The 240,416-nt window shown below is 51.3% G+C and overlaps 5 protein-coding genes and 1 non-coding gene across 22 annotated transcripts; 4 read left to right on the top strand and 2 right to left on the bottom strand.

The window, feature by feature from the left end:
- The first annotated feature begins 63,692 nt into the window (after positions 1–63,692).
- On the top strand, positions 63,693–69,386 carry Gpr37l1 (G protein-coupled receptor 37 like 1). Its single transcript, XM_047521098.1, has 2 exons — positions 63,693–64,425; positions 67,958–69,386. Exons 1-2 carry the CDS (start codon positions 63,796–63,798, stop codon positions 68,768–68,770), a joined length of 1,443 nt encoding a protein of 480 aa, XP_047377054.1. The 5' UTR covers positions 63,693–63,795; the 3' UTR covers positions 68,771–69,386.
- A 3,369-nt stretch (positions 69,387–72,755) lies between these two features.
- On the bottom strand, positions 72,756–82,375 carry Arl8a (ADP ribosylation factor like GTPase 8A). The gene is made up of 7 exons (XM_047521099.1): positions 82,048–82,375; positions 76,000–76,080; positions 75,643–75,716; positions 74,740–74,833; positions 74,523–74,590; positions 74,218–74,288; positions 72,756–73,751 (listed from the first exon to the last, which is right to left on the bottom strand). Exons 1-7 carry the CDS (start codon positions 82,168–82,170, stop codon positions 73,702–73,704), a joined length of 561 nt encoding a protein of 186 aa, XP_047377055.1. The 5' UTR covers positions 82,171–82,375; the 3' UTR covers positions 72,756–73,701.
- Trnaa-ggc (transfer RNA alanine (anticodon GGC)) lies at positions 78,570–78,644 on the top strand. The gene has a single exon. It is a non-coding gene; the product is annotated as a tRNA-Ala (tRNA).
- A 1,730-nt stretch (positions 82,376–84,105) lies between the features above and the next one.
- Ptpn7 (protein tyrosine phosphatase non-receptor type 7) lies at positions 84,106–95,308 on the bottom strand. 6 transcript variants are annotated; one of them, XM_047520891.1, is made up of 11 exons: positions 95,217–95,308; positions 94,085–94,257; positions 93,424–93,607; positions 93,052–93,136; positions 91,649–91,725; positions 90,171–90,308; positions 89,703–89,813; positions 88,878–89,035; positions 86,660–86,773; positions 85,704–85,822; positions 84,106–85,261 (listed from the first exon to the last, which is right to left on the bottom strand). In XM_047520891.1, the coding sequence occupies exons 2-10, from the start codon at positions 94,204–94,206 to the stop codon at positions 85,729–85,731; spliced, it is 1,083 nt and encodes a 360-aa protein (XP_047376847.1). In that variant the 5' UTR covers positions 94,207–94,257; positions 95,217–95,308; the 3' UTR covers positions 84,106–85,261; positions 85,704–85,728. The 6 variants fall into 6 exon arrangements, with proteins under 6 accessions (XP_047376847.1, XP_047376848.1, XP_047376845.1 ...); XM_047520892.1 differs by having other exon boundaries at positions 84,106–85,154; XM_047520889.1 differs by having other exon boundaries at positions 84,106–85,822.
- Positions 95,309–98,040: 2,732 nt separating this feature from the next.
- Positions 98,041–118,341, top strand: LOC124962326 (receptor-type tyrosine-protein phosphatase V-like). 9 transcript variants are annotated; one of them, XM_047521599.1, is made up of 36 exons: positions 98,041–98,360; positions 99,030–99,188; positions 99,555–99,646; positions 101,150–101,217; positions 101,557–101,605; positions 101,768–102,040; positions 102,245–102,514; positions 102,691–102,954; positions 104,091–104,345; positions 104,446–104,691; positions 104,842–105,114; positions 106,075–106,347; positions 107,082–107,345; positions 107,567–107,833; positions 108,140–108,421; positions 108,739–108,879; positions 109,155–109,365; positions 109,935–110,002; positions 110,858–110,984; positions 111,149–111,196; positions 112,377–112,470; positions 112,635–112,725; positions 112,825–112,901; positions 113,879–114,013; positions 114,661–114,783; positions 115,354–115,514; positions 115,641–115,776; positions 116,071–116,138; positions 116,284–116,371; positions 116,453–116,531; positions 116,612–116,688; positions 116,837–116,965; positions 117,093–117,209; positions 117,319–117,482; positions 117,758–117,893; positions 118,110–118,341. In XM_047521599.1, exons 3-36 carry the CDS (start codon positions 99,568–99,570, stop codon positions 118,167–118,169), a joined length of 5,193 nt encoding a protein of 1,730 aa, XP_047377555.1. In that variant the 5' UTR covers positions 98,041–98,360; positions 99,030–99,188; positions 99,555–99,567; the 3' UTR covers positions 118,170–118,341. The 9 variants fall into 9 exon arrangements, with proteins under 9 accessions (XP_047377555.1, XP_047377557.1, XP_047377556.1 ...); XM_047521603.1 differs by lacking the exons at positions 98,041–98,360; positions 99,030–99,188 and adding exons at positions 100,086–100,164; positions 100,440–100,523 and having other exon boundaries at positions 99,621–99,646; XM_047521601.1 differs by having other exon boundaries at positions 98,041–99,188; positions 99,555–99,631.
- Positions 118,342–121,180: 2,839 nt separating this feature from the next.
- Positions 121,181–240,154, top strand: Lgr6 (leucine rich repeat containing G protein-coupled receptor 6). 4 transcript variants are annotated; one of them, XM_047521687.1, is made up of 18 exons: positions 121,181–121,574; positions 149,696–149,767; positions 153,044–153,115; positions 161,634–161,705; positions 199,193–199,408; positions 203,906–203,977; positions 221,355–221,423; positions 223,953–224,024; positions 224,237–224,308; positions 225,368–225,436; positions 226,634–226,705; positions 227,912–227,977; positions 229,155–229,226; positions 229,589–229,660; positions 231,273–231,398; positions 232,401–232,561; positions 236,399–236,479; positions 238,800–240,154. In XM_047521687.1, exons 1-18 carry the CDS (start codon positions 121,363–121,365, stop codon positions 240,053–240,055), a joined length of 2,904 nt encoding a protein of 967 aa, XP_047377643.1. In that variant the 5' UTR covers positions 121,181–121,362; the 3' UTR covers positions 240,056–240,154. The 4 variants fall into 4 exon arrangements, with proteins under 4 accessions (XP_047377643.1, XP_047377646.1, XP_047377647.1 ...); XM_047521690.1 differs by lacking the exon at positions 161,634–161,705; XM_047521691.1 differs by lacking the exon at positions 224,237–224,308.
- The last annotated feature ends 262 nt before the right edge of the window (positions 240,155–240,416 follow it).

Raw genomic sequence — 240,416 nt, 5'->3', positions numbered from 1 at the left:
GATATGTTGTACCGTTGTTCTCATTTACCTCTAAGAATTTTTTTTTTTAATCTCCTCCCTGATATTTTCTGTTACCTATGCTTCAATCAATAGCATATTATTTAGTCTCCAGGTGTTGGAGTTATTTCTGTTTTTTAACTTGTCATTGATTTCTAATTCCATTATGATCTGATAGAACACAAGGCAGTAGCTCTATTTTTTTGCATTTACTGAGGGTTGCTTTGTGGCATAATATATGGTCTGTTTTAGGTTCCATGTGCTGCTGAGAAGAAAGTGAATTTGCTGTTGATGGATGGAAAATTCTATATATGTCTGTTAAGTCTAAGTTATTGATTGTGTTATTGAGTTCTATGGCTTCTTTGTTTAGTTTTTGTTTGGAAGATCTGTCCAGTGGTGACAGTGGTGTGTTAAAGTCACCCAGAATTATTGTGTTGTGGTCTATTTGATTCCTGGAATTGAGGATTTGTTTGATGTACATGGATGCACCGTTGTTTGGGGCATAAATATTTACGATCATTATGTCTTCCTGATTTATGGTTCCCTTAAGCAGTATGAAATGTCCTTCTTTATCCCTTCTGAGAAACTTTGACTTGAAGTCCACTTTATCTGAAATAAGGATGGAAACCCCTGCTTTTTTACTGAGTCCGTGTTTTTCCCATCCTTTCACCTTTAGTCTGTGGATGTCCTTTTCTATGAGATGAGTCTCTTGCAGGCAGCATATTGTTGGTTCTTTCTTTTTAATCCAATCTGCCAGTCTATGTCTTTTGGTTGATGAGTTTAGGCCATTAATGTTCAGGGTTATTATTGAGATATGATTTGTATTCCCAGTCATTTGGGCTTAGTTTTGGTTTTTAACTTGACTTGGTTTCTCCTTTGAGTGGTTTTCCCTTAAGGTAGTTCCTCCCTTTGCTGATCTACATTGTTGGTTTTCATTTCCTCCTCATGGAATATTTTGTTGAGAATATTCTGTAGCGCAGGCTTTCTATTTGTAAATTCTTTTAACTTTTGTTTATCATGGAAGGATTTTATTTCGTTTTCAAACCTGAAGGTTAGTTTTGCTGGGTATAGGATTCTTGGTTGGCAACCATGTTCTTTCAGAGCTTGAAATATGTTGTTCCAGGTCCTTCTAGCTTTTAGAGTCTGGGCTGAAAAATCTGCTGATATCCATATTGGTTTCTCCCTAAATGAAATCTGATGCTTTTCTCTTGCAGTCTTCAAAATCCTATATTTATTTTGTATGTTAGGCATTTTCATTATAATGTGCCTTGGTGTGGATCTGTTGTGATTTTGTGCATTTGTTGTTCTATAAGCCTCTTGTATTTGATTTTCCATTTCATTCTTCAGGTTTGGGAAATTTTCTGATATTATTTCATTGAATAGGTTGTTCATTCCTTTGGTTTGTTCTCTGTGCCTTCCTCAATCCCAATAATTCTTAAATTTGGTCTTTTCATGATGTCCCATAGTTCTTGGAGGTTCTGTTCATGATTTCTTACCATCTTCTCTGTTTGGGCAACTTTATTTTCAAGATTAAATATTTTGTCTTCATTGTCTGAGGTTCTGTCTTCCAAGTGGCCTAGTCTTTTGGTGGTGTTTTCCATTGAGTTTTTAATTTGGTTTATTGTTCCCTTCATTTCAAGGATTTCTGTTTTTTTTTTTTTTTTTATTTTTTTTTGAGAATCTCTGTCTCTTTGTTGATATAATCTTTTGCTTCCTCTTTCAACTGCTTATTGGTATGATCATTCATTGCCTGCATGTGGTCTCTTATCTCATTCTTTTCTTCATGAATCATTTTAATCATGTATAATCTGAACTCCTTTTCTGACATTTCTTCTGCCATACTGTCATTGGATTCTATTAATATAGAATCTAGGTTTGTTTGGATCATTTTCTTCCCTTGTTTTTTCATGTTGTTCATGTATCTTCCCCTCTAGCAGTGCAGATCTGGGGTATTGCAGTTTCCCCCTATAGGCATATAGTGACCCTATAGGTTTCCAATACCTTTTCTTTAAGGGGGAGATCAATATTAGCAGTGCTCAGTTCAGATAATATGCAACCCTAAACCAAATAGCCCCTATGAGGATCTTAACAATATTGTCATAATAAACAGAATGAGTTCAGTTATTATCTTCAGTATAACAAATAGATTTGCAATAAGGTCTACAGTTTCTAATGGAGGACAAAGAGGATGGGGAGGGGTATAGGATGTAGCTGTTGATGGGATAAGAAAAGAATATATAAAAGTTCTAGATCATAGAAAGAGTGAGAGTGTAATCAAAAGAAGTTGGTTGTTAGCATGTGAAAAGGTAGAAAGAGATTCTGAGGGAACAGGTAAGCAAAAGGAAAAGAGAGTGAGAAAAGTAAAGAAATAAAAACTTAAAATTTTTCAATGAGGAGGAAAAAAAAGTCTACACTATAACAGTCATATAGTAACGAAACCTCCCAGTCTTCAGTGTCCTGAGGTATGAGAGGTACCTGACAATGAGCTTCCAGTCTCCAGCAGGCATCTCAGAATGAGATTTGCCCCACCTAAAGATGGAAGATACGACTTCCAGGATTATCCAAGATGGCCACTCTGGCTTCCAAATGTGTGGGCTAATGGGGAGCTGCAGCACATGGTGTGGGAGGTCCTGGAGGCAGGGTGCAGTTGGTTGGGCACAGGTCCAAGAGGCGGAATATTGTCGGTCTGGTTGCGGGATCCTGGAGGCGGGGTACAATCAGTCGGTCTGGGGTCCTGGCAGCAGGGAGCAGTCAGTCGATGTGAGGGCCCCAGAGGCAGGGAGTGATCGGTCGGGCTGAGGGATCCTGGAGACGGGGCTCAGTCAGTCTGGCCAGGGGTCCTACGGGGCCTGGCTGTTGTCTCAAAATGGCGGTAGCCACCTGTAATCAAGCCTGCAGGTACTGTGACAGTGGACTTCCAGGTAATAGCAGGCAGCTGGCGCTCCACTGGTGGTCTGTGGTCAGTCTGTTGGCTGCTGTGTCGGACGATCGGCAGGTGAACCTCGGGCAATGAGTGATGGGTAGGTGAAAGGCATGCGATGGACATTCAAGAGGCAGGCAAATGGCGGATGCTAGGCACTAGTCAGTTAGCAATCTGCACTCAAAAAGTAGTTGATATGCTGGCAGACTGCAGGTAATCACAGTAGACAAATGGGGTAAACAGCAGGGGATTGATAAGCAGCAAAAGAAGATATCCTCTGCTTGAAACCCGAGTTACGAAGCAACAAGGAACCCAGCCTCCCTCTAGTTCGCCATCTTGGATCTCCCCATATATTTCTTTTAATTGAAATTTTTTTCTATTTATTTTTTCATGGTATGGGACCTAACTTAGGACCTGGCACATGCTAAGTAAGCATTCTGTCACTGAGCTACACCTCCAGTCCCTCCAGCTTTTAGCATTTTTAAAATCACAGTGTCTCGTTAACCTCACAATAATCGTATTGGGAAGGAATAATGATTTCCAATTCACAGTTTGGTAAATCAAGTTTTCATATTGTTAAATAACTTGTCTGTAATGGCACAAACATTAGGCAGCGGAACCAGGATTTGAACCCAGTGTGTCTGACTCAGGTCCAGAGCTTATCTATATGCTGTGTTTTCTTGATTTATTTGTCTTTGCTCAATCATTTTTCATTCATAAAATGCCTATTGAGCACTTCATGCGTGTTGTCTGTAGAAATGATGGTCTCAGAGCTGTTCAATGTTCTGCCAAAGGGAAGAGAAAATATACCTTTCTCCTCCCATCCCAGTTGACAAAGATGAAGCATGGCACTACTCAATGCTGGCAGGGGTGTGGGAAGACTGGCAATGACTTCCATTACTGACAGAAGATAATGTTGTATAATCCTCCTGAAGAAAAATTTGGCCAAAGCTTTAAAAATATGCAAAACCCCAACCTAAGTGAAGTATTCAACTTCAAGGAATATCTTGAAGCAAATAATCAGATAATTTAGTTGGGATCAGAGATGTATCTATCAGGAGATTCATGGCATATTGGTAACAATCAAAATGTCCAAAGAAAGGGGATTGCTTAAATATATGGTTAGGGAGGGAGGAGGGAAGAAAAAGAGGAGGAATTGTGGATTGAAATTGACCAAATTATGCCATGTGCATGTATGAATGTGTCACGACAAATCCCACTTTCATGTTTAATTATGCAAGATCACAATAGATGCAAGATCAATAGAACAGATGGAGGGGGTTGGGGGGAGGAGGAGGGAAGGGAAAAGGTAGTACTGGAAAATGAAACGAGCAAATAATATGCATATATGATTATGTCACAATGAACTCCACTATTATGTATAATTATAATGCACTAACAAAAGATAATAAAAATAAATATATTGTTATACTCATTCAATTCAACATTATACAGCCAGGCACCGTGGCACATGCCTGTGATTCCAGAGACTCAAGAGGCTGAGGCAGGACAATGACAAGTTCAAAGGTAGCCTCAGTAACTCAGTGAGATCCTGTCTCAAAATAAAACAAAATGGACTGGGGATGTGGCACTCAGTGGCTAAGCTCCCTGGGTTCAATCCCTAGTACCAAAATAAATAAACAAACAAACAATTAAATAAAATTAAAAAATGAAAAAGAAAAAAGAAAAGAAACATTATGCATTCTTACAAATGATGCTATGTGAATATTTAATGACATGGAATGTTCATGATATACTTTTAAGGGAAAAGGCTGGCTATAAAACAGCATATGCAATCTATTTCAATTTTGGTTTAAAATGTAGAGGTAGGGCTCGGGGTATAGCTCAGTGGTAGAACACTTGCTGAGCATGCTTAAGGCCCTGGGTTTGATCCTATGTGCCTCAAATTTAAAAAGCAATGAAAAGAGAAAAGAAAGGCAGTGATAATTGTGGTTATATACAGTCACAGAAAAGAGTCTGGAAGCTAGGCATAGTGGCGCACACGCATTATCCCAGCAACTCAGGAGGCAAGGTAGGAGGGTGGCAAGCTGGAGGCCAGTCTGGGCACTTAGTGGGACCCTTTCTCAAAAAATAAAAAATAAAAAATTAAAAGAAGACTGGAGATGGGAATGTAGCTCAGTGATGGAGTGCTTGCTTGGCATGTGTGAGGCCTTGGGTTCAATTCCCCTCTCAAAAAAAAAAAAAAAAGACTGAAAGGACACATATCAGTGTTATATCAACTTAATAACTGTGGCCATCTTTTGATAGCATGATTATACATAATTTTCCTTTGTGTGTGTGAGTGTGTGGTTCTAGGAATCAAACCCAGAACTTGTGCATGCCAGGTAGGCGCTGTACCACTGAGTTATGTCCCTAGTCCTTACTTGTGCTTTTATGCCTTTCTGTATTATCTGAATTTTCTTTTGTAATAAACCTGTGCTTCTCTTAAAATAAAAAGATATACAGGCTGGGGAGATAGCTCATTTGGTAAAGTGCTTGTCTTACAAGCCCAGGGCCCTGGGTTTGATCCCCAGCACCGCAAAAAAAAAAAAAAAAAAAAAAAAAAAAAAAAAGATATACAAATGGTTTCTTTCTCCATTTCAAAAACTAAATATTAGTAATTCAAAAAAAAAAAAAAAAAGTGAAATATGCCGGGCATAGTGGTGCATATCTGCAATCCCAGCAGCTCAGGAGGCTGAGGCAGGAGGATCAGAAGTTCAAAGTCAGCCTCAGCAACTTAGTGAGGCCCTAAGCAACTTAGCAAGACCCTTTCTCTAAATAAATAAAAAATAAAAAGGGCTGATGTTGTGGCTCAGTGGTTAAGCACCCTGGGTTCACTCTCTGCTACCAAAAAAGAAAAAAGAAAAAAGAAGAAGTGAAATAAATGACGTAGCTAATATCTGGAATAAATTAAAGTAGGCTCATGTATTTACAATACAGAATACTATGCATCCTTTAAAAATGATGATTCATTGAGGAATGTGCCTTGTGCCAGGTTCCAATGATGTAAAGGAAGCCAAGACAAGGACTCTTCCTTGTGAGGTAAGAGATACTTACCAACGTTGGGATTGGCAGTGTGATGAAAGTACATGAAAAGTGACATTGAAACCACAGAGCAGAACACGGATGCAGGAACCAGGTGTGGGAGAGTTCTGAGAAGAGGAGGAGGAGCTCACCAGGGCAGAGATGCAGGTCATCCTGGCAGGAAGTCCGTCAGAGGCGAAGGGGAGTGTACAGGACAGGGGCCACTTATTCAGAGAAGGGGAAGAAATGGGTTGGGCAGGAGTATAGTAGTCCAAGAAGGGGCGGACAGAAAGGAGGCTGCATGGTTTGGAGATCCTCAAATGCTTCGCTGGGTCCTAAGGATAGGCATCCAAGGGTCAGAGGAAAGACGCAAGTTCTCTCTCCTCTTCACCAGCTGAAGCGCCACGAGCTGTCATTATCGTCGCCCCATTCAGAAACCCTCGACTCTCTTGCCTCTTTTTCCTTCATTCCACTCTCTTGGTAAAACCACAGTCTTATTAAAAACCAGCCCCCAGACCCTCCAAGCTGGCACCTGTGAAGATTCACAACCACCCTGGCGGTTCTCAGTCTAAATCTGTTTCTCAATGGGGAGCAACTGTGCACCCCGCGGCACTTGACAGTGTCTGGAAACATCAAGATCGTCACCACCGGGGGAGGGTGCTATGACTGGCTTTCAGTGGGTGGGGTTGGGGATGCTAAGCATTGTAATACACAGCAACTCCCCACAGTGAAGCCTTGTCTGGCCTAAAATGTCAGTCATGCCGAGATTGACAAACCCTAATTTAGATGACCAACCATGAGTCTCCTTTGGGCTGTAGTGTTAGTTGACAATCAATTGACCCTTCCCTGGTTGGCTCACGCTCCCATTTTTTTAAATTCATTTTTTTGATACTGGGACTTGAACCCAGGGCGTACTAGACAAGCACTCCATCACTGAGCTACGTCCCCAGACCTTCCTTTTACTTTCTTCTCCCTCCCTCCCTTCCTTCTTTCCTTCCTTCCTTCCTTCCTTCCTTCCTTCCTTCCTCCCTCCCTCCCTCTCTTCCTTCCTTCCTTCCTTCCTTCCTTTTCTGTTTTGAGGGAGGGTCTTGCTAAATTGCCTAGGCTGGTTTTGAACTTGTGATCCTCCTGCCTCAGCCTCCCTAGTAGCTGGAATGACAGGTGTTTGCTGCCGCAGCCGGCTCAGTCTCCTCTTTTGCTAGAGGATTATCTGATGCCTTCTCTCCATCAAATCTCCACCTCCTTTCCCATTCCTTGCTCTCGATTGAGGACCTTGCTGAGAACACGGCAGTAGTCGGATGAGAACTCTTAACCATCTCTCCCACAGCACCGCCCACCCACCAACGCCTCTGCCTTCCCCGCTGCTGCTTCAGGTGAACCGCCTGTGCTCCTGCAGAGGCCAAGTCCTCCTCTTGCACCCAAAATCCTGTCACATGCATTTATTCTAGGAAAATGCTCCAGCAATTCCCTCTTCTCCTCAAAAGTTTCCTCTTGGCCTGAAGCGTGGCTGTGTGGTAGAGAGCTTGTCTGAAGGTGGGACAAGGGATAGTTTTCCTTTTTACCTGATTGTTCCATTAGCATACAAATGTGCTATAATACCCCCTTTATTTATTTATTTTGCAGTACTGGGATTTGAACCCTGGGCCTTACACACACTAGGCAAGTGCTCTACCACTGAGCTACATCCCAGCCCTTTTAAGTTTTGATTTTGAAGCAGGGTCTCACAGAGTTGCTAAATTGCCCAGTCTGGCCTCAAACTTGAGATCTTCCTGCCTCAGCCTCCCAAGTTGCGGGGATTACAGGTGTGTACCACCACCCATGGCAACTTTTTCCATCTGGGAAAAAAAAAGAAAAAGAAAAAATACAACTCTCCCTTGGTCCTCATTCCCTTTTAGCTACTGCCCATTCCCCTGCTCCCCTTATGGCAGAGTCCTGTCTGTGACTTCCTGAACGCATACACCATTCTGTTTGTGCGCGTTAGTAATGACCATCACATTGAACCCAACGGCTAATTCTCAACAGTCTTTGATCTACCAATAGACATGGGACCCTAACCATGTCCTCTTCCTTGGGACACTTTCTTCCCTTGGCTGCCGGGTACCACTGTTTCTAAAACTCCTTGGCCAGTGCCCCTCCCAGCTCTCTGCTCTCTAAATGTTAGAGTGCCCAGAACTCATAGCTCCATCTCTGTTCTATCTTTCCTCACCTTTACCATAACCTTCCTTGGCTTTGCATTATATGCCACCTGAGGACTGAGGGATCCCCTGTCCTACAGACTTGAGGGTGTGATGGCCTCTGTGACATCTCTCCTTGCAACTCCCACTTGGATACACTCCAAGCCAACTCTGGACCTCGCATCACCAATTAAAATCTCTTCCTTCTAATGCTCAAGAAAAGACACTTGGAGTCATCCATGACTCTTCTGTTCCTCTCATTGAATAGCTCATCTGGCAGCAGGTTCTGCTGCTTAACGTTCAAAACATATTTAGAATCGAGCTGGGAGTGTAGCTCAGTGGTAGAGTGCTTGCCTGGCATCTACAAGGCCCTAGCACTGGGTCAGAAGGAAAAAATAATACAGGCACTTCTTTCTGCCTTGAACCCTCCTCAGATCCAAAAGCTTTAATTTCTCACCTTCTTCGTTAAATAGCACCTCCTCTTTGCAGACCCCAGATCTACCTAACTGCAGTCCATTCACCTGACCTCTCCACCTGCCCTCTGGTACTGGGGTTCAAACCTAAGGTAGGAGGAGATCCCCAGGGAAGGGAAAAGAATCCAGAAGCTCTATGAACACCCCCACCTGGCCCCCCGCAGGCCTGTTTCCCTCCAGGCCTAAATTCTTAAAAGCCCTTGATTCTTGGAGTAATGTGAGTTCAGATGATGAAAACCTACATACGTTGCTAGTTTACACAACTTATTTTCTTTAGACTAAATAAAGCCAAGGGAAAATATTGTTAGAGACTTATGATATGAGTATATTCCAAACATTGTCCTTTGACTGGATGACATCACCTAGAGATCCTGAAAGAACCAGACAACCGTGACCTGCTTGCTGTGCCACCATTAGGACAGCCAAGCTCACCGGGCCAACATGGCCCCTGGCTACTTCCCGTGGTCCCTTTTAGTTTCCAAGAACAGCCTGAGACCCCAAAGCACGGCTCACTCGTGGGCCCACCCCTCCCTTTGAGTGTGTACCTGCTCTATCGCTGGCTTTTCTGAATAAATCTTTTGCTTTCTTAAACAAATCTTTGTGCCTGTTTGGACATGACCTGAATTCCTTTCTGCAGCTTAAGTCAAGAGTCTGCTGGGGCTGAGTTGAGTTCCCCTTTTCCCTCCCAGGGAAATTCATGGGACCCCTATCTGTTGACAGAACCCAGAGTACCAGGCAAGTCCTCCACCTCTGAGCCTCATCCCTGACCCCTTCACTTTTTTATTTTGAGACAGGTTCCTCACTAAATTGCTGAACTTTTGATCCTCCTGCCTCAGCCTCCTGAGCAGCTGGGATTAGAGGTACGCATCACTGAACCCAGCTCCCGTCTTACTTATATGTTCTTACAGTATTAATCGTGATCAGACACACCATTAATTAAAATTAGATGTATTTATCTTAATTTTTTTGTAACTTTTTTCCCCTTTTGTATTGGGAATTGAACTCAGGGGTGTTCTACTACAGAGCTACATCTTTAACCCTTTAAATTTTTTATTTTGAGACAGGGCCTCGCTAAGTGGCTGAGGCTGGCTTTGAACTTGCAATCCTCCTGCTCAGGCCCCTGAGTACTGGGGTTAAAACGTGCACCACTGCACCTGGCTATATGTCTTAGTTTCTCCCCCGAGTAAAATATAAGCCCTAAGGGAAGGTGACATATTGCCCATTTCGTTCACAATATCTCTCCCAGAGGGGACATTCAACACATCATTTACTGAATAAACAAATGGACCCACCTCATACTTGGTAAATAAATGAGTGGCCACTGCTTATCATCTTTGAACCCTTAATTGGTGACCTCGGGCAAGGCTGAGGACCTTTAGTTCCTATCAGTGGGTAAAAGGTTGACCTTTTGCTACTGATGGATTTTTCTTGGTTGTGAGCTTGGACTGGTTGGGGAAACTGAATCCCTCCACAGCAGGATTGCAAGTTTGAGGCCAGCCTGGGCAATTTAGTGAGACCCTGTCTCATAATAACAAATAAAAAAGGAATGGGGGTGTAGTTCAGTGTTAGAGCATGCCTGAAGCTTCAAGTTCCAGTTACATACACACAGACCCCCCAGACAGAAAGGGAGTAAGGGAGGGAGGGAGAGGGAGAGGGAGAGGGAGAAGGAAAGGGGGAGGGAGAGGGAGAGGGAGAAGGGGGTGGGAGAGAGAGAGAGAGAGAGAACATAAAATAATCTATGAGATGCTCTGGCCACCTAAAGGCAGATGGAATTGGAGGTGGTCAAGCGGGATGGTTATGTTGCTCAGTGGTTAGTGCTTCCAAGTATGTGCAAGACCCTGGGTTTGATCCCCAGCGTAGCCTGGGAGGAGGGACAGAGAGGGGGGGTCTAAGGAACTTTGTGTGTCCTTATTTGAAGCGCAGGGAAAATATAGGTCAGTTGGGCACTGGTATGGTGTGTCATGGCCAGGTCTAAGGGGTCTGCAGAGTCCTAACAGATGATTTCTCCATGACATCTACAGAGTTACTTTCCTGCCACCCAGCCTGTCCCCATCTCCATGTACCCCAGACTAGGCTGACAGACTCCTTCACATCTCTCTCCTTCAACCTGTGGGTCTTCGTGCTGCCCCAGGGCTCTGGGTCTGATTGGTGATTTCCACAGGGGCAGCCAGGGGCAGAAATTTAGTCAGGAATGTGCCCTTAGCTCCAGAGAGAGCTGCGACCCTGGCTCCCCCCCCACTCAGCCCGGCTGGCTCGCAGCAGCTTCGGTGGGGGTCAGGGTGATGTAAGCCCGGCAGTGCAGGCTGGGCTGGTTTACCTGGAAGTTCTTGCCTCTCCCTAGGGAGGTTGGCTTACCTCACCTGGGAGCAGAGGGAATGGTTAACTAGCTTCCTCTCAGGGCCTCAAAAGACAGCCTGGGGTGCACGCCCTCAGGGCAGGGAGTAGAGTGGACCCTGGTCAGGCCCCGGGTGTGTGGTGGCCCTGTCCTTGGTCACTGCCTCATTATCTGCATTACTGCTCACAAGTATCGTAAAAAATTTGTCCATAGCATAAACATACATATGACGCAGAAGGCTTCCTGATGGCAAACAACATTTTACATTTTGTGCAATCTTGGGTGGATTTTTATTCATCTAGCATTGTTTAAAAGTATATATTTGCATCTCAACTAAGATGTATATTTACAGACCACTTTTTAGGGCTGGGGATGTAGCTCGGTAGTAGAGTGCTTGCCTAGCATGCACATAGCCCTGGGTGCAATCCCTACACCGATTAATCAATCAATCAATCAATCCTACTTTTTAACCACTTAAGACATTTATCAGTCTCAAAACACCAAAAGTATTTCCAAAGCTGGAAGCGGACTAAAAAATTTGTATCCTTTGTTTTTGAATTTTTTGTTGGTTTGTTTTGTTTATTTGGTGCTGGGGGTTGAACCCAGAGGGGCTCTACCACTGAGTTACATTCCCAGCCAATTTATTTTTCATTTTGAGGCAGGGACTTGCTAACTTGCCCAGGCTGGCCTTGAACTTGCAAACTTCCTGCCTTAGCCTCTCCAGTCACTGGGATTACAGGTGCACACCACTGCACTGTGTAGCAGCATATTCTTGATTTAGGAAAATGATGAATTACTCTCTAGCCTGGCATAGTGGCGCATGCCTATAATCCCAGTGATGTGGGAGGCTGAGGCAGGAGGGTCACAATTGTGAGGCCAGCCTAGGCAACTTAGAGAGACCCTCAGGAAGTTAGTGAGAATTTGTCTCAGAATAAAAAAAAATTTTTTTAAAGGCTGGGGATTTAGCTCAGTGATACAGTGCCCCTGAGTTCAATCCCCAGTATGGAAGAGGAGAAAATTGAATTCCTCTTGTTAAGAGATGCAGCTCCCCAAGGGGAATGTTGCATAGTAAAGAATTTGGCAGGTGTTCTATTTTTCCGTGATGACCTCATTCACACTTGAATTGTGTCCTTTCTCAAAAGAATATTTCTTGGATTGTTGCATTGTAAAAAGAATTTTCTCCGGCAGTTCTATGTAATCATTCTGTTTTCAGAAGTCAATGTCCTGACCTCAGGACTTAGTAAAAGGTTCTCTAGCAATGCAGATGCAAAGTGTACATTAGGAAACTATTTTTTTTTTCCTCAAGAAATGTCAAAAGGTTCTGGATTTTTAAAAATAAACATATAAAGCTAACAAAGCATTTATGCGTATGTATATATGTATGTGTATAAATATAAACTTTGAAAGAATACTGTGAGCTCAGCAAGGTGGCACACACCTGTGATCCCAGTTACTCAGGAGACTGAGGCAGGAGGATCACTGGGTAGAGGCCACTTTCAGAAAGTTGGCATTAAAAAATAAAAAGGGTTAGGGTCATAACTCAGTGGAGTTCAATCCTGAGTGGTGGGGGTGAGGGTGGCGGGGAGCAGAGGTCAGGCATCAAATGTGCTGGCTGGAAAGAAAATTTATATCCTGACATTTCTTGTTCTTTGGGCCTAGAGACCAGGGTGTCAGCAGTCTGCCCACTGTGACCTTGAGTCTTTATTCTCTGCTAGAACAGAGAGAGAACCTGTCTCCCCCTCCATTCTGGAAACTCCTCCATTCTGGAAACTTTCTTGGTTTCAATCCCAGAAGCCCCCATCTCTGGGGATTTTCCAGCCTCAGTCTTTCTGCTCAGGCCCTGCCCTGACTATTATCTCACCTGTTGACTCAGAACCTGAAGATATGGGATGTCTAGTCATTGGTTGCCACTTGGTTTCTGGGACATACCTGGGCCAGCAGCAGTGTGAAGTCCCTTGGATGCCTGGACACTGCCCAGACAAGTGCGAGAAAATGGCACCAGAACCCTTGGTATGGAGCTTTCTGGAGGTGTAACCCTAGATAGCCAGATGGCAGGCACATTGACAGAGTGGACAGCCAGCCTTGTACCCAGATCCCTGGTAGCACAGAGGCTCCCAGAATAGCCGAGTAATACCTGGTGGGTGTTTTGGATAAGGCACTTACTACATTTGACCCTGTCCCCTTCGTGCCTGCCTTCTCTTTCCCTTTCTCTCAACAGATGTCCCGAGGTGCTCAGCATGGCAGATAGAGTGACAGTCTTGTCTTCAGATACTGGGTGTGTGGAAGTGCTCTCTGCTCTGGGGCTTCCCATATTTGGTCATCCCTAGACCACTGCCACCTCTGCAGACCTTCTAAACTATTGTTTATTTTAATGTCTTTCCTTTAAATAGGCTCCCCTGTGCATTACAGGTGAAATAAGCGAGTCACCAAAGGACAAATGTTGTACGATTCACTTGTATATGGCACTAGACTAGGCGAGTCCACAGAGATGGAAAGCAGAGCGGTGCTTACAGGGCGGGAGGGGAGAATGGGAGCTGTTGCTGAATGGGTAAACTTCAGCTCGGGATGATGTGAGCCCGGTGGGTGGGGGTGACGGTTGCACCACAAGGTCACCGCACTTAGTGCTCAGAACTGTACCCTTAAACACAGGTACATGGTAATGTCGGACACACAACTTTAAAATTTTTTTTTTTTTTTTGGTGCCAGGGATTGAACCCAGGGGCACTTAACCACTGAGCCACTTCCCCAGCCCTTTTTTGTATTTTATTTACAGAGCTCAATAAGTTGCTGAGACCGGCTTTGAACTTCTAATCCTCCTGCCTCAGCCTCCCGAGCTGCTGGGCTTCCAGGTGTGTGCCACTGTGCCCAGCAAAAATTGCCATCTTACTACAATTTAAAAAAAACGACCCCAGTTCATCCCCAATATTGCAAAAATGTTTAAAAAGTGCATCGAGATCTTAAAAATTGACTCCCAACCAGGCATGGCAGTGTGGGCACTTGCTGTCCCAGCTATTCAGGAGGTTGAGGCAGAAGGATCACTTCAGCCCAGGAGTTTGAGCCAGCGACCACTCGTCTCAAAAATAAAAAAGTAGAAAAATAAGTTAAATAAAAGACTCCCCTTTTTATTGAAATGTAATTTGAATCTTTTCCTCTCTGTCTCATTAAGGGTTTGATATGCTTGCATTTTCCAAGTGCACATTAAAACACTTTCATGTCTATGAACTTTTTAGAAATGTTTGTCCGTGGGCCCCCTAAGCTTACCTTGTGAATGACATCAAACCACCAATAGTGCCCTTTCCCACCCCTGCGCTGCTCTGCCTTTCCAAAGGCAGTCTGCCTTGTAACAAAGCGCAGATGATGGAGGTCAGTAGATGTCAGATCCCATCCTGGCATTGCCTCATGGGAGCTGTGTAACCTCGAGCAAGTGGCTGCACCTCTCTGAGCATTTCCTTAAATGTAAAGTGGGGCTGCTAAGAGTCCTGACTTTGAGGGATCAGTGAGAAGATTACCTGATACAATGCACAAAAAGCGTGTAGCGAGCACACGCCATCTCTCCTTAAGTTGCTGCTACTGCTGTTATTACTGAACAGAGGGTGAAGTAATATTGGTCCCCTCCTCCAGGAAATCTTTTCCAACATCCCCGTTCACTGGTCTAGGCAGAGTCCGTTGCTCCCCTGTACTCCCAAACTCCCAAAGAACGCCTCCATCAGAACGTTTGCACCCACCAGCAGTGGGGGGCAGGGGACTGGCATAGTTGCACACAGAGCTGTCTGCCCTGGATGGCACGAGGGTGGCCATGAGTAGCGGGAAGCTCTGTCACTACTGCAGAGCGTCAGGAGCATACACGGTGAGCAGCACAGCTTCGCCGGGTGAGGGGTCCTCAGAACCAGATGTCTCAGGAGGAGTGGGCTGCCCTGCCCATTGTTAGGGTCCGCCTCACCCAGGTCAGGAGGCCCTGAGAGAGGTCAGCTGACAGCGGCCTGAGAACCTTTTCCTACCAGATCCCAACTTGACCCAGGGACAACAGCTACCATTGGCCCAGCTTTTGGTGACCTGCCACTGTCCTTCTAATATCTAGAAGGAAAACAGTCCCCTTAGTGCCCATGTCCTATCTCACCTCCAGCTGGGCAGACCTGGCTGGACAGGAATAATGACAAGATCGTCCTGACATCTGAATTGAGTCCTACCATTTACAAAACACCTTCAGGGTCATCACCTTCGCAAGAGGATTCTAATGTAGTCAAAGCAAGTCTTATTTTTAAAAAATGTAGTGGCTCTGGAGGCTGAGGCAGGAGGATTGCAAGTTCAAAGTCAGCCTCAGCAACCTAGTGAGGCCCTAAGCAACTCAGTGAGACCCTGTCTCTAAATAAAATATATTTTAAAAAAAAGGGCTGGGGATGTGGCTCAGTGGTTAAGCACCCTGGTTCAATCCCTAGTACCAAATCAATAAATAAATAATAAAAAAGAAAGCCCACGTGAGTAATTTGGCACCAAAGGACACACGCTGTATGATTTCACTTATGTGAGGTGCCGGTATAATCAGATCTATTGAAAGAGGACGGAGGATGGTGGTCGCCAGGGGCTGGGGGAGGGGCTGAGAGAATGGGAGATCCATGGACACGGGTTTCAGTCCGGGATGATGAAGACGTTTTAGAAGCAGTGGTGGTGATGGCCTCACAGCGGGACTGTGCTTTATACCACCGACGGTCCTCTTAAACATGGTATGCTTAAACATTTTAGGTTCTGTATATTCCACCACGATTTAAAGCTAATAGCTAATGTTCAACAGACATATCAGTTACCCGAGGAACCAGTGGGATCCAGGTAAGCCACGATTCTCCTCCGCTTCTAACCTCCCAAGCTCACATCTCTCTGGAGGACAGGAAAGAGCTGCAGGGCCCTGCTCCTGTCCACCCTCGCCCCGAGCCCGGCCTCCTCACTGTCCTCCCATCTCGCCCTGTGATCCCACCTCTGCTCTGCCTGGAACCTTCCTTCCCTCAGCTTCCCCAGGATCCCCCCCTCGCTGTCTTCAGGGGTTTATTGAACCTCTCTGAGGGAGGCCGCCCCCTCGAGACCCCGCACACCCTGGCTTCGCCCCCCCCTGCACTGCTCCTGCGCTGGGGTACCTTACGTGTGTGTATGTATCTGGTTAATGTCTGTGCCCTAGACTGGAGGCTAGGGTGGCAGGCAGCGGTCTTCACCTTGTTCTGTGATGTATCTCAGCTGCTAGGAGGGTGCCTGGAACCTGGTGGATGGCCAAGAAGTCATGTGTTGAGTGCATGAAAGTTTTGGAACTGCCTATGGACCAGGTGCTCCGGGGCCTCCTAGGTGGCTCAGCCCTGAGGTAGGTGGTTTTATTCTGGCTCTGTGCAGGATCCTAGCGGACGGCAGCTGAGGCCCTTGCATATGTCCTTGGCCTTCAGTCTCTACCTCTCAACACCTCAAAGTGGGAAAACGAAACCTAAAGGGCCTCCGTCCCCCTGGGCAGCCACGTGGCAGACTCTGGCCAATCACTCAGTGCCTGCAGCTCTCGGGTTGAGCCCTGGCCACGGGCTGATGGGGTTGGGTGTTGCCTGAGGCAGGAACCACGGCGTGAGGGAGGGCAGGTGGGCCAGGGCTGACTCCCCCCAAAGTCAAGCAGGGGAGTCTCGGAGGACAAGTGAGGACAGCTCATGGCAAGGTGCGCTGCCCCTTAGTGGGCAGGGCCCAGGGTGCCAGCCCCCTGTGGTGTGATGTGAACAGCCTCAGAGCTGAGTTAGGTGCTCACAAAGGACTCAGGGTTGCCTTTGTCCTCTGCCCGCCCCTTGTCCTTTGTTTACATCCTCCCTTCCCGTAAGTGAGTTGGGCACTGGGCCCCGTTGGCCCCAAGCCAGACACACCTGTAGGACAGGTTGGGCTGAGCTCTTGGGGGTGGGGAGCTGGTGGCAGTGCTGGCAGGTGATTCAGGCCCTTGGGGAACTAACTCTGGTCTTCCCATGGCAGCACTGGTGCCAGGCTCCTGCGCCTGGGCCAAGGATTCATGGCTAACTCCAAAAGGCTGGGGTGGATCCAGGGGGCCTTCCTTGCTCAGGGGGTGTCAGGAAGTTACGTGCAAGTCTCCAGAGATGGGAGGACCGAGACTCCTCATTCTCGGCAGGCACTACCTAGAGGGAAATTGAGTCTAGAGAGAGACCATAAGGCCATTAGGTCCCCTTTAAGAGGGACCTGATATGACATGTGCCTGGGGTGAGGTGGCTGCACTGGTATTGGACTGCATCCTGCTCGGTGCCTGGGGGGCTCTGCCCCGCTCTGGGCTCCGTTCTCCAGCTGCGTCAGTTGAGGAAGTGAAGGAACCTGGAGTCAGGGTCTCTGGAAGGAGCGGGGAGAGGACAGGCATGGGAGATGTGGTGCGGGGAGCAGGGGGCCCGGGCGCCCGCCTGAGTCAGGAGGAGAATGCTGGTGTCTGGCCCCCAGCGCATGTGCAGACCCCGGGTTTATGCCAGGCAGGTCCCAGTGGGGATTGTGTAGGGGCGGGAGGTGTGGGGAGGTGTGACTCAGTGGAAGAAGTTTCTTCCTCCACCAGAGGATTAACCGACCAAGTTCATATCAAATTGTTTTCCACCTGGTCTCTTCTCTGTCTCTGTCAACAATGGTGACTGGTCACCCAGTCACCAAATATGTACTGACTGCCTACTATGCACCCAGCCCTTTGCTGGGTGCTCAGATCCCGCTGTGACTACCGGTTCATGGCATCTGTCTTGGAGGGCGCTATCCCCACCAGCCGCTCCTGCTCGGGTTCCTCTCCTGCATCTCCACCTCCACATCTTGCGGACCATCTTGCCAGAACATCAGGGTCTCAAACAGCACATTCTTCCAGTTCCTGCCCTGCTGAGTTGTCACCACACACCTTCCCTCCAGTGGGGTGGATGGGGTACTGACCCAGCCCCTGAGCTGGGATCCCATCTCGGCCCAGCTCCTCAGAGCCAGAGGTCAACACAGAGGTTCAGCTCTGACCCCCCAGGGGGATCCTACTTTAGGGGCCTACTGAGCAAGCGAGAGGTGCCATGTTCCCCAGCTGAGACTTGTGGCTGAGCCTGCACAGTGCCTGGGTTCCTGCATGGAGGCCGGAGAGCTCCACTCCCACGCTGAATGTCCTGGGACACGGTAACTCTGATTCCATCTTTAATGTGCTCCTGCCAAAGACATCCTTAGATCCTGGCATGGAGGGTTTCCTCAACAGGTCTTGGTGGGGGGCTTTTCCTGTTTTCTCTACAGTGAGACTAGGTGCTGGGCAGCCTGGGCCAGGGGTTTCCTAACCAACCCAAGTGACAGGCTTCCGAGCTACCAGTCTTATTCCAAGGTCATGTTGCCTGCTGTCCATCTAGGCTCCTAGTGCCCTGAGCGTTGCTCTCCACCCCCAGTGCGTCTCAGCTGTAGAAGGCACTGTTCAAGCTCTTCCAAGTCCATGGCCCACTGCCTGCTGCCACCTTGCCCAAACCCACAGCCCCAACGTCTAGTGGAGCATGTCGCCAGAGCTGGAAACAGCCTGTTGTTGCCCCTCCAGCCTCCTGCATTCCAGTCTCATCTCACCGCTGCTGAATCCACAGCCCTTAGCAGGCCTAATCCATCGCCATCTCCCCAGAGAGCCCAATGGCTCGGCAGTAACTGAGTTAGCTACAGGACTCGCGCAAGGAGCCCTAGCATGCTGATGGGTAGACAAAGGACTAGGCCAAGGAGGTGACCGGAGGTGGGATCTTTGTCCTCAGGAAACTCAGGGTCTAATTAAGACAAGTGTTCGGGATGAAAAACTTCTCTACCCTTTGATGTTCTGTTGCTGGGGACTGCCAGTTACACTGACAAAAGACAGATGAACAGGAAAAAAAGTCATTTGGATTTCACTGATGTTCTTAATTTTTGCACATGGGGGCTAAGCAGAAAAGACATGAAACCCAAAGAACAATTTAGTTAGTCTTTGGGGTTTATGCACCATTTTAATAAGGCCAATAAACTGTGAAGAAGTGACTGGACAAAGAAAGTGGTTTTGGGCTCCTGGGGTTGGTCAATTGTAGGAAGGTAAATATCTGGGGGGAAACTAATGGTTGATAAGGGTTGTTTGTTTACATATTTAATTTTTGCAGTGCTGGGATGAAACCCAGTGTCTTGCACGTGCTGAACGAGTGCTCTAGCACGGAGCCACACCCCCAGACTGGGAAGAGTTATCTAATCAGGCTCGTTTATGTAGACTCATCTTGGTGCCATCTCTGACGCTGGTGGTAAGCGTTATAGACACCTTACAAGGGAAATTTATGTCACTTTTGCAAAGGGAAGTTTATGCCCTGCTATTAGGCAGATAAGGGGAAGCCTTCCCTGTGTCTGCCATTTCTCAAACTTCTTCAGCTCGAGACAATCCTTATACCACAGTGGCATGTTCTGATCCCCTTCCGAGTCTAGTTGCCTTCCAAAAACAGGCTCTCTGGAGAAGGAGTTCCTCTGTACTGCTATCTCTAGGAAGGACTTTACAACGCTCCTTACTGTCCTTTGATTCCTTGGGCCCACGGCTCCACCTGTCTCTAACCAGGATTGCGCCATCTCTCTGACTCCCCCGGGTTTCTCCCTGTCTCTAGGATACGTCATCCCAGAGTCAGCGGAAGGGACAGACGGGAGGGGAAATAAAGGGCGGGGAGAGCCAGTGGTTCTTACGTACAGAAGTGTTTTACATATGTTCTTTCATCTAATTCTTGTAACGACACTTTCAGGTAGGAACTATTATTACCCCTTTTTATTTATGAGGAAACTGAAGAGCCACACAGGTTAGGTTACTCCCCCAGTGTCGGATTGTTAGCCCGCAGCGGGGTGGAGCCTTCTAGACCAGAGCTGCTTCCAGAGTTTGCTGTCAAGGACCAATTTCGTTTTGATTTTGCTATGTTTTGTTTTTAATTTCCAACCTGTTTCAAACATGATAAAAATGAGTGAATAACAAAGAGGTGCAAAGTGCAAAGCCATTCTTCTGGTTGTTTTGGGGTTCAGTAGAAGAGTTTCCTGCCATTGCTATTAAACCATTTCTAAACACGGACCAGTGCCGGCCGGTGGACCCCATCACGTGCTCCTGAAGAGGCTCTCCCAGGTGATCCCTACTCAGGGCAGCCATCTGCTCAGCAATGACCTCATAAGAGGCCAAGGGTCGAGGCCTGCAGCTCAGCCTGCAACAGCAGTCCTACAGGGTAATGCCAAGGCCAGGGTCTCAGAGGAGCGCAGGCTCTGGGGAGGGATGAACCATGGCAGGCACTGGTGTTTTAAACTATGGACCGCTTCATTTCTGGATGGGATGGGACCCGGACAATCAGGACTCATACTCATCAGAGCGCTTTGATGATCATGGTGCATCCTGTCAGGGAAGACCCACCCTAACTCTTTGAGATCCCCTCCCACTGGGAACAAGAACCATTAATGGAGACCGTCTAGGGGCTCATGCTTAAAGGCTCAGTTCATTCAATGCAAAAACGGAGTTAGTAGATGATACCTGCCACCGGCCACCCTCAGCATGCCGGGAATACAACCCCAGCTTGGCGTATACCCATGCTGGGCAGGCGCTCTGCCCCTGTGCTGCACATATTAATGATGCCTTCTTACCCATCCGTGTGCAGTGGATGTTTAAAAAGTCAGAAAGGAGGTGATGCACAGGAAAATACTTTACAAATTCTAAAACTGCCCCGATGTAGAAGAAAGATGGTTTCTTTTGCACAACCTCAGAGGCTCCAGGGTCAGATGGTGATCTGCACAGATCATTTACTAGTTCATTATTCTTTAAATTTATTTCATACATATTTCTCTAATAGTGTTTGCTCTCTGCTCAGTGCTGGAGTTCTGAAGAGGAAGCAAAGGCAGCAGCACACGGGCCCACGTCGGGGTCCCACTACCTTGGTGGTATTTTCCACTGAGAAAAATCAATGAAAGAGCCGGGCTTGATGGTGCATGCCTGTAATCCCAGGAGGCTGAGGCAGGAGGATCGTGAGTTGAAAGCCAGCCTCAGCAATTTAGCAAGGCCCTAAGCTACTCAACCAGACCCTATCTCTAGATAAAATACAAAGAAGGGCTGGGGATATGGCTCAGTAGCTAAGTGCCCCTGGGTTCAATCCCCCCAAAAATCAATGACGGACTTGGAGAGGTGGTGGGGTAGTTCACACGGTGTGGGTGACCCAAACCTTCCTAGAAGCTTCTCACAGGAGACTGTTAAGCAAGTCATGCGGTGTCCATAAATGCATTCTTAGGCTGTTGTTAAAAGATTGGGGTAGAGCTCCCGGTGTTCACCCCACCCCCCAATAAGCTTCGCAGAGGACTCACTCCAAAGGTTATCCCAGGTTCCCAAGAGAGCATGTCATGTCGCAGGTGTTTCCATCTCAGACAAGGTGGAGAGTAACTGTTTATACGTGTTTGCCCTGGCAACCAAATATCTGGAAAGTCATCTGCTAGCAGCCCATCAGTTGCCATTTCTGGGGGCAGGATTTAGGACACATTTTAATTCCTCTTTTTACTTTCTGGTCACTCTTTCAGTCATACAACAACTTTTCTTGAAAAATAGCAGCTATATTGAGACCTAATTCACACACCACAAAATTCACCTGTCTAACGTGTGCAGTTGGGTGGTTTTCAGTACATTCACAGAGTTGTGTAACCATCACCTCTACCTAACTTCAGAACATGTGCATCACTTCCAGAAGACAGTGTCTGCAGGGTGTGGTGGCGGCGCGTGCCTGTGATCCCAGCTACTCGGGAGGTTAAGGCAGGAGGATCTCAGCTTCAAGTCCAGCCTCAGCAATTTGATGAGATCCTGTCTCAAAAAATAAGGGGATGTAGCTCAGTGGTAAAGTATCCCTTCAAAAAAATTTTTTTAAAAGTGCCTATTGGCTGTCACTCTCCCCTCCCCCACCCCAGCCCGGAACCCTGGCATCCATTAATTCACTTTCTGTCTCTACAGACTGCCCATTCTGGACATTTCATATAAATGGAATCCTACAACATATGGCCTTTTGCCATTGACTTCTTTCACTTGGATACCTTTTCCAAAGTTCATCCATGCTATTGGGTGCACTCCAATTTTTTTCATCAAATAATCTTCAAACCAGGTACTACTGCAATATTTTATGGACCTTGAGTTTGGTGTAAGCGTTAAGGTAGATATCTAAATTGTTAGTATCACTCATTCCTTGAAAATGTCTCCACAGAGAGCATCTCTTGTTAGTGGTGCTGGGGCCACTCAAGAAAACATGACAGCTGGGCGCCTTGGTGCACACATGTAATCCCAGCGGCTTGGGAGGCTGAGGCAGGAGGATTGAGAGTTCAAAGCCAGACCCAACAACTTAATGAGGTCCTAAGCAACTCAGTGAGACCCTGTCTCTAAATAAAATATTAAAAAGTTCTGGAGATGTGACTCCATGGTTAAGTGACCCTGGGTTCAATCCCCAGTACCCCGCCCCCCCCCAAAAAAAAGAGAGAGAGAACATGACAGAAAATATACCTGTCCTCAGGTAATTTGCATTGGAGCAGATGAGGGACAGGTACTAAATCCATAAAGAAAGACAGAAAAATCTCAGAGCAATACGTGCTCTGAGGATAGCATCTGCGAGATGCTGTGCTCTCGCAGAGCCGGAGTGGGAGGGACACCTGTTCTAGATAGGGCGTTGGGCAAAGTCCTCTCTGCGGAGATGAGATTACAGCTAAGGCCTGTCTGATGGGAAGCAGTGAGCCGTGGGATTAGGAAACAGGAGGGTCTGGAAACCAGAGCATGTTGGGTAATTTCGATAAAGTGGTGTGCTCAAGCCAATGAATACACGGCGGCACCAGACAAGTGGCGGGGAGGTAGACCCACAGGGACAGAACACACAGGGACTTAAAGGCAAGAACAAAGAGCTGGAGTGTCATTTTCGGGGTGATGGGAAGCCATTGTTTTAAATCAGGGACTAAATCAGTTTTACATTTTGGTGCGGTAGATGAGGCTGGAGCAGCATTAGATGGTGAAGCTGGACTGATTAGAGCTGTGTCTTAGGCGCAGAGCCGACAGGATCTGCTGTGCATTAGCTGTGAGGCACAAGAAGTGAAGGGGTCAACTGTGGTGTTAAGTTGCTTAGGGGATGGAGAGGCCATGATGAGCACAGGTGGTAGTAGCATCATGCTCACAGGCGACAGGTGGTCCTCACTATTACCTGAAACGCTTTTCCCAGGTCCAGAGGGGTCGTGATAGGAAGGGCTAGACTTAGGTGCACGGGGCAAGTACAAACAAGCCCAGAGTGGCTTGGTGAGGCACCGCACGGGGAAACCTGGGAACCCCGGTGTGGTGGTGCATTCCTGTAATCTCAGGTATGGTGAGGCTGAGGCAGGAGGATCGCAAGATTGAGGCCAGCCTGGGTAACTTAGTGAGACCCTGTCTCAAAGTAATAAAAAAGGGGTTTTGGATGTAGCTCAGAGTTAGAGCACCCCTGGGTTCAATCCCCAATATAGCAAAAAGAGAAAAAATATCCCCAGGGAAAGGGAAGTGGGGCTGCCCCATGATTCTGGTGACTAGGACAACCAGGCCTGCTGCATGCCCACTCTGCTGTCCTGGAGACGTCAAATGGGGCCCTGTTGTGTTCCTCAGGCACCCAGGGGTTGGGGGAGGCCTCCTGCCCAGTCCTGCCGCAGGTAACCATGGGTGCGCTGGTGTAACCCGAGATGCTGGCCTCACTTGTGTGTGGGCGGGCGTGGTGGCTCGGGCCCAGGGCCAGAGAATGGAGCAGATTGTCAGCCTGAGAATGGAGCAGAATGTCAACTCGTCAGCGGCCCTAAGTGCCAACACTCTGCAAACAGACTCAAGTCACGAACCCAACAAAACGTTCAGTTGGGTTGTCATTGTGGCCAGAGCGTGGAGGGCAACCGTGGCTTCAGAGGGCGGGTCTGGGCACAGTGGCCAACGCTCTCTGCTCTGGTCTGATCAGGGTTATCCCAGGAGACAGGCTCCCACCAGAGCAGATGAGCAAGATTGGCAGGAGCAGATTGGGGTCCCTGGGAACCTCACTGGAAGCACATCTGGGGGATGGAGGGAGGTGGGGAGGGCTGAGGGGAGGGCTGAGCTGCCTTTTCTGGTCTCCTTCCCCATAGTCCATCTGGAGAGCGGAGCTCCGAAACACTGCTGGGAGCTAATTCCGCAAGGAGCAGTTGATGGGGGTGGGGGGGTTTGGCGGGAGACCCATCTTTCTGAGGTTTGCAGGAGTGGAGCTTGGAGCCCAAAGTGTCCAGTCTGCATCATTTGGGGCAGGGCCAGGGCAGTTTAAAGGGGAGACCCTGATAAATCTAGTCACAGCTAGAGAGGCTGTGGATGTATATGAATTCAGTTAACACCTATGGAGTGCTTCTTTATATGTCAAGCAAATCTAAATCAGACACCAATTTTGTCCTTGTAGAGCTTAGAGAAACATAAAGCTCAGACAGCTCTTACACTACTGTTTCATTGTTGGTTGGTACACCTGTCTCCTTTGCAAATTATGGGGGATTACGTTGTGGGGCACCATTACGGTCACAGCACTTAGCGCCATGCCTAACACTTAGTAAGCACTCAATGAAAGTTTGTTGAATGAATAAATATACTCCTGATTGACAATACAACACAGTCTAAGTACCATAAGAGATGTAGTGTCTTTATTAATCACCATTAAATCCCAGGGCCTGGAGCATAGTGGTTGCTCAATAAACATTAACTGGGGAAAAATAAAGAACAAACAATGAATGAATGAATAAAGTTATGGGGCGTTCAAAGAAGGGAATGAGCTGGGTACAGTGGCACACACCTGTAATCCCAGCTACTTGAGAGACTGAGGTCAAAGAATTGCAAGTTTGAGGCCAGACTGAGCAATTTAGTGAGACCCTGTCTCAAAATTAAAAAACAAAAAAATTTAGAGTGCCGGGGATGTAGCTCAGTGGTAGGTAGTGCACTCCTGGGTTCAACCCCCAATACCACAGTAAATAAATACATAAATAAATAAATAATTACACAGTAGGAAACAGGTGTGAGGTATATGAGAACTCTTGACTACTATCAAGTTATTGTAAAATAAGCTTATTACAAAATAAGAAAGATAGATAAGTTATGTCACTGTCTCCATTATAATACCTCAATGACTTTCCATCACATTTATGATAAAATCTACATGCCTTATCCTGGCTCACAGAGGCCAACAAAACTTACTACACACAACATTTCCAGTCCTGCTCCGTCGACTGTCCTTGGGGCTCTGGGAACACGTCACTTCTTCCACCATGGGGTTTTTGCGTGTGCTGCTTCCTCTGCCATCCAGTCTTTCTGCTCTCAGTTTAAATGCCACTTCTTGCTGGGCATGGTGGCACCCACCTGTAATTCCAGTTGCTCAGGAGGCTGAGGCAGGAAGATCACAAGTTTGAGGCCAGTCCGGGCAACTTGGTGAGACCCTGTGTGAAATAAAAAAATAAGAAGGGGTGTAACTCTTTGGCAGAGCACTTGCCTAGCATATGCAAGATTCAGGGTTTAGTTCCCAGTACTGAAAAAAAAAAGAAAAAAAGAAAAAAAGAAAGAAAGAAAGGGCCACATGCAAATTGTACACAAATAAATGTTCATAGTAGTATTATGCATAATAGACAAAACCTAGAAACAATCCCGAAATCCTTCACCTGAAGAATGAGAAAAAATATGACATAGCCACACAATAGAATATTATTCAGCCATAAAAATGAGTGAAATGCTGGGTGTAATGATGCATGTCTGTAATCCCAGTGACTCAGGAGACTGAGGCAAGAGTAAAGCATCCCTGGGTTCAATCCTTAGCACCACCAAAAAAAAAAAAAAAAAGTACCAATACATGTTATAACCAGAATGAACCTTGAAGGTCTTATGCTAAGTCAAAGGAAGCAGTCACAGAAATCATGTATTGGCTGGGGATGTAGCTCAATAGTACAGTGCTTGCCTAGCGTGAGCAACCCAGCATCACAAAATACAAACAAAAAGTGGCCATATATCAACCTTTTATATGAAATGTTCATTTTAATGAATATTCAGAATAGGCAAGAGACACAAAGTACAATAGTGCTTGCCTAGGGCTGGGGATCAGGATAGATTAGCATGAATGCTAATTTGCATGGGGTTTCACTGGGGAGTGATGGAAACGTTCTCTAATTGCTTGTTGTGATGGCTGCAGAGCTCTATGAATACACTAAAGCTCCAAGAATCGTGTACTTTATTTTTTAAATATTACTTATTTATTAATTTTGGTACCACCGATTGAACTCAGGGGTGCTTAACCACTAAGCCACATCCCCAGCCCTTTTTATATTTTATTTTGAGGCAGGGTCTTGCTGAGTTGCTGAGGTTGGCCTTGAACTTGTGATCCTCCTGCCTGTGAGCCTCCTTGAGTAGGTGGGATTACAGGCGTGCGCCCCCACCGCCCCCCCATTCCACATTTTGTACGTTAGAGCAGACCCATGACAATTGACTTTAGAAGAAAGCTGGCCCTCATCACCTCTGAGTGAAGGATCCTCTATCTGACTGACCTTATTAAATCCTCAAGTTTATAGGGTGATGTCAACCTGATCCCTAGATGAACACTGTTAAATCCTACAGCTCGGAGAGACTGTCTCTCGCCTGGAACAGCCTTAGCAAATTATTATCAATAGCAATGTTGGTTGAATGGACGGACGCATGTTGAACTGCTCTATTTTGTAGATTCAGTGATGCACTGTCTAGATCCTTCTTCAAGGAAGGACTTGCTGCCCAGATGTGGGGAGCGAGGTCACAGCTCCCAGTCATCAACATCATCAGCGTCCGCCTTAGCTTCAGAGACTACAAGGTCACTTCCTCCCCAGAGCAGCCAGGATCCAGTGACTGAGCAAGATGTTGTACGACCACCTGGACATCTTGGCTAATGCAGGACAACTCTCACAGGCAATACTTGTTCCAGAGCTCTCAGCTGCTTAGGCTGGGCTTCCCAGGCTCGCATGCGGTTCCATCTCCCTCTGTCTACTCTTGCTTCCTCTCCCCTCCTCAAGAAGTGTTGATCCCTAATATATACACATATATTTTGGTACCAGGATTGAACTCAGGGGCACTTAACCACTGAGCCACATCCCCAGCCCTTTTATATTTTATTTTGAGACAGGGTCTCACTTGAGTTCTGAGGACCTCACTAAATTACAGAGGCTGATTTTGAACTTGAGATCCTCCTGCGTCAGCCTCACAAACCACTGGGATTACAGGAGTGTGCCACCACATCAGGGCCCTTGATAAATTTCTTACAGTCCAGCTCTATCTTGGCGTCTGCTTCTGGGGAAGCCAGTCACAGGTGGACCCATCACATCTCCTGTACTTAAGGTAACCCAGCTGGGGAGGTGCTGGGCCTAATTTCATTATCTTTCTCAAGGGAGAGAAGGGCCTACACTCCAAATGAGCAGCAAGAACTAGTCAACAGGGGGAGCTTGGATACTCAGGATGCTTGATTTAGGAGCTGAAACATAAAATTAGAGAAGAAGAATTTCTTGGCTTTATTGAGAATTTAGAATCCTAAGTGAGGACCCCAGGAGATAGCGTGTGAATTTGCTACAGCAATGGCTTCCAGAAGCTAGAAAAAGTGATCGACTATATCGAATGAAGCTACAATGCCAGAATTTTGTGGCAGAAGGTGGGCAGGGAAGGGAAAAGTCCGAGGTGGATATACTGTGTGCTGTCAGAAGACGCATAGGCGTTTAGTTTCTGTGGAAGGCCTGAGGACATGCTGTTTGTTTATACCATGACCAGCAGTGTCAAGAGGGACAGCAACTTCAGAACTCAATGGTGACCATCCTCTAGGTCGAGAGCCCAGTAAGAGAGACTCATTGATGTCAGTAGGGATGGAAGGACTACCCAGGAACCACGGAGACCAGGTGACTGCATTAAAGACAAGAGACCAGACTGTGGCCGACATTGTCAGTACTTGCAAGTCAGAATGGCAGCCAGGGAGCCTGACCTGCGGAGCGTTCCATGAATGATGACTATAGCATGACATCTGTAGGGGACAGTGGGTGAGGCTATCACTGGAAGAAATCAAGAACGATGGGAAGGCCAGGGGTGGTGTCAAAATAAAAAGTCAGCCCATCGCCCCATTCTGGGGATGAGCTCATTCTCAGGACTCTGCAGTGAGAGGACACCCAGCAAGCCCTCTGTTGACCCATACGCTGTGGCCAAGCTGGGTCTGTGGCCTCACTGTGTCCAGGGCACAGCGGGCAGGGTGAGGAGTCTCCATCTTCCAGGGGGTAATCAACCCCGGTCATCAGGAGAAAATCAGACTGCTGCTGCCGCAAAGACAGGCAGACATTTGTGCGGGACCTGGTGATCGGTGAGAGAGCCTCCTGGTGTCTCTTTGCCCAAGTGTGATACACATGAGTAAGGGCAGCCACGCCACCAGGAGCACACAAGGTCCAGAGAAGCAGTCCCAAGGGGCCACTCCCCCAGGTGAGCCACGGTGGCCAGAGGTGCCAGCTATGGGCAAGGAATCTAGAATGGATGTCAGAGAAGGCAGAAGGTGAGCACCTGTACACATCCATGCTCGTGACAGCTGTGAGGTCTTCACTTTGTCCCCTGTCCCCTTCTATGATTCCTATCAGAGAGGCAGCCTGAGCAGATGTGGACCCGCGAACCTGACCCACAGTTGGAGGGGTGGACCAGGTAGGCTGTGAGCAATATAAAGGTGCACCGCTCAAATCCCCCTTGGAGGCAGGATTTGCCACCTGGCTGTGGGGATTGCAGACACCAGACAGCTTCCACTGTGAGCTCCTGAGGGTCAGCCGTCTGCAGAGGGGCTTCCCTGAGCTCACACTTTTACAAGACAACCCACATCTGGGAACCAAGTATGGTGGGGTATAAAGGCCTGACCACCTCAGCCCTGCACAGGCCACTTACCCTGGCTCCCTGATGGGTGGGTTGAGGCTTTGTTAGGCCTACATTGCAGGTCAGCCTCTCCCTGTGACCAATCCTACTTCCTCTCCTTCCGGTCATTGGGAAATATCTTGCATCCCAAACTCTGACTCAGCGTCTGCTTCTGAAGAACCCCACCTGTGACGTGCTGACATGAGAGTGGTCAGAAAACAGTCTCCTCCAGCTGCCCAGGAGCTATTAGCTATTCAGTTGACAGGTTGGCTTTTTGTTTCCTTGCTACTGGGGACTGAACTCAGGGCCTTGTGCATGCTGGGCCTTGTGCATGCTGGGTAAGGACTCTACTGTTGAACTGCATCTGTAGCCCTTTTTATTTTCTTTTGAGACAGGGTCTCATTTAGTTGCCCAGGCTGGCTTCTAATTCAAGATCCTCCTGCCTCAGCCTACTGAATAGCTGGGATTACAGATGTGCCCAGCTGGTATTAAATTTTTAATTTATTTTCATTTCAAGCATATGGGTTCCTCTATTTCTCTGGTCTAGGTAACCTGCCCCAGAGCACCCTGAACCCTGCAGGAGGTCACCTTGACTTCTTCTCAGTGGGTTTTGGTTTCAGACGATGCATGTCAGAGGTGTCCAGGCAGCTCCTGAATATGCTCTACTGTTTTGGAGCTCAGCAGAGGACAGTGGGCTGGTGACCACAGCGGTAGCTCAGCATGTGTGAATAGCTAGGATTACTCAGGGAATGCACTTGAACAGGGAGGAGATGGCTCATGCCCCAGAGGACACCTCTGAGAGGGAAGCCTGCTGAGCTGGGCTGAGGAACACGGATTCAGTGATCAGTGTGGGAGGGTTTAAAAAGGAAGGAAGAAGGCTGGGATAAACATGGAGGTAGAATATTTGCCTAGCATGCAATGAGGCCCAGGGTTCAATCCCCATCACTGCAAAAAAAGAAAGAAGGGGAAGGAGGAGAAGAAGCAGAGGTGGATACCTATAATTCCAGCTATTCCAGAGTTGGGGCAAAGAATTCCTTAAGCCCAGGAGTTTGGGGCCAGCCTTGACAATATAGAGAGAACTCACCTCTTAAAAGTGAAAAAAATAAAATGAGGAACTGTAATCATTTTTACCAAAATAGATATGGTCTAGCCAGGTGCTGTGGCACACACCTGTAATCCCAGTGGTTTGGGAGGCTGAGGCAGGAGGATCGGGAGTTCAAAGTCAGTCTCAGCAACTTAGTGAGACCCTGAGCAATTCAGTAAGACCCTGTACCAAAATAAAATATAAAAAGGACTGGGAATGTGGCTCAGTAGTTAAGCACCCCTGGGTTCAAATCCTGGTATTAAAAAAAAAAAATGATGGTCTAGTCATTGGTTATTACTTAACTGCTCCGCACCTTGATTTATTCACCTATAAAATGGTAGATATCCAACTGTAAAATAGGCACTTCTATCTGTTGTGAGAATCAAAAGAGGTAAATCCCTTAGAACCAGGCACTACACACAGTAAGAGCCAGCAAGCGCCAGCTACTATCATTATTATTAGAGCAAGGCACTTACATACAGAACCCAGGGGACCTTACCTCCCAGTTGGCCTGGAACGATCCTGGTTTTAGCTTCTTGTCCCAGTGTAAATGCTATCAGTGATCCCTTTCACCCTCAAATGTACCACAGTTTGGATAAGAAATTATATGGTCACCGTAACATGATCAAATTGGATCTTTAAAATGCTATGAGTGCCAGGCACAGTAGCTAATGCCTGTAATCTCAGCTAATCAGGCGGTTGAGACAGGAGGATCTCAAGTTCAAGGGCAGCTTGGGCAACATAGCAAGACAGTCTCAAAATAATAAATAAATAAACAAACAAACAAATAAAGAAGGGCCGGGGATGTAGCTCAGGTAGAGTGCTTGCCTAGTATGCTCAAGACCCCAGATTTCATTCCTGCAACTGCAAGAAAAAAGTCTATGAGCTAGATAACGCTATTCCAACTTACGAATATTTGTAAATAATATTTGTACAATTTATGGTTTATGAGGCCCAGGGAATGCTGTTAATTTGCAAGGTGGTCTGTCTGGGTCCTGATCACAATTTTGATCTGGTTGGTATTTTTGCAGTGCCAGGGATCCAACCCAAGGCCTCAGGCAAACTAGGCAAGCTCTCGACCACCAAGTTGTATTCCAGCCCCTGACGTCGGTTTTGTCTTTTGCTTCCAAAGATCCCGTGCCTAACTGGAGAGCCCCCCTGGAGATTTTCAGCAGGCTCTTTGGGAGAACCAGGATCTCCGGAAGAACTGGTGGTGGCGGGGTGCATCCGGCTCAGGCCAGAGGAGCTCCACCAGAGCCCAGCTGCTGAGCGGCCGGCCTGTGGCGGAACCCTGACATCTGGCCCTGCCACACCAATACAGACAGGCACTCCCAGGCTGCCTCAAGATCCCTCCCAACTCCGTCACTGCCCTGGCCAGCCTCCTCCTACTTCTCTGTATCTTTTTTAAAATTTCTTAGTCTTCAACTTTACAAATTTTAAAAAAATATTATCTCCACTTTGTGTCTTCTTGTTCTTCAGCCACAGCTAAGGCATCTTGTTCCCTATGAGCAAGACCTCTGAGCCACTAAACATCTGGCTCTAGGATTCTGGAAGTGAAAAAACCACAAGTGGTGCTAGAATAACCAAGTTGCTGTTTATGTGACCTTTGCTATACTTACCATGAATCTCCTATGTTCTTCTGCTTCCCTAAAGGAATGTGTTCTGTCCTTGTCCCTATATTACCTACTAAGTAGAAATTGAGGCTGATGGAGTGCCCCGGGTCATCCTCAAATGGTGCAGCCAGGATTTGGATCTGGCCTTGACTGAGGACCCTGGATTAACTACAGGGCTGCAGGAGTGTTGGGAGGGAAATGGGAGAGAGAGCGTAAATGTACTAGGGTTATTCAGTGGGGAAGGGCTGAGGTGTGTGTTACAGTGGGAAAGTGCATGCTTAGTATGCTTGCAGCCCTGGATTTGCTCCCTACACACACACACACACACACATACACACATACACACAAACATACACACACAAACACACACATGATTAGGGAAGGTGTCAGAGAGGTGTCACCTATTCACTCATTTTACAAGCATTTATGGAATCCAGGTGTCCCCTTGGTATCTGCAGGGGATTGGTTCTAGGACTCCTGTGGACACCAAAATCCACGGATGCTCAAGTGCCTTATTTAACATGTTTTGGTATTTGCATATATGCACACACATCCTTCCATATACTTTAAATCAGCTATAGATTACTTATAATACCTAATACCGGGTGATGCTATTCCCTGTATTGTTCAGGGAATAGTGACAAGAAACATTTATGGCCTGGGGTAGTGACACATGCCTGTAATCCCAGCTATTCATTCAGGAGACTGAGGTAGGAGGATCCCAAGTTCAAGGCCAGCCTGAGCTACTTAGCCAGACCTTGTCTCAGACAAAACAGAAGGTTGTAGGTGTGGCTTGGTGGTAGAGCCCTCGCTTTGTATGCTGGAGGCCCAGGGTTCAATCCCCAGTAAAGTCAATAATAAGCAAAACTATACGTGTGCAGTATAGATATAACCATCCTAGGTCTGTAAAGGATGTCAGCTACCACATAACATCTTAAAAAGTACTTTTGATCCACAGTTGGTCAAATCTGAGGATGCAAGCCTGCCGATACAGTACCATGTGGTGAGGCCTCAAAGATGCGAAAGTCCAAACTCTGAAGGACCTGACAGTATGGGTGGAGAAGTGAAGCAAACAGATTATTGCAGAGCGACCTAAGTGCTATATTAAAGGTGTGTGCTCTAGCCAGTGGGAGGAAAAGAGGGAGGATTAATTCTGCTGTGTGTAAAACAAACAGGCCTTGATTGAGAGCATGACCATGTGCCGGGCACTACCCTGCATGTTAAACAACACACGCGAGGAGAGGGGCAGCTCATGTGGAGGGGCAGCCTGTGCTGCAGTGCGGAGGCCGGGCACGGTGCTCCCGGAGCAGGGGGCCGGGCAGCGGGTGAGGCACTGGGCTGGACACTGGAGTGCACACATAGAGACAGGGTTGGAGGCAGAGGCTGGCTCCGCCTGGGAGATTTTGCAGGTTGGGTGGGAGTTTCAGTGTTTCCCGTGGCTGGAGCCTTCCCCAGCCTTCTGGAGTCTTAGACTCCCTTCATTGCAGACTTCTGAGGCGCCTCCATGGACTAGAATACGCGAGCACAGGGGACGCTCAGGTGGCCGTCTCTCCCCTTCTCACCACAGAAGTCTCTTGCTTGAAGCCATGTCCCTCCCTTCAGAGTCCTCTCCCCACTCATTGCAACCAGGTGTCTTCAAACCTGCAGATCTACTTAAAGCCCCTCAGCGGCTTCCCTCTGCCCCTCGGGGTCAAGCCCAAGCGCTTTGACTCAGCTCAGGGCGTCGTGCGTGATCTGAACCCTGCCTGTCCTTTGGCTGCCCCGCAGCTCTTTGCCTTTCCCTCTCCCTTCCGTACTGACAATTGCTCTGCCAGGCACCGGCTTGCTGCTCCTGGTTCTCCCTCTCCAGGTGCCTCTTCCTCATCAGCGTCCACTGCTCCTGCAGGCAAAGTGGAGCAGGAGGTGAGAGACTGGTCAACTTTTCACTGATTTCTTTTTGCAGCGGAGCCTGTAGGGCCTCATAGCTCACACCTGCAGGGGCCTGGCCGACTTTTAAAGATGCGTTAGGAGCTGGGCTCAGCGGTGCATGCTTGTAGTCCCAGCTACATGGGAGGCTCAGGCAGGAAGATTGCTTTTGCCCAGGAGTTCAAGACCAGCCTGGGCAACATAGCAAGACAACATCTCAAAATAAATACATAAAATATAAATAAAGATAAATAAATAAATATTCCTTAGGTGTCCTGCCTGTGCCCCTAAATGTATGCATATTCCTACGGCTAAGGGAGAGTGGGCTAGGGGGAGAGGCAGGGAGAACAAGTCCTTCAGGGCATGAAATGCTGTGCCCCCACCCTCCAGGAGGACCCTGGCTCTCTTACATTAAGGGGGCGTGGACCAAGGCACCACCCAGTGTGAAGTTAGTGGGGGTGGAGCTCGCCCTGGGGCCTCCTGGACTCCATTTGAGCTCTGTAAGCACCTGTGCCCTCCTGGGGATGGTGAGGAGGCAGAAACCTGAGGTCCTGGTCTATCCCGCAAAGTGACCCAGTCTCTGTCTTGCCCATCTGTCTTCAAAGTCCTGAAGGTGACTTGGTGCTGGGTGGGTGACAGGTGGCTTCTTGGGGAGGGCACAACACGTTGCATTGACCCACTTCTTTCCGGTGAGCTTCTTGTCCTGCTCCTCATTTAAGACTTGAACTCACGGCTCAGGTGGTCAGAGGAGGCCTCATGCTTGTGCTTAATAGGTTGATGAGACTAGCAGGACCCCCGGGTTAAGTTTTTTTAGCTTTGACCCTTTCCAAGGTGGCTTCCTGGAGACTTGACTCCAGCCCCTCCCACTGTGCTGTGTGACATGCTCCCGAGGGCTGGGAATGAATGGGGCCCTGGTGAGTGCAGGGCAGAAAGACACACAGGGCCTCCTCCATGCCAGGCAGGAGACCTGGCACTGGGATCCTAGCAGCCTGGGAAGCTGTTATTCTAGAACCTGATAACTGCCTGGGCTGGGCCAAAGATAAGAGGCAGCTGTTTGAAGTCCAGAGAGATAAGAGCTTCAGAAGGCCGATAAGAGGAGTGAGATGCACTGGGTTAAGCTCGCCAGTCTTGCCTGCTTGGCTTTTGCCAGTTTTATACATTTATTTATTTTTGAGATGAAGTCTCGTTGAATTTCCCAGGCTGGGCTCCAATTCTCGGTCCTCCCACCTCAGCTTCCCAAGGACCTGGGTGGCAGACGCACACCCACTGTCCCTGCTTTTTTGCCAGTTTTAGTACAGTCTTCTACTCCCGAGTCATCTGATTCCCCAACAGTGAGGGATCCCAGTCACTAGTCTTGGAACCAGTGGTCGGGGCATGTCTCTTGGTGTCGGTGCCTGGCCTGTGGGCTCTGCTCCTGTCAGTTCCTCTCCTGCCCCATCGGACAGCTGTCTGCGGTCAGCCCTGCCTTTCCAACCCCACTCCTTTGCTGCCCCTTAAGCTTCTTCCCAAGTGCTCCTGTACCCATTCACCTAACTACACTTCACGAGTGTTCTGTGTGTGCCAGGCACAGTTCTGGGTGCTGTTTTACACGCTGGACACACAGCAGTGTATAAAATGAACAAAAAATTCCATCCTCCGGGGCTAATATTCTACTTGGGGAGACTGACAATACAAATATAATTAAAAATAAGTACACGGATAATTATGTCAGGTGCTGATAGAAAGCCAGGGGGAGCTCTGGGGTGCAATTAGCCTTGATGGTTCATCACGGAAGGGCTCTGTGTTAAAGGAATGTTTGATCAGAAGCTGAGGATGTGAATCAGGGACCATCTTGGAGAAGAGATGATCAGGCTGAGAACAGCTTGCCAGGGCACAGCGGCTGGGACCTGAGGCTCCTGTGAGGAATAGCAAGGTGACCTGCACAGCTGGAACAGAGCAGAGGAGGGCAGGGCAAGAGAGGAGGTCTGTGTCTGCAGCATGGGCACAGGGCCTTTGCAGGGCAGTGGCCTTTACTTTGTAAGATGGGGAGCCATGGAGGAACTGTCTTGCTGCTGTGTGGGGAACAGGGCATAGGACCCATGCGCTGTCTCTTGAGCAGGACACTGAATTTCTTGGAGGCAGGACCTCAGGCCATATACTGGAGCCTGGGCAGCACTGACTTCCCAACCAGTCTGTTCACATGCCCACACTCAGTGTGACCCTCATGAGGCCAGCACAGAGGCGCTCATGGCCTTCCTTCTCCCTTGGACCAGCGTCCACGTGTATTTGTGGTAGGCATGTTTTGATGTTATTTCAGAGCCTCGCATGGAACCACTGCATTTGTTCATTCCCTGTCTGTCAGCTCTTACCTGTTCTATCTCTGCTTGATTATAATCTTCCTCAGGGAGGGACCTGGATCTCCCAAACATTTGAATTAATTTTCAACCTTTTAAAAGGTCATAAATCCCTGTGGGTGGCCACTGGCAAGGAGCCAAGCCTTACCAGAAAGCCTTATAGGGACCCACATGTCTTATCTCAGGACTGGGGATATAGCTCAGTTGGTAGAGTGCTTGCCTAGCATATACAAGGCCCTGAGTTCAATCCCTACTACCACCAAAAAAAAAAAAAAAAAAAAAAAAAAAAAAAAGAGGACTTAACCTCTAGCCTCAGTTGTACCATTAAACTTACTAAGTGATTTCCCCCACTGTGGACCTCATTTTCTCCATCTCTGAAAATAGTAAGGATTGGAGCTGGGTGCAGTGGTGCACATCTGGAATCCCAGTGACATAGGAGGCTGAGGCAGGAGGAGCATGAATTTGAGGCCAGCCTGGGCAACTTAGTGAGAGTCTGTCTTGAAATAGAAAAAATGAAACAAAAAGGAGTGAGGATGAAGCTCAGGGGTGGAGCAGCCTGGGCTCAGTATATGTATGGATGAGGCTCAATCAGTGATTTGTAAATTATTTTGAAATATCAATGATACCTACAGCTCTCTCCACAACAAAAAAAGGTGCACAAAATTTGGCATGTGATTGGGAGAAGCAGGGTCATCAGCCTTAAAACGTGTCCCTCTACCAATTCTGATGAGGTAATTTCCTGTGCTCTGATTGTAGCCCTGGCCCAGAGAGGCTGCAACCTTGAGGGAGAGATTGGTTTTAATCTTCACATGAGCGGTTTAGGATTTATTTTTGTTGGGTTCTTTAAAAAGGCATGTAGGATACGTTCCTGGAGGCAAAGAAGGAGTTTGTGGTCTGGAACCTAATGTCCTCAGCCTCCAGGCCTGGAGACTGGGCATGGAGAAGGGAGGCCACCAGAATGTGGGGCCACGTGGAGATGCAGGGGAAGGTGGGGAGGGCCATAAGGTGGGTGGAGGAGGAGTGGAACCAGGGAAGTGGGAAGGGGCTGGGGGTGGCCCCAGGCAGAGAGGGGTGGGGAGCTGCCAGCTAAACAGGGAACCTGGGCCCGTCTCTGGGCAGAGCCTCCCAGGAGCCTGGGCGAACAAGGATAAGAGGCCCCTGCGATTCGGAGGGGCAGTCCCCAGCTTGACTGAGGACCTGGAAGATGGAGGGTGGCCCTGGGCCAAACCAGACACCACCCTTTCTCACCAGTTAGTGCCTCTCTGCACGTTCACACCCAGTGCCGTGCTGGCAGGGGCTGTAACCTGAGTCCTGGGTGCCAGGAGGGGGACAGACCCACCCTGTCCTCTCCGGTCTCCCCCAGCTACCTTGACTCCCCAAGGCTCACACAGGCCCAAGCCAGGGAAGAAAGGGTGCTCTCAGTGGGCTTGGGACAGGTAAGGATTAGGGACCGATGACAGGTTGTCAGCGGCTCCCAGGACACTGCCATAATCCCCAGCACCCCGACTGCAGCGCCCTTTGATCCAGCCTCTGAACGCTTGCCTATGAGACGGCCCATGTTTCCATAAAGGGGAGAACAATTGTTTCCAGCGCAGACAAAGAACTCTTTGTACAGCCCTGGGACCTGCGCCCCGGGAGCCTCTCTGGGGGAGAGGAAGGACAGCCCCGCCCGGTGCAGGGAGGGTGTTGGAGCAGGGCAGCGCCGGGTGAGGCAGCTGCGTGGCTCCCACCGAGCCTGCTCCGATGGGCAAAGGGCACTAATGACGTCCCGGTTCTCTGCCCAAGGTGCACGCCCAGGCTCCATGGGGGTGGAAGGGGCTCCCTTCTGAATCGCTCCAGTCTCAAGCTCAGAATGCACAGGCTTTATCCCTACTAGGGCCCATGGCGGGGTATCCTGCTGCCCCCTCAGTTTGGGGAAGGGCTGGCTCCTCCTTGCCAGGAATCCACACCTAGGCAAACAGGTGTCAGAGTAGGGAGAGGACTGGGGGCACAGAGTTAGAACTCAGAGAACATTAGGGACGAGGAATGAAGAAGGGGGCGGCTGGGCCTAGTTGTGAGTGCGGCGGCGGCCAACCAGTTGGGAGCCGTCCTGCGCTCCGCACCTGCTCCCACAGCTTCCCCGGGGCCTGGCCACGGAACACCCTCAGATTTTGCAAAGCAAATCAGGCTGTTGCAGAGGGTGAGAGCTTTGCCCTCTTAAGAAGAGGGGTGTGTATTGCTGGGGTTTCTGCCCAACCCAGCTACACCCCTAGCCCATTTGTTAGTTAAATTCAACTCCTCTCTCCTTGCCAGTGCTTTCTGCCTGCAAGCATGTGTGAGGAGGCCTGGGGTCAGCCCTGGACTGGCCTCCCAGTCAGAGGCGGCTGCAGGGCAGGGAGCTGGGCGCGAACCTGAGGAATTCTGGAGGCCCACGTGTTTAGGGAGCGAGGACCAGGCTTGGGATCTTTGGGGCTGCCCATGGTGAGGTAGGAGGTGTTGAACACTGGCTCCCCGATGTTGCCAGCATACCAGTTTGTTGTCCACCCTGGTGAGGGAGATGCTACCTGCACAGTATTGAGAATGGAAAGTTTGGTGCAAAACAGGCCTTTCAACCAGGACTGGTGGTGCACAGCTGTAATCCAAGTCACTCTTGAGCCTGAGTCAGGAGGATCACAAGTTGGAGGTCAGTCTGGGCAATTTGGAAAGCCCATGTCTCAAATTTTTAAAAAATTTTAAAACGGGACTGGGGATGTAGCTCAGGACTAGAGTGCTTTCTCAGCATGTGTGAGGCCCTGGGTTCAACCCTAAGTGCAGCAATTAAAATAAAATAAAATAAACCTTTCAGTGTGAGGTGCTTTGATTAGGATTGACTGAGGATCGAGATTTAATAGTCAGGAGTCAGAGCCAACAGCAAGGGATTTGAATACCAGGGAGCCAAATTTTCGCTAAAACCTTTTGGGAAGTTCCTAAAGTCTTTTCCCTGGGCAAGATTCTACAAGAATACTAAAGCATGCTAATGCAGACAAGGGAAGACTAAAGTCATGTTGATGTGACCCTGGACTGTAGGAGGGGTAGGTAGTTGGTGGTTTAGGTGTAAGTTTAGCGAGTGTGATGGTAGCTCTCTAGGGGCTGGTCTGGGGCTTGGGGTGGGGAACTGGGACAGGTCAGTGGTCCCACAGAGCATTCAGACTACAAAAGGGAGACTCTGAAGCTTTGAACTTAGACAGAGAGAGAGGAACTTGGGTTGACCCCAGAAGAGGCCAAGACCCAGGCTTATGGGCTGGAAACCAGGCCTGCAGGTGCCAAACAAGTCCCTGCCCTTGGAAACTGGCTGTGTTGACTTTGGCAGCCCCACCCTGAGCCTCCACCTACCCCAGAAGGGCTTGAAACTGACACTGGGCCCTGCTGGGGGCTGGAGATGTTCCCAGTCCAGTCCTGTTCGGGCTGGCTGCTGCTGGCGGAGGAAGTGGGCAGGCGAAGTGTTTGGGGGAGGGAGGCTGCTCCAGAGAGGACTAGTACTTGGAACTCACTGGCAGGAGCCAGGGTCAGGGACAGGACTGAATGAGTGGCCTCTTGGTCTCAGACTGAAGAACCAGAGAGAGAAGGCAGGGGGAGAGGAGAGATGGGAGAGCGACTCTCATCCTGTGAACTCCTCTGGTGCCCCTACGAGGAGCCGAGATCTAGACGTGAACCGACAAATCATCAAGCAAGTCATTTCATAGATAAAGGAACGAGCGTGGTGGCCTGAGCATGGCGGCCCATCATCTCAATGCCTCACAAGACAGCCTCGGCAGAAATTCAGAAGGGCTGGGAGCCAGGCACGGTGGTGCATGCTTGTAATCTGAGCTGCTCAGGAGGCTGAGGCAGGAGGATCGTGAGGTCAAAGCCAGCCTCAGCAACTTAATGAGGCCCTAAGCAACTCAGGGAGAGTTTCTGCCACTGAATGGATGGGATGGGATTGAGTCAAGGCTCTGGCTTCCAAGGCCATCTCTGCTGTGCCACTTGGCAGCATCCCCTTGGGCTATACAGGCACCTCATTCCTCTCACACTGAGAGGGAAGCTCAGATCCAGTCTTTGCTGCAGGGATGAGGTGACAGCCATCCCTGGGAGGAATGGAGAGAGGTGAAGAAACAGGTTCACAGAGAAGCGCAGAGGCAGATGGAAGGAGAGGAGGGCGATGGAGGATGTGGGAATGCACACACACGTGTGCATGCATGTGTACAAAACTAATATCAACGGTCTGTCTTTAATTCCTTTTGTGCGTGTGGTGCTGGAGATTGAACCCAGGGCCTGGTGCCTGCTAGCCAAGTGCTCTACCACTCAGTTACACCCACAGCCCCTAACGTTTCAAAATTTAAAGTAGTTTTCTATTGTCTCTTTTCAGAAAGAGATTAGGACAAGTGGAATGGCAACCTAAGAGTGTCCTTGAGGGACAGAGAAGAGCAAGGACAGGGGCGGCGTTGTGGGTTGTATTTTCACAGAGAGGGCAATCGAGCAACCAGAAAGTTGTGCTGAGATAGCTGAGTATTCTGTGTTCTCCTCTGGGCCAGCTCCCTCCAGCTCATTACCATGGAGATGGCAGACCGCAGTCTTTACGTCCAGCTTCTGCTGCCTATGGGTAGTCCTCGGGCCAAAATTTTGCCTTGCTGCAAGATAAGAGACTTGGGCAGGGAGTTTAGTGGGTCAGAGGTACTTACTGATGGGAGGAAGCCAGGCAGTCCTGGGCCTTTGGGCAATAGGATTCAAAAGGTGGTCGACTCAGAAGAGTCCTTTCTATCTGGTGACAAGTAACTCTATTTTCAGTGGCCTGGATTGAGTGATATAGAGTACTTGGGTCCTATGAAAATCCAAGAGCCATCATTCTTGAGGAGGTCAGTAGGGATGATCTGGCTGGAAGTCGAGGTCACTCAAGCCCAGGCCCTGATCTTATCATCTCTCATCCAGCCTCAACCTCCTAAAAGGGACTTAATTATTATAACAACAACAACAACAAAAAATAACAACTATTATTTACTGAAAACTCACTTTGGGTCAGACATTCCTGTTAAGTGCCTTTTTTCATGTTTCTTCTAAAATTTGCAACAACTTGGCAAGTTAGGTAGCACCCCTGCTTCCTAGGCTTCTCACATGTGAGGCACATACTGGGTTTTTTTTTTGTTTTGTTTTGTTTTTTTGTACTAGGGATTGAACCCAGGGGTGCTCAACCACTGAGCCTCATCCCCAGTCCTTTTATATATTTTATTTAGAGACAGTGTCTCACTGAGTTAATTAGACCCTCCCTAAGTTGCTGAGGCTGGCTTTGAACTCCCAATCCTCCTGCCTCAGTCTGCCGAGCCAGTGGGATTATAAGCATGTGCCACTGTGCCTGGTTCCCAGTTCTTTTATTCATTTTATTTTGAGACAAGGTCTTGCTCAGTTGCATAGGCTGGCCTCAAACTTGTGATTCTCCTATCTCAGCTTCCCAATAAGTTAGGTATTCTTGTACTCATTTTATTTATAAGGAAACTGAGTCCCAGATAGGTCAAGTACCTTTCTCACTTAGTTTCGGATTTCTTTAAAGACCAGCAGTCCTGCCAGGTGTAGTAGCCCACACCTGAAATCCCAGCAACTTGAGCCTGAGGCAGGAGGACGACAAGTTCAAAGCTAGTCTCAGCAATTTGGCAAAATCCTGTCTCAAAATTTTTAAAAATAAAAAGGGATGAATACGTAGCTCAGTGGTAGAGCAACCCTGGGTTCAATCTCCAGCACCATAAATAAATAAATAAGAAAAGCAATAATAAAGATCACCAGTCCTGACGGAGCTGACCCCTTCCCCAGTGGTCAATGAACCCCACTGCTAGCATTGTATGGATTTTGACCTCTCTGGGGAGGCCACACAGCCACCAAACCCTGCATCATCAGTAAAGCCAATTACCATCTAAAATACCAATTGTGCTCATGTTCATCCCTCTGCTGTTCTGAGCATCCTCTCAACAGACCAAGCTTCCAGGGCTTCCCTCTCATCCAAACCTTTTTATATAGCCATCAAAAATTATTGATCCAAGAGCCAGCACGGAGGCATGCATCTGCAGTCCTGGCTACTACAGAAAATTAGGCAAGCGGATCACTTGAGTATCCTGTGGTCCTACACTCACCCTCCTAAAAAAGGAACAGAAAAGAAAGGAAGAAAAAAATGTGTGTGTGTGTGTGTGTGTGTGTGTGTGTGTGTGTGTGTTCCTAAGGATCAAAGCTAGGGTCTTGCACATGCTAGGCAAGCACTCCACCACTGAGTTATATTCTCGGCGCCCAACCCTGTTTTTAAGTTGCCCAGGCTGGCCTCAAACTTGAGATCCTCCTGCCTCAGCCTCTGGAGTAGCTGGGATCACAGGGCTACACTACCATGCCCGGCTAAAATAAATACAATTCTTGATCTGAGAACTCTTCACCCGCATGCCTCATCCCTTTTGGACTTTTCCCAGCTCTCTGACTTCAGCAGGTCCCCCGGTTCCCCAGAGAACCTCGCTTCCCAGAAGCACCTCCAGGGAGCTGCACTCTCCTTTGCCTCAGGTGCGGGGCCTTGCTCAGTCATGTCACTTCCACAGGTTCCCTGAGGATCTTTCCCCCAGCCTCGCTGGCTACTTACCCTGATTCTTAGTGGATGTGGGGATGGATTGGAGTCTCTCTTCTCACCTGCCATTAGTCAGAGTGACTTTGTAGGTATGGAATGGTATATGTGTCACCATCTATTCTAACGAAAGGCTGAATAACAAGAGCAAAGCGTAACAAATGTGTTTAATTGAAGTTTTACATGTACAGAGCTTTCAGAAAGGAAGACCCAGAGGCCTAGGGAAAACTATCTTTATGCTTGGTTTCGATGGAGAATGGATAGCTGTGTGGAAATGTGTTTGGGCAAAGGGCATGATCTAAATCTAATGCACTGAGGCCTGTCCATCCCAGCAAGGCCTGTCTGTTCAGATTCCTCTGCGCCTCTGCGAGTAGCCTTCTTCCCTCCTGGGCCTGGGGCGGGATCCCTGGGAGTGAGGGTCTTCAAGGGAGAAGTGTGGCAGGTCTAGGTGTTATGACTTGCTTTGGGGGACAGGGGTTCTAGGTGCTAGGACTCACCTCAGGGAAGAGGAATTCTGTTTTCTATGACTCAATTTGGGGGACAAGGAGGGTGAGAGACAGGAGGGAAGAAGAAGATCAGAGAAAGAATGTGCTTTTAAGGCTGCTTCTGAGAACTTCCAATCCTTGGCTCAAAGTACACAGCGTGCCAAAGCACCTAATTTGGGGTATCATTTTCTGAGCCCCAACAACTTCAGTGTCCAGGAAAGAATCATTTTTGTTCTTTGACTTCAACTCCCAAGATCTCCCCCACTACTACTGCATGGTCCATGAACACTTCCTGTATTTTGGTTCCCTGGGAACGGACCTGTTCCTTTTTTTTTTTTTTTTTAATGGTACTGGGATTAAACCCAGACTTTGTGCATGCTGGGAAAGCACTCTACCACTAAGCTACACCCCAGTCCCTTTTTTACTTTGTGACAGGTTCTTACTAAAGTGCTAAGGCTGGCTTTGAACTTGCCATCCTCCTGCTTCAGCTTCCTGAGTAGCTAGGGTTACAAGCTTGTGCCATTGCAAACACCAGTTACCATTGTTATTTTTAAATATATATTTTATTGGCATAGTGGTTCATGCCTGTAATCCCAGCGATTCGGGATGCTGGGGCAGGAGGAAAGCAAGTTCAAGGCCAGTCTCAGAAACTTAGCAAGCCTAAGCAACTTAGTGAGTCCCTGTTTTAAAAGATTAAAAAAAAAAAAAAAAAAAAAAGGGTTGGAGATGTAGGTTAGTGGTAAAGTATCTCTGGGTTCAAATCCTAGTGGAGAGAGAGAGAGATAGATGGATAGATAGATAGATAGATAGACAGATAGAGATAGAGATATATATTTTTAAATTTTCAGTTTTCTCATTTGATAAGCAGCAGTGGATATAATCCACATAAACCAAAAGTCTTCAGAGTCTTCAATGATTTTTATGAACATGTCTGGTGTGGCACACGCCTATAATCCCAGTGACTTGGGAACCTGAGGCAGGAGGATCAAAAGTCTGAGTCCAGCCTCAGCAACTTAATGAGGCCTTAAAGCAAGTAAGCAAGAACCTGTCTCAAAATAAAAAATAAAAAGGGCTGGGGTTATAGCTCTGTGGGTAAGGGCCCTCGATTCAATTTCTATTACTACTATTACTACTATTACTACTACTATTACTAATGATGATGATGATGTTTATGAGTATAATAATAATAATATTTTTTATAAGTATAAGGGAGGCTTAGACTAAAAGAGTTGCAGAACCACTGATAAATAGACCAGTGATTGAGAGAGTAGCCAGGCTGGGTGTGGCTCAGTGGTAGAGCACTTGCCTAGCCTATGTAAGGTCCTAAGTTTATCTCCAACACCGCAAAACGGAAGGAAGGAGAGTAGGTTCTTGGGCCTTAGGTGTCTGAATCTGGGTTTTGCTCCTTATAGTTTATAGGACTTTGGACTCGTTTGTAATCTCGGATCCCTAATTACCCCCTATGTAAAGTGGGGTGATTGTAATGATACCATGAGAGGTTGGCAAGGATTAGTTACCTTCTAGAACACAGTTAGAAGAGAGCCTGGCACATAGTAAATGCCCAATAAATGGGCATTTGTGGGCTAGCATAAACGGGCATAAACAAAAGGGTATGGATGGTAGTTGGCATCATCATCAAGGGCGGCGGCAGCAGCAGCATGCTGACGGCCCTGAGCAACAGAAAGTAGGGTCAAAAAGAGCCCCGAGGGCTGGGGTATAGCTCGATGGTAGAGCGCTTGCCTAGAGTGGGAGAGACCAGGACCCCTAAGCAATGGCAAGGGGCACCCCAAGCACTGCCCAGCGGCTCTGGAATACAGAAGTGATAGAAGCAGACCCAGATCTCTTTCCTCAAGGGGTTTGTAACAAGAAGTGACACAGTGCTGGGTTCATCTTGCATCTCACCCATTTCGGGTCCCTGCAGTCAGGCCCTTTCAGATGCATTTTCTGATTTCATTTTTATGGTTGCCTTCCACCTTGTGAGAGTAGGCAGGGGAGGGGTTAATAGACATGCCTCTGAGAGTTGCCCAGGAGTGGTAAATAGCAGAGTGGAGATAAGAAACCGGGCTCTGGAGGCCTAGCTGGTGTTCTTTTTGAAACAGGAGTCAGGAGATAGAAGCTGGGAACGCCAGGCAGAGGGCCCTCCATCCTGCCACCGCCAAGTCTGACCTGCCCAGACAAATCCTCTCCCACCTGCAGACACCTGTGGGCTCCACCCACTTCTCAGCAAAAGGTGGGAGCGCCACCCCCTCCTGCTTTGCAACCCTCCCACCTGTGGCCTCGCCAACTCAGACACCTTTCCGACCCTTCTCCACGCCCACCTTTTGAAGCAACTTCACAGACATATCATTTCAGTGCAATAAAATTCGCTCATTTTAAGTGTTCATTTCAGTGGGCTTTGGCACATGGGTGCAATCCTGAACTCAATGCCATATTCAAATCTGGAGCATTTCTGTCAACACCGCAATTTCCCTCTGGCCCCTTTGAAATCCAACCTTTTTCTACTCCTAGCCTCAGACAACCACGGGTCTTCTTTCTGACACGACTTTGTAGATTTTTCTAGACTACGAAGGGAATTATGCAATCTGGACTCATTTTGGACAGGTTGCTTTCATCCAGTAATGTTTCTAAAATCAACCCATTAAGGAATTTTTTTTGCCATTTGTTAGTTTGTACTGTTAGGGATGGAGCTCAGGGTCCCCCATGCCAGGCGAGTACTCCACCACTGAGCTACACTCCCAGATCCCAAATAGGTTCTATAAGCCAGTAATATGTTCCTTGTTATTGCTTAGGCGTGTCCCACGTGTGATAATACACTCAGGCATTCAGCAACTGATGGACATTTGGTTGATTCCAAATTTTGGTGAGTATGAAGAAGGTTGCGGTGAATTCCTATACAAGTCTTTGTGTGCATATCTGCTTTAATTTCTCTTGGGCAGATGCTAGAAATGGCATTGCTAGACTGTATGGGAAGGGTCTGTTTATGTAGCTCAATTGGTAGAGAGTTTGTGCAAAGCTCTGGGTTTAATCCCCAGCATCCCCCGAAAAACACTACAAAATACCATTAGTGTCAAATAAAGTTAAACATACAGATTTCCCTCTACTTTAACATATGTACAAAGTCCCCTTTTTCCACTGTGACCTCGTATGTATTCTGCCAAAGTATAATTTCACAAAGTTAAATAGTAATATATAAACAGTAAGCATACTTTAAAGATTTAATTTTTTAAAATTTATTTTTGACTTGCAGGGGATGGAACCCAGGGCCTCACATATCCTAGTCAAGCACTCTACCATTGCTCACAGTCCCCACAAAGTTTTATTTAATTCATTAATAGGTGTAAAATTTCAACAGAGGTACATATCTGAAGTTAGTGGAACCACTTGGGAGGCTCAGACAGGAGGATTGCAAGTTCGAGGCCAGACTCAGTAACTTAGGGAGACTGTCTCAAAATGAAAAACAAAAGGACTGGGGATGTAACTCAATGCTAAAGTGCCCCTAGGTTCAATCCCCAGTACCCAAAAATAAATAAAAATAAAAAATTTAGTGGGAAAAAGAATGTTAGAATAAGACCGCTGCATTGGACACAAAATCTTTTATCCTGGGCACTGTGGGTTATACAAAATCTGTAAGACAGTAGTACCGAAAATCTGACATTCTCTTCAACCAGATAATAACTTGCAACTTTTCAATTTCTTACAAGTTAAACATCTAATTTACAGAGTCCCATAGGGTTTTTACTCAGTAGTAAATAGTAAGTCAAACAGCCATCTTCTCTAAAGAATGAGGGATCTTTTGGCTGGGCTTGTGGCTCAGTGGTAGAGTGCTTGCCTCACACATGTGGGGCACTGGGTTCGATTCTCAACACCACATAAAAATAGATAAAGACATAGCATCCATTGACAACTAAAAATATTCTTAAAAAAAAAAAGAATCAGGATCTTTAGATGAGCATTGTTAATGAATCTAGGATGATTCTGAAGGATGAGAGAGTCATGTATTGACCTCTTTCCAAGTTTTCCAGAATCCCCGCCCCTTGCTGGGGATGGAACCCAGGGCTTTGCACATGGTGACCAAGCGCTCCACCACTAAGTTACCCTCCCCCCCCGCCCCGCCCCTGAATAATTCTTCCTAAGGCCTACCAAAATACACACAGAGTTTTACAAACACTGCTCTTCCTGTCCTCCCCAACATGCAAGCCTTCCCTCTGTGCCTCAAAAGCTGTTCCTCCTTCCTACACCTGTCTCCCTCCTACTCTTGGCCCGATCCACTCTGCCCCTCAAGGCCTGAGATCAGAGGTCCTATCTCTGCCGCCCCCACCTTGTCTGGGTTTGGGCACATCCTTGGCTCCTGCGTTGCTCCTGGCTTCCCTCCATCCCAGCGTCCCAGCCAGGCACCACCAGCATCAGTTGACTTCTGGGCCTCCTCCTGGAGCCTCTGCACTTCCACCAAGCAGGATTTTTTGTGTTCCCTTCTGTATCCCCAGGGCCTCGCCCAGGGCCGGGTACCCTGCAAGGCTCAGTGAATGTTTGCTGAATAAACTGAGTCAGGTGCGGGCTAGAGGCTTCCTAAGGTCTCTTCCAGACTTCTTGGTGAGCTTCTGTGGTTTGATTGTCAGATTTCTTTCCTTTCTCCCCACCTTACCCTCCCCACATCATTGCAGAGAAGCACAGCTGGGAGCTCCGTGCCTCTGCTGGGGACCCTGAGCTAGTGTGAGGGTGCATGGTTCTGGGAGGCCCTGGTGGCTAAGCGATCACATTCGTGTGTATTGGGAGGAGGAGTCTCAGGTCAGCACCCTTTTATCCTGGGCATTGTGGGTTATGCACTTCAGCCTTGGGCGGTCCACGCGGAGGCCTCAGGCCTCGGGGTCCAGAAACACAAAGAACTTGATTGTGCAGGAATTTCCTCTTTATTGGCTGCCCCCACAGAGTGAGTTCTTTGTACCTTCAGTGCCTTCTCATTGGGCTCCCTTAGGTCAACAGTCCCAGAAGTCCCTAAGCCTCCTGGGAGAGGAACTCCTCTGGCCGGGCTGTACTGTCAGACCTCACTGCCTCGTTTGGTATTTTTCTCTGACCCAGTCTCTTTATTATGGTCCATTTCCCGCCCTCCCCCTGTAGAGCCCAGCCTTACCATAGAGTATTCCATCGCTATCCCACGGCGCTCTGGGTGTGTTTCCAGAAGTAAAAAGGGCTGGGATGTGGCTCCGTGGCAGAGAGCCCAGAGGTTCAGTCCCCAGTACCAAAAACAAAAACAAAACAAAACAGACAAACAAAAACCTCCCCTAGCACAACTGAGAAAAGGAGCAAATGGATAACAAAAAGAAATAACCAAGAAGACCAAAAAGAAAACTTTGGTTGTCAATACTGGGCTTCCTGGACATGGTTTTCAAGCAGAGGGTGACTGTAAAATTTATTCTTCAAACTGGGGCCTGTGATGCACCCCAGCCCCTCGGAGACCGAGGAAGAGGAGCACAAGTACCAGGACAGCCCTGTATCAAAATACAAACTAAAATGGATGAAGCTCAACAGTAGAGTGACTCTGGGTTCAATGCCAGGGCAGGGCAGGGCAGGGCAGGGCAGCAAATAGACAACAAAAAACAAAACCCGGACGTTTTGGAGAGTGAGAGGAGATGCTATTAGCAATCATGAGCCCGCTTAGTGGCGCACGCCTGTAATCCCAGGGGCTTGGGAGGCTGAGGCAGGAGGATAGGGATTTCAAAGCCAGCCTCAGCAACTTAGGGAGGCCCTAATCAACTCAGCGAGATCCTGTCTCTAAATAGAATACTTTAAAAAGGGCTGTGGATGTGGCTCAGTGGTTAAGTGCCCCTGGGTTCAATCCCTGCTACCAAAAAAAAAAAAAAAATCATGAAAGAACAACAGTGTAAACCACTGATGTCCCAGGCACGTTGGGATGTATAGGCAGCCAGGCCCTTTCATAGTCACAGGGCCCCAGGAGACATCTGCCTCCCTGAAAGCCTGTTTCTTCCACAGTTCGTTTCATCACTGTTACTCTCACCCCTGCTGGGACTCTGCAAGGTCCCTGACCCAGTGAACCTTACAGTCTAAAGCAGGAGACATTCATCACAAAAAATGATACTGGCTGGTTTGGGTTCTGCCCACCTGTAATCCCAGTGGCTCAGGAGACTGAAGCAGGAGGATCACAAGTTCAAGGCCAGCCTCAGCAACTTAGTGAGACCCTAAGCAACTTAGTGAGACCTTGTCTCAAACTAAAGAAAAGGGTGGGTATGTAGTTCTGTGGTAGAACGCCCCTGGGTTCAATACCCAGTACCCCCACAACACTCACAGTGTTAAATAAATGACTACCCCCCAAAAAAATTGTACATTATTTTTCTATGATATAAATGCAAAGTTTAGAGTTTTGGTTCATTATTATTAATACTGTGTGTGCATATGTATATATAATTATATATAGTTATATATATAATTTTATTTTTTAATTTTGGCAGTGCCAGGAATTGAACCCAGGGTCTTGCGCATGCTAGGCAAACACTGTACTACTGAGCTCTATCCCAGCCCCAGTATTTGTATTTTATCTAGCAAAATGAAGCCCTGAGGATGTGGTAGGGCACATGCCTAGCATGTGAGAATCCTGGGTTTGATCCTTAGCCACACACACACACACACACACACACACACACTCACACACACACACCGACTCGAGCCCATATTTCTAGTTGCCAGGAATTGTGCCCAGGGCATACCCAGGTCATTTCATTTCATCTTCGTGGCAGTCCCAGGTGGTAGGGCTGACGGCGGTCAGGAAGCTGCCCTGGTCTTGCAGCTGACTGGTGACAGCCCAGGTTTGCGAGGATGACCGATACTGTGAATTCTCTGAATTCCACCCTGTTAACCACAATACTACGTGTCGTCAGGGAAGGCTTGGCTTTATGTTATTCATAACTTGGCCCCAGAGGACAGCTGACTCAGTCGCCCAGGGCAGGAGCTCCAGGGATCCCAGGGCTCTGAGTGGGAGGTGGGCAGCAGAGAGGCTGGAGTTTCGGTCGAGGCTGCGGTCAGCTCCGCTGGCCACTAGGTTGTGATGCACCACTGCGCAGCCCAGACAGGATCCCTCCACCCCCTCTCCAGGGCGGAGCCCTTCACAGTGAAGCAGGTCCTGCCTGGTGATGTCACATCAGGGCAGAGCTTCCAGGGATTGCTGACACCACGCTGACCTCAGCAGAGGGGCTGCAGGGGGCCTCCCTCTCCGTGAGGAGGGACTGGGACTTGAGTGCATTTTAGAAACAATTGTGATTATGGATCTCTCTCGAATCCTTTTCCCAGGAGGTGGTGGATCCAGGTGGCAGGAAATCCTGCTGGGAGTTCTGTTTGTCTCTGGGATTTGAACCCATGGCTAGTTCAGGAGACTCGAAACCACTAACCTGCTGTGTGTCTCTAGACAAGTCACTTGTCCTCTCTGGGCCATCTCTTAGGCATAGCTTTTGAATGAAATAAAACAAAAAAGTTTGGAGAGATTTCCAAATGACCCTTTCAGCATTCCCAGAGGAGGGGAGAATGGGCCCTAAGTCTGTTCTGTTGTGCCCATGACCTGTCCTCTCCCTCAATCTGCATTCTTTCTCTGGTCCCTGGCTGCAGAGCAAGGACGTGACTCAGCCAGCTCCAGCACCCAGTTTCAGCCTCGCTCCGCCCACGCCCAGGGCCTCCCATTTGCTGTTTACTCCAGGGAGGGAGCAGGTGCGACTGGGCCACCTCACCGCAGCGGGGAGAGATAGACCGCTCCAGGCTCAGGGATGATGGGGCACTGCTGGCCCCACCCCTGACAGGTGGCCGGGGCCAGATGAGGTTTGGGAGGTCCCTAGCAAGGTGAAGTGCTTGTGGGGGCATGAAAAAGGCTCCCTAAGAAGGCTCCAGCCATCCTGCCCAGCCCTGGGGCCTCGGCCATCTGCTCTGTTCTCTTCCCGGCTTCCTTCCTGCCTCCCTTGGTCGCTGGTGGGTTCACTCTTCATTCACTTTTAGGGCAGTCTTGCCTCACCCCTTGCCTGAGGCCACCCCCGGCCTGAGGCCACCCCCAGAGCTCAGCCAGGAGAGCAAGGGTTCACTGAGGTGGTGGCAGGTGCTGCCAGGGCTGCTTCTTATACTGAGGAGCTGTGGAGGGCAGGCTAAGCCCCACAGCCCGGCGCCAGGAGATAAGGCATGTAAAAGGGACCTGGGCTGGAAACCAGCAACCTGTGTTGGGGCTTAGCAATGACACCCCACAATGGGGAGAACTGAGTCCTCTAAACCAGAGGCTAGGGGGTCTCTGAAGCAAGGCCTTTGACCCTCCCCTGCCCTCCTATCTCTCGCCCCCTTTCTCCCCAAAGGGAGTCATAGAGACCAGAATCCCAGCTGGACTGTGACGTACACCTGTAATCCCAGAGATCTGGGAGGCTAAGGCATAAGTTTGAGGTCAGCTGAGCAACTTAGAGAGACCCCTGTCACAAAATAAAATTTTTTAAAAAGAGCTGGGGATACAGCTGGGGCGTGAGTGCGTACCTAGCCTATGCAAGGCCCCATTCAATCGCCAGAATCCAACCACGAAGCACGTCGAAGACCTGGAACTCTTCTTCCCCTTACTCTCTTCAAAACCCTCATTCCCAGAGACCCTGCCCCATGCCCAGGAGGGAAGAAGCCTGCACAGAGAGGCCAGAGGAATCTGAACAGACAGGCCCTGCTGGGTGCCCCTCAGTCCCTTAGATTAAGATCGTGCCCTTTGTCCAAACACAGCTGTCCATTCTCCATCAAAACCAGGCTTGGAAATGGTTCTCCCTGGGCCTCTGGGTCTCTCTGAAAGCTCTGAACACGTAACCCTTCCATTAAACACATTTGTTATGCTTTACTCCTGTTAACCTGACTTTTGTTGCAGGCACGTCATCTGTGACCCGTATGATAGGTGAGGAAAGGTGTCACAACTTTTGCCCCTACACCGAATTCAACCTTGGTTGGAGGAGAGAGGTCAGGGGATAGGAGAGCTCTCAGGAAGACTAAAAGGCACAGTGAAGATATGGAACTCTCTGATTCTAGAAATCTGACTTTGAGTCCTGACTTAGTTACCACCTACTCTGTGACCTGCAGCATGTCCATCAGCTCCTCTTGGTGCCTCAGTCTGCCCATCTGTATGAGGAAGGGACTCAACTGGATGAATACTGGCTCCTTCTAACCCTGGCACCCTGGGAGGGCTTCACCAGCCCAGTGCCCACCTTTCCCACATCTCCCACCAGCTCCTGCATCTCCTTCAATAAGGAAAAGAGGTTCTGTTGGCTCATGGAAGAAGGGAAAATCTGGCAATTTCTGCATGAGGTGGCCCCAAACAACCTGGGAGCTCCCCTCTAGATACCCCAGGGGGCCTGCCCCTTCCAGGCCAGGTTCCAGACCACAGAGCAGACAACAAAGCCAGGCAGGTGGAAAATTCCCTCTGGCATTCTGCCAAGGCATCCTGGATGGCAACTCTGCCAATCTGGACATACAAGAGCTAGGAGTCCAGGGTACCAACGGCCTGGAAGCCACAGGGAGCTGGCCAAGTGCCTGCCAAGGCCTCTGCAGCCTAAGTACCCCCACTACCGCCCGGTCTCAGAAATTGTATCTGCTCAGGCGGACAGACAGACAGGAGGAGGATGGGAAGTGCCAGGTTGTTTGTGTATTGAAGTCTGGGAGCTTCTCAGAAGTGCAGCCCTGAGCCAAGATTATTGTGCCAGCTACTTCCAACACCCAAGTTGAGCGGTTCCTGGAACACTAAGGAAGACTGAAGGCCTCATCTCTTCTAGGGGACAGGCAGAGAGCTTTGCCAAGTGCAGCAGGAGCACTTGTCTCCAGGCCCACTGGGTTCCTGCTGCCTGCTAGTCTCCGCCTCATGACCTTGGGCAGCAGGTACCCGCCCTCAACCAGGCCTTGCTTTGCCCATCACAAACAGGGATAGCCTTCCAGGCCCTGCCCTTCTGGAAGGGCATGCAGTCACACCTGCACAGACCTAGGAAAGATGAAAAACTGTGGGTACATGTGACTTGGGGGGAAGCAGAATACTTCCCATGGTCTGAGTGTCTGGGAACCTGTGGGGTCTGAACAGCCAGGGCAGGGACCCCTGCCAACTATCTTTTTCCTGCTCTCTGCCCAGATTCCCAGATGATCTTTGAGTTACCATGGCAACATCCTCTGCCCATCTCCCTGGAGGCTTCTCCAGGGTCTACGGTTGGTTTCTAGAATGTTTACCCACAAACACTTTCTTCAGTTCATGCTGGTCGGTCTTTGCCAGGTCCCAGCCAGCCAACCCCTCAAATCACTCCCTTGGGGGGTGTCATCCATCAGGTGCTGCTGGAAGGCTGAGGAGCCAGGGCGTGGTGAGGTCAAGGTGAACCCACACACTGCTGGGAAAGACACCCAAGGGCACGTCCCACTGACCTGGAGTCAGCAGCCTGCAAGCGTCATTGCCAATCCAGGGAACATTGTCCGTCTGGGCCAGCAGGAGAAGGCCCTAAAGATAAGACAGGGCATGAACCCGACTCCATGACAGCCAATTAGCTCCGCTCCAGGAACCCAACTGCCGTGACTCACTGAGAGCCAATCAGGAGGCCCTGGGCCAGGTACCTTTTTCAGCCAGACACACCTGTAACCTGCTAACCATCTGTTGGACCACACCCCTGCCCCAGCCATTCCAGAGAGAAATAGAAAACTCTTTATACAGCTGCATGTGGAGAGCTCTGTAATTCTAATATGGAAGGAGATGCTCACGGATGCATATTACGCACAGAGACAAATACATAAATATGCACCTGAGATAGACGAAAACCTACCCACCCTTAGCCCTGTTTCTTCCTGTCTCTGCCAAGGTCACCACCATCTCCATTCTCCTTCATCTCCTGGCTCTGAAATTGGCAAAAGGGAGGATGTCCGGGAATTGCAATAGACCTGAAAATATCTCACCAATGCCCAGTGACAGCTTTCTGTGAACTGTTAGGCCAGCAGTGGTCTAGAAAATTTCTCTCTAATTTCACCTTATTCTCTGCAATCAATCAATCAATAAAACAAAACAATATCAACCAGGTATCATCCATTCCATGGAGGTTCCTCTGGGAATGCTGGGTTTCATGGGAACAGAGAACTCCCCTAGCAAAGCCCCATTTTATAGGTGAGCCCCAGGCCCATCCAGAGGATGGCTCAGAGCTCATTATTGGTGGCAAGGGTCTCCTGCCAAAATGGAGGACTTCTTGGGGGATGCTCCCAGCTGGCAGTGGTGGACAGAGCATGCCCAGAGGAAAACCTGGGGAAGGGCAATGTGCTTGTATTGCCCTCTGACCTTCCTGCTAGGACCTGCCAAGTGATGGCAGAATTGAGGGGCACTTGTTAGTTCATAAGCACTGGAGTGCTGTGTGCTAGAGGGACCTTGACAGAAGGACATGGGCTCCTGTACGTCTGTTTCGTGGCAACCCTGGAGGGATCTGTTTCGTGCTCTGAAGACTGCCAGATGCAGGGAGCTCTTGCTCTGCAGTACTGATCCTAGACCTGGCCTTGACAGAAGCCTGCCACTCCTTCGAGCAGAATTCTGCCAAGAATAAAACAACTAATGTGCACGAGGAGGTGTGTGCTTTGTGCTGGACACCAGGCTGGACACTGGAGAGACAGGGATGAACAAGGTCCGTTGGCCACTGCAGTCTGTTCTCATGAGGGAATGATCGGGAGCTTTAGCAAAGGACTCTCAGCTTCTGAGGTCAAAGACCCAAACCCAGGCAAGACAATATACGAGTCTGTAGGTGAGGCCTGCAGACCCACAGGACTTTTATGCTGAGTTAGATAGGAGAGAAAAAGAAAAAATCCCAGGAAAATTCAGAGTGGGGACAAGGGCTGGGAGCGTGTATGAGGCCCTGGGTTCCACCACCGGCACCAAGAGGGCAGGGTGTGTGTGTGTGGTGGCAGGGGCAGCCAGGAGGAAGAGGGCAAGATTTGACCACACAGTCAAAGACAGAGGTGGAGGAGTTTTGCCTGTGACTGGAGTCATTCTCCCAAGATTTTTTTCCTTTTTTTTTGATATCAGGGATTGAATCCAGGAGTGTTTTACCACTGAGCTACATCCCCAATCATCCTCTCTAATTTTTATTTTGAGACAGGGTCTCGCTAAATTGCTGAGGCTGGCCTTGAACTTGTTCTCCTCCTGCCTCAGCCTCCCAAGTCACTGGGATGACAGGCATGCGCCACTGCACCTGGTTCTCCCAAGATCCCAGGCAGCTAGCTTGGCCCTGACTATCCCAGGGACTAGAGTCTGCGCTGTTATTCCAGGGCTGGGCAGGACCCAGCCAAGCTGGGGGTGGGGTCTCGGTGTCTATTTTTAGCCTCCTTTGCATGCAGGGAATTTCCTCCATCTTTCCCACAAGGAGGTGTAGCCAGGGACCTTTGCCCTCCCCGCATCCTTTGAAGCTCCTGCTGCCTCTTCTCTGTCCCCATCTGGGGCAATGGTTAAGGTGGGCAGAGAATGAACTCTCCACTCTGGGGTGGGGGCGAGGAGAGGAAGCCCTCAAACCCATTCCTGTCTTTCTCAGATGCCTGGGATATTGGCAAGATGGCCAGAGGTCCCTCAGCGATCTAAGCCAGAGCTGCATTGCCAGACTGGCTGGACAGTGAGCCCAGAGACCTCTTAGCCTAGAGATTTCTGGGGGCCTGCACCCTTCGAGGGCATTTGAGCAGTGCTCTTAGTGGGAGCCTGGGAATGAGGCAGGTGTACAGCGGGGGAGGGACTAGAGGGAGGGAGTTGATATTTATTAAGAATACTTTGCGGGGGCTGGGGAGATAGCTCAGTTGGTAGAGTGCTTGCCTTGTAAGCACAAGGTCCTGGGTTCGATCCCCAGCACCCCCCCCCCCCAAAAAAAAGAATACTTTGCGTCAGGAATATGTTATTTAAGTTGTATCATTTAATGTTTAGGGCAATGTTGGAGGTGCATATTATCATCCTTACTTACAGTTAAAAAGGAGGCCAGTGGTTCAGACAGGTTAAGTGACTTACCCATGGCTGCCCAGCTAAGGAGTGAGGGAATACAGATTTATGTGACTTCACTTTCATGCAGTGTCCAGGACAACCCACCAGCTTCAAAGAAGTGGAGGAAGGTGCTGCTCTTCTGCCCTGGAGGACTTGGGAGTAGAAGTTCAACCATCTTTGGCCTCGGTTCCCACCCAGCCTGCCTGCCGAAAACTGGCCAGGCAGAGGCTCCCATGGCAGGGTCGGCCCCTCCTCTCTGGCTCTGTGCTACATTCTTTTGTGCTGAGCTCGGGCACTGGCAGCTCAAGTCAGGACATCAGGGCAAGAAAGCAGAAAGGACACGGCCAGGGCACCTGGCAATGAATAATCTGCTTGTCCGAGCCGGGTTGTCCTGTGGCTGTGTGGTGCGGGGTGAAAAGGGGAAGGTGGCCAAGTGACGGACCCAAGGGCAAGGGGCTCAGGGTGGGGGCCAGTCAGCTAGGCAGCAAGCCCCTGGGGACCCCAGTCCCCACTTAAATAGACACTGGCAGCTTTCCCCATGAGCCCCGGGGCTGCAGGGGAACCCACCACAACCACAGCCTGGGGATCCCCTGTCCCCTAGGATTTTTATCCCAACCCTCTCCACTCCAGAGGGTTCCTCCAGTCACCTGAGGATGAAAATCCAGTACAGGTGTCTGTAGAACAGTCCAATGTCCCTAGATCCACGGCGGGAGGGGAGCTATGGCCCTACCCCACGGTTGCCCTGGCCCAACTGCCTGGCTTCAGGAGTCCTGGGCTGGATGACAACAGGCTCCACCCCACAGGCTGGCTATTCCTGGAGCCAGTCTTCCCTCCCCACCAGCTGCCTTCCTGCCTGGAACTTCTGTCTCATCTTTCTGCAGAATTGGCTGCCTCACTTCCAACCAGACTCTGTTCCTGAACCAATCCCCTCTGAGCCTTCTCTCTAGGAAACCTGCTTTGACTCACCAGGGCCCATCTGGTGGCCCTCGAGTAGCCCCACTCCTCCTTCTGCCCTCTCACGCCTCCACCTATGGCCATGGCCCTGCTCCTTATGTATTTGACTTTGTGTCTGTGAACTGTGCACACCTGAGGGTCTTCCGTTCATGCGTATGCTCTGTCTTCCAGGCATGGACCAGAACAAAAGGGTAGGTTTTTCTTGAGCCACGTTTCCAATAAGAGAGCAACTTCTATGTTATCATAGCCACCTAGAATCAGACTGGGCAACTTTGAGCCAGGCATGGGACGGACACCTGTAATCCAGCAACTCAGGAAGCTGAGGCAGGAGGATCTCAAGTTGGAGGACAGCTTCAATAATTTAGTTTCAAAATAAAAATCAAAAGAGCTGGGGAGGTAGCTCAGTGTTTAGAGCATTCCTGGATTCAATCCCCAGCATGGAGAGGGGACAAAACAGCAAAAAGGTGCCTTGAGAGGTAGTGACCTCCTTGCTTCTTTGCCAATGGAGGGGTTAAGAAAACGGGCTTTTGAGCATCTGTTATGTGTTCGGTACATAGTACGCATTCAATAAAGAAATACTTGATTTACTCCCTTCCTATAGTATGTGTATTTCTCATTAAAACTTAGGGTGTTAAGCCCACTGTGGGGGTACATGCCTGCAATCCCAACTACCTGGGAGGTTGAGGAAGGAGGATTGAAAGTTTGAGGCCAGCCTGGGCAACTTAGCGATAACTTGTCTCATAAAATAAAAAAAGCTGTAGCTCAGTGGTAGAATGCCCCTGGGTTTAATCCCCAGTATTGCAAACAAATAAACAGACTTTTTGGGGTCATTTTTTTGATACTAGGGGTTGAACCCAGGGTACTCAACCCCTAAGCCATATCCTCAGTCCCTTTTTAAAAAATTTTGAGACAGGGTTTCTCTAAATTGCTTACGGCCAAGCTGAGTTGTTAGGGCTGGCTTTGAACTCATGATCCTCCTGCCTCAGCCTCCTGGGTTACTGGGATTACAGGGGTGCACCACCACACCTGGCTGGGGTTCATTCTGATGGGTCAGCCAGTTGGTCCTGAAAGGCTAGTTCCCGTCATTGGAAGGGTCCTTGGTGGGAAGCCCTAACTGGACGACGGTCTTTGGGTACGCGGAGAGAGGACCTCTCCCAACCCTCTCTCTGTTGGGCTTGGATGAGAGTAGATGCCTGTAGGTGAGTTCCTGGTCGTGGTGCCAGCTAGGAGCCACAATGGCGGGGCTCGGGGACCTGAAGACAGGATAACACCTGCGGGCCAGATCGTTTGGCTCCTTGCTGTGGCTTCGCTGGTGTCCCTTTCCTTGCCTTCGGACCTTCTGGTCTTGCTTAGCCATGCTGTGCGATCGTGAGGAAAAATGGGTGTGGTGGAGCATGGTATTACAGGGGAGCCAGCTGCCATGGCTGGGGAAGGGCCACAGAGATCCCACGAGCATCTTGGGGCAAGAGTAGGGGATGGTCGGAAGCCCTCCCACTGCCTACTTTGAAAGTTTACTTTTGTTGAGATAGCCAGAAATTTCCTCACCTTTGCCTCCACTGAAGAAAGTTTGACATCACGGAATGGCAGGATTGGGTGAGCAACTTAATGCTTCTTCTTTGCTTGCTCACTTTTTTTTTTTTTGTACTGGGGGTTGAACCCAGGGCTGCTCTACCCCTGAGCCACATCCCTGGCCCTTTTTTTCACGCCCTTAGCCCTTTTTATTTTTTATTTTGGGTCTCACAAGTTGCTCAGGCTGCCTCGAACTCCTGGTCTTCCTGCCTCAGCCTCCTGAGTCACTGGGATTACAAACCTTCAGCACCATATTAGGCCTTTTATTTTTATGCACATTTTTTTAAAGCATCTTCTGAATACCAGGCACTGAAAATGCAGAAAGGAAGACCTTGGCCTTGGTCACCAAGGGGTTAAGTAAGTCCATGGTCTGCAGGATTCTAGGGAGTGTTTCCTCCCTCTGTATCCTCCTACAAGAACCTGCCCAAGGCTTTGCCAAGGGGACCCCGCCCCATTTGAATGCAATGGGAATAGCTTATGTAGTAGTTCTCAAATGGTAGCCTGTGTTAGACCCCCACGTGGGGCTGGGTATGTAGCTCTATGGTAGAGTGCTTGCCTAGCACGCACAAGACCCCAGACTCAATCCCCAGCACCACAAAAAAGAAAAATTAAAATTCCTTGGAGGACTTGCTAAAACACAGATTGTGGGTCCCACCCCCAGAGTTTCTGGTTTGGCAGATCCAGAGTAGGGTCTGAAAGTGGGTGTTGAAAATAGATTTCCAGGTATTGCTGTCCCTGCTGTTTGAGACGATTTGAGAACCACTGACGTAAGTTACGGTAGAGCTCTTGCCTTTAAAAAAACACCCTTCCTGCCAGGCGCGGTGGTGCACGCCTGTAATCCCAATGGTTCAGGAGTCTGAGGCAGGAGGATCGAGAGTTCAAAGCCAGCTTCAGCAACGTAGCATGGCCCTAAGCAACAGTGAGACTCTGTCTCTAAAGAAAATATAAAAAAAGTTGGGGATGCAGCTCAGTGGTTAAGTGCCCCTGGGTTCAATCCTTGGAACCTCCCTCCCCCAAAAACATGCCCTCGCAATGACCACATTTAATCTCAATAAAATCCTTTCGAGAACTTGGACCCAGGACAATGCTCATTGCTTTTTATTGAGGAGAAAGTTGAAGGACAGAATAGTTCTATGGCCTCACGGGATCCTAGTGTTTTCCTCCATGTTCTTCATTATAATTTACAGTTCTGTTATTTGGGCCTATTTTTTTTCCCATTGGTTGCCTGAGTGAATTTCATGAGGACAGAGGTCACACCATGCCCTTCACTCTGTGAGTATCTAGCACACACTAGGTGCTCAACAAATACTTATAAAATGAGTGACTCAGTGATTGCTGACATCGTGGGGCTAGTGAGCAGCAGAGTTGGGACCAGGTCCCAGTCCTTGACTTTGGGAAGCACACTTTCCTGCTAGTGGCCTTCTGCCTTGAGCAGCGACCAAGTGTCCCTTGGTTCTGGAAGGTCAGAACCTGAAGGAGACTTGACAGTGGGATCCAGTGGGCTCAGACCCACTCTGTTAGCCCTTGTCTGTGCCAGCGGACATCAGAGAGACGTCCCTGGCAGGAGAAGAACTTCTCCCAGAATATGTCCTCCCTGCCTCTTTGTCTCTCTCCTGCCTCTCAGAGCTTGGATTTTGAAATTTGTGATGTGAATATATCCTCCTAAGGCTGCTGTGAGAACTGAATGAACCAATGCTCGCCAATGGCCGACATCCGGGTCCTGCTTACCTTGTTCTAGAGACCTGCAGAGATGAACCCACTCATCTTCTCAGCAAGCCTGGAACATGCTGCACCCCTGGAAGCCGAGGTGCAGGTTAAGCACTTGAGCAAAGTCACATCCTTGGCTAGTGGCATCCACAACGAAATCCAGGCAGTCTGGGTACAGCAAGTGCGCTCAGCTGGAGAATGCCTGGCAAATAGCATCGACTCAATACAGTGTTAGCTCTTACTGTGCATGGGTGGTGGGCCCAAACCCTCACTTCATTCAATGCTAGGGGATAGCGCCAGCTCTCTGCCACCCCTCCCACTAATTACCTTCTCTGGAACTACTCTTAAGGGAAATCCCCAGGGAGAAGGACGGGGAATTCCTGGGATCATAGAAACCATTCCCAAGGGTTAGGAAAGTCTTCCCTTTCTGCCTGGCATGCTTCTGACTGAGGGTTGCCTCCAGCTTGATTCTGACAGAGGAATCGTCCTGAAGTTGAAGAAGGGATAGTAGGAAAGAGCACTTTGGGGACCCACGCTGGGCACCCTCAGGAGGGGTGGCGAAACAGTGGGTAAGTGCCATCATCCTCTTGGTCTCTGAGAACCCATCTGTCTTTTCTGATGGCCTCCTCAAACCGGCACAGAGAGTGTGGGCTGGCGCGGGCTGGGCTAGGGTGGGAGGGTGCTGGCCTGCAGAACAGCCCTCGGCTTCCATCACTAAACATTTGGTTCCACCTAGTGGCCTCATGCATTCCAGCTGTCTGATCAGAGAGCAGTCGAGGGGTGCTCTTGCAGGCATTCAGCACTTGCTTTGTACAAGACACACCATGAGGTGGGGTGGGGCGTATTCATGAATATAAGGAAAGAGCAGAGAACTAATGTTTGCTGGTTTCATGCGACAGCCCCATGCACAGTTGGTACCTGCCTGTGGGGCACCAAGGATCTCAGGCGAGAGGCTGGTCTTCTCAGTGCCTGGCCTTGACACTTGAATCCTCTGGTCTACATTTTCCACTTCTGAAAAATAAGAGGATGAGTGTAGCCTTGAGCAAGTTACTTCACCTCTCTGAACCTGGGTAATCATGAAAGGTTAGTGATAATTATATCAAGTGTTTAAGACAGAGTCCAACCAGGCATGGTGGTGCACAACTCTAATCCCAGCAATTTAGGAGGCTGAGGCAGGAGGATTGCAGGTTCAAGGCCAGCCTCAGCAAACCTTTTTCAAAATTCAAAAAAATGGTGGTGGAGGGCTGGGAAAGTAGCTCAGTGGTAAAGTGGATTTTGTACTGGATTCAATCCCCAGTACAAAACAAAAAGTGCAACATTCATAGACAGAGCCGGGCATGGTGGTTCTCTCTGGGTGTAATCTCAGCGACTCTGGAGGCTGAGGCAGGAGGATTGCAAATTCGAGGCCAGCTATGGCAAATTAGTGAGAACCTGTCTCAAAATTTTAAAAAAGGAGGGGGCAGCTGTAGATGTAACTCAGAGGTAGAGTGCTCTTGCGTTCAATCCTTAGTACCAAAAAGAAAAAGATAAGAAAGAACATGCACCTGGTGAATGATCAATAACTAATGCCGAAGCTACAGCTAACAAACCCATACCACAGACAGCAGGCGGTGGGTCTCAGTGACAGCAGCCTAGTCCATGGAAGTTGGCAGGAGAGAAAGATCTGAGTCATTCTCCAGCAGGCTTAGGGAGGCTCGGCTCTGAACATGGGCCACCCGGGGAGACTCAGGGTGAGGTCCTGGTTCCCCCATGTGTCTCCTGCTGTCCTTTCCCCAACCTTTCTGAGGAAGGACATGGAGCGGGAATCCTGGCTTCTCTCCACCGTGGGGACCTGGGGAGCAGTGACAACGAACGGGACGATTGAGTTCTCTGCTGATCTGCTGAGATCCCATGCCTCACATGCCAGGGTTCCTCATCTGTCCCCCACAAGCAGGTGGACCTGGGCCTGGATCAGCCTTGACCTCTCTCCCACCCCCACACACAGCCAGAGCCCCTTGGTGCTGTTGGCTTTCCCTGGAATCTGTGCATCTCCGGCTCTGGCCACACAGCTCCCCATCCAGGACCCCTTGAAAATAACCTGAACAAGGCCATTCCCTCTGCATCCCAACCAGTGGTACTCTCTGTTGCCTTTGAGATCATATCTCAGCTCTTTGGCTAAGCGTACAAAGTCCTTCCTGGTTCTTCCTCCCTTGCCCCGTGTGCTCATGCCCTCTCCCCAAGCTCCCCGACGTGGGCTGCAGCTCTGTGACATTTTGCAGGATGCCGTGCACTTTCACACCGCCAAGCCTTGGCAGGTGCCGTATCTTCTGTCCCCAGCTCCCTTCTTTTCCGCAGTCCGCCAGCAAACTCAGGAATTTTTCAGGACCCATTCAAATATCACCTTGCTTTGGACACCTTCCAGATTCCCCCAGGCTTCTCTGGGATCCCTTGGCATCATGACCCTTGCTTACCAAAGCATCTAACGCACTGAGTTGTAATTATTGATTTGCATATTTATTTTCCACCTGAACTAAAAGCTCCTTGGTGGCAGAAGTCTTTTGCATTTTTGTATGCCAAAGTTCCTAGAGCGTGGCAGGTACCCAGAAAAGATGTGCTATTGCAAATGCCCTTCCACCTTGTGTCTGGCTCAGGGTGTGTGTGTGTGTGTGTGTGTGTGTGTGTGCGTGTTGTGGCGCTGGGGACCAAACCCAGGACCTCAGGCATGCCAGATGAAAGTGCTGTACCACTGCGCTACATCTCCAGTCAAGAATGTGCTGTTTTGAAACCTTGCTTGTTGCTGCTTTCCTCCAGGAGTTTGTGGTTAGGAGGCAAGTTGGTGGGCTCTTGACCGTTGAGAACAGAATTGAGTTCAAGGCTCTGGAGTTAGATTCAGGATCTGAGTCTGGCTCTGCCTCATATCTGCTATGTACAGAGTGACTGACCTCTATAAATCTCATATTTCGAACCTAAAACAATTAGGTTAAAATAGGTAACAATAGTATTTACCCCATAGAAAAGAGTGACGGTTCAGTAAGAAATTAGCTGAAGCTGGGCACAGTGGCGCATGCCTGTAATCCCAGCTACTCTGGAGGCCGAGGCAGGAGGATCTCAAATTTGAGGCCAGACTGGGAAATTTAGTGAGGCCCTGTCTCAAAATAAAATAAAAGGGCTGGGGATGTAGTTCAATGGTAGAGTGGTTGCCTAGCATTTGAGAGGCCCTGGGTTCAATCCCCAGCACTATAAGAACAAAACAGAAAAAAAAAACGTCAGCTGTATGCTAAGACTTAGTAAGTGTTCAATAATTGCAGTGAGTCTTATTGTTCAGTTGTTTGTTTGTGTGTTTTGGATAGTGCTGGGGATCAGGATGGAACTCAGGGCCTCGTGCATGCAGGCAAGCCCTTTCCCACTGAGCTACACCACCCCGAGTCCTATTGCTCAGTTTTTAATGTAGGAGCTGCCTTAGAGTTTACTCAGTTCTTCTCCTGCCTTATGGGGCAAGCTACATCTTCTCCCTGTTCTAAGTGGCCTGGAGCAGGTGCCCTCTGAGGGCCCCAGTCTGATCTGCTGTGGTCCAGGGACCTGAGAGGGAGTGTCCGGAGGATGACATGTTGAGGGCAGCAAAGACTCCTCTGTGTCCAGCAGAGGGCCCTGGCCAGCCTGTGGCCAACGGGGTGGGAGGGAGGGCCGGCCATGCCAGACGCCTGACTGGAGGCGGACCCAGCCGGCCAGCTGCCTCTCTTGATTCCACCAGCTCTTGGGTCTTCTGCCCTCACCTGCTCTCCCCAGGGCAGTTGTGTCCTGCTTGTCCGGCCATGCGGTGGCTGTGTCCCCTGGCTGTGTCTCTTACTGTGGTGCTGGCTGCAGGGTTGAGCAGGGTCTCTGGGGGTGCCCCCTCGCCCTTGGGCAGGCACACAGCCGAGGCCCAAGAGCAGCAGAGCCGATCCAAGCGAGGCACTGAGGATGAGGAGGCCAAAGAGGTGCAGCATTACGTGCCTGAGGAGTGGGCTGAGTACCCCCGGCCCATCCACCCTGCTGGCCTGCAGCCCACCAAATTGTTGGAGGCCACCAGCCCCAGCCCAGACAAGGATGGGGGCACCCTGAGCAGCGGGCAGGAGTTGAGGGGCAACCTGACGGGGGTGCCAGGTCAGAGGCTGCGGATCCAGAACCCTCTGTACCCGGTGACCGAGAGCTCCTACAGTGCCTACGCCATCATGCTCCTGGCCCTGGTGGTGTTCGCCGTGGGCATAGTGGGCAACCTGTCAGTCATGTGCATCGTGTGGCACAGCTACTACCTGAAGAGTGCCTGGAACTCCATCCTCGCCAGCCTGGCCCTCTGGGACTTCCTGGTTCTCTTTTTCTGCCTCCCTGTTGTCATCTTCAACGAGATCACCAAGCAGAGACTGCTGGGTGACGTTTCTTGCCGGGCCGTGCCCTTCATGGAGGTGAGTGTGTTCGCTTCCAGAGCTCAGCTGTGGGGCTGCAATTCCTCGCAGCAGCTCAAAGTTTCCTTCAGGCCCTGGGATCTGGGTGCACAGAACCCCAGACCCCTGGAGCTCTGACTTCACTCACTTCTCCCTGGGGCTGGGGAAAGAATTGAACTTGGTGTTGGTTTCCGGTAGCTCTCAGGAGAACAAGGTGGGCCAGGGGACGTGGTGGTGTGCAGGAACCTGGGGTTCAGCCCCAACCCGGGCGGGAGCAAACTCTGGGCAAGTCTCTCGCCGGTTCTCTGGACCCAAGCTGCTGCTTTCTCTGCCTCTGCCCTCCCCCACTGTTCCACCCAAGAAGTCCCTCTGTCCTTTGTTAAGTCTCCTTCTTTCCCTCTGTACCCACTGCCGCTGCCCCACACCCACAGCTCCCCATCTTAATTCCTCACCATCCTGCCTCCTGCTCCCTGCGAGTGCAAACGCCAGAAGGACAGAACTTCCTTCCCCGCCAACTGTGGTTATCGGTGTCATTGCTGCCATCTCCATCATTCACCTTCTAAATCCTCTCTGAAAGAGAAGACTCACTTCTGAGCCCCGGAACCAACAGGGTCCCTGGTCTCCGCTCTGTCCCTGACGTGCTGGGTGTCTCTGGGCAGCCCACACCCCCTCTTCCATTTCCTTATCTCCCACCAAAGCAGGGTGGGTAGACCAGATGGCCCTTCTAGCTGGCTCATTCTACTAATTCTAAAATGTGTCACTAAGTCCCTGCTTCTGGGACTTTCTTCATTAAGATAAGCACATGGTGTTAAAGGTTGTGTAGATCACAGAGACAGCTTAATCACTGCCCAAGTGTACCCACATATGTGGACCAGGAAGGCTGCTATCTCTATACGAGAACACAGAATAAGCAAGTGGCCTTTGCGTGTGTGTGTGGGGGGGTGGTGGGTACGGGCGATTGAGCCAGGGCCTCACACATGCTAGGTAGGTGCTCAATCACTGAGTCACCTCCCCAGCCTTTAAGTGGCCTTTTAAATCTTGGTTACATAATAAACACTAAACCCTGGAGTGACTGTGGTCTCCCTGTGAAGGCTGCTTTTTCTCCATGGATGATGCTCTGTGACCTAGGTGACCTGCCTGCCTGGTTGTAGAAGGAATCAAATATCAGGCATTTCTTTCTCTTTCTCTTTTTCAGTACAGGGGATTGAACCCAGGGTCTTGTACATGCTAGACAAGCACTCTACCACTGAGCTACATCCTCAGCCTTTTTAATTTTATCTAATTTTATTTGAAGAATACAGAAGTATTTTTCTTTCATTTAGTAATGTGAAACACAAACTCCGACTTCATATATATTCATGTATAACTTTTTCTCTGACATTCAAAACTCTATCGATTGTTGAATCCAGAGAAACTTCTATAATCATTATATGGAGCATACTATATTAGTTATTTCCAAAGTTTCTTCCAAATCATTTCTTCTTTTAAAACATCTTCATTGTTTGATGAGCTAGAACCACAGGAAACCAGTGGTGATACTCAAGGTCAGTCCGAGTTTCCAACCACTCCACCTTGTCATGTGGCAGATCCCCCAAGTAGAACTCTGATAGTGCTAAAGGGCCACTTGGGAGGCTGGTAGGAGCCAGGAGCCCCCAGAAGGGTAGCAGCACAAACGGTGCCATGTTCACACTTAATTTTATTTTGAGTTAGGGTGTCACTAAGTTGCTTAGGTTGGCCTTGAACTTGGTATCTTCCTACCTCAATCTCCTGAGTAGCTGGGGCTACAGATGTGCATCACTGTGCCCAGTCAGGATGGAGCATTGAATACAGGTCCTGTTCCTAGCTCTCCACCCCGTCGGCTGTGTTAGCGATGACTTCATGCTTGGACAGACTCTCTGAGATCAGTAGTTAGAACCATCCTTTCCTGTCCTCCTAAGCCCAGGCGCCCACTGATGGTAATCTAAGGGTACTCTGGGTCATCCCTACAACGTGGGATAACATCATCGTCACCTGGGTGAGCTGTGAGTGGTCAGACAGTCTAGTTTAGAAAACCGGCTTTTGCTAATTGCTAGCCGAGTGAGCTTGGTAAGTTACTTAACCTGCCTAAACCTCAGTTTCCTCATCTGTAAATTGGGGATAACAGTAACAGCAATAACTATTTGAATGATTTTTTTTTCCTTCTGGTGTTGGGGATTAAACCCAGGGACTCATATATGCCAGGCAAGCACTCGACCACTGAGCTGCACTCCCCAGCTCCCTTTTTTCCTTTGGAGGTTTAAATGGGTAATGTGCATTAAAGTGTTTAGAATTAAAATCATTGGATTTTATTTGGGAATAGTATAAGGGCAAGAGGGGCAAAATGCCGACTTCATAAACTTTCTTGCATGTGACTGGTAGGTCAATGGGTACCTGGCCTTGCTCGACTGTGGGTCCAAAATGCCTAATATGTAGGCTCTGACCCGGGGAAAGAGATGGTCCTTGAGCTGACGGAGGCGCTCCTGCTGGGCTGGGAGATGGAATGGGCATGGGGGGACAAAGCACACTTGCCCAGAACTCTCTTGTTGGGAGGATGTCAGGAGGGCCCCTCGCAGAGAGCAGTGGGGAAGGCAGCCTGGAATAAAATTTGGATATGCTTCGAGATGCGGGGAAGGAAGGAGAAAGAATGGTGTTGTTGCCGAGGCTGGAGCCCGAAGGCTGCTCCTCTGCAGGCCTGGGCTCCTCTGCCAAGAGAGGGGGCTGGGGTTCACAAAGGACACTCAGCAGTGCGAATAAGCCAGGGATTGTGCTCCCCCGGCCAGAAGAGGGAAGAATTGGGATGTAGGGGCGGGGGCGGAGCCCAGTGGGAGTGTGGCTGAGCCTCGCTGGAGAGCTGGGAGGGTTCTCTTCTTTTATGCTCTTTGGCACTTTCTTCCCCTCTGCTGGGGCTTCTTCCTCTTGGCTCACGGCTGATCTTCCTGTGCGTTCGATGAATAGCATGCAGGGATGGTGGGCCCAGGCTGCTTGAAGGGGGCTGCTCCCCATGCAGTCAGGCCCTGGGCTTTTCAGGACAAGGGGGAGAGGAAGGAAGGGAGAGACAGAGAGAGGGGACGAGTGTACGAGCCACGCTTCCCAAGAACCGTACCCAATGAATGCCTGTAAGGGGGTACAGGAAGCGAAAAGCGCTCCAAAGACCCAGAAATTCTATGTCTTTGTCCTGAAGTTCTGGGTCTTCCTTAGTGATGATTCTCAGTCTCTCAGAGAGCACTGGGGTCTGGAGAGACAGGATGAACTCCCCCTGGCTCAAGGAAGGAGGCAGGTGTGGGGCAACTTCAGCTCTGCCAACTTTTTCTGCCTGACCCTCAGTTTCTTCTTTTGTAAGATGTTTGTAAGATGGTTTTGTAAGATGTATGGAAGACACAGGTAGAAAATTCTCACCAAATGGTAACTGTTACTATTATTCCCATGCCATATAGGAAGTAATTCACGGTCTGTCTAGGCCAGAAACCAGAGTTTCTTTCCTGTTGCACAGGTTTTGATCAAGTGCCTCTGTCTCCCTCCACACCCTTGCCCACAGGTCTCCTCCCTGGGAGTCACGACTTTTAGCCTCTGTGCCCTGGGCATTGACCGCTTCCATGTGGCCACCAGCACCCTGCCCAAGGTGAGGCCCATTGAGCGGTGCCAGTCGATCTTGGCCAAGCTGGCTGTCATCTGGGTGGGCTCCATGACTCTGGCAGTGCCCGAGCTCCTGCTGTGGCAGCTGGTGCAGGAGCCAGCCCCCACCACGGGCACCGTGGACTCGTGCATCATGAAACCCTCTGCCAGCTTGCCAGAGTCCCTCTACTCGCTGGTGATGACCTACCAGAACGCCCGCATGTGGTGGTACTTTGGCTGCTACTTCTGCCTGCCCATCCTCTTCACGGTCACCTGCCAGCTGGTGACGTGGCGAGTGCGGGGCCCACCAGGTAGGAAGCCGGAGTGCCGGGCAGGTAAACACGAGCAGTGTGAGAGCCAGCTCAACAGCACCGTGGTGGGCCTGACGGTGGTCTACGCCTTGTGCACCCTCCCGGAGAACGTCTGCAACATCGTGGTGGCCTATCTCTCCACCGAGCTCACCCGCCAGACCCTGGACCTCCTGGGCCTCGTCAACCAGTTCTCCACCTTCTTCAAAGGCGCCGTCACCCCCGTGCTCCTCCTGTGCATCTGCAGGCCGCTGGGCCAGGCCTTCCTGGACTGCTGCTGCTGCTGCTGCTGCCAGGAGTGCGGGGCCTCGGAGGCCTCGACGGCCGGAGGCCCGGACGGCAAGCTCAAAGCCGAGGCGTCCTCCTCCATCTACTTCCACAAGCCCAGGGAGTCCCCCCCGCTCCTGCCCCTGGGCACGCCTTGCTGAGGCCAGGCCCCAGCGGGGAGGGGGACCCAGGAGCTGGGGCAGAGCAGGCTGGGAGGGGCCGCCACCCGAGCCAGAGCCCAGCCTGCTGTTTCTTTCCCCATAGGTCTTGCTTTGCTGCCCATCTTGGTGTCTAGACATGGACGTGGCTCCTCTTGACAAGGTTGGGGGTGTCGAATCTCCTTTCCCAAGCAGGGCCTTTCCTGTTGCTCTGGGGGCCTTCTGGCCCTGTTCTTACCACGGGTGGGCGGTGATGCTCCTAGGTCCCTAAAACTGCCCCAAATCTCTGTCCCACCGCCTGGGAGCCTGAACGCGGCCTTCCCTTCCTTGTTTGCATCCCTGCTTCCCTTTCTTTGCCTGGGATCCTGACTATATGTTAGGCGAGCCCACCCGCAACCCAGGGGTCTGTCCTGGAATAGGGGACTCAGCCTGACCAGGCTCACTACCGTTTTCTCTGGACTGAATCTGTCCCAGCCAGGGAGACCTCCTCCCTTCTTCCAGAAGATTTTTCTCTTCCCTCTCCCTTCTCCGAGGTGCCCCAGGTGGCCCTGTCCAAACCTCTCCTGTTAGGTTCTTCCCTACAGAAGGCCATTCTTGAAAATAAACTAGATAGAACTACGCCTATGCCCCCTGCACTTCTTTGTGCCATGTCCTGGCAGTGCCCGATGCCTCTGGGCCTCCCCCAGGACAGGGCAGTGTCCTGGGGGCATTCTTCCTGACCCCCTTGGGCCCTGGCCTGTGGCTGCTGCCTGGCCCTCTCGCATTATGACTTTTGAGGGACAGAGAGGATGGAGGCTCTGGGGAGGCGGAGGACTCAGGCTTCATTCTGGCCTAGACCCAGGGTCTCTGGGAAGTCCAAAGGCTGCCAGCTTACCTCCTCTGGAGCCCCCGCCTCCGGTTTGCCCTCTTTTCACAAAGCCCCCATTTGAGGGAATCCATGGCCTTCCCTCTGTGACTTTCAGGGCTTCCCAGCCTCTCTCGCTGAGAGCGGCTCTTGTTCAGTTTCTTAGAACGGACTGTTTTGCCCATAGATGGCCCAGCTGCCTGTCCCCTGCCTGCCCGCCCCCGCCACACTGCACCCTTCCTGCCAGGGCTGCATGCTATGTCCCGAACAGACCCCGCAGCTCCTCCTGCTGGTCCCCATCTCTGAAGTCAGCTTCCCCCGGCTCTGCCTCTGGGCCCTCCTGGAGGGTCGCCTTCACCCTGCTGCTCCCTGAGGAGCTGGCGTGCCATCAACCAGAAGCGATGTCCCACCTGGGCCACCAACACTCTTTGCCCAGATAGGCTCAGCTTTCCCCCAAGTCACCCTGCCCTGCCTAACGGTCAGCTCTGGGTCCCAACAGAGACTCCTGTCGCCAGGCCACCTGGAACACCCATCCGAATGGGGTCTCAGGAAGCGTCCTGAGGGGCCCAGGATGGTAAGGGGCAGGGGCTTCGGAGTGGCCCCAGCCCCATCTTCCTCTGTCTAGCCCCCCATACCCCTTGGTCTCAGCCTGGCCAGGGCCTGAGCTCCCCCCACCTCTAGAGATCGTAACTGCCTTCCTTGTTCCTTCTGCCTGGTGCCCACCCCCAGGGCTGGTGACAACGCCAGGAGAGGCTGTTGCTAGGTGACGGTACTGCCATGCGCACACCCTTTGTGCTGGGGAATGACACCCACCCACTTTTCAGCAGACCTGTTGCCACAGTGACCAGAACCCCCAGCTTTGTCTAGAAACTTTAGATAGGAGGTGGGGCAGGCTGGAGAGGGGGCCAAGGGCGGGCGAGTGCTTGGAGCTGCCAGGGGTGCTTCCTCCCGTCTCCCCCTAAGCCCCTTTCTCCCCCAGCCCACCCTGTCCTCCACGCACCAATAGCTTCCTAAGGAGGCAGGGGCGGGGGCCGGGTGAACCGAGGTGAAGACAGGGGCAGGGCTGAGGGTGGGAGGCTCGGGGTGGGGGACACCTCAACATCCTGTTTGGGGGGACTTTCCACAAAGGCTACCCTTGGTCCCTCCCTCCTGCTGGCTGGCCTGCTTAGAGCTGAAGGGGGCGAGGTGGTGGCTGGAAGCCCCTGCCGCTGCCGCTGCCTCCCAGGCCTGCCGACGTGAATGGCTTGCAGAATTAGTCAGCAGGCTGGCCTGCCTTGGGAAAGAGCCACTGTCCCTCCAGCCTGGGCCAGCTAGGGAACAATGTGTGGTTTGTTGCTGAGGGGTCCCAGGCTTGGGGCGGGGGAAGGTAGAGGGGTGGGCGGTAGACTTGAGCTGGAGTCCTCGGAGGAGATGCTGACACTTACCCCTGAGGGCAGACCCCAGCTGAGCAGCCCTCAGCCCCTGCTGTGGGCAGGATCCTCTGCGACTCCCCTCTGTCCAGGGACCCCCTCATTCCATCTCAGCTCCAGGATATACCCTGGGGCCTGAATGCAGTCACTTAGCCTATCTCTACTTCCTTACCTGGGAGACAGAAGCAATCCCTCCTTCACAGAGGACTGTGGTCATTAAATGAGACAAGATATGTCAAGCATCTGGCCTGGTGCCTGTTACCTTCTCTCCCTTTCCAGGTCGGGGTCTTAAACAATTCCTGATCACAGTGTCTTTAAACTTATCCAGTTTTGGCATCAAGCCCTAAACGTGACAATTACCTATACCATATTCCTAGTCTGTTCCCTGTTCAACTTAAATGAGTTCTTACGTCTTATTAGGCACCTGCTTCACGCAGACCCTGGGCTAGGGAGATGCCCGCTGGCTTACTTACTGGTAACTAATGCCTCTTACCTCCAACTTTTACTCTGTTGAAGGAGGACAGACCTGAGGCACCTCAGCCCTGAAATCCCCAAATGAATAAGACTGTGGGTCCATCCCTAGGCTCTGGGCCAGAGGCAAACCCAGCCATGAGCCATGAGGATGGGGACCAGAGCCTGGGCCCACCTTCAACCTCCTTAACTAGATCCTTAGGGGTTGGAAGTCACCCCAGAATCACTTAGCTCTAGTTCCCAAATCCCATCTAAAATCCTTCTTCAAACTCTTCTGGGAATGGGGACTGCCCCTCTAGGCAGGGTGCTTCTCTGATGGCTGAGGGAGAGACAGTGCCTCCAAGAAGCAGCCCGGGGCATGGATGAAGGGCGAGGGGCTGGGAGAGCTCAGGACTGGGGAGTCCAAGGGCACAGGGTCCTGGGAGCCCATTTGCAGAACTAAGGGCAAATGTGGCATCTTCTTCCTCTAGAGGCAGGAAGGGACAGGGTGTTCTGCAGGGGCCTGCTCCATTTTCCAGGGTGAAGGGGAGGCGGAGCCAGGAGGCAGGGCTTATTGAAAACTGGGTCAAGATGGCTTCGGATTTGAGTGAGCAGGGCCGACAAGGCCCTGGGGCAGTAGCTGTGGGCATCACAGAGAGGTCTGGCTAGACAGGCAGGGTAGGGGGAGGACTCAACGGGCAGAGGGGTGAAGGTAGGGCCTCTCCCAGGAAACCAGGAGCGAGGACACCAACAGAAAGGAGGTAAAGGAGTTAACCCACCGGGCTCTGCAGGCCTGGACTACTCTGGGAAGACACTTAACTGGCTCCAGCTGCAGCCTGGGGCTGAGGGGTGGGCAGAGTTCTGGTTCTGATCCAACCCTAATGGCAGGTGAGGTCAGGGACTTGGAAAAGAGAAGGGCTAAGGGCTGAACTGGCTGTAGAGAAACAGAAGCTCCGTTGGAGCACAGTGAGGCAGGACACTCTGACCCGGGCCCGGGCAGCTCCTTCCACAGATAGATCCTCAGCCTCGCTTGGCAGCTGCCAGCTCAAGGCTGGGACCACATGAAAGTTTGAAAAGAGAATGGGAAGGAGGCAACACTGGAACCCAGACACACGTGTGGGAGGCTGTCCTGTGAGGGACCATTGTTCCCGGGGGAACACGTGCCCCACTGGGGGCCAGCTCCCCGTGGCTGTTTGTGCCCAGTGTGTGGGGTGGGCCGGCATCCCCACGGGCCCGCTGGCCAGCCATTACCATCAGCAGAAAAATAACCGGCACCACGCACCCCCCAACGCAAAATTGGTAATTTATTGTTGTTATTATTATTAGGAGGCAAAAAAAATTGTACAGTTACAAGAATCATATTCCAAACAGAGGTTAAATATGAGCTGAAAAGTGTAAAAAAGGAAGAGGAACATCACTTTACAAATCATTAAATTAAACAAATAAACAAAAACAAAACCCAAAGAACCAACCCCCCATGCTGAGTTCTCTCCTTGTGCAACTCTGCAAAATGAGAACAGAAAAAGAGGTGGGCCCTGGAGGTGGGGGCCCTGGGTAGGGGCAGGAGCCAGGGACCAGGAACAGGCGGAGAGGGTGCTGGGGCAGCATGGACACCGCTTGCCTGCCCCTTAGGCCTGGTGGTCTCTGGCAAGCCAGGCTGGGAGACAGAAACACGCAGGACACGGAAGCAGCCACCAGCACCTGGGGCTGGTACCTGACCCAGGTGCCAGCCTCTGCCTAGGGTCTGAACTTGCCCCAAGCCCACCCTGCATCTCTTTCCTTCTCTCCAGACTGCCCCCTCCCAGATCCTGAATGGCCCCTGCAGCATCAAATGGTTGATTTTAGTCTTTGCTTAAATTAAAAAATTAAAATATATATACATATATATACTGTACACACAGGACAACAACAGAGAGTGTTGAAAAGGGAAGTAGAGGCGCAGGACAGGGGGAAGCTGGGGGCCGTGGGGCCAGGGCTGCTGGAGGGAAGCAGGGTTGGGTGAAGGGATGAAGGTAGAGAAGGGGGAGAGGTTAGGGGCCCAGATGGGGGGCAATTTATTTTACAATAAAAACAGGAGTTCAAACCTCAGCAGAATGGGACTCTGGGAGCCCCAGAGGGCCGTCCCCTCACCGAGTGAGGAGGGGTGGGTTGGGGGGGATGGGGTGGGCGGGGAGCTCGGCTTCAGGTTTAGATCACCGCCGTCCCTGGTCAGAGGGAGAAGGGCCGCGGTCTCAGCTTCTCCGTGACTTTGAGTGTTGAATAAGCCACTGTAGGGTGATGTCTGCGCAGGAGGCGAGAGAGAAGTGCATAAGGCTTTGCTGCACGCTGGGGTGTAGAAGAAGCTGGCTGGGGTGTGGCAATGAGCCCAGGGATCCCCTAAACCACAGCCAGGGAGCAAGTCGAAGGGCACACAAAGCCCAGGCTGACAACGTTCCAAACAGCGCCAGAAGGACAAAGACAGAGCCCCAGCATGTGGAGTGACCTGGAGCTGTCTGGTTCAACCCATAACCTCAGAAGTGTGGAAGAGGGTGGTGGCCCAAGGTCACACATCAGTGGGGCAGAAGCTAGTATATGCTCAGAGTGGGACCTCCTGGTGGCCCACGGCACCAGAAGACCCCAAAGCTTTGTGCTAAAGGCCAGTTGTGGACTGGGAACCTCTGAGAGCCCAATGCTAAGACATCTAGAAAAGGTCTCTCCTCTCCCCACTGCCACTCCCCAAAGCTCAGTAGCTCCCCAAACTCACGCACCAATGTTGTCTTTCTCTTTGCAGGAGATGGAGTAGCAGCAGATCTCTCGGTCCTGGATGGCAGACAGATTCCTAGGGGGAGACCACAGTAGAGCCTACTGAGGCTGGGACTGCCTGGGAACCTGGGACTAGGGGAAGACAGGGGCTTTTTCTGCTTAAACCGGCTACAATAAGGGTGAGGCTCTTGGAAAGGTGCCTTCTGCTGCCACCATGTGGTGAATGCTGAAAACTGCAACAAGCCCAGCCTCCAAGTCTGGTGGCTGGGGAGTTTGGGGAGCTGGAAGTACAAAGAACCATCAAACTCACATTTTTTCAATCAGTTCCTTCTCATCCAGTGCCCCTGGGAGGTCCCGCTTGTTACCCAGGACTAAGACCTACAGTGGAGGAAGGATGAGGATTAGGTGGAGAGCAGCTCCACCCTTCCCCACCTCCTCTCTCCACCCTGGGGGCCAGGCTTTCCTCCCACTCCCAATGACTTCCCAGCCAAGCTCCCTCCTGCCTCCCACTCCATTCCCTTGCTGACCGGTATGCCCTGCAACTGAGGTTTGTCCAGCAGGTTGTGGAGTTCATTTTTGGAGGCCTCGATCTTCTCCTGGTCCGCAGCGTCCACCATATACCTGGGGAAAGGCAAGGCAGGACGGCATGTGGACACCAAGCATGGAGGGCAGGAAGGAAGAGAGGAGCTGGTGCTGGGAGCAAGAGCCCTCATGTTGCAGTGTGGTCCCCTCTGGAGCTATGGGCAAACCTGGCCGGGCTCAAGGCTTTTGCTCAATGAACCCTTTCTGAAGCCATGGGGATAAGAAACTGGTGACTCGGGTCACCTTTATCCTGCCATCTGTGGAAGCTGTTCCTCATGGGGCACAGACTTGGGCCCTGTAGGATCAGCTGTAAGTCCAGCCCAAAGCAGCCCACTAAGGTTCTCATGGGAAGCCTATGTAAGGCAAGAGTGGAAAAAGCAAAGGAAATCCCAGGATATTTTCTTGCAGCAAGATACTTTTAAAAAAAAAAATCAGGTTTAAATACCACCTATTGTCTATTCTACCAGGAAAACTAAAGGATCTGTAGTTTGGGTATATAAATGTCAAATAAAATTATTTCTAAAAAGTAAGGCAATGAATCACCCCAGATTCAAAACAGTGGTGACGTGAGCTGGGGGTAGTCAAGGAGACAATGAGGAGCCCTGGACGGTCCAGCTGGTTTGGTTCTTAGACTGGGCAGTGGGTCCAGAGCATTCATCCAATAAGAAGCAAGCAGGGGGCAAACAGGCAGGTCGTGCACAGGAAGTTGGCCATGAACTCAGGACTACGTCTACTCCGATTCCGTGCCTCTGAGGTCCCAGCAGGCAGTGTGTGTGGCAGAGGTGGGTGGGGTGGAGAAGGACCAGGTAAGGCTGAAGAGTCCTCCAGCCCCACCAGCCCATACTTACACGATGGCACTCACTCCCCGGCAGTAGCGCTCCCACATGCTGCGGAAACGGGGCTGTCCCCCAATGTCCCAGAGCTGAGCAAGAAGAGGGTGAGATGGCCTCAGTAGTAAGTAGGTGACCAAAACCCATCCTGGCTCCTCACAGTCCCCACCTCCTCCTCTCAGGCTCTCCTCCTCTGTCCTCACACCCCTCCAGTGACCTGTGACATCTTCCAGCTCTCTTTTTCCAACTTTCCAGCGACGGGACCCCCGTCTCTGCTCTCCCGGCCTGCTCCTCCCAGGGGTCTCTCCTGCCCTCCCCAACACACGCGCTCCTCCTCAGCCACCTTGCTGGTGGTTTCAGCCTCCCGCCCCTCACCTTGATGGTCACATTCCCTTTGGTGATTTTGCGCATGTTGAAACCCACGGTGGGGATCATGTCCTCATTGAACTGTCCTGACTGGAGAGAAGAGTAGAATTATGAAAGGTGCGAGTCCCACAGGACCCCGATGTGTCCTTCCTAATGGTCACAGGCCAGGATGTTGCTGAAAGAATGCAGCGGGGAAGTCAGAGCCTCTCAGACGTCCCACAGGGCAGCGTGGGACCAGGGGTCAGTGTCACAGGGACCATCGCTTGATGCCCCTTGCTTTCAGGCAGGATGGTCCATAACCAAACTAGATGTCCACCCACACCTGGAGATCTCTTGTGAAGAGGCCCACCTTCCTCAAGCCATCTCAAAGTTTTTCAACCTAGACTGGGAGAAAGTTCTTCGTAAGATCTAACCTACAGTACTCTGTTAACTGAAGCCTCTTGACTGTATTTAGTCTCCAGTGGAAGAAAAATTACTTCCCAGGAAAAAAACCTGGAAGAGGTCCTGGCCTAACACTCAAGGGACAAGTCAAGGAAAACAGACACAATTTCAAATTAGCAGTAAATATTCAAGTGCAAATTGAGGGGAGGGGTATAAACTGACCACTCCCAAAACATAATAAATGCCAAGCAATGTCAGAATTATCCATAGTCAGGCAGGCACAGTGGCGCACCACTATAATCCCAGCCGCCTGGAGGCTGAGGCAGGAGGATGGTGAGTTTGAAGCCAGCCTCAGCATCTTTGCAAGGCCCTCAGTGACTCAGTGAGACCCCTAAAAAGGGTCGGGGATGTGGCTCAGAGATTAAGTGCCCCTGGGCTCAATTCCCAGTACCAAAAAATAAAAATAAAAAAAAAATTACAAATAGTTTTGGTTTAGTGTACTTTACTCCATCTGTTAGGGTAGATGACCCACACTATTATTTGTTTCCGTGCGTTTCCCCCTAAACCAAAAGCTTCGTAGGGAGAGGGACCATGCCTACAGCAATAGCATTAGGGAACGTTTGCTGACTTGAGAGTTGATTGTAATTCCATTCTCCATAATCCATTTTCAAATTCTAGTAATTTTCACTTCTCCCCTTTAAACTGTCCCTAAGATCTCTGGATGGTTCTAAACCAACCACAGACTTCAAATAAGGCCAGAACCAACTCCCTCCCAGGCCATACGAAGAACATTCTCCCAGTCTAGGTTGAGAAACCTTTGAGAAGGTCTCATGCACACGGAGGACACTTCTGCTTACCACCCAGAATCAGGCTGCAGGAGACAAGGCTCACTTAACCTCGAACCTGAGGATGACAGCCCTGTTCCTTTACCACATCCTTTTCTCCCACCCAGTGGTAGAATAATTTGCCTCAGTTCCCATAAAAGGCAGGGCTCTGACTACTGGCCAAGCTGCAGGAGACTATCAGTCTTCCTCAGCACCTCCAAGTCTACCTGAAGACCCCTCAGGTCCTCTTTGAGCATCATTCCCTTCTACCCACAAGGACACCTGTTCTCCAAGACCTTAGGATGAGGTGAGAATTGAGTGCCCATACCAATGTCCAGTGACAAGGTAGAGCAGGGGTTCCTAACCTGGGGCCCAAATGGATTTCCTGAAATTGCACACCGTCTCTGTGTGTGCTGCTTTGTTTATATGTACTGTATTTCCTTGGTATCCACAGGGGTTGGTTCCAAGACCCCCACTCAGTACCAAAATCTGGGGATGCTCAAGTCCCTTAGATAAAATGGCACAGTATTTGCCTACACACATCCTCCCCTATATTTTAAATGATCTCTTGATTACTTATAATATCTAACAACAATGCATAAATAGTTATCATACTGTCATCGTACTATAATGCTTAGGGAATAATGGAAAGAAAAATTAGGTTTATGTTCAATACAGATAAAATTTTTTCTGAAAACTGGTTTTTTGTTTTGTTTCTTTTTTTTTTTTTTTTTTTTTTTTTTTGGTACTGGGGATTAAACCCAGGGGTAATTAACCACTGAGTCACATCCCCCACCCTTTTTTTATATTTTGTTTTGAGGCAGCGTCTCGCTGAGTTGCTTAGGGCCTTGCTAAAATGCTGAGGCTGGCTTTGAACTTGAGATCCTCCTGCCTCAGCCTCCCGAGCCACTGGGATTACAGGCTTGCAGCACCACACCCAGCTTGGAAACTATAAGACAAGGTTTCGCCGTGTTGTCCAGGCTGGCCTCAAACTCCTAGGCTGAAGGGATTCCCTTGCCTCAGTCTCCCAAGTAGCCAGGACAAAAGGCATGAGCCACCATGTCTGTTTTTTTCAAAATATTTTTGATCCTTGGTTGGTTGAATACACAGATGCAGAACCCATCGATATGGAGGACTGATTGTATGCTCCTCTGGAGAAAGGGTGCCTAATTTTTCTCAGTTATCCAAAGGGTCCAAGAGCCCCAGTAGTTAGGAATCACAGCAGGAGTGTGTGCCTGAAGAAGGACTGCTTCCCCTCTGGCAAAGTGGGGAGAACCCAAGCTCCAGCACGATTCTGAGCTGCCCTGCCAAGGCTGGGCACCTGCTGGACCAAAGGACACTCCACCCCATCCCAGCCGATGAAGAACATGGAGGGGCTTAGGTGTAGCTCAGTGGTAGAGCACTTGCCTGGCATGTGTGAGGCCCTGGGTTCAATCCCCAGTACTGCCAAAGAAACAAAACTAAACTAAAAGAATATGGAGCTGGGTGTGGCAGCGCGTACCTACAATCCCAGCCACCCAGGAGGCTGAGGCAGGAGGAGGGCAATTTCAAGGCCAGCCTCAGCAAGTTAGTGAGCTTTCCCTATCTCAAAATAAATAAATAAGTAAATAAAAAGGACTGGGAGTATGGCTCAGTGGTAAAGCACCCCTGGGTTCAACCCTAGTTGAACCACAAACAAAAAACAAAGAACAAAAAACCCACCCAAATAAAAAAATACTCAGTCTGTGGAAGGAAGCCAGTTCTTTCATCCCTCACCATAGGGGAGCTTTGACAAGATACTTTATCCTCTCTGGGCCCCAGGGTCCCAGGGTTTCATACTATAAAAAAGGGGACAAAGGTTTTGGTCTCCTAGGAATTATGAGTAAGGTTAACTAGGAGCTTGGAATTTTCTTTATATCTTTTTTTCTTCTGGTGGTGCTGAAGATAGAACTCAGAGCCTCCCCACATGCTAGGCATGAGCTCTGCCACACCCCCAGTTTAAATTTTGAAACAGAAACTCATTAAATTGCCCAGGCTGGCCTTGAACTTGTGACCCTCCCATCTCAGCCTCTTGAGTAGTGGAGATTAAAGGCATGAGCCACCACGCCCAGCTAGAATTAGTTTTAATATAGCACAGGAACCATCATTGGTCTTTAGCAATGAGAAGATGCACAGGCTCCCAAATAGATGACAATCTAGCCTGGTGGAATGTGACCTTGGCAAAGAAGGATGCTAGGAGAACTACAGGGAGCCAGACCCAACCCAGCACCAGCCATGGTGCTCAGCCATGGTCAGAGCTAAGTTGGATCAGGGTATGACTTAATATCCCTGCTGATGCCTCACAAGTTCCTCAGATAAGAATGGAAGTAATCTTAAGTCATCTAGACTTGAACATCCTCTGGCCCATTCCCTTCTGGGTCTGCCCTAACTATTACGATGAATCAAGAATCCATCTTCCTATAATTTCTAGCTTTCTGTCCTAACTCCTGTTGGGTACCGCAAGACTAGTTCTTCTGCAGGACAGTCTTTTATACTTTTAAATATTTGAAAGTATTTGTTTGCCCAGGCAAACTCCTACTTTTCTACCATCACAATTCTTTCAGAACTCAGATCAGTTTTAGTTTCTTAGAAGCACTGTAAAGTTTCTACCTAATTTCTTTTCCAATTCATATTAACCTGCTGAGTGGCTAGACACACTATACTCAATTCCTATTTAAAGCCAGACCTCATCAAGAGAATAGAACCCAAATGGGAAGATGCTGAGACAGAGGCCAGGGGAACACACGAAAGAGATCAGTGGTAGGCATGGACACAGAGCCCTGGGGTCGTGGCTCTTCATTTCTTTCTGGAAGATACTACTTATTCTATACAGGGTGAGCAGACATTCCAGTGAGGTAGCCCTGGTAGATCTGAGAACAATGGAGTTACCCAGATGCTGGAATTCCAACTGCAGTCTGCAAGGGGCAGTTTTTCTTGGAAGACCTCTTTTAGGGAAGGGAAACTTGGCCTGCTCTTTTAGGATATACCAGTTAAAGTGATAAACTTAATATCTAAAAAGGGGAACATCTGGGCTAGAAAGGGGGAACTTTCCCTGAACGTCACAGAAACTCTAGACCCTGGCAGCAGAATTTGGGATTCTTGGGTTCTGTTTCTGCCCTGTGACACAGCCTTTCATCTGAATTGATGCTGGTCTAGAGAAACTGAACCCACCTGGGTACTTGTGGATTCCTGTCCAGGAACATGGCTTTAATAATGCTCCATGAGGAGCATTTCCTTGGGGACAGGAGGTGACACCTAAGCTGAGCTCAGTTACTTGTTTCTCCTCTTAGTCTTACTCCAGAGACATCTCCCAGAACTAAATGCATAGAAGCCCAGCCACCGAGGCCTGCAGAGCCAGGTAGGAGTCCAGGTGTTGTGCTGTGGCTCTTGGATCCCTAGTGACAAGTCAATGCCAAGTCTAACCAAGGCGTCTATGACCCTAGGGTCAGAGCTTAGGCAGACAGGAGCCCAGAAGCACGTTAGTTCAGAAAAATATCATGCCCCAAACCTTGGCACTGACCTAGATGTTCTTCCCTGGTCAGAGATGCTGGGTGGAGGAAGGGGCAGAGGTCATCTGCAGAGCATGTGTAGGGAAGGAAGCCAGAGCCCAATCATGTGACCGTGAGCACCAGCCTCTCCAGCCTTCCATCTGTCCTGCTGCCTCAGGCCCAGTGTAGTAACAACTCCTCCCAGCTACTCTCCCTCAAGGGATGCTGAGACCTGTCAGGGAGACCCAGGTCCTGCAAGGTTGGGTGACAACCCAGGCAGGTGGCAGTGCCTAGGCTGGGGGCCATTATCCCCTGCCCACCTATCTCATCAGTATTTTCTGTCAGTATCTGGCTACATCACAGTTCTTGGAAATCCCATCTTTGGGTACTGGACAGGTTCCTGGACAACACTAGAGTCCGTCCCAAGGCTTCCCGGGCCCCACAAGCCCAAGTCCTGCCTGGCTGGGAAATGCAGGCCGCAGCCATTACTGCAGCCTCAGCTCACACACCCAGGGAGCGCATCTTCCCTTTTTTTTGAGAGAGAGAGATTTTAACTCCTTCTCCACCACTCCCCTGGCACAGAAAGACTATAACAAATGCCATCCTCAGTTCTGACTCTTCAATGCCCCCAGGTGGGTAGCACCCCTGCAACTCATCCGCTGGTAGGGAGTGCCTCCTCCTGCAACTTCTGAGCCAGGCAGATACTCCAAACTCCCTTTCCGTGCCATCCTCTCTGGACCCCCTGGCGACACCACCGTCCTGGAGAGGATCCGGGAAGGAGGAGTCTGGGTCTGAGCCAACTGCCTCAGCTGACTCCTCTGCCCCTGGGGGATACCTCCCCTCTACTCGGTGGGGTCAGGAATCATCTTCTAACAAAATGGGATGGAGCCTTCAGGGTGGGACTGGGTTGGCCCAGGCCCCCTCCAACCTGCTCAGGCACCCTGTCCTGTGACGCTCCACATGTGGGGCGGAAAGGCCCGGGCACTTTCGCCCTGTCATGCCCCCTTGAGCGGGGGCCTGTCTCAGCCGGTAGCGGGTCCCTGGTGCCTGGAGACCCTCTCTGTGCCGCCAATCCCAGGGCACCACCCGTCTCCTGCATCCCATTCCCCTGCCCCCTGCCTGCTGCCGTGCCATCCCGGCCGGGGCGGGAGACCGAGTAGCGTGCCACCCGGGTCCCCCACCGGCCGTGCTAGGCCCCAAGCGCCGGGACCGGCTCCTCCCCCGCCCGACGCCCGGCGGTGCCCGGCCATGCCAGGCGGCGACCCGGGTTTCCCAAGGCGCAGTGCAGGCGGAGACAGGCCAGACACTCGGCCCGCGCCCTGGCCCCGCGCCACGCGCCCTCGTACCGCGATCACGTTGACGAAGGTGGTCTTGCCCGAGTACTGCAACCCGACCAGTGTGAGCTCCATCTCCTCCTTCCAGAACAGGGCCTTGAACCAGTCCAGCAGCTTATTGAACAAAGCGATCATGGTCGCTGCCGCCGGCCCCGCCCGGTGCCGGGTCCCCGCCGCCCCTCGTTGCCCTCGCGCTGCGGCCCGGAGCGGCCCCTCCCCGGTGCGGCCCGGGTCCCGCTGCTCGGTGCGGGCGGAGGCTGGAGCTCGGCGGCCGACGACTCGCTGCCCCCGGATCCGCTCGCAGATGGGTGTGGCTTCAGCGCCCTCCTCCTCCGCCGGCGCCGCCGCCGCCCTCCCGCGGGCCGGGCCGCGTCCTGCTCGCACCCGAGCGCGCGCTCCTCCCTCGCCCGCAGCCGGGGGCCGGCGCCCGCGGGCGGGTGGGAGGGGAGGCCGCGGGCTGCAGGGTAGGAGTTGACTGGCAGCGGGCGTCACCGGGCGCTTAGGGAGAAGGGGCGAATTTTATTTTCTCTCTTCCTGGGCCGCCGCGCGCTATTGCCACCCCTTGCGTCTTAAAGGGTGGTGGTCCTGATGCGGGTGAGGTCCCGTTAAGTAACAGCGTTTCCAGGTTGAAGAAGCGGGTGGTGTTGTCGCCCAGTTTCCAGGACACGAAGATGAGGTCTCAAGGAAAGGGAGGCAATGGAGGCTTTTTGTTCCTTAATCCTTGCCTCTGAGCATCCCTGGGTACTGAGTCCCATCCTCCAAAATGCACCCAGCGGAGAGTAACAGCCACATATGGGTCTTTTAATACTCCATCTTGTGTTGTTACCCACAACTTACCCAGGGCACTTGTTTAGGAGGACTCTGGTCCAAAGTGAAATAGATGTTTGAACTTGATGCTGATTATTGCTAGTATCATGGTGATAATAAAACAGACAAAAATCCTGGCAGGGGATCCCCAGTGAGGAACATCTGTGGCAAAAGGAAATATGTACTGTTTTGGTAAAAAGCAAAGTTTTCTTTCAGAGCAGAACTGATAGTGGGTGCTGCGGGGCACAGAGATGTCCCCACTCCTCCCTTGCAGGAACTAACCACCGGGCCTGCTCAGTCAGCAGGCTGATCACCCAACCAGCTGTACCTCACCAGTCCCCAGCTTCAGGGTAGTCTCTAGCCTTTGCTGGATGCTCCTTTGGATTTGGAATCAACTCTGGTGGTCAAAGGCAAATAAACTATCAACATCAATCATATCCATCAAACCTGCCCAAGAGTTAGATGACCCCAAATGTTCAAATAGTTGCCAAAGTGGAGGAATCCCTGCCTTAAACCAGTATAATGTTCTGGTTTATTAAGCACTGTCTGTCTAATCTCTTCCCTTTCTAAGTCCCTCTTTAGCTCCTGATGTACTTGGTATGTCTGAGTGACTGAATGTGTCTCCTCCAAATTCATATGTTGAAATCCTAATCCCCCAGTGATGGTATTAGGAGGTGGGGCATTTGCAGGTGATTAAGTCCTGAGGTGGAGCCCTACTGGATAGGATTAGTGTCCTTATAAAAGAGGAGGGAGAGAGAGAGGGAGAGGGAAAACATGTAGCCCAGCCCAGAGCCTATGCCCCTTCCACCAGGCAGAGAGAAGGCTCTGTTTATGAGCCAGCGTGTGGGCCCTAACAAGCACATTGATCTTGGACTTCCTATCATTCAGAGCAGTGAGACACAAATTTCTGGAATTTTTGTTTGTTTTTGTGGTCCTGGATACAGGACCTTATACGGGCTAGGCAAGCTACCTACCACTGAGCTATATCCCCAGCCTCAATTTCTATTGTTTATAAGCCACCCAATTTAAGCTATTTTGTTACAGTAGCCTGGGCAGGCTAAGATAGCATGTACCTCAGTCTCATTTCCTAAATTGACTTACAGTTGCATTTTGTTTCCTATCCTTGGAAGGGCCAGAAAAATGAATATCCCAGGGGTAAAGATTGCTGCAGCCTGTAACCGGTCTATGGAGTACACTCTATTGCTCTAAAGAGTCCCAGAGGCTTAAGAAGATGGAAAGACAGAATCAATCAGTCATCCAAGAAGTCTTTATTTTTTCCTCTTGGTTACTTCTCCAGAGCTGGTACCCTCTGAGCTCTGGAGCAAGGTTGGAATCACAGTGCAGGAGGGTACCCATGGGGCTATGCCATTGCTTTTCTCCAGACTGGGTCTGAGCTCAGGGCAGGATCAGGCACTTAAGAGCCCTCCACCTAGCTTGGGTGGCACAGATGGTAGCGCCTCCCACAGGGCTCCAGAAGGTGGAGGTGCAGGTGTGCCCAACCTAGGCCTATAAAGCATGGAAGGACTTCTCCATAAGGCCAAGCAGAAGCGTGAAGAAAATGAACCTCAACAGCAGCACTGCATGTCCTTTAAAAGAGACGTCGTGAAGCGGGAGCCCAGCTGCTTTCCGGGACCAGCTCCTTGGGGTTTCCATGGAGAACAGGTGTCAGTCACTAGGGCCAGGAGGAATGGTGCTTTATTCCCATCATTCCCAGAGGCAGGCTGTCTCAGAGTCAAAGAAGGCTCAGGGTTTGGGTGCCTTCCTAAGGTGCTGTAGTTCAGCCCTGAGATAGATCTGGGTTGCTCTGGAAGTCGTGTTGATGCTGAGATGAATAAGGTGAATTAGTTCTCTGGGGTAGATGTAAGGGGTCACAATTCAGTGTGAGTCCTTCTGTCTGCACAGGGTGGTTGGAACCCAGATTGTTCTGGAAACAGCCAAGCTCTCCAGGCATACCCTGCAAATGCAGGACATGGAGGATATGGTGGGGATGGATGTCCTAGAATCAGATGGAGTTCTTTGTCTCTGCCTGTCTTCTCTTTCTTTGGTACTTCCTGGACACCCAGGGTATCTTCTGAGGTCATAGAGCAAAGCAGAGAGTGTTGGGGCTCCACAGAAAGTGGATGGGGTGAGTGGCAGGCAGTTATGTAGGCAGGAGCAGACTTCTTGGCCTCTGATTGGTCCCCACATGTTCCCTCTTCCCGAGATTTCAACTGCCATGCCTGGTCACCTCCGTAGGCTCCTCCCAGGACGCGTGCATGGAAGCAGGGCTCATTCGGGTCTTTGTTCACCTTCGAGGGGTCATCCAGTACTCACTGATATGTAGGGTGGGATAGGGAGCACGTGCCAGGGTCCTGAGGATCTGACTGAGGTCAGAACCAAACTTTTCCCAGCTCTTCTCTGGCCAGGGCATAGGCAGGGCCTGGGCAGAGGAAAATCTTGGGATCACCCTCTTACCAGCCCCAGGAAGAGGGGAGACCACTGGAACAGCTTCTAGGGACTTCTCTGATTGCCCCCCTTATGACAGCAAAGCACTTTATGTCTATATCATAGATCAGAAAATTGAAGCTCACAAAGAGCATTTTTGAGAAGGACAACATATTTGGGCTTCTGGCTCAGTCTGTGCCAGCTCCTATCTTTAAGGTCAGAGATTTGGAGGCTCCTCTATTGTCCATCTGGGGCGACTAGAGGAAGCAGAAGAGTGACCAGTGGCGACACCTGGAGCCTGGCCTCTCCTTCTTGCTGATGAAGCGTCCTGGGCCCCTAAGTGCTCACTAATGGGGCACCCCTTCCCATTCCTGTGCAGGGGTACTCCAGCTCTGACAGCCCACTTCCCAGACCCAGGCCTGAAGGGAGGTTGGCACCTGGGCTGGTGGAGGGTGGCAGGGGTCAGGGGCTGGGTTCCTGGGGCAGCTGGGCTGCGTACAGGGCCAAAGTGTGGTGCAGGAACTGGTATTGCTCTGCAGTCTGAATCATCCCCCCTCTGCAAGGAGAAACAGACCAACCATGAGCAAGGGAGGGCCAGGGAGCTTGCCGAACGCCTGCGGTCAAACATCTCCATGGTCCTACTGGAAAGTCCTGTCTCTCTCCCTCCCATGTGTTCATCCTACTTTCTATTCCTCCTTGAGGTCACTCAAGCTTCCCCTCAAGAGAGGAAGGCTGGGTACTGAGGGGGAAGTACCCCACATTGACACTTGGTCTTCTCTGGTCCATTCAGCTCCTGAGCAAAACCAGACCTCTGATTTCCTCAGGTTGGGCCAGGAATATTCCCAACCCTCAAGTTTTCCTCTTTTCAATAATCCTAAAAGTAAAAATAGTAATTCTGTGCATTTGCATAATATTTTCCAAAATATTTTCATGTGATTTAATTCATCCCTTCCAATAGCACTCTGAGCATGAAGAAATAGGGCGCAGAGAAATTCTGTGACAGCTCAGTAAGATGCAAGTAGGAATCTGAACACTGCTCCTCTGTCTCTAAACCCAGTGAGCATCTGTGACTCGCCCATGGCCACCTCATATCTAGAATCAACTGCATCTTATTTTCCAGCTTTCCTGACTAGGCATTTGGAAGGGGCTGGGGAATGCATGAGAGATTGACAGGTCATGGAAAATCCATAGGGCGGCATATTGAATTCCAGGCCCCAAGATGTAATTCCACATAGAGGTTCATTCCTGGGTGTTATCTGCAAAACCGACAGCTCTTTAAACCAAAGGGGCACTTTCCTTTCTTGAAAGAGTGCTTGATGGTGATAGTGACGCGTCAGCCCAAGGGTCCCATGCCACTCATTAGCATGACTAGTCTTGTTTATCATACACCCACCTGTCTAGTCGCAGTTGGCACACAATGCCCAGAATATCCACTTCACCTCGGGCCTTCAGCTGTTGGCAGCCAATTCGGGTGGCGATGAAGCAGCCTGTCCGGCCAATCCCTGCACTGGATATAACCAGAGAGAAGATGAGGAGGTCACAGGAGGGAAGAAGCGAGGGAGTGGAGTGAACAGGAAATGTGGGAGCTGGGCTCCAAAACTATGGACAAAAATGGGACCTGCTGGGCATGATGGTGTGAATTTATAATCCCAGAGGCTCCGGAGGCTGAGGCAGGAGGATTGGGGGTTCAAAACCAGCCTCAGGAACTTAGCGAGACCCTAAGCAACTCAGTGAGTCCCTGTTTCAAAATAAAATACAAAAAAAGGGCTGGGGATGTGGCTCAGTGGTTGAGCACCCTTGGGTTCAATCCCTAGTACCAAAAAGCAAAAAGAAAAAAAAACCCTGCAGTTGCTGAATTTGCGGGGCAGGATTCTGAGGATGGAGCACTGCACCTCAGGTCTCAGCACCCTGTGGATTATAGCTGGACTGGGATGAACCCAGGGCCTCCTGCGTGCTACGCTTGCGCTCTACCACTGAACCACGCCCCGCCCTGAGTTCACACTCCTCCTTAGCCTTTCTCCAGCCCTCGTCCTGTTCACCTTCCGGTTCCTGTGAACACTGTGATGGTCTCTTTTCTGCTTACCAGTCTACAACAGTTCTCAGCGGAGAATGCCCCACATGTGGGCTGGTTGACCCCTCGGGCCCTCCTTATCTGCCCATGACTTCCTCCAGCTCAGACTCAGCCTCCACAGCTGCCCAGGCTTGGTCCCTCTCTTGCCTCCCCCCACCCCCTCCCACAGTCCTCTTCTCTCAGCTCTGTTCTATCCTGCCCTTTGTTCCAAAACACTCTCTTTCCGTCTTAAGCAAGTCTTGCATGAGACCCTGAGAGAACCACCAATGACCCCCAGCACCTATGTCCAGAGGTCACCTGTGGGTGGGCCCAGGAGCCCCCTCCATTTGTACTTTTTGCCTGGATGTTGTTGTATTAGGAGTCCACTCCCAGTGGTCTCCTCGTTTTGTCTCGTCCCCTGCACCATCCCCCACTCACTCCTACTTTGCCTCTGTAGCCAAAGCATCCTTTTAAGATAGTAAATCTGAGCCAGGTGTGCTGGAGCATGCCTGGAACCTCAGCACACTTAGAAGGCTGAGGCAGGAGGATCACAAGTTTGAGGCCAGCCTGGGCAGCTTAAAGAGACCTTCAGCAACTTAGCGAGACCCTGTTTCAAAATAAAGTAGAAAGGGCTGGTGATGTAGCTGGTGGCAGAGCACTTGCCTAGCATGCGTGAGGCCCTGGGTTCCACCCCCAGTGCCCAAATGAACAAAACCAAAGAAACTCAAAGAAATAAAGTGGCAAACCCAAGGTCTTGTGTTCTATCCCCAGCACCTAAATAAATAAACATAAGACAAATCCAAATGTCTTAGTGAGTCCCATGGGTCTACTCTTCACGTGGCCTTCCCTGGCCTTCTAGACTCGTCTACCGTCACTATTCCCACACACGATGGCTCCCCCTCTAATCCCACTCCCAGCAATGTACCAAGATTTAAATTTCTTCTCTGGGCCTTTGCATATGCTATGCCATCTGCTCGGAATGCTTCCCCGGTCCCCTTTTCACTCCATCAATTTCCTTTCAGGTCCTAGTGTAGTTCAGATGTCCTTCCTCTTGGAAAACCACCTCTGGCCAAAGTCAGGGTGAGGCAACTTGATTCCACACTCCCCATCCCAGCCCTCCTGGCCTCATGTGGAGTTGACTTTTTTGGTCTGCTATCATTCCCACCAGGTCCCAAAACTGTCAGGGAAGAAAGATTTTGAGGACTGCTATCTGCTTAGAGTCTAACATTGTGCCTGACAATAATAGGTTTTCCATAAAAGCTTGTTGAGTGAATAAATGAGCCCCCAACATCAGGGACTCTTGACAGTCACCCAGGAGCTTCCTGATATTCTATCCCCTCTCTGCATTGTGCCTGGGTGTGCAGACCAGATGTCTGGGTTCTGCACGAAGGAGGTCGGAAGAACAGAACACTCGCTGAATGACAGAGGTTCCTGTCCAAGTGAGAGTTGGGTCTACCTGAGGCTGTTCTGCTTAGAACCTCCTCCCAGCAGAGACCCAGTGGGAGGGAGGGGAGCACGGGACCCAGGGATCCAGGCCACCACGGAGGCGGCGGCCCCGCACCTGCAGTGGACTACGATGGGCCCCGTGTTGGCGGCGGTCTCCGGGCTCTCCTCCACCTCGGCCACCAGGCGCAGCAGGGGCCCAGCCGATTCTGGAGTCTGGTGGTCAGGCCAGGCTGAGAAGAGGATGTGCTTCACTGACCGGCGTTCCTCCTGGTGCTGGGACAGAGACACGTGTGAGAAGCAGGCCTGGTGGAGGGCTCTGTCAGAGGAGGGCAGGACCTACAATAAGCCCGGGAGGACTCATCAACTCAGAGCAGACACTGTCCTTTCCAGGAGCATTGTCCTGGAAGAGGGAAAGACCCAAGTTCAAGTCTTGACTCTGCCTCTAACTAGCACATAACCCCGTTTTTTGTTTTTTTTTTTTCCTAGAAAGTGAGAACAGTGATGTCATATTGACTTACTACCTGGGATGCTTGGACACTAATGAATCGGCAGAGAAATGTTTTGGAAAATGTAAGACACTATGCAATGATAGACGACCTTGTAAAGCACCTTCGCATGGATTGTCCTATGTCCCTTTCAACCTCCTCTCATTCCTTCAGCACGCTCCTGGACCCTGCTCCCCTTGCCTGGGCCGTTCAGCATAGGTGGGTGTTGCTTCCTGTCAGTTCCTATTTGATTTGTTCGCTCTGCACTCTTAGACTAGAGGCTACCTGAGGTCAGTGCCCAAGTCTCCCTTCTGTGGCTCAAGCACCTCTTTTAGACGTGGGCTCAAGGTTGAGATGAGTAAGCTGGGCTCCCAGTGGAGGTTGGGCCTGAGTCCCAGAGATGCTAGGGTGGTCCTACTTCCCTGTGAACTGGGCCTGGCCCCAAGGGGTGGTACCTGGATGACAAGCTGCCGAACAGTGTATTCTGGGCGCTCTTTCATGTCCTGGATGCGTATCTGGAAGGGTCCATAGGTTTCCTCTTTAGTGGGCCAGTAGTGGACACATTTCTAGAAGGGAGGGAACTGGGAGTCAGAGGGGGGTGTCTCTCAGTTGCAGCAGGGGTGGGAGAGCTCAGAGGAGGGTATCCCCTCCCCACATCTCACCCCCACTGGGGGAAGTCAGCAACTGGGGCCTGGCTCTCCTGAGGTTGACCCTGCAGGCCAAGTGTTTGCCCCATCCCATATTTTGACCAAGACCCCCCTACCCAGGGTATATACATACCTCAAGCAAGAGTTGGGGTTGGCTGTCAGTGTTCTCAGCTCTCAGGAAGCCTGTGGTGCCAAGCTGCCCGCATGGGTGTAAGTGTGTTGGGGTAGGATGTAGCCCTTTTGGGGTTCACCAAGGACTGTGGCTCTGCCACCTACCTCCTTGCCCTCCCGGAGCTGAGTGAGCATGACAATAAGGCACACTTCTTCTTGCCACACCATCTCCCAGAAGTCTGACACGGTGTTGGGCATGGGGCCCTGGGTCGCGATGTAGACCTTCTCCTGTCCATCGTAGCCCTGGAGGGAGGGGGTGCAGGAGCTCAGGGAAGCAGTGAGATTGGAGTGCAGGGGAAGCCTAGACTCTGCGGTGCTGGGATCAGGCTGAAGCCAGTGAACACGCACATGTGTACCAGCACACACTCAGAAGCCACAGGGTGGAAAGGACAAGTTTTGTTTTGTTTTATCTTGTTTAATTGCAAGCCAGGCAAGTGCTCTACCACTGAGCTACATCCCTGGCCTAGACACGGGTTCTGGAATGAGGAACAGGTGAATTCAAATCCCTGTTCTGATATCTCCTAGTTGTGCTACTATGAGCATGTTACCTAGCTTCTGTAAGTCCCATTTTCCTCATCTGCAAACTGGGCATAATGATATCATATCTCTCTTGCAGGAACGTAGTGTGGATTAAATTTAATACACTATATTAAAAGTCCAGCATATATCAGGTGCTGTTTAAAAGTTTGTTCCCTTCCTCCCCTGCTGCTTTCTTCTAGCACAAAATGCCAAAAGTGTTCACTGATTGTGAATTAATGCTTCTCTTTTATGTATTACTTTTATACATTTAGCAGTGAAATGTAGGACCCTCTCCCTAGCCTGTCTCTCTCCCCTTCAGGATCCTCAGCTTCCTGTTCCTCAAGATGACAGTGAAATCCAGCACACTGTTCTGCTAGTTTCAGATGAACAGTGGAAGACCATGTGTCCCCACTGCTTTCCTGACAATAGCTAATTTCTGCAGCCCTGATTGCTGTCATACCCATGTCGGCCAGTAGAGGGCGCTACTTCTATTTCTATTTAGAGTGGATAGAGATGAGCAGTTGGGGTAGAGAGCCCATCTTGCCTTCAGGTTCCTATTAGCTGGACATCAATTCAATCATTTCCACAAAGGAGAGGCTGCTTCAAAGCTCAGGGCAAGGGTGAGGGTGGGGGGCTCCCCTATTTGCATTGGCCTTTCCCATAAGGATCTGACTGGTTGTGGGGGGTGCTCCTATTTGTATTGGTCTCTCCCATGAAGATCTCAGGAGTGATTAGCCTTTAAGAAGTTAGTGACTAGGTTCAAAAATGCTAGCTTCTTGCCAGGTTTAGAGAGTTGACATACACAGGGTGATATGGTAGTTGAAGGAGATTTGGCAATCTCTTCTTTTCAGAAATTTTTAGCATTTGCTGTTTTCTTATTGGTGTCTTTGGGTTTGTTCAGTGGCCATCCCAGCCTGGCAGGGCTATGACAGCAGTGAGTCAGAGCAGGGAGGGACACCAATGCACCCGACCCACCAGCCACACCTGGAAGGTATCATGTGACCTCTTCAAACACAATCCCACCAACACTCCCATTCCCCCCAGTACTGCGGCAGGCTACTCACTCGGATGTAGTTGGCATTGATATAATCCCCGTCCTCCTGGCTCTGTACCCGACCAAGACAGACACGGCTCTGAGGATCTAGGAAGTAAAAATCAGTGGCGGTCAGAGGTCAAATGGTGACCAACTAATACAGACTCTAACTGGGTCAGAGGACCCAGTTATCACAGTACTTTGTATATAGCAAGTAGCCTGATACCCATTGGATTATTTTATATGTAGATAATAGGGAGCCACAGAGTATTTTTGAGCAGGAGAGTGATATCAATTTCCAGCAATAATCTGGGAAGGCTGAGTGGTATTGTGCGGAACAGACTAGAGAGGAGAGGGCATGGAGCCACAAAGTTCAAACAGGAAGTTCTTGTAACAGTCTACTCTTCAGATCAATGAGGGTGCAGAACAGGAAAATACCAATAAAAATAGAAAAAAGAAATACTGTAGAGAAACAGTGTTTTTCCAGTGGTGAATACCGGGTTCAGATGAGTGATTGCCCCAGATCACTTGATGGTTAAGAGGGACTAGGACTCAGATTTCATTCAGCCACTAGATCCTGTGGTCTCTCCTCTAAGGGGAAGGGATTTCTCCAGATCAAATCCAAATGAAGATAAAGAAGCAGGCCTGTGAGGAAAGGGGAGGGATTCTCCCCTCATGGGCCAGCCTCACTAGGAACAGAGGCCGCCCCGAAGTCAGGGGAACCTCAGGCAAGGGGACTGCCCCTCTCTGGTGGCTGCAGGGCTGGTCAGAATTAGGAAAAGGATTAAACTCATTCCTCTCTCCACTTGGAGGAACACTCCCAGCCCCTGGATCCATCCAAGTTGGCAGAGGGTGCAAGAGGAGGAGGGGAGTGTCCGCAGGAGGTAACACCAGTGCCAGTCACTGCAGGTGGCCGGCCGGCCGGGGCTGCCTGTGGGGAGAGGACCTGTCAGCCCAGGTCCCCATCCAACCTGCCTCTGCTCTCTGCCCTGCCTCCATGTGTGTTTCTCAAAGCCCTCTACATTTGGGGGCATCATCCCAGAAGCCTCTTCTGCTGTGAAGCCTTCCTACATGAGAGGAAGATGAGGAAGTTGTGGTACAAGGAGCTGTGTGACCTTGGGCAAGCGATGCAACTGTTCTGTCCCTTGGTTTTCTCATTTGTGAAATGGGCACAATAACACCATCTTGCCAACTTCATAGGGACCCTGGGAGAAGTGAGTTCACAGAAGGTGGAAGGCGGTACCTGGCACACAGTAGGCATCTGCAAATTTATCATTGCTGCTGCCGTGATTATTGCCCCTTTTTTCCCCTACCAGGGAAAGATGTTCCAAGCCCTCTTGTCCTTCCTTGACCCAGGCTGTGCATCTTGCCTTCTGAAACTTGCCAGTGCTGGGCAGAGTGCCCACCTCCCTCCATCCCCACTGCCGCTCTTACTTGGCAAGATGGTTTTGTACCGGTCCTTGGAGGCATGACCAGGGATATCTAGGTCTTCAGGGTTGACGAAGTTCGAGGGGATCTTCTGGCAGGGGGAGACATGAGTGAACAGCTGCTCCTCTCCCCAGCCTCCTTTTCTCCCCTTTCCCCCTTTCCTGGCAGGGTTGGGCCCTGGCCATCCCCTCTTGGCATTGCTATGGAGGCCTGGATAGGGTGGAAACGTGGGGGCAGCCTCCTCTCCTGAGTCCCAGCATTTTCTTTGCTCTGGGTGCAAAGAGCAGACATGCCTGAGGTGCCCATGATGGATTGCAATCAGCTGGTCACTTCAGATGCAAAGGATAGAGTGATGCAGAAGGGACCCCAAGTTCTTACCAAGAATTCTTCTTCCAGTTGCTTGGGGCTGGGTGGCTGGTGCTGCAGGGCCCAGCAGGTAAGGGGGTGTCCAGCTGTGCGCAGAAACTGTAGGGTGACCTCCCGGGGTGTGTTCACTGAGCAGATGGGCTCCACGGTGCCCAAGGAGCGCACGTCCAGCATCAGAGCCACGTTGGAGCCCCGCCTAGAAAGCACCCAATAACAACTGCTCACCTTACAATTATGATGTGTAGGGTACATTTGAGGAGGCTGCTCAGTGCTCCAGAGTGAATGCAAGGGTCCAGGGCCCTTCGGCATGGTTTTGTCCCTTTGTCAGCCAGATGAGGGAACACCCGAGCAACGGCTCTTCCCAGCTACCTGCCTCTCCTCCTTCTCAAGCTGGTCCCCGGGCTCAGACCTACACCCAACCTCGCCCCAGGGACAGCCATCCAAACATGGGATTTAGGGTGCAGGTTCAGGGTTGACATGAAACTTTGTGTCCCAGAAACACAAAGAAAATGCAAAAGATATGCAAATTAATGTCATCGATTTCCTTTCCAGATTGGAGTCCAAAGCAGAGGGCCTCTGGACAAGGCTGTGAGAACTGGCGGGGCAGCTGGAGGGCAGGGGGAGCGACCCAAGAGCCACGGCTGGGAAGACCCCGCTCCGGGAAAGATCTTACCTCTCCTGCAGCCGGACGTGCTTCTTGGCTGGTGCTTTGGTGGGCGGAGGTTGGGTCATGGTGGCCCCCAAAGATGAGCTCGGCAGCGGTGCTCTGGAGCGCCCCCCACGGGTCTGGACCATGCTGGGGTGGGGCGCTGGCCCAAGGGAGGCTCACTCAGCCATGAGGTCTGCCTGGAAGACAAGCCCTACAACTGCTGGCCTCTGACCTGTCTGGCCAGAAGGAGGCTGGCAAGCCCCGTTCCCCAAGAGGTGGCCTCATTTTCACCCTGGGAAGGACAGGATCTCTTTGATGGGATTCAGGGCACAGGCTGTCTGTGGTTAGAGTAAGGAAAAGGTAAAGGGTGGAGTTATGGATGAAGATAGGAAAGAATCCAGAGGGAGGAAGAGGGAGGGGCGACAGGACCCTAAGCTGGGGTTCAGGTGAGAGGAGGCCAGGGAGAAAGGTCAATGATGTGAAGGGACAAAGCTCTCAGAAGCCACCCTGACTCCAACCATCGGGCAAGAAAGCAAAGGCCTCCAGCAGTGTTGGAGGCAGTTGGAGACCCAGACCTTCCGGGTCGCTGGCCCCTCGCAGGGTCCTCTCCTAACTGCTGGTAGTTCCAAAATAATTTCTGGTTTCTGGGGTCTCTGTCCAGGGAGGTTAGCCTGGGGGTGTTTCCTTCCTCCTCCTGCCCTTCCCCCATCTCCCGCCTCTGTAACCGTCACAGGAAATGGCCTCACCAAGCCCTTGAGCGACAGTGCATGGTGAGGCGACAGCTAGGGGCATGAGTGGGGGCATGGAGGTGACGAAGCCTTCTCTTCTGGGGGGCAGTCCCCATCGTCCAGAGTCAGGGTCACAGGTGCTGAGATGGCGGGTGTAAGTTGCTGAGCCCTCAGGGATGGAGGTGAGGGGCAGCGTGGGCCCTGGCAGATGCGGGTGGAGAGGGCTTCTCCTGCAGCACCAGGGGCCTTCCCTCTGCTCTCCTCATGCTCCCCGTGGCTTTCCTGTCCTCCTGGCCTCGGGGACGTCAGGTGTATGGGCGCCCACTCCCCGCAGGCACCTCGGGCCCACTCCCCCTCCCACGCCCCCGTCCCCAGGGCTGTCCCCACCCTGGGGCACAGCACTCTTGCTCCCTGCTTCAGGTACTTACTGGAGCAGCTGTGCTCCCCAGGCTGCCTCCTGCCAGCTGTCTATCAGTCTGTTGGTCTGTCTTTGAGGGCTGAGAAGGATTCAGGAAGCCAGTTTCCTCCCTCCGCCCCTCCTCGCTTCCACCCACGCACACCCCAGCTTGCTCGTGCTGCCCTCCCGCGCCTGTGCAGCTGCCACCAGGGGTCGGTGCCTCCTGCCTGTGCGTCTAGGGACAGGCTGGCCATGTCCGGGCACCTTTGCCAGGGCCCAGGTCCTGTTCCTGGGAATAGGTGAGGGACTGGGCCTTCCATGGGCACCCGGCTCCTCTGGCTCCTAAGCCCTCTCCTCTCCTGACACACTACTTCTCTGGGTCTGGTTGCTGGGCAGAGCTCAGATGACCCCCCTACTCCATGCCATCTCACAAAGAACCCAGGGTGCTCCTAGTCGACCCGACCACACCAGAGACTTATTTCCACTCCTCTGCTCTGCCCAGGAGCCATCTCCCTGGAAGCCTTTGCTGGAAAGTCATGGCCAAGAACAGGCTGCAGCTTCCTGGAGCAGATGTGGCCCAGACATGGGGTGGGAAGGGGAGGCAGGAATCCTTGCTGGACGTGGAATGGGAGGGCCCCTGGCCAGCCAGGAAGGTCTTCCTCAGGCCCCAGCCCTGTCCTGGCTCTCAGCTCCCTTGGCCTGCACACAGGGGCACAGACAGCAGAGCTGACTTGGAGACAGTCTGGGGGCTTCCCCCAGGTCCCCTGGGCTCCTCCCAGAACCTGACATCTTTTCAGAAGACGTACGAGTCGTTGACAGGCTCTGGCCCTCACACCAGTGGACCCCCATGTCCTCTTCACTACTGGGGCACCTGGAGGCCTGGGACTTGGGGAGCAGCCCCCAAGTCCAAGACTCCCGGACCCCCACCCCTGCCTGGCTCTGGTAGGCCCCTTCTTACACCTGTGACATTCCAAACCTCCTTCCCGGCCCCCGCTCGCCCCCTCCGCATTCCCTCTCTTCCTCCCACTTCCCTGATTCAGTTGTCAAACAGTGACAGCAAAAAAGAAGTGATGTACATTGGCACAGGGGAGGACATCGGGGGCGGTGGGAGGGGAGGGCCTTCAGCTGACCCTTGCGGGAGGATTTTGAGGTGACGAACAAGGGTGACCCTTTGGTGGTGCAGGACGCCTCCTGGCACCTGCCCTTGCCCTGGGCAATTGGGAGGGCCTGGCTCTTCTGAGCCTCCCCTTGGCTAACTGATCCTGGCTCCTTCTTCCCTGTCCTTGGGGCTCCTCTAAGAATGGTGGGTCACCCTGAGGAGGAGACTGGATGGAGCTGGGAAGTATTTGGCTGCAGAGCCAGAGACAGGTGGCAGGAGCAGGAGCCTGGGAATCCCTAGGTCACTGTGGGCAGTGACCTGAGGTTGGCCTCTGCCTTGACTTCCCCACGTGGGTCAGCGTTTCTACTGGCCAGTGGTGTGGGCCCTGAGTAAAGGAGGGGGCAGGAGGGGATTGGAAAGAGGGCCCCCTCTGGGCGGGCTGTTGATGGTGATCAAGAACAGGAAGCTAGGATACCACAGGGGTGGGGAGGAGGAAGTGGGCAAAGACTCCCCACCACTGGCCTGCCTGGTGCCCCCAGGTTTCCACGTCCCAGCCTGTGGGCTGTGAATGCACCCTGGCCTCTCAAAGGCTGGGGCCAGCAGAGGTTCAAGCAGTTCAAGGAAGCTGGGACCAGGAATGGGGAAGGAGGGGTTGACACAAGGGGTGGGGGTAATGAGCAAGAGCCCGGGGCTCTCCCAGTTCCCTTTGGGTGGGTTTGGGTAGAGGGGAAAATCACCTCTAGCCTCATACCCACTCCCTCTCCCCGCTCTGCCTGGAAACGCCTGGACATCCCTGGAGCACATGGCTTGAGACCCAGCACAAGCCTCTGAGGGACAAGACACTGCACCAGTCCTGCACCAGCCCCTTCCCAGCCTGGCCTGAGGGAGTGAGCCTGCCCTCTATGGAGTGAGCTTTACCCCACCCTGGGGCTCCGGAAGTGACTCCCTCTACACTGCAGACCTTCCCCCACCTGGGGTAGAGCTGTCCTGGGTGGCTCTCCAAATTTCATCACTCAGATTTCTGATTTGTGTTCCTGGATTGGGACTGAGGTTCCTACTACCTTCCGCTCTGGAGGATGTATATTAATAGCTGGGAGCCGGAAGACCTGAATGTAATGAGTAAACTATGGTCCAGTGCTGTGTGACCTTGGGCAAGTTACTAAGCCTCCCTGTGTCTCCGACTCCTCCTCAGTTTCCTCCCTTCCCAGGGGAATGATAATAGGGATAATAACCCCATGTGGGCAGATGGAGTGAGGCCTGTGAAGTGCTTTTGCTCACAGGAGTGCTCAGGAGTCAGCAGAAGCAAGAGGAGCTGGTGAGGGAAGTGGGCCAGGGAGCCACACTGGGTGGGGGAGGGCTGCGTGGGGGAGGCCAGGGTGGCTACGCCTTGGCCCTCGCCAGCCTTACATCCTCCAGGGAGAGGGTGTCAGCACAGCTCAGGGGAGGCTCTGGAGGGAGTCACAGCAGCCAAAGAGGACAGGGAGGAACTGGCCGGGCTGGGGAGGGGCTGTGCAGGCGAGGACACGTGTCTTGTCCCGTCTGAGACTTGTGGTCGGTCTGGCTGCACACACACAGCTACCCCTTGGCTCTCCAGGCTCCCTCCTCTAGTCATTCCTGATCCCTGGAGCTGTGAACCACAACCCGCGATCCCCAGCGACAGAAGCCCCTGGGGGAGGCGGTATGCCAGCAACTCCCAGAAATCCCTGTTCCCTGGCAGCTCCTACGGAGCAGGAAACTCCTTGCCAGGCTGCTGTGGGCCCCCCGAGGTGAAGGCCGCTGCCCTCTAGAATCCAAGGGGGCATCTTGGGGAAGGGTCAGCGGCTGGGGTCAGGACTTCTGGGTCTTGCACCTGTCCTGCTCCGCTCCCTAGCTGCCCTCCTTAGCTCCTCTCTGGACAAGCCCTAGGATCCTAGGTGGCTCTTCCTGAGTCCTCCCCGTCCTCCCTCAAATTCTGGGCCAGACTAAGCCGACTTGCTCTGCCCCGACTTGGCGGGCCCAGGCTTGCCTCTGGCAGTGTGGGGGAGACAGACAGCAAGTCCTTGGAGCAGGAGGCAGGGAGACGCCAGGAGACGCATGGTGAGTGGGGCGGAGAAGTGCTGGAGGGGCCCGGGCTAGCCTCTGGGAAGGCCCACAGGCCGTGTCCCAGGCTGCCCCTCTGTGCCGGTCCTCCCAGATGCCATCTCCCACTTTGATCCAGTTTCCCTCCTGCTACCTTTTGGGTGCCCTGCTGGTCAAGGGGACTTTTCCATACCCTTCAGTCCTGGCTGAGAGGACCAGCTCAGCATGGGGAAACCAGGGCTGGCCTGCTGGAATTTCCAGGAAAGACCCTATTCTTCTCCTCTTGCTGGAACTTGGGACCCTGGCAGGAGAACTTTAGGGCAGAGGAGAGTCCCTCCCTGTCTCCAAGCTCAGAATCAGAGAAATGGACGTCTGCTCTAGAACGTGGCCCTTTCTTCCCAGGGGCTCTCCTGTCTGCTTCCCCCACTGGACACCACTCACGTGTCCATCCAGACAGGCGTGAGCTCCCTCATGATCCACGTGTGCACGCGTGAACACACTGTTGGTCTGCACACACAGGGCACCCCCAGCCCTGGCCTCCAGCCCCTGCTGTCTCCATGGCAGGCTCAGCTGCACCTAGGCCTTCCCCCTTTCCTGGCGACCTTCCCCAGGGCGTGGGAAGGACAGTGGGCGACTTGTCCTCTCCTGCCTGGTGATTATCTTCCTTCGGCGTGGGGGATGCCCAAGGCCTGACTTTGGGCTGTGGGAGAGCAGAGGAGGGGCCGGAAGAGCTGCCTGGGACAGCTGCAGGGAGAGACAAGGCCAATTCGGATTTGGGAGCCGGGACACCAGGACCTTCCACTGGCCCTCCTCTGTCTCTTGGCTGGTTCTCTCCAGAATGAACGGGTAAGGTGCCTTGAGACCTTGGGAGGACCCCAGGGGTTCTCTAGGGAGAGGATGTGGGTTCGTCTGCGGGGGTGGCTGTTGGGGAAGAGGTGCAGCCCTGTGGTTCTGTTTTGCTGAATGGAGAGGCTTGGTCTTGGGGTGGGCGGTGCTGATTCTTATCTGTCAGAACCTTTCTGTACTCCCTGGAGCCCCCTCCCATTCCCAAAGCTGCCCCAGACTGGGTTGGGGGCTGGCCTCTGGGCCTCTGTGGTCTAGTACCTTCTGAAGGCTCTGTTAGCTCTGGAGTCTGTGCTGTCCCCAGCGGGCCTCTCTTTGGTGGGGACTTTGGGATCCCCGCCCATGTCCTGTTATATCTCCTCTCCTTAGATTCTGAATTAGGATGCTTCCACCCCACCACCTCTCCCCTTTGCGGCTGCTGATTGAGACTCTGCTAAAAGAACAGAGTAAGGTGTCCCCAGGTGAGGTGAGATGGGGAAGGACCAGGGTAAGGTGTTACCCCCACCTCTTGACCAGAGTGGGGCCAGGGACCTTTCCCCTTTCTCATCAGTTTCCCTAGTTGCCAGGCCTCCCACCCCCACCTCTTCTGAAAGAACACACGTGTGCCTGTGAACACATACACGCGCGCACACAGCCTGGAAAATCTGATGAGTCTGCAGTGCCGAGTTTCCAGGCCCCTGTCCAGGCCGGGTGGGCGGCTCTGAGGTTTGGGGCTGGGTGGAAAGGGGGAGGGGCACAGCCCCTGGTGCTGGTCTCTGGTGCAGGCTGGTGCTCCCTGCCGGGGCAGGCCCAGGGGAGTCTGGCCCCTGCTCAGAAGATGCCTTGCTATCGGGAGTCTGTACCTGTCTGTTTTCTGCACACCCACTCCTGGGTTCGCTGAGTCCTGGGCTTCCTTCCCAGCGCCTCTCCTCTGCTCCCTTCCCCCCCACCCGAGCTGACTTGGCACTTGGTGTGGGAGCACCTGGGTGAGCGGTGCCAGGTGAGCAGCTGGCTCTAGGCAGAGTAAAGTGAGCTTGAGTCCCAGGTTTTCTAGACCAGGCTTCAGGCAGGTGCAGTAGGGACTCTGCAGGGCTGGGAGAGGCAGGGGATTCAGGGTGGGCACGGCCGCCAGAGGTAGAGGAAGTAGGGGGAGGACCCCAGGGACTCTAGTCCTTCTAAGCAGAGAAGAGCAATTTGGGGCTCAGGAATCAGGTTTGCTACCTCTGCTCTATGCAGTCAGAATCCCAGGGTCAAGTTCAAATTCTTTCCTCACAGGTGTGGGTCCCTGGGCTGGGCTCTGCCCCTTTCTGAATTTCAACTTTCTCATCTGGGCAGTGGAATGATGAGCCCAAGGGCCAGGTGAGCTCTGGGTCCACTGTCAGAGACCCGGGGCTTAGAGGATGTGCTTCTGTGCCTCTGTCCAGTACAGCATGGTGCCACTGGGGTGCACAAAAGGGACGCATGCTCAGCTGACCCATCCATGCAGAGCACGGCGACACACACCCACACCATGTGACCAGGACCCCCCCACCACAGAAGCGCAAACATCCTATTAATCTCACGCACATTTGAAGGAGTCAAGGGACATTGCCCCTCTTGCAGGGTCAGGGAGCTGAGAAGTTAGCTGTCTCTGCTGTGTGTGACCGTTTGCAAGATTGTCGCTCTTCCTGGTCTTTCCCAAGAGCACAGGACATTCTCCTCTCTGGGAGCAGCTGCTGGAGGTGGGGTGGAGGAGGGAGAGGCCCAGCGGGGAGTTTACAGACCCCTTCCACTTTTGAGCCTGGAACCAGCCTCCTTCCCCTCACAGCGCCTTGCCCAAGCTGGGCAGGGTGGGGTCGGGCTCTGGGTGGAGGCAGCCCCTCGCCCTTCACTGCCGTCTGCTTAAAATTCTGCCCTTGCCCACGCAGCGCCCGCCAGCAGGGCAGGGAAGGGCTTGGTGGGGGCGTGGCTCCTCCCCCTGCAGCCTCCCAATTTTCCCTCCGCAGACATCCCTGGGATGAGGCCCCCAGTCCTGTTCGTCCTGCTCCTCTGGCTCCCAGGCTTCCTGGCTGAGGTAAGGTGGGCATGGGGGCAGACTCGGCAAGTGGACCCCAGTTGTCCAGGGCATGTCCAGGCCTCCCTCTGCTCGGCAGAGCCCACAGCTGGTCTGCATTAGGCAAGGAGGCAGTCTGCTCCTTTCCACTCGGGCCAGCACAAAGGACAGATGACTCCAGCTGCCAGGCTGCTTCCCGCACCTTGGATGTGTCTCCAGGGGATGTCCCTCTGCGGTGTGTTGGGGGGTGTCAGACACATGGGGAACCTGCTCTCTGACCTTGGTCCTGTCCCCCACTGGCTTTCCCAGAGGCCTGGATCATGAGACCTCTGCCCATCTCCTCTCTTCTCCTTCCTACAGGAAGACCCATGCCTTGTCCTGGAAGGGATCCTGGACGGGGAGGGTGGAGGTAGGTGTCTTCAGAGCAGGAGGGGCCTCTGGGGGGAGGGCAAAGGGCTCATTTCTCCATATGGGACCTTGCCTCTCTTCTACCCCCGACCCCGTTTTTGTGCCTTCCCTCCTTCCTTGGGGCCTAGGGGTATTAGGAGACTGAACGCACCCATTTCCCCAGGCCCGCCCCTGAGCGTGAACGCCAGCAGCCAGGGCAGCCCTACCAGCCTCTTTCTGAGCTGGGCACCTATCCAGCCAGGTGGGCTCGGGCATGCTCTCCGCCTCACGAGCCTGAGTCCCCTCGGCTCTCCCGATGGGCAACAGCTCCAAGCCCACACCAATGGATCCAGCTTTGAGTTCCAGGACCTGGTGCCAGGGAGTCTCTACCTGCTGGAAGTGACTGCCCTGAGACCCTGTGGACAGAATGCCACCCTCACCCTCACAGCCCGCACTGGTACGGGGCCTGCAGGCTGAGGGGGAGGAGTTCTTCACTGGGGTGGGGACAGGAGGTGGCTGCCCTAGAGGGCTGGCAGGGGACAGGAAACCAAAGGAGACTACTTCTGAGGTGGCCCAGGGACCCATTTAGAAGCACTTACAAGCAGAAACACCACAAGCCCTTTGGCTCTGACCTGGGTGCTTCTTTCTACCCCTGATGCAGCCCCGTCCGTTGTCCCTGGACTGCAGCTGCACGGCTCTGGGAGCCCAGCCCACCTGGAGGCCTCGTGGGGAGATGCCCCTGGGGGGCAGGATGGTTATCAACTTCTCCTCTACCACCTGGAATCCCATACATTGGCACATAATGTCTCTGTGTCCCCGGAAACCTTGTCCTACAATTTTGGCAACCTCTTGCCAGGTAGCGAGTATGTTTTGGAGGTTACCACCTGGGCTGGCAATCTCCAAGCCAAGACCAGCATCCACCAGTGGACAGGTAAGGTGGGCACCTGGGCAAGGCCAGTCTGGGAGTAACAGTGAGTCCAGTGCCTTGTGGGCGGCCATGCTCAAGTGTGGCCGGGCCTCCGGGACCCCTAGTGCCACAGCGGGTGCGAGCATCTTGCTCCGTGATCCTTCCTCAAGCCTGGCTGTGCTCTACTGTCCTTCCTCCAGACCCCGTGCCTCCAAGTCACCTGGTGCTGCATGCCCTGGACGCGTCTGCCCTGCAAGCCTCCTGGAACAGCTCTGAGGGGGCTGCCTGGCTCCACCTAGTGCTCACGGACCTCCTAGGCGGCTCCAATGTGACTGCAGTGGTCACACGTGGCATCTCCAATCACACCTTCCTCCACCTGTCTCCGGGCACGGCCTATGAACTGACGCTCAGTGCTGCTGCAGGGCCCCATCGGGCTGTGGGGCCCAGTGCCACTGAGTGGACCTGTGAGTGCTCGCCGGGCAAGGGGACATAGCAGAGAGTGCTCAGTTCATCTCCTCTGGGCCACATAGCCTGAGTGCAGCTGGCAGGGGGCGTGGGAGTGCAGGGGGCTTGGAGCAAGAGCCCCTCCCATTGGCTGGTGGTAGGTGTCCACCTGAGACTATGGCAGTGGAAGTAACAGTTACCACCAGCTGGACCCCTCTCTGGGGTGGGCTCCAAGCTTGGCACTTTCTGTGTGCAGTTTCACTTAATCCTCCATAAAGCACACGTGGGTCTCCTTACTCCATGTTACCACGGAGGGAACTAAACTGCAGAGAGGTCACACTGTAAGAGCTGACCTGAGCCTGGGACACACGCCCGCCACCACTCTGCCTCACTAGCACTCTGAGAGGCACTGTTGTACCGCGGTGAAGAGTAGGGGAGCCAGGACGCCTGGGTTCTGAGTTCCATTTCTGCCACTTGCTGACTGTGCATCTCTACATGAGTTCCTCACCTTCTCTGTGCTTTAGTTTTTATTTATTTTTGAATTTATTTTACAGTATTGGGGATCAAACCCAGGGCCTGTGCATGCGAAGCAAGTGCTCTACCACTGAGTTACTCCTCCAACCTTTTTAAATTTGTATTTTGAGACAGGTTCTTGCTAAGCTGCCAAAGCTGGCCTTAAACTTGAAATCCTCCTGCCTCAGCCTCCGAAATAGCTAGGATTACAAATCTGTGCCACCAAGCCCAGTTAATGTCTGTCTATTTATTTATTTATGCATGCTTGGGATTGAACCTAGGGTCCTGTGCATGATAAGCAAGTGCTCACTGAGCTATATCCCAGTCCACAGTTTCTATATCTTTAAGAAGGAGTGAGTATCCGCCTCCTAGTTTTATGAGGATTGAGTGTGAGATTCCGTGTGTGGAGCCTCAGGACCATGCTGGCAGACATGCATTTGATCATATGATGTGCTCTTATTTCTGTTATTGCTGTCCATGGCCAGAGGGTGGCTGCCAGATCGGTATTCATCCAGACTGGCAAATGGGGCTGCCAACATCTGGATGAGACGAGGCCCAGCGTGTGCAGAAAGCAGCGGCGCAGGGAGAGTGGGCTTTTCTCACCCGCTGCTGAGTCTTAGGAGAGTTTGCCCCATCTCCACAGATCCCTCTGCCCCACTGGACCTGGTACTGACTCCCGTGCCCCCGCAGCTCAGGGCAAGCTGGAAGGCAGGGCCGGGTGCCTGGAACGGCTATGTGCTGAAGTTAAGTGGGCCAGTGGAGAAGAATACCTCTCTGGGCCCTGAGGCCTGCAATGCCACATTCCCGGGGCCCCTGCCCTCAGGACACTACGCTCTGGAGCTGAAGGTTCTGGCGGGGCCCTACGATGCCTGGGCCCAGGCCAGTGCCTGGCTGGATGGTGAGATAAGGGACTGGGGGATAAGGGTGGGGTCCTGCCCAGAGCCATCTGCATCCAGAGGCAGGTGGATCCTCATTCTCGGGGCCTGCCTCCTCTCCAGATTCTACAGACCAGCCAAGGAAGGGCCATGGGGCCAAGTTGCAGCTGGATGGGCTGGAAGCCACCAGGGAGCCTGGGCGGCGGGCTCTGCTCTATGCTAATGGTGCCCCAGGCCTCCTAGGAAACGTCTCTGTGCCCTCTGGTGCCACCCACATCACCTTCTGTGGGCTGGTGCCTGGGGCCCAGTACCGCGTGGACATTGCCTCGCCCCTGGGAGTCATCACCCAGAGCCTCATGGGCCGCACAAGTGAGTGCCAGAAGCTGTGTCCCCTGGGACTGGGGTCAGGGGGCCTTGGCTTGGGGAAGGAAGTCAGGTAGGGGAGAGGCTCATGGGAGCTGGGCAGGGGGCATCGCAGGGCCAGTGACACTATATCACTCCCTCCCCAACCCCTCTCAGGTCCCCTGGCACCACAGTCACTGGAGGTCATCAGCAAGAACAGCTCATCTGACCTGACCATTGGCTGGGCCTTGGCACCAGGGCAGCGAGATGGCTACAAGGTCACCTGGCACCAGGAGGGCAGCCAGAGGTCACTGGGAAACCTTGCTTTGGGCCCAGAGAATTCCAGGACAACTCTGAAGGGTCTGGTACCTGGCTTCTGCTACACAGTGTCAGTATGGGCTTGGGCAGGGAACATCAGCTCCAGTGTCCAGAGGATCTGCACCTGCACCTGTGAGTTCCAGCTCAGCCTCGGGGAGGCCAGCCTGGGGTGGTGGCTGGAGGCCTGGTTTCCTCTCCTCCTGGGTGTGTGTCGTATTCTTGACGCAGAGGGCCAAGAGTCAAAGGCAGGCCCTCCATGAATCTATTTGCAAGCATTTCCTACCTTCTACCATCTGGTCGGCTAGCCACACACCCCTTCATCCACCCATCACCCACTACCCTTCCTTATAGCAAACATTTATTAATGTCTCACATTTTCTAGATACGGAGTTAGGTGCTGAGGCTAAGCATTTGAACAAGACCGTCTAGAAAGGACAACTGAGAGATGGCTCATGTCTGTAATGCACTAGATTTTATAAACCATGTTAAGCCACGTTATACATGTAGACGTATTGGTAGGAGTATGCATGCTGTATTAACTTGAACCATACAAAACTGCATTCCTGTAGGCTAGAATGGCTGACTATTGGGAATTTTATGAGGTTGCTTCTGACTTCCAGACTCAGAGAAGGGATATCTGTTTAGGACGTCAGGACAGTGTTCCCAGAGGAGAGTGAGCTGAGGGAGAGGCCTGCAGGGCTGGGTAGGGTGGACAGAGGGCTTCAGCAGGAGGCTAAGCATGTACCAAGGCCCACAGGCCAGAGACAGACAGACAGACTGACTGACTTTGCTGGAACTGAGTGTCCATGGATAAGGTGGTGGACAGGACTCTGAGGCAAGTGAGAGCTGTCGTGAACTGGGCGCTGGCGGAAGCAGACTGAACCAGACAGCATGCCCTCAAGGAGCCAGCGCATGGTCAGGGCGTAGGCAGGACGGCAGGTGTCTCTGCAGGAGGTTTTCCTAGGAAGGAAAAGAGCAGGCTCTGAGCCCTGAGGAAGTTGGAGCTCTAGGTTGGGATGCTCTGGAGCTTGCTTGGGGAAGGAGAAGTGGAGACTCTGGTGATTTCAAATCTCTTTCTTCCTGTCCTCCCAGTCCCTGCTCCTCCTGCCAACTTGAGCCTGAGCTTTACTGCCCAGCCTCCGACTTTGAGGGCTTCCTGGAGTCCCCCACCCGGTGGCAGGGATGGTTTCAGGCTGCGGCTTTATAGCCTGAGGCCCCTAGCTCTGAAAAGTGAGGAGACCCTGGCCCCAGAGGCCCAGAACTTCTCCTGGGCCCAGCCGTCTCCAGGATCCAAGTTCCTGGTGCAGCTGGCAACCCTGCGTGGCCCCGAGGAGAGTAGCAGTGCCAACGCCACAGCGTGGACCCGTGAGTGCCCTCCGTGGGGTCCTCCCCTCTCTACCCTTTGGGCTCCCCCCACTCCTGCCCCAGGGCCCTCTTCCGTCAGGGCCACCCTCACTGTCCTTTAGTTTCCTCCCAAGGACAGTGAGACCTCAGACAGGCTGGGAGGAGCTGGCAAGGTGTCTGACCTGGGAGTCAGAACCTGAGTTCTAGCTGGGGCTTGGCTCTGAGATTACTCAGTCCTCCCTGAGCCTCAGTGTCCCCACCTACAAAGGGGAACGTTGACAAGGTGACTGGACCAGACTCATGTGACTCCAGATCCTGGGCGCAGGCTCTGAGGGTGGGGGGGCACTGACTGGGCCCCCAGACACCCACCTCTCCTCACGTAGCAGTCTTTAAAGTCCCTTCTGCAGGGACTAGGCAAAGGCCCATGATTCAACTGTCACGCCACCCAGTCCACCTCTGACTGAGAGGGGTGGTGGCAGGGAGGGTAAGTGATTAGTTCAGCTGTCCAGCCCAGTTCAGCTTGTACCCTGCTGGCCGGGACAAATGGCAGACCCGGCTTTAGAGTCAAGATCCTGATGCCCTTATCCTGCATCGTGGCCCTTGGTTGTTCCTTAGTTGGGCCAAGGTGGGAGGAGCCTCTGGAGTGTGAGGAGCCTCTGAGGTGGGAGGAGCCTCTGGGGCGGAGGAGCTGGATGACTGCTTGAGACTCTTTCCTCTCTTCCCATCCCTCTCCCCCTACCGTGTTTTCCCTGCAGCTCCCCTGGCCCCTCTTCTGGTCAATGTGACCAGTGACAGCCCCACCCAGCTCCAGGCATCCTGGGTCCATGCTTCTGGAAGCTGGGACAGTTACCAAGTGACCGTGTACCAAGGAGGTGCCCGTGCAGCCACTGGCACGGTGGGAGCTGAGGTGAACAGCACCAGCCTCTCGTCTCTGACTCCAGGCACCAAGTACGAGGTGGAGATCGCCTCCTGGGCTGGGCCTCTTCGTACTGCAGCCGCCAATGTCTCTGGCTGGACCTGTAAGTAGGAGTTCAGGAAGGGCAGTGAGGGAGGGGCGGGGGTGGGCTGCTTCTGAGACGCCTGCTCCTCCCTCCGTGGCACGGTAGCGCTCTGTCAGTCCCACTTCCCACCGCTGCACGGCAGGGCCCTGCGTGGGGTCAGTGAGCCCTGGCACCACTCTTGGGGGGCTCTCGGGACTAGACCATGAGGCCTGGTTGACCTGCTGTCCTTCCCTCCACAGCCCCACTCATGCCCAGTGAGTTGCTGGTGTCTATGCAGGCGGGCAGTGCTGTGGTCAACCTGGCCTGGGCCAGCAGCCCCTTCGGGCACGGAAGCTGCCACGCCCAACTCTCAGAAGCTGGGTACCTGTCCTGGAAGCAGCCCCTGGTGCTAGGCCAAGCCCGCCTCGTGCTGAAAGGTCTCACTCCAGGACGCAACCTCTCCCTGTCTGTGCTGTGCCAAGCAGGACCTGTCCAGGCCTCCACTCACCCAGTGGTACTGCCAGTTGGTATGTGCCTTCTGGGGGAGGGTGAAGTGCCCTGACGGCAGGTCCAATCCAGCCCGTTGCCCATCTCTTTGAGCCACCTGCTCCTTCTGGTGGCTGTCGTGCCCACCTCTGCCTTGGATTAGGCCCCATACTCCTCCAGATAGGCAGCAATGAAGACAAGTTGTCCCTCCACGTGGCTGATGCCCCTTTTCATGAGCATAAATGCCCAGACCCCTCATGCCTGCTGATTTTGGCAGCCCCCAGCCAGATGCCATCCTCTTGGGGTGCACTGACACCCACACAAGGCAGAACCCTTGGTTCCCACAGAGCCTGGCCCTGTGGAGGATGTGAGGTGCCAGCCTGAGGCCACCCACCTGGTCCTGAACTGGACAATGCCTGCTGGGGATGTGGACGCCTGTCTGGTGGCGGCAGAGCAGCTGACGGCGGGAGGGAACACTCGCCTTGTGTTCCAGGCCAACACCTCCGAGGACGCCCTTCTGCTTCCCAGCCTGGAACCCGCCACCTCCTATCGCCTCAGCCTCACCACACTGGGCAGGAACGGGCTGTGGAGTCGGGCTGTCACCCTGGTGTGCGCTACTTCTGCCAAGGGTAGGCACTTTCCACCACCTCTGGAGCCACCTCTGCTCCCCTAGTCTCCTTCCACTCCTGCCCGCTTGGCTGGCCTGGCTGCCTGGGGCTCTCCCTATCCCCAGCCCCCAATAATTTCCTCTCACCCTGATCTTGCTGGTTTGGCACCCAGTGGCACCCTGGCCCCACAATCTTCCACTCCATGTTTGATTGTATCCGTAAGACTAATTGGCAGGCATGTTAAGAGGTGCTGGGGACAGGAAGGCATGGTCCTTACTCTTATAGACTAGGTGTTAAGTGCCCAGTCAGGGCCTCATTTTCCTCCTCTCCATCCCCAGTCTGGCATCCCCCAGAGTTGGCGGTGGCCCCGCAGCTGGAGCCTGAGACAGGAATGGGGGTGAAGATCACACCAGGCATGTTTGGCAGGGATGATGGGCAGATTCAATGGTATGGCATCATTGCCACCACCAATATGTCACGTGAGTCTTGGGCTCAGGAGGTGTTGGGAGACCCTGGTTATTGCCCAGCAGTGGGTAGGAAGGTCAAGGATTGAGGCAGGTAAGATGAAATATCTCAGGCTGCCATCAGTCTTGGAGCAGCAAGGAGCACCCAGAACATTCTTAAGAATAGGGTTGATGTCAGGTTATGAGTGGGGAGCCTGTTAGAGAAATGAGGTAGTCAGTCCCCTTGTGGTGGGGAGAGGGCTCCAACCCTCTGCCCACTTTGCTCCGCCCCTTCCACTTTCCTCTTCCAGTGGCCCACCCTCCCCGGGAAGCCATCAACCACACGTGGTATGACCACTACTACGGAGGATACGACTCCTACCTGGCCATCCTGCTCCCTAACCCCTTCTACCCAGGGCCCTGGGCTGTGCCAAGATCCTGGACAGTGCCCATGGGTACAGAGGACTGTGGCCACACCCAGGAGATATGTAACGGGCAGCTCAAACCAGGTTCCCAGTACAGGTGAGGGCTAAGTCTGAGGGGAGGGAGGAGCCATTATAAGTTTCATTTATGGGTTGTTTACATATCCTTTTGAACATAGATCTCTGCAAAGAGAATCAACAGTTTTTTTGATGGGTTTCCTGGTAAGCCAGGAAAAGAAGGGAACACCCATCTGCTACGTGGGTCTTTTTCCAAAAAGAAATGGGGGATGGCAGCTGGGGAGATAGCTCAGCTGGTAGAGTGCTTGCCTCGCAAGTATAAGTCCCTGAGTTCGATCCCCAGTACTGCAAAAAAAAAAAAAAAGAAAAGAAAGAAATGGGGGATGGATTCTGTTTGGGTTGCCAGGGCAATTCCAAGGCTATCCAGGTGCCTATTTCTAGAGCTGCTTCTTGCTCTTGAAACAGGGCAGGGAGGATGGAAGATGGCCTGCTCTAGGGTGACAGGTAGCGGGATGCACCATCTTTCCAACCGTGGAGAGAGGGAAGCTCTCCCTGTCTGAACATCCACTGCTCCTGGCCCAGTTTCCTGGGAGGGGTTTGACCTCATTTGCCTGCCCCTCCCCAATAGAAAGTCCTGCTTCTCTGTCCCAGGTTCAGTGTGGCTGCCTTTACCAGGTACAGCCCTCGGGACGCCACTATCTCCTTCTCAGCCTTCTCAGGTAGGTGGGCATCTGGCTGGGGCTCCAGTGGGGCCCTGAAGAGGGGGAGGAGTGCTGGGACTCTTCTGGAGGCTCATCCGCAATCCGTGGGGGGGACTTAGCTTAGGTTCCTGGGAGATGACATGCCGTCTAGCAGAACTGGAGACCCAGAGCAGTCCAGGCCTGGTCCGGGTGACCTGGGAGCAGGCAGAAAGAGGCGGGAGCATTGTGGTGGCTTGCTGCTGTCTATAACAACAGCACTTTGTTGCACTGTCCCTCTGCAGCCGGCTGCTCCTGGGCCACCGAGGTCCTGGAATGGCACTGTCCAATAGAAACGTAAGACAAGCCACTGATACCAACATAGCCACACGTGTCATTCAGAATCTCCTAGCAACTATGTTCAAAAAGTAAAAAGAGATAAAACTAATTTTTGTAATGTTTACTAAAAGCCAAAATATCTCAAATAATATGGTTTCAACTTATCAATAAAAATTACTCAGATACTTACATTCTTTTTTCTTCCTAAGTTTTTTAACTCTCCCATATATCTCACACACTGAGCAAATCTACATTGCAGCAACCACAGGGCAAGGGCTCAATGGCTACATAGGACAGTGCGGTTCTGGAAGGTCCCGTAAGTTGCTTTTGAGGGTGCAGGTGGGAGAGTAGGGTCTTTGGTGTGTGCCCAGGCTGGCTTGCTGGGCATCCTGTTTTCTAAGATAGCCAGCTCTGGCCTTGGTTTGGCATCAGGGACTTCTAGGGGTATAGAAAGTTGTCACTGCATGCTCCACTCAGCAGTCCCAAGTCCAGGAAAGGCTGGACAGCCCTGCAGGGTCAGTGGGACAAGGTGTTCACGTTCCATCCTTCCCTCTGTAGAGCCCCGGGCCAGCGTCTCCCCCATGAAAGTGCCCCTGCTCGTCATGGTGGGCACCGTGGCAGGCTGCATTCTCACTATCTGTGCGGTGCTGGGCCTGCTGTGCCGGAGGCGGGCAAAGGGGCAGAGGTGAGCGGAAGGGAGGTGGGGGCTGGAAGAACTTTGGGACCAGGGGCCTGGGCCTGGGCTGCCTCCCACACACGCCGCATCTCAACTTCCTGGTGTTCTCTCTCTCTCTCTCTCTCTCTCTCTCTCTCTCTCTCTCTCTCTCTCTCTCTCTGTCTCCCTTTCAGGGCAGAGAAGGATGCATTTTCCCATGAGCTGATGCCCTACAGCCTACGGTGAGCGTGCTTTTGAATGATGGGGGAAGGGTGGCATTGCTGGGGCCACCTGGCAGCCTGCCCCTCTGTGTTTGCACACTGGACAGGGGCTCCAAGTCTCTGATAGACTGCCATTCTTGCCCTCCTCTGCTTTTCCCTCCAAACTCACTAAGTTGGGGCTTTCCAGGAAGAGAACCAACAGGGTGTGTGTGTGTATGGCGGGGCAGGGGATGGAGAGAGAGGGATTCATCTGAAGAGTCAGCTGGTGTGATTGTGAGGCTTGGTCGGTCTAAAATCTGGCCAGGGGAGATGGATCACACCTGTAATCCCAGCAACTGGGGATTCCTTGGAAGAGTTTTGCAAGTTCAAGGCCAACTTGGGCAACTTAGAGAGACCCTATCTGAAATATAAAAAGGACCAGGGACTAGCTCAGTGGTAAAGCACCTCTGGGTTCAATCCCCAGGACCCAAAAGCAAAACAAAAACCAGAACCAAAATCTGATGGGGTAGACCAGTAGGTTGGAGACTTAGGGCGGCCTGCAGGTGCCAGCTGGCTTCTCGATCAGGGGAGTCCAGCCTTTGCTCTATGAAGGTCTTCAACTGGTTGAATGAGGTCACCCACATTAGAGAGAGTAATCTGCTTTACTCAAAGTCAGCCAATTTAAATGGAAATTTGTTCAAAGAACACCTTCACAGCAATATCCAGAATTACATTTGACCAAATGGCTGGGCACCACGGCTCAATGAGTTGACACTTACATTATCCATCACACTTACCTACTCCAGTCCTTACCTGCTCCCTGACTAACCACATAGATCATGCCAGGTCAAATCTCTTCTCCTCATATTGACTTCCTGTTGAATTGATATTAGTTGAGAGCTGGTTTATGTACAGATCCCTCCTCAGGGCCCATGAGGGCATCTAAAAGACTCGTGTGCATTCATGTGCAGTTTCTGTCCCCGACCTCCCTCCCCCTCCATTTCCTTTTCCATCTTTCCACATTGGCAGTTTGCAGCCCAGGGTGGGCATCGAAGGAACTTTCTGGAAAGGCTGCTCCACACCTGGGACAGAGCTCAGGGTCTATAGTTCCAACAGATCCCCCCTCACCCCTGGTCAGGCTGTGTTATATCTGTTACCCAGGGGAGGGCAGGCAGGACTTCATGCCCAAGGCTGGGGGCCTACTCCTTCCCTCTCCCACCAGGCGGACCCACCGACCCATCCCTATCCACAGCTTCCGCCAGAGCTATGAGGCCAAGAGTGCTCACTCGCACCAGGCTTTCTTTCAGGAGTTTGAGGTAAGACCTGCATTGCCCTCAGGCTCAGGGAAGGGAGGACCCTGGGGCATCCAGACTGGGCAGGACCTGCCTCCCAGGCTCCCACTCGTCACCCCTGCCCCTCTCCTGTTGTGGGGGGAGATGGATTGGTTTCAGCATCCAGCACCTGCCCCTCATCTCTGCAGGAGCTGAAGGAGGTGGGCAGGGAGCAGCCCAGATTGGAGGCTGAACACCCTGCCAACACCACCAAGAACCGTTACCCGCACGTGCTCCCCTGTGAGTGCTGGGGGCGGGGCGTGGCAAAGGCCCGGGCTTGGCCTGGAGGAGGAGGCTGCAGGTCTCGGGCCCTGAATACACATCTTTTACCCTCTGCAGATGACCACTCCAGAGTCAGGCTGACCCCGCTGGAGGGAGAGCCCCATTCCGACTACATCAATGCCAACTTCATCCCAGTAAGGGCCACCGGCAGGGCAGTGGTGGGTGCACCTGTCTGGGACATGGGTAGCTTCGCAGGCCCTAGTTGTGGCAGTTTTCCATGAAGATCACCAGCTTGTTCTCTTCAAGGGCGTGCAGCCGGTATTTTTTTGAGGGTCTGCTGCTCTGTGCTGAGCCCACTGGAGGCAGAGTAGGGTTAGCCATCTTCAAACCTTTGAGGGAGCATAGGTGTATTGTGTGTGTGTGTGTGTGTGTGTGTGTGTGTGGCATCTAACACACAGGGTGAGAAGTGCTGGAATAGGGGAACAAGCATAGTCCTCAGGGCCCGTGGAAGAAGAAAAAATTTGGTTCACCTGAGGAAGCAAATCAAGACAAACTTCCTAGAGGAGGGGGAATTTGATCACTTGAAGGCTGAATAGAATTTTGATGAGACCTGGAAGAGGGGAAGGTCATTCTGACTGGGAAGAACATTCAGGAAACAGCCAAGTAGGAACATGCAGGCTGTGTGTGTGTGTTGGGGGTGCTAAGGCAGGGTGGCCTGGGCGTGTCAGGGACAGGGAGATGGGAAAGGTAGATTGGACAGGATTAAGGAGAATCTTGGTCATTAGACCAAGGGCTTTGAATTCTCTCTTGTGGGTGATGGAGAAACATGGAAGGTTTACGAACATGGAAGAAAGGCAGAATTCAGCTTTGGGAAGGTCACTCCAGGGCTCGTGAGGAGGATGGGCTGTGTAGACTATTTCTGGCAGTCAGAGTCCTCTGATTTTTCTCGTAGGCTGTTCTTTCTCCTTCGGCGTAGGGTATGGTGTTGGTGGTGTCTTCAAAGTAGTGCCTCCTGGTTTGAGTTTCTGGGGTTCACATGCTTGTGTGTGTGTCCGTGTGTAAGCATGTACACAGGGTCCTCATTCCTGAAGTCACACATGGTCCTATTGACAGCTGTGTTTGTTGGGGTCCAAGATGTCACCTGTTCCTGCTCTCCACCCCCACACCTTAGGGCTACACACACCCACAAGAGTTCATCGCCACCCAGGGACCACTCAAGAAAACGCTGGAGGACTTCTGGCGACTGGTGTGGGAACAGCAGGTCCACATCATCGTCATGCTGACCGTGGGCATGGAGAACGGGAGGGTGGGTGTGCCCTGCAGGTTCCAAGCATGGCCACCAGGTGGCGCACATCCTCCTTGCAGAAATGGTCCCCTTGGGCTATCCTCTATCAGGGTGGGTCAGGCAGACAGGAGAGGCCAATCAGGCCTGGCGGTTGGTGGGGGTCTCCAGGGTTGCCTAGGATGGGGAGGTATGGGGGCAGGACCAGGGATGCCAGTGCCCAGCTTGACTCAGTTTCCACTGGCTTCTTGCTCTGGACAGAGAAGGGTGAGGGGGTAGGAGGGAACAGGGAGGTAGGGCACCCTGCCTCCTGTCCTCCATAAGCCTGGGGCTGCCGCCCCTGTACCCTGCTCAGTGTAGTGCCCTGAGACCCAGAGGCTCCTGAGTTTGTCCTCTCACTGGGCACTGAGGAAGGGCAGAAGGTTCCCGAGTTCAGGAGCCGCTTTCTCAAGGGAGCCAAAAGCTCACTCAGAGTCCTCAGGGTCATACGAGGGTCCAGGGGTGAGAGTGCTGGTGCTCAGCCTGGGGAGGGAAGTTTCTGGAGGAGGTGGTCTCATGGGGGTGGTAAGGAACCAAAAAGCTGGATAGGGAGGGTTGGGCCTGAGTGGAGCAGGGGCAGCAAAAGGCTGAGTCCACAGTCGTCTCACCCCCTCTCTGTCATCTGTCCTCAGGTGCTGTGTGAGCACTACTGGCCAGCCGACTCCAGCCCTGTCACCCATGGTCACGTTACCATCCACCTCCTGGCAGAGGAGTCTGAGCACGAGTGGACCAAGAGGGAATTCCAGCTGCAGCACGTGGGTGCCGGGGGCAGGGTGGGCGGGCATCAGAGCTGAGACTCCTGAGAGGGTGACTCCGCTGCCTAGGCCCCCAGGGACCCCTTCCTTCTAAGGACACAGCACTTGGCTACCACCTGGGGAAGTGGGTAGTTCAAGGAGGGGAAGAGAGCCAGGGGTGACGAGCAGGGGTCACACGGTGAGGTAAAGGGAAATCTGAGTGAGAAGTGATGGGTCCCAGCTCCCCCATGCCACACCCGCCTCAGGACTCCCTGCTCACCCAACCCCCTGTTGCTGTCCCAGCCTGTGACCTCCTGGGACAAGACCAGAGACGGGAGTCACCCCTCTATCTGGGCGCCGTCTATAGGCAGAGGTAACGCAGGAGGCTAGAGAGGACCCAAGTACTCAGGAAGCATCTACTCTGGGGTGGGAGGACACATCTGCCACTCTCAAGGGGCAGTCTGAGGCGGGAGGCCGCCCTCCTACCCTCAGCGAGCTGGCGAGGACGGTTTCAGGGTGAGCACAGGGCCCTGGGGTTAGGAAGACAAGGGGCACTAGCTCAGCCCCTGGCCTGGCCCACGCCCTGCTCAGGACACCCAGCAAAAACTACGGAGGGTCAAGCAAATGCAGTTCACCACCTGGCCTGACCACAGCGTCCCCGAGGCCCCCGGCTCCCTGCTTACCTTTGTGGAACTGGTTCGGGAGCAGGCAAGGGTCGCCCAGGGCACCGGGCCCATCCTGGTACACTGCAGGTGAGGGCAGGCGGGGTGCTGAGGGGGCTTGCCTGGCCTTGAGTGGGGGAAGGGCTCTGGGACTGTGGGGAGAGCTGGGGACAGGGTAGCCTCCACCATTCAGCTCCACAGGAGCTATTTCCACAGTGCGGGTGTGGGCAGGACGGGCACCTTCGTGGCGCTTTCGAGGCTGCTGCAGCAGCTGGAGGAGGAGCAGATGGTGGACGTGTTCAATGCTGTGTACGCGCTCCGGCTGCACCGGCCCCTCATGATCCAGACCCCGGTGAGGGCCTCGGCAGGCTGGGCGAGGCAGCAGGGCTGGGGTGCGAGGGGGCCACCGGGCCTGGAGAGACCAGGAAAAGGAGCTCACAGGGAACTGGAGAGGACCCCGGGGTTTCCCTTTCTCTAACAGGGAGGAGGGCCAGGCTGCTTCAGCTTTGACACGAACACACAGGAAGGTTTCCATATGGCTCCCTTGCCTATCCTGCTCCATCCCTGCCTCATACGCGGGTTGGGGCCTGGTGCTCTCCCTGCGGTCCCCACCCACCCGGGCGTCTCATGCTCTCTCCCTTGCCAGAGCCAGTACGTCTTCCTGCACAGTTGCATCATGGACAGGATTCTGGAAGGACCCTCCGATGCCTCTGAGTAAGTGCAGCTCCCTTGGGCCCTGGCAGATGGGGTGTGGTTCCCTGCGCCTTCCCACCAACAGGTCCTGCCTCCTGTCATGGGCAGAGCCAGGAATTCTGGAACCCACGGTGCCTTCTCCCCACTCTCCCCGGGCCTCACACAGGTTCAAGCCCATCTCCGTGAGGAACTTTGCACAGGCATGTGCCAGGAGGGCGGCCAATGGCAACGCTGGCTTCTTGAAAGAGTACCAGGTACACTCCAGGCCAGGAAGTGGGTGACAGCCAAGGGCAGCATTCCCCTGCCTGGCCTCAGAGCGCCTGTCTCCTCCCCAGCTCCTACTGCAGGCCATTAAGGAGGAGGCCAGCTCTTCAACCTCCCCTCCTGGCTACCAGCAGGACAGCACCATCTCCTGTGAGGCTCCTGGGAACCCTGGGGGTGGGAAGTGAGGGCGGGGGACCTCTGGCCGCCTCACTCTCACCATCTTCCTGCAGATGATCGTTCCCAGGTGCAGTTTTCTCTGGTGGAGGAGAGCCCTGCCGATGACCTGCCCGAAGCCTGGCTCTTCCCTGTGAGATGCTGGTCTTGCCGCTCTTTTGCTTGCCCTCTCTGACCCTTTGTGCTTTCCAGCCTGGGGATGGAACCTTGGAGGTTCCTAGAGCTGTGGGAAGGGCAGGGGACACCTCAGTCCGTAAGAACCAACTGGCTGTGCTCTGCAGGGTGGGCCGTCTAGCTGTGACCATGTGGTGCTGACTGGTCCTGCCGGCCCTGAGGAACTCTGGGAGCTGGTGTGGGAGCATGGGGCCCTTGTGCTGGTCTCCCTGTGCCCATCTGACACCCAGGAGAAGGTGAGAGGGGCAGAGGAACAGAGGATGGGTGGCTGCAGGAGTTGGGGCAGAGGCAGGGGAGTGTGTGTGACTAGGACATGGACAGAGACTTCAGGAAGCTGCCTGAGCAGCCCTCCCTTGGTCCCAGTCACAGGAGTTCTGGCCAACGGAGATGCAGCCCGTCGTTACAGACATGGTGACAGTGCACTGGGTGGCTGAGAGCAACACAGCTGGCTGGCCCTGTACCCTCTTCAGGGTTACACATGTAGGTGTGGAGGCCATGGGGCCTGGGGTGCTGGGCTGTGGGGGACACAGTCCTGGGCTGGCTTCCCTCTGCCATCTTGGGCACCAGTGCTGATCTTGGCTTTGTCCAGGGGCAGAGCAGGAAGGAGAGGCAGGTGCAGCAGCTGCAGCTGCCGTGCTGGGAGCCTGGTCACGAGCTGCCCACTACCACCCTGCTGCCTTTCCTGGCTGCTGTGGGTCAGTGCTGCTCCCGGGGCAAAAGCAAGAAGCCGAGCACACTGCTCAGTCACTCCAGGTGCTGCTGAAATCTCACTGGGCCCTGCTTGGGCTACGGGTCAAAATGACACAGTCTTCCGATGCCCCTGTCTACTCTGCACCTTCCCTTGTTCTCAGTGACATGGGAGGAATTTGTCCCCTCTCTGCTTGGGCACAATCTGCTGGTTGACCAAGTACCTAGAGTCTTTTCCCAGTCCCTGGACCTAGGTTTGGTTTCTCCATGTCTCCTAGATGCCCCCTCCCCTCCCCACACCCCTTCACCAGCTGCCCCGTCCAACTCTAAGTCAATTGCAGCAAGGGCATGACCCAGCTGGGCATCTTCCTGGCCATGGAGCAGTTGTTGCAGCAGGCAGAGACTGAAAGCACTGTGGATGTCTTTAACGTGGCCCTGCAGCAGTCACAGGCCTGTGGGCTCATGACCCCAACGCTGGTGAGAGGCAGCATGTTCTCAAGTGTGGGAAGGGACTGGGAGGAGATGCAGCAGGTTCAGCCCCAGCTACAGGCTGCCTCTAGGCGGCACCACATGTCACCACCAGGTGGCGCTATGGACCACTATACCCGCCCAGATGGAGCCCTAAGGGTTAGGAGACACAGGGGACCTTTCTCCATCATTCCAGCCTCTTTGTTCATATCTATCCACCCCCAGGAGCAGTATATCTACCTCTACAACTGTCTGAACAGCGCACTGATGAATGGGCTGCCCTGAGTCCAGAGTGGCCTGTACCCTGCCAGCCAGGAAGGACCAGTCCCAGCAAGGTTACCTGGGCCTGGTTTCCTTGGGAGGGTAGCCTTCACTAGGGCTACCCTTTGTAGCCCTAGTGGCCAACGGAGATGCAGCCCGTCGTTACAGCAACAGAGTTGTTGAATAAAGGCATGTAGTCGAGCCTGAGTCTGAGTGTTCTGTCTGTCTGTCCTCTGACATGGGGCTCAACACAGGGGCCTTATTGGCAAACATGGAACAGGGATGGGAGGTGAGGCCTGGAGTCTGGCTGGGCCACGGATCCGCAGCTGGTGAGCTGCTGGCTTTTGCTCTGGGCTCTTCTACTCCCCACTCCTCCAGTTTCCTCACACTTCAGTCTTCACCACTGGCCTCCTGGTGCTAAGCCCGGGATTCACTGGAACTCGCTGCCCCCTCACCCGCCACCTGCTCTGAATGCAGTAGGGGTTATCTTCTTCCTGACCTCCCTTCTCCTGCCATCCCTAGCCCTTACCTGCTAGAGTCCCTGGCGGCTCCTTTCCGTGGTAGAGGTGCTACAGTCCCATTGTGGCCTGGAAGGCAGAAGCCAGAGGTGCCACTCAAGCCACAGTGGCCAAGATTTCCCTGCTCCTTTGCTCTCTCCTCCTTCTTCCCTCCACATTGGAAGGGGATGGGAGAAAAAGCAATGAGGGGAAGTGGAGAAGAGGAAAGCCAGGAGATAGGACGAGGCTGACTCTCGCAGACACTTTAGGACTGGACTGCATACTCAGGACATGACTGCCGACCAGCTTCTGCCTGCCTCTGGGCAGAGGGACGCCTGCTGCTGGACACGGATTGCTGCAGGTGGAAGGCCTGGGAGGACACAGAGAAAGCCTTGACAATCAGCACAGGCCGCCCTTAAATGGAGTTAACCCCTCACACCCCTACAGTGGGGGAGGGGACAGGACTCTCACTGGTCAACTTGAGTTCCTGGTAATATGCAAGGGTCAGAGGTCAGAGAGGGTCTTCTTCCTGGCCTCCCTTCTCCTGCCATCCCTAGCCTTTACCTGCTAGAGTCTCAGACCTGGTTAGAAAAGAGGAACACAGGTAGAGATTTTTGCTCAATCAGGAACCTTCCCAGAATGAGTTTAAACTCCTGTGGTTCCCCAGGAGGACTGAATGTCAATGTCTTCTTCCTAGTCATGTTTATCAGGAGCCCCAAAAGGTTGGCCCCTTGATGATTGGCCTCCACAGGCGGCTGGAGGCAGTGCTGAGTTACCTAAGCCCAGCTCGAGGGTCTGCCTCTGATGCTTACCAATGGAACTCAGCAATGGTTTTTCCTGTCTGGACCCTCACACTGGAACAGTAGGAGGGTGGATGAAGCCAAGGCTCTGGATGAGTGAGGCTAGAAATGCAGGCCTATCTGAGGTGGCTTTCTGCCACAGAGCAGGGGACTTCTATCTATGAGTCTTTATGGTTGTATGGTGCCATCTTCTGACTTTCCTAAGAGCACATCTCCTTTCAGGGTCATGGTCCAAACTGGAGTACTAGTGTCAGGGTCTACTGACTTCTTTGGATGTGTAGCACCTCTTACCCCAAGAGGTTAGCAGAGGGTGGAAAGGGATCAATGAGAGGGTCCTGGGACCTGGAAGTACAGGGTGGAAGGAACCATAGCTGCCTCTGATCACCCATGTTTCCAGTGCACACTCTGATTTTTTGTTTCTGCAGAACTGGGGATTAAACTCAGAATCTTGCATATGCTAAGCACCCCGCTACCACTGGGCTACAGCCCCAGTCCTTTTTTTTAAACAGAGTCTTGCTAAGTTGCCTATGCTGGTCTTGCACTTGAGATTCTCCTGCCTACACCTCTCTAGTAACTGGGATTACAGGCATCACCACCTTGCCCAGCTCTGGTGTACACTCTGGAAGGACCAGGGAAGATCTGGAGAAACTGGGTGGAAGGAGGCTTACAGCCAGCTCTGCACTGGGGCTCAGAAAGAAACCAGGAGACCAGAGAAAACGAGAGGCCACATGAAGGAAGAATAACCAACCAACCATGACCTAAGGAGAGAACAGGGTCTGGAATCCAGTTTTAGTCACCATTCTCTTAGCTCTGGAAGGTCCCAGCCATGGCCAGGGAAGACCCTTTTATTTGAGCATCTAGGTGGCTAAGCTGCAGGTGCAGTACTGAGCCTCCAGGTGGCGCCAAGCTGCTGATTTTCTGGCAGGCTCTGACAACCAGCTGGGCAGACCGCAGCCCCTCAGCCTTCCTGGGATCAACCTGAATCCCAGGCCTTTTACCTGACTGAGACTACTGGGGTGCATTTCCATCCACTGTACACTCAGTGGAGGTCCACACCTGTTTCCTCAGTGTAGTGGCGTGACCCTTCAGTGAGGTGGCTCCTCACAGCCGGCAGTCTCTCATCCCAGCTTTCCCTAGAATCTCCGCCATCCGATCTCTTCTAGGACAACCCCCTCATTTCTGCCTCTCCTGTCCCTGACACATGGCGAGGACGCTGACCCATGCTCCAGTTCTAGTTGCCCTCCAATGGGCTGTGTGACCTTGAACCAATCACTTCTCTTGGGTTTCAGGTCCCTCCAGTGTAAAACCTTGTGGAGGGGCTGGGGGCCTAGGGGAACTGAGGTGTCTCCCAAGGTCCTTCCCTGGGTCCCCTTGACCCCGTGGCTGTCCCAAAGGCAAGAGGGGCGGGAGCCCATTTGACCCAAGCTCTGCGGCCCCCTTTCCAAACAAGTGCAGGTCTGAACTTTCCAAGCTCTGGATTTCTTTGCTTTCTTCCTTTTCTTTTCTTTCTCCCCCCCCCCCTTTTTTTTTTTTTTTCTTTTCTTTTCTTTTCTTTTTTTTTTTTTTTTTTTTCTTTTTTCTTTTTTCCCCCCCTTTCCTGGATGAAATTCCTGCCAGCTGGGAAGGAAGGAGGGAAGGGGAGCGAGCGGCGTAGAAGTTTCCTTGACTCCTCCTCCGCCTGTCTCCCTCCCTTGCCAAGCCCAGCCTGTGAAACTGAATAACGAAGATCACTCAACAATGCCTGCCCCTCTCTGACTGCACGGTCCCCGCGCTCCCACCGCTGCCGCCGACGCCGAGGAGAGCCCGCGGGACAGCCCGCCGACGGTGCAGCCTGCCGGCCCGGCCGCAGGACCCGGAGGCGAGCAGCGGCGGTCACTGCGCCTGTGCGCCTGCCAGGTGCCCCGCAGCCCAACCACCGAGATGCCCAGCCCGCTTGGGCTCCGGGCGCTGTGGCTTTGCGCCGCACTGTGCGCCTCCCTGTGCACCGGCGGCGTCCCTCAGCCTGGCCCGGGGCGCGCTGCCTGCCCGGCCCCCTGCCACTGCCAGGAGGATGGCATCATGCTGTCAGCCGACTGCTCCGAGCTCGGGCTCTCCACTGTGCCGGGGGACCTGGACCCCCTGACGGCTTACCTGTGAGTACCCGCCGCAGGTACCTCCCTGTTCCTGCTGGCTGCCCGCTCGCACTGTGCGGCAGTAGTCTAAGGCACCTGCCTACTTGGTGCACTGCTGCACCGGCACCCCGGGAGGGCTCTTGCCCTTCCAAGACCACTGCTGGCGGGTTGGGGAGGGGAGAAGAGTCCGGGACTAAGGCTCAGGCAAGCAGCGAGCCTAGGCTTCCCTCGCTTGGTTTCCCATTGGTCCCTGCGTTGTGGGGTTTCTGCGGGAGCCTAGGTCTGGCAAGGTGGGCTCTGGACCCTGGACAGGAGGGATAGTGGGTGGGTGACGTGCTCTTGCTGCTTTTCCAGCAGAGCAGTGCCCAGTACGTGACTGAGGGCAAAACTGACTGGACTCGTGGAGAAGATAAGGGGCTGCCATCCTTGGCTCTGCAGTAGAGCAAAGCGGGCACCCTGAGGCTGGGTGGCCTTGGTGAGGAGTCCCAGACGCTGGGAGGGAGCCTTACCCATGGTCACCTCCTCAGAAAGGGACCCTGCCAGCATCACCTCCCTTTGCTTCAGCCCCTGCCTGCTTCCCCCTCCCCAGGGGCCTCCCTGAAGTCAAGCCTCAGGAGGTTGTGTTGGAAACACTAATTTGTGGGCAGGCGCTGAGGCTGAAAACCAGAGAACCATTTTTAGAATCTGAGTTGGGGTGAGATGGTGAGTGACGGGGACCCTAGTGGGGGCAGCTGTCCTGAGGGTGGCTCAGAGGAGCTTCCCTCAGAGCTGGAGGGCCAGGGCTTCTGGCTGCTCACCTTCTGGGCAGAAGGAGGGGAGGAAAGAACTTTCCGGACCACCTGGCCCCACCCACCTCTGCTCTGGGGAAAGAGAACCTCCTCTGGTCTCTGCTTCCCTCACCCAGCCCAGCGCCATCGCTTTTACTGAGAGGAGGTGGAGCAGGCGATGAGGTCTGGAGACATCTACCTGGATGGGATAGGATCCCAGAACTCTTTCTGGCCCGAGAGAGGCTCCTCATGGCTTTGGAGTTCCAGGACAGGGGCCCTCTGAGGAAGATGGAGCTGGCTAGTCTATAAAGACTAGGGGCCCAGCACGAGTGTGTTGAGCTAAGTGGGACCAGGGCTCTCAGCGTTGGCAGCGTCTGATGGTTGTGAAGATCCTGAATTGCAACTTCTGAATTGTGGCTGCCCTCCAATGTCTCTGTTCACAGTTGGAATATCCCCCTCTGCTCCAAAAGGCACAGGCTATGAGCCAGGGGAGTGAGGGAGAAGGAGAAAACAATGTCCATATTCCAGAAGGGTAAACTGAGTCCTGCATATCCAGGGGGTGACAGTAGAGACCAGCACAGGAAGGCAAGGCAGAAACTGAGCAGAGTCCTGTGGTGTTTTGAAGGTGCCACAGCAGCTGGCAGAGTCAGGCAGGCTGTGACCCCACCCCAGTTACAACAAAGCACCCCATTTCTCTCTGTTTTATATACTGGGGTATATGATTGTTTCATCTGAATACAGGATCTTGTGGCTAAAACGAGTTTGGCAATAGCTTCGGTTGAGCCAGTCTTTGGAAGAGACTTGCCTGGGTTTCAAAGGTTGGTCAGCCCAGCCGCCTTTCCCAGCATTCCAGTCTTCTAGACTGGTCAGTGATCCTTTTTCAGGTAGGAATCGGGAAGGAGGTAGAGTGCCACTTTTGGGGTCCCAGCATCCCACTGTGAACCATGCTGACAGATTTTCCCTAGTATCTTGACACAATTCCCTTGGACACATAAACTACTTTTGGATTCAGTGGAGGTGGGATTTTCTGAACTGGTCCTGAGTCTTCCTGGGGACTGAGAAAACTGCTCCCTCTCAAGACACGAGAAAGCTTCTGAGTTGGGAGAGGGGAGGAGACAGTGTGGGGCATTGTGGGGAACGGAGCGTCTGGGTCAGGAGTATCGGAGGGAGTGGACAGGACTGTGCCCGGGCCGTGGGCTGTGGAGGAGTCCCTGAAGATGGCTCGGAGGAGTCTTCTTCCTCTACCCTCTCCAGAGAGCAGCCCAGCTCCTTGGAAGGTGGAGTGAGGGTGAGGGCACTGGGAAGACCAGCCCGGGAGGGCTCGGCTCCTCTCCCTGGTCAGCAGTGCTAGGAAGCGCCTGTGGCTGCACAGGGTGCCTGTGGGTCCTCTTCTGCATTCCTTGTTTCTGTCCCAATACGAAGCACTGCACATCTGCGTCCCGCCCTGCGTGAGCATCCCTTCTTGCCTTTCCTTTCCGTGATGTAGCTTTCCTCACCCCTTCTGTTCCAATTTCGGGGAAGATCAGTGAGTCTTTATGTCCTTTGCTTTGACACTCAGGTCCCAAAACTCTGACTACTTCAGAGCCCAATGCCAGCTGGGAGGACAGACCTCATTGACGGCCCTTCAAGGGTCTTTTTAAAGTTTCCTCCTAAACTTTGTCATCTCAGCAGGGCTCAGTGAGCTCCCTGGGCTTTGAGCCGTCTGCTGGGGAAGGCCTCTTCTGGGACTGGACCTAGGGGAAGACGAAGCCACCGCACTTGGGCGGGATGCTGAGAAGGCACGATGCCCTCTTGCCCCGTCCTGTCGTGTACACACACAACCAAGAAAAGGAATTGACAGCAAGTCCTGACTGGGAAAGTAAAACAGAATTATCTCAGAATGGGAGAATCTGGGTAGTGCCTCGGAGTCCCCCCTTTTCTCCCCTAAAGCTGAGCAGCATTGGGAAATAGGTGTTGTGAGAAAAGGTGTCTTGGGAAGCTAGCTGCAAAAGATCTGAGGCTCGTACACATTAGTCACCCCCAAGCACCCACTTCCTTTACCCACTGCCACTGGGACTAAGGGAGGGGCCTCTGCTCCATGCAACTCCCATAATAGACCACTTACTTCTTTCTTGGGAATTCACCCCCTTTAAGACTGCCTGTGAGCTGAGTGTGGTGTTGCGCACCTGTCGGCCCAGCAAACTCAGGAGGCTAAGGCAGGAGGATCTCAAGTTCAAGGCCAGCCTCAGTAATTTAGCAAGATCCTGTCTCAAAATAAAATAAAGGGCTGAGGATGTAGCTCAGTGGTAAATCACCTCTAGGTTCAATCCCTGGTGAAAAAAAAAAAAAAAAAAAAAGAAAGAAAGAAAAGAAAAAAGAGAAAAAGAAAAGACTGCCTCTTTGAATCACTGGATTTGTGTGAAAGGCTGGATGGCGTGTGCAAATGGAGACAGGGTACCCTGCAACCTCTTCATCACTGCCTGGGGATGTTTGTAACCAAAGAGATGGAGGCAGGATGCTAGAGGAAGAAAGCAGAGGGGTTAGGAGACAGGCATTGGTCACAATGGCTCAGGGCTCAGATCATGCTTCTTGGCGGTGTGAACCAGGCCAGTTCACTGGCATTTCTATGACTCAGTTTCCTTGTCCCCAAATGCAGCTAATACCTGTCTCAAAGGGTTGCTGTGTGGATTCACTGAGGTAATGTTTGTAGAGGGCTTGGCATAGGGTCTGGCCCATGAGAAGAGCTCAGTAAGTGTTAGCCAGTGTTGTTGTTCGGGGACCAGGGCCAGGAAGCATTAGTCATGGAAGACTTCTGGAGGAGGAAGTCCTGGAGCTAGCATGGGAAGAAAAGCAGCACGTCTGCGACAGGTGTGCGTGTGTGCGTGTGTGCGTGCGTGTGTGCGTGCGTGTTGGGGACAGGGGAGAGAGTGGCTGGCAAGGAGACCGCATGAGCTGTACTGGGGACCCAGAGTGGCTTCAGTTTTTTGTTTTTGTTTTTTACTGTCTGGTACTGACGTAGGGCTTCATGGGAGGGGAGGGGAGTGACCGATGGAAGACCCCCGGCCTGCTTCCCAGTGTGTCCTAGCTGGGTCCCTGCAGGGCTTCTTAGATAAGGAGGTAGGGACCTGTGACCCAGTGGGGAGAGCTGGCCCTGAGGAGGATGTGTGCGGGGCCCGTGGTCAGGTCTCCTTTCTCACCTGAGCCTCAGGTGCCTTTCTAATGAACTCTTGCTGCTCCCCCTAGAAACTTGGGGTTTGTGAACTCAGCCTCAGTCCCTCCATTGCTGGGAGACCCTGTGCATGGCCTAAAACATCTCTGGACCTCAGTGTCCCCACATTTGACTGAAACTAGAAAGTGAGAGAGGCAGGGGGAAATCCAGAGTCCCCTGCTGCTGGTGTAGGACCGAGAAGCCCCCCTGAACGTGTTTGGCGGCGGGTCTGTGGCAGGAGGAGGGCAGGGGAGAATCCAGGCAGCACCCAGAGCAGCGCAGAGCGAAGGGCAAAGGAGGGGTAGAGGGATTCCAGGAAATGGGGTCCTCTGGGACCTCCTGTGCTGGCCTTTCTCCTAAGTGGAGCCTGGGGGATGAGCCCATCAGAGGGCGGGGTGCCGCCGGAGGAGTGATGTGAGGGGGAGCCAACACCCCAGTTCAAAGGAAAGGCAGGAAACAGCCCTAGGCAAAAGAAAAAGGAAACCTCTCGGCTTTGGCAGCAGTGGGCACGGGGCGCGGCCGGGTGGGGCGGCTGGCGGAGGAGAAGAAAGCCTGGCTCAGAGCAGAGTTGGCCCCCAGCCCGCCCCACTCCACCCGCCTCCCCCCATCCATGGGCTCTCAACCCTAATGGCCCCACACGTGCTGCAGCCTACTTCCCACACTGACCCAGGGCCACCAGGGGCAGAGCAGGGCACAGGAAAGGGCATCCAAGTGGGTGCCCCTGGGTCATGGGCAGGGTCGTGGGCTCTGGAGTCTGGTGCACAGGCTTGAGCCTCAGCTCCGCCATCTTTGGACACATCCCTCTACCGCTCCAAAGTTTCCATTTCTTAATCTTTGAAAATGGAAACACTCAGTACCTACCTGGAAGGGTCGTGAGGAGGAGCAAATGAGAGAAAGAAGGTAAGGCCTGGTACTTTTCATATTACGAGCACTTAAAAAAGTGTGAATTCTCCATATTGTTTTCCCCATCACCCTCAACTACAAATGTGTGATAGGCCCAGGAAGGGAACAGCAGGGCTACTTGTGACAGGGTGGGGGTTTGGGATGCCAAAGCCTCGTTTTCAGGAGCCCCATTACCCATCAGATCACCCTTCCTTTCTTCCTGCCCTTTCCCCTGACCATTGAAATGGCCTTTGTGGAAATGGCCTTTGAAGGAGTCAGTTCTGCTCTTGGGTTCCTGGGCTGGGCTGATGGAGGAAGTGAGCCTCCTCATGAGGAGGCCTGAGTAGAAGTGACCAGGCCCGGTGCCTGATGTGAGAGTCTCCAAAGAGGAAGAGTCTAGCCTTCCAGGTCAGTGCCGTATGAAGAGCCCAGCTTCTCCCAGAAACAGAGTTCCTTGGAAGGAGTCTTCTCGGGTACATCCAAGGAACTTCAATGGTGGCTGGAGCGTTGGGAACTGTGCTCTGTTTCTGCCCTGGGAATACCCACAATGAGCTGTCTTGATTCTCCTCTGAGCTCGGCCCTCATGGGCTCTCTGAGTTTGGCTAATAGCTCACAGAAGTGGGAGCAGAATTAGGAGTCCTGGGGGGCTGGGGACACCTTGGGAAGGTGGCAGAGTTGAGGGTGGGGAGACGTTTCCAACCCCTTTCCCTGGTTGGAAATAACTTCTTTTAGCCAAACTGAAAAGGACTTATTGACTTGGGGAATTGTGGGAGTTCTTTTGTGTTAACTAATCCATTGGAAAAAAGGGGTGGTCCCCAGTTTCTAACAACAATTCAGGTCTCTCCTGCCGCCCTTCAGACATGGGAGAACAGGTCCCAGGAGGAGAAAAACAGCCCAGAGGCCAAACTTGGGCAGCAAGTGGAGAGTTATTTTGGAAGCAGCGAAAGGACACGGTGAGGGGGGGAGCTCAGGGGTTGGCACGGCGCCCCCCGGAGCCATGCCAGAGCAGGCCGCGGGCTGGCGGCAGGCAGGTGGGGGCTGGGCTGGCTGTCCGAGATGGGGTACCTCCAGAGTGGAGGTTCCCTCTGTGGCCCATTCCCAGCCTCTTCAAGTCTGCCACAATCTTCTTTTTCTTCCAGCAATTTCCAGCAGGGGTTTGCGCCCCGTCTTGAATTCTTCCCAACCCTGGGGGATCAGAGTCCCCCTGATTAACTGGAAGATGTGAACCTGAAGCTGGGGCTTAGGAAGCACTGGGTGCTGGACTTTCTGCCTCTCCTGTCTCTCCTGAGTGCAGTGGGGATGACTTCCTGTGGGAGTTTTCATTCCCCATGTTGTAGCCATCTTCCAGAAAAACAGTCATTAGGAAGGTGCATTCATAGGGCCCAGCCTAGAAAGCCCCTGATGGGCCTAGAGAAACCTACCTCAGAACCTGCCATCACCCTGGGGTCTGCCTTAACCAATCAGAATACCAGCCTGCATTTATGGAATGATTGCCATGTGACACCACTCAAGGACTAAAACTGCATCATTTCATATAACCCCTATGAGTATTAGGCCCATTTCACAGATGTGGAAACTGAGGCTTCTAGATGTTAAGGAGCTTACTTAAGACCATCAGCCAGTAATTGCTGGTGTTGGGATTTTAGTCAAGAAAACCTTCCTCCTGATCTCTACAGTATATTGCCTCTTAGGGACACATAGCTGGGAGTTTCTGGCAGGACCTGGACATGTTAAAATCCAGTTGGAGCATTCTTTCTGGGAAGAATCAGCAGTTTACTGCATTTCCCTCCCACTCACCAGTCGTGGTCTCTAGGGGACCATCTCTGGGAGCTCAAAGGAGAAGGTATTGGGGCTCACAGCACAGAAACTAGAGACTGGTAGGGGGGGGAGGCAGAATCCCTGAGCATGAGCCTGTCATCAGGTTGTGGTTGGGGACTTACCTCTGCGAGGCAGTCGGGGTGACGTGGTGACCATCAGGGGAGATGGGCCAGGCAGGTATGCAGAGTGAATCGCTGTGCCAGGTGATCATGGGAGCATCCACAGAGGACCCGCTGCGAGGTCAACAGGTGCTCAGAGGAGAAAGAGGCCCAGGTGGTGGGGCAAGGAGAAGAGGCTTGAGCCCGAGGTCCAGAAGAATGTAGTGCAGGAAGACCCTCCAGGGGAAGAGCGAGCCCAGGAGAGAGTGAGGAAGCACATGCACTGTGACTGTCCCTCCATCTTGACAGTCTTTTCTGCCCCACTCCCTGGGCTCCCTGGGGAGCAGGATGTTCCACAGCAGGATTTTCCTCCTCAGGGCACACATTTAAAACAAACCAGAACAATCCAAGGCAGCTGGGATCCATTGACTAAGCTGCTCAGGCTGAAGGCATCGGCCAACCCCAGGCGGTGCCGGGCCCCCTAGGGCTGAGACCCTGTCTTGGCACACCTGAGGCGTTGCTGTCGAAGAAAGAGTGCAGCTTTGCCACCAAGCAGGCATGGGTTCAAGTCTCAGGTCCAGCACTAACCAGCATGTTTCTTTGCCTCTGTCAGTCTTAGCTTTGAAAGGGGCATAAATCAGAAAGGTGTCTGCAATTTGGCACAGTGCTTGGCGCACAGCAAGTGTGTGGGAACTATCACGCATTCTGGTGTCCCCTGGAGAGAGACATTTGGAAGGAGAAGTGGAGGCAGCTGTAAAGTGGCCCTTCCTCTTGTCTACCCAACCCTGCCTATTCAAGGATTTCGGTGAGAGTGAGATCTGGAGGGTCGGTTCTAGAACACAGCTCCCTGTCACTGTCCCTTCCCTTTTGCCCTTGGAGGTGCTGGAAGTGAAAAGGTCCCCAAGGCTATCCAGACTGAGGCAGGCTGGGAGGGAAGTGTTGAGTGTCTTCCACTGCACCATGTCAGGGATTTGGATGTGGTCCCCAGGCCCAAGGCCAATGTCATGGGCTAATGGAGAGGGAAGCGGGGAGGAGCCGTGGTGCAAGGGCGTCACCATCACTGTCACCATCTAGCACCTCAGCCCAATATATTGCTGGGGACCCTGCAGGGCAGGGGAGTGCTTCCTTTTTGGTGGAGGAATAAATGGGAGAGACAGGAAAATTGGACCCGATACACCAAGGTTTATTCCAACTGTGCAGTTTGAATTGCCCCCTACCTGAGTTATCACTGGCTCCTGGGACACAGGCCAAAAGCAGTTGCCACTAAAAGGCTTTTAACATCTCCTATAGGAAGGGGCCTTCCTAGGTTGACCCAGGTACTATCTGGATTTTTTTTGGTACCAACTTAGGCTGCAGTGTCCCTTATCTCCATGAGAGGGATAATGCTTCTTGAACTCACAGGCGCTCATGCAGAGCAAACATTCATTCAGTCACTCATTCCCTCTTTTGCAGACATGGACGGGATGCCTGCTGTCCGTGAGGCACTGCGCTAAGCATTTTCTCATGAATCCTCCCGTGTGCGGCCAGGACGGTTGCTAGTCCCTCTTTCAGATGAGGGGGATACATGGTGTAGGGATAGAGTGGAGGTGAAGTAAACTTGGGGAACTTCAAAGTCCATGCACTTTCCTCTGCTCTGGGGGCTCGGAGCAGGGAGATAGGGCAACCATACGAGTAACAAACACTTCGTGGGATGCCAGAGGTGCCCGGGGCAGGGACATTTACACACAGCAGGCAGTGCACAGAGGAGGGAAGGCTCTGCCTAACTGATGCTGGTGCAGAAGCCCTGGCTCAGACGTTGTGGTGCATGGGGAACACCACAGTTCTCAGCGTGGGGAGACCTAGGATCGCACTCATTTGCAAGGTGGGGTAATTGAATGTCCGTTTGACAGGGGTTTTCTATCTTATCAGATTCAGGGGTTCTTAAGGACAGGAACCACGCTTCTATTCATCAGAAGGAGGGGAGTCTCTTAGGGCAGGAGCTTCCTGCCAGTAGGATCTGTGCTAGGGTTCCCCTTTGTCTCAGGATTACATCATACTCCCCACTTCAAACATGCGCATGGGCACTCGCTCACTCTCCAGTATGGGGTCCTACCTGCAGGGGGCGCTCTTCAGGGGTCATACACAGCACAGGTGTAAGCATTTAGTCTTTATTCCCTCCCTCTCAGCTTCAGATCTGGGGCAGCCCAGGAGTGGGAGTGTTTGAGGATGGGGAGGCTGGATCAAGTGTCTAGGGATTCTAAGAGTCAAGGCAGGAAGGGGCCGTAAACTAATCCCCTGCCTTTGTGGTAGACAGAGCAGATTAGGAGGCTGGGAGGAGACAAGAAAGGAAGGGGACTATTGTCCAGGACAAAAACAAGAGAGAACAATAATTGGGACAGGACTTGGGCTCCTATCCTCATTACCTGAGAGAGAACTTAGGACCCAAGAGAGTTGGAACCAGGAACCAGCTCACCTTCCAGACCACCTGAACCCCAGCCTCCCAACACGGTTACCTGGCTTCAGCATCTGTGAGCAAGGTGACTTGGGCCAACCTGGGCCCCCTTCTTGGACATGCCACCTAAGCAGTTTGCACAGAGTCCCATGCTTATAAAGGCCCTACACTTGGGTCATTGCTCTGCAGTGGCCATGCTCAAGCTAATCCTTTTGTAACAAAGGGCTCCACATTTTTATTTTGGCATGGGGTCGTGCAAATTACATCGTCCATGCTGCCCTTCATCTCTCTGAGCTTCATATTCTGGTTTACAGAATGAGCGATGGATACCCCTTGACCTACCTCCCATCTCAGTGGCACCACTTCTGTGGAGGTGCCCTCTGACTCATAACATGCCAGACACATTTCTTCTGTTCTCACCATCATGATGGTGGCCCCTTTTGGTCTGATGGTTGGGGGCTAAAGCAGGAGAGGATGGGAGACAGGGGTTTCCTTCAGAGGGACGCTGCCGCGTGGAAGAGTTAGGCTCTGTTCAGAAGTACTAAGGAGCCCAAGGACCAGAATGGAGAATGGACATCCTTGGGCTAGAGGTCCTCCTTGGCCTGAGCATGGAGTCTGCAAGGATCCAGGGGCTCCATGGGGTGCACTGTGCTGAGATGGGCACAGGGACACACCTGAGTCTGGGTGCTTCCAGTCGAGACAGTTGTTAGTTTTGGTGAGCAGACCTGTGCTGGAACAGGAGGGCCGGGGACGTGTCGGCCTCCTGTGTATGTCAGGTCTCTTCTCAGTTCTTTCCAATATAGCAGAGAGGTTAAGTGCACCAGCTGATCCACCTGGGCTCAGATTCTTTTATCAGACCTTGGGAAAAGATTTATTTGCTTTGTGCCTTAGTTTCCTCACCTTTAAAATGGGGGTAATAATGATACCAAACTCATAGGGTTGTTGTGAGGGTTAAATTAGTCAGCTCACAGTAACCATTCACTGGGTTTGAACTTGAGATCCTCCTGCTTCAGCCTCCCGGTAGCTGGGATTATAGGCATGTGCCACCAGGCCTGGCCAACAGTTCCTAAGTTTTATGTTAGTTTTTGCGGTACTGAGGGTTGAAGTCAGGCAAGCATTCTATACCACTGATCTCCATCCCCAGCTCTTTTAAAAAATGTTTTATTTTGAGACAGGATCTCACTAAATTACCCAGGCTGGTTTTGAATTTGTGATCCTCCTGCCTCAACCTCCCAGGTAACTGGGATTACAGGTGTGTGCTACTACACCTAGCAGTTCATAAGTTTTAATTAGGTGATGTTCTCCATCCTGCTGGATGTCTGAATTATCCCTCTGCCCAGTGTTTCCATGCTGTATATGCTACCCACTCATTAGTCATTTAGTAGCTCTCAGTCATCAGAGCAACTGTTATGCTACTGCAGTGCTTGTGTTGAGCCTTTGTTTTACTTAATAATGGCCCCAAAGTGCAGGAGTAGTGAAACTGGCCATTTGGATATGCCAGAGAGAAGCCATTTAGTGCTTTCTTTCTTTCTTTAAGCCATTAAGGTAAAGTACCATAAGGTATTCTAAAAGAGACCACATTCACATAACTTCCATTACAGCATATTGTCATAATGTTGAATTTTGTTTTGTTATTGTTTTGTTAGACATGTTTACCATGTCTAATTTATAAATGAAGATTTATCATAGGTATGTGCAGATAGGAAGCGCCTCAGTGCTATCTGAGGTTTTAGGTATCCACTGGTGTTCTTGAAACACAGCCTTGTGATAAGGGGACCACTGAACAACAGACAGTTCCTGGATGGTCTTACTGGACAGTCCCCAGCTCAGACTTAGGAAATCCCCTTCCTGGTGGCAGGGTCCCGCTGGCCACTCTGCTGTTCTCCTGCTGCTGTTTCTCTTGGCAGTGTGGAGGGAGGGGCCGGGAGGTCCTCTGGAGGAGTGGGGTGGTTAGAGGGTCCCCTGCTAGTCCGACCCCTCTGGTGTCACCCATTTGCAGCTTTAGATTTGCTCTTCACTCGGCAGAATTTGAATCTAGACCCTGAGCTAGGATTCTATCTTCGCCTCCCGCTGGCTGAGGACCTTTGGCCAAGTCCTCTGATCTCTTTGGGCCTGTTTCCTGTGGGATGGTAGCTCCTGATCCCAGGGTACTGTAGAGACAGATGATGGTGTGTAAGTGAAGATGCAGAGGAGGGAGAAAGGGAAGGGGTGTGAGCGAGCCAGCCAGAGGAGTCTGGTGGTAGGAGGAGCCAGGTCCCCTGAGACCTGCAGTGTTCACTTGGTGACTTGAGATCCCAGGGGCTGGGACAGGGCTTCTCCATCACCGGCACCTCCAGGGCTGTGTGCCCAGCGAGAACAAGGTCCCCCATTAACTATGGGCAGCCAGCGGAAAGAGGAATGCCCGCTGCCCGCCAGCCGACGCCATGCTGGCCCTCGCCTGGTTGTGCCCCTGCTCTGAATGCAGCAGTCCGAGGTGCCACCTCCCCCTGCCACCTGCCCTGCCTCCACCTGCCAGAAAGTATTAGCCTCTCTGTTCCCGAAGCAAAGACACCATGCTTTGGGACTCAGGGCACCCACTGAGGGTGGGGCTTGGGGTCCGGATTACCTGGGCCAGTGGCTGGAACCCTGCTATGCCTAGTTCTGACGGATGCATGACCTCAGAGCCTGCAGCGGGCCAGGGAGCAGGTGGAGAGTGTAGTAAGAGAGGAAGGTTTGGAAGCTCACAAGGAGCCTTCCTGATGTCTTGCTCTGGCCCCTTGCCCTTATCCCCGCCTGGAACCCCCAGATGAGCAAATGGAGTAATTCAACACCCCACCATTTGCTTTAGTGTTTGACTCCTTAGGAATATGATGGCCGGGAAGTTCTTCCTAGTATCCCTCCTCCTTCCTGCTGTGATGCCCCCTAGTTTCCTTCCTACTTTGGTTAGAGAGGAGAGACCAGCTGCCTGCTGGCTCTGTTAGCTCCATAGGCACTGGTAGGGTGGACTGGATTTCATTTTACTTTCTCCACGAAGAAGGCAGCTGGGCCTGTAGAAGCAACCTTGGAGATGCCATACATGAGGCCTCCAGCGATCCCGAGGGCCTGCCTGCTGCAGAGGAGGCTTCGCCCGCTCCCCTGTCCCCCGGAATCGGGTTCCCTGCAATCTCGCTGCCCTGCTGTGCTCCAGCTGCAGCTGGCCCAGAACTGCCTTCGTGAGACTGACAAAGCACCCTGGCTTGCAAGGCCCCACCACGTGGCAGAAGAGGAGAGCGGAGCAGCGGCAGGGTTTCAGCCTTGACTAGGCTCCTTGGCCAGGCACCGCTGTCTAGGCCCAACCACAAGCAGCACTCCTCTGGGTCAACCTGGTCAATACTTGGCAAAAAAGTGACTGAGCCAGGCATGGTGGCACATGCCTATAATCCTAGCTACTCCAGAGGCTGAGATAGGAGGATTGCAAGTTCAAGGTCAGCCTGGGCAACTTAGCAAGACCCTTTTTCAAAATAAAATCAAAAGGGCTAGGGATGTAGCTCAGTGGAAGAGCAATCCTGGGTTCAATCCCAGCACCAAAAAAAAAAAAAAAAAAAAAAAAAAAAAAAAGTGACCGAAAAATATTTATAAAGGATTGCTTAAAGGAGAGTTATTCCCCTAGTCTTTCGGGTACCCTAAAGCCTTTTTACTCAAAGTATAGTCCACAGACCCGCAGTAGCAGTAGCATCCGGGTGCAGTGGGGAGTGCAGGAACTCAGGCCTCGCTCCAGAATGATGCAGTCAGAATTTGCACTTGGTTTGCCCAGCAAACTGGTGCAAACTGCTGTAGCTGACGCTCACCTCGCTCCAAGGTTGGAATAAGTCAGACCATCAGCCGAGTTTCTACATAGCCGCTCTCTGTCCCACCTCCCAGCAAACTGGTTTTACTTAATTTGCACTTAGGTAATGTACCACTGGTTTACATCCAGGGGTATAAGAAAGAGCCCCCAGACATCAGTGTCCATTTCCTGCAAGGATGTGGTTAAGAAAGAAGCCCTCAGTCCTGGTGGGGAGTCTTTGGAGGCAGCCAGGGAAGCATCTGCTTCATTCAGAACGTGAGGGGCTGCCTGAGATGTCTTTTCCTCCAGAAAACCTTCCCTGACCCTCACCTCTGGGAGAGGGCTCCCTCTGGACTCGCGCTGCCCTAGGGCCCATCCGTCAGGTTGGACCTCCTTTTCACTTGTCTGTGTCTCAGGTAGACTGGGAGCCCCAGGAACACAGGGCCCTGGCCTTCCAGGCCCCAGGTATTCTCAGTGCTGGTATAAGCCCCTTGCACGTGGTGCTCAAAAATGTCAGTGGAATATTCAGATGAAGAGATGAATGAGCAAATGAACGGATAATGAATAAGTGAATGGCCAGAGGCAGGAGGGACGGGGCAGAAACCAACCCAGGCAGGAACAGATGGGCTTTCCTAAGAAAGAGGGCTGGGAGGGAGGGAGCCCTTTCCAGAACTGGTGGTGGCACTAACCTGGCTCCTGGAGCCAACCCAGCGAGTGGGCTGCGGTGAGGACTGAGCCGCGGTGGGGAGCGCCTGCAGTCAGCCAGCTCCTGGCGGGGCTTGGGTTTCATAGGGTGAGACATCTGTTCTATAAACCCTTTCACTGAGAAGCTTCTGCCTTTCCTATTCATTCTCTTTCTTTCCCTAAAGAAAGAAAATGTCTTTTGAAAATTTCCATCCCGTTCCAAACAAGCTGAGATGAACATAGGAATGTGCCTGCCCCAGGCCAGGAGGGAGAGAGCACTCTGGGGACTTGATGTGGGTTCTTGAATCCCTAGGGTGTAGCTGACACTCCCCTAGGCTCCGAAGACCCAAGATGAGTTCTGGGTTAAGACGGATCGTGGGCTGGCAGGTCAGGAAGTTACCACGTGGGCATGAAGCACTGGGCAGGATATGCCTAGGCTGACAGGGGCCCTTGGGAGGCACACAGGATGGACGGTGGGGCATCAGTGGGGAGGAACGTGCCTCCCTGTGGAATCCTGTGAAGATCCAAGGAGCTGGTTCCGACGATCCGGAAGCCCTGGGAGGGAAGTCTGGGAATACCGATGTCCTTGGTCACGCCAGCACTTTTTTTCCAGTACTGGGGATTGAAATCAGGAGTGTTTCTCCACTGAGCTGCACCCCCAGCCCTTTTATTTTTTATTTTGAAACAGGTCTTACTAAGTTGCCCAGGCTGACCTCCAATGTGTGATCCTCCTTTCTCAGCCTCTCAAATCATTGGGATTAGAGGCATGTCACATCACCCACCTGCTAGGTGTTTATTAAGCATCTATTATGTGCCAGAATCTGTGCAATATGACATGGATGTATGGAAGTGTAAGATGAAAATGACACACAAAAATAAAAATCTAATTTCAACCTAATGAAGCAACACCTGAAAGGGTCCACAAGATACCATGGAATGCAGAGGGGGACACAGCCCACCTGAGTTTCAGGGAAGACTTTCAGAAAGTACAGTGTAACAGACAATATACATAAATGGATAACTTAATAAGTTTCCACAGGCAAACACACTTGCAGGAGCAGAACCCAGACCAAGAAAGAGAATATCATCAATTTAGCAGAAGTCCTCCACCCTGTAACCACCCATGTCCCTCAAGGATAAACACCATGGGTTTTTAAAATGTGTTTTTGTTTTGTTTTGTTCTGGTACTGGGGCTTGAACCCATTGAGCTCTACCTCTGAGCTATCTCCCCAGCCCTTTGTATTTTGAGACAGGGTCTTGCTCAGTTGCCCAGGTGGGCCTCGAACCTGCAATCCTCCTGTCTTAGCCTCCAGAATCTCTGGAATGGCAGGTGTGTACCACACCACCATCCTAATTCCTAACAACATAGGACGTTTTTCCGGCATTTTGAACTTTCTGTACAGGGGGCATTATTTTGGGTCTGGCTTCTTTTCCTGTGTTGGAGGATCCATGCACAGTTTGTTTGCTATGGTGACTACTATACAATCTGTCCATTCCAGTGTGGTTGAGCGCTGAACACCTCCCAGTTTGGGGGTGTTACAAGGAGTGCCCTCGGTCGTTGGGTAAGCGCGTGAGTGCATCTGTTGCTTAAATGCCCAGGATGGAATTTCTGTGTCAGAGTAGATACAGAAGAGTCTCAAGAGGTGAGCATGACTGACCTAGGTGGATGAGGGTGGGAGGAGTCCTTGGCTTACTCCGAGGCCAGCGGTGGCAGGTGGACAGAGGGAGGGGGCAGCAGGAGCCCCCAGACAGAAGAGGGGTTTGAGGAACAGTGGCCCACTGAGACCCTTCTGACTACTCCTGCTTACCTGTGTTAATTCCCAGGGCTGCTGTGACATAGTGCCATAAACTGGGTGACTTAGAACAAGAGAAATTCATTCTCTCACGGTTCTGGGGTTCAGAAGCCCCAAATCAGGTGTGAACAGGGCCGTACCCTTGTGGCTCTGGGGGAGACCCCACTGCATGCTCTTCCAGCTTCTGGTGTCTGCTGGTGTCCTCGGCTTGTGGCCGCAGCACCCCCTCGGCTGCCTTGGTCTTTACCTCATCTTTGTGTGTGACCTCTGTGTGTCTCTTCCAAGGGCAATTGCCTCTGGATCCAGAGCCCCCGGACGATCCATGATGATCTCAATCTTTCGCTGAACCACATCTACAAAGACGCTTTTTCCAAGTCAAGTCACGTGGACGGGTTCCAGGGATCACGAGCTGGATATATGTTTGGAGGCGCTGCCATTCATCTTGCCAAGCCACCCCTCACTGCCATCCTAAGCACCCCTGCTCGTCCCTCCTCTCCACCCTGCAAAGCTCCCAGTCAGCCATTTTCTTTGTGGTATGGGGACGGAACCCAGGGTCTTGCACATGCCTGGCAAGCACACTACCTCCGAAGTCCGTCTCCGGCCCTCTTTATTTGACCTTGAGATGGTCTGGCTAAGTTGCTGAGACTAGCCTTGAACTTGCAATCCTTTTGCCTCACCCTTCCCAGTCACTGGGATTACAAGCAGGTCTAATTTCAGTCAGATCATTTTCTGATGGTTCATCAAGTCCCTCAGGCCAAGCTTCCTCCAGGAAGCCCTCCTTGACTGTCTCTGGACCCTCGGGGACCTGAGAGTCCTCTAGCACTCGCGTCCAAGGCTCTGTCCAGCAGAGTCTGTGGTTCTGAATCTCTCCTCAGACTGAGGTTTCCTGAGGGAAAGGACTGTTTCTTCCTGCTTCTCCTTTTCACCCAGGGCACACACATCTCCTGCAGCGCTCTGCGTACAAGGGCACCGAGAACAGGGAACTTGGGCCAGAGGCACCTTTCCAGCAGTGTCCCATCAGCTCTTCCCTGTGGCCCCTGCTCTCCTGCAGACACTGCCATCTCAGAAGGGCTGGGTTGTTACCTTGTCCCAGGGCCTGAGTGGTAGTCTTAGCTGCGCGTGTGCGCACGCGCACACACACACACACACACACACACACACACACACACACCAGGGTGGGGGAGGAGTTGGGCAAGGGGAAGGAGCCCAGCCCTTTGCCTTTCCTTGGAGGAGCTGGGACACAGGAATGTCTTTGGCTGGGAGACCCTGGCCAGAGATCAGAAGATCAAAGGATGAGAAGATCAGGGGCAAGGCAGGTGGCATCACTTGGAGGCACCAGACAGAAGCAGCAGCTGGTGGCTCCTAAGAGTAAGGCTGACCCAAAACGCCCTCCTGCCTCCCCTCTGAAGCCCCAACCCATCCGTTTCCTAACTTCGCAGAGCTGCTTCTCCAGGATGGGGGGCCGGGAGTGAATGCAAATAGGGGAGGTGCTGACTGACACTCGTGCCATCCTGTGGGCAGAGTTAAGACCTCCTACCCACATGGATTCTCCCACATAAGTCTCCTTATACCCCTGGGAGGGTTAATAACAGCGATTCTTAGATGTAGAAACTGAGGCACAAAGAGGGAGGGTAAACCCAACATCAAACCACTGCCAAGAGTTAGGGCCAAGATACAAACTCTGGCAGTCTGACACCAGAGCCACAAACTAGTATACTATAACGGAGGGCAGACAGTTGTTGAGTTCAACTGCAGCACGAGGGAGTGAGGCTAGACGTCAGGAAGGACTTCTTGTCGAGCAGGGACTCTGGACCTAGACCTTGGATCTAGTCTTCCCATAAGTCGGATGAACCAAATAAGAAGGGAGTTGGGGAAGAGGAAAGTGGGGAGACATCCCGAGGGAAGGACGGGCAGACAGGCGGCAGGACAGGGCTCAGAGTGGCGTGGACAGTGGCAGGCACGGACTCGAACTTGCATACGAGGCCTCCGGAGCTGGATGGCGCGCAGAGAAGGGAGACGCTGGGCGCGGGCGGGGCGGATTAGCAAGGCGCGGGGCGCCCAGGTGGGCTTGGGGGCGGGGCGCCGCGCTCCGGAAAGTTCCACAGGTCCTGGGGCAGCGGGATCCGCGGCGGGTGCGACGGGCGGGGCCCTCCCGGGCGGGCGGCACTAATCCGCCCGCATTGTTCCGGGAGCTCGGGCCGCGTCCGGGCGCTCGCTGCCCGGGGCGAGCGGCGCGGCGGGAGGGCTCCGCGGGACCGGGCGGGCTGCCGGGGACGTGCGTGCGGCCGGGGCCGCCAAACCCGCCCGCGCGGGTCGCTCTGCCACTTCTCAACTGGGTGACTTAGGGGAAGTAACTCGATATTTCCGAGTCGCCAGTTCTTCATTTAAAGTGGGAGTTCAGAAGGCTTCACTCCCGGGCTGGGGGAGGGATCGAGTTAGACGGGACCAGGGACGCGCCCAGGCTCTGCCAACGGCAAAGGACGTTCAACTGGTGGGCGCGGGGGAGAGGCAGGGCGCAGGGTTTGAGGACAGTCTGGGATTCCAGCCCCGAGGGACCTTTATTTTTCTCAGCCCTATCTGTAAAACGGGTCAGGAAGTCTTGAGCCGGAGGCCTCAACGCCTAGCCTCTGCTTTGCCCACTAGCTTCGGGTGAGCCTGGGGCCTCCAGCTGGAATCTTGGCGTTGCCCCTGGCCGGGGGTCAGCTGGGGAGTGCGCGGGGGCTCCCCAGTGTTCAGCGGGGCATAAGGGAGTTGAGCCGCTGGGGCGAGCAGGGACAGGAGGTCTTGATGTGAGAGGGAGGGCTGTCTGGGATGGGGTGGTGACTGAATGCAGGGGCCTTTTCCATCTCACCCCAGACACACCCTGCCTGATCGTCTGTGGGAATAAAGGGAGCAGACAAGCCTCCAGCTAAGCAAACAGTGCTCAGAGCCGCGGTGGCTCCTCCTGCTCTGGTGCCTGGCTCCTTCCCACCTGCGTGTCCGCCTGCTCCCACTCCGCCTGCTCCCACTCCGCCCAGCCCTTCGGTGGCCCTGGCCGGGAGCTCAGGGATTTCCCAGCGTGTGGAGGGAGGGGTAGCTCCCAGCCTTCCTACCCAGCGCTCTGCTCTGAAGAGAGGTTGCACTCCCCCTCCAAGGGGCTCCCAGACTGATAAGACAGACGGTTCACCCCCACACACTGAAAGGGTGCCCTTCTAGACTGAGTGAGACCACAAGGCCCGGCGGAGACACTGGTGAGTCAGAGACCCAAGTGTGGCAGGACTGACTGAATGAACAAGTCCTCCAATGCACAGCCACTGTGGCTTTCTTTCTCTGGGTTTATCCAGACCCCTCCCGCATCAGATCCGTCTGACTTGTCTGTCCCTCTGGCCCCGGGGCCTTTGTATGGGATGCCTCACCCTTCCATTGTGGTGCAGAAAATGGACCTTGAAGCTGTGTATGTGACAGAGACCCGTAATTGGGAGCTATGGAGGAGCTCTAGACTGTTTGGGGAGATCGGTTACACGAAGGAGCCATTTGAGACCAGGAGATGACAGTTTGTAATCTAAGACAGGATTGTGTGACTTGACTTTGTGACCGAACCCTTAGAGATTACAGCCCAAAGGCCACAGGGGGATTAGTCTGAGAGGAAGCCCTAGGACACTCAAGTCCCAGTCCCAGTGCTTGTCACTCAGCCTGGTATTATTGTCTCCTCTCTGGCCATTGTCCCCACTGGAGTTGGCTCTTTGAGGACAGGGAGCATACTTGTGCTAGGCTTTATCAAACACAGTGCCTGTTATATAGTAAGTGCTCAGTAAATGCTTCTTGACAAGGCAGATGGCTGCTTGATGAGGTGGATCATGCAAGGTTGGAAGCTTCCTAGAGGACGAGGCACTAGCACGGGCCTCAGTGCCGTGGGTGGTGACGCTGGCAGGTGGTGCTTGTTGGTGATTTACCACGTGCTAGGCACCTGCTAAGCACTTTACCAGGAAGGAAAACAAGACAGAAGTGAAGTAACTTCCCACAGTCACATGACCGACGGGTAAGCAGCGGAGCTGGAGGCAGACTCGGCCTTCGCATGACGGAGGCCGTATTGCTGCTGTTAGCAGAGTGCCGTGTGATGAGGGACGTGTTCCGGGGCCGCGTCCTCCGTGGCAGTTCCCTTGGGCTGCCTGTGGCGACTGAGCCCTGAAGTGTGTTTAGTGCAGCTGAGGAGCTGAATTTTCCACTCGTGATGAATCTAGGTGGCCACCTGTGGCTCCTGACCTTGCCATTCCTTTCTTTGGGCCATGCGGGTCTGGGCTGTCTCCAGAGAGGAGGCAGGGAGGGGAGAGGTCCAGAGCAGCCGCCTGGCTTCGGGGCCTCCAGAGGCTCTGCCCCTCAGGCTGGCGGGCTGTTACCAGGTCACACTGTGGCCTCCCTGGCGGGGTCTGAGAGGTCGGGTCCCTTTAAGGTCTCTGACTGTGGGTGGCATGGCTGGGTTAGGAGGGAGGAGCCATGCAGGAACCACACGTGCATTACGCAATCCCCAGGCAGCTTTGCTCTTGAGCGCGGCCGCCTGGCTCTGCGCACGCACGGCTGGGGACAGCAGCTTCGCAGGCTCTCAGAGGACCTGAGTACTGGCCCCGGGGCAGGAGCAACTCCTTGATTTGACCTGCTGTAGCCCTTTTTTTTTTTTTTTTAATTGTAAGATAGATATTTTTATTCTATTTCATAGGTGAGAAGACAGAGACAGAGAGTTTACGTAACTTCCCCAAGATTACATAGCTCCTACTGTAACTGAGCTCAGACTCATCCAGTGATTACACATGCCCAGGGCTCTGCTGTAGCCCTTTTGCCTGGGACTCAGGCAGTGCCGACCCCTCCAACTTAGCAGCTTTACCCAGCAGAGCCCGAGATGTCCCCTGAGCCATAGATGGACCCAGCTCCCTCCCAAAGGGATTTCCCTACAGTGCTGAGGGTCACGGCCAGCACCACACCCGGGCTTCTCCTCGTCCCTCTGCCCAGGCACGCAGGCCCATGGCCTGCCACCAAATGAACCCCTCTCTGTAAGAAGCAGCTGAATTTGGGGCCTATGAAGCTAACCCACCATTGCCCACATCTAGCATTTTTGAGTGGGAGGGACCTCTCCTGGGTGCTGTCCCTTCCTTGGCCTCCTTTGTCTGTCACCAGACTTCGAGGGGACCCACACAGGCACATGCCAGTGAAGCCATTCTCTGACTACCTGGGGAAAAATACTACTTTTCTTTTCTCTCTTCTGGCTTTAGGAACATCTCTATTCCCCTGCCTTTATCCCTCCCAGTCCCACATGAATGAATTGGGTCACCTGGTGACGCCTCTGGGCTCTGGGTTTCCAGCCTTGCCCCAGTTCAGTCTGACCTGCCCAACCTCACCTTTGCCTGGCAACTATCAGGACCCTCCCTCCCCACCCACAGACACCCCCAGTCCAGGCCTTCAGCCTCTCTCTCCTCACCCCTCACCACCAGGTCCCCAAACACAAGCCTTCCCACCACTCCAGGCAGGCTGGAGACATTCTTGTTACCAACAAGGGAGCCAAGAAATGACAAAATAAAGCAATAGCCCTTTTATTTCAAAATACAGCGTTGTTCTCACATAGGACTTTGTGCAAAGCTTAAGAGAACGGTCTGTGCTGTTATGTGGATGGAGAGGGAGACTTGTTCCAGATTGAAGCACACTCCCTAGTTTGGAAAGTGTTGAAAACCACAAAATTCCAAAAGAACGTTGTGGCGACTTGTGTCTTTGGAATCTCAAAGAAGATAGCTGGTATCCAAATTATCTGTGATAGGAAGCATCAGCTCAGGGAATAAACGGGACAGAGGAGACTGGTTAAAAAATTGAAGATAAAGCCGGACACAGTGGCATGTACCTGTAATCCCAGCTCCTGGGAGGCTGAGGCAGGAGGATTGCAAATTGGAGGCCAGCTTGGAAAACTTAGTGAGACTGTGACACAAAATAAAAAATGAAAATGTTCAGGGATGTGACTCAGTGGTAGAATGTTTCTCCAGTACCCTCCCCTGCAAAAGAAAAGGATCTATCTGGTGGGTAGAAAGAGCATCCATCTGGTTGGTTGGTTTGAGATAGTGTCTTCCTATATTGCCCTGACTGGTCCCAAACCCCTGGGCTCAAGCAATGCTCTTTCCTCAGCCTTCTGAGAAGCTGGCACTATGGGCATTCACTATCACCCCACTCCTTCTGGGTTTTAAGAGACCAAATATAACCCCCACTGTGCCATTAACTTGCTGTGTGACCTTAGGTGCCTCTGGCCCTCTCTGGATCTGTTCTGTACTGGTAAATTGAAGGCGTGTAGGTAAAGGCCCTGCCATTGAGCAGGTGTTTGCAAAGGCATGGGTGGTTTATTTATTTTATCTTTATGCAGCACTGGAGATGGAACCCGGGTCCTGGGGCATGCGAGGCAAGTGCTTTACCATGGAGCTAGAGGCAGGAGGCGTCTTCACTGGTCACAATAACCAGGAGATGCTCCCAGCACTTATGAGCAAGGTCAGGGTGCTGAAGCGGAGCAGTGAGTGGGACAGACCTCCCTGACCAGTGAAGAACTAACTGCCTGGTCCATGGTAGGTGCCTTCTGCTCTGGACTCCCATCTGTGAGATGCTCTTGTCTCATGTGCCTCCCACCCACATTTCTGCCCAGGAAGCCCACCTGTGGGCTCTTTCCGTTGGTGTCGGTGACTCGTGTGCGCTCTAGAACTTAATCCAGAGAGGGGCTGCAGGAGCATTTTGCAAACCACAAAGTAGAATCCAAGTGCGGGTGTTGTTGTTCATTTGTGAATCAACACTCCTTCCCAGGAACCTGCAGACACCTCTGTCTCCCCCAGGGCCCAGCGCCAAAGCAGCTAGCGGCACAGCAGGGATCCTCGGGACGGATGGAACCAGATCCCCAGCTTCCAAATTTGGTGTTCTTTCCTCTTTTGACCTCATTACCTGCCTCTCTGGGTGACAGAAATTCAGCAGGTGTTCTCTGGGCACCCAGTGGTCTCTGTGGCAGCCAGCCTGTCTACTGACCCCTCTCCGTGGGAGCCCCTAGCTCCCCGTTAGGCTCTTTCTATGCTGACCTACCTGCACCTTCTCAACCCCGAGCTGTCTCCCAGCTTGGAGGGGCATATGCCCAGCTCAGTGGCCCTCGTGGGGCAGGGTCACCACTGAACGTTCTTTTTTTTTAATTAATTTTTTTTATTTTTACAGACTGCATTTTGATTCATTGTACACAAATGGGGTACAACTTTTCATTTCTATGGTTGTACACAATGTAGATTCACACCATTCATGTAATCATACGTATACATAGGGTAATACTGTCTGTCTCGGTCTACTATCTTTCCTTGCCCCACCCCCCCGTCCCATTTTCCTCTACACCATCCAAAGTTCCTTCATTATTCTCTCCCCATCCCTGGCTAGACCCCCCCCCCTCGTTATGTATCATCATCAACTTATCAGAGTAAACTTTGGGCCTTTGGTGTTTTGGGCTTGGCCTATTTCACTTAGCATGATATTTTCCAACTTCATCCATTTACCAGCAAATGCCATAATTTTATTCTTCCTTATGGCTGAGTAATATTCCATTGTGTATATATACCACAGTTCCTTTATCCATTCATCAACTGAAGGGCATCTCGGTTGGTTCCACAATCTAGCTATTGTGAATTGAGCTGCTGTGAACATTGATGTGGCTGCATCACTATCGTATGCTGATTTTAAGTCCTTTGGGTATAAACCGAGGAGTGGGATAGCTGGGTCAAATGGTGGGTTCATTCCAAGTTTTCTGAGAAATCTCCACACTGCTTTCCAGAACCACTGAACATTCTTAAGCAGCCCACTGGGCCCTACCCAGAGATGGAGAACAGGGCCAGGAGAAACCCATGGCCTGTGTAGGGTCTGGAGGGCTTGTTTGGACAAGGACCACACTTTCACTTTCTCCAGAGGAGGCCAAATGATCAGAACATTACCAGTGACCTCTGTAGTAAGAGTCACCATTGATGGCACTGTTGACTTGGAATCAAGCCCTGAGTAGGTTGCTCCCAGAGGCTATACCCTTCAGCATCAATGGGAGGTCTTCAAACTAGACAGTGGGAAGAACTTCCTCAGAGTGAAAGCTGTCAGTCACAGGAACAGAAGCCGGGGAAAGGCATCATCTACGTTTGTAATGCTGGCCTTTGGTTTGGTTTCATCTTTAACCCAGGGTCTGGTGAAGCACTCTACCGCCAAGCTACACCCTGGCCCTGTGATGTATTTATTTGGATGTGTTTGAACACCCCTCCCTGCCAGGCATCCTGGTAGGACTAGAGGGTGCACAGATGACTGGATTAGTTCCCTGCCTTGAAGAAGCTTGTCATGAGCTGTGTCATTCTAGACTGATAATTGGAATCCAGTTGGCTGAGTCTGATAGTAGGGGTAAGGCACGTTTATAGAGACACATGCTTTTACATTTATTTCCTCACACACTCCACCTGACAGCTCTTGTCAGGTAAGTACTAGGATGACTCCCGTTTTACAGAGGAGAAAAAGCAGGCTTAGAGATGGGAAGTGACATGGACAGGGTCACACAGCCAGTTAGTGCTGTGCCAGGGTCAGGATAAAGGCAGGGGCAGTGCTAGACACTGGATCAAGAATTATTATCAAGTGAGGGTTTACGAAACATCCTTCGGATTCAGAGAATGCCATCCCAGCTCTGCCTGGGGAGGCGCGAAGCCTCACAGAGAGGGTGACACCTTGCCTGGGGACGGGGCTCATCTCCTGAGGCCTTTTCCTGAGGGTAGATCCCAGGTGTTCTTGCCATAACATGAATGAATGAGGGAATGAACAAATGAATGAGAATAAGAAGAGGAAAGGTTTGTGGGGTGATGCGTGTGTTATAAGCTTGACGGTGGGGATTACTTCCTAATGTGTGTGTATGTCCAATCATCCAGTTGTGCACCTTAAATATTGACAATAAAATTAAAAAAACTGACCTTTTCCTGGTTGCAGAGATGGACAGCCTGAGCCTCAGTAAAGACAGTGGAAAAGGGGGTCCTGCATCTTGGTCCTCTTCTCCAGGGTAGAGGTGTCCTTCCAGGCCCACCCCAGCAGGACCCAAGGATTCGTCCTTCACTGTTTCTTTCTTCGAAGGAAAATTTCAAGTAGACCCAGTTCTGCAGGGGCCCTCGCTTATCAGCCAGATTGCCTCGGAGCTTCTCCTGTTCCCTGTGGAACGTGGGCTTTGCTGTTCTCTGCCCTCTCCATTCCCCAGCATCCCCCCCTTCTTATCAAACCTGTTCCTGTCTCCATGGTGACACCACCTCACCCAGCTACCTTGGGTGGTCCAGTTACCTCACAAGATGAAGCTCTGAGAACATTTTCCTAATGTGCAGCCAGAAACTTCCGCTTCCTGTGCCCAGGGCTGCCCCTCTCAGCTCTCCCCTCCCACCAGCCTTGCTCCGTCAACACCCTCCCCCGCCACCCCCACCTCATCATGGCTGCGTCCAGCCAAGAGGACACAGAACTTGTCTGTGTATCCTGAGGGCTGCCAGGACCGGATAATGGCAAGCCATCCTTTGAAGCACTGGCTTTTCAGTCCAGAATAGCTGTTTGAGGGGCCCAGTGCAAAATGAAAATGGAGTGCCTCTTGTCCAAAAATTAGTAAGAATTTCAAAATGGCAATAGCAGAGAATCAAGCTTGGGCCCTTCTGAGCAGGGGGCCCTGTGCAGCAGCAGAGGCCATGTGCTCATGAAGTCAGCTCTGGAGACGTGTGTGTGTGTGTGTGTGTGTGTGTGTGTGTGTGTGTGGTGGTCTCAGGGTAGTGGTGGTGGAGCAGAGTTTGAGTTTAGGCCTTTGGTGTCCAATTCAGCCATAAGTTAGACCTTAAAACAGAATCCCTAGGCATTTGTTCCCTCACGGGGGTCAGAGATAGACTGGAGGGGAGACCAGAGGCCAAGAAAAGGAACAGGCTTGTCCAAGGTCACACAGCCAAAAAAAGGTTTTCCGACTTAAAGGGGAAGACTTGGGTGAGCTTTTGTCTTTATGATAGGTGGATGCTTCGGGAAAGTCTGATGCTCTTTAACAGTCCAGCACTCCATAATGCACGTGTACAGACACACGCTTGTGCCTTCGCAGGCGACACACACCTGTGTGAGCACATCCAAGAGCCTGTGTGCTCCAGCACACGCCCCCTCCTTGTAGGTACTTACAAGCTCATCCAGCCATGTCAGTTAGCCACAACTAGACTCAGGCACCCAAGAATCAGGGTGCCCTCTTACCTCCCCTGGGTTCGGGCATGGCCCCCACGTCTGAGCTGTGTCCTCTGGGTTGCACAGCTGGCCTCCCAGGACAGTCCTAGGTCAGAACAACCCACTTGGTAGAGCAGACCCTTGTTAGCAGTTTCTGCATGTCGATCCCTCCCTATCCCAGGGCCCAGAGCCTCTTGCCAGTGCCCTTAGCCCTCCTAGGGCCTGTGGCATCCGCTGGAGGATCTAGGCTTTGAAATCTCCGCTTGCCCGGCTCTCTCAGCTCTGCACATTCCTCTTCCTTCCCTTGCCTGGCACCAGCCTCACCCTTCTTCCTTTGGTGAGAGGCCGGGCCTGAATGGACCCCCCACCAGACCATTGAAACCGCCCTCCATGCCCCACCCTGGCCCCTCTCCTGAGCACGCAGCTGAGCAGCCCGCTGTCTTGGGGCAGGATACGGATACGGAGGCGGAGGTGGGGGTTCAGGCCCCTCCTCCCAGGGGAGAACAATGAGGCCGCTTGTCAGGGTGGGGGCCGTGGAGCAGCATCAGAGCCTCCGAGTGCGGCCCCTGGAGGGACAGCTGAGTGATGAGGCCTGAGTCACATGCCCCACGTGCTCCTTGAACTCCCGCTTGGGTGCCTGTCGAGACACATCCAGAAATGCACAGGGTAAATATTTAGAGGTAATCATTTTCGTGGCACCTACCAGCTCCCTCCTCACTGAGGATGAGCCTGGCCCCGGGCTCCAGGGGCAGGAATGGAATCAGACCAGCATCTGCAGCCTGGGCGTCACTTCCGCCTGCCATGGTCCAGGGCAGCCTCCATCTTCACGCGTCAGATGTAGCCGGAGGCTGGAGGATGAAGCCTGGAAACATCCTGGGAACCAAAGGAACCCTCTTGCTGTTGATGTTCTCCTGTCTTCCACTGTGACCATCAGCCCACCGTGGCCTCCACCGAGCCCTGTTTCTAGACCTGGCAGGCAGACCTGGCTCTTCTGTTTCCACAGGGGCTCAGGGAGGGAACTCTGGGCAAGGACCAGCTCCGCATTTAGCACGCCAGTTCCTTAGCTCCCCCTGCCCGGAACATCTTCCTTCCTTAGAGGACGTGGAGTCTGGAGCCCAAGCTTTATCAAAGATAAAGCATTTGAGACTAAACAGTCTTTTTATAGACTGGAACTGGGCTCCCCAGCACGCGTCCCCGCCACCCAGCCAGCCTCTCCCTACACACACATAAGGCAACACATTTCTTGGGGGGGAAATGGAGGCACATGTTTGAGGGCGCATGTGCATTCCCAGAGCAGGGAGAAGGTCTGCGGGTGCTGCCCAGGGACGGGGTAGTCTGGTCTGGACTCACCTCTGCTCACCCGGGAAGGGGACAGGCAGAGGTGAGGTGCAGCTGTTAGGAGTTTGAAATAGGATGGAACCCAGAATCATCGGACACACAGGCAGCCTCCGAGAAGACAATGCTAACAAGAGCCAGGACCTGCAAACAAAGTCCTAGACTCCTCCCCACCTACCTCCAGGCCTGTGGGGCTGGGACTCTAGCCCACAGGCCACTGAGGGAAAGGTGGAAGGAAGAAGGCAAATATTTATTGGGTTTGTCCTATTTATTAGGCAGTCTGTCAACATTAGTTCACTTGATCCTTACAAGGACCTAGCTAGTTGGTTTTATTTGTCTATAATAATAATAATTATTATTATTATTATTATTATTATTATTACTATTCATCTCATTTTTATGGCTGAGAAAATGGCTGGTCCTAGTGATCAAGAGCCCCAGGTTTGATAGGTAACTGTGGAGGAGAGACTGGACCTCAGGGCCTTTGACTGCAAAGCTCCCGTGCTTTTTTTTTTGTTTTCTTAAATGTAAAATGGAAGCTAGCCTGGGGTTGTTGTGAGGATTAAATGGGATTATTTGGATAAAGGTTAGCCAGTGCCCAGTACAGAGTGGGTCTCCAGTAAATGTCAGTATAATTATTGTGGTTAATTTGTTTGCAGGGCAAAAGACAGCAACGCTAAGAGCACTCACAGGGTCTCTTAGGTAACGTGGGAGGCTTAGAATGATCTAGGTCGTGAGTCCATGGAGGGACCCGGCAGAGGAGGGAGTCTAAACATCATCTGCACTAGGGACCCCTTCCTTCCTTCCTCTCTGAAATGCTACGAATTTTGCTCTAGCTCCTCTCTTTGTGGGGAGGTCAGTTTCCTTCATAGTCCCAAAAGCAGCTAGTCCCAGGAGAACCCTGCCAAGGAAGAGTGAAAGGCGGAGGGTGAACGGGAGACTGGACAGAGGGTGGCCCTGGGCCTGGCTCCCACCCAGCCTGGCTCTGACCATGGAGCTAGGAGGAAACGGGGGGGGGGGGGGGGACGGGGAGGGGGAGCCCCAAAAGGACCATGGGAACTTCTCCCCGCCCCGTGGGGGTGGGGCAGGACAGTGCAAAGGTGCTGATGGGCAGCTCACAGCCCCCTCCCCATTTTCTCTCCACGCAGAGACCTCAGCATGAACAACCTCACAGAGCTTCAGCCCGGCCTCTTCCGCCACCTGCGCTTCTTGGAGGAGCTGTGAGTGGATGCTTGGGGTGGGGGCGCAGCTCCTGCTGCCTCTAACAGCCCTAGGGACAGAGCTCCTCAGGAGGAGGGGGACTCAAAAGAAAGGGGCTTGGGAAGCCCAGGTTTTCTTGACAGTGCGTTCTGCTGACGGTGGCTCCAGGACGAGTCCTAGGGGGCAGTGCTGGGTCCACATGGAGGTCTGGACTCTGTCCTTCCTCCCTAAAACCTGTGCCACTTTGTGACTCTTCCTTTTTTTTTTTTTTTTTTTTTGCAGTCCCAGCGATCAAACTCAGGGGCTAACTACCAATGAGCCACATCTCCAGCCTTTTTATTTTTTATTTGAGACAGAGTCTCCCTGAGTTGTTTAGGGCCTCATTAAGTTGCTGAGGTTGGCCTCAAACCTGCAATCCTCCTGCCTCAGCCTCCCGAGCTGCTGGGATTCCAGGTGTGCACCACTGTGCCCAGCTCACTCCCTCTAATGGTCCACAGTTGCCCCTCTCCCCAGGGTCATCTTGGAGCTGCAGTCGAGCCTGACATCCAGCCCCCAGCCACTCTCTAGAGCTTAGTGGTTCTCGTTCTCTGAGATGTTGCTCACCTCCACCCTTCCTTCTCTATCCCCACTGCTACTGCCCCAGACATCTGGGGACACCAGCCTCCTGAGAGACAGATCTGCCTCCATTCTGATGTACTCTGTACAACTTCAAGATGCACCTCACCAGCTCAAGAGCCTTTGGTGGCTCCCCACAACCTGAAGGATCAACTTCTTATACCCTTCCCTACAACGTCCTCTTCCTTGGCAAAGTCCTCTCTGGGTGATCCCTCCCCATGATGTCATGCATGGCCTAGATCCTCCTGCCTGGCCTCACCCTCAATGGTGCGCAGGAGGAAGTCACCTGCTCCATTGGAGTGTGCATCTTGGCTTCTTTGGGAAGCCAGGTCATTCTGTTCCTAGTCTCTCTTTCCCCCAGATCCTTGGGATTCTACAAAGCTTTGCTTTAACTGCACAAGCTGTGGGCTCCTGGTCCTGGAACTGTTTCCCACCCCATCACCTCCCTCACCCCAACAGTGCTCCTCAAGGATGGAGGGGTCCAGCTCAGCATGCCTGTAATCCCAGCAGCTCGGGAGGCTGAGGCAGGAGGATCTCGAGTTCAAAGCCAGCTTCAGCAAAAGCAAGGTGCTAAGCCACTCAGTGAGACCCTGTCTCTGAATAAAATGCAAAATAGGACTGGGAGTGTGGCTCAGTGGTCGAGTGCCCCTGAGTTTAATCCACGGTACCCCACCCTCCAAAAAAGGATGGGGAGTCCATCACATCCCCAGGGCTGTGGTGAGGTTTGCAGACCAGTCCTCGTTGCATCCTCTGCGCAGAGGGCAAGCTCAAGGTGCCCCAGGGAAACAAGCCGAAAGTCCTTCCTGCCACCCTCAGGAAGTCGGCAGGGATAGCAAGCTGTGGGGGCAGCAGGGGAGCTGGCATTGTAACCACGGTGTCGGGACATTGTGTGTGGGAGCAGGCAGGGTGGGCGGAGCTGAGGAGGTGGGGAGGAGGGGAAGGACGAGGGGGAAGAGGGAGAGGAGGGGGAGAGGGAAGGGAAAGCCAGTTTCCAAGGAGGTGGACAGGGTCAAAGGCATTGGAGGGACTTTCCCAGGTGGAGGTGACAGCCTGTCAGGGGAACAAAAAGGAAGAGCAAAGACCCAAGTCCTCAGGAAAGGGGATGAAGAGCAGGGACAACCTAAGCGTCTAAGCCTGACTTTGTATCTCCTGCTCCTTGAGACAGGGCCAAACTACAGAACCCGCCCAGGCACAAGCCCTTCAGTAGAAACCAAGCTTGGTGACCTCAAATATCGGGATGCCTTTCCACACAGTTATTCTTTTAATAACAAATGTCAAGTAAAGAGACTTTTATTCGATTTTCTTTTTGGGGGTGGAATCCAACCCAGGGCTAGGCAAGCATTCTACCACTGAGCCATATCCCCAGCCTGAGATAATATTTTTAAAAACATAGCTCGTGCCATATGTCCGTACAATCTCCACATCTGTAGGCCTCGTAGGAGGGGGTGATAACATCCCTGGGGATGTATCTTCTGAGCCACCCACAGTTAACCTCTGCCCGATCAGGGGTGGGCATTTAGTGTATGTGTTGAGTATATTTTATGACATTTGCTCTTTTTAGAATTGATCCCCCTGTGACAGATGGCGAAATGCCTTAGTTAGACCAGAATGTCAAACTGATGCCCGCGCCCCATTTCCCAATGCCCCTGAGCTGGCAGGGGTGAGCTGTGTGGTGCAAGTCCTGGGGAGAGGCAGACTCGGCACCCCACCCCTTCACTGGTGACATGGGGCAGTGCAGGTCAGTGGTCAAGGGCAGGCTGTGAGTGGCCCAGGTCAGCCCAGGACAGGACTGTGGTGTGGAGTGAGCTCTGAAGGTCGTCAGATCCGGGAGAGCCCTGGGTCCTGGAAGGGAAGTGACTCGACTCCCTCCACCTCAGTTTCCTTGTGTGGAATTGCTCTTGTGAAGTTTAAGCCTAGCTTGGGGCTCCGTGGCAGAGCCCTTGCCTAGCACGTGCGAGGCCCTGGGTTTGATTCTCGGCCCTGCATATAAATAAATAAAGTTTCATTGAAACTGAAAAATAAATTTAAGCATAGCTAATCCCAAAAATCTGAAATCTGAAACTTTTTGACAACTGACCTGACGGCACCACAAGTGAACGATTCTGTGCCTGACCTCGTGTGACAAGTCACAACAGTCAAAGCCCAGGAGCACTAAAATCATTGTAGGGCTGGAGTTATAGCTAAGTGGTAGAGCACGTACTTAACATGCACAAGGCCCGGGGTTCCATCCGCAACGCCAAAACAAACAAGCAAAATTATTGTATGAAAGTGTTTTCGAGCCAGGTGCAGTAGTGCACGCCTCTAAACCCAGCAACTCAGGAGGATGAGGCAGGAGGATTGCAAGTTCAAGGCCAGCCTCAGAAACTTAACGAGACCCTAAGCAACTCAGTGAGATCCTGTCTCTAAATAAAATAGGAAAAAGGGCTGGGCATGTGGCTCAGTGGTTAGGCACCCCTGGGTTCCATCCTCAGTCCCAAAAACCAAACAAGCAAACAAAGCACCTTACAGGGTTTTATGAGAATTGAGATGACGTGTGTGGAGTATTAAACAGGTAGAGACCTCAATAAATGCCAGCTGTTACCACCACCACCCCCTCCCACATCCCAAGAGAGGAAGTAATGAAAGACACCCCCTCCTTAGGTTACCTGCCAACACCACTGACCTTTGTCTCTGATTTCCAGGCGTCTCTCTGGGAATCATCTCTCACATATTCCAGGACAAGCATTCTCTGGTCTCTACAGCCTGAAAATCCTGTAAGTATAGGTGCACCCCAGTTTACCTGAAGGTGCAGCAGAGAGACTCGTGGTCTAATGGAAGGTTTGCCACCTGAGTCTTGGTTTACCACTAATGTGCTTCTCATTTCCTGATCTCCACTGGGTTTTAGTTGTTCTTTTTGATACATACGACAGGAGAGTGCATTTTGACTTTATCTTCACTTTCATCTTCACTCATGATTTCCAGTTCTTGGCTCTGTCTTGTCTGCAACAAACTCGATGACTTGTAGACAAACGTTGAATCTCCTGATGGGCGTGGCACCCCTAGAGGGAAATGAAGTCTCTCTCTCTCTTTTTTTTTTTTTGGTTTTGTGCTGTGCCTAATGACCAAAGGCACGGGGCCTTGTGGGGCAGAGTTCAGATGCAGACCCCAGCGCCCTCCCTGAGACCCCTCAGGCCAGGAGAGGCAGAAGACTGTTTCCTGGGAGTTGGGGGGGGGGGGTGGAATCCTGATGGATTCTCTTTCTCCATTTTTCTTTTTGAGTCTCTGTGCCTTTAGCTCTGAGTTTCCGGTCACAAATCTTCTCCTTCAGCCTTCAGGCTGCTTCCTCCCAGTGCCTTTCACCTTCTCTTTGAAGCAAAAGGAAAGTGAGAGTTGGGGGGGACCTTGCCTTACTTACCTGGCTTTCCCTTGCCATTGGACTGATGATTCATTTGAGAGAAGAGAAGACTGAGGTACCATCTCCTCTCATCTCAATCCATGACTCACTTCATCCCAACTAATACTGTCCTCCCCGAGGCCTCCTTGTGTCCGTATGATGAGTGAGGGTAGCGGAGGTGGAAACACAGAATCTGAAGGTGGGTTTCCTGGGGAGGACCCCTACCCCAGGGATTGGTTTGGGAAGAAACTGAGGATCTTAGGGGGCTGATTCTGAAGCAAAAGAATGGTCATTTGGAGGTTTCCCTAAGGTGTTGAGCCTTTCTCCAGCTCTGTTACTCCTTCAGCCCCGACTACACTTGCAGGTTTTCTTTGTATAGTTGAGCAGGTTGTTGACTGCACAGGAGCATCTGCCTGAGGGGATAAGGGACTGAAATCCAGTTCTGTTCCCTGGCTTGATGCTGCACCCATTCAGAAAGAGATACCTTCTTCTAATTTTCTTAAAGTTGCTTTTGGACTAGGAGTGGCCCTTCCCACATGGTCCATGAACTGGCTTCCAACCAGCCAATAATCCACACCTAAGCACTTTCGCCGGGCACCTCTGGTCGCCAGCTCTCTCTCCATCTGCCTCTGATCTCTGGCTCTTGGGGCTCTCCTGACCTCTATCCCTCCTTCATTCTTTACTCTGCCCCTGGGTCCCGCCTGTCTCTGTCCCAGCCTCAGCCTCCTGTCTTGCCTCCTCTCTGGCCTCAGACCTTTCTCTCCCTCTCTGCCCCTCTGCGCCCTGCCTCTCCTGTCTCCTCTCTGCCTCTTCTCTCTCTCTTGCTCCCCATAACCACCATGTCCCGGGGGGTGGGGAAGTATTCTGAACCAGACGCGGGGTGCAGGCGGCCTGCTTGGTGGCATGTCTGTGCCCAGTGGCAGGCTCAGACCTGCAGCCGGATTAGAGAGCAGGGCTCTGTTTGCTGGGCCTTCAGAAGATGGGAGACTCACGTCCCGCTCCTAAGACTCTGGCTTAGAGATGAGCCTCCTCTTTCTTCTCTGCCTGCATTAGGCAATAAATCAAAGCCTAGGAGAAACCGCAGGGGCCCGCCACCCCCTTTCCACCCACGGCGCCTTGGCGCAGCCGCAGGGCAGCCGGGAGAGCAGAGGCCAGCCAGCCCATCCACCCCCATTCTGCCAGTGACCTCCGTTTGGCCACCACCTGCGTGTCCTTCCTCTGCCTGCAGACCTCTGCCTTAGGAAGGGGCATCCTCTCACTCCAGTGCTTCCAGAAGATTCCACAAGCATCCTGGCACCGTGACCTTCCCGGTGTCTGACGTTCCCTTGTCGCGGGTCTTTTTATTGTTTGGCTTTCAGACCTGCAAGAGAAATAGACGGTAGTGTGCACCCCCAGCCAGAGAGCCTCCTTTTGTTCCAGGGGTCCTCAGCCGCTTCCTGGTCTTCTCTATGTTGGGGACCTTCTCCGAACTGCAACTTCCTTTCTCCCAGGCCTAGTGGTTCCTGGGAGACACTCTGCCTCCTTTTTACCCTCCCAGAGGCAAAGGAGTCAATAAAGTGGATTCCCTCTCGGATCCTCTCTGAACTCTCTGAAGGGATGTTGGCAGCACCCCTCTCGTGTCCTCCCCCCATGCCAGCCCTGGAGTTCTCGCTAGGGCTTCGCCCGTCTCTGCTTTCTTGGATCAGGAGAGTTGGTCCCCACAGGAAGTGGCCAGCCCTGGGCTCCTTTCTGTCCAGACATCGGATTCCCTACCAGGCTCACTGCTGGTGCCGTCCCAAGGGAAGCCACAGTTCTTGCTGCCCCAAGCACATGGGACAATGGCCACACCTCCAAGGGTCCTGTCCTGAGTGTCTACAGGGCCTGGCGGTAGCTTGGCCAGAGCCCCTGGGTGCAGGATGTGTGTCTGTTAAGCCTCTGGGTCTTTATCTCAAAAGCTTCCAGCCCCACCAGGCTTCTTTCTCCAAGGTTTTCCTCCTGCAAGACCAGAGAGCAGGACCTTAGTCTTTAGTCAGGCCTTAGTCCACTCCTCTGAGGACCAGCCAGGGCCGGTGCCCTCCCTGCATCAGGATTCCGTTGCTCCATCTACAAAGATTCCTGCTGGTACTGGGCACAGTGGCATATATGTGATCCCAGCAACTCAGGAGGCTGAGGCAGGAGGATCACTAGTACCAGGCCAGCCTCAGCAACTTAGAGAGACCCTGTCTCAAAATAAAACAAAAAGGTCTGGGGATGTGGCTCAGGAGTAAAGTACCCCCTAGGTTCAATCCCTAATACTGGGGGAGGAAAGAGAGAAGAGAGAAGAGAGAAGAGAGAAGAGAGAGAGAGAGAGAGAGAGAGAGAGAGAGAGAGAGAGAGAGAGAGAAAGAGAGAGAGAGAGAGAGAAGGGGAGAAAGAAAAGAAAGGAGAAACTCCCCTTGGGCCTTGGTTACCTCACCAGAGCCAGATCCGGGAAGCAGGGGCTGACAGTCAGGGCCTTACCTCCGGGCCCTGGCTCCGGTAGACTGGGCAGATTTCCCTAGAAGCCTTCCTCCTGGGCTGAGCCCCAGAACCCCTGGGAGCCGGTGACTGCAGTTTCCTCGCCTGTGCCATCTTGGTGAAGATAAGGGTCTGGAAGGGAGCTCACTTCTTCTGAGCGGCCCATCCCTCTGAAGCCCTGGCTGGAGGGCACAGAGGAAGGAACAGGAGGGAAAGAATCTCTCTGGCCCATCCTTGAGGACATCTCCCCGTGCCAGCCTCTAGGGCCCCTGTGCCAGGGACATGGGTCTGCCTGGGGTTGTCATGGACTGTGTTTACTCTCCACCTGGCCAGACAGTGACCGTGCCTGCCCCAGAGCTGGGGCCATCTGTGTTGATGAACTGAACAAACTGACCCCACGAGGGACGTGTGAGCCTCTGGGGACTGCCAGGCTCTGTGTGAGCCTCGCTGGCCTGCCTCATGGGCCCGGCTGTCCGGAGCCCAGGGAGACCCTCAGGGCCATTCCTCTACACCAGGCACACACAGCCGGTCGCCTGCGTCCTTCCAAGGGCTTGGCTGACAGGAAATGGGTCTCGAGTGCAGCCAGAAAACTGGAGCCCAGACGCTGGACCTCACCAGAGTCGGTGCCAGGGAGGACATTCGATGTCTTCTCCCTGCCAATCATTGTTTCATCATTTAAAATGGATCCTTTGAATAAATTTCCCAACATCTTTAGCTACAAAAACTTAAAACAAAGGCTGAGGGTATAGGTCAGTGGTAGAGCTCTGGTCTAGCGTGGATGGAGCCCCAGCACCGCACCTAAAAAAGGAAAAAGAGAGAGAGAAAAAAACAGAAATTTAGAAACACCTTGTGTAGAAGTCTCGACATATAAAACAGCTGAGAGGGGACTCTGAGTATATGTCGGGGAAGCTCCAGGCTCTGTCTTGTCCACTCCAGGAACCCCAAGGCACCTTTACAGAACCAAAGAAAGGGCTTTGGAACCTCTGCTGAGTCACCTGTAGGACCTTCTGGCTGTGGTACTCCTGGTCCTGCCCCCAGTGCCTCTCTGACCAGATGTTCCCCAGGTGTTATGGTTTAGATGTGGTGTTCCCCAAAAGCTCACAGGTGAGACAACGCAAGGTTTGGGGGAGAAATGATTGGGTCATAGCCTTCACCTAATCAGTGGGTTAATCCCTAATGGGATTAACTGAGTGGTAACTGGAGGCAGGTGGGGTGTGGCTGGAGGAAGTGGCTCATTGGGGGTGTGGCCATAGCATACAAATTTTGTATCTGGAGAGTGAAGTCTCTCTCTTTCTTGCTTCCTGATCATCATGTGAGCCGCTTCCCTCTGCCACACTCTTCCACCATGATATTCCACCCCAAGGAATGGAGCTAGCCTTCTATGGACTAAGACCTCTGAAACCGTGAGCCCTCTAATAAACCTTTCCTCCTCTACAATTGTTCTGGTTGGGTCCTTACGTCACAACAGAGAAAAAGCTGACTAAAACACCAGGACACAAGGAGGGAGGGTGCTGAGGACTAGACTTCTGCCAGACTCACCTCCACATAAGAATCACCTGAAGCCAGGTGTGGAAATGACACCTGTAATCCCAGCAATTTGGGAGGCTGAGGCAGGAGGATTGCAAGTTGGAGGCCAGCCTGGGCAGTTTAGTGAGATCCCATCTCAAAAGAAAATAAAAATGACGGGGGGCGGGGGGTTCAGTGGTAGAGCAATTGCTTAATATGTGCAAGGGTCAGGGTTCAATCCCAGTAACCAAGAAAAGAAAGAAAAGAAAAAAAAAAAAAAAAAAAAAAGACAAAATAAGAAAAAAAATCATTGTGAATTTGATAAACTGTGAATGTCTAATATTCCTCCCCTAAGGACTCTGTCCCAGAGACTTAACTGGGTTACAGTGTGCCTGGGCATTGGGAATTTAAAAACCTTCCAGGTGATTCGAACATGCAGTCAGGGTTGGGAGTATAGGATTTAATAGACTCTCTCTCACCAGGCAGAACCAGGGCCAGCAAGAGAAGTAGGGAAGGTGGCCACAAAAGCACTGTCCCGGGAGAGAGGACTGAGATCCTGGTCCCAGTTCTGCCGTTAATTCGCTTTGCAACTCAGGACAAGTCAACACCCCTCTCAGCTTCCATCTCTTCATCTTGAAAAAGAGGCTGATCCCTTCTAAAAGTTCCAGTGGAAGAGAATTTAAGTTCCCTGTGAGGATGCTGCAGAATCTGTGTAGGGAGTACAATTCCTACACCTTAAAGGCCTTTCTAGATTTCTCTGTTTAGGATTTGGCAGAGGAAGGGTGGGGCTTCTCAGAGGTTGGAGATGCAGAGAGGTGCTCACTGAGGGTGGAAGTGCGCCTGTGCAGGCCTAGCCTGGGGCCTAGAGGCCTGGGGCTCTGTGCGGCCTGAGCAGCCCTGACCCCCTTTCCCAACCACCATTTCCCCTGTGTCTTTGCTCCACGCCTGCAGAGGCCTCTGGGTGAGAATCAAGGTGATTCCCCACTGAGGTGGGGAGTGAAGTGCTCATCTTTTCCCTGAAAGAAGTCAGAATGCGGGAGGGACAGAAGGCTCCCGCCAGTATGTCCTGGGCTCCTCTACCCTGCATTTGGGGTCGCAGGTTCCCAGGAGCTCCAACACCCTGGCCTGGGGAGCTGCCTGGAGTCCCGTGGCCAAGCAGGCCCAGTTCTAGGAGAGGAACCTGAAGAGCGGATCACTGGTTGACCTGGTACTTCTTTGTGTGTGATCCTGTGAGACCGAACCCTTGAATGCTACCACTGAGTGAGGTTTGTGCCTCTTCTGGCAGCTTCTTGAGGCTCAGGGAAGGGGAGTGACTTACTCCAGTCCTCCAGTTAGTGGTAGAACCGAGACCAGATATTAATAACAACAGTCAGTGACGTTAGTCAGTGTCCCTTTAGTTTTTCTTGTGTGTGAGACACGGCTGCGTAGGGTTTATGAAGGCTCTTTTATTTGACCATAGTCAGCGCGTGAGGTCACTGTTATTAACCCCAGTTGATAGAGGAGTCCCGGGGGGTTTAAGTGCTTCACCTATCACACACCTAGAGAGGGGCAGAGCTTAGACTACAGTCCCAGGCCACCTGACCAGAGCCTGCATGTGGGGCGTCATATTTAAGGAAGCGGGAGAGGCGCAGGTTTAAATTCCACTCATGAAGGAAAATCGTGTCATTGGAAAGCACCATGTAGGGCCTGGGCTGGAGAGGCCAGGAGGCGGAGACCTTCGGGATCAGGAGTGTGCGTGGAAAGGGTCGGGGTCCTCCGGCTGCTCAGGGCCTGGGCCTTCCCCCACGCTGCCCTCCCTCTCCTGCTGGGCAAGACCCCAGTCCCAGGGTGGCCCCGAGTCTGCCTTTGTTCTCCCATCCTCAGCTTCGCCTGCACCAGGGGCTTCTCTCGGCACCCCCACAGTCCTGCAGTGGACGATCATTCTGTCCTTGTGGTGACGTGGTTCTATTCGTATCTGGGGTCTTCACACATCCATAAGAGGAGATCGAGGAAGGTAACCGGTGTGACCCTGACCTGGACAGTCACACGGGAGGCACCAATGACGACCAGGCTCATCATCTTACCCCTCAGCATTTTCTGGCCCCTGCTTTACCCTACCATCTGGATAGGTGCTATGTGGTGTCATTGGTCAAGCATCCAAACTCTGGATTCAAACCCCAGCTCTGTCCCTTATCAGCTGTGGGACCTCACAATGATCTGGTGGAGTCATGACAAGGATAAGTTTGGTTGAATACCTGTGACGCCCCAAGACGGGCGCATGGCACACCGGCTCTTACTAAACTCCAAGGTCAGCAAATGAGCCCTATTTCCTGAAGCCCAGTGATACCCAGGTGACTTTGGGCAAGGTGTTTTTCCTCTTGGGGTCTTAGTCTTCCCCTCTGGACGAGGACTGACAGTACATCACAGAGGGAAGACAGGACCCTCAGTGCAGTGACATACTGGGTGCATAGTAGGTGCTCGCTGAGAGCCCAGCACCCCACCCTCTCCCCCAACAATCCCCTAGGCGCCTGGCCAGCGGAGGCAGACCTACAAATGCACCTGGCTCCTCCCAGGACAGGGTGCTTGCAACAGCTCCCTCGCCCTGCCTGGGACAGTCGCCTTGTCCTTCCTGCCTCCCCAGCTATTTCCCGAGCTCGTACTCCCTGGGTGCCCTTCTTCTCCTTTTTGGATCTGGTAGCTCAGGGGCAAAGGAAGTTTTGATGGCAGTAGTTACCAAGGGCTTCCCTCCCATTTTGTCCCCCAGCGTCTCCCTTAGAAACAGGCAAGCAGGACCCTTGCTCAGGGCCCTGCCTCAGGGACTTCCTGCACTGTGGAGTGCCTTCCTCAAAATGTCCTAAGGCCCCTCTGCTGCCCGGAGTTGGCCGGTTCCTCAGCACCTCCTGGAAAGGCACCCCATTCTGCCTTTGCTCCTGCCTGCATGCTCTCTGCCCCTCTGCTCTCCCCAGGCCCCCAGGAGCTCCGGGACCCCAGCCTGGGGAGACATCCTGGGGTCCTATGGCCCAGCCCCTGTTCTAGGAAGGCAGCTCGGTGAGGCTCATTTCCACTGGTTGGTCGGTACCTTTTTGAATGCTGTCATAAGACTGGCCCACCAGAACAGGCTGATGTGCTGATCTAGCGTACTTCCAATTCTTTTTTTCCTCTCTCTCTCCTTCCTTCCTTCCTCCCCTCCTTTCTTCCTCCCTCCCTCCCTTCCTTCCTTTCTTTCTTTTCTTCCTTCCTTCCTTCTCTTTTCTTGTGGTACTAGGGATAAAAACCAGTGGTACTCTACCACTGAGCTACCATTTTAATTTTATTTTGAGACAGGGTTTCACTAAGTTGTCCAGGCTAGCTTTGAACTTGGGATCCTCCTTCCTCAGTCTCCCAAGTCACTGGGATGACAGGGGTGTGCCACTGTGCTGGGTTTCAAACAGTAGCTATAGGCAAGGACTCCTGGAGCCCTGACACCCTAGGGGTGTCCTTACCCTCATCCACGTACTCCCCTTCCACAAAGAAACCACGAACCTCTCAGTTTAATGGACGGAGAAACTGAGGCCGAGGGAGAAAAACCAACATTTCCCCACATGCTTGCTGGCCAAACTTCGGCAGAATTCCATGGATTCTGACTTCCGCTCTTGTTGCTTTGAGCACATCTCCCCTTCTTTTTGTCATTCTCTTTCCTCCTGCCTTGTCCTGAAAGCTCTTCTGAGATGCTCTCTCCCCACGCTGGGCCTCCCAGCCTCCAGTGCACCCACATACCTCCACAGCCTCTGACTCCCCACTAACAGTAGTGGGGAGGGGCTGGGCCAGGATTCCCTCTGGGGCTCTCAAGCAAGGGGGCGGGGCCTGGCTTGGGGCAGGGGATTCAAGGGAGAAGCCCTCACCCCTGCCACCCCTGTCCTCATTCCCCGTGGGTCCTCAAAGCCCCTTTTTCCTTCCAGGATGCTGCAGAACAACCAGCTGGGAGGGATCCCGGCAGAAGCGCTGTGGGAGCTGCCGGGCCTGCAGTCTCTGTGAGTCACCCCAGGGCTGTCTCGGGGATCACCAGCTTCCTGGGGCCTGAGTCACAGTGCAGGCCCCCCGCCTCCACCCTCCCTTCTCCTGCAGGTCCCCTTCTCCACTCTGTTCCAACAGCTGGCTACCCCTGGCTTCGGTTTCTTTGGGGTTTTTTGTTGTTGTCGGCAGCGGTGTGTCTGTGTACACTTGTGTGTGTTTGGGGGAAGGAAGACCTCCACTGCAGGGCTGTGGGAATGGGACCTCCCCAGGTAGGGCCACCGGGGCAGCAGTCCTGAGGCAACTGGCCTTCTGCCATGGCAGCCTGGGGTGCAGGGTGGAGATTGCCGCCCCAGAGAACGTCGGGAAGGGGCCGTCTCCTCCACATAGGCTGCTCCTGCCCCAGAGGCTCTGCACGAGGAGGGAAGATGGGAGGGAGGACCGGTAGTCATGGGCCACCCGTGACAGCCCCCATTCCTCCAAGGAGCCCTGCAGTTCCTCTCTTAACCAGCAGGGGCATTATGGCAGCAAGACCAAGCCTGTGGGGGAAGCAGGAACAGGTGCTCCAGGGGGATGGAACCCAACCCAGTGGTCCTCTGGATCAGTGCTGGGTTCTGTCCACACAGAGCAGAGCACAGACCTGGGACAGGGTAGGTGCCTCGGAAGTGCCTGTGGAACCCCGCTGTATTTTCAGTGACATCTCATTATCCTACTGGAGAATGAATTCATATTTTGGGAGAAATCAAAGTTGGAGGACAAGATTAGGCATGACAGTAGCCAGCAGGAGGAACAGAGACACTGACAGCATAGAGGACAAAGGCCTCTGGTATTCGCAGCTTTAGGACCTGCCGTGGCCCGGCCCAGTGCAAGGATGTGGAAGTCAGACGACTCAGAACTGTCCTGCCTGCCTTGAGTGGCAGGTGGGGAGGTGGCTTTTCTCTCTGTGGCTGACATTTGGCCCCCATTTCACCATAAAAACATGTGTCCAGTGGGGCACAGTGGCCCATGCCTGTCATCCCGCAGCTCAGGAGGCTGAGGCAGGAGGATCGCAAGTTCAAGACCAGCTTCAGAAACTTAGAGAGACCCTCAGCAATGTAGCAAGACCCTGTCTCAAAATTAAAGAGGGCTGGGGATGTGGCTGGAGGGTAAAACACCTCTGGGTTCAATTCCCAGTCAAAAAAAAAAAGAGAGAGGAAAAAGAAAAAACCCAGTCATGGAGGTCCTGCCTAGCTAGCTGTGCCACGGCCACCATGTTGAGGTCCTTTATCCCCTACACTTCGGGGGCCATCCTCTAACTTCCTGCTCTGTTTCCAAACCTCAGGGCCTGCCCTCCCCCACCCTGCCTGAGTGGCCTGGGTGACAGAACCTGCTTCCCCTCATTTTCTCGTCTTTTCACCCTCCATCCCAATGTGTCTAGGCCTGTGGCCCCAGTGGCCTCTCTGCTTCCAGCCAGCCCCACCCCTGGAAGAGCCAGCAACCCTGGTGCCCCTCGGGCCAAGGTCAGGAGATCAAAGGCTAGGAAAGCCTGTGCTTGCTCCCTCCTGGCGGGGCAGACTAAACATTTACTTAGGGCACCAGCAATGGACGGGGACAGCCAAAAATAAGAGGGGTGTGTGTGTATGTGGGGGGGTTGACATTTCATCCAGAGCATCAAAGAGGACTTCATGGGAAAAAATTTGGACTTCACTGGACAACTTTGCACTTATTTTAAGGTTAAGTTGTTTTTAAATTTTTTTTAAAATCATGGATCCCATTTTTTGCTTAGGGGTTCTAAAGGTCTTACTTTCAGACGAGGCTGGAGCTTCTGAGTTAGACACATAGTTTCCCCTACACTTTCTGGGCCATGGGCAGCCCCTGTGGCTTGGAGAACTAGATAGTTAGTGTCCATCCCCAGCCCCCTGGCTCCCTGATGCTTGGGTGGATCAGGGTAGGGGGCAGACACCCCATTCCCCGCTTCCCCAGATGTAAGACGGATGAATGGATTTGCCTCTTGCCGTCCTGTGAGAATAGCACCAGCCAACCAGAGAGAAAACTTGGCTTGTGGTCCTGTGGCTTGTGCCAACCCTGACTACTGTGGGGCTAAGTATCCTCCCGGCCTACCTCACAGGGTTGTCGCGAAGATGAGTGTGGAATACACATGAGAGGGACTCCAAAAGATTGCACCCAGCTGCGATATGCGGTGATGTTACTGTAATATTGTTTATCTAAAGGGTCATCGATTCATTCATTTTGCAAATAATGTTGAGGCCTTACTGGGGCAGCAAAACCTGAGTTGAGTTTTGAAGGATTAGGAAGTGTCAGTCAGGTGAAGAGGAAGAACGTCACAGGCAGAGGGAACAGTGCACTCTAGGGCACAGAGATAAGAAGGCATCCTGAGTGTGCTCTGGAGAATTTGCAGAGGGAACTTGGCTGAACCGTATGTGTCCTGTTGGGAGCCCAGTGGGAAAGGTGGTGATGGGGAAAGATCTGGAACTAGCAAGCGATGATGCCTGATGGTAGCAAGGACTTTGCTAAAGATCTGGACTTTATGCTTAAGACAGTGGGGAGCTGGGCTGGGAGTGTGGCTCAGTGGTAGGACGCTTGCCTGGCACGCATGAGGGCCTGGGTTCCATCCTTAGGGCCTCAAATTAAGTGGGGAGCTGTCAAAGGACTCCTAGCAGGAGAGCAATGTGACGGGGTTTGGGTCTCCCCTCCATCATTTTGGCAGCAGATGGAGGCCAGCCTGGAGGTGGGGAGCCAGCAAAGAGGCTCCTGAGCGAAGGGAGCATGACAGTGGTCAAAGCAGGGACAGTGGACAGAGGAGATGTTGGTGGACTCTGGAATGTCAAGAAGCCAGGTCAGGACTCTGGCATCGGACTCCCTGGGTTCAAATCTCACCTCCTTCACTTACCATCTGGGAGACCTTGAGCAGATTACTCAACAGCTGTCCTTCTGTTTCCTTATCACTAAAAGGGGGGTGACAATGGTATCTATGTCCCTCGATAGGATAGCAAGAGAGGAGGTGATGAGCGCAGACAACTTAGAACAATTACTGTTATGATTCGTAGTAGCATCGATGAATGAGGGAGTTGGAAAAAGGTCAAGTTGACAACCGGTTCTCTGGCTTTGACCTCAGGGTGGGTGGAGAATCAGGTCACCAAGAGCTTGGCACATGATAAGAGCTCATGATGAACGTGTTGGACAAGTAGTAAATAAGAAGTGAAGCCAGAGGGTGACCAGACAGGCTGGAAGGTTGGTCACTCTGCCTGTGGGTCACCAGCGTGTGCGTGTGTGCATGTGTGTGGTGAATGGGGGATGCATAACCCAACCCAGGGTCTGTGTGATTGATGTGACGTCCTGAGCTTTGGGAAGATGAGGATTCGAGGACAGACAACCTCAGACCTCAGTGTGGTGCTGCTGCCCGTGTTTCTGGTCCCTCCCTCTTGCACAGCAAGACCAGCCCCGGTTGCTAGGCTGAAGGGAGAAGTGGAATAAGGGCCATATGTGGAGCCCCTGTGAGCCAGCGACTGCCATCCAAGGAGGAAACAGAGACACAAGTGTGGGGGTTCTCCAAGGTCAGGACTGGCGAATTGGGAAGACAGACCTGCACCCGGGTTGTTGGACTCCAGAATCTGCAGGACAGGCCATTTTTGGTGGCCACCATCAGTGACCTTCCTGCTTTCCCAGGAGTATCAGCAAAACCAATAATGAGGAAGGCACACAGGGGACACACCTCTGCCTGCGCTCCTCCAGGGGTGGGGGTTCTCCCCAGAGCAGGCAGGGTACACCTAGGGGGTCATCCCTGGAGATGACCGCTCTTCATCTCCAGAAGGGAGGGGTCCCTGCATCCTCTCAAACATTCCCGGAGCCTCAGCCCGGTGGTCCTGCTTTCTACCAGCTAGAACTGGACTTGGGGGAGTAGGAACTAAGTTTGGGGTAATCTTAGGTGGGGCTGGGTAGGGTTGGGGCCAGCCTGCCCAGCATTCCAGGCCCCAGGTACAGAGTCAGACGTGGCGCACAAGCTGTTTGGCTTGGCACCTGGGCTGGCAGCACCCAGCCCCCCAAGTTCCCCTCCCTGGATACACTTGCTTCCTTCCCCAGCTGATGTGGGAGGGGGAGGGCGGTCACGCCAGACGTGTCACGCCAGGCTTGAGCGCAGGCCAAGAGAAACTGCGGGAAGCCAGCGGAGACAGGGGGAAAATAGAAACTGGTGGGGGCGAGGCAGGGCCCGGGAGGGGGGAAAGCGGGAAAAATAGAGCAGCAGCCCAGGAGGAGCCGGGCACGGAGCTGCTCCCACCGGCGGTCCCAGGAGAGGAGTCGGGAAAGCACAGTGGCAGGAATAAAGGGGAGAAAATAGAAAAACAGCCTGGTCCTGGACACCCTAGGGGGGAAACGCATAATTACAAAGGACAGCCACATGAAACGTGTGTGGCGCTGGGAGATTAATCAAGAGCAGCACCAGACTCCCAACTGGAACCCGCTAGGACGACCACAACCCCTTCGGCTCAAGGCAGCCGATTGAAAACACGCTGGCAGCCGCCGAAGGGAAAGAGGTAGAGAGGCTGGGTGGAAAGATGTGTGCGTGCGGATGTGCCCGCGGGCACGGGGAGGTCGCTGGGCTTGGGGCAGGGAGGAGTGGCTCCCTCTTGGCACACTTCAATATGTGAAGCACATTCTCTCATTTAATCCTGGAAGCCCTATAAAGTAGCTTCTATCATGTCCACTTTATAGATGGGGCAACTAAAACCCAGAGAGACGAAGGAACTTGCTTAAGGTCACAGAGCTAGGATAGCATAGAGCTGGAATTTTAGTTTGGTTCTGAATCCAAAGCACCATGCTCTTCACCTTTATCCTTTAGTACCTCGCTGAAGCTACAAGTTTTAGGATTCAGAGACTTAGATTTAAGTCCTGGTCCTGTCACTAAGTAGTTGTAAGGGAAGTCATCTCCCTTCTGAGTCTGAAGTTCCTCATCTCTAAAATGGGAGGGTCAAGTGGGAGGATTGGGAAGAGCATGTCATGCCATAGAGATACAAGGATTTCCTGATGGGATGACTGGCTTTGGAACTGCTTGTGATTACTGTGTGCTTGTTCTCTCTGGGCCTCCGTCTTTCTCTGTGCAGTGGAGAGCACCCTCCTCGAGCCCTTCCAGTCCCCCGAGGATGCTGCACACTTGAGGAGGGATCACCTGCACATCTCAGGAGAAACGACGGTCATTCTGCCCAATGGCAGAGTTCCCATGGGAACAGGGATAGGAGGTATTCCCAGGGAACGCCAAATGCAGGGGGCTTCCGGACAGGCCCCTGTTTCCATACCTCTGACCCTCCTCCAAGGGTTAAGTTCTGTCCCCAAATAATGCCCAGGGCCAGACTAATAAGAACCAGCACTTGGACAACATTTGGCCAGTACGAGCCACTTGTTTATTGCCTCAGTCCTCACCATACTCCTCTGGGACAGATATTGCTAGTCAGCTTGTCACCCCACTGTATAGATGAGCAACTGAGGCACAAAGGGTGAAGTGGCTTGTCACAGCACCAGGGCCAAAATTCAGGTGGCCACATCGATGTTTGGCTCATTTCATAATAGCCAAGCTTCGGAACCAACCTAGGTGCCCTTCGTCAGATGAATGGATAAAGAAAATGTGGCATATATACACAATGGAATATTACTCAGCCATAAAGAAGAATGAAATTATGGCTTTGCTGGTAAATGGATGGAACTGGAGACTGTCATGCCAAGTGAAATAAGCCAACCCCCCAAAAAACCAAACGCTGAATGTTCTCTCTGATATGTGGATGCTAACACATAATGAGGCAGGGGGTGAATAGAACTTCATTGAATTAGACAAGGGGAAATGAAGGGACGGGAAAGGGGATAGAAATGGGAAAGGCAGTAGAATAAATTGGACCTTCCTATGTTCGCATATGAATACATGAAGACATGACCTGTGCAACTGTGTCATGTTCAACCACAAGGACGGGAAGTTATACTGCACGTATGTATGATATGTCAGAATACATTCTACTGTCATGTATAACTAAAAAGAACAAATAAAAAAAATTCAGGTGGCCCAGCACCCACACACACACCTGTGAGGCAGGGCTGCCTCCCGGAGCAAGTCTGAGGCGTTGAATGAGGAGGCTGCCAACGTGGGGCATGGGCCATTGTGGTGTTTCCACAGTACTCACTCCCAGAGCGGGCCTTGAGCAGAGCTTGGCCGGGAGCAGCTGGAGGATGCTGGATTGTCCTGCTTTGGCCCTTCTCTGAGGAGTTCTAGCACTAAGCAGGCCTTCCAGCTTCAGAGAGTATGGGGGTACTAATACCTGTTTCCAGTAGCAGCTCAGCCATCTTACCCGGTATCAGGAGGAACATATGTACCTAGAGCCCCAGCTTACGCACAGGTCTGAGAAGGGACAGGCCATGCCCGGGACTCTCCCAAGGGCCACAGATGGAGCCAGGGGTGGAACAAAGTCGGGTCTTGGGTGAGGGTAGGATAGTCCAGCCATGGCTTCACTCCTCACCGGCAGCCTGCTGGAGGCAAGCCTTCAGGAGGCCCTAGAGGGAGGCCTGGGTGATTTCAGAAGAAGGAGCCAGTTCTGCGGGGGTTGGGGGGATTCCCTCCAGGAGGCCTGCTCTTGGGCTTCCTGAGCACTGAGGGAAGGAGAGGCCCAGGAGACGAGGAAGGGATGGAGGCTAGAGAGCGGGGAACACCCGGACAGAACTGACAGAGCAGTGTACGCTCTTCTCAAGGTGTGGTCTCCAGAGCAGCAGCAGCCGCACTTGGGAGCCTGTTAGAAATGCAAGTCCTAGAACTAATGGGTCAAAGTCTCTGACAGCGGGCCCAGCAATCTGTGTTTGGGGAAGCCCTCTAGAAGATTCTGAGGTGCGCTGAAGATTAAAAACCGCTGACATGGGAAGAAGGTGGTAAAAAAGCCACCACAAACTAGGTGGCTTCAAGCAACAGAAATTCATCCTCTCACAGTCCTGGAGGCCAGAAGCCTGCAATCAAGGAAGTTCTAGGGGAGGATCCTTCCTCGCCTCATCCAGCTTCTGATGGCTTCACGTTCCTTGGGCTGCCACCCTTCAATCCCTGCCTTCCATCTTCACATGGTCTTTTCCTCTTCTCCTGGGTCTCTCTTTTATAGGGACACTTGTCACTGGGTTTAGAGCCAACCTAAACCCAGATCCTGATGATCTCATCTCAAGATCCTTAATTTGATTATACCTGAAAAAACCCTTTTCCAAACAAGGTCCCATTAATGGGTTCTGGGAATTAGAACACTGATAGATCTTTTTTTGGGTGGTGGTGGGGGATCGCCATTGTACCTACTATCAGGGATGATCAGGAAGGAGGGGCAGTGAGCCCACATTCCATGGTACAGGACGTGGGGCTGAAAAGCTGAGGTTGAGTCTGGGGGATGACAGGGAGGTCAGGGGGATCAGCTGCCCTTGAGCCAGCTGTGCCTGCATGGCGGGACTCTGGCAGAGAGAGGACAATAGCTGACAGAACAGGGGAGCAACACGGCCCTGAGGTCTGGGAACTCTGATCCACGGTCCCATCCTGAAGTCGCCCACCCCGCCATGGAAATGCTCCTTGTGCTCCCCACCCCGAGCTCTGCAGGTGATCTGGTGAGTGCTGTCAGCACCCCCAACTTGCCAGCCAGCCGGGGAGGACCCTGGGACCCAGGCGTGCCCTGGGGTCCAGCCGAGGGGTCCCGAGGGATGCACGAGGTGGCAGATGGCCTCCCTGGCACGGCTATTTCAGGCTCCATGATTATATGCTGCTGTATTTGGATCTTCCCAAGGTTCCGGGAGTTGATTACTACATGCGTCTAGGGCAGAGGCAGCTCTGAGGTGGGTGAGTGGGCAGGCTGGCAGCCCCCTGCAGCCCATGAGGGTCTGAACATGGGTAATTTGCCTCCTGAGAGATGCTAGGAGAGTGTCCAGGGTGGGCTGGGGCCTGGGATCTGGTGGTGATTCTTCCAGCCATAAATGCTGGTCTGGAACAGACTTGGCCCCAGCTGGGCCACCCAGGAGCAGCGTGGTGCCTGGGCCCAGTGCAGACTTACGGGTCTCCTCAGCTCCCCTGCCGCCTCACTGACTGTGGTGCCGGGGGCTTTTGCTGGCCAGACATTCTTCTCTAACTGGGCTGCTGCTGAGCTCTGCAGAGCTCTAGCAGGCTGAGGCCTGAGAGACAAGAGAAAGAGCACCCAGGGTGTTGGGAACTGGTGACTCGGGTTTGGTTTAGATGCAAGTAAGCCCCAAGCAGAGCCAAGAGGTGGTGAGGACAGAGACGATTTCTCCTAGCTCTCCTCTCCCGGAGTTAATGCTTTCCCAGTAGCACAGTCTTGGCCTGGGTTCTGGGAGTGTCTGGAGAGGAGAGGAGACTCCAACTGTTTCTCCTTCCATCCATTCATCCATCCATCTGTCCATTTATTCCTTCCGGCTTTGTAGAGTGCTTGACATGCCTGGCACAGAAGACACTGAGATGGTAAGGGCTGTGCCTTTCAGCAGCTTGTGGCTTGGTGTGGGAATGACCGACACACTCAGACCCCATCTTCCCTCCCACCCCACATACTGTGGACATTACGTTCTGAGACAGAAAAGCCAGCGCAAGTGAACACCATGTAGAATTAGTTTATGAAAGGGAGTTGACTACGGTGATGAAAACCAGGTGAAGCCTAGCGTCTGTAATGAGAATCATACTGGTAGTTCATGTTTGCCGAGTGCTTCCTGCTAATTACCAGGATCTAGGTTAATGCTCAGCAGACATCTTCCCATTTCTTCCTCGCATCAAGACTCCTTGGGAGGTGCTATGTTCCCCATTTTACAGAGAAGCAAATGAAGAATTTGGGAGCTCATAACAGAACTGGTAGAGGCTTCATCTGAGTTCTGAGGCTATGCACACTCTTTTTTTTTTTTTTTTGTATGGGGGATTGAATCCAGGGATGCTCAACCACTGAGCCATATCCCCAGTCCTTTTTATTTTTTATTTTAAGACAAGTTCTTCCCGAGTTGATTAGGGCCTCGATAAATTGCTGAGGCTGACTCTGAACTTTTGATCCTCCTGCCTCAGCTTCCCAAGCTGCTGGGATTACAGGCGAGCCCCACCACACCGGCCTATGCATGCTCTTAAGAGGCTTTGACATTCTGCAGAAGGGCAGCTGTGAGGGCCGCTGGAGACCTGGTTCCCAAGACTGCCTTACAACAAAGGGAAATTTACAGAGTCCCAGGCACCTTCTCAGACCTCCTGAATGGGAATCCTGAGAGTCTGGGCCCAGGAATCTTTTTTAAAAAGTCCTTCTAGGTGACTGTGATACAGAGCCAGGTCTGGGGACATCCTTGCTGCTCAAGGATGTGAATAGAGGTTCACACCTCTGTCGACTTCAGGAACCTGCAGCATTGGCCTTGGGGGGGGGGGTGTTAGTGAGAGGTGTGGAATCTCCCTGGACGCCATACCTACTGATTCAGAATCTGCATTTTAACAAGACCCACCCCTTACCCTCCATGTGATCAATATGCAATTTAAATTTAAGAATCACTCTTCTTTTGTCCAGGAGTATTTGAGAAACACTGCCAGGAGGTGTTACCTGTCACCTGGGAGTTGCTCCTCTCTCTTTCTCTTCCTTCTGTCTCCTCTTCCACCAGTCTTGACCCAAACAGCAGAGGCTTGGTTCTGAGGAGCGGGTGGAGCTGAGGTCACCTCTGTTGAGGATCCCCTGTGGCCTCCAGCATTAGAAAGGTGCTGTGCTCCCCACTTACCAGGTGACAAGGCAGGACACCCTGGAAACACCTCCAGAGAGAGTTCCTTTCTTCCAGGGGACACAGGGAGGATGGTGAGAACTTGAGGGCTGCATGTGTCTTTTTCCTCAGGGAGGAGATGCTTTGTGAGGGGACCCCAGAGACTTCCTTTTTTGGGTTACAAGGGCCCCTCAAGGCTCTGCGTCCATAGCAGCTCACCCCACAAACACTGTGGGCTGTCCCTCCTCCCTCTCCACCACCCAAGGGTCCAGAGTTCCCCAGAGCACTTGTTTTATTTAAGAGAGGGCAGGGGGAGAAACTGGCTTCAAGTCCCAAAACAGGTGCTAGGGCTGTGGAGGGGAGGGGAGTGGAGGGAAGCCACCTTGGCGAGCGTCCCCCGGATGGGGTCACATTCCAGTACAACTGATCTTAGAGCCATCTGGTCTAAGTGGTCACAGAGGCTCATAAATAGATCATCCCCTTTCCGAGGGAACAAGCGTCTGCAGGCTGGCCTGGGTTCCAGCTGGCTCAAGCTCCACCACTGATTCACTGGGTGACGCGGGAACAGCGCAGCCTCCCTCTGCTGCTTGGTTTCCTCACCTGTAAGAGACCATTGGACTCGTGACCCCACATGCCTTCCAGCCTTGGTATTCTGAGGCCCTGTGGTCTCAGGTGGGCGGCCTCTGCCCACGCAGCCTTCGCAGGTGGCCAGGCGGGAGCCTGTGCACTTGCCGTCTTTTCCAGTCGTGTGTGGACCTCCACACTCCAGCAAGGGGCTGGCAGCCACCTGGCCTGCAACAGTTCATAAAGGGCTGGAAAATTACTCAGAGACTCTTGAAAAAGACTCTTCCCAGCCTGTGACCTGTTCTCTATTACCAGGATGACTAGGGGTTGGGGGTGGCAGCCAGGGGAAGGTCCTCTGCAGGCTCATGGGCCACTCTGCCTGGTCACTGCCCCAGCCTGGCATGTCTCACTGCCTCCAGACAGTTCCCCAACCAGACCATTCTGAGTTTTGCATTTCCATCCCATAATACAAGTGATGGCAGGGGAAGGAGAAGGTTCTCAGGGATGGGACCTTCTGTGGAAGGGCCTAAGGAACAGGGGCCAGTGGACAGCTGATGATGCTGCTGTGCATCTTAACTGAGACCAGGCTGCTGAACCTGCCCTGAGGAAAAGGGCACATGTGGCCCCGGCCCTGTCCCCTCCCGGAGCCCCTTGGAAGGGAGGAACTCTGTCTGGAGGTATTTTCAGGGTGTCCTGCCTTGTCATCTTGCGAGTGGGGAGTGCATCATCTTTCTAGGGCTGGAGGACACTGGGGATCCTCAGCAGAGGTGACCTCAGCCCCATCCCTTCTTCGGAGCCAAGCTCTGCTCCAGGGTCCTCCAGCGGCCACCCTCTCCCTCCTCATGCACACAGTCCACGCTGGTCGCCTCCATTTCTTATCCTCCAACCTGGCCTCCATGGCCTCCAGTTCATCAGAAGGGTGAGATGCTTCTGCTCAGGCACTTTCCAGCCTCCTCTCATTAGAGAGGCCGGTGGCAGCAGTGAGCCCTCCCTCCTCAAAGCGGTCACTGCACCCTGCTGTGAAAACTCACTCTCCTGGCTCTCTTCGCCTCTAGCCACTCTTCCTCCTTCCCCTCCTCTCTCTCCCCTTCTTCTTCTTCTCTTTCACATCCTCCTTTCTTCTTCTTCTTCCTCCTAAGGATTGAACCCAGAGGAACTTCACCACTGAGCTACATCCCCAGTCCTTTTTATAAGTTGCTGAGGCTGGCCTTGAACTTGAGATCATTCTGCCTCAGCCTCCCAAATCACTGGGATTGCAGGTACACCACTCTGCCCAGCTCTGCTCTCTTCTTTGTGGGGTTTCTCTTCCCCAGCCCATCCTATAAGTGGCATAATTCTTCGGGGGCTCTGTCCCTATGTTCTAGCTACTCTTAGATTCTCTGTGGGCTGTTTGTTCTTTTTTTAAATCTGCCCATGGACTCCGTAACCACCTGTCTGTTGATGGTTCCTACCTCTATATCCTCGGTCTAGATTGACCAACAAACTGCACAGTGGACTCTCCACTTGGATGACTCAGTAATGCCTCAAACTGAACATTTCCCAAAGTAATCCCCCATCTTCCTTCCCATGGATGAATGATTCTTCCCCGCACCTCTCTTCTAGGAAATAGCACACTCATTTAGTTCCCTAGTTCAGAAACGTGGGTGTCATCTTTGACTTTCACCTCTTCTGTATCCAATCAATCATGTTCCAGTGACTATACGTTCTGATTGTTCTGGAACAAGTCTTCTCTTACTTCCCTGTAACCATTTTTATCTGTTGCCATCCCCACTTGCCTAGACTGCTACAACAGCCTCCTGTTTCCATTCCAAATATACCTCAATCTCTGCCCCACACTGCAATCAGATGGGTCTTTTAAAGATTATTATTACTATTATTATTACCAGGGATTGAATCCAGGGGTGCTTAGCCACTGAGCTACATCTCCAGTCCTTCTTTTATTTTTTATTTTGAGACAGGATCTCACTAAGTTGCTTAGGGTCTTGCTAAGTTGCTGAGACTGGCTTGGAACTTGCGATCCTCCTGCCTCAGCCTTCTGAGTCACTGGGATTACAGGTGTGCACCACCCGTGAGCCAGGTGGCTCTGAAAACACAGATCTGATCATGTCACTCCCCTGCTGAAAATTCTCCAGTGGCTCCCATTCTTCCTGAAGACAAAGCCCAAACTTGCTGGCTAAGTTACAAGGCATCCCACAGCTTGGCTCCTGCCTGTCACCCACTCCTCCCCTCCTGCTCCACACTGTAGCTGGACAGCAGCTTGCGTTTCTCTCGGGCCTGCAGCCCCTGCTCCTGCTGTCCACTCTAGCTGGGATGCTCACTCCTACTTCTCTTCTCACCTGCAAACTCATCCCTCTCACCTCCCGCTCATCCTTGGGCCTCAGCCTGTGTGCGTGTCTCATCCTGCAGGAGGTGGATCCCTGCTTTGTTCTGGCGCCTCTGAGAGGCACACGCTCTGACGCTGCCAGGGCCCCCTATTTCGCCATTCCCTCTACGTAGCCCTCTGAGTCCAATGGAGGTGAAGACTCTGCGTCTTTTTTAAAACTCAGGACCCCACACACTCAGTACTGTGCTTGGCACATAATAGGCACCCTGTGCTCCCCGCTCACCTGGGATGCCTCAGAGAAAGATGGAGGAGACTCGGAGGATGAGGTGGAGGGAGCTCGGGGCCCAGGCTCGACCTTTGCTAGGGACAGTATAACTGTTTAAGTTAACAAACGAGGTTAAGCAATTACCCAGTGACATGCAACTCGTAAGCCCTGGAGCTCGAGTTTTAACTCAGGCTAGACTGATCCTGAGCGCATGCTCATTCTGCCACGGCCGCCTCCTTCCCCCAGATCCGTCCTCAAAACACCGGAGAGTTCTGAGGATGGAGGAAGGAGGTGTGGTGTGCAAGGCCCCTCCTGCCCTCCACTGTCACTTTCAGAAGGGCTGGGAGGGCTGGCGTGGTTGAGAAGGGCCTAAGAGCAGGAAAGCTGCCCAAGGGGTTTGAAACGAGAAGCACAGGGCGCACAGCCCAACGGAGGCAGCGCAGCCTGTGTGCGGGGTAGGCCTCCGCCCTCGGAGAGTGCGCTGTCAGGGTCCGGACCTTGGAGTACGTCTCACCCTAAATGAAGCAGAATAAACCTGTTACCTGCAGAAAAGCCACACAATATCTTCCAAAGCCAAAAATAACATTATTTAGAATTACCTGCTACTTGAGAATGATCTATGTCCCCGCAGCCCCGCAGCCTTCACGGAGAAGGTTCTCCTGAAATGAAGAGGCAGCAGGGGCTGGGGAAGCAAACCCTTAGGCCGACTACCTGGGGGCATTCATAATTTCCGGAGCTCCAGGTTGGAGAGGGGGAGGGTTAAGAGGAAGCCTCCGGATCCATCGCAGCCTGGGAGCCAAGAGGCTCTTGTCCCCAGGGGACACTCCCCCCAGCCCATTCCCCTTTCCTTCCTGCTCATTCTTGCAGCTGACAGGAATGAGGCTGCTAGGCCTCCTCAGGGAGGCTCCAGGCCTTCTGGGCCAGCGCAGCTGTGTCTCCAGCCCCTTCTCTAGCCTGCTCCCCTGGCCCCCATTAACCTGCCTCTCAGCTGCACATCTGCTAATCTGGGGCCTAAACAGCCTTATAGTAAAAACCCCTTAGAACATCTGGAGTGCATGGGGAGGACCCCACCTGGGAGGGAGGGGGAAAGAGAAGAAGAGAAAGAATATTTCGGTGAGGGGCAATCTGCAGTGATGGGCAGGGGAGGTGGGATTCTTAGTTCTGTCCTTTGTTGAGGTGGAAGGGATCAAAGGGGCGCCATGAAGGGTGGGGCCAAGCCTCCTCCAAATCTTCAGATGGTACCATTTAAGACATCCTGCTGCTCTGATCAGGAAGCTCCCAGAGACCCCTGAGCAGCTGGGCAGACCTTTGTTTGAGTTACTCTTGCTTTCACCCTGATGTCCCTATTCCCTGCCTCTTATTCCACCAAAGAAACCTGTCCCCTTTCCCTCTTGCTCAAACCCATCCTCTTCTACCTCCAAGTCTTGGATTAAGCTATTTCTCAGGCTAGGATGTTTTCCTCTTCCTTTCCGCCAAACCTTGCCTCTGCTGTTTACATGGATGCGATAACTCGCCTCCTCCAGAAAGTACCCCTAGAAAGATTCCATCTGAACTCTAGGCCTGCTGGGCACATGGGAACATTGAACACCAGAACCAGAGGTTTTCAGTCATCATAACTTTTTTCTCATCTCTCAGTCTTAACTTTTCCATCTGTAACGTGGGTCCTGGGCCTCATGTGATGGACCCAAGCACTCCGATACACAGTGGGTGCTCAGCGGCAGGATTCTCTGGATTTCAGCCAACACTACCTAAGACAAATGCCCAGCTGGACCCTGAGTCTGCCAACTCTAACTGCAGCCAACAGACGGAGAAGAACCTGTCAGAACTCAGGGGGACAAGAGGGAAATGGTGTGGGCACAGACGAGCAATACCCTTTAGGAATTGTCTAGAGGTCTGGATTTAGATTTGGAGAGCTGGGACATTAAATAGTAAACTTTAGGCCAGTCTGGTGAGTTCTGAGAAAGAGCTCCACACCCAGCCCAGGGCAGATGGGGCACTCTTCCTGGCTTGTCCTCCTTCCTATTAAGACCTGACAAGTATTCAAACCTGTCTGTGCCCAAGCTGCTCTGAATCTTAAAAGTGAGAGCGGGAAGGAGGTAATCCTTGGGAGCACTTGCTGGGGTTGAGCACTGCACCAAGCTGGTGCCTGGGCATCTCACTCCACGCCTTCCTTTCACCATATCCAGTCTGGGAGACCTTGACGGGGGAACCTGCATGCCTGAGTTCTGGCTCAGCCTGAGACTCTAGATCATGGCAGCCCTGGGAATCTCCGTTCAGCTGAAAGGAGGCTATGGGATTTTAGGGTCTTTCTCTGAAAATAACTGCTATTCTTTCTTGAGAGCCAGCTCAGTCATTTTCTAGATGAAACATCTCAGACAAACTGTCTAAACATTTTGAACCTCAGCTTTGTAATCCATACGCTGGGAATAATAAAGTGGTCATTTTGAAGATTCATATGTGGAGAAAGACCTGGGCACTGGGTACAAACTAGTGCCAGGTTTCCAGGTACAAACTAAGTGCACAGTAAATGCTGGTCCTGTTATGCCTATTACTACTAATCTCTAGACCTGACTTCTATAGCATCATTGATTTCCACTAGTGACAGGGCACTGAGGCCAGCTCGTTTTGGCAACTCAGTTCTCGAAACCCTGGCTGTGAGAAGATAGAGTAAGACAGACTCTAGAGGCTAGGACTTGGTTCCTTCATCCCCTTCCAGACTTTCCTATAAAACTAGATTGTCCAGAAAGGGACAGATGCTTCTCCAACCCTTGAGCTCAGGATGGGTCCTTCTGGGTGGTCAGTCACCACACAGCAGTGATGCCCTCGGATCATTTCTTCCGCTGCCTTTTTGTCCTGTAGATCTGTGTCGGACACCTTCACTATGATGTGCCTGCCTTCAGCACGTTTATCATCAAATGAGAGGTTCAAGACCTGCTCTCAAACAGCCATGCTAGAATAGAGCAGGTGCAAATGAGGGCTCCAGAGCACCTCGGGCAGGAGAGCAGCTAGCTTTGCTGGCCATTAGCTATGTGCTAGGTGCTGTGCTGGGTTTTAAAGGTGGAAGAGGAGTTGAGCTAGTGGAGATGAAAGGACAGGTTTTGCCAGGAGAGGAAAAGCCTGGCAAAGCGTGAAGGCCATAAATTGGGGGCATAAAAGGAGAACAACTTCGGATCTGCAGAATGGCAACTTGGTTTGGTGCCATCCTGGTTTTCTGTGCTTACAGTGTTGTCTGCCAGCCTGACTGAGAGAGGACCTGTATGTAGGAGAGGGGTTTGCAAGAGGACTGGTCCCTTTAATGGCCAGCTAAGGATGGGATCTCAGGCAATAGAGGCCATTGCTGGACTTTCATGGAGAAAGATGTGTATCGAGGAACACAGTGGACCAGCTATTCATAGTGGACTCCTAAGAGAGGCTAGTCGGAGACCACTGCAGGATAGGACCTGGATTACAGCTATGGCCATGGGGGCAGGTGGAGGGGACACAGCCTTGAGATTCCAATGCCAGGGCCTGGGGATTTACTAGGTAGGAGATCCAGGAAAAGATGGGATGAAGTAAATGAGCCTTCTTCCACTGCACACTCGCAGATCTTTCCTCCCCGGTGCCCTGCCCTGCTCGGGCTGTGGGCTCTGTGGAGCACCCCCTGGCCCCCCTCGCCCCAGCTCTCCAACAGCCCGGGACTTAATTATACACTGACGCACTTTGTTTTTAAAAACATGTTTATTTTTGTTCTGACTCATTGTAGAAAATTTAGAAAATACAAAAAATAAAAAGAAGAAAATAAAAATCACCCACAATTCTACCACCCAGACACAATGCTCTCAACATGTCTGTGAATTTCCCTGTGAACACATGTGCTTCCTACGTGATACATTATAGCACGTCATGTTGGCGTCTGGCATAGTCTCTTCCAGCTCTATCACTAGTTTAAGACTTTTAACCTTTGCATTTTTTTGACAATGGTGATATAATTCACACAGCATAAAATTCACTCTTTTAAGTATGCCACTTAGCGGTTGTTAGTATATTTATAAAGTTGGGCAACCATCACTACTAATTCTCGAACATTCTCATCACCCTGGGAAGAAGAACTTTATTCAACAGCAGCCCTTCCGCATCTCCCTTCCCCCACTCCCTGACAGCATGACACTGATCGACTCTCTGTCTCTGGATTGTTCTATTCAGGACATTTCATGTAAATGGGAATTACACAATATGTAGCTTTTTGTGCATGGCTTCTTTGACCTTGCACAATGTTTTCAAAGACAGTCATGTCTTATTAGCATGTATCAGTACTTCATTTCTTTTCTTTTTTTTTTTTTTTTTTTTTTGGTACCCAGATGTATTTAACCACTGAACCACATTCCCTGACCTTTTTAAAATTTTAAATATTTTGTTTAGAGACAGGGTCTTGCTGAGTTGCCGAGACTGGCTTTGAACTCAAGATCCTCCTCCCTCAGCCTCCCAGGCTGCTGGGATTACAGGCGCGTGTCACTGTGCCCAGCCATTTCTCATATTTTTTATTGTTATTATTATTTTTTTTTACTTCATTCCTTTCAACTCTATTATATGGCTCAACCATATTTTGTTTTACCTATTTACCTGTTGGTGGACCATTAGGTTCTTTCTATTTTTTGGCATTCTTGCATTTCTTTTAACAATGTTTTATAGTTTTCAGAGTATAGGATTGCATTTTTTTGTTGTTGTTAAATTTATTCCTAGGTATTTTTTCCTTGTTGATTCTACTATAAATGGAATTGCTTTTCTTAATTAAGTCCCTGTCTATTTCTCTCACCTTCTATTTTATGATACTCACTTTAGTTTTATTTCTTGAGAAAACCCCAACTCCCCTGCCAAAAAAAGCGCCTTGGGGATCTTAATTGTAATTACATTGTCTATAAATTGAATTGTAGAGGCTTTACATACTTAGAAAATATAGTCTTCCACAGGATTTATTATTTCTCTTAATTCAAAACATCTTTTATGGGACTGGAGGTATAGCTTAGTGGCAGAGCACTCGCCAAGCATGCACAAGACCTGGGTTTGATTCCCAGCACCTAAACAACAAAAATTCCATGTATTTTATATATCTCAGTAATATTTCTGTAGTTCTAGCTTTTTTCACTAAGGACCCATATATTTCATTTGATTTGTTTATTTATTCCCTTATATATTTTGGCACTAAGTGTTGGATCCAGAGGAATTTGCCACTGAGCTGTATCCCCAAGATCTTTTCATTTTTTAATTTGTTCATTTTAGATATACCTAACAGTAGAATGTATTTTGACATATTATACATACATGGAGTATAGCTTATTCTAATTAGGATCCCATTCTTCTGATCATACATGATGTGGAGTTACACTGGTTGTATATTCATATGTGTACATAGGAAAGATAGGTCTGATTCATTCTACTATCTTTCCCATTCCCATCTCCCCTCCCTTCCCTTCATTCCCCTTTGTCTAATCCAATGAACCTATATTCTTCCCTCCTCCTCACCCCCTTATTGTGTGCTGGCATCCACTTATCAGAGAAAACATTGGGCCTTTGGTTTTGGGGGACTGACTTATTTCACTTAGCAGAAGTGATAATCTCCAGTTCCATTCATTTACTGACAAATGCCATAATTTCATTCTTCTTTATGGCTGAGTAATATTCCATTGTGTATATCTACCACATTTTCTTTTTTTCTTTTTGTATTTATAGATGGACACAATACCTTTATTTTGTTTATTTAGTTTCTTTCGTGTGGTACTGGGGATCAAACCTAGTACCTCACACATGCTATGCAAGCGCTCTACCACTGAGCCACAACCCCAGCCCCTCTACCACATTTTCTTTATCCATTCATCTGTTTTAATTTTGAGACAGTCTTATTCAGTTTCTCAAGGCCTCATTAAATTGCTGAGGCTGGCCTCAAACTTGTGATCCTCCTACCTCAGTTGATTCCCTAGGATTAATGTGTGTGCCAACACTCCTGGCAAAAACTCCTATGTTTCTTGTTAGATTTATCTCATGAAGTTTATTGAGTCTTCTTATTTATGAATTGATTGTTTGTTTTTGGTGGTTATCACTGATGGGAAGGAAATGTTTTCACTATTATCTCCTCTGCTCATTTTTGGAATTAAGGAAAGTCTTAAGGTGTTGTCTTAGTTCATTTTCTTTTCCTATAATGAAATACTTGAAACTGGGTAATATGTGAAAAAAAAAAGAGGTTTACTTAAGTCACAATTCTGGAGGTCCAGGGCATTGTGCTGGCATCTGCTCAGCTCTGGTGAGGGCCTTCTGGCTATATAGCAACATGGTGCCTGGCAGAGTTCATGCAATAGGGAGAGATCACGTGGTAAGGAAAAGAGATGTTCAGGGGTAAGGCCTGCTCTTGTGAATCCTAACCAGGATGACATTAATCCCTTCCAGGGATGGTGTCACCAATGACCTAAATGCCTTCCACCAGGAACCATCTCCTAAAGATTCCATTACCTCTTATCCCCACACTTGGAACTGGGCTTTCAGCATGCAAACCTTTGGGGAACATACTCAAATCATACCCAAAGTATAATAAGTGTATACACTCATTTTGCATTTGGTCATTTTACCAAATTTTCTTATTAATTTTAAGGATTTTACCACTGCTTCTTTTCTATTTATAGGTATAGGATTTATGGGTATGTAATATTATTTGTAAATAATAATTACACCCTTTCATTTTCTGTCTTATGTCTTCCAGGACTTCTGGAAGAATGATTTTAACAATTATGGCAATGAACATATTTATCTTGTTCTGAATTTTAGTGGGAAAATATCTAGTATTTTCTCATGAAGTATAATGCTAGACACTCTTTAACATAAATAACCTTTATAACTTTGGGAAAGTTTTCAGTATTTTAAGTCTTTTCTAAAATTAGGGTTATTGGATTATTTCTGAGTGGCTTTTCAGTATATATTAAGATTATATCTACTCAACCCATTATACTACAATAGAATTCATTATTGGGATGGGATGAGCCCATCTTGGTAGTGATAGCATTCTATTGCTTATATTATGTTCACAATATTTAAATCCTAGTAAAATATTCATAAATGACAATGGGCTATATCTTGTGTTCTGCTCTTCTTGGTAGCTTTTGTTATTCAGTTAAACTGAGTAAATCAAGTATCATTCTAGCCTTTTCTATCCCTGCAACAATTTATAAAGCATGAGAATTATTTTTTACTTGAAAGTTTGGAAGCATTTACTGACAAATTGCATGGTCCTAGAATCTTTGTTTGAGAATCGAATTCCTTGGTAGTGTTTCTAGTTTATTCTGTAGTGTTTGATTTCTTCTGATTTTCTATTTCTTAGTCAGTTGAAACATTATATTTTCCTGAAGATTCTCTATTTCATTAAATTCTTTTCACTTGTTAATGAATGCAGTGACTTTGAGGAAATGGTTCTCTTCTGGAAAAATATTAATGATGAGTTTTATCTCCCTTCCATCATGTCTTACACTTTCTTTTTAAATGTTTAGTTGCTCTTTCCCTTGTTCTTCTCCTCTCCCTCCCCTTCCTCATCCTTCTCTCTCCTTGGGACTCCTCTCTCTCAATTTGAGTCATCTTGAATTCTCCAAACTCTGAACGCCATCTCCTCAACTCAGCTCAGAGTGAACACAGGTTCTGTTTGGGTTCTTCAGGGAGCCTGGAAGCCCTCTCCAGGCAGCAAGCTAGGGCAGTCCTAAGCTCTGTCATTTGTCACTTGTCTCTCTGGAGTGGTTGCCCAGTGCCGCCTGTTGCCCAGTCCCTGGGACCAGTGGTTTCTGTTTGCAGAAGGGCAGCCCCAGGGCTTCGGCTCCCTCTCATCCCGAGATGGAAGTCAAGCAGTCCTCGTTCTGAGTTCTTTGTAATCTCCCTTGATAGCCTCTTCTGTGTCTTTAATTTTTTCTTGAGCCAAGAACAATACATGGCTACTCTACTTTCCAATCCTGTACATGGTTAATATATTTTTGTGGACCTCACAAACCATGGTCCAACTAACTCGATAAAAAATTCTTGAATCATGATCAATTTTTCTCAGTATCCTGTAGTTATGGCGCCATTTTCTCGCTGACAGGTAGAATACCAGAAATTTCTGAGGCCCTTTACTACTTTATTTCTCTGAGGACAGCACATTTCTTCTTTATGAATACATATGATTTTTTTCTTTATCTTTACAACTGAAATTTTTAAAGAATATTTTTAGTTGTCAATGCACACGATACCTTTATTTTATTTATTTATTTTATGTGGTGCTGAGGATGGAACCCAGTGCCTCACACATGCTAGGCAAGTGCTGTACCACTGAGCCACAACCCCAGACCCTGCAACTGAAAATTTTGCTGGACAGTGTGTAGGTATAAATCTTTTTCATATTCAGTTTGTTTGGAAAACAATGAGCATTTAAAATCTGTACTGTTTCTTCAGTCTCAAAATTTTTATTTTTATGTATAGCAATCATGTGTTTCTGCTCCATTCACTCTGGATTAATCCTCTGCAATACCTGCAATTCTTAAGTTCGAATTCAATTCTCTTTCCTATTTGTCTTGACTTCGGTTTTATAACTTTCATCTCTTTGTCCTTTTATTCTAACTTCAAGGAGAGCATCTCATGTTTGTCTTCCCATTGCTTATTCAGTTTTTTGTGAAGCCGGTTCTATTCTTTATCACTTACAATGTGAATTTGAATTTTCTCTTTTAACTTTCCATTCCCTGAAAGTTTCCCACATCCCACCTAGCTCCATTGGCATTTCCAGTTGCCTTTGAAATGTACCTTTATTTTTTCTGTTTTATACTGTTGTTCTTCTGTCTCAGCTTTTTTCCCCCTTTTTTATGAATTTTTTGCTCCAATTTCATAGAGGTCATGATTATCCATACCTTATTGAGGACGCTAACTGATTTCTCTCCCACATCAGAGATGTGACCTTCTGGGTTTTCATGATGCTATTAACCTCTTCCTTGTATTAAAAAATAATAATTCTTTTTCAGAATGAAAAAATGTTGCTTTTTAATTTTTTTCTCATCTTTTTAAGAAATATTTATTGCTCAGATAGCTCACATTTTCTCTATTCATTCACCCATTGATGGACACTGGGTTGTTTCCAACTGTCGGCTATTGTGAATAATGCTACTAAGAATAGGAGTGTGTAAATATCTTTTTCTCCTTCTCTTTGAATAGAAAAAAAAAAAAAAAATCTTGCTGGACCTGGTGATGTACGCCTGTAATCCAAGCGGCTCTGGAGCCTGAGGCAGGAGGATCGCTAGTTCAAAGCCAGCCTCAGCAACTTAGCAAGGCCCTAAGCAACTTAGCAAGACCCTGTCTCTAAATAAAATATAAAAAAGAGCTGGGAATGTGACTCAGTGATTGGGAGCCCCTGGTACAAAAAAAAAAAAAAAAAATTGTTATCTAGAAGTAGTAAATGTCACTAGGGAGGTGATGTAAATTTCCCATGACTTTGCTTTCTCTCCTCCCGAGTCTTCTCAGATTTACAGCTGGAAAGCAGGTTGGCGTGCACAATTCCCAGGCCAATTTTTAGTGTCTAAGCAGATATTCATCTGGTTTAACTTTGCTGTCTGATGGAATCTTATCCCTCACCCGGTAATTGGTTATCTGATTCTCTTCACCAGGGTGTGTATTAAAGTCTCCACACCGGTGATTTGCCACCTTGGCTGAACATTAGAATCAACAGAGGAAATTGTGAACACCTTAATCTCCACCTTGAGCCATTGACAGAATTTCTGGGGGTAGACCCAAGTATCAGAGTTTTGAAAATTTCCTCAGGTGATGTTACTGGGGAGCCAAAGTAGAGCACCACTGTTTTACCTCAGGATATTCAGCCACCAAGGCTGTCCTCTGTCTGCCACAGGACAGTCATTGACTTGAGAAAGTCCACCTCCCAGGATGAAGGTGCCAATTCCAGACCCTTTCCCTCCTTCCTGCCACAGTAGTTTCCAGGGGTTGAAATCTCTGAGTGAATACAGAAATCTGGGTTGGGGTGGTACTGTACACTGGCCTCAGAAAGCATCATTGATATAGAGTTCAGTTTTCTGGATTCTGGTTCAAAATAGACAGGGAGGGAAAAAAGGCTTTTCTCATCTTCTGTCTTATGGAGACAGTGCTGCTCCATCTTACAAGACGCAACAGGAAAGGCACTCATTATCAGCTATTTTCCCTAGTTCCACTGAACTCAGGGCTAGCAGAGACGTCAGATTCTGCCGCAAGCGTTACTTTGAGTCCAGGTCTAAGTTTTCATTCTTTTTCTCTGTTTTTTCACATGTGTTTTAGTGAGAAGGTAGTTAGGTTTCCCTCCATTTTAACATATTTAACTTGCTCCCTTCATTTCCTTACTGGGTTGGAGGAGAGGGACTCTGGCCAGTTTACCTGGATGTCAGTGCTTTATCACAGGCTGGGGGTGTAGAGGGTACCTAGGGTCAGTCTGTAAGGAGCAGAGGCTAACCATGAGGGTGAGGTCAGAGATTCTAAAGAGAGGCATTTTAAGGAGAGCTTTGCAGAGAGGAGGGAGAAATAGGGGCACCGGCTCTGCAAAGTTATAGGGATGAATAACCATAGACTCTTGGACAAGGAGGTACAGAGAGGCTTATTTGCAAACGAAATGGATAAATGAAGGACCTTCTCAGAAATGAGGCTAGTGAGAGAGTCTTTTCAGGGAAGGGATCTTGAAGGCCAAGCTAGAGTTTGGAGTTGACTGGAAGCTATAGATGATTCTGAGCAGGAGGAAAACATGGAGAGGGTGACAGTCTAGACTGTGAGTTTGTGTAGGGTTGGGTGGAAGGATGGATGGAGGGATGGATGAAGGCAGGGAGACTGAAGAGGAGAGGATTTGTATCATGACGATGTGACTTCTCCAGTTCTCACACTGATCCACAGAGAGCCGGAAGCTCTCTGGAATGAAGGAGGAGAAGATAAACTGTGAGAAGGACAGGAACCCTGAGTGAGGGAAACCAGAACTAATATGGACTTTTCCCCTGTGTTCTTCTCCTCTTCTCCCGTGGTAGCTTTAGAAGCATTCCTCTGTGACTCAGTTTTCCCTGATGCCATTACTACAGGGTCTACTAACACTCTTCAAAGTGTAGGAATGTCACTTATATTCCCTGAGCCTCTGACATCACTCCTCTGTGTCTTGGGAGAAAAGTTAGGAAAAATTGTCTGCCTCTTCCTCCACCAACCACAGCTGCCTTCACCAAGGGTAGGCATCCAGGCCCCAGGCAACCACAGGACCCAGCTTCCAAACACATCTCAGACAGCCAGGAAGGTCCCCAGAAACCAGCCTGATGTCTGGAATCCAATGGCTGGAGGACAGGGGATAGATGAGATGGCTTTTTGTAGTCTCCGCCCCAGGATTCCGGGATTGTCACCCACAAAGCTGGCCTCCTGCCCAGATCTGTAGGTCTGTGTCTTCAGGGGCTGTTCATAACGGCTTCACACAGTCTCCTGCCTGCCCCCCTCCTGGAGGCGCGTAATTATTTTTATATATTGCTGCCGAATAGAACACAGGAATGGCTTTCAGGAATGCTCAGGTATCGTCCTTTGATGTGTACAAAGGAAGCAGCTTCTCTGCCTCCCGGGGCTCTCGCACACCCATCAATTCTCCTGACAGATGGAGGGAAGGGTGGCTTGGGCATTAGCATGGCCTGGAGAACAAGTTGGAATTGCCTTCATTTTAATATCCCACTTTTGATCTATTGGAAGGCTGACAGTAAGAGGGGAAGGATCTTATTAGGTGGCATAAATCAGAATTGGTACAATCCCTTTCCTCCAGCAAACTGAGACCTTCCCTCTGGAGAAAGAGGGAAAGAAACCGGATGCTGGAGTCCTCAGCTGCCCTCCCCTCAATTCCTGGTGGGAACACAAAGGATGACTGGAAGCCCCTTCCTCTGCCCCTGGCCCACCCCTGCAGGGAAGCCTGTGTCCTCTCTCCAAGCTCCTGGTGCCTCACTCAGCCTCTTCCCTGCTCCCCATCTCCCCCAAGAGTGCCCGGGCTCTGGCTCTGGAGAGTTTTAGTTTGGGGACTCTTCAGAACTTGAGTGTGCTGAGGGCATGGTGGGAAGGGCCCCAAGTGTTGGATGCTGCTGAGAAGTGACTTTTGGCCCCTGAGCCCTTCCCAGGACTCAGCCAGAGACCTGGAGAGGGTGTCTGAGGTTATTGCTACGGTGCTGTCTGTGGGACAAGGGTTGGAAAACACCTCGTTCTCCCAAGACAAGAGCAGAGATAAGGGAGAACTAGACTCAAAGAACCCTGGGCTCAAAGTCCACAGCCTTCTTTGGCTCTGCCATGTCTTCACTCTGGCTTTGGTCAAGTCAAACCAGGGACCAGGATTCCCTGGTTCAGAGGGGTCCATTCAGCTCTCATTTCTATGACTATGGTCTTTTCTCAGAAAGCACTTCTCTGAATAGAGTTAGAAGTGCCCATAACTTTTTTTTCTTTTTTTGTGGTGCTGAGGACGGAACCCAGGGCCTGGCACGTGCTAGGCAAGGGCTCTACCACAGAGCTACACCCCAGCTCAGTGTCCATTAATTTATCAATAAGAAGTGCAGACCGAACATCCAATGTGAGCAAGTTTTGGGAAAAGATGACCCCAAAATCAAAGTGGACATTTGGGTCAAATCATTCAAAGCTCCAAAGCTGGCGTTTCCTTCCTCCACCTCTTCTGACAACCTTCCCAGCACTTGGCCCCTGAGATCCCTGCATTCCAAGTCTGTGTCTCATTTTCAGAAACTTCTCTCAAAAAGCTGTTCTCTACTAAATGCTTACTGAATAATACTTGCCAGATTTTTAAAAGAACAATAGCAGGCAGCTTCTATATTCTAAAAAAGGAATAATGTCCAAATGGTGGATTTTAGTCATCTTGAGATGCTCATGGGGCATGGCGTGGAGTTGGCTGCCTAGGTTTCTGCATGACATCACACGCTTATAAGTTGGCCTGTTCAGCAAGCTCCCTGTCTTGGGGACTCAGGGACACAGAACAGAAGAAATTTGCCCAAAGAAGGCTTCGAGTCTTAGAAGGACAGAGCCACAAGGTCCCTTAAGCTAACCCATCCTTATACAGGTGTAGAAACTAAGCCCAGAGAGGGCAAGAAGAGGTACCTGAAGTAACAGAGCCCCACTGGAGTTGTCTTTCTCAGTCTTAAACCTCCCCACTGCTGCGAGTCAAAGTTCAGATCCATCAAACCCTCAGGAACCAGCAGACGCTCTTCCCCACAGGCTTGATCTTTCCTCACTCTCCACCTCAGCAGCACCTCTACTCCCTGGACACACTCTCCCACCCTGGGCTTTGGTCAGCATCTCTGCACATACTCTTCTCTCTGCCAGAACTGCTCACTCCCCTGCCCATGTGCTGAAAATTCAGGTATTCTTCAACTGTCACCTCTTCTAGGAAAAAAAAAAAAAAAAGTCACCTCTTCCAGGAAGCCTGTCCTGCCCCCTTCCTGGCCTAATGATTTGCATCACCCTTTTTGTTCCCTTGACTCTAGGCACACATCACACGCAGTCACACTCCCCCTGCCCTCTGACACACGAGCGTACACACACTGCATCACCATTGGTTGTTTATTCGTTTACCTTTATAAATGTCCTGTGAGTTCCTCAAGAGCTGGAACCAAATCTCAATGTATCTCTGTATCCCTAATGCATTGAATGGAGCCTTGCTAGTGTCTTAGGGCTGTCTAGGACGGTAGCCACTAGCTGCATGTGTCCATTAAAATGAGCGAAATTCAGTTTCTGAGTAATGTCAGCCACATTGGAAGTGCTCAATACCTACATGTCCCTAAGGGCTATGATTTTGGACACCATCTCTCTCACCACAGAGCTCTGTTGGACATTGTTGCCTCTGAGGAGACCAGAGGCATACAGCACCCTACATGCCCCCATGGCAGGTCTGAGGAGTCCTTTGCTGCTCTCACCACACACACAGGCCGCCCTGGTACCTGGCACAGAGAAGGTACTTGAAGGGAACTTCCTGGAATGGGGTGTGGAGTGTCATCACATGGGTTCTGGGTTTATTTACTATTTCTAGGTCCTGTTTGGGGTGCAGCTTCAAAGCCTGGTTCCCTAAGGGCCTCTGCTGGTTCTACTCCCCTTAGCTGAGAGATGTCTTTCCATAGGAAGGGAAGGGCCTTTCAGGACAAGCTCTGGTGCTCAAGTCTTAATAAGGGAAAGCTTTATGGAAAGTCCAAATTGTGTTGTAGGCACTTGAATATGAAGTGCCCTCGTTCAAGGGTTACCCAGCTCTTCCCTCCAGCACTCTAAACCATCCTAGGACAGGGATAAGGTGCACTGGCTGAGGGTAAGGATGGTCTTCCCTACCACCTGCCTCCTGTGGCCCCCTGACCTGGGGTAGTGGGGCATACTTCACACACACATCACATATGATGTTCTAGAATTGTGGGCCCTGAGAACCCTTTGTGCTATGCAGCTGAGGACTATGGGGTATGTACATACATGGGGTCTTGGCCAGACAGTTTGGGAAAACTAATGTCCTTTTCCTTGGTTCATCCCACCTCCCCCGACTCTACCTTCTCCACTTTCCTGGGCCCTGTCTCCCAAGACCCTTGCCTCCTCATAAGAAGACAGCTCTGCCTCACGCACTTGAAACAGGCATCCCACCACCTCCTGCCTTCTGCCTTAACCTGTCCCTTCCGACCCAGTCTCAATCCTGTGACCTGGATCGCCTTCCAAAAATACAACTCAGCCCGTGATCTACCGTGTCCAGCTGCTTCCCATGCACTTCCAAATGTGACCTATTCACTAAGTACCTTCCTGTGCTGGGTTCTGCTTATTCTGTTATTTCTGCCTCATGTGTTCTTTCGTACCCTAATACCGGCCCTTCAGAAAACTACTCCCGTCTTGGGAACCAGCTGCAGCTTCACTTCCTCTGGGAGGCCTTCCTAAATTTCCCACAGGTGGAAAGAGTGGGTCCCGGCTTTGAGAGTGTTTTCCACACACTCAAAAAATGTGTTTCAGTGTAGCCACGGTTTAAAGCTGTGGAGTCAGATCGATGGTTCTGCCTCCCTGAGCCTCCTCTTCTGCAGGCAAAGTGGGAATAACAGCGTGCCTAGTACCTAGAGCTGGGGAAGCTCAAATATGACGAAATGTATAAAACACCCGGCACACCTGCGGGCAGCTATTTCTCACTACACGCTAGCTAAGGCTTTTATGTTGTTTTATTAACTAATAAAGTAAATGGTCTAAGAGCTTTTGTGGAGGGGATCCTGTGTTATTCAAGTTGGGACCCCAGACTGAGCATAGTGCGGGCATGAGAGTGGGCATTTAGTGAACGTTTATTGGGATTTAATCAATCAGTTGATCCCAGCTGTAAAGAGGGGCATTTCAGGGCACCTGATAGGCACTGGGGGGAGAGATCTGGGGGCAGTAGAGGCTTTATGGAGCCCTCAAGAAACCATGAAGGGCCTTTACAGGAGGCAAGCTGTGGTCTCTGCAAGGGAAGCTTGACACGGTGTCATTGCGTGCAAAGGCCAGGAGTACCTGGGTCTAAGGGGGCTGTTGTGGGCGCAGACTGCTTGCTCTCCAGTTGAACAAGCCCTCCTGCCAAGCAGGGCCAGGGCATGCCATGGGCAGGGAGTACCCCCACCTTGGGGCCCCATGACCCTCCCAGTTGGCGATTGGCACTGGTGCCCCTCCTCACCACTCTGCAGGTGCCAGCCTGCTCCTTGCTGGAACCCTCGCCTTCCCTGGCAGGCTCCTGGTCAGGGCTGTTGGTTCCTCCAGGCAACCAACGGCTCCCACGTGAAATATTTTCCCTACAGAATAACCATTTCCATAGTGAGGGGCTGGGGAGATAGCTCAGCTGGTAGAGTGCTTACCTCGCAAGCACAAGGCCCGGGTTCAATCCCCAGCACCGGTTAAAAAAAAAAAAAAAAAAAAAAGCAATCCCATAGTGGCGGCTTTTTTTTTTTATATCCTCTCCAATTTGCCCTATCTTTTCCTCCTCTCCAAAACATGAGCCCGGACTCCTTTTCTCTCCTCTCTTCCTTCCCGCATGACCTACTGAAAGTCAGTTCTGTGCCTATACTGTGCTGGGGCAAGATTTAGAGATGAAAATCCAGCCTTCTATTTGGCCCAGGGCAGATAATCAACAACTGCCCGTCAAATGAGCAGTCCCTGTCCTCGAGGTCTCTCCCCTGCCAACCTCTCCCTCCCCATCTCAGTCACAGGAGAAGGCCTGGTCCACAACCTTTAAGAAGTTACGGGGGTCTGGGGAGATAGCTCAGTTGGTAGAGTGCTTGCCTTGCAAGCACAAGGCCCTGGGTTCGATCCTCAGCACCAAAAAAAAAAAAAAAAAAAAAAGAAGTTTCGGGCTCAGGAGCAAGACCGACTTCACGGGTCTGAGCCTGCATACTGCACAGAGCCCTGACCTCAGAAGGGCCTGGCCTTGGTTAGCACTATTATTGCCATCTTGAAATTCTTAATAATTTTGAACAAGGGTTTTGCGTTCTCATTTTGTGTTTGGTCCTGCAAATTATGTAGCCGGTCCTACTCAGGAGGATAGACAGCTTCAAAGAGAGAAGGAGGCCAACAAACTGGGGCAAGAAGCGGGCAGAGAAGCCCACAGAGGACAGAGGACTAGGGACTCCCTCCTCTGAACTTTCCATCTGAAATGAAACCTTGCCCCTCCTTTCTCTGCAAAAAAAAACTGATGGGCTGATGTGGGGAAGGAACACCCCAAGTCCTACGACTGGCAGAAGATATTGTCTTAGGATGGAGGGACCACGCCGTGGGGTGATGGGAACTCTGGAGGCCCCGTCTGCCTCTTGCTGGATGAGCAGGGGAGCTTCCTGCTGGATAAGCCCCAGCCTCCTTCAGTCCCATCTCTCCTCATGAATTCTGGTCCTCAGCCTCTGTCTTCTCCTGAGGGCCTCAGTCCTACCTCTGTGTCTTCTTATATCAAAGGCTCAGAGCTGGACAGGGGAAGAAGTCATGGCTGACCTGAGTGAAACAAAGACAAGAGCACCTGCCTTCTTCCCCTGCTGTCCTCCTGGTCTTCTTTGAGATCCATTGGCCTTTAGAGTCAAAGTCAGCTCACAAAGCGGGTACTGTGTGCCAGCCCTGGAGCTCTGTATGCATGGTTTCTTTTAAATGAATATCTGGCAACACCCATGGGTCAGTTGGTGGTCTACTACTAGTCCCAAATCTGTCCCTTCTGTCTTGACTAATAGCTGGTGGGATACCAGATGGATTAGAGAAAGAAATTCTAGAAAGGGCCCATTAGATCAATCTAGGCATCTGTGTGATGTAAGAGCTCCCTGGTTTCCAAAGAGAAATATGTCTCCTACAGTATTTCTGTCCTGCTATCACTTTGAGGAAGCCAGATTGGTAGAGTAGAAAGAGTTGCTGACTTTGAGTCCCAGCCTGCCACCCAACTGCGACATTTCTTTTGATTTCTTAGGCCATCAGCCTCCTCATGTGAGTGAGTCTGGCAGATCCCTTTAGGTTCTGATATAATGTGATTCTAGGTTTGCACTGTTGTCCTTCTGGGTCACTATCAGCAAGAAACTTCCTGATGGCTAACCTAAAGCTCTTCTGCTATATCTTGCTCCCTGTTAGGTCCTCATCTCACTTTAGTCAAGTCGGACCAGGTCTTCATGTCCCCAGCAATCTGCAAAGTCCTATAGCCAGATGATTTTCACACCACCCACCCCTTGGGGGGTGGAGGGAGGAGCCCCAACCCTCACTCCTTCCCACCTACTCCAGATGCAGCCCTAGGTTGGGGGAGCGTGAGGAGCAGTTTGGCCCTGCTGTTCCTCCAGAGCACAGGCAAGCCTGAACTGGCCCACGAGGGCCCTGCTAATCTACCCTATTACCGCAGGTAAGAATTATAATCAGAAAGCACTCGAGGGGCCAAGGCCCACGTGGGAGAAAGAGAAGCGCTGTTGATTTTATTCCAGAGCTTAATTGGTATAATTGCTCTCTTCCTTCTGCCAAACCAGAGTTGGAATCGGCCCTCCCACCTGCCGACTGGGAGCTGTTCATAAAGATCTCTTAGTCTCAAATGGCGGATTCTGCCGGCTGCTCAGAGGCTCCTTCGGCTCCCTTCCAACCCCACATGGCAGGAGAACTCAGGGTCCACCTACCTCAGAGGACTGGGGATCCTAGTGGAGCCTGAACCCTGGCTCAAGGGGCCTGGGAGGGTTTCTTCAGCGATCACCCTGTCCCGCCAGGAGGACTGGTAGGGGGAGATGGGAGGGACTTCTCTAGCCAACGTGCTGACCCTTGGTGGACCCTGAGAATCAGAAGGTCCTGGAGTGGGGAGAGGGGAGAAGGTAGAAGCTGGCATTGCTCCTGTCCCCCTGCTGCTGCCTGCCGCTCTTCCCTGGGCTCCCTGCAGAGTCCACAAAGGGTGTTTTGTCCTCACAGTCAAAACCACCAGGACCTATAATTGTCAGGTACCCAATTCTTCCCTGGGGACCCCAGAGCTCATCTGGATAGCCTCCATGTTAGAAGGGGTAGAAGAAAAGGGGGTACAGTTGAGAAACCAGTGCCACAGAAGGGGATCTGTGGCTAGATCTGTCCAAAGGTTAGGTCCACACTCCATCGGTGCTCCCAGGAGCTCCCTGGTCCAGAGCTGGTAGATGAAATACAAATCTTAGCCAAGCACAGTGGTGCACACCTCCAAACCCAGCTACTTGGAAACTGAGGCAGGAGAATCACAAGTTCAAGATCAGCCTGAGCACTTAGTGAGACCCTATCTCAATAAAAATAAGCTAGAAAAACAAAAAAGGCTATGGATATAGCTCAGTGGTAGAGTGCCCCTGGGTTTGATCTCTGGTAATAAATAAACAAACAAATAAATAAATGAACAAATCTTGTATGGGACCTACTTGTACTAAAAAGCTTTCTTCTTTTATTTGAAATTTAGATTTCACTGGGCATTGTCCTAAATGTTGCATGGAACATAATTTATGCTAAAAGTCACTTGTTATTTACTGAAATTCAAATTTAAATGGGCAGCATGTATTTTTCTTCCCTCTGTCTGGCAATGCTTCTTCAGCTCTCTGTCTCACTGCTGAGTCTACCTGGCCTGCGTGGAAGACCTGGACTCCCTGCTCACCCCACGCACACATTCGGGCCTGACTGATCCCCTCTGGGTGCACCTCCCACCCTCTTCATTGCCAGCCTGGGGCCATGTTCCCATCCAGGAGCAGCAGCAACAGGGTTGCAGGCACCTTTCCTCCCCAGCCCTCTGCTCTACCTCCCCACTCCAGGAGAGGTTCAAGTTAGGCTTTCCCTGCTAGAGCAGAAAGAGGCCTGGAGTTCCATGCAGCCTCGCCTTCCCTAAGTGGAGAAGCAGAAGCCTGGCCTGAGCAGGGGCCATGCAGACCCAGTCTGTACAAGTGGCCCTCCCTAAGCTCTCCAGCCTGTGTAGGTCGCCCAAATGCAGAAGGTGGGCTGATCAGAACCCCAGGTTACATGGGCGAGCACCAGTGCCTGTGTGCAGGCACACATGCACTCACACGTGTGTAGTCGAGTGGAAGAAGTGACTTCTGTCTATCTCGTAGCACTTTCCCATGAGCATCTGCAGGGTGCTCTGCTCAGTTCAGTCATAGCCTCTGGCCTGGTTTCCTGGACCTTCTCAAATAGGTGAGCAGGTTCTCACTCCTGCCCACTTGGTGCATCTCAGTACCAGCATCACATGATGCGGAGCCCCATAGATTTTGGTTCCAGAGAGCCTAGGTTCACAACCTAACTCTATGGCCACTAGCTGTGTGACCTGGGGCAGCTTAATCTCTCTATAAAATGGGGCTAATGAGAGCTACCTCAGGGTGCTGTTGTACCTCAGTGTTTGTACCTGGCACTGTACTTGGCATATGACAAGGGCTCAATAAATAGAAACTATGATAACGACTGGTGTCATGGTTGTCACTGTAGAGTTGCTCCCAGCCCAGGGCTTCAGGGAAGAAGGGACCACACTCCTTGGGGAGTTAGACTCTGCAGCTCTGTGAATTGACCCATGAGGTGAGCAGTTGTGGAAGGCAAGGCTCAGACCTGTCAGACAGCCAGGCCCTGGTCCAGCCCTCTGGCCCCACATGCAGTGGGTTGCTGGGTCTTCTCCACCTTACCTAGTAAGGATGTGTCTGGACTCTGGGCCACTTCCCCTGCCCACACCATCCTTGCATTTTCCTGCCTTAAGGCCCTCACTCATGATACCCTGTTCCTACTTCTCATGGTCTAAACCTCCCCTTTCCTTAAGAAAGTCATCTCAGAAGCTTTCTTTATGGTGGTCCTAAGCAGGACTCAGGACTTAGGTATCTGTCTATGATCCCAAGGAAAAGTTGGAACCAATATGGTACCCCCACTTATAAGGCCTCCCCAGTGTCAGGAGGAGAGTGTGGACATCTCCTGGCGACAGGAGAAAGAGGTAGGGATAAGAGCTCTTGCAGTGATCAGATGGTCTCCTCCAGGTTCATGGTATGCTTGTCAGGCCATCAGTTTGGGGATTGGAGGCAGGGAATTCAAGGGGCATTCGACTACTCATTTATTCGAAAGCACTCAGTGCTGTCTGTCAACTAGGCATTGTGTTAGTGCTGGGAATTCAGAACTGAACAGAGAGCCTGCTGGATGGGTAGAGTCCTCACCTTCTGGAGAAATTGATGGTCAAATCTAAGAACAATGTCTCTCAGGATCAACTGAGTGATAACCACAGGAAGAATGGTCTTCTATCTCCTCATTCAGTCTTCCTCTCTTACCCAAGTGTCTATAGTCATTATACCAGAGCATCTGAAGCTCTGGGAAGATCTGGTTTGGTGCTTTAAAACATGCATGTCTGTCTGTCTGTCTCCCTCTCTTTCTTCTCCTCCTCCTCCTCCTTTCCAACTCTTATGTCCTGAGAAGCTTTCTTCTGCCATGTCTTTCCACCATGATACTCTGCCTCACCTTGGGCCCAGAGCTATGGAGTGGGTCCATGATGAACTGAACCTCAGAAACTGGTGACCCTGGAATGTGCTCCTGTTGTTTTTGATGCCCGTACCAAGTTTCTCAGAAGGCAAACGAATCAACTTTGGCAAAACAATACATGCTAACTCCTGCTGCAGAGACCAGAGTCAGAGTCTTGTGGAAGCGGATAAGCCTCAGAGTCAGCTACCAATGAAGTTCTGAGTGCCCTAGCTACCACCACGAGGAGTAGAGGGACACCTCCAGTCACTCCACAGAATCCTGAGACATAACAAGCAGCTGCTTTAAATTTAAGTGGTTAGTTATGCAGTAGTGATTGACTGAAACAATAATATTATCAGTTAATTTGTACCCATCTCTTTTTAAAAAATTTCTGTTTAAGGTTCAATTATGTGACTATATGTGCATTTATTTAATTAGCTTCTACCTAAGGAGTTATTTTGCTTATTTGCCCCAATAACATTGCAATGGATATCACATTTAATACTAACACTAATAAACAATTTAATTTTTAAAAAAGACCCTAAAACATGAATGCACTTGTGAATCAATGAATCTTCTAAAAGTTATATTAAAATCCAGGTTTTGCTTTAGTAAGTCTGGAGTGGGGCCTAAGATTCTGCATTTCTAACAAGCTCCCAGGTGATGAAGCTGATCATCCATGTGTCACAAGCTGTGAAGCAAAGTCCTAGGCCTAGAGGAAAATCAGATGTGTCCACTATTGCCCCAGTGGGAGTGGGATGATGGGGCCAGCATGACCAAATTGGGTTACATAACCCTAGGCCTCCATGGGGTGGTCAGGCAGGTATGTAAGTGCCTGAGACTGTTGATGGGGCAGGGGTGAGGTATTCTGGGAGTGTTCCATGTTGGTGTAGCAATCAGTGAGGCACATAAGTGATAATTCTGTGGAGGGTCCCAGTGATGGCCTAATGGTTAGGGATGTGTACTTTGGAGCTGGATTGTCTGGGTTTGAATCCCATCTCTGCTATATACCAGATGTTTGACCTTGGGCAAGTTATTTAACCTCTACATACCTCATTTTTTTTTTTTTTTTCATTTGCAGAGTGTGAACCTTGCACATTGAGAAAATAAAATAAATGATTTGATCCTTGAAAACTTCTTAGATCATAAGTGCACACTCAATTAAAGGGTGGGGGGCTTTAATTACATAAAGAACTGAGATTCAAACAGGGCTATGCAGTGGAGAACTGCCCACTCGGCTCTGTTCCACCACAGTCAGGGTCCAGGCAGGGCAGTTCTGCCTTCTAAGTATCTGCTGGTGTGAACAGTAAGGGGCGTGGAGCTCTTTCAAATAATACCATGTCTCTGGCTGTCTGAGCTGCTTGGTGATGCAGTAATCACGAAGGCCAGGCAGTGTCTCGGTTTCCTGTGTGGGTGGTAGTCATTTTCCAGGCTTGGTTTTCTGCATAGGCAGGAGATAGGAATAAGTTGACACTGATAAGACATCTGTTGTTTCTGACTGGTTAGGAGCCCAAGTAAGTACACTGGGCGTGGGGCTGGGCTGAGGGGGTACTTTGTGCAGGAAAGGAAACAAAGAAGGAATGCTAAAAAGTCCCCTAGAACCTCTGCATTACTTTACTGTGCCAGGAAGCCTGCCAGGCCAGTCCTGTGCTACCCAGGACAGAGCAACAGGAATTCCCATTAGAAGAGGGTACTTTTGGGAACTGGACACTATATCAGTCAGATTCACTTCTTGAGTTTCTAGAGCAAATGATATGGGTATGGCTGCCCTTCTGGACATAATCATTATGGAAAGCAACTGTCTCTTTGCTAATCTTCTGCCTCCACTAGTACCCTTAGTGGTACCTATGCGGTTTCCTAGGGGATCTTTCTAAAGCAAAAATCTAGCTTAAAACTCTTCAGGAGCTTCCCATTTCCTGTAACACGGCATTGCTTATAAGACCCTTTATGCTTCACTGTACACTTCTCTCATGCTTCCCCTCATTTCTCCTTCTGGAAGCACTGCCTGTATGCTTTAGATCCCCTACGAGGCTACACTCCCTGCATGTGATTCCCACATGCTGTTCCCTCTGCTTAGAGCTCTTTTCCCTCCTTCTCCCCTGACCGATCCTACTTGGCCATCAGTTCTCAGTGTGAACACCACTTTCTCCAGGAGGCTATCCCTGATGCCAGGGAGCAAGTGCTGTGGTGCTTCATTGAGACTCTCAGTCTGGCTCCTACTGGCCTGTGAGCTCCATGCAGAAGGACACAGACACTTTCCTCTTAGCAGCTGGCATTTCTCAAACACTGTCTCTGGGACAGAATTGTTAGGGTTTTCTATGAAGTTTCCTAGAAGCTCCCATTGTAGCCTCTCTTGAGGAGGTGGTCCCCACACCTTTCTGTGCCTAGAAACACCTGGAACTTTCTTTAGGGACATATTTCCAGGTCCCGCCCCAGTCCTCCTGAACTCTCCCAGGGAGGGGTTGGGAGTCTGTATTTTCACAAATACCCCCAGGTGATTGATTAACCAGTCAGACCTCATCAAGGGTGTATGGTGACCGCCAGAGGACCGTGTCTGATGTGACCGTGTCTGGTGTGAGAGGTGCTTACTGAGGAGTTTTTGGTTTCATCAGGTCAGGTTTGATGTGGGTGGGAGGTCTTCCCTAATTGCAGCTTTCAAGGGATTCCCTGGTCAGTTTGCACTCACTGCCAAGGCTGCATGCCAGTGTGTCCACCCATAGCTCCTGGGGTGCATGAGACTTGACAGGGAGGGCACTGGTAAAATGACTTAGGAAAGAGAAAGATGCACTGCTGGACCTTCTACAAACTGATCTGTACTGTTGGGATGATAAAGTCACCTCGTCCACCCTTCATACTGTTCAGGCCAAGACCCCTTCAAGATAATAAAGTCAGGAGTAGATCCACTGGTCACAGGTCAATTTATTTAGGTTCCATGGGACCAGCTGCATAGGGTGATAGCCTAAGTCCCAGACTAGGAGGCAGAGACACTAGCAAACTGATAAAAGATATCATAACTTGGGCCCACCTGTGAAAAGCAAAGACAGGCAGTCTCCTTGTTTTGCTGAGCAGCTTAGATCTACAGACCACATAAGAAATCTTTATGTCACCCTGGAATCTCTGGTTGTGCACAGACAAGACCACCTACCATCTGTTGACCTATTCTGAGAAGCAGAAAATGAAGGATTTCAAGTGCATCAACCTCCAGGACTTTGACAGAAGCCCCCACAAACGATGGGGTCCTTAAGGGGACAAGGAGCAGGTGGTGCTAGGGGTGGCTCATGTCTTAGGGAAGGCATTTTTCTTTGGTTGAGTACAGAAGGAAATTTCCCACTGTCAGTGGTGGGGACATCTCTATTATATGGCCTTGAAGTTGGCAAGGTGGAGGAAAACAATGTCACACTCAGGAGAGCCATGACATAGATTTGGAAGCCTGGGGGAGGGGTGGTGAGGGAAATACGGGTTATCCACAAATGGGCTATGGGTTCAACCGTGGGTCTGAGAGGAAGAGTTGGGATCATAGATAGAAATGTATGGCATCAAGGAACAAGAGTAGTGGCTTGACATGAAGGCCAGACAGGGGAACCTGAAGAAGTGGGGTACGTGATTAGTAGTGGCCAAGTTAAGACTTGAGTCTCCGGGCTGTTTAGAGACCCTGTTGGAGAACCAAAGGTTGATCTGCAGCCTGTCCTGCATTGACACCTCTTCATCCTCTCTCCCACCAGGCGCCTAGATGCCAACCTCATCTCTCTAGTCCCAGAAAGGAGCTTTGAGGGGCTGTCCTCCCTCCGCCACCTCTGGCTGGATGACAACGCACTCACGGAGATCCCCGTCAGGGCCCTCAACAATCTTCCTGCCCTGCAGGCCATGACCCTGGCCCTCAACCGCATCAGCCACATCCCTGACTACGCCTTCCAGAACCTCACCAGTCTTGTGGTGCTGTGAGTGCTGGCCCCACCCTGGCTGGGTCCTCCTGGGCCTGGCGGCTGCATGTTTTCTGAAGTTGGATCAGAAACCTGGCTAACTTTGCTCTTCTCTGCATGTTGCTGAACATCCTGATCTCTGTTTCTTCTTTGTAAGAAGGATGAGGATGTCCATCCTTCACTGACTGTATAGGATTATCATGAAGTCAAATGACATTAGACCTATTGAAGTGCTCTGAGAGTCACTACAATGCCAGAATACTACAAGCAGAAAATAGGAATTAAGCTATCATTTTCTCTTTATGCACATATAATAGCCATACCATGCTGGTAGGACAGAAGTCAAGAATTCCTTCAATGATTTCTACCATATTTGATGATCAAATGATGCAGTCATATGCTGTGGCACAGGGTTAGGATAAATGCACCTCGTTCCCCAGGCCTAAAGAAGCAAAGACAAGCCATCACTTATAATTAGACAGCAAAGCCCCATCAGGGTAATTATCTGGGAGATAGCATCCCTGGCAGGAATTGGGGACTGGGGTTAACTCTGCCTTCCCAGTGGGAACTTTAGAGTGCAAATTAGCTTCCAGCTAATTGCTATGAATGATTGGTAAGTTCATAGGGTAATTACTAAGGGCTTGGAGGTCACATGTAATTGCTTTGGGTTACACACTAATTGCTACAGAAACATGTGTGTGAGTGACTCTGCTAAATGGCAACATTACTTCCCCTGCTCTTGGAAATCTGGTGTGATTTTCCAAGCCAGGGAATGAATGATGCTTAGTTCCATTTGAGAGATGAAAAGACAGGCACCAATTTGTTTGTCTAATTCTCTGTCCTGGGAGATTAGAGAATCAAGATGAATATCCTTATGGAGCACATATTTCAAGATGACCACACCTTTCCCATTTCTGGGAGTTGATGACAAGTTTCTGGAAGGTCAACAGAACAAGGTGATTGGTCTCAGCTTTGATGAGACCAATATCTCTGTGACATCATGAGGGAATGAGGTCAGGTCTTCGTGAGGGACTACTGGAAGATTGAGAACTTCATCGTAGGTCTCAGACACGTAGACAGCAGCAGGCACTTATAGAGCGCTCCTATGTGGATACCGAAGGGCCACAGAGGGATGACACACAGCTGTTTCCCTTACAGTCTAGTTGAAATAGCAGAACAAATATGGGAACAGATAAATCAGGAAGTTGTATAATTGATGCTAACATAGCCGGTTGGCTAGTACAGATTCTTGGTAGCATAAGAACAGAGGAGAGGCTGAAGTGATTATAGAGGGGGAAAGGAAGTTTCATGGGGAAGTTCGACTGGTCCTGGACCTGGAAAATGGTGGATTTAGATAAGCAAAGAGAATAAGAGCACTGAGATTGTGCAGAGGAAGTCAAGGGTGTTTGGCTGCCTGTGAATAGGTCAATTTGGCTGGAGTAGAGGATCCTCAGGCAGAGTGGGGAGAGGAGGTTGGTAACGGGAATTTGGGGACTCACAATGTCAGAGCAGCGAGTTTGATTTTTATCTGCCAGTGGGAGAGGGGAATTTGAAGTGTTTCAGACTAAAGTTTAAAAGGGAGTATTTTAGGTTAATATGAAGGATGGATGAGAACAAGGACAAATCAGATACAGGAAGATCTGTTCAGAGGCTCTTATACATCAAAATCCAGTTTAGGGAGGTGACAGAAAGGCTAGAAGGGAAGACTTGGTTGTAAGGAATGTTTTGAAGGGAAAATCGATCTGGTGTACTGGTTTCAGAGGGTGGAAGACCAAGAGGAAAAGGAGTCAGGGGGGACCTTCAAGGTTTGGCTGGGAGGCAGGAAGTTGGCCTGAAAGTCAGGCCTGTGAGAGAGCTAGGAGGCATGGGGACCCACTGGGCATAAGGAGGGACAAGGACTATAGTGCAAAACATACTGGTGCAGGAGCAGAGCTGAAGCAGAACCAGACCCTTCCCACAGGAAGTGGGAAGAATGATGGAGTTTAGTGACAGTTGGGATAGAGGTGTGAGGAAAATGGGACAACTAAAAACCCCTCTGAAAGCGGGGAGTCTAGTCCCAGAAAATGGGGGCTGATTTCTTTACTGGAACAGAAGCTCCCTGTGGGCAGGCATTTGTTGCCCCCCTGGAACTGACGGAGCTTTAAATCTCAAGGCTCACATAGCTCCTGTCTCCTGCCACCCCAATCTGGGGATGAGTCCTGCCTGTGGCCTTTATATCTGAGCAACATCTTGGAGGCCAGCCTGATTTTGGTCCCCTTGGAAGTGATTTCCTTTTTTTTTTTTGGTACTGAGGGTTGAACCCAGAGGTTCTTAACCACTGAGCCATATACCCAATCCTTTTAAAAATATTTTATTTAGATACAGGGTCTCACTAAGTTGCTTAGGACCACACTAAGTTGTTGAGGTTGGCTTTGAACTCACAATCCTCCTGCCTCAGCCACCCAAGCTGCTGGGATTACAGGGGTGCACCACCACATCTGGCTTGAAGATGTTTTTAAATTCTCGAACTTCAATAATGCAACTTGAATATGTCACTGGATATTATCTATCCTGCATCTAGTTTGTCTGGAACGATGAACGTTTTTAAGCTTCAGATTCCATCTTCCCTCTTCCTAGAGAATTTTTTGTATTATGTATTTTGTATCGGTTTTGGATTGTCTCTTTCAGAAACATCAATTACCTGATTGACTCCCCTTTGCATCACATCGATCAGTTACTGTTTTAACTGTTTTATCTCCAGCTTTCTCTCTGACACTAAGTCAATTTCAGTAGTGAATGTGCTGTTCCTTTTTTCAAATTTATTGACTAGATTTTTCTCTTAATAACATAGTTTGGGTCATTTTTTTAAGTGTCATTTTCCTTTTATTTAAAAAGATTGATTTGAAATACTGCTTGGGTTGCTTTGTAGCAGAAGGCACGTGTAATCAATGCTCTTCTGATCCTCATTCATTAGTGATATTTTCTTCTTTCTGGCGGTGCTTGGAGAGCTCTATTCAGGGGTTCTGCAGCATCGTCCTCAGGTTCTGTTGGTTCTCCCCTCCAAGCTGCGGTGTGTGGACTGAGTACAAAGGATGAATTAGGTTCTGTCCCTTTTTTGTATCCTGGTGGGATGGTGAAGGGTGGGGTATGTTTTGAGGTGGCGTCCAATCTTCATTAAGACTCCTTGGGCTCTACTCTCTCTGGCCAGATGGTGTTAAAAGTATGAGTTCATTCCCTCTGTTCAAAAATACCCTTGAGACCGAGCGCAGGAGTGCATTCCTGTAATCCCAGCTATTCAGAGGCTGAGGCAGGAGGATCACAAGTTCAAAGCCAGCCTCAGCAACTTAATGAGACCCTGTTTCAATATAAAAGAATAAAAAATATCAGAGATGTAGCTCAGTGGTAGAGCATCCCTGGGTTCAATCCCTGGTACCTGGGGAATACTCCCCACCAAAAACAACCCCAGAAACCCCAAAGTTCCCTTGGCTTTAAACTATTTCCTGAATTATGTGAGTAGCCTGGAGACTATTTCACTTGTCCTTTCACTTGTACCTTTTGGAAGCCAGAAGTAGAGAGGAAAAATAAGGACATTCAGATAGCTACTTCTCTTGGACTTGGGGGTTCTTGGGAGAGTTATTAGATTTTGCTTTCTCACCAGTTCATTTTCTGGGGAAAGGAGCTGATAAGCTATAGAATGTTCCCTTGGACATCAGTTTTTGCTATATGCCTTGCTTGGCTTTGTTGCTATTGTTCATATTTGGAGTGGGGTGGGTTCTGGCTTTTGCTATTTTTTTCTCATTAGGAGTTGGGAGAAGAAAATTCTGTCGTTTATTTTCAGTTAGCTATTTATCTTGGAAACCTCTGCAAAACTGATCTCCTTCCTCTCCTCAAACCATACCTGCTCTGGTCAAGCCCATTCCCACCTGCCCCCTCTGGGCACTCTCTTCCCTGTGCCTGGACCGCTCCTCCCTCTCTCCCGGGCTCACCTATGGATCCCTGGCCCCGCTCTGGATCACCACCTCTGTAAGCCTTCCTTGGTTCCTCTGGCCTCGCCGATCTCCCTGCTCTCTCGGCGTGTCCACGGCTCCCTCCAGCTGTTACAGAAAGCTTAGCCTTTAATTATGTGTTGTCTGCGCGGTCTGCTCTCGGCTCCCCTAAGTGTGTCTGGCCACTGAGTCAAGCTGGCTGGGTCCTAGGGAGCAGGGTCATAGAAGAAGCCTCAGATGTGAGCCCCTGTGACATCAGGCCTCTCCCAGTGCCTAGCAGGAAGCTCTAGGCCCTCCTTTCCCTTTTCACTTCAATAAGAAGTCAAAACAGAATAACCTGTGGCCAATGCAGCCCGGCAATGATGGCTTCAGAAGTCGGTCTTGCCTACTCCATTTGTCCCTGGATACAAAGTGTTAGACCTGGGGTCTAACCGGGGTCATTCTGTCCACGCTTCTGCCTCCGCTCTGCTAGGTTTGCCACCATGTGTTCCCGTCTGTTCTGGCCCTGGTGCAATGGCCTCATACTGAGGTGTCTTTCCTCTCCACACAGGCATCTGCACAACAACCGCATCCAGCATCTGGGGACCCACAGCTTCGAGGGGCTGCACAATCTGGAGACACTGTGAGTGGGGGAGTCCCCGCTCAAGCCCTGTCCTGCCTGACGATGAGAACTGCATTCCTGGAGCGGGGGTGTGGGCATGGGGAAGGGCCAGCAGGGGCCAGTGGGAAGCTGGGCTGTGGCCCAGGGCTTGCTCGCCCACGTGGCCTTCCCTGGCACTTTCTGTGGAATGGCATCAGAATGAATTCCTTTTTCCCTCAGGTGGGTGGAAGTGCCTGCGGGTGTTCGGAGGGCCCCGGGGAGTGGGAATCTAGGATTCCTGCCAGCAGAGACCACCAAAAAAATGCACAGTTTGGACAGAAAGGAGACCGCAGGGAGTATTAGGATATTAAGCCTGGGCACTAGACGGTTTGGGAGTAGGGCTGGGGCTGACTGGATGGCAGTTTTGACGTCTGTTTAAGGTGGCTGCTGACAGAAGGGAGAGTAATACCAGAGAGTAATGCCGGGACTGTTTGCCAACTGATCTAACCAGCTAAATGATTAATGGGGAGATGGCCCATTCAGTGCTCCAGCCCAACTATAAAAAGCACCCAAGCTGTTGACTCTTAAAAAGTCATATTATTCACACATCATCATCCTGGAATTCAGTTAAGGTCAAAACGCACCCAAAGCCTCCCATCACTTCCTCTGGAGTCCTGCCAGCCCCCACAGAGCGGGCTGAGTGGGCCCCAATTGAGCAAACAATTGGCCAGGCTCTGTAAGTGTGGCTGGCCATGTCAGCTGCGGTTCTTCAGGTCCCATGAGAGAGCCAGCTACCACTGCCACCTGGCGCAGGCCTGGGAGAGGGGCACTGAGGAGAAAAGGACCCCCCCTACCCAGGTCACCAGGTGAGCCGCTGAGGGTGGGAAGGACTCACGGCATCAAGGGGACAGTTGCAGTTCCTGCCCCACCACATGTCCCCTCCCCCATAATCAATTCCCCATTTTTCATTCACTCCCCGATCCCAAACACACACCCCAGAGCATCATTCCTGAGGTGAGGGATTTTCAAGAATCCAAAGCAGTGGAGGAGAAAATGCTGGAAGACAGTCTGTGACTGGGAAGCAGTGTGTTGTGGAAAACCATTTGGCAAAGTCTATCCCAAGAGGCCTGGGCTGTCGGCACGTGTGTTTGTGCAGGGCAGGGAGTGGGGGCCGAGAGCGAAGCTCCACTCCCTTGTCTGCGGAGGGGTTCCCAGGAGTGTGGCTGCTCTCTTGGGCTTAGCCTGCAGCAGGACAAATGGCAGAGTGGGGCCCAGCTCCCAGCATCCTCACCCTTCAGCCAACTCACTGCAGAGGAGTCGGGTGTGGGGCGACATGCCCTAGCCTGGAGTCAGGAACATCGGAACCTCCCCTGCCACTGTGTGTGACTTGGGCTAGGTGCCCCACCTCCCTGACTGTCATAGACAGCTGGACGGTTAAAGTCCACCACCACAGGAAGAAAATTGATGTCCAGGGAGGTGGCATGACTTGCTTAGAGCAACTCCCCAACTTCTGGACAGAGCAAACCCAGGGTGTCCCTAGGGTAGTGCCCTGCCATCCTCAACTACCTGGTCAAACGCGAATTGTCTGAACCTACTGCGTGATGGGTTTGGGAGGCTCCTCAATTTGAGAGATGACCATTTCCTTGGGAAAACCCTGGCCTCCATTAACCAGTCTCCTCCAGGAGTCACAAGAATGCGTGGGCCATTCTCCGAGTTGCCTTTCATCAGTAGGTCAGGAAGGAATCAATGCCATTGGCCTTGGAATGGGGTTGGGGGCTGTTTAATCTGCTGGGAAGTCAGGTGAGGAGGGGACATACACACTGGGTGTGGGTTGGCACTTCTAAAAAGCCAGTAAGCAGCTGTTTCTTTCTTTTGGGGCACGTTGCCTAATTCTTTCTCAATTAGCCACTAGATTGCTGCACAAGGCACTTGGCTCAGCTGGCGCTGGCTGAGTCACAGAGCAATCCCGCCGCTAAGCACCCACAGGACCTTTCATCTATCTACAGGAGTGTTTGGCTCCAACACACAAGGCCCAGGGCTGCGCCCACTTTACAGATGGGAAAGCCAAGACCGAGAGACAAGGAACAGTTCTCCCACTTCACAGTGTGGAGGTAGAATAGCCAGGCGGCAAAGCCATTGGCAACAGAGAACCCAGGGTGCCATGCCAGCTCCACCAGGAACATGACCTTAGTCAAGTCATTTCCTTCTGAGTCTTAGTTTTCTGACCTGCAACACAATGCCATCAATAACACCCACCTTACAGGGCTGACATCTGCATTAAATGAGATGATGTGTGTCAAGTTGTTACAGAGTCCAGCAGCTGCATTAGAGCCTGCCCTGCGCTCCTTGCTCCTTCCTCATCCCCTCTTCTGAGGGCCTCCATCTCTTCCCCACCCATGAGGGGTAAACCCTTCTTCCAACTTTTGATCTCCAATTAAAAAGGGGGAAAGTGTGTTCTTTATCCTCTATTCCCCAGAGCATTTTCTGGGGCGCCTGTAGGGGAAGCCAGATGTGGAGGGAGAGGAGTGGCTGGGTGAATGAAAGGAGAAAGAAATGATAGTCAAACCTTTTAATTGTTGCATAATTGGCACGCTCGGCAGCCTCGGTTATTACTCGGGAGCTTTCATGTGAGCTTCTCACTGGAAGGGTATTTCTCCCTCAGGCCTCGTAAATCTCTGCCACTTAGCCCTCTCTCATCTCTGGCAGCAGAGGGAAGATCAAACCTCCACGGCTCGAGCTGTGGTTTGGCTCGAGCTGTGGTTTGGCTCATCTGTAGACTCTTCTTTGGAGGGAGAGGTCCCCCCAGCCTTACCACCTGGGGAGGAGGGGCCAGGTGTGGGCATGCACACTCGTGGCCACGCGGGCACCCTGAACATGCACATGCAGTGCACTTGCCACATGGCTCCCGCCCCTTCCAGTCCTCACTCCACATAGACACCCCCACCCCACGCTTAGCACAGCGCAGAGATGTCCACTGCAAACGCACCTGCAGAAACACAGCCTCTCATATGCCCTCAGCTCTGCAGGCCAGGCTGCCTGGGTTCCAGCCCTGGCTCTGCCTCTGCAAGCTGGGTCTCACTTTCTTCACCTGCACAATCAGCTACCACAAAAGTAAGAGGGAAGACTGGGGAGTGGCTCCCTGGTAGAGTGTTGGCTTAGCATGCATGAGGCCCTGGGTTCGATCCCCAGCACCACAAAAAGAAAGAAAGAAAAATCAAGGGGGAAACAAGAATCATATACCAGGCTCTCTTAACTTCAAAGGAGCCAGGCAAATCTGAGCAAATCCAAGTTCTTTGGGCAGGGCCCCTGCTGGATAGCATAAATCCCACAGATGCCACATGAGGCCCTGGGAGACAAACTTTGCTGCTCTCTGAGGAAGCCTGGCCTCATGGGAAGAGGCTCCAGGGATGTTTCTTCCAGTCTGGTATGGGATGTCACCATACCAGACTGTGCCTGGAAACCTCAGCCAGAGGCAGACAGAAGGTGCTCTGTCCTGCATCCATGACTCCTTTCAGATCCCACAATGAAGATGACCCACCTGTTGGGAAATGATCAAAGATGGTCTAGCTTTCAGCCTATGAAGTAGCAATTTCTCCACTTTCCAGCTCATCTGGGTTAAGGAGAGGAATCATGATAAAGAACCACTGTGAGAAGTTTCTACCAGGAAATTTCAGGGACCACAAATCAGTTGTTAGAATCTCTAGATCAAAGCTTGGAATTACAGCCTTGGAGACCCCATGCAGCTGTCCTAGCCTGGCAGCTAGGGATCCTCAAATTCCTGGTTATCCTTAAGAATGAAATGTGAGTGGGGAAGGTAAAGGGATGGCAGTGTAGCCCAATGGGAGAGTGCTTGCCTAGCATGCATGTGGGTTAGATCCACAGCACCACAATCAAACCATCTAGCAATCCCAGTTGTGTTCTAAGGGGTCTCTATATCTGGAAACTTGATGTTTGCATCTGAGCTAGAACCCAGAGGGGGCAGGTCCCAGCATGCATGTGAGGATAACAGTGGCTTGATTCCTTTGGCCTGGGCAATGATCTCTGGGCCTTGTTATACCCTTGTTAAACAAATCGGGTCCTACTGGAGACTGTGCTGGCTGGGCATTTTCCCTTGGAGGAGAGCCTGGGTCTTAGAACAGAAACATCCTGGCCACAGCTCCTTCTCTAAATCAGGACCAGCATTAAACAAGGGTCCAGGAGGGGAAGAGAGCAGGGCAGGAATTTATAGAATTCCTCATTATAAAACAAAATTGTACATTCCATGTCAAACCTTCACTAGTGACAGATGCCCCAGTGATTTTTTTCTGTGGAAAATGTGTACTTCAATAGCTATTGTGGCTAAAAAAAATGTTCCCCAAATGTTCCCCATTGAAACCACAAATACCAACAGGTATTTGTGGCCCTAGTCGGGGCCTGATGGTAAACCTTTGACTTGGAACAGAACACAAGGCAGATTGCCACAAAGGTTCTTCTAGGGCTCAGGGCATTCTGGGGAAGATCAAGGATTAGATTTGAATTGGTAGATCTGGATTCAAATCCTGATTCTGCTACCAACATGTGACATGTGCAAATCTCCTGGCCTATCAAGAGTCTCAGTTTCCACAAATAGAAAATAAGGATGGTATTTAACAATTCAAAAGACTATTGCCAGGATCAAATTAAATGAGATAATCCATAGGTGCTTCCTTTATGTTGGCTTTCTGTTTCCTGCCCTCTCACTTAATGTTGGATGGAATGTATCTGAAGCTGGCAGGGAGGTTTTTACCCAGAGGTGACTCATTTCCTCTCTAGGATGAATAGGAATTCCCAGGCAGTCAAGACGTGACTACTGTATTAGTGTCCTGTGGCTTCCATAACAAACGACCACAAACTTAGTGGCTTAAGAAAATAGCAATTTATTCTCCCACAGTTCTAGAGGTCAAAAGGCCAAAATCAAGGTGTTGGCAGGGTTAGTTCTTTCTGCAGCGTTTGAGGCAGAATCTGTTCCCTGCCTTTCTCCTGGCTTCTGGTAGCTGATGGCTGTGCTCAGCGGTCCTTGGTTTAGAGACTCATTCCTCCATGTTGTGTGTGGTGGCGCACCACTGCGATCCCAGCTACTTGGGTGGCTGAGGCAGGAGGATGCAGGTTCAAGGCCAGACCTTGTTGCAAAAGAAAAGAAAAGGACTGGGAATGTGGCTCAGTGGTAGAGCACCTGGATTCACAATGCCATTTTTTCTGTGCCTCCTCTTCTTTTAAGAGTACTTATCAATGGATTTAGGACCCACCCTGTTGATCCAGGCTGATCTCATCTTGAGATCCTTCACTGAATTCCTTCTACAAAGGTTCTCTCTCCAAGGAAAGTCTCGTTCACAGACACCAGGGATGAGGATTTGGGCATAACTTTTGGGGAGGCTGTAGGTCAACTCCATATAGCTATGAACTGTCAGGCTCCCTAGCAGAACCCTCTGGGAACAGGCTAATGGGTAGACAGAGGACCAGGTGAGTCTTGCCAATTTGCCTTCTTATTTCAAGGCAAGTGCAGAGCATCCTGAGCTAAAATCAATTCCCTGCCATTAGGAGAATTTGAAGTTTTTGTTCTCAAAGACTGTTTCCTCTCATTTCTCCCCTGACCCAAGCATTTTTTTTTTTTTTTTTTTTTTTTTGGTATTTTATTAGAGACAGGGTCTCACTGAGTTGCTCAGGGCCTTGCTAATTTGCAAAGACTGACTTTGAAGTCTCAATCCCTCCTGCCTCAGCCTCCTGAGCCACTGGGATCATAAACTTGCACCACCACATCTGGCCCCCACCCAACTACTTATTGAAGAAGACAAGGCAGGGATTTTGTATCCTCGTGTTTCAGAGGGGGATGCTGAGGCAGAGAGTGGATGACTTGTCCAAGGCCACTCAGTTGATTAGGAGGCAGGATCAGAACTCAGATTTCTCTGCCTTTGGCCCGGTGAACCTCAGATCACTCTGCCTCTTGAGGCTGAGAATCGAAGAACTCTAACCTCTCCAGTTCTTAATCATCTTATTTTTGTGGGTTTATTAGCTGCAAACTTGTGGGCTTTTGTGGCTTATAGAGGAATTTATTGTTCCATATAAAATCTTTTTTCTTCTGGCTTCCCCACAGAACCACTAATGACTTTTAACAGGCAAAAAATTGAGCTGTCCAGTGAGTTTGTCTTGTGTCCTGTGACTGTGACGAGTTATTAATAGTTCTTCCCAGTATAACATTCCCTTTCCCATCGCCCTGGTTTTGGGGGTAGCCAAGGTCGCTGCTCCTGTCTGTGCTGCCCCTTCCTCCCCTGCTGGAAATGGGGCCAAAACTTCCATTCTAAACTCCACCCCCCACTCACTCCCACAGGCACCCCCGCCAGCTGGTCTGGGATGGAGAGGGAAGGGAGGTTAGTGGGAGGGACACTTGGCCATGGAATCCTTAGCAGATGCCATGGAAGTCAGGTCTTGCCCTTGTGTATCTGTAGAAGGAGGAACTGGTAAGAATCGGTTATTGCCACTCTGTTCTCTGCTGCCTCTTTAGATTCACTCATTCCATGTTTACTGAGCTCCGAGTATGTGCCAGACCACCATCCTAGGCACTGGGGAAACATTTATGAACAACAAAAATGTAGCCCCTGCTATCACGGAGACTAAAGGATTCTAGATCAGAAATCTTGAGTTCCTTGAAACTTATCATGAGTGTACTTTTCCCAGCATTTCTGACCTCATCACCCTAACCCCTTAACCTTGGCATGTCCCAGGGCTCATCTGCTATGTACACTCTTTCCCTCTGGGTTCCCTTCTGGTCCCAAGGCTTTCAATACTATAGACTCCTTAATGACTCCAGCCCAGACCTCTCCCCAAGCTCCAGACTTAAGTGTCCTCTGGGCCGTCCCCTCACAGCTCAGGTGCTACTACAGATGTCCCAAACTTTAACTTAGAGAAATGCCCTGACAGGGGTCGAGCCCACCAGGATGGTAAGTCAGCCTTGCCTTGGGGCGAGGTCACCTTCATACAAGCCAGTTACTCAGAACCTTGGGGCAAATTTAGAACAGAAAGTTAAAGCCAGGTATGGTGATGCACTCCTGTAATCCAAGTGACTCCGGAGGCTGAAGCAGGAGGATCTCAAGTTCATGGTCAACATGGATAATTTAGGGACACCCTGTCTCAAAATTGAAAAAAAGTGCTGGAGATGTGGCTCAGTGGTTAAGTGCCCCTGAGTTCAATCCCCAGTACCAAAAGAAGAAGAAGAGGAAGAGGAGGAAGGAGGAGGAGGAGTGGTGGAGGAGGAGGAAGAAGAAGGAGATGAAGAAGAAGAGAAGGAGGAAGGGGTGGAGAAGGAGAAGAAGAGGAAGAGGAAGAAGAAGAAAGAAGAAGGAGGAGAAGGAGGAGAAGAAGGAGGAGAACTGGGAGAAGTCTTGGGTGATGCTCCTCTTTGGAAGACAGATGCATGTCATGGACATCCTGCGGACAGGGCGAGGCCATGGGAGACAGTGACGGTGACACTTTACCTGGGGATGGGAAACATTTGTCAACAGAGCAAGTCAACTGTGGCCACTCTGGACCAGCATAGGCAGTAAGTGCTCCACCACCTCAAAAACTCAAGCAGAAATTAGACCCCATCCAACCGGATTCTCAGATTAGGTTCCTACTGTGGGGGTCCATTGGACTGTTGCCTTTTCTCTCTTCCAGGTGCTTCATTAGGGCAGGGCAGCTCATAATCTCCATATCAGAGATGGGCAATTACATGAAGATCAGCACACTGTTGCTTCGGGTATATTCTGAATGTTCTCTCTGGCAAGGAAGAGAGTGTAGGTGGAGGGAGGGTGTGTCTGTGCCTCTCAATAGAAACTGATGACAATTTTACTAATTGCTGCCTTTATTAATGGGTGGCCTTTTCTGTACGTTGTTTAGAAGGTAAAACAATGCTATTAGTCATAAAATGTCTGCTGGTTCCTGGCTTCCCAAGCACGTGGAGTCAGATTTAAGACAGAGGCTCTGTCTGCAGCTTGGGAAGAGCAATTAAGAAACATTCATTGTGCTTGCTTGCCTTTGTTCCAGGCCTTTGGGAGATAAAAGCGGTTCTGAGTTTACAATCTATCAGAAATTTCTGTGTTTTGGGTTTCACGCTATGGAGTTATGCTCACCCATGTTCCCCTGTGTGCCCTTATCTGTGATCTGGTAATAAACACAAATATTAGCCTTAAGAATAAAAATGTAAGTGGAAGCCCAATTAATGATATTCATCTTTCTTAATTGCTGCGAAAGGTGGATAGACAAACTTGTGTGCCTGCTGTTGTCTAATGAATGAAGCATCTGTTCTAGTATGCAGTGTCTAGTGAAAGGAAGAGGTGAAAGGGATTGGCATTATTTCCACGGCTACTCTGTGCTGGTCTCTGGACCAGGCGAACAGAGCAGCCTTCTGCAGCGGGTATCCATCTGCCGGCAAAGAAACAAGCTACGTAAATAAACGGACTTGTTCAAGGTAATCTTTGCGGGGTGGAGCTTGATAGAAATGGAACCTGGGGACACTTCACCACTGAGCTACATCCCCAGCCCTTTTTTACTTTTTAATACAGTGTCTCACTGAATTGTTTAGGGTCTCTTAAATTGCTGAGACTGGCCTCCAACTTGGGATCCTGCTGCATCTTCCTCCTGAGCCTCTGGGGTTACAGGAGTGCACCACCACACCCAGCAAGGCAATCTTTCATACAGAAGAGCTCAGTGATAGAGGGTCCCAGGGTTTAATCCCCAGGACTGAAAAAATTTAAAAAATCACATGAATAACACATAAAAAGCTGTTTAGCTTCTAAATCATAATTATTTGACTTTGACATGCTTATAAGCACTTTTAAAACTCCTACAGAATCCTCTTCCATTTATCCTCTTTCCCATTCTTCCTAAAATTTCTTCTTAGCCTTGCTGTTTGCAGCCTAACTGGGATCTAACTCTGGGTAGTATAAAAAACTATTTAAGCCAGGAGCCAAGAGGCCTGAGTTCAAGTTCTGACTTGAGGACTTTCAGCAATTCACTTTTCTTCTCCAAGCCTCATTTTCTTTTTTTTTTTAATTTATTTTTATTGTAAACAAATGGGATACATGTTTGTACATGGAGTAACAGCATACCATTTGCATAATCATACATTTACATAGGGTAATGATGTTTGATTCATTCCATTATTTTTTTCCTTCCCCCCACCCCTCCCACCTCTCTTTTCCCTCTACAGTCCCTCCTTTCTCCATTCTTGCCCCCCTCCCACCCCCCATTATGTGTCATCATCCGCTTATCAGTGAGATCTTTCGTCTTTTAGATTTTTGAGATTGGCTTATCTCACTTAGCATGATATTCTCCAATTTCATCCATTTGCCTGCAAATGCCATAATTTTATTATTCTTTATAGCTGAGTAATATTCCATTGTGTGTGTATATATATATATATATATATATATATATATATATATATATCACAGTTTCTTTATCCATTCATCAATTGAAGGGCATCTAGGTTGGTTCCACAGTCTGGCTATTGTGAATTGAGCAGCTATAAACATTGATGTGGCTGTATCTCTGTAGTATGCTGATTTTCAGTCCTTTTGGTATAGGCCGAGGAGTGGGATAACTGGGTCAAATGGTAGGTCCATTCCAAGTCTTCTAAGGAATCTCCACACTGCTTTCCAGAGTGGCTGCACTAATTTGCAGCCCCACCAACAATGTATGAGTGTCATTTTCTGTATTTAAAAAAAAAAGAAGGAGCTGGACAAGATGCCTGTAAAATCCTGCCAGTTCTGTCTGCTGGTCCACAGTGAGGCTCCCCAGAAAGATGTGTATGAAAGATTCATTCATATACAATGAATGGCAATGCATTCTGCTGTCATGTATAACTAATTAGAACAAATTAAACTAAAATTAAAAAAAAAAAAAAAAAAAAAAAGATGAGGAGCTCACCATTTCTGCCCAGCCAGACAGAAAGGAGAGAACCAGGATGTGGGTCCTTGAGCATTGTAGAGCTTGAGTTGCCTTTCAGCTCCTTTGACCAATTCCAAGTGTTTGCCATGGTTTTTGATTGGATTTGGCTGGAAATGGCTAAGTAGTTGAAGGGGAGGCCTAGCCACAGACAGCTGGAGCTTCCAGACTGAATTCTGGCTGCAGTCAGGAATGGTTTCTCTTTAACCTCAGCCCTTCCACATCTTTGTCTACCTCCCAGGAGCACAGTCAAAACAATGAACTGTTCCTGAGCTTCTGGCTGATTCTGGGGGCTATTAAAGATAATAGACGGATGAATTTTCCATCTGAAGTTTAGGGCATCCTGTAACAGAAGAATCAGCCCGAGCCTGTGCCAGGGGTGCAGTCCCCAGGAGGATGCATGTTAGAGACAAATGCCAAAGGGCCAAGACACAGCCCCAAAGTCACCAGCCACAAAGGCTAGAGGGGCCCATTTGAAACCTTGCCCAGTGAGTTCAAATGATCATCTTCAACAATGAAAGCTCAAATATGCGGCCTTATGACTGGCTGCAGGAGATCCAGAAGTGAACCCACATGCTTCCTGACCACAACAAGCTTTCTGTCTCATGGGTGACAATGGGCACGTGGATAATACCACTCCCAACTCAAACTGACTGGACTTCCATCCCAGCTCTTCCACGATGAGCCATGGAACTGTGGCCAATGATTACTTCTCTTTGGGCCTCAGTTTCCATCTGCAAAATGGAAGTAACCATGGCACCTACCTCAGAGGTATTAAATGAACTAATATACGTAAATCACCCAGAACCATGACCGCTGCGCAGTAATTACTGTTACTACTGCCACTACCATCATTACCAGTCCAAGGCTGTGCACGCTGAGGAGAAAAACACCAGAAAAATGCTGAGAGAGTGAGTACTTTATTCTAACTGCAGGGATGAGGTTGGACTCATGGGGAAAGGTGTATTTGAGCCCAGCTTCAGAGGATGATTAGGGTTTCCACAGCTGAGGATGTGGGGAAAGGGCATTCCAGGCAGAGGCAGGAGCCGTCCAAGTAAATATACAGGGTGTGAAGATACAAGGAGGGTTGAAATTCAGATGGAGCTGAAAGATGGGTTTAGGGCATCAGAGCCCATTAAGGAATTTGGACTTTGTTAAGTCTTTGTTCTGGAAGCCTTTTCAGATTTTTCAGTGGAGGAGAGTGACAGAGTCAGCTTTGTATTTTAAAGAAATTTTTTTTTTTTTTTTTTTTTTGCAAATACATAGCAGCAAAGACTGTGGGCTCCAGACTCCCAATCGCTAGGGTTCAAATCCTGGCTGTGACACTGAATTAGTTAAGGTAGCCTAAATAGCTGTAACAAACAGACCAAAACATGTACAATGACTCAAACACAATAGAAGTTTATTTCTGGATCATGTAACAGTCCAGGGAGGGAGTTTCTTCTTGGCGGGTGGCCCTGCTCCACATGGTGACTCAGGAACCTAGCTTCTTGGGTTCTTGCCATCCCCAGGGCCTCGCTGTTTTTGGCATCTAGTTGGTGAAGAGTAGAGAGACCATGGAGGACACAAGCTGGCTATTTTATAAACCCTGGACTAGAAGTCGCATGCTCCATTTTAGCCCACATTCCTGCTATGAATCTAGTCATATGGCCCCACCTACTGCAAGGAACGTTGGGAATTATGCTCTAGCTACATTCCTGGCTATTCATCCTGGTACTATAGGATAATGCTATCCATAGAACTTTCTGTGATGGTGGAAATGTTCTAGATCTGTGCTTCTAATATAATAGAAGCTAGCCACATGTTGTTATTAAACACTTTTGTGACTAGGAAAACTGAAAATTGGATTTTAAAATCTTATTTACTTGTAATTAACTTAAATAGTCACATATGGCTTGTGGGTATGGTATTGGACAGTGTAGTTATAGAGGAGAGAGAGGAAGACTGGATATGGTGGCACACATGTGTAATCCCAGTGATTTTGGAGGCTGAGGCAGGAGGATCACAAGTTTGAGACCAACCTCAGCAACTTAGTGAGACCCTGTCTCAAAATAAAAAGTAAAAAGGGTTAGGAACATAGTTCAGTGATAGAGTGTCCCCTGATCCAATGTCAAGTTCAGTACAGGGAAAGAGAGGGAGAGGGAGAGGAAGAGAAACAGGAGAGAGAGAGAGAGAGAGAGAGAGAGAGAGAGAGAGAGAGAGAGAAGAAGAAGAAGGAGGAGGAGGAGGAGGAGGAGGAGGAGGAGAAGAAGAAAGGAAAGGAAAAGAAAAAAAGAAAAAGGAAAAAATAGATAGGGGAAGGATTTTGGCAGACAGTGGTTTCTGCCACAGCAGTTTTTAGCTGTCTGTAAGTAAGTGACTGGTTTACTGTGTCTCACTTTCCTCAACTATAAATGGGTGTAATGGAATGTCTGCCTCTTAAGGCTGTTGTGAGGATTGAGAGGAATAATTCAGCCACAGCACTTAGTGGCCAGCACATAGTCAATGATCAACCAATGTTACTCCATGGATGGCCTGAAAGCAGAGGCACCTGATAGAAGTGTATACAGACATCCAGGGGAGAGAGCCCTCCTACTTGATCCAACCCTTTCTGAAATCCAGCCCTGCCACCAAGACCTGGTTCAATAGTAACATCTCCATGAAGCCCTCCTGGTCTTCCCAGATGCGTGTGATTGCCACAGCCTCCGGAGGTCCTGATGCTTTGTATTTCCTCTAAGACCTACCACATCCTACCAAGAGAGTTCACTTTGTCATCCTATGCATTTGTCTAGATAGGAGTTATTTTTAACCCATCTCTCTAACCTTCCACTTTACCCAGTGGACTTCATTGTGTATTTTGGGACATTTGGCAACAGATGCAATGACTTTAATTTATCAATAGCAGAGAGAGTTGCAAAGACATGTTCCCTGGACAATTAGAACCAGAGATTGCTGCTCCACAGCACCAAATGAAGGAGGGCTTTGGCAATTACCCAGGTCATTGGATCTATGTAAACATCTGCTTGAGAAAATTCGGGCCACCTCACTGCCGTAGAGTTTGCAGAATCCTTTTTGACATTGGTACAATTTTTCTTCTCCCACATTTTTCTACAAAAATAGCCTGCTAGTTCACATGCCTTTTGCCATCTGTCTTTTCCCACTATTAGTCTACTCCTGGCAAAATTCCTGACCAGGAACTGCCAAGGAGGGCTGGAACCACTCAATTTGGCTGCCTGGACACGGGTCCAGTGAACTAGAAGGGATCGATGATAGCAAAGTCACAGGGGACCCATCCAGTGGTCTCTGTGGCTCTGGGAAAGTCTGACAGCATCACTCAGGACTATCTGGTACCATTTTGACAATATCAAGGACATATCCTCATGGATCCTAGATTCTCTTTAGAGTTCACCAGTGTGCATTATGACTCTGTTTATTTGGAGCTTTTCAATTCGTGAGTCAACGCAAGTCCTTGGGTTTCGGCTCTGTGCCTGCTCTTATTCTGGTGATTCGAATATGAAACAGACAAAGTTCATATGTTCAAGGTGCTTTCATTCTGGTTGAGTGGGAAGAAAACAGATGACAGGTGACGATAGGCTTCATGAAGGCAAAGAAAACAGGGTGTCTCCTTATCTATCAATGTGTAACAAATCTACAAAACTTAGTGGCGTCAAACAGCACCTTATCATTTCTCATTTCTCTTGACTCTGTGACTTAGCTGGGCTCTACCAGGTGGTCCTTCTGCTGGAAACTCCCACCCTCTGGGCTCACGCAGAAGGCTATAGTCCCCCGGGGGTTCATCAAGGGTTGGGGGACCAAGACAGTGTTATGGTCTGGATATGAAGTGTCCCCCAAAAGTTCCTGTGTTAATTCAGGAATGTTCAGAGGTAAATGATTAAATTATGAGAGCTGTAACCTAATTGGTCCATCCTAGTGTGAATGAACTGGGTGGCCAGTGTAGGCAGGTGGGTTGTGTTTGGAGAAGACAGGTTAACAGGGGCATACCTTGAAAGGGTTCATCTTCCCTGTGGGCCCTTCCTCCTTCCCTCTCTCTGCTTCTTGGATGCCAAGAAAGAAGTAGCACTCTTCCACCATGATGTTCTGCCTCATCTTGGGCCCAGAGCCATCAGCAGATCATAAAACTAAACCTCTGGAACCCTGAACTCAAAATAAACTTTTCCTCCTCTAAGTTATTCTTTTCAGATATTTTGGTCACAGTGACAAAAAGCTGAATGACAGAGATGACTTCACTCGCATGTCTGGGGCCTTGCTACTGGCTGTTGACTGGTTCCCTCTCTCCACCTGGCTCTCGCCATTCAAGAAACCCACCTGGATTTCATTACTTGTAGGGGGAGTGTTTCAAGATTGAGAAGGCGTAGGTTGTGAGGCTCTTGTGACTTAGGCCCAGGTTACACTATGTCACTTCCACCTCCCTCTGTCAGTCAATGCCATTCACAAGGACAGACATTTTTAGATAGATGCCACCCTTTGATAGAAGAAGCCACAAAGGATTTGTAGCCAATTTTAACTCAGTGCTCAGCGCAAAGGAATAGTAAGTGACAGGATGTGTTATTTGAAATGAAGTGGTCAGAGAAGGCCTCTAATGAGGCATAATTTGAACAGAGAGCTAAATGAAGTGATGGATAATTCATATACAAATATCTGGGTAGAAAGCATTCTAGGCAGATGGAAAAACAAGCAAAGGCTCTGGGACAGAACAAGGTAATTCTTTTTTTTTTTTTTTTTTTTTTTTTTGGTCAGGGGACAGTACTAAGGATTGAACCCAGGGATACTTTACCACTCAGCTATATCCCCAGACCTTTTTATTTTTTATTTTGAGACAGGGTCTTGCTACATTGCTAAATTGCTGAGGCTGGCCTTGAACTTGTGATCCTCCTGCCTCAGCCTCCTGAGTTACTGAGATTAAAAGCATGCACCGCCACAACATAATTCTTTGCATTTGAGAAAGAAATTCAATTGTAAGGCTTTTTCATGCGTGTGGTGGTAGGGGTCAAACCCAGGACCTCAAAAATGCTAGGCAAACACTCTACCACTAAGTCATATCTCCAGCCTTATATTAAGGCTTTTCGATGAAGATATGTCCATGTTACTTGTGAAAAATACAGTTCTCCTATGACTGGAAAATTCCTCATGCAGCTGAGCCAAGCTGAAAGAGAACACCTGATTTGATTTGATTTTTGGTACCAGGGATTGAACCCAGGGCACTTAACCACTAAGCCACATCCCCAACCCTTTTTATTTTTCATTTTGAGACAGGGCTCACTAAGTTGTTTAGGGCCTCGCTAAGTTGCCTTTGAACCCACAATCCTCCTGCCTCAGCCTCCTAAGCTACTGAGATTACAGGCACCACTGTGCTCAGCACAGGACATCTGATTTTAAAACACTGAGATATGAAGATGAATCATTTATGTAATTTAAGAGTAAAAAGTGCCCATCTCCTTCATCTCTGCTGCCTCTGTCCTCAGTTTCCCTGGCCTGATGGTCTAGGCATCTTCTGCAGCCCCTGGTAGAACTCCAGAAACCCCAGAGTTTGAAAAGTGCCCCCTGCTTCCAACCCCAATACCTCTGGTTTCAGTCTAAGTGCTTTGTACACATCCTGGCCTCAGCTGGACCACAGCCTTGCCTTCACACAGCCTGTGGGAGCGTCTCTGTAAGCTAATCAACATTTGATGCAGGGGAGGCCAGGGTGTCTGGTTCGCTGAAGGATGGAGCAGAGCAGAGTAGAAGGGGTTTTATGCTGTAATTACTCAGGATCACCAGGGCAGTCTGAGGATAATCGGGTAATTAGTGTGTGTATGGAGGGGACAATTATCCGGCTCGCTGGCTGCCAGACGCTTGTCACTGCTCCCCTAGCCCTTGGGCTGGGTTCCTGGCTCTACCTGTGGACTATGAAGTGTAATGGCTCTGTCATGCAGAGGAGTCTGCCATTATCTCTATGTTAACATGATATTTATCACAAAACCCTGCCAAGTCACTCTGTAATTAAAGGACCTCCACATGGTTCCCCTGCCCTGGCATTGGACAGTCATTGAAGCTGTCAGGAAGCGGGTGGCTTTAAAAAGCTAAGAAGATGGGCTCAGGTCCTCCTGAGAGGCTCCAGGGGGACATCAGAACTGACCCCTCCACCCCCTGCCACACATGCACACCATTGCCAAAGCCTGGGACTGTGCAAGTCAGGACTTTAGAGGCTTCCAGATCCCAAATCGGGCACTTTCCCACCTCGGGCTAACTCATTGGCTACTGAGTAAACTTCCTGTCTCTTGGGCTACTTCTGTTTGTCATGAGCAGTTCTAAATCTTTTCTGATAAAAATAAAGTTTGCCCTGTGCCTCTCCCGTCTCTCCTGCCTCTCTGCCCTGTCATCACTGCTCCGGGCACAAACGCAGAGACCCCTTGAAAGAGGGAAAGGAATGAAGTCAGGATCACTTTAGGGTCAATATTTGGTCCCTGCCGTCTAAAGAATGTTGTCATGAGCGTCTTTATACAGGGCTATGGATTCTTCTGTGGAATAAGTTCAGACTGACAGCCTGAGCATGGATCTTTTCATTCAAAAAGGATGTTGGTAAATTGTTTCTAAAAAGTTGCACACATTTAAATTCCCACTAAAAGTTTATGAGACAGCTTGTTTCCCCATAGCCTTGCCAACTTGGGTTGCCACCTCTTTCAAGAACTACCTCCCTCGTTTTCTGATTATGCATGTGATATGTATTCGCTGTAAAAAAAAAAAAAAAAAAAAAAAAAAAAAAAAGGTAAGAGAAAACAAAGAATCACTGTTGTGCCACTATCCAAACATTAAAAAACACTGTCCATCTTTGCAGAGACCACAACCAAGGTAATCACCTGAGAAATTTTCTGGAATCGAGAAAGAGGCATGGTGTTAAAGATCACCCATCTGCCAGGTGCAGTGGTAGCACTTTTTAAATCCCAGCTACTCTGGAGGCTCAGGAGGATCACAAGTTCCAGACCAGCCTCGGCAACTTAGCAAGTCCCCTCCACCCATTTCAAAATGAATGAAGGAATGAATGAATAAAAGAAAAGGGTTTGGGGTGTACCTCCGTAGTAGAGTGCCACTGGGCTCAATCCCCAATCTCACACACACACACACACACACACACACACACACACACACACACAAATCACCCCATTCTCCTGCCACCTCCCCTCATAGCTCCAAAATCTTGAGATACTTTCCTCAACTTGTGGAGACTATTCTGAGGGGGGTGGTTCCAGGTATCCACACCCTTGAAGTGTGTCCCTGACTCCAAACAGTTCTGCTGCCAGGAAGGCTCCAAGCCTGAGGATTTGTGGAGTAGGAATGGAGTGCAAACATTCCAAAAATATGTTTCCAGACGTTGGCAGCTGGATCCCACAGATTGGAAAACCCATCTCTCTGGTCAACCCCAGAGCCAATTTTCCATTTCTCAGGGACCCTGACATGTCCCGTTAAGCCTCTGTGCTAATGACGGCTCTGCTTTCCGTTCCAGAGACCTGAATTATAATGAGCTGCAGGAGTTCCCCGTGGCCATCCGGACCCTGGGCAGACTGCAGGAACTGTAAGCTCCTCTGCTGGTTTCAGCGGGTGTCTCCTCCCAAGAGCAGGGATTGAAGCCAGCCTGGGCCTTGCTCACGCCCTCGCCTCCTCCCCTCCCATGGTCCTTGTAAAATCTGTGGCCGCTGGCCCTGCTGATCCCCAGCATAGCTCTAAGCAGTCACGGGCCTCCTTAGCTTGGCTTTGAGCATCTCCTGGGGGTGTGTCATCAGCATAAGTAGCCCTGGGTCCTTCCAGCCTGGGAAGGCACTTGGTATGAGCCGCCTCCTGTAGCCTGGGCCTGGCACTGCCCTGCCTTGGTTGGGATGTGTCCAGAGACGAATGAGGAGAGGCACTGGGGGCCCATTTACAGGGTTGCTACTCAGCACCTTGTCTCTAAGAAGACTGAGAAATTCCCTCTGGTTCCCACAGTCACAGTTCGTTATTCTATTTGAGCATTCACTGAGCACCCACCGTGTCCAGTGCTGCTCTTAGTGCTGAACAAACAAAGAGTAAGGTAGACAGGGGCCTTCCTCAAGGACCCTTCAGCCCTCACAACACACAGGAACACATGGAAAACAAGGCACTGGACAAAGCAGTATGATTCTAATCCTAAATCATGCAGCGTTTGCTAAAATGACCGGGGGACATGGAACAATCACTGTGTACTGGGGCATCCTGAGATTGGTCTTACAGAATGAGTGGGGCTCAGGAGGAGAAGGCGCTGCCTCATTTCAGACAGCACAACAGTGCAGGCAGCAGAGCTGGCAGAGGGATAACTCTCGCAGGGAGGCCTGCCTTGCTGGAAGGGAGACTCTCAGGACCTGAGAGATCTAGCGTTCAGCTGGACTGGAGTCAGATTAAGGGCCGGAAGTGAACCCCAGACTTTCAAGCAGACTAGCATCTTCATATCTCAAACTGCCACCTAAGATCAATAGGAAAGGCCCATGCCACCTTCCTCATTTCTTCCAGAAGTTTAAAGATGTGTATGTAGCACATAAACAATGACTGGGCCGCTGGAGGAAAGGGTCTGAGACGCTATGGGAAGTCCTCCATTGCCAATGAAGAAATTTTTTCCAAAGGAGGGATGATTTTTTTTTTCCTTTTGCCCTAAGACATGAAAGAAGGATGATATTTGATCAATCAAGAAGGCATGGAGAAAAAAATAATAATAAAAAAAAGAAGGCATGGAGGAAACAGGATATGCCAAGGCATAGGGAAGTCCCAAGCATTAGGGAAGAGAGAGCAGACACCTAAGTTAGCAAGAACAAGAAAATACATGTGCACGGAGTGAGTGTATGCATACATCTATCCATCCATCTCTATTTATCCATCTTTCTATCTATCCATGCATAGTTACCTATTTATATCCATCCATCCATCCATCCATCCATCCATCCATTCATCCTTTCATCCATTCATCCATCTGTATCTATCTATCCATCCATTTCTATCTCTCATCTATCTATATCATCTCTATCCATCTATTTGTATATCTATCTACCAATCTTTATCCATCCATCCATTCATCATCTATTTCTTTCTATCCATCCCTATCTCTCACCTATCTATCTCATCTCTATCTCTCCATCTGTGATCATTTATCCATCTCTGCCCACCATCCACTTGGAGAAGACTACCTGAGGTAGGGACTTGCTTATAAACATCCCAATCCTTCAGAGCTTTGTCCAGCACAAGACACAGAGGACGTATTAAAATACATATGCAACGAGTGAACAGACGGGATGAGTGAAGTAACGAACAGGACTCAGCAGCTGGCATTGGCCTGAGATGTCCAAGCTGAACTTGAGTGAGAAAGCATGAAGGTGAAAGCCATGGCAGGAGAGCATGGGGAGGACACTTGGTGCTGGAGGCTCTGGCGAGCAAGAGGACAACTGAAAGGGCCTGCTCAGCATGACTGTGTCGTCAGCGGAACATGTCACTTCTTGTGAAATGTTCTTTCCAACTAACCAAACACATAGTTCCCGGCTTCCACACCTTAGACCCTCAGCTGGGGCCTCATTCCTCACCACCCCATGATGCCATTCCTGGTCATTCAACCCCTGACTCTGTCCCTTGCCCCTCCTGCTGCTATAGACACTTCAGTGTTTCTTCAATTTAGGGCACTGAGGCCAAGTCAGTCTCCATTTGAGGAACATCTCTTGCCCTGGTACTTTCTGCATCCCTGTTTTCTTTCCACACACTCTTAGCTTCCTCTGCGGGCACCCACCAGGGCTCTGGGCATAAGTGATCAGGGAAAGGGCTCTCCTCTTGGGACCTGTAATCAGCTTCTTGCCCTTGGGATTCTCTCATGGGCTCCAGAGGCCAGCAGCCTGGGACCCCACCCCTCACTGTCCTCACACAGCCAGGGGAAAGGATGGATGTGTTGTTGAACCAAGAAAATTTACAGGCAGGACTGGAACCTGGGGTCTCCCGGCTGATGCCCTTCTGTCTCACAGTCTGTATAATTGTCAGGAAGCCGCCATGGAGTCCCATTTTCTCCCTCTCCATACCTTCCCCCAAGTCCTCATTGCTCCTGGGTGCTGTCTTCCAGGGGGTTCCACAACAACAACATCAAGGCTATCCCCGAAAAGGCCTTCATGGGCAATCCTCTGCTGCAGACCATGTGAGTACTGCCGTTCTGTCTCTAGGTGCTGAGTGTATTGGTACAGCGGCTGGGGAGGGCGAGGGCCATTCTTAGAGAGCAGCAGGGAGGCAGGACTATGGGAGGACTTGCCTTCCTTGTCCCCTTCCAGGGAGAAGAAGAAAGCAAAGGTCGACCTTGGTCCCAGCTGAAAGGGGGAAACTGAATTAGGTGCTTGGGTCTTTTTCTTCCAGACACTTTTATGATAACCCAATCCAGTTTGTGGGAAGGTCAGCATTCCAGTACCTGCCTAAACTTCACACGCTGTAAGTTCGCGCCTGAAGGCTGCTCCAGCGAGGACCCCTCCTGCCTTCACTCCTTGCTCTCTCCTGCCTTTGGCCTGCAGATCTCTCACCTGCAAGGCATAGTCCTACTGGGAGATGTGGTACTCAGGGCTGTAGACCTCCACTTTACTCGCCCTATTTCCAGATCTGTCTGGACTTAATGGCCTCCCTTCTCCTCCATGACCTGTGGCTTCTTTTCATTTTATAGAAGGAATCTGGATCTCACAGGTACTGCCTGGGCATATGCCCATAACCCTTAACTTCTGATCCTGGGTCCATTGCTGGATGCCATGCTGCCTCCTTGAGGTCGTTGACACATTTTTTGTGCATTTATGGGGAGGGAAAAATAGAAAGGGAGAACCATCAGTTTAAAGCAGCCTGAGAACCAACAGATTCAAATAAAGCCACAGCAGATGGCAGGATACAGGAGACACTGTCTTTGGCTCTAAGAAACAAACCCCAAGAGCCAATGACTTTTCCCAAAGCATGCAAGATGTTGCCTTTTAAACAGAGGCGATTGCCTGTGGATTTTGGTTGTTGCTTTGTTGTAAGGTGAAAACTAAGTCGTTCAGCTTACTCTGGGCTGAGGTCAACTGAGCCAATTTAAGCAAATGGCTTACTGGGTGCACACCTGTAATCCCAGCTACTCAGGAGGCTGAAACAGGAGGGTTGCAAGTTCCAGGTCAGCCTGGGCAACTTAGCAAGAACCTGTCTCTAATAATAATAACAATAACAGCAACAACAACAACAATAAGAAGAAGAAGAAGCTGGGGATATAGCTTTAGTAGTAGAGCACTTGCCTAGTATATGTAGGTTCAATCCTCAGCACCACAAAAAATGGGGGACAAGAAAATGGCTGGTTGGACCCTGCTAAGTACCAGTCTCTACCAGGGCCAGAGTGGCTGATTTGAGGGAGGCTTGGGGAAAGATGACATTTTCCCAAAAAGTAGAGTCTCTGAGTGGGAAGAAGCCTGAGGGTTGAGATCCGCCATATTGAGATGCCCGGACTCACTCCTCAGCGCTGGTCGTCTCTCTTTCCAGATCCCTGAATGGCGCCATGGACATCCAGGAGTTCCCGGACCTCAAAGGCACCAGCAGCCTGGAGGTCCTGTGAGTGGATCATCTCTCCTCCACCTGCTCTGCCTCCCCAGCTTCAGTCCCCAGCTTCAGTCTTCTGCCTCTGGACCCTGGAAGGCCTTCCAAACCCTTTACTCCCCACCCCTGGCCTGCCTCTGCTAAAGGTGCTGCCCCAGGGCCTATGGCCATCTCCTGATGTGCACTGCCTCCAGGCCAGGCAGAGGTGGCAGGATGGGGCTGAGGAGGCTGGTTTCCCTCTGACTTCAGAGATTCTAACCCCCGTCATGGGTGCAGAGGACACAGGACCAGGAGCAGAGTTGTGAAAATCCACCTCCTTTGTCTTTCTGAGGCAAAGTCATTCTCAGAGTCCCTATTATTACATTCTGTAGTGTGGGGAAGGGGTGTCAGTGCATAGTAGGCCCTCAAAGCATTTTAAATGAATGAATGAAACAACCAAGCAAACACCCAGTGATTGTTTGGAAATGAACTCTCCACCCCACATCGCCCAGCTTATTCATGACATTGCTGGGACTGGAACTGCTCCTCTGTGTCTCCATTGTCTTCCCCCTAGATTTGCTGGCATGTGGGAATTTTTCCATGAGGGAAGTAATAGTTCCCCAAGGATGACCTTGGTCTTGGATCTTTACTGGGACACCCTGTGCCAAGCCAAGCCCATTCTCCAATCTGTCCCCACGACTCTCTCCACCTCGGCCCCTGGGTTCTTCCCTTCTTTCTCCTCTCTTCTCCCTCCTGCAAGGCACAGGGAGAGAACTCTGCTTCATTCCCAGTGTTCAACTAGAACTTTTTTCTTTCTCTCCCTCTCATGGCCATCCCTCTTCTCTTAAGCCCCCAGAGCACATAAGATTCAGCCTCTGTCCTACAGGCTCGGTGTTGCTGGAGACCATTATGATCCATGGGGTGGGGATCAGATGGGGTGAGTGGGTGGGACTGGGCCTGCAGGGACTGACTGTCAAGCAGAGCCCTTGGGCTGGGTCCCTCTCTGTCTCCATTTCCCAACCTTAGCTCCTCCAGGCCTAGGGAAGTTTGGCACTCAGATGCCATGCTCCTTTCTGTTCCTGAAGCCCCGCCCCAGCCCTGTCTCTCCCACCACTTCTTTCTTTTGTCAGTTCTGTCCTCCCACGACAATATCAGGTCCAGGGCTGGAGAACCGTGGCTGGGAATGGCAGGGCCCTGGGCCTGGTGCCAGCTCTGTCTCTGTTCTCCCTGCAGGACCCTGACCCGCGCAGGCATCCGGCTGCTCCCACCAGAAATGTGCCAGCAACTGCCCAGGCTCCGAGTCCTGTGAGTGGCTCACAAGCATTCCACGGTCTTGGCATCATGTGCCTTCCCCCATGTCCCAGCAAAGGCCTCCCCTGCTTCTTTCTGTCCCACTTGGTCACATCTTTCTGGAGAGGGGGTGCAACTTAGGGTCCTGCTGAGAACCTGCCCAAGAAGGCCTGGGCTGTCCTCTTGTTCAGGATAAAAAGACAACGGCCTTTGGAGTCAGATCTGGGTTGCTTGAGGCCCAGCTCAGTCCCTGACTAGCTGCATTAATTGGATTCACCCTTTAATGTCTTTAAGCTTCCATCTATCTGCAAAAAGAGTACGTTGGTGAGCATTGGAAAAAAATGTGTTAAGCATCTAGCACACATTTAGTGCTCAATAAGAGGCATCGTTACTCTAATTTATACAAAAATGTTCACTCCTTCTGGGACTGTGAAGATACCTAAGTGGCCTATAAATTAAGTCAAGGGTTTTTGTTTTTTGTTTGATATCTGAGTGGCCTATAAATTAAGTCAAGGGTTTTTTTTGTTTTGTTTTGTTTTGTTTTCTTCTCTCTCCCTTGACTCCAACTTAAATCTGAGACTCCTTACCAGGGATCATAGGCCCACAGCTCAAGAAGGGTACGCTGACACACAGGTGTCCTAAGACATGGGTTTCAGAGCCAGTCTTGCCACTGTCCAGCAGTGTGTCCCTGGACAGATCTGTTCTAAGGTTCTGAGCCTAGGGTTGCTCATCCATTAGGTGAAGGCACTAGGCCAGATGTTCCCACAGGGCCCCAACTCCAATCCTCCCTACTGACACCATAAACAATGGCTATAGGCGCCATCGACTCCAGTTGGCACGAACTGGCTTGCTCTGTGGTTCCCTCTGGCTGTCCGGGTGTGCTGCTCCCAGTCTGCCTCTCTCCTCAGGCCCTCTCTCCACAGCCCTCTACCTTCCTGCTCCACGTCCCCAGGATGCCTCCAGCGTCCTTCAGGAGGATAAGGCAGCCCTATAGGGAAAAATACCCAGTTGCCCACTCCAAGCCCAGTGAGGAGTGGGCCCAGCAAAGGGACATAAAGAGAAGTCTGACTGAGGAAACTGGTACCCTCAGCTACCATGTCCCGGTAGGGTCCTTGTGATCTTCAACTACTTGACAAGAAAGCACAGCCCAGCCAGAGCTCTTTCTCCGGCCCTCACATAGCCACTGCTTTGCCCCAGCCCTGGCCTTTCTCTCTTCCCTAGGGACCTGTCTCACAATCAAATTGAGGAGCTGCCCAGTCTGTGCAGGTGTCAGAAGTTGGAGGAAATGTGAGTTTGGGGGCTGCAGGGAGACAAAGGCAAGCCAGACTTGGCAGGTCTGAGGGGCGAGTCCACAAGGGTTGAATCAGGCTCAGAACTTTCTCCCCTCTCTGAGTTTGTTGGACAAAGGCATTAAGGCGGGGGACTTGGAAGAGGACTAGATATGGCCCCTAGTTCTGACTCACAGCTGATGGTAGACCCAGGAGCTGGTACCCTAAAGGAGTCTAGGGTGGCTCCTTAGGAGTCAACAGCAACACAGAAATGCAGTAGTGAATGAGGAGTTGGGGTTCGGCTCTGTGGTGAAGTGCTTGCCTAGCATGTGTGAGGCCTGGGTCCAATCCCCAGCACTGGGGAAAGTGTTAAAAAAGAAGCTAGAAAGGAAAACTCAGTAGTGATGAGGGACCAGGCCACATTAGGGCCTGGTGGGCTGATGTGAGAAGGCTTCAGTGGGGCTGGAAGCAGCCTGCATTCTGGAGCATGCACTCTCATTTCCCACACCCCCATAAACACACCACACACACACACACACACACACACACACACACACACTCCTTGGGATTCAAGTTTCACAAGGAAAATCATCACTTTAAAAATTCTCTAAGCCCTGTCCACCCAGCTCCTGTTTCCTCAAGCTAGTATGGCCTCCTGGGCCGCTGTGTATCTATACTTCTAGGCAGGGCATCCTTTGTAGGGCCAGGTCAAGAAGGATGTGTAAGGGTCTGTCCTGTTGGTCTGGGTGATGGTAAAGAAGGCTCTTTGACGTTGCTGAGGCCCAGGACCCATCTCACCAGTGTAGCGAGCCCTGTTTCCCAGCTCAGGCCAGTCCATTGGGCTGTCCAAGGACTGGGCAGTGCTCTGCTGCTGGGCTAGGATCTGGAAGACCCAGTGGAGGAGTGTGAGGGGCAGTTCAGCTGGGCCGGGAGCCAGGCCCGGTGGGAACATTGGAAGCTGACTCCCTTTTGGGCCACAGGGATGGTTTTGTGGCTTTGTCTCCTGACCCACTTACCCAAGGCAACCGGATCTCCTTGTGCTCCCTTTAATTCTGGTGACATCCGCGGGCTGGGCCCTTTCTTCCTGTGCCAGGAGAAGTGGGGGGCTTTTCTTTCTTCTTCCCAGTGCTCAGGGGGCGTGGATCAGAGCCAGAGTCTGAGCCCGCAGGCTCATCCAACCTCTCTTGCTGCCCTAGCGGCCTCCAACACAACCGCATCTGGGAAATCAGAGCTGACACCTTCAGCCAGCTGAGCTCCTTACAAGCCTTGTGAGTACCTGCAGCACCCAGTGGTGGGCCCTGGAGAAGCCATTGCCAGGCTCAGACCACAGCACATGTGTCCAGTGTACATGACATGCACACAGACTTCCTGCTCCACCACCTCTACTCCCAGGACACTCACAGGACGAGAAGTACCTCCCCATACAGATGGTACTCAGGGGCCATGAGGCTCCAGAGCCAATCTGCTATGTCCCTGTTTCTGGTGCCACAACCAGGCTGGAAGCTGGGCAGCAGCAGGCACCTTCCCCCAAAGGCTAAGGTCACTGCCACTGGAGGGAGGTCAGACAGGAGGGGATCCCAGGCTGGGAACAATGAGTCCTCCACATGCCACTGTCCTCTCCTGTCCACAGGGACCTAAGCTGGAATGCCATCCGATCCATCCACCCAGAAGCCTTCTCAACCCTGCGCTCCCTGGTCAAGCTGTAAGCGCCCGCTGACTCTCCTCCAGGATGCTAGGGACCAAGTGGAACCTCCAGAGGGGGCAGAAGGGCCATCCCTGGTCAGGGACATGCATAAAAGTTTGACCACACATGCTAGGGATCTGGACCCCAGCCTAATCAATCATTCTGACAGTCTGTTTGACACATCGTGAGGCCTGATAAACAGAATCGGCCTCTTGCAAGCTCCAGAACATCATATGCTAATGTTCTGCCAAATTTTGGCAGCCTTGGTCCTCCCCATGTCCCCCTGTCCCACCTGCACTCCACCCCCAGCCCTTACATGCTCTACATGCACCAATAAAAGGGGTGTGTGGGCCTGGAACTCCACAACACAAGAGGGTGGTGGCTGTTGGGGGACCCAGGGTCTCAGAGAGTTCAGGGGTCCTGCTTCAGCATGACGCTAAAGGCTGCCATTCTGCAGAACAGCAGGGGACCAGAAGTCTGCTAATTTACATAGAATGTAAACAGGGAGCTTGCAGGTTTGGCTGCATGGTCATTATTCAGGGCCGCAGATGGGGCTGCCACTCGCTGTGGTACAGGTTATTGACTGCCCCATGATCCTACTGATACCCTGCCTCCCTGTGCTCCAAGTTGTATGTCCCAAAGGTAGGTTGCCCCGAAGGGACCTTTTCTAATAACACAGAGATTCCCTTGGACCAACTCCAGCCCTGGCTACAGAGCTTATCCAGCCCCAGACCCTCACGTCACAGGTGACGTCTCCAAGTTCCAGGGGAGAGGCTCAAAGATGAGGACAGAGCCCAGGGCTCCCAGGCTGCACAGTCTCTTCCCAGGCTGTGGCTCTTTGGGCACTGGACTGCGACCTTGCAAAACTCTCACCTACGTCTTCCCTCTCCTGTTTGCTGTACTCCTGCCAGATAGGTAGGGCAGATATTTTTATCCTTTGAAAGATGAGGACATTGGAACTCAGGCAGATTTGTGACTCCCTTTGGTTACACAGTGAGTTGGTGACAGTGCCAGGTTTCCTGCCTTCCAGTCCAGGGCTATTTCCACCACGCACCGTCTGTAGTGATGGTGTTTGCCTTGGAGCCCCTGCTTCCTCTAATGCGTCTCCAGTAGGAGACCATGTATATCCTCAGCTCTGGCTCCAGGCAGGCACTGCAGGACGGAATGGATGACCCAATCCCTACTGTAGCCAGATGCCCAGCTCCGTCCTATTCCCCACTCTGGCCTCTGCATCATCAGAAAAACAGAGGAAAGGACAGAGGAGGAAGCAAACAGCAGGCAGGTTCCCTAGGGGGATGGGACGGGCAGAGATTCCTGGATGGTCTGATGGGCTCAGTTACCTATAAATTGGGACAACTTGGCATTAAGTGAGAACAGCCCCTGGTACGGAGCTGGCACTCGATGTCTGTGGCGTGACTGAATGAACGCGTCCATTATAGATGTGCCTCTGGCAACTCTTCACCCCCCTCCTCCCCAGCGTGTTACGCTGTCTTCTCTCTGTGCTCATCTTCTGTCCTTTGCTCCTCTCCTCTCGCTTCCATCCCAGGCACACTGGCCACACCCTCCGCACAGCCCTGCCCTCTCAGCAATCCCACTGACTGCCAATAACCCTGACCATCCACTGTCCTAGGGACCTGACAGACAACCAGCTGACCACACTGCCCCTGGCTGGGCTAGGGGGCCTGATGCATCTGAAGCTCAAAGGGAACCTGGCTCTGTCTCAGGCCTTCTCCAAGGACAGTTTCCCAAAACTGAGGTGAGGGCCTGGCTTTTCCCCACATCTAGGTATGTTTGCCCAGGGCTGCTGGAGGCCAGGGAGGGACAGAGTGAAAGCCGTAGGACCTCACGCCAAGAAGAGCCAGTGGCTTGAAGTTTACCTGAGACTGCATGGGAAGGTTCCCTGGATCTCCTGACTGTCTGGTCTTATACACGCCTCCCATTCCTCTGCATCTCCTTTCTAGCATTTCCCCCATCCCAAGTACCACTCCTGGGGACATTGGGACCTGTGGGGACAGTAGTAAGCTGAGCCGAGGGCCCTCGGACCTCCTCACTCTTTGCCTGGTTCCACACAGCCAGACTGTCCGTCCTCACTTTGGCAGCATCTGGGTCCCTGGAATCAGGGCAGAGCCCAGGGCACTGATGAGTGGAAAACAAGCTGCACAGCCAGTCCCTGGTGCTAATGACATCCAGGCCTCCTCCGTGCAGCGGCAGCGGCAGCGCAGCCTGTGTGGCCTGAGCCTTGTCTACTAGAAACTAGCGAAATGCCCAAGGCCTTTGCCCTCGCCCTCATAAGGGCACAATCCAACTCTGATGAGCCCACAGGGGCAGGGTAGTGTGTGGATCTCACAGAGGGCAAGGGTAAAGCATCCCTAGGAGAATCCTTGCCTCCTGCCATATAAAAGAAGAGTTGCTGCCTAGGCTGTGGAGCAGAGCACCCTAAGTGCTGTGTGACCTTGGGAAAGTTGCTCCCCACTCTGAGCCTGTTAAGAGTCCTCCTTAAATAAAGGGCAGATGTTTCTCTCCCCATCTCAGTTCTGAAGATGAATGAGGAAAAGACTGGCATATGCCCAGAGCCCTTCAGAGTCAGGCTGCAAGACTCTAACAAAGAAAGCCCCCGAGGCTGCGGGCATAGCGAGCGGGACGCTGTGTGTTGAAGGGCAGGTGCCTAGTCCCTGGTTCCCGGGCTGGGGAATGTCTTAACTCAGGCTAGGGTCTTAGACTCCAGACATAATGAGGCGGCCCCTCTCCCCCTCCTCAGGATTCTGGAGGTGCCCTATGCCTACCAGTGCTGTGCCTATGGGGTCTGCGCCAGCTTCTTCAAGCCCTCTGGGCAGTGGCAGGCTGAGGACTTCCACCTGGAGGAGGAGGAGTCTCCCAGGAGGCCCCAGAGCCTCCTTGCTGGACAAGCCGAGAACCACTGTGAGTGACTGGGACGCCTGGACTGGTGGGAGGGCAGCTGAGAGAGGAAGTTAGGGAGGAGGCTTGGGGGACCTGGAAGGGGATCTAAGAGGGGCAGCAGAGTTCCCTCTGCTGAAGGGTGGCTGCTTGTGACCTGGGAGCACCTTGTCTCTCCAATGCAACGCCCCAGTTACTTGGCGGGGAAGTAATGATGGTAACAATGACAACTAGGTCTCAATAGTTCCTGATCCTTTGGACCTCACAGGCGCTATCTCTGTTAATACCCTGCCCTTGGGGCTCACATGTTTCTTTGTGATTACCTTCGACCTCAGGGCATTCCCGGAGAAAACAGACCTGAGCCAAGAGAATTGAATTAAATCAATTGAATTAAACCTGCTTGCAGAAAGGGAAAAAAAAAATCGCTCCTAGTATGTCCTAGAACCAAAAGGAACACTATAGAAATTGTTCTCCTCCAAGAGTGTCCTGCACCTCCTGCCTCCCGTGAGTCTGAAAGTGAGGCTTCAGTGGTCACTACCCACAAGAGTGTTTCACTGAGGTCTGTCTTGGGCCAGATCTATTTCTGGAAGGGTTAGGGTGAAAGGGAAAGATTGGGGTGGACAGCCAGGGTTTCTGAGGAACCGAGTACTAAGAGGTGTCGTGGTTGTAGGGCAGAGGGGAGTATTTTCCCCTCCCCCCTGCATCATGTTACTGAACACAAGAAGAACAGGAAAGAGAGAAACAAGACCTTGCTTCTTGTCTTCCTTTTTCCATCTTGAGCTTCCTCTCTGTACTCTCTCAATGGAGAAGTTGAACTGAAAAATCAGATCTAAGCATGTAAGAAAAACACCTCATAATGATGTAGACAGAATTGAGTCTAACCCCAACTATAGCTTTCACCAGTTGGGTTGGCTTAGATAAGTTGTTTAACCTTATTGACACTCTGTTTTCTTATCTTCAAATGAGAAAGATAACTGGACCCAATGTTGCACACCTATAAGCCCAGTGACTTGAGGCTGAGGCAGGAAGATCGCAAGTTCAAGGCCAGCCTTAGCAATTTAGCCATCCCTTCAGCAACTGAGCGAGACCCAGTCTCAAAATACAAAAATAAAAGGGGCTGGGAATGTAGCTCAGTGGTAAAAGGACCCCTGGGTTCCCCAGTACTAATAAAATAAATGACAAAGAGAATACATCTCTCATAGGCTGTTGGGGAGGACTGAAAGAGACTGTACAAGGTGAAGTGTGTTTGCCACTACTGCTGCAGAGAACTGGTGCCTTCTAGGCACATGTGTGGGGACAGTGTAGTAGCGTAGTTCAGGATACAGCCTTGGACGTTGAGTGGACAGTCTGGGGGTCTCTGAGACCCTCCCTCCCAGTGCACTAAAGGCCCTCCTAGGGAGGGTACAAGGACCTGACAAGGAGGCTCCCAGCAGCTGGCTAGGCCAGCAGACAGCTGTCCCCAGGGGACATTCCCGGATGTCTGCTACACACTCCCTCAGGGGGCTGGAAGGAGGAATGGAAACTTTCCTTCCTCAAGGTGAAACTTTCCACCAGGCTTAAGTCTTGGAGAACCACAGGGCGTCAAGCTCGTGGGCTGCCTGCCGCCTGTAATGGGAGCTAGGGCAGGGCCCCCCACTTCCTGTGGGAGCAAATGAGCCTTGAGAAGGAAAGCCAGGAGCCCTGCTCCAGCCAGATTTGATTTCCTCCTTGTTTGAAGAGTGGTTACTTAACACCTTGGCCGTGACTTTCCCAGCCTCAGACAGAGTCCATTGATTTCACCCCTTGTGCTTCATTCATGCATTTTGATTTCAAAGAATTGCTAAGCTCCCTTCTGGATGGGGCAGGCGGGGAATGAAAGGTAGAGAGGAAGGAAATGCCAGGACTCTGTGGGCATGCCTCAGCCTACCCACACTGATGCTGTCCAGGCCAAGACCACAGTCTTCCAGTCTCCTGGGAAAGTGACCAACTGGAGTTTACTCTTTAAGTGGGGAAGAAGAACCACACAGGAAATAGACTTGCGAGCCAAAGATGGGGACAAGTGCAACAGAGTCACCTATCCATTCCCTTAGGACAAAGGAAGAATCCATAGGGACTATCTTTTAAACCTGAATAATGTACAGGTGCCTTTAAAAGACAAGCATCTCTTTCTTTCCAGTTGGATCCTCACATATCTTTCCCAGTATGACCTAAGAAACTTAAGTTTTATTCTTTAAAAAGTCATTCACTGATGGATTGTCCTTACAAAAGAAAATTGTGTCTTTATAGTTGTAAAAATATTTCAGATAGTCATTTCGAAGTTCTTACAGAATTTGTGGACACTGAGATGTCTATGAGTCCCTGAAATTCACAGGTCCTAGTTTAAGAAATATTGCAATAGGGCCAAGGGTGTGGCTCAGTGGTGAGCAATTGCATGAAATGCTGAAGGACCTGTGTTTGATCCCCACCAGTGCAAACAAAACAAAACAATCACCCAAGAATCAGAGACACCCCCCAAAACTACAAGAGTAAATAAGAAAAAAGAAATCTCATTTCATTCAAAGATGCTACAGAATTTCTCCAGTGACGGATTTATTTAGCTATCTCTGTTTTCTCATACTGACCTAGAATTGTAGAGCCGTGACTTACAATTGGAAGGAATGTTAATGATTATCTATCCAAACTCTGACTCAAGGTAGAAGTGCATTCTCTTACATTGGGGACTTTCTAATTCAATAGATCCAGTGATAAATAATGTCTAGTTTATGCATCTGTAAATCTCCCCCCACCCTTCTCACTCCCTAATCCCCACCCCAAACAATCCATCTCTCCATGATTGTGGAACATCTGGGCTTTATAGTCAGACAAACCTGGGTTTGGATTCTGGTCTGTCACTCACTAACTGTGAGACCCAGAGGAAGTCACTTAACTTTAATGAGCCTCAACTTCCTTATCTGTCACCTGCCTCATGTGGCTACTGTGAAGGTTAAAGGAGGCCATGAAGATGAGGACTCACATGGAGAGGAACAGCTCAAGGAATATTAACCCTTGTTGCAAAGTAAATCTATCAGCTGATGCAGGGCCCGGTAGCATGACAGTTTATTTCCTCATTTGTCTCCATAAGCTCCTTGTGAGCAGGACTATCTTGTATTCATTCCTGAATTCCTCTGCACTTTCAGTTCTTGAAAGTAGTCGGCATCATACTCAGCACGCGTGGGTCTACTGTGCACCTGCTGAAGAGCTAGAGCATCTTCCTTTGAACCATAATTTGCCTCCTTCCATAATCCATCCACTGATGTTGGTTCTACCCTCTGGGACAGAACAGCACGTAGCCCTTTATGTCAACAGGCTTTCAGCTCTTGGATGGCTGTTCTGTCCCCACTTACTCTTGCCTTCTCCAAGCTAACCATCCCCCAGTCACACAAATGACTTCTGCTCCCCCACTATCCCTGGTTCATCTCTGAATACACTGTAGCTCACTGAGGTCCCCCTTAAGGTGTATTGTTTACAATGACAGCTGGACTAGAGTGGAGAACAATATGATCCATAGCTCCCTTGATCAGGGCAGCTACAGCCCAAATTCTACGTACTCGTGAGCTACAGCTGACTGGAGAGGGCACGGGAGCACCGAGAAGAGAAAGAGCAGGGCTCATCATAACATCTGTGGTTCAGAACCAGCAATGGACATAATCCACAGGTGAATAATAGGGAGCTGACCACATATTTACACCCAAGGGTAGAAACAGATGTTCGAAGCTGCAGGAGGACCAGTGCTGAGCCGTCAGTCAGGGACACATCTATTTAAAGGCCTGGGACTTAGGAGAAAGATGGGACTTGACTGACACCAAGGCCCAGGCCCAAGCACATTTTCATCTCCTCTCTCAGATGACCTGAACCTGGATGAGCTCCAGCTGGAGATGGAGGACTCAAAGCCACACCCCAGTGTCCAGTGTAGCCCTATTCCAGGTGAGATGGGTGACCTGGGGGCAGAGAAGGGGCACCCAAGCCCCCAGAGAGAGGCTGGTTCTGGCGGCATATCTGTAGCCAAGCTTCAGGCACGTCTTTTCTCGACTCCCCATCTTAGGGGAAGGAAAGCCTCTTCTCACTATTCCTGGGGAAGGAGAGAGTTCTCTCCCTTGAGTGGCTACTGTGCATGGGGGTAGGGGTGGGGTGACAGGGAGTCAAGCAGCCTTTACAAATCAGTCAATTGTAAGCTATGTATCCAGGAGAAAACTGCTCTCATGGAGGACAGAAACAAGAAATAATGCCTTGACCCCACGCTCAGGGGCTGCTTTTGAGCACTCCCTCAATCTAAGACCCATGTCACAGAATACTGGAGTCACATGGGACCAGGTCACCTCCTCTAGCCCTCAATGCTCCATCTCATTTTTACTAAAATCCCCCAGGGAGACAAACTCCAGGTCCCTGGATAATTCCTGCAACAGTACTATCTAACCCTTACTGCAGAGGCAGCTTGGTCTAGAGTTGTCTAACCCAAAGCCATTTTGCTGTAAAGAAAGAAAGTTCTTTCTCCTCAGTGCAATTTAACCTAAGACGTTGAGAGTGAAAAGTCCCTTCCTTGTGTATAAAATGCTAACCTATGGGCTGGAGCCTAGCACGTGTGAGGCACTGGCTTCGAATCTCAGCACTGCATATAAACAAATAAAATAAAGACCCATTGTCAACTGAAAAAAAAATTTTTTAAATAAGTAAATAAAATAAAATGCTAACCCACAATGCCAGAAGGTAGCACCTTGCTGCTTAGGCCAGGACAGAAACTTTTATTCAAAATGAACAAAAAGTGATAAACAGCTGAATTTTCCTATTTCATCCCACCTCCACTTTCCAGGCTTCAGTTTTTGGCTTAGGTTCCTTAACCTTCTCCCCTTCCCCTATCTAAACCCTAGAGCGCTGGCCTGACCTTGCCCAACACCAGCTCTCAGCACTTAGTGACAGTAGCACGCTCCCTAGCGACAGCTCAGGGCCAGAACTGACCCAACCAGGAAGAAGCAGGTGGTTTTTTGTTTTTGCTTTTTCCACTTGGAAACCCACATGCTTCATTCAAACTGCCACAGAAAATTCATCTCTGAAAACCTGTAACCAATGGGGATGCCATAAAAGAGGAAGTTTCAAAAAAGAAAGTCCAACTTAAACTTTCCTTTAAGATAGCTCATAAAAATGGTCAAATAAATTATGGTACATCATATGGTGGAGTATTTATGATAGAGCCATTGAAATATGGTCTTGAGAAATATAAGGATATGGTAAAAGTGTGATAACAAAATTTAACTTAAAGAGACTAAAAATCTCTATTCAGTAAAATCTCAACTTAGTTAAACAAATCTGTATTGTATATGTGTATTTTAAAAAAAAAAAAACTGTAAGGAAACATGCCAAAATAATGACTTCTAAGAGGTGAGGTCATAAGCAGTTTTAATTTTTCTGTGTTGTATTTTCAAATTGTCTACAATTACTATTATTTCATAATTAGAAAAAAAAACATGTTTTAAAAATAGCTCCCACAAAAGCCTCTCAAATTCCCAAACCACCTAGCAATACATTGAGAAACAAGAGTCTGAAGCCAAAGAAATGAAGAAATAATATGTCCAAAGTCATAAGGTGATTTAAGAACAGACTCTGAGAAGAGTGATGGAAAACACCAGGATCTCACCCATCTGGTGCAAAGTCAGATTGGAAAACCCCAAAAGCCAGCTACATTTTGATTATTTGCTTTCCCTCCCACATTCTGATTGACAGATGAATATGAAATGTGCCTGCACCCCTCTCAGAGAGCAAGGGAAGGTCAGACTGCTGTGATATCCTGTCTGGGCTCATCCACAGTGGAGTCCTTAGTGGGTCACTGGGCAGAGCCTCAGCCATAGAGTGTTACTGCCTGGGCACTCCCTCCTAGGACTGTCTCTACTATCCCAGCGGTATCCCCAGTTCTGATGCCCTCTCCACTCCCGTAGGCCAGTCTGTCTCTTCCATCCTTCCAAATGCTGTTCCTCTGGACAGATGTACTTAACAGTTCTTCAAGAGTGGGATTACACTGTGTTAATGGGGATTGCACTATGTGTATCAGAAGGAGCACTATGTATCAGCTCCTTGGAGGAAGAATTATTTGTGTTTCAGGGGTTCCCCTCCCAGCTCCGATCAGGAGTTCTTGGAGGGCAGAGACCAAGTCAGCCTCCCTCAGATCAGGGTTTCTGTGCCGGCAGAGGCCTTGCCCCAGGACCAGTCTGGGCAGCCTCGGCCCAGGGGTAATGCCTGCTGCTCTCTCCCACAGGCCCCTTCAAGCCCTGCGAGCACCTCTTTGAGAGCTGGGGCATCCGCCTGGCGGTGTGGGCCATCGTGCTGCTCTCGGTGCTCTGTAACGGGCTGGTGCTGCTGACCGTGTTTGCAGGCGGGCCTGTCCCCCTGCCCCCAGTCAAGTTTGTGGTAGGTGCAATTGCCGGCGCCAACACTTTGACTGGCATCTCCTGTGGCCTTCTGGCCTCCGTGGACGCCTTGACCTTTGGCCAGTTCGCTGAGTACGGAGCTCGCTGGGAGACGGGGCTGGGCTGCCGGGCCACGGGCTTCCTGGCGGTCCTCGGGTCCGAGGCGTCGGTGCTGCTGCTCACACTGGCCGCGGTGCAGTGCAGCGTCTCCGTCTCCTGCGTGCGGGCCTACGGGAAGGTGCCCTCCCTGGGCAGCGTCCGAGCAGGGGCCCTGGGCTGCCTGTCGCTGGCAGGGCTGGCCGCGGCCCTGCCTCTCGCCTCGGTGGGAGAGTACGGGGCCTCCCCGCTCTGCCTGCCCTATGCCCCGCCCGAGGGCCAGCCAGCCGCCCTGGGCTTCGCCGTGGCCCTGGTGATGATGAACTCCTTCTGCTTCCTGGTGGTGGCCGGTGCCTACATCAAACTCTACTGTGACCTGCCACGGGGCGACTTCGAGGCCGTGTGGGACTGCGCCATGGTGAGGCACGTGGCCTGGCTCATCTTCGCGGATGGGCTCCTCTACTGTCCCGTGGCCTTCCTCAGCTTCGCCTCCATGCTGGGCCTCTTCGCCGTCACCCCCGAGGCCGTCAAGTCCGTCCTGCTTGTGGTGCTGCCCCTGCCCGCCTGCCTCAACCCGCTGCTCTACCTGCTCTTCAACCCCCACTTCAGGGATGATCTTCGGCGGCTCTGGCCTGGCCCAGGAGCTCCTGGGCCTCTGGCCTACGCTGCTGCTGGCGAGTTGGAGAAGAGCTCCTGCGATTCCACGCAGGCTCTTGTGGCCTTCTCTGATGTGGATTTCATTCTGGAAGCTTCTGAGGCTGGACGGCCTCCTGGGCTGGAGACCTATGGCTTCCCCTCAGTGACCTTCATCTCCTGTCAGCAGGCAGGGCCCCCCAGACTGGAGGGAAGTCATTTTATAGAGCCGGAGGGAACCCACTTTGGGAACCCACAACCCTCCGTGGATGGAGAACTGCTGCTGAGGGCGGAGGGAGCCACATCTGTAGGAGGGGGCTCACCAGTGGGTGGGGGCTTCCGGCCCTCTGGCTCAGTCTTTGCCTCACACTTATAAATGTCCTTTCCCATTATTCTCTTTCCAATCTCTTCCCATCCTTCTCTCCCCACTCCCTGAATGATGGCTGCTTATAAAATAAATACAACCTAAACTCAATGGTGTGACCCACAGCAGGGCCTGGTTGCGTTGGTCCTCTCTCTCCATGGCCATCACTAGTGAGTGCTCCTTGGCCTAGTTTCCCCTTGGCCTTCCTCATCTCACCTTCTTGCTGCCTCTTCCCTGTCAGGTCCAAAGCTGTGGATCAGAGACTTGGAAATTTGCTTCAGGGTAATGAGGGAAATAAAAGACAATGAAGGAGGTGGGCAGCTGATAGGGCCAGGATCAGGGCACAATGCACAGGGAGACCCCACAGAGAAGG

The sequence above is a fragment of the Sciurus carolinensis genome, chromosome 12, assembly GCF_902686445.1.
Source record: "Sciurus carolinensis chromosome 12, mSciCar1.2, whole genome shotgun sequence".
NCBI classification, from domain to species: domain Eukaryota; kingdom Metazoa; phylum Chordata; class Mammalia; order Rodentia; family Sciuridae; genus Sciurus; species Sciurus carolinensis.
This window is presented reverse-complemented; position numbering and strand designations above follow the sequence as displayed.

What these genes read in the sequence shown, in the direction of transcription:
- Gpr37l1 (XM_047521098.1), top strand. Translation starts at nt 63,796, where the DNA reads ATGCGGTGGCTGTGTCCCCTGGCTGTGTCTCTTACTGTGGTGCTGGCT. An exon ending in GGGCCGTGCCCTTCATGGAG is followed by an intron (nt 64,426 to 67,957) that starts GTGAGTGTGTTC and finishes CCTTGCCCACAG; the next exon opens with GTCTCCTCCCTGGGAGTCAC.
- Arl8a (XM_047521099.1), bottom strand. Translation starts at nt 82,170, where the DNA reads ATGATCGCTTTGTTCAATAAGCTGCTGGACTGGTTCAAGGCCCTGTTC. An exon ending in CTCAGTTGCAGGGCATACCG is followed by an intron (nt 74,591 to 74,739) that starts GTCAGCAAGGGA and finishes CCTCCACTGTAG; the next exon opens with GTCTTAGTCCTGGGTAACAA. An exon ending in AAGGAACTGATTGAAAAAAT is followed by an intron (nt 74,289 to 74,522) that starts GTGAGTTTGATG and finishes GTCTCCCCCTAG; the next exon opens with GAATCTGTCTGCCATCCAGG.
- Ptpn7 (XM_047520889.1), bottom strand. Translation starts at nt 94,206, where the DNA reads ATGGTCCAGACCCGTGGGGGGCGCTCCAGAGCACCGCTGCCGAGCTCA. An exon ending in GTACAAAACCATCTTGCCAA is followed by an intron (nt 91,726 to 93,051) that starts GTAAGAGCGGCA and finishes TTTACTTCCTAG; the next exon opens with ATCCTCAGAGCCGTGTCTGT. An exon ending in TGCCAACTGCGACTAGACAG is followed by an intron (nt 85,823 to 86,659) that starts GTGGGTGTATGA and finishes TTCTCCTTGCAG; the next exon opens with AGGGGGGATGATTCAGACTG.
- LOC124962326 (XM_047521599.1), top strand. Translation starts at nt 99,568, where the DNA reads ATGCTTCCACCCCACCACCTCTCCCCTTTGCGGCTGCTGATTGAGACT. An exon ending in AAACCAGGTTCCCAGTACAG is followed by an intron (nt 109,366 to 109,934) that starts GTGAGGGCTAAG and finishes TCTCTGTCCCAG; the next exon opens with GTTCAGTGTGGCTGCCTTTA. An exon ending in GGCTCATGACCCCAACGCTG is followed by an intron (nt 117,894 to 118,109) that starts GTGAGAGGCAGC and finishes ATCCACCCCCAG; the next exon opens with GAGCAGTATATCTACCTCTA.
- Lgr6 (XM_047521687.1), top strand. Translation starts at nt 121,363, where the DNA reads ATGCCCAGCCCGCTTGGGCTCCGGGCGCTGTGGCTTTGCGCCGCACTG. An exon ending in CTGCCCAGGCTCCGAGTCCT is followed by an intron (nt 226,706 to 227,911) that starts GTGAGTGGCTCA and finishes TCTCTTCCCTAG; the next exon opens with GGACCTGTCTCACAATCAAA. An exon ending in CTGCGCTCCCTGGTCAAGCT is followed by an intron (nt 229,661 to 231,272) that starts GTAAGCGCCCGC and finishes CCACTGTCCTAG; the next exon opens with GGACCTGACAGACAACCAGC.